The following is a 230,383-nucleotide window of genomic DNA, read 5'->3' as shown; positions in this document are numbered from 1 at the left end:
AAAATCAACAAGAATTTGCATATGCTATCTGTGCATTTGATACATCTCCCATTACCCCCGGTAAAAGAATGCTTGGGGGTTCATATGGGGCCAGAAAAATTGGTCCTTACTTTGGAAGCCCTTGAAAAGTTGCCTCTGTAGATATGTGTGCTTTCCCTGTGCTTTAGCTGGGCAAAAACTGTGTCCATTCCGAAAAAGTCTAGATCTGGCTACTGTCATCTACAGCTTAGCAACACTGACTTTGGTTTCTTGCAATGCACTCTACAGGGGGCTGCCTCTGAAGATGATCCAGAACCTGCTGGTGGGGCATAATGTAGCAGCCAAGATTCTCCCTTGAGATTCTCCATTGCTCTGGCTACATTGTGCTGATGTTTATTCACTTCTTTGGCTCCTACTGTCTTTCGAGATTCAATTTAGGTTTCCTGTCTTAGTAGTTAAAGTGGGGTCCTGAATATTGGATGGACTACCTTCTACCAAATGAACTTGCCCATGTACTGAAATTGGGAGCACGCTTGGCATGCTTTCATTGAAAGAGAGGTGTAGCTCGCAGGGACATGCCCAGAGCCTCTCAGTGGAGCACCATTGGCAGTGAAACTCACTCCCGAGGTTAGCCTGGTTGTCCAAGTCACTGCCTGTTCTTAGTTGGGTGAAGAAAATTCTGTTCTTTCATTGGGAATGCCTTTGATGCTCCACTGAATTTCCTGATTGTCCTCTAGTTTTAGGTTGTTGGTTCTTTTAATCTTTTTTAAACTCCTTGATATTGTATATTTATTCTGATTAAAATTTATAGTTTTTTTTAAAGATATGTTATTAGGCACCCTGGTGGATGGGAAGAATGTGATATAAATATTACAAATGCAAAAAATAATCATATTCAAGATCTATTGATTGAGATGCAGAAAGGTTTGAGCTTGGCCATTTCCACCATGTTCTGGCTGTCATTCATGCTCTTTCTTTCAAGGGAATGTGCACATGTGCCCCCTCTCGCCACTCATATGTGGTCATCAGAGGAGCAGACACCTTGAAGCACACCAGCTAATCATTTGAAACAAAAATGCAGACCTATGAAGCTGAAAATACATAGTACAAAAATCTTGATTACTCCCTGCAAAGGAAGTTTCCTGGTTCAATCAAGCAAAACACTATGCTCACTTAAATATATACCTATATATATATATATATATATACACACACACACACATACACATATATATATATATATATATATATATATATATATATATATATATATATATATATGTGTGTGTGTGTGTGTGTGTGAGTATGTATGTATGTATATGTGTGTGTGTGTGTATATATATATATATATATATATATATATATATATATATGTGTGTGTGTGTGTGTGTATGTATGTATGTATGTATGTATGTATGTATGTATATCCTGTTGGCATACATATATATAACATATATATATCCTGTATATATTCCGGAGTGACAATCCCTTCCACACCGGGAGCAAGTGCAGTCTGTCCCTGGTCTGTCTCTCTGGCTATGGGCCTTCCTTCTTTGCCTCTTTGCCTCAGGCTGTTGGCCAAGTGTCTCTTCAAACTGGGAAAGGCCATGCTGCACAGCCTGCCTCCAAGCGGGCAGCTCAGAGGCCAGGGTTTCCCACTTGTTGAGGTCCACTCCTAAGGCCTTCAGATCCCTCTTGCAGATGTCCTTGTATCGCAGCTGTGGTCTACCTGTAGGGCGCTTTCCTTGCACGAGTTCTCCATACAGGAGATCCTTTGGGATCCGGCCATCATCCATTCTCACAACATGACCGAGCCAACGCAGGCGTCTTTGTTTCAGCAGTGAATACATGCTAGGGATTCCAGCATGTTCCAGGACTGTGTTGTTTGGAACTTTGTCCTGCCAGGTGATGCCGAGAATGCATCGGAGGCAGCGCATGTGGAAAGCGCTCAGTTTCCTCTCCTGTTGTGAGCGAAGAGTCCATGACTCGTTGCAGTACAGAAGTGTACTCAGGACGCAAGCTCTGTAGACCTGGATCTTGGTATGTTCCGTCAGCTTCTTGTGGGACCAGACTCTCTTTGTGAGTCTGGAAAAGGTGGTAGCTGCTTTACCGATGCGCTTGTTTAGCTCAGTATCGAGAGAAAGAGTGTCGGAGATCCTTGAGCCAAGGTACACAAAGTCATGGACAACCTCCAGTTCATGCGCAGAGATTGTAATGCAGGGAGGTGAGTCCACATCCTGAACCATGACCTGTGTTTTCTTAAGGCTGATCGTCAGTCCAAAATCTTGGCAGGCCTTGCTAAAATGATCCATGAGCTGCTGGAGATCTTTGGCAGAGTGGGTAGTGACAGCTGCATCGTCGGCAAAGAGGAAGTCACGCAGACATTTCAGCTGGACTTTGGACTTTGCTCTCAGTCTGGAGAGGTTGAAGAGCTTTCCGTCTATATATATATATATATATATATATATATATATATATATATATATATATATATATATATATAAAGAGAGAGAGAGAGAGAGAGAGATATTTTTCTTTAAGATAGAGGTATATCCATGGTTTATTCACCTGTGGTTTTATCTCAACACAATGAGAAGGGCCCTTTAAATTAAAGAAAAAGAGTTGTTTAACAATAGCCTCATTAATGTGAGAGTGGGAAGTCACTTGACTATCCATCAATCAGTCTCTCTCCAGGCACTTAGAACAGCTTCACTTCAAGGCAATCGACCCCTCCCTTCCCCATGAACATGTGAAATAAAGATAATCACTTTGCTGTGGTTGAAGGGAGGGGTCTCTGGCTTAAAGTGAAGCCTTTCTAAGCACCGGGAGAGAGACTGATGGATGGATTCAACAATCCATCCATCAGTCTCTCTCCCGGTGCTTAGAAAGAGCCTAATGACTCTTACACCACAAAAGTCAGCAAGGCTGTTTTTAAATCGCCTAGCCAAGGAACGTTGTTTTTCAAATGGATTTGTTTCAACGCCATTTTTGCCATCCATGTGAGTTCTGAAGCCCTCACAAATAACAAGACTCAACCTGTAATTAAAATGCCATTCTCCTTACTTCATTTCACACTTTTTGCTCTTCCCTAAGGAGGTCAGCAGAAGATGTTTGAGAAGACGTGACCAGCGTGTTTTCTGATGCAATGTCCCAGAGAAATGTCAGCTCCAAGCATGTGATTGTCACCCCTTTCATTGTTAAATTACCCCTAACAACTTCTGCTTCTTCACATCCTTGGGGAATTTCAGCAGCCACTTGCAACACCACAAAACAACACTAAAGGATGTGATTAATATCCCCTGCATTATTCCGAAAAGGGGCTGGAGAGTCAGGGCTCTGTACACCAGACAGGTGATTCTTTAAAGGGTACAGTCTGGTACCTGAACCGGCAGAGAAGATTGTGATCGATATGAGCCTCGGGAGCACCAGAACGTCAGCATGGAGACGATGGAAGATTGTCTCAAAGACACATTTCCCTGTGAGATGCTTGTGTTTGTAGTCTTGGCACTTTTCATGCCTCATGTGAGGATCACCGTTCCTGTTGATAAATGTCCCATCAGTGACCCTCTTCCCATTTCTCACCAATATTATTGGGCAGGAGACCTCATCATCGCTGGTATTGTCTCTCAGATCTACAGATTTTCAGATACAATAACTTTTGAAGAAACCCCATCTCAGGAACTCTTTGATGAGCTCATGTAAGGAAGATTCTGTTTTTTATGCTAACCTTGTCCAATCCATTGAAATTTGTTGGGATTTCACATCTGTGGAATGTAGAATTCTTGAAACCATGTATTTACCCACTGATCAGGTTTAGTTTGTGTCGATTAGTGTTAACTATGTTTTGTGACCATAATGGATACCTTAAAAATGATGTGACATTTTCCCCATTGAATTCCATTGCAACAATAGGATGAAATCTCTCCACTTTGCTTCCGGACGTTTGGTAAAAGTGCTGGTGCTGACACTGTTGTGATTATCCAGATCCTTTTTTTTTTTTTTTTGCTTTAGTGCAAGAGTAGATATTGGGATCTGTTTTAAACTTTTTTCCCCGTATTATAAATTGTATCTCAGGTTATCATTCCATTCAGGGAAGGTGGCTTGCACAAGCAAAAGTAACAGTGGAAGATTCTTGCATAAATCAAATGAAATTCTGGTTTGCCTTCCTACTTGGGCAACATGATTGTCAACAAATTGTCACACCTCAAATTCATGTACACTATCTTCCACATGAAGAAGTGCACATGAAACCATTAAAAAATGCACCTTATTTTCTCCTGTGTTCCATAGGATTCAAGCCTCGATGTCCATGGTATAGCAGACCCTGGGAAACAGATTGTTTTGTATAATTCTGTTCCCCCCAATTGTGCCTGTAGCATAGCAATCTTTTGTTCTATCTAAAAACTTCCTCCCAGGTGAAAATGGAATTGTGACATTCAAGAATTCAATCAAAATTATATTTGTAGGTGCAGAATGATCTGAACATATTAATGAATAGCACATAGTCAATCGATTGTGAATTATTTGCTCTTTCAATATATTCTGCACCTGATAGGAAAGGTTAGGCAGAAATAATATTCCCTATCTTTAAAAAAAAAATGCTTACGAAGGATATCCTAGAGTAATGGAAACTGACCATTCTATCACATTAGATCTTCAAGCCCTGGAAGCAGGTCTTCTGTAAGGGGGCTGATTGTAATTCATCCAATGTCACATTTGGGAATCGGCACCACCAAGAACATCCTTCCTCTGACTGCTACAATCTTGCTGCAGTCCAAAGATTTGACAGTTACATAGTACAAACTATAGCCTGCATTGAGGTAGGAGGCAATAAAACCCCAAAACTCAAGGCCAAGATATAAAAATAATAAGATAAGATGTATATTGCAGTGACATGTATGTAAACACTTTGACTTGTAGTTTCCATAGGACAGCCAGGAGATGGGCTGGAGTACATGAAGGTGGAACGTCCAGGATGATGCGCTTATGTATTCTCTCTCTTCCCTGCTACACAGGCCATAGCAACACAATATCATATAGATTGCATTCCAATTTAGAAAAAGACATTAAAACTAGAATGCTGTTTATTACATTATTTGCAGGATGATGACTCAGATCTACCAGCACATCCCAGCTTTGGAATTTGCGGTAAAGGAGATCAATGCCAATCCCCACATCCTACCCAACCTCACCCTGGGCTTCCATATCTTTGATAGCCATTTCCGTCCAAAGTGGTTCTTTCGTGCCTCAATGGAACTTCTCTCCAGCAGAGACAGATTTACTCCTAACTACAGGTGTGATGCTGAGAACCTTCCAGCAGCTGTCATTGGAGGACCTAATTCTAACGTCTGTCTCCACATGGCAAACATCCTTTGTATCTACAAGATGCCACAAGTAAGATTTGTACAGGAAGCATTCATGGTTAGCAAACCAGTCACATGTGTTTTGACTTTTAGATGTAATTTGATGCACAAAGAGATGCATCCTGAAGGTGGAATGCAGACTGAATGCCAGTTAAAAAGTTAAAGTACAGAATATTTTGCATCTCGATACCATGCAAATGTATTTAGTAATGAATGTTTCTGTGTTCAACGGGGTTCACGCCCAGGAATGTCTGGATAGGATTGCTTTGTCCAGACCTCTGAAAGGAATTCCGTCCTGGGTATTTCCTGGTTTCTAGTCATAGTCGGCATGAGAACATTTCTGCCTTCTCCCAGTCCACTTCTGTGTTACACTGACTCCATTTTGAAAGACAGCATAGACCAGGGGTGTCCAATTTCTTTCATGCAGCAGGTCAAATAGCACTCATGGCACCTGCTGAGGGCCAGAAGTGATTTTGTTAAGCAGGAAATGATGACATGAAGCAGGTCGTGGTCAGAAATCAGCATATATTTCTCACTTAGGAACCCATTAGCCACAAATGACAGAAGAGAAAATACACGAATATTGATCTTTTCAAGATATGAGATAACCCAATTTCCATGCAGCCTGGCTTTTCAGAAGGAACACCTCAGCACAGCTCAGCTTCCAAGCGCCACAGCCGGTACGCAGGCCTTATTTTGACACCTCTGGCATAGACATTCAGTTTCCCTTTCCCACCTTTTAAAGGACAATACCGTTCAATTTAGCAGCTTCATGTTTGAATGTTTAAAATAGCACAGCCACCTCCATCACCCTCCCTGAAAGCAATAGGTAGTAATTATAGGTGAAGCACGAGGTGAACGCTCTGTGTGGGTGCCCGCATAGCTAACCAGCCAAGTTAGAGAGACTGTGAAGGGCAAGGAAGCTTCCTTCCGTAAATGGAAGTCTTGCCCTAATGAGGAGAATAAAAAGGAACATAAACTGTGGCAAAAGAAATGTAAGAAGGTGATATGGGAGGCCAAGAGAGGCTATGAGGAACGCATGGCCAGCAACATTAAGGGGAATAATAAAAGCTTCTTCAAATATGTTAGAAGCAGGAAACCCGCCAGAGAAGCGGTTGGCCCTCTGGATGGTGAGGGAGGGAAAGGGGAGATAAAAGGAGACTTAGAGATGGCAGAGAAATTAAATGAGTTCTTTGCATCTGTCTTCACGGCAGAAGACCTCGGGCAGATACCGCTGCCCGAACGGCCCCTCCTAACCGAGGAGTTAAGTCAGATAGAGGTTAAAAGAGAAGATATTTCAGACCTCATTGATAAATTAAAGATCAATAAGTCACCGGGCCCTGATGGCATCCACCCAAGGGTTATTAAGGAATTGAAGAATGGAGTTGCAGATCTCTTGACTAAGGTATGCAACTTGTCCCTCAAAACGGCCACGGTGCCAGAAGATTGGAGGATAGCAAATGTCACGCCTATTTTTAAAAAGGGAAAGAGGGGGGACCCGGGAAACTATAGGCCGGTCAGCCTAACATCCATACCGGGTAAGATGGTGGAATGCCTCACCAAAGATAGGATCTCAAAACACATAGACGAACAGGCCTTGCTGAGGGAGAGTCAGCATGGCTTCTGTAAGGGTAAGTCTTGCCTCACGAACCTTATAGAATTCTTTGAAAAAGTCAACAGGCGTGTGGATGCGGGAGAACCCATGGACATTATATATCTGGACTTTCAGAAGGCGTTTGACACGGTCCCTCACCAAAGGCTACTGAAAAAACTCCACAGTCAGGGAATTAGAGGACAGGTCCTCTCGTGGATTGAGAACTGGTTGGAGGCCAGGAAGCAGAGAGTGGGTGTCAATGGGCAATTTTCACAATGGAGAGAGGTGAAAAGCGGTGTGCCCCAAGGATCTGTCCTGGGACCGGTGCTTTTCAACCTCTTCATAAATGACCTGGAGACAGGGTTGAGCAGTGAAGTGGCTAAGTTTGCAGACGACACCAAACTTTTCCGAGTGGTAAAGACCAGAAGTGATTGTGAGGAGCTCCAGAAGGATCTCTCCAGACTGGCAGAATGGGCAGCAAAATGGCAGATGCGCTTCAATGTCAGTAAGTGTAAAGTCATGCACATTGGGGCAAAAAATCAAAACTTTAGATATAGGCTGATGGGTTCTGAGCTGTCTGTGACAGATCAGGAGAGAGATCTTGGGGTGGTGGTGGACAGGTCGATGAAAGTGTCGACCCAATGTGCGGCAGCAGTGAAGAAGGCCAATTCTATGCTTGGGATCATTAGGAAGGGTATTGAGAACAAAACGGCTAGTATTATAATGCCGTTGTACAAATCTATGGTAAGGCCACACCTGGAGTATTGTGTCCAGTTCTGGTCGCCGCATCTCAAAAAAGACATAGTGGAAATGGAAAAGGTGCAAAAGAGAGCGACTAAGATGATTACGGGGCTGGGGCACGTTCCTTATGAGGAAAGGCTACGGCGTTTGGGCCTCTTCAGCCTAGAAAAGAGACGCTTGAGGGGGGACATGATTGAGACATACAAAATTATGCAGGGGATGGACAGAGTGGATAGGGAGATGCTCTTTACACCCTCACATAATACCAGAACCAGGGGACATCCACTAAAATTGAGTGTTGGGCGGGTTAGGACAGACAAAAGAAAATATTTCTTTACTCAGCATGTGGTCGGTCTGTGGAACTCCTTGCCACAGGATGTGGTGCTGTCGTCTAGCCTAGACGCCTTTAAAAGGGGATTGGACGAGTTTCTGGAGGAAAAATCCATTATGGGGTACAAGCCATGATGTGTATGCGCAACCTCCTGATTTTAGAAATGGGTTAAGTCAGAATGCCAGATGTGGGGGAGGGCACCAGGATGAGGTCTCTTGTTATCTGGTGTGCTCCCTGGGGCATTTGGTGGGCCGCTGTGAAATACAGGAAGCTGGACTAGATGGGCCTATGGCCTGATCCAGTGCGGCTGTTCTTATGTTCTTATGTTCTTATGTTCTTATGTTCTTATGTGTGACATGCTGGGTTTCATTTTGCAGGGGATATTTTATTTACTGACTAAAAGTGCATTCTAATGTATAACACATGGCCCCTTGGTCAAGTGGTGCCATCTCAGAGAGTCTTAACTGCTGGATCCTTTGGAATGCAGAGTTTTCTGTTCTGTCCCATTGCGCTTGTGTTTGGCCCCAATCCTACTGAGGTCTTATGCTGATGGAACCAGCATTTCAAGGGTGCAGCTGAAGCCTCCTCCAGTGCTGGTCAGTTGGCAGCAGATGCATGACCTGAGCGGGGAGGGGGAGTTTGGGGGAGGATGGGGGAGGGCACCCCTTCTTTCTCACTCCACTCTGCCCCCTATCTCTCCTTGGACTGGTAGAGACCCATTGGTGATTTGGTAGCCCCAGTCCTGCTGGCTGCCATATACAGCTGCCTATCACTGGATACTGAACACACTCTGTTGGCACTGGAGCATTAGTGCCAATGGTGGGGGATAGGATTGGGCAGCAAGTTTCTTAGTTCCAGCACATTTCAAACTAAACAAAATTTGGAAGGAACAATCCAAATAGATTTTACTTCTGACAATTGTAATCATTGAATTTCATCTTCCTTTCATGTGACAGTTAAGAATTCACACATGTCAGATAAAAAAAAATATTTATATCTTATTACTTTCAAATTAACAGATGACATTGGGAAAAACGGATAGCTAACATCTTTCGATGGCATGAACGCTGAACAACTCCTGGGGCAAGCATGCCTTCAGTCAGATTCAGCAGATGAAAAGGTTTTATTTTAGTGTGAATTACAGTGCATTATGCAGATTTCCAAGCCTCCATGCCTTGGTATGGACTTGCCTGTTTCCAGATATATTCAGTCTCAACTTCAGGAGAAGCAGCCCCATTTCAGTAGATCATAAGAACAAAGACATTTTTAATTCATTTGTTAAATATGTTCTTATTGCAAATAATACATATTCTCATCTTTTGCTATAAAAGCAACCCAAGGCAGATGACGATAATCCTCAGGGCAAATCTCAGTTTGGTCAGAGAGAGAATACTTTTCCCTAAGAGAAAGCTGAGAGAGAGAGAGAGAGAGAGAGGGAGAGAGAGAGAGAGAGAGAGAGAGAGGACTCTCCATGAGACAGAAACATCATGTTGCTGGACAGACCCACAGGTGATAGAACGCTCTGCACAACATAATATCTATCGAGATATCTTCTTAATTCTTCTTTTCAATTGTTTTCAGCTCATATATGGCTCTGCTCCAGAGATGAGTAACAAAGCACAAATTCCGTTTCTTCATCAGATGTTTCCAAGTGGGGACCAGCAATACAGGGGGATTCTCCAGTTACTGCTTCATTTCAGCTGGACATGGATTGGGGTGGTTTATATTGATGATAATACAGAGAGATTCATTGGCGATGTGCTTCCCATATTTTCCCAGGCTGGCATTTGCTTTGATTTCGTAGAAAAATTCCCATTTTTGACCAGTATGAGTCGAGTCAGTGATATGGTGGAGGAAGGGTTTAAAACAGTACGAGTTGTTTGGAAGAGCAGTGCCAACGTTGTGCTTGTACATGGAGAAATTCACACCATGATGATACTCAGGATGGTGCCACAAGCATTTGAATTTGAGAATAGAAAAATGACGTCGAAAGTCTGTATTCTGACAGCTCTGATGGACTTCATCTCATTTCCCTTCCAAAACAGTTGGAGTATTGACTTCCTCCATGGCGCTCTGTCTTTTGCCATCCACTCAAAGCAGGTGTTTGGATTCCAGATGTCCCTTCAGGAGAGAAAGCCCACCTTGCACAAAGAAGATGGCTTCATCAGGGAATTCTGGGAAGAGGCTTTTGCCTGTGCATTCCCCAGCTCTGTAGCAGAAAAGTTCGACAGGGAGATCTGCACCGGAGAGGAGGATCTGGAGACTCTGCCTGGGTCTGTGTTTGAAACGAGCATGACCGGCCACAGCTACAGCGTCTACAATGCTGTCTGTGCTGTGGCACATGCTTTGCATTCCATGTACTCATCCCAATTCAAACACAGAACAATGATGAGTTATGCGAGAAGCCCATTTTCCAATCACCAGCCGTGGCAGGTAATATCTTGACCCGATAAGCGCCAAAGCAGTCATCGTATTTCTAGAAATGAGCCTCAGATCACATTTGGACTGTCCGTCACTGTGCAAAGAGCTGTCTATCCACATTCTCATCAGGTGCTATGATTTTCCTGTCTTCCAATTTACTGACAGTTGACCGACTTTGCACATGAAGAGCATAATAGGTATTATAAGCTCACACAGTACAGTCACTGATTCCTCTTCCACACCCCTCGAACACTCTGTGGACGCTCATCTTTGCCCATCCTAGGGTCACTTTTTAATTGCTCAGAGGATTTGGGATGGACGCTGTGAGAAACAGGATGCCAGACTAGCTGGACCGTTGTCCTTCTTCTAGGGGGGACTTCAAATGCTCTTGTGTTCCCTGCCTTGTATGTCACACATATATGCATTGCTGTTGGTGGAAGAGGGTTGTCGGGATGAGATCTGTGCTGTACTGAATCATAATCATTCAAGGTGTAGAAGGTGTTTCAAGTTGTCCCCAGACTGTTCCTCTGAGAGAGGAGATTTGCCTGTTCTTTACAGTTTAATTATGGTTTATTAATAATATTTATTATTAAGAATGTCTGTGATTTGCAAGAATTTATTCTCCCTTTCTCTCCTAAGCTCCATGATTTTCTGAGAAGCATATCCTTTAACAACAGTGTAGGGGGAAAAGTGTCCTTTGACAAACATGGAGAACTTGTTGTTGGCTTTGATATTCTCAACTGGGTGACCTTCCCAAACCAGTCCTTTCAGAGAGTCAACGTTGGATCCATGGAACCACAAGCAAACACAGAGAAAGTGCTCAAAATCCATGAGAATATCATTGTGTGGCCCAACTGGTTTAACCAGGTAGGCCCGATGGACTGTTGATGTTGTGACCATTTTGTTTTCCAGTGTGCGCTGTTACTCAGGTGCTGTCAAAACTCTGCCTGAAATAAATGTAATGGAGGACACCAGTTAGGTGGGTCAGGCTGCATTACAAAACTGTTCCATAAAGTAAAGTGCATGGGGTGTGTGTGTGTGTGTGTGTGTGTGTGTGAGAGAGAGAGAGAGAGAGAGAGAGAAAATATATACATACAATCTATTTGTAAGTATGTATATATGTATGTATAATGAACTTCTGAACTTTCTGAAAACACTTCTATTATTCAAGGTCAGCAGCAACCCAAGGTTTATTGTGAACCTACCAGATACTTACACATTTCCAAAAAAGCTTTTCAAAAATCAAACCACTCTTCTCTTTCCTTTATGAACAGGCCCGGCCCCTATCTCTTTGCAACGACCTCTGCCTTCCTGGCTATAGTAAGACCAAAATAGAAGGGAAGCAATTTTGCTGTTACAATTGTCTTCCGTGTCCAGAAGGAAAGATTTCAAACCAGCTGGGTAAGATATATGATGTCCAGTATGAACTATATGTACTGCAACCAAGCATGTGCTCACTGCTGCAGAAGTTGCACATTAAAGGGGGCCACCAGCATGAATGGGTGGCAACAACCCTGCATGCACACCCACATAGCACCCAGCCAGTACTGGTGCTGATAAGTTGTTGGGAGGCAAGGGCCATGGGCAGGAAGGGGGGTTATCAGGTAGGGATGAAGGCCAGCTGGAAATGTGTTGGGGAAGGGCAGGGGGCAGATATATGCGAGAGCAGCACCACTTATCTCCTCTGCTTCCTTTCTGGCCTTGACATGCCCCCTTTGGCCAACTGGACTAGTGAAAGTGCTGGCACAGACCTGAATAGACCCATTGGGGACAATGATGCAGTTGACTAGCCCAATCATATCCCCCACCAATGCAGCTGAACCAAGAAGGTTTGCATTGTATCCAGCATGGAGGAGGGAATAGAGAAGTTTGTTTATATTTTCCTTCTCCAAGTAAAACAAAAGGGAAAGGAAGCATGCCAGTAGATACTGGAGGGCATAGCATCTGGCTCATGTCACCCACATCAGTAGCCACCCTCTCCATCATGCCCTTTAACCTCCACCTCTTCCTTCCCGCACATATTGTATTTTATGTACAATTTTGTGTCCATAAAAAAGACACATTTTCCCTTTCAGATATGAATGACTGTGTTCAATGTCCAAAAGATCAGTATCCCAACAAAGACCAGGATTCCTGTCTTCCAAAAGATATCAGCTTCTTATCTTATGAAGAACCTTTGGGGATCTCTTTGTCTACTTGTGCTCTTTTCTTGTCCTTCATCACTGCTTTGGTGCTTGGGATCTTCATTAAGCACCAGGATACTCCCATCATCAAAGCCAACAACAGGAGCCTCACCAACGCTCTTCTCACCTCCCTCCTGCTCTGCTTCCTTTCCGTGTTTCTCTTCATTGGCCAGCCACAAAAGTTATCATGCCTTTTTCAACAAACGACTTTTGGTATCATCTTCTCGGTGGCTGTTTCTTGTGTGTTGGCCAAGACCATCACAGTTGTTTTGGCATTCGTGGCCACCAAGCCAGGATCCAGGATCAGGACATGGGTGGGGAAAGGACTGTCAACCTTCATCGTCCTTCCCTGCACCCTTCTTCAAGCCACTCTTTGTACTGTGTGGTTAGCAACCTCTCCCCCATTCCCAGATTTGGACATGCACTCATTTGTCAAAGAAATTGTACTGCAATGTAATGAAGGTTCACCTCCCATGTTTTACTCTGTGTTGGGCTACTTGGGTGTCCTCTCCCTTGTCAGCTTCTCTGTGGCCTTTCTAGCCAGGAAGTTGCCGGACAGTTTCAACGAAGCCAAGTTCATCACATTCAGCATGCTGGTCTTTTGCAGTGTGTGGTTGTCCTTTGTTCCCTCTTACCTGAGCACCAAGGGGAAGTACATGGTGGCTGTGGAGATCTTCTCGATTCTAGTATCCAGTTTTGGCCTACTAATTTGTATCTTTTTCCCCAAATGCTACATTATTATAGTGAGACCTGAATTAAACAGAAGGGAGCAGCTAATGAGAAGGAATATTAAATGTAACTCTAATATTCCACATTGAATGGTATATAGCATAGTGGTATTATTCAAATATACCAATCTTTTCTCAATTTTGGCCGCTAGCGTCAAGCTCAGGTTGTTGCTTCCTAAAGATTTTTGCCCAGAGCAATTGCCACCCTCAGCACCCCCTTAGCTACAGCACTGCTTTCTTCATTTATTATTATGAGCTACTTCAAATTATAAAGAGGAAACCAGGACATGCATCTGTTAAAATAAATAAAATACTATTTTATAGACTGCCTCAGTAGCATATTTAGAAAAATCTGCCAATGTTTACACCTTTCACAACTGTTTCACATCAGCCTTTCCTGCTCTACCTTCTCTGGAGTGACCAGGAAATGTATCTCCATCACTAGTGCTCATGGATGCCTATTGGCAGAATCATTTCTTCTTCCAAAAATTTGCAGTAGGACACTATATAATGACACAACAGGCCCAATCCTAACCCCTTATGTCAGGGCTTTCTAGGGATGTGTGCTGCATGCTGCAGTTGGGTGGCACTCATGGAGGCCTCCTCAAAGTAAGGGAATGTTTGTTCCCTTACCTCAGAGCTGCTTTGTCCTTATGTCAGTGCTGGAAAGCTGGAGTCCTGAATGCAAACTTCAGTCCTCTGTATGAAACGCCTTTGACACCCCTGATCTAGAACTTGTTGTAGGGACAGAATGTGGCAGACAAGGTTCTCCCTTAAGTTCATTGCTCTGACTGCAGACACCTTCGGCTAATCATTTGAAACAAAAAATGATTGCAGTCCTGTGACAAAAATAAATAGGAAAATCTTGATTACTCCCTGCGAATGAAACTTCCTGGTTTGATCTTCTGCAAAACACTATGATCTCTTCAAAAAATCTTTAAAAAAACATTTTTCTTTGAGGTATTTAAAAAAAACTATTCTGAATGCCATTCTCCTTACTCAGTTCATTTCACACTTTTTGCTCCCCCCCCCCCCCGGAGGTCAGCAGAAAACTTTTGTGAAGACCTGACCAGCATTTTTTCTGATGCAATATCCCAAAGAAACTTCAGCTCTGTGATTGTCACCCCTTTCATTATTAAATTAACGCTAACTACTTCTGCTTCTCCACATCCTCAGGGAAATTCACTCCCACAATTAAAGAACAACAGTGAAGGATGTTGTCAATATCCCCTGGATCATTCCAAGATGATGCTAGGGACAGGCAGAGTTCTATCCATCCAACAGATTACTCTTTAAAGTATCTGAAACCTCAATCAGCTGAATGAATGGTGATTCATAAGAGGCACTAGAGCTGAGGCACCTCTGCATGACAGTGTGGGATCTGAGGAAATAGTGTCTCAAAGCCACATTTTCCTGCGAGATGGTCATGTTTGCAGTCTTGGCATTTCTGCTGCCTCAGGTGGGGCTCAGTGTTCCTGCTGGTAAATGTACCATCAGTGACCCTCTTCCCATTCTCCACCAATATTATTGTTCCGAAGACCTTGTCATTGCTGCTGTTGTCTCTCAGATCTACAGATTTTCAAACACAATAATTTTTGAAAAACATCCGTCCCTGGAACTCTTCAATGAGCTCATGTAAGGGAGATTCTGTTTTTGATGATAACCTTGTCATGTCTCTGTGATGAATATATTCTTCTCCAGCCCAGTTCAATCAATTGAAATTAGTTGGAATTTCACATCTGGGGAATGTAGAATTCTTGAAACTATGTATTTCTCTAGTTTAGTTTGCTCTAGCTTAGTTTGTTTAGTGTAGTGTGTGTCAAATAGTGTTAACTACATTTTATGAACATACTGGACACATGCAGAAAGATGTGCCATTTTCCCCTTGAGTTCCATCAGAACAACAGGATGAAGTCTCTCCACTTTGCTTCCGGGCATTTGGAACAACCACTGATGCTGATCTCATTTTGAGCATCCAGACACAGTTATTTTCATTAGTGCAGAACTACGTCTTGGGATCTGTTTTCAGCTTCTTTTGTTTTCCGAACTATGGGTTGTATCTCTGGTTATTTTTCCACTCCGGGATGGTGTCTTGCACAGGCAGAAGTCATAGTAGAAGATTCTCAAATAGATAAATCCAAATTAAATTCTGGCTTTCTACTTGAGAAATTCTACTTGAGAAACATGTTTATCAATACAATGCACAAGTTGCCACACAACAAATTTGTGTGCACTCTCATCCTCATGTGCTTGCAGAAGTGCACAAAGGACAATCAAAAAATGTACCACATTTCCTCTTGTCATCCCTAATACTCAACCCTATATGTACACCGTACAGCACCGCTGGGAAAGAGATGATCTCACAGAATTCTGTTCCCCCAAATTGTGCCTGCAGTATAGCAATCTGTTTTCCTATCTAAAAGTTTCCACCCAGGAGAAAGTGGCATTGTGATGTTCAAGAATTCAAATAACATGAAATTTGTCAGCGCAGAACATTCTGAACATACTAATCAACAGGGGCTTGACTCAAGTTGAGTCGCCGAGTCGCTGTCCCCCCCCACTCTAAAAGGAGTACTAATGGGGGCACTTTCTGGGCCTCAGAGTCACCTTTTAGTGCCTCTAATAGACTTGAGTCAAATTGCCCCCTCTTCAAAAAGCCCCCCTTAAAAAAGTGGGAAAAATGGAGCTACATCAGGGAGTGTGTGCATGCATTGGAGCTCTCTGAACACTGCCCTGCTGTCCCTGCCCATTTGTAGAGAGGGTTGTAGGGGTGGAAGGGACTGAGTGAGAACTGGGACAGAAGCCACAGCAGCTGGGAGGCTTATCAGGACAACCTGATCCTTGGCAGCCCTACTCACAAGTAGTTCCATTTGCACCGGCCATTCCATGAGGTGCAAATGGAACTACTATTCCTCTGCTCCTAGACAGCAATAACAATCCCTACTATTTGAAAAAAAAATGCCCACAAAGGATATCCAGGAGCAATGGAAGCTGACCATTCTATCACATCTTCAGATGTTCAGTTCAAGCCCTGACAGCATGTGTTCAGAGAGGGGGCTGATTGTCATTGATCCAAGAGGGAATGCCACAACACCAAGAACACCCTTCCTGTGAATGCCACCCCCTTGCTTCAGTCCAAAGATTTGACAGTTAAACGTGACAAACTGTAAACTGTGTGGAGGTAGGAAGCACTACAACCCAGTGATGAGAGATATTTGAAAGAACCAGCTGAATTTCTTAAATATGAGATATAGCAAGAAGACAATATACATTGCAGTGACGTGTGTGCAAACACTCCAACTCGTAGTTTGCATAGGACAGCCAGGAGATGGGCTGGAGTTCATGGGGGTGCCCAGGATGATGTGCCTATTTTTCCTCTCTGTTCACTAGGACACAGACCATAGCAACACAGTAACATTGGGGCTCTTCAGTCTAGAAAAGAGCTGCCTGAGGGGGCACGTGATTAAGACATACAAAATTATACAGGGTATGGATAGAGTGGATAGAGAGAGACGCTCTTTTCTCTCTCACATAGCACCAGAACTAGGGGACATCTGCTAAAAATGAGTGTTGGGAGAGTTAGGAAAGAAAAAGAAAATATTTTTTTGCCCAGCGTGTAATTAGTTTGTGGAACTCCTTGCCACAGGAAGTAGTGATGACATCTTGCCTAGATGCCTTTAAAAGGGGATTGGAGAAATTTCTGGAGCAAATTGGATCTAGTGGGGCTCTTCTAATGTTCTTATGTTCTTACAGATTGCATTCAATTTCAAACTTAGAAAATGGCATTGAATCTATATGCTGTTTGTTTCATTAATGGCAGGATGATGACTCAAATGTACCAGCACATCCCAGCCTTGGAATTTGCAGTAAAGGAGATCAATGAAAATCCCTACATCCTACCCAACCTCACCCTGGGCTTCCACATCTATAATAGCCATTTCCGTCCAAGGTGGACCTTTCATGCCTCAATGGAACTTCTCTCCAGACGGGGCAGATTTACTCCTAACTACAAGTGTGATGCTGAGAACATTCCAGCAGCTGTCATTAGTGGTCCTAATTTTGATGTCGGTCTCCACATGGCAGCCATCCTGGGTATTTACAAGATGCCACAAGTAAGGTTTGCACATGAAGTGTTGCAGTTTAGCAAATTGTTCACATCTGTTTTGACTTTCAGGTGTGATTTTGCAGTTTGAAGTTCAGAAAGGGTGATTTTTTTTAAGGCAACAGGATGCATCCTGAGTGTCGGTTAAAGATCTGGTTGGTACTTGGGATAAAAGGAAAGAATACTTTGCAGCTTAATCCTGTGCAATGTACTCAGCTACACTGGCGTCCCTAGGGGTGTGCAGGGGCTGTGTGTGTGTGGGCTGCAGCAGGTGATGCGCCAGGTTATATTTTCTGAGGCAGTTTGGGAGGTTAAATTTGTCACAGCAGCTGCTTGTGTCTTACTATCGTTGCACCATTGAGAGTGTCCTAACCTATGATATTTGGTGTGGCACGGAAATTGCTCTGCAGGGGACAAAAAAGCTCTGCAGAGAATTATTAAGATTGCGCAGCACATCCTCAACCTTCATCTCAATCTTCTTGCTCCTGGGCATTATGGTCTGTTATACTGTTTTTATATTATGATGTATGTTGTATATTATGTACGGGTGAGTGTGTAGAGTGTGATTGTTGGAACTGTAGTATTTATTTATGCTTGTATCTCAGAGGTGCATAAATTTCGTTGTGCTGTAGCACAATGATAAAAAAGTTACTACTACTACTACTACTACTACTAGGATTGGGCTCACAGGATGCAATCTTACCACACGTTCATGAGAGTAAGCCCCATTGACCACTATAGGACTTACTTCAGAGTAGAGATCCATAGGATTGGGCTCACAGGCTGCAATCCCACCCACACTTTCCTGAGAGTAAGCCGCATTGACTACAATAGGACTTACTTCAGAGTAGATTCACTTGGTGGAACAGGACTGGCTCACAAATAATTAATTATTTCTTTTATTTTAAGTGAATTATTTATAATTATTTTAATTTGCTTGATGATGTCACTTCTGGCCATGATATCACTTCCAATGGGTCCTGGACAGATTGTCATTCTAAAAAGTGGGTCCCCGTGCTATAAGTTTGAGAACTGCTGCAGTAAGGTGTTAGTAAGTTGACACGGGATTTATGTGTGTGAGACTCTACAACAGGGGTGTCAAACATAAGGCCCGGGGGCCGGATGTGGCTCGCAGAAGCTTTTTTTGTGGCCCTCAGGCTCTCAGCTGTTGAGCACTGCTGAGGTTTTACTGCTGAAAGGGCAGCCCACTTGAAAATTGGGCTCTCCCATATCTTGAAATATGATCAAGATTCATATATTTTCTCTTCTGTCATTTGCAGCTAATGAGTACCTAAGTGAGAAAAAAGTGTTTCTTTTTGGTTATGACCTGTTTAATGACATCACTTCTTGCCTAATGACATCGCTTCTGGCCCTCAGCAGGCATCCTGAATGCTATGTGGCCCTCCGTATGAAATGAGTTTGACACCCCCTGCTCTACAAGTTTCAACATCACTAAAATCAGAATTTGGAGGAATAACATCCTCATGTTATCTATCAATCAATGTGTAATTTCATGCAGAATGCAATGAAGCAAACCACATTGAAATATTTGTGTCACCTACGCAGGGTGACACAAATCCTAGTGTCACCACTGCTCAGCAATAAATGTGACTTTGTTAAATGGGGTTCATGCTCAGCAATGTTTAGATTCAGACCTTTGAAAGGAAGTGTTTTTTATTATTATTGAAATGAAATTTCAATGTTTTCATTTTTGAAATGAGTTTCATTTCATTTTTGAATTCACAGCCATCGGCATGAGAATGGATAACATTTCTGCAATCCTGAGATTGACCTGAACTGCACCACAGAATCAGAGAATTAGAAGGGGACTAATAGGGCCATTTTACAGCTCAATTTTACATACCATTTTGCAGCTCAGTTGCTGGCGCAATCTGCATTGACACAGGCCCTGGAAGGGGGTCGGAATTTGGCAAGCACCACACTTACCAATGCGGTCCCGATCCCAGGCCTGATTGCCCTCCTCCCTGCCTCATCACCCTCACATTCTGCCCACCCTCTCTTCTGTTCCACCCATCCTGCCTTTCCCCTCCCTGTTCCAACCCTTTCCTGACATGTTTCTGACAGTAGGGCACTGACGATGGTGTGTGGATATGTCCACATCCTTAGCTGAAGGAACAGAAATGCTACTTAAAATAGTATATCTACAATAGATCTTCCTCTTTCTTCTTTTTTTATTGTCTGTAGCTCACATATGGAACTGCTCCAGTGATGAGTACCAAAGAACGACTTGCTTACTTCTATCGAGTGTTCCCAAGTTCGAACCAGCAATATATGGGGATTCTCAAGTTACTGCTTCATTTCAGCTGGACATGGATTGGGGTGATCTATGTAGATGATGACTGTGGAGAGAAGTTTATACAAGATTTGCTTCCCACATTTTCCAAGAAAGGGATTTGCTATGACTTCATAGAAACTTTCCCCAAAATAGCATCTGCAAGTCGAGTCACTGAAATGGTGGGAGAAGGATTTGAAACCATCAGAGTTGTTTGGGGGAGCAGTGCCAACACTGTGCTTGTACATGGGGAAATTCAAACCATTATGATACTAAGAATAATGCTTCATGTTCTTGAATTTGAGAATAGACAAATGATGTCTAAAGTCTGGCTTCTGACAGCCCAGATGGACTTCACTTCATTTCCCTTCCAAAGAAGTTGGGACATCCACTTCCTCCATGGCGCGCTGTCTTTTGCCATCCACTCAAAGCAGGTGCCTGGATTCCAGACGTCCCTTCAGAAGAGAAGCCCCGCCTTGTACAAAGAAGATGGCTTCATCAGGGAATTCTGGGAAGAGGCTTTTGCCTGTGCATTCCCCAGCTCTGTAAAAGAGAAGGAGGGCAGGGAGATCTGCACTGGAGAGGAGAAGCTGGAGACTCTGCCTGGGTTTGTCTTTGAAACAAGCATGACTGGCCACAGCTACAGTGTCTACAATGCTGTCTGTGCTGTGGCACATGCCTTGCATTCCATGTACTCATCCCAATTCAAACACAGTACCAGGATAAGTCTTTGGAGAAGAAGGCCTCTGGATCATCAGCCTTGGCAGGTAATATCTTGGCCAGATAAAGGTAGCAAAGTATAAATGTTTTAAAATAAGCACCTCAATCGATTGCTTACTTTCAACCCCACCGTGGCAAGTGATATTTTGACAAGATCCATGAGAAATGTGTAAGAACAGGCCCCTCAGTGTGCAAAAAGCTGTTTTGTATCCGCTGCTGTGATTTTCATATCTTTCATTTTACTGCCAGCTAGCTGAATCACATGAAGATCTTATTAATAGTTGGGGCAGATGGGAGGCGTTCCAGGGCAGGGAGGGTGGGGGAAGTTGGGGCAGGGGATGAGAGCAGGGCGGGAGGGAGGTGGGACTGGCACAGCTCTGTGCCACCAGATCCAGAACCCTGCGTTAAGCCTCCTGGCCCAAAACGGGGCCTCTCAACTCTGCCTCAGCTAAATAGCTGGCTCAGACCTGAGTAGCCCCTTGCGGGGCATGCTTGCTTACATGGGGGGAGGGGGACAAATGTCCCTTCGCCAGAGGAGTTGGTGATGGCTACCAGATGTGCATTGGATGCACTCGCAGCCATTTTGGTGCTGCTGTTCCTCTGGGCAGCTCAGGATTGGGCTACTAAGCTCCTTGTTCACCTTTTTCTAGTTCTGTTTCTGTTACGATCACCACAAGTACTTTGATCCAGTGAGCCATTACGAAGCAGTTAAATCATCAGTTCCCCTACGGTTTATTAGTAATATTTATGATGAAGAACATCTATGAGTGCAAACATTTATTGTCCCATTTTTCTCCTTAAACAAGCTCCATGGCTTTCTGAGAAGTGTATCCTTTAACAACAGTGCTGGGGAAAAAGTGTCCTTTGACCAAGATGGAGAACTTGTTGCTGGTTTTGATATTCTTAACTGGGTGGTATTCCCAAACCAGTCCTTTCAGAGAGTCAAACTTGGAACCATGGAAACACAAGCTCCCCCAGACAAAGTGCTCGAAATTCATGAGCATGTCATTGTGTGGCCTAGCCAGTTTAACCAGGTAGGTACTACAGACGATCCATGGGGTAATCAGGCAGTCTATACAGTTATTCTGGCACTGATATGACATTTGGAAGGTAGCAGGCTTCCTTGTGCCTCACAAAACCGCCTGGATGAGACCGGAAGTTGCTTCCAAGGACCATGTTCTGCAAGATCCAGCAACAGCTAGACCCACGTGTTCAGTTAAAAATGGTTTGGAGGTAGATATTTTCTTGAGTAAGTTCTGCTTCTGAATAAGATTTAGATAAGGATGTATGTACAAGTACTGCTCCAAAAGCTATCTCTTTACCATCATTGGTGCTCATTCAGCACAATTCTCTTTTAGGTATTTGGAAACACCTTGAAATTCTTTTCTGAAGGCATCTGCCTCCACTTGGAGGTCTTCTGAAATTGTGGCAAGAACACAGCTCTGGAAGTAGTGTGTAAACACACACTTGGTTGAATGTTAAACCACTGTCCTCTTTCATTTCTGAACAGACACGACCTCTTTCTCTTTGCAACAACAATTGCCCTCCTGGCTACAGTAAGACCAAAATAGAAGGGAAGCCATCTTGCTGTTACAATTGCCTTCCATGTCCAGAAGGAAAGATTTCAAACCAGGAGGGTAAGACCTACTGTGTTCACTATGAGCTAGATGAACTGTAATCCAGCACACGCACACCCAGGGACACCGTAGACCAGTGACTTTCAACCTTTTTCATGTCAAGGCACAGTGACAAGGTGCTAAACTTGTCAAGGCCCGCCACCGGGTTGTTGACCATTGACAAGACACACCAAGCTGCATCCTCTCAACAGTCCTGCACTGCGATTCAGGAGGCCAGTGCTGCATCCACCACATCCAATGTGGGACTAGAGGCTGCTAGAGGTCAACTTGGGGTAGGAACATTTGTCCCCTTCAGGCTTACTCTATGGGGCTACTCGGATCTGTGACAATGATATTCCTGCTGCAAAATCTGAGCAGCCCCGAGTGGAGCTTTCAGGCCCAAGGGGTTGGATGCTGTGGAAGCTGCAGCTGCTGTTCCCGCAACATCCCAAGCCATAACCATCTCCACAACTTTGCTTTCCATACTTTGTCTGTACAGGCATCAGAAAGGAATAATTTATTTTTATTTTCCAATCCAGAATGCAAGTCCCTAAGGGCAGAAACTGTTTTTCCAGTCTATGTACAGCACCATGCACACAGATGGAATAATAATAATAGTAATAATCAGGGCTTTTTTTGTAATAGAACGCACCGGAACGGCGTTCCAGCACCTTTTTTTCCCTTTCACTGAGGGAGGGATTTGAACCTCTGACCTCGTGCTCCCCCCTTTTTTTGGCACCCCGGGCTCTGACCTTGTGCTCCACCTTTTTTTTAAAACTGTGGATTAGGGAGGGATTTGAACCTCTGACATCACGCTCCACAGCCCAGCACTCTCTCCATTGGGCTATAGGAAAGCCTATGGTCAAAGTGCTCAGAACTAATATATAAGGTCTTGAGCTCAGCTGGTGGCCATCAGCGCCTCAAGTATTAGTTCCAAACACTTTGAATCTAAGAGTTTATATGGCTCAATTGTTAAAGTGCTGGTCTGTGGAGTCAGAAGCTAGGGGTTCAAATCCCTATGAGGAAGATTTTTTTTTTTTTTAAGGAGGGGATGTGCTCCATGGCTGCAAAATATAAAGGTTGGTTGCCAGTTGCCAAAAGGGGAGCCAGTTGAGGCTGCAAAACTCCTCGAAGTTCAGCTTAAAAATAAATAAATAAATGAATAAATAAATAAAAGATTAAGTGAGTGAGTGTTAGTATGAATGTGATTGCATGGCCTGAGTGAGAATCGGGCCAGGAGGGTTGAATGGCGTACCTGCCTCTGTGAGACGGGGCAGGGAGGGACGGGCTAGAGAGCACCTCTGCCTCGGTGAGAGAGAGGCAGAGGGGTGCAGCAGCCCAAGCCTCAGTGTGAGGGGGGTAAGGGTTGCTGCATTGGCTGGTTGTGGTGTGTGTGTGTGTAAGTGTGTGTGTTTCAGTTTTATATTTGTGTGGCTGTTGTTGGTGTGTAGGTCAGACCCGCCGGAACTATGTGTCTGACACCACGGGGGAGCTCAGGGGAGGGGAGGGAGGCCACCATCACTAGTTACGGGCCACGGAAGATATGGTGGGGGGGTTGGCCTGGACATTACAGGAGAAGGAGTGTCAGTCGTAGACAGACTGTCCCTCTTTCTGGCCCTCCTCTCATCCCTCTGACCCTTGGCATGCCTGGCAACAGTCCCCTGAGTTTGAAACTGCTGCTTCTGAATGCTAGGTTGGTGACTAATAAGATCTATTTAATCCAGGATTTAATTCTGGAGGAGAAGGCTGACCTGGTATGTATCATGGAGACCTGGTTGGGTGAGCTGGGGGGGGGGTTTAGCCTTTCCTAGATTTGTCCACCGGGTTTCTGGGTTCTGCAGCAGCCAAGGCTATAGGGGCGGGGAGTTGGGGTTGCAATGGTCTACCGGGATTCCATCCATCTTACCAGAAACCCTGTTCAGCAGTTCACCGAGTTTGAGTGTCTTTGTGTTGTGTTGGAGGGGCGAGACAGAACAGGGATTCTGTTGGTGTACCACCCACCTTGCTGCCCAACAGACTCCCTGCCTGAGCTGATGGAGTTGGTCTCGAGCATGGTGCTGGAGTCCCCCCGCCTATTGGTGTTGGGGGACTTTAATGTCCATGCCGAGGCCCCGGGAACAGCTGCGGCTCAGGATTTCATGGCTTCCATGGCAACCATGGGTCTATCTCAAAGAATATCTGCCCCAACACATGTTGCTGGACATACGCTGGACCTGGTGTTTACTGCTGGGCAGGCTGATGGTGATCTGGAGGTGGAGGATATTAAGATCACTCCTTTGTCATGGACAGATCACTTTCTGGTGGGATTTAGGCTTGTTGCGGCCTCTCACCTCCGCAATGGCGGGGGATCACATTCTATGATCCGCCCTTGGAGGCTGATGGATCCAAATGGATTCCTGAGGGCTCTGGGGGATTTTCCTGCTGCCAGAGCTGGAGACCCACCCGGCACTCTGGTCAATCTCTGGAATTTGGAGATGACCAGGGCCCTGGATGAGATCGCTCCCAAGCATCCTCTGCTCAGTCACAGAGTCAGAGCGGCTGCTTGGTTTTCTGAGGAGCTGCGGATGATGAAGCAGCAGGGCAGACGTCTAGAGCGTCTGTGGCAAAAGACCCGTACCGAATCTGACCGTACACGGGCTAGGGCCCAGTTGAGAGCATATTCTAAGGCGGTGGTGGCAGCTAAAAGGATGCACCTCTCTGCCACCATTGCATCTGCAGAGAACCATCCAGCTGAGCTCTTTCATGTGGTCCGTAGCCTTTTACATCTGGCCCCCCTACTGGTGGGGAGGAGCACACGGAGGCTCGCTGTGACGAGTTTGCAAAACATTTTGCAGAGAAGGTCGATCAGATTCTGCATGACTTGGATGCCGCTGTGGGCATGTCTAGTGATGTCCCCGGGGCACCTGTCTACCCTGCTATTTGGGACTCTTTTCAGCTTGTAGAGCCTGAGGATGTGGACAGGATTCTCTGGAGTGTGAGACCTGCTGCTTGCCCGCTCGACCCATTCCCAGCATGTCTAATTAGGGCTGCCCAGGAAGGGCTGGCCGAGTGGACGGGGAGGGTGGTGAACTAATCTCTGAGGGAGGGGGTGCTTCTTCCTGCCTTGAAGCAGGCGATGGTTTGCCCCCTCCTGAAGAAGCACTCCCTAGATCCCACTAATTTAAATAACTTTCGGCCGGTCTCGAATATCCCATTCCTGGTCAGGGTGATTGAGCAGGTGGTGGTGTCCCAGCTTCAGAGGGTACTGGAGGAAACGGATTATCTGGACCCATTCCAAGCTGGCTTCAGGCCAGGGTTCAGGACGGAGACTGCCTTGGTTGCCTTGGTGGATGACCTTCGCCGGGGGATGGACAGGGGGAGTGCAACCCTGTTAGTCCTGCTGGACCTCTTGGTGACTTTTGACACCATCAACCATGGTGTCCTTCTGGGTTGGCTGGCCGGGTTGGGGCTTGGAGGCACTGTTTTGAAGTGTTTCCGCTCCTTCCTGGCTGACAGATCCCAGAAGGTGGTGCTGGCGGACACCTCTTCAGCACCCCGACCTCTTATGTTTGGCAAGCCACAGGATTCCATCTTATCCCCCATGCTTTTTAACATCTACATGAAGCCACTGGAAGAGGTCATCCGGGGGTTTGGAGGGGGTTGCCATCAGTATGCTGATGACACCCAGCTTTATCTCTCCTTTCCCCCTGATTCTGAGGAGGCGGTTGGGGTCCTGGATCACTGTCTGGAGGCAGTTAGGGGCTGGATGTGGGCGAACAAGCTGAAATTAAATCCGGATAACCCTTTAAAATCTCCATCAATACAGAGGTGATCTTGGTTCAGAAATCCACAGCTCGGGTGCTGGACTATCATCCTGCTCTGAATGGGGTTGCACTCCCTCTGAAGGAGCAGGTCCGCAGCTTGGGGGTTCTCCTGGATCCACAGCTGCTCCTGGAGTCCCAGGTGGTGGCAGTGGCCAGAGGAGCCTTTGCTCAGCTTTGGCTGATTCGCCAGCTGCGACTGTACCTGAGCTGCACGGACCTGGCCACAGTAACCCATGCCCTAGTGACATCCAGATTAGATTATTGCAGTGCGCTCTATGTGGGGCTGCCTTTGAAGACAGACCAGAAATTACAACTAGTACTGAACGCAGCTGCTCGTGTGGTTGCTGGGGCACGTCGGCTTGACTCTGTCGAGCCGTTGCTCCGGCAGCTACACTGGCTGCCGGTTCTATTCCGGGCCCAATTCAAGGTGCTAGTTTTGACTTTTAAAGCCCTTTACGGCTTAGGTCCGGGGTATTTGAGGGACCGCCTCCTTCCCTACAATCCTGCCCAAGCTCTTAGATCATCTGGGGGGGCCCTTTGGACTGTGCCGCCACTAAGAGATGTGAGAGGGGCGGCGGCCAAGAAGAGGGCCTTCTTGGTGGTGGCCCCCGAACTGTGGAATACCCTCCCCTTAGAACTGAGAACTGCTCCCTCGTTGCTAACGTTTCGGCGTGGACTGAAGACCTTTTTCTTTCAAAAAGCTTTTAATTGTTGACAGGCTGGCTGGTGTTCTTGCTTTTTATATGAAAATCCATGGGGTTTGTTTGTTTTTAGATTTCTAATTATTCTAAGTTGTTTTAAGGATTGTTTTTAATGTTGTATTTTAAATTGTTTGTAAGCCGCCTTGTGTGCCCGTTGGGCAAAAAGGCGGGGTATAAATTAATAATAATAACAACAACAACAACAACAACAACAACAACAACAACCACAACAACAACAACAACAACAAAGTTGTGAGTTCCTGCACCTTTTTTAAAAATTATTTTTTTACAAATAAAGCACTGGTAATAATATATTTTTCCTGCAAGAAACTGTTCAGAAAAGTCATATTTCTCTTACAGACATGGATGATTGTGTTCAATGTCCAGAAGATCAGTATCCCAACAAGGACAAGGATTCCTGTCTTCCAAAAGATATCAGCTTCTTGTCCTATACAGAACCTCTGGTGATTTCTCTCTCCACTTGTGCTCTTTCCTTGTCCTTCATCACCACTTTGGTGCTTGGGATCTTCATGAAGCACCAGGACACTCCCATCGTCAAAGCCAACAACAGGAAACTCACCTACACTCTTCTCACCTCCCTCCTGCTCTGCTTCCTTTCCGTGTTTCTTTTCATAGGCCAGCCACAAAAGTTATCATGCCTTTTTCAACAAACTACTTTTGGTATCATCTTCTCAATGGCTGTTTCTTGTGTGTTGGCCAAGACCATCACGGTTGTTTTGGCATTCGTGGCCACCAAGCCAGGATCCAGGATCAGGACGTGGGTGGGGAAAGGACTGTCAACCTTCATCATCCTTCCCTGCACCCTTCTTCAAACCACTCTTTGTACTGTGTGGTTAGCAACCTCTCCCCCATTCCCAGATTTGGACATGCACTCATTTGTCAAAGAAATTGTACTGAAATGTAATGAAGGGTCACCTCTCATGTTTTACTCTGTGTTGGGCTACTTGGGTGTTCTCTCCCTTGTCAGCTTCTCTGTGGCCTTTCTAGCCAAGAAGTTGCCGGACAGTTTCAACGAAGCCAAGTTCATCACCTTCAGCATGCTGGTCTTTTGCAGTGTGTGGTTGTCCTTTGTTCCCTCCTACCTGAGCACCAAGGGAAATTATATGGTGGCTGTGGAGATCTTCTCTATCCTAGCATCCACTTCTGGGCTCCTGTTTTGTATCTTTTTCCCCAAATGCTACATTATTGTGGTGAGGCCTGAACTGAACAAAAGGGAGCAGCTAATGAGAAGGAAATATTAAAAACACTCTTATTATCATCTTCTCAATGGCTGGGCATGCATCTGTTAAAAGGAATAAAAAATGTATGTTTGCCCATACATAGAAAATTCTGCAAATGCTTCCACCTTTCAGAATTGTTCCACATCAGCCTTTCCAGCTCTACCTTCTCTGGAATGACCAGCAAATGTACCTCCATCACTAGCACTTGTAGATGCTGGTTGGTAGAGTCATCTCTTCTGCCAGAGTCTTGTAGTAGAACACTTTATGATGACACAACATTGTATTGAAGGTGCTTTTGACAAATAATATGGTGAAATTGCTTCCTTTCTTGCCTCTGTAAAGCTCAAACTTTCAGTCCTCAGTCTCTGTTCAAGGGGTGAGGTTCAGCTTATAAACCAGGCAGTTCCACATGCTCTCATTCATCTGGGTCATGCATCAAGGACTTGATAGAGCATGTTCTTTCCCAAGGTCAACAAGACTTTGCATGTGCTATATGTGCATTTGATATTTCTCCAAATGCTCCCGGTAACAGAATCGTTGGGGCTTCATGTGGGGCCAGCAAAATGGGCCCTTGCTTTGGAAGCCCTTGAAAAGTTGCCTCTGTAGATAGGTGTGCTTTCCCTGCATTTCAGCTGGGGCAAAAACTGTGTCCATTCGTAAAAAGTCCAGATCTGGCTACTGTCATCGACAGCTTAGCAACACTGAGTTTGGATTCTTGAAATGAATCTGCATGAGGCTGCCCCTGAAGATGATCCAGAACCTGCTGGTGGGGTATAATGTGGCAGCCAAGATTCTCCCTTGAGATTCTCCATTGCTCTGACTGAATTATGCTGATGTTTATTCACTTCTCTGACTCCCACTATCTCTCCAGATCCAATTTAAGTTTCTAGTCCTAATTGTTAATGTGGGGTCCTGAATATTTGAAGGACTACCTTCTACCATATGAACTTGCCCATGTACTGCATTTGGGAGTATATTTAGCACGCTTTCATTGAAAGAGGTGTAGCTCATAGTGACATGCCTAGAGCCCCTCTGTGGAGCACCGTTGGCAGTGAAACTCACTCCTGAGGTTAGCCTGGTTGTCCAGGTCACTGCCTGCTTTTAGTTGGGTGTAGAAAATTCCGTTCTTTCATTGGGCATTCCTTCGATGCTCCACTGGAATTCCTGATTGTCTTCTAGTTTTAGTTTGTTGGATCTTTTAATCTTTTTTAAACTCCTTGATTTTGTATTTTTATTCTGATTAAAATGTATATATATATTTAAGATATGTTTTTAGGCACCCTGGTGGATGGGAAGAATATACATATATAGAATAGATATAAATATTACAAATGCAAAAAATAATCATATTCAAGATCTATTGACTGAGATGCAGAAAGGTTTGTGCTTGGCCATTTCCATCATATCCTGGCTGTCATTCATGCTCTTTCTTTCAAGGGAATGTGCACATGTGCCCCTCCTCCCCACACACGTGTGGTCATCAGACGCCTTGAAGCACACCAGCTAATCATTTACAACAAAAATGCAGACCTATGAAGCTGAAATTACACAGTACAAACATCTTAATTAGAAAGGAAGTTTCCTGGTTCAATCTTGTGCAAAACACTATGCTCCTTTTAAAAAAAATTCTTTTCAGAGATTTTTCTTTAAGATATTGGTATAGCTTATATATGCATGGATTTTTCACATGTGTTTTTATCTCAACAGATGAGAAGTGCTCTTTAAATTAAAGGGGAAAGGTTGTTTAACAAAAGTCTCATTAATGTGAGAGAGTTCTGGAAACAGAACTCTTGCAAATAATAAGACTCAACCTGCACTGAAGGAAAAAAAGAACACTATTCTAAATGCCTTTCTCCTTACTTATTTTCACAAGTTTTTCTCTTCCCTAAGGTTGTCAGCAGAAGATGTTTGAGAAGACGTGACCAGCATGTTTTCTGATGCAATGTCCCAGAGAAACCTCAGCTCTGAGTATGCAATTGTCACCCCTGTCATGGTTAAATTAACCCTAACTACTTCTGCTTCTTCACATCCTTAGGGAGAATCACACCCACAATTAGAGAACAGCAGTGAAGGATGTTGTCAATATCCCCTGGATTATTCCAAGATGATGCTAGAGACAGGCAGAGTTCTATCCATCCAACAGATTACTCTTTAAAGTATCTGAAATCTCAATCAGCGGAATGAATGGTGATTCATAAGAGGCACTAGAGCTGAAGCACCTTTACATGACAGTGTGGGATCCGAGGAAATAGTGTCTCAAAGCCACATTTTCCTGTGAGATGTTCATGTTTGCAGTCTTGGCATTTCTGCTGCCTCAGGTGGGGCTCAGTGTTCCTGTTGGTAAATGCACCATCAGTGACCCTCTTCCCATTCTCCACCAATATTATTGTTCCGGAGACCTCGTCATTGCTGCTGTTGTCTCTCAGATCTACAGATTTTCAAACACAATAACTTTTGAAAAAACTCCATCTCAGGAACTCTTTGATGAGCTCATGTAAGGGAGATTCTGTTTTTTATGTTAACCTTGTCATGTTGCAGTAATGAAATTATTCTCCTGCAGTCCATTTCAATCAATTGAAATTGGGTGGGATTTCAGATATGTGGAATGTAGAATTCTTGAAACTATGTATTACTCCACTGATCGGGTTTAGTTTGTGTCAATTAGTGTTAACTATGTTTTGTGAACATACAGTATACATGCAAAACGATGTGACATTTTCCCCATTGAATTCCATTACAACAATTGGATGAAGTCTCTCTACTTGGTTTCCAGGCATTTGGTACAACTGCTGGTGCTGACATTGTTTTGACTATGCAGACACTATTTTTTTTTTCCTTTCAAGACTAGATATTTGGGATCTGATTTCAGTTTTGTTTTTCTTTTCTGTTTATAAAGGTTGTATCTCAGGTTATCACTCTGTTCAGGGAGGGTGGCTTGCACAAGCAGAAGTAATAGTGAAAGATTCTTGAATAAATAAATCCTAATGACATTAAATTCTGGCTTGGCATTTTACTTGGGCAACAAGTTTATCAACAAGTTGTCACACATCAAATTCGTGTACACTGTCTACCACACGCACTTGAAGAAGTGCACATGGAACAATGAAAAAAATGCACCTTATTTTCTCCTGTGTTCCATAGGATTCAAGCCTCTATGTGCATGGTGTAGCAGACCCTGGGAAACTGATTATTTTGTAGAATTCTGTGCCCCCAAACCGTCTGTAGTAAAGCAATCTTTCATCCTATCTAATAACATCCTCCCAGGCGAAAGTGGAATTGTTATAGTCAAGAATTCAATCAAAATGATATTTGTAGGTACAGAATGTTCTTCACATTCTAATCAATAGCACAATACATTGTGAACTATATTCTGCACCTGATATGAAAGGGTAGACAGAAATGATATTCTCTATAATTTTTTTTTAAAAATGCCTACAAAGGATATCCAAGAGTAATGGAAACTGACCATGCTATCACATCATTAGATCTTCAAGCCCTTCCAGCAGGTCTTCAGTGATGGGGCTGATTGTAATTCATCCTACAGGGAATGCTGCATTTGTGGGGGGCCACCACCAAGAACACCCTTCCTTGGACTGTTACTCCCTTGCTTCAGTCCAAAGATTTGACAGTTAGATACTACAAACTAGAGCCTGCATTGAGGTAGGAGGCCATATAACCACAAAAGTCAAAGCATTCTAAAGCATCACATGAATTTCTTAAAGTCAAGTTATAGCAATAATAAGATAATGCACATTGCAGTGATGTATATGTAAACACTTCAACTCGTAGTTTCCATAGAGCAGCCAGGAGATGGGCTGGAATTCATAGAGGTGGAGTGTCCAGGATGACGTGCCCATGTCTCTTCTCTCTTCCCTGGCAGACGGAGCATTAGCAACAGGATATCATTGTCCAGATTGCATTCCGTTTCAATTTAGAAATAGACATTAACACTATAATGCTGTTTGTTACATTAATGGCAGGATGATGACTCAGATCTACCAGCACATCCCAGCCTTGGAATTTGCAGTAAAGGAGATCAACGGAAATCCCCACATCCTACCCAACCTCACCCTGGGCTTCCACATCTATAACAGTCATTTCCGTCCAAGGTGGACCTTTCGTGCCTCAATGGAACTTCTCTCCAGGAGGGGCAGATTTACTCCTAACTACAAGTGTGATGCTGAGAATCTTCCGGCAGCTGTCATTGGCGGACCTAATTCTAATGTCTGTCTTCACATGGCAAACATCCTGTGTATTTACAAGATGCCACAAGTAAGATTTGTGCAGGAAGCGTCAAAGGTTAGCAAACCATTCACATGTGTTGGTCAGTTGGCAGCAGATGGGTGACCTAGGTGGGGAGGGGGAGTTTTGGGGATGATGGGAGGGGGTACCCCTTCTTTCTCATGCCCCCACTCTCCAAACACCCACTCTCCCCCTTTCTCTCCTTGGACTGGTAGAGACCCATAGGTGACTTGGTAGCCTTGGTCATGCTGGCTGTTAGATTGTACAGCCTGTCACTGGATGCAGCCTGCACTCCTTTGATGCCCGGGTATCTGTGCCAGTGGTGGGGGATAGGATTGGGCAGCAAGTTTCTTAGTTCCAGGACATTTTAAACTAAACAAAATGTGGAAGGAACAATCCAAAAAGATTTTTCTTCTCACACACATAGTAATGGGATTCATCTTCCTCTCATGTGACAGTTAAAGAATTTGCACGTCAGATATAAAAAAAATACATCAGTTTCGATATTTATATTACATTACTTTCAAATTAACAAATTACATTGGGAAAAATGGATAGCTAACATCTTTCTATGGCATGAACACTGAACAACTCTCGGGGCAAGTATCCCTTCAGTCAGATTCAGCAGATGAAAAGGTTTTATTTTAGTGTGGACTATAGTGCATTATGCGGATTTCCAAGCCTCCTTGCCTTGGTATGGACTTGCCTCTTTCCAGATGAATTCAGTCTCAACTTGAGGACCATTTCAGTACATCATAAGAACACACAAAGACATTTTTTATAATTAATTTGTAAACAAGTTCTTATTGCAAAAAATGTACATTCTCATCTTTTCCTATAAAAGCAGCCCAAGGCAGCTTAAAATAACCCTCAGGGCAAAAATCGGTTTGGCCAGAGAGAGAATACATTATCCTACAAAATATGGCCAATCTATTACACATCTTTAGCCATCAATTAAAGCTGAGAGAGAGAGAGAGAGAGAGAGAGAGAGAGAGAAGACTCTCCATGAGACAGAAACATCATGTTGGCTGGATAGACCCACAGGTGATGGAACTTGAATTCTATTCACAATATAATATATATCGAGAGATCTTCTTAATTCTTCTTTTCAATTGTTTTCAGCTCATATACGGCTCTGCTCCAGAGATGAGTAACGAAGCACAAATTCCTTTTTTCCATCGAATGTTTCCAAGTGGGCACCAGCAATATAGGGGGATTCTCCAGTTACTGCTTCATTTCAGCTGGACATGGATTGGGGTGCTTTATATTGAAGATAATACAGAGAGATTCATTGACGATGTGCTTCCCATGTTTTTGCAGAATGGCATTTGCTTTGACTTCATAGAATGATTCCCACCTTTGACAAGCCTGAGCCGAGTCACTGATATGGCGGGAGAAGGTTTTGAAACCGTCAAAGTTGTTTGGGGGAGCAGTGCCAACACTGTGCTTGTACATGGGGAGATTCAAACCATGATGACGCTGAGAATGGTGCCTCATATTCTTGAATTTGAGAATAGACAAATGATGTCTAAAGTCTGGCTTCTGACAGCCCAGATGGACTTCACTTCATTTCCCTTCCAAAGAAGTTGGGACATCCACTTCCTCCATGGCGCTCTGTCTTTTGCCATCCACTCAAAGCAGGTGTTTGGATTCCAGATGTCCCTTCAGGAGAGAAAGCCCACCTTGCACAAAGAAGATGGCTTCATCAGGGAATTCTGGGAAGAGGCTTTTGCCTGTGCATTCCCCAGCTCTGTAGCAGAGAAGGAGGGCAGGGAGATGTGCACTGGAGAGGAGAAGCTGGAGACTCTGCCTGGGTCTGTCTTTGAAACGAGCATTACTGGCCACAGCTACAGCGTCTACAATGCTGTCTATGCTGTGGCACATGCTTTGCATTCCATGTACTCATCCCAAGTCAAACACAGAAGAATGATGAGACATGGGAGAAGCACATTTTCCAATCACCAGCCGTGGCAGGTAATATCTTGACCTGATAAATGCCAAAGCAGTACAACATTTGTACAACATGCATGTACAACAACAAAGCAGTACAAATTTTTGTACAACTAAGCTTAAGTTCACATTTTGATTGCCCTTCCCTGAGCAAAGAGCTGTGTCTCCACATTGGCGTCACGTTCCATGATGTTTATATCTTCCAATTTGCTGCCAGTTGACGGACTTTGCACATGAAGAGCATAATAAGAGTCAAATAATTACTTCATTTCTGTTGAGCAGAAGTGAATGTTGTCTGCTTTGGCAACCTTGTATTAGTGGGGAAAAGGGCACAAATATTTCCCCTTTCCCCACTACTATAAGGTTCCCAAAGCAAACAACAGCAGACAACGTTCACTTCTACTCAACAGAAATGAAATAAATATTTGACTCTTATTATGCTCCTCATGTGCAAAGTCTGTCAACTGGCAGCAAACTGGAAGATATAAACATCATGGAACCTGACGTTCTATGAATCAATAAATCTGGAGTGGGTGTCTCTTGTTCTGCCCAAAATCTAAAAATTTAGGGCCCAGTCTTCTCCAGCACAGTGCGGCAGCTCCAAATGGCTACTGCTGGATCTAGCACTAGATCCAAATTGGCTGGAGGACTCCTTGGGGGAAGGACATTCGTCCCCTTCCCCTAAGTAAAGCTGCAGTCTGCACAATGGGTCTTCTTTGGTCTGCACCAGCTAAATCGTGAGCCCCAACACCACTGTTGGGATTTGGTAGAAAAGACCCAGTCTGGTTCCTCTTCCACCCTCTCCTCCCCTCCCCCACCAAGACAGGCTTCCTCCGTCCTCCCACAAGCCTCCACGTGCCTGTCATCTGCTCACCAGTAGTGGCTGTGGTCAATCTGCAGTGTTGATGGGACCATGCAGGACTCCACGCCAGTGCTGCTTCCTCTCTGGGAGGCACAAACCTGTCTTGCATGTTTTCAACACCCACCCACGGCACTGGGGCTGTGATACACTGCCTATGAAGGGCAGACTAGGTTTGAGCTGCCTGTCTCCAATCTTATTCACACACAGCTAGCTGTTGAATGCAGCATAACACTGAATGTAATGGGACCCACTTCTGGGCAGACGTGCATAGGCTTGTGGTGTTAGGTTGCAATCCTATGCATGCTTATGTAACAGTAACAGCCCAAGCCTATGGACCTACTGCACCCCTGGAACACATGTTCCAGAGGGAACACAATGCATGACACACCATAGAGCACAGCGGTTCCACCCCTGCGAAAGGTGAGTAGATGCCTGGTGCCACTGAAGTTCCAATGAGACATCATAGAGCACAGCCATTCTGCCCCAGTGAAAGGTGAGCGGATGCCCTGGTGCCACTAATGTGTGTAAGGAAACCTGTAAGTAAATGTATGATATGCTCATACAGCACAGTCACTGAGGCCTCTTCCACACCCCTCAAACACTCTGTCAACTCTCATCTTTGCCCATCCTAAGGTCACTTTTGAATTGCTCAGAGGATTTGGGCTGGACGCTGTGAGAAACAGGATGCCAGACTAGCTGGACCATTGACCTTCTCCTAGGGGGGACTTCTTGTGTTCCCTGCCTTGTATGTCACACGTATATGCATTGCTGTTGGTGGAAGAGGGTTGTTGAGTTGAGACCTGTGCAGTACTGAATCATACTCATTGAAGGTGTAGAAAGTGTTGCAAGTTGTCCCTAGACAGTTCCACTGAGAGAGGAGATTTGCCTGTTCCTCCATGTTCTGTCACTAGTCCTGTGTCATGCTTTGCTCTCAGTTTCTTCATTCATTTTCCTTCTAGGGTACAAAGTTCTTTGTCCTTTTTCTACTTTGATGCCTGTTACTTATAACTACACGTGTTTTGATCCAGTTAGCCACTAGGAAGCATTTAAAAGCAGCCATCACCCTACGGTTTATTAGTAATATTTATTTTTAAGAATGTCTGTGATTTGCAAGCATTTATTCTCCCTTTCTCTCCTAAGCTCCATGATTTTCTGAGAAGCATATCCTTTAACAACAGTGTTGGGGAAAAAATGTCCTTTGACCAACATGGAGAACTTGTTGTTGGCTTTGATATTCTCAACTGGGTGACCTTCCCAAACCAGTCCTTTCAGAGAGTCAACGTTGGATCCATGGAACCACAAGCAAACACAGAGAAAGTGCTCAAAATTCACGAGGATATCATTGTGTGGCCCAACTGGTTTAATCAGGTAGGCCCGATGGACTGTTGATGGTGTGACCATTTTGTTTTCCAGTGTGAGCTGTTACTCAGGTGCTGTCAAAACTCTGCCTGAAATAAATGTAATGGAGGACACCAGTTAGGTGGGTCAGATTGCACTACAAAACTGTTCTATAAAGTAAATTGCATGGTGTGTGTGTGTGTGTGTGAAGAGAGAGAGAGAGAGAGAGAGAGAGAGAGAGAGAAATATACATACAATCTATATGTATGTAAGTATATATGTATGTATACTGAACATCCAAAACTTTCTGAAATCACTTCTATTATTCAAGGTCAGCAGCAACCCAAGGTTTATTGTGAACCTACCAGATACTTACAAATTCCCAAAAAAGCTTTTCAAAAATCAAACCACTCTCCTCTTTCCTTTATGAACAGGCCCGGCCCCTATCTCTTTGCAACGATCTTTGCCTTCCTGGCTATAGTAAGACCAAGATAGAAGGGAAGCAATTTTGCTGTTACAATTGTCTTCCGTGTCCAGAAGGAAAGATTTCAAACCAGCTGGGTAAGATATATGATGTCCAGTATGAACTATATGTACTGCAACCCAGCATGTGCTCACTGCTGCAGAAGTTGCACATTAAAGGGGGCCACCAGCATGAATGGGTGGCAACAACCCTGCATGCACACCCACATAGCACCCAGCCAGTACTGGTGCTGATAAGTTGTTGGGAGGCATGGGCCATGGGTGGGAAGAGGGGTTATCAGGTGGGGATTGGGGCCAGCTGGAAATCTGTTGGGGAAGGGCAGGGGTCAAATATCTGTGAGAGCAGCACCACTTATCTCCTCTGCTTCCTTTCTGTCCTCGACATGCCCCCTTTGGCCAACTGGACTAGTGAAAGTGCTGGCACAGACCTGAATAGACCCATTGGGGCCAATAATGCAGTTGAGTAGCCCAATCATATCCCCCACCAATGCAGCTGAACCAAAAAGGTTTGGATTGTATCCAGCATGGAGGAGGGAATAGAGAGCTTTATTTATATTTTCCTTCTCCAAGTAAAACAAAAGGGAAAGGAAGCATGCCAGTAGATACTGGAGGGCATAGCATCTGGCTCATGTCACCCACATCAGTAGCCACCCTCTCCATCATGCCCTTTAACCTCCACCTCTTCCTTCCCGCACATATTGTATTTTATGTACAATTTTGTGTCCATAAAAAAGACACATTTTCTGTTACAGATATGAATGACTGTGTTCAATGTCCAAAAGATCAGTATCCCAACAAAGACCAGGATTCCTGTCTTCCAAAAGATATCAGCTTCTTGGCCTACACAGAACCTCTGGGGATTTCTCTGTCCACTTGTGCTCTTTCCTTGTCCTTCATCACCACTTTGGTGCTTGGGATCTTCCTGAAGCACCAGGACACTCCCATTGTCAAAGCCAACAACCGGAACCTCACCTACACTCTTCTCGCCTCCCTCCTGCTCTCCTTCCTTTCCGTGTTTCTCTTCATTGGCCAGCCGCAAAAGTTATCATGCCTTTGTCGACAAACTTCTTTTGGTATCATCTTCTCAGTGGCTGTTTCTTGTGTGTTGGCCAAGACCATCACAGTTGTTTTGGCATTCATGGCCACCAAGCCAGGATCCAGGATGAGGACGTGGGTGGGGAAAGGACTGTCAACCTTCATCGTCCTTCCCTGCACCCTTCTTCAAGCCACTCTTTGTACTGTGTGGTTAGCAACCTCTCCCCCATTCCCAGATTTGGACATGCACTCATTTGTCAAAGAAATTGTACCGAAATGTAACGAAGGGTCACCTCTCATGTTTTACTCTGTGTTGGGCTACTTGGGTGTCCTCTCCCTTGTCAGCTTCTCTGTGGCCTTTCTAGCCAGGAAGTTGCCGGACAGTTTCAACGAAGCCAAGTTCATCACATTCAGCATGCTGGTCTTTTGCAGTGTGTGGTTCTCCTTTATTCCCTCTTACCTGAGCACCAAGGGGAAGTACATGGTGGCTGTGGAGATCTTCTCGATTTTAGTATCCAGTTTTGGGTTACTATTTTGTATCTTTTTCCCCAAATGCTACATTATTAAAGTGAGACCTGAATTAAACAGAAGGGAGCAGCTAATGAGAAGGAATATTAAATGAAACTCTAATATTCCATATCAAATTGTATATAGCATAGTGGTATTATTCAAATATACCAATCTTTTCACAAGCGTCAATCTCAGGTTGTTGCTTCCTAAAGCTTTTTGCCCAGAGCAATTGCTACCCTCAGCACCCCCTTAGCTACAGCACTGCTTTCTTCATTTATTATTATGAGCTACTTCAAATTATAAAGAGGAAAGCAGGACATGCATCTATTAAAATAAATAAAATACTTTTTTATAGATTTCCTCAGTAGCATATTTAGAAAAAAACTGCCAATGCTTACAGCTTTCACAACTGTTTCACATCAGCCTTTCCTGCTCTGCCTTCACTGGAGTGACCAGGAAATGTATCTCCATCACTAGTGCTCGTGGATGCCTATTGGCAGAATCATTTCTTCTTCCAAAAACTTGCAGTAGGACACTATATAATGACACAACAGGCCCAATCCTAACCCCTTATGTCAGGGCTTTCTAGCACTGGCATAGCGGTGCCAATGGGATGTGTGCTGCATGCTGCAGTTGGGTGTCACCCATGGAGGCCTCCTCAAAGTAAGGGGATGTTTGTTCCCTTTCCTCAGAACTGCACTGCCCTTATGTCAGTGCTGGAAAGCACTGGCATAAGGGGTTAGGATTGGGCCCAACATTGTATTGAAGGTGCTTTGGACATATAAGGGCTTAGGATTGGGCCCAACATTGTATTGAAGGTGCTTTCGAAATATAAAATGGTGAAATTGCTTCCTTTCTTGCCTCTGCTAAGCTCAAACTTTCTGTCCTCAGTCACTGTTCAAGGGTTAGGTTTCAACACCATTCCTTTGGGTCATCTTAAGCAACATTGAGTTCAGATTTTTGTAATTCAGTCCTCATGGGGCTGCCCCTGAAGATGACCTAGAACAGCCCCCGGAAGCTTTTTATCCGGCCCTCAGGCTCTCAGCTGCAGAGGTGATCTAGCTGAAATGGCAGCCCACTTGAAAATTGGGCTTTCCCAAATCTTGAAAATATGATCAAGATTTCTGTTCTCTCATTTGCAGTTAATGAGTTTCTATATGAGGTCTGATTTCTGATAATTAGCTGCTTAATTATGTCACTTTCTGCTTAATGACATCACTTCTAGCCCTCAGCTGGAGTCCTGAATGCAAACTTCAGCCCTCTGTATGAAACGCGTTTGACACCCCTGATCTAGAACCTGCTGTTGGGACAGAATGTGGCTGACAAGGTTCTCCCTTAAGTTCATTGCTCTGGCTGCAGACACCTTCAAGGACATCAGCTAATCATTTGAAAAAAAAAAAAAAATGATTGCAGGCCTGTGAAAAAAAATAAATAGTAGGAAAACCTTGATTACTCCTTACGAATGAAACTTCCTAGTTTGAACTTCTGCAAAACACTATGATCTCTTCAAAAAATCTTTAAAAAAACGTTTTTCTTTGAGGTACTTAAAAAAAAAAACTATTCTGAATGCCATTCTCCTTACTCAGTTTATTTCACACTTTTTGCTCCCCCCCCCCTCAGAGGTCAGCAGAAAACTTTTGTGAAGACCTGACCAGCATGTTTTCTGATGCAATGTCCCAAATTAACTTCAGCTCTGAGAATGTAATTGTCACCCCTTTCATTATTAAATTAACGCTAACTACTTCTGCTTCTCCACATCCTCAGGGAAATTCACTCCCACAATTAGAGAACAACAGTGAAGGATGTTGTCAATATCCCCTGGATCATTCCAAGATGATGCTAGGGACAGGCAGAGTTCTATCAATCTATGACTCTTTAAAGTATCTGAAATCTCAATCAGCGGAATGAATGGTGATTCATAAGAGGCACTAGAGCTGAGGCACCTCTGCAAGACAGTGTGGGATCCGAGGAAATAGTGTCTCAAAGCCACATTTTCCTGCGAGATGTTCATGTTTGCAGTCTTGGCATTTCTGCTGCCTCAGGTGGGGCTCAGTGTTCCTGCTGGTAAATGCACCATCAGTGACCCTCTTCTCATTCTCCACCAATATTATCGGTCTGGAGACTTCGTCATTGCTGCTGTTGTCTCTCAGATCTACAGATTTTCCAACACAATAATTTATGAAAAACATCCATCCCAGGAACTCTTCAATGAGCTCATGTAAGGGAGATTCTGTTTTTGATGATAACCTTGTCATGTCTCTGTGATGAATTTATTCTTCTCCAGCCCAGTTCAATCAATTGAAATTAGTTGGAATTTCACATCTGGGGAATGTAGAATTCTTGAAACTATGTATTTCCCCACTTTAGTTTAGTGTGTTTAGTGTAGTGTGTGTCAAAGAGTGTTAACTACATCTTCTGAACATACTGGACACATGCAGAAAGATGTGCCATTTTCCCCTTGAGTTCCATCAGAACAACAGGATGAAGTCTCCCCACTTTGCTTCCGGGCATTTGGAACAACCACTGATGCTGATCTCATTTTGAGCACCCAGACACATTTATTTTCATTAGTGCACAACTACGTCTTGGGATCTGTTTTCAGCTTCTTTTCTTTTCTGAACTATAGATTGTATCTCTGGTTATTATTCCATTCCAGGATGGTGTCCTGCACAGGCAGAAGTAACAGTGGAAGATTCTCAAATAGATAAATCCAAATTAAATTCTGGCTTTGCTTTCTACTTGAGAAACATGTTTATCAACACAATGCACAAGTTGCCACACAACAAATTTGTGTGCACTCTCTTCCTCATGTGCTTGCAGAAGTGCAGATTGGACAATCAAAAAATGTACCTCATTTCCTCTTGTGATCCCTAATACTCAACCCTATATGTACATGGTACAGCACCGCTGGGAAAGAGATGATCTCACAGAATTCTGTTCCCCCAAATTGTGCCTGCAGTATAGCAATCTGTTTTCCTATCTCAGAGTTTCCACCCAGGAGAAAGTGGCATTGTGATGTTCAAGAATTCAAATAAAATGATATTTCTCGGTGCAGAACATTCTGAACATGCTAATCAACAGGGGCTTGACTCAAGTTGAGTCGCCGAGTCACTGCCCCCCTACTCTAAAAGCAGTCCTAATGGGGGCACTTTCTGGGCTTCTGAGTCACCTTTTAGTGACTCTAATAGACTTGAGTCAAATTGCCCCCTCTTCAAAAAGCCCCCCTTAAAAAAGTGGGAAAAATGGAGCTACGTCAGGTAGTGTGTGCATGTATTGGAGCTCTCTGAACACTGCCCTGATGTCCCTGCCCATCTGTAAAGAGGGCAGAAGGGGTGGAAGGGACTGGGTGAGTGTTGGGACAGAAGCGTCAGCAGCTGGGAGGCTTATCAGGACAACCTGATCCTTGGCAGCCCTACTCACAAGTAGTTCCATTTGCGCCAGCCATTCAATGAGGGTGCCCTCCTCTGCTCCTAGACAGCAATAACAATCCCTACTATTTGAAAAAAATGCCCACAAAGGATATCCAGGAGCAATGGAAACTGACCATTCTATCACATCTTCAGATGCTCAGTTGAAGCCCTGACAGCATGTGTTCAGAGAGGAGGCTGATTGTCATTGATCCAAGAGGGAATGCCACAACACCAAGAACACCCTTTCTGTGAATGCCACCCCCTTGCTTCAGTCCAAAGATTTGACAGCTAAACGTGACAAACTGTAAACTGTGTGGAGGTAGGAAGCAATACAACCCAGTGATGAGAGATATTTGAAAGAATCAGCTGAATTTCTTAAAGATAAGATATAGCAAGAAGGCAATATACATTGCGGTGACGTGTATGCAAACACTCCAACTCGTAGTTTCCATAGGACAGCCAGGAGATGGGCTGGAATTCATGGGGGTGCCCAGGTTGATGTGCCTATTTTTCCTCTCTCCTCACTAGGACACAGACCATAGCAACATTGGGGCTCTTCAGCCTAGAAAAGAGGTGCCTGAGGGGGCACATGATTAAGACATACAAAATTATGCAGGGGGTGGATAGAGAGAGACGCTCTTTTCTCTCTCACATAGCACCAGAAACAGGGGACATCTGCTAAAATTGAGTGTTGGGAGAGTTAGGAAAGAAAAAGAAAATATTTTTTTGCCCAGCATGTAATTAGTTTGTGGAACTCCTTGCCACAGGAAGTAGTGATGGCATCTTTCCTAGATGCCTTTAAAAGGGGATTGGAGAAATTTCTGGAGCAAATTGGATCCAGCGGGGCTCTTCTAATGTCCTTATGTTCTTACAGATTGCATTCAAGTTCAAATTTAGAAATTGGCATTGAATCTATATGCTGTTTGTTTCATTAATGGCAGGATGATGACTCAAATGTACCAGCACATCCCAGCCTTGGAATTTGCAGTAAAGGAGATCAATGAAAATCTGCACATCCTCCCCAACCTCACCCTGGGCTTCCACATCTATAATAGCCATTTCCGTCCAAGGTGGACCTTTCATGCCTCAATGGAACTTCTCTCCAGACGGGGCAGATTTACTCCTAACTACAAGTGTGATGCTGAGAACATTCCAGCAGCTGTCATTGGTGGTCCTAATTTTGACGTCGGTCTCCACATGGCAGCCATCCTGGGTATTTACAAGATGCCACAAGTAAAGTTTGCACATGAAGTGTTGCAGTTTAGCAAATTGTTCACATCTGTTTTGACTTTCAGGTGTGATTTTGCAGTTTGAAGTTCAGAAATGGTGATTTTTTTAAGGCAACAGGATGCATCCTGAGTGTCGGTTAAAGATCTGGTTGGTACTTGGGATAAAAGAAAAGAATACTTTGCAGCTTAATCCTGTGCAATGTGCTCAGCAACACTGGCGTCGCTAGGGGGTGCGGGGGGGCTGTGGGCCGCACCAGGTGATGTGCCTGGGGGGTGACCTGCCCTGTGGGAGGAGGAGGTGCCCTGTGGGAGGAGGAGGAGCTAGCCCATCATGCCATGCACCCTTGGATGCGAAATGTCCAACAGAGTGCAGTGCAAAAAACAGAATTGAAATTGCTCCTTTCATTCCAAAGTTATGGCCAAAAAACTGGAAGGAAAAAATGAATGGATCCCTAAGGAATGTGAAAGTGAGCCGTATTGCGCGTTTACTTGCAAATAGGCATATGTGCCATAGTCCAGCAGGAAGGGCAGGCAGAGAGGAATCCAGAATGATCCCGATCCAATGAATGCAACCCCTAAGAACACCCGAGGAATTCCCTGCCTCCTTCCCAGCTGCGTCTATAGTGCCAGAAACGAAACCACAAGGTCGTGTTTACTCGCGAGTAGGCTATGTGCCTTAGTTCATCGGAGATGGCAGGCAGAGAGGATCAAGGACTGCAGAATGCTCCTGATTCAATGAGTTCAGTCCCCCAAAACGCCTGAGAAGGATGTTCCTCCCTCCCAGCTGCAGTCTATGGAGCCCTATGAAAAGCAAAGCAGCCTCACAGTCATGTTTACTCATGAGTAGGCAGATGTGCCTTGGTTGGTGGTCAGGCCAGGCAAAGGGGAATGTGAGGACACCAGAAGGGTCCTGATCCGATGGAGCTGGAATGCAACAGAAGGCAGCCTCCCCACCAATAAAAAGGACAAAAACGAGGCTTCAGCTGGTAAGGGGAAGTTTTCTATTTTGTACTTGCAGCACCACACGATTCCTGAACAGTTTTTATCCCACAGAGAAAATTACGTTGAATAAGGCGATATAGTTGTTACCATGCTCCTGGGCATTATGGTCTGTTATACTGTTTTTATATTATGATGCAGGTCATATGTGTGGGTGAGTGTGCAGAGTGTGATTGTTGGAAATGTAGTATATATTTATGCTTGTATCTCAAAGGTGCATAAATTTCGTTCGGCTGTAGCACAATGATAAGAAAGTTACTACTACTACTACTAGGATTGGGCTCACAGGCTGCAATCCTACCAACACTTTCCTGAGAGTAAGCCCATTGACCACTATGGGACTTACTTCAGAGTAGACATGCATAGGATTGGGCTCACAGGCTGCAATCCTACCCACACTTTCCTGAGAGTAAGCCCCATTGACCACAACAGGACTTACTTCAGAGTAGATTCACTTGGTGGAACAGGACTGGCTCCCCCTTATTTAATTATTTCTTTTATTTTAAATGAATTATTTATAATTATTTCAATTTGCTTGATGATGTCACTTCTGGCCATGATATCACTTCCAATGGGTCCTGGACAGATTGTCATTCTAAAATGTGGGTCCCCGTGCTAAAAGTTTGAGAACTGCTGCAATAAGGTGTTAGTAAGTTGACACGGGGTTTGTGTGTGTGAGACTCTACAACAGGGGTGTCAAACATAAGGCCCGGGGGCTGGATGGGGCTCGCGGAAGCTTTTTATGCAGCCCTCAGGCTCTCAGCTGTTGAGCACTGCTGAGGTGTTACTGCTGAAAGGGCAGCCCACATGAAAATTGGGCTCTCCCATATCTTGAAATATGATCAAGATTCATATATTTTCTCTTCTGTCATTTGCAGCTAATGAGTTCCTAAGTGAGAAAAAAGTGTTTATTTTTGGTTATGACCTGTTTAATGACATCACTTCTTGCCTAATGACATCACTTCTGGCCCTCAGCAGGCATCCTGAATGCTATGTGGCCCTCCATATGAAATGAGTTTGACACCCCTGCTCTACAAGTTTTCAACATCACTAAAATCAGAATTTGGAGGAATAACACCATCATGTTATCTATCAATCAATGCGTAATTTCATGCAGAATGCAATGAAGCAAACCACATTGAAATATCTGTGTTCTAACAAAAGGTATAGCCACAAAACCAGTGGGGGCAGGGCTATGGCACATCACCACGCCCACCACCTGGGGCGTTGCCCCACCCACTGCATGGGGTGACGTGCAGGCCTCCCGCACCGGTTGACATGAATCCTAGTGACGCCACTGCTCAGCAATACACATGACTTTGTTAAATGGGGTTCATGCCCAGCAATGTTTAGATTCATACAGACCTTTGAAAGGAAGTTTTTTTTTTAATTATTATTTTTGAAATGAAATTTCAATGTTTTCATTTTTGAAATGAGTTTCATTTCATTTTTGAATTCACAGCCGTCGGCATGAGAATGGACAGCACTTCTGCAATCCTGAGATTGACCTGAACTATACCAAAGAATCATAGAATTAGAAGGGGCCTAATAGGGTCATATTGCAGCTCAATTGCTGGTGCAATCTGCATTGACACAGGCCCTGGAAGGGGGTCAGAATTTGGCAAGCGCCACACTTGCCAATCCTTTCCCAATCCCAGGCCTGATTGCCCTCCTCCCTGCCTCATCACCCCCACATTCTGCCCACCCTCTCTTCTGTTCCACCCATCCTGCCTTTCCCCTCCCTGTTCCAACCCTTTCCTGACATGTTTCGTACAGTAGGGCACTGACGATGGTGTGTGGATATGTCCACATCCTTAGCTGAAGGAACAGAAATGCTACTTAAAACAGTGTGATATCTAACAACAGATCTTCCTCTTTCTTCTTTTTTTATTGTCTGTAGCTCACATATGGAACTGCTCCAGTGATGAGTACCAAAGAACGACTTGCTTACTTCTATCGAGTGTTCCCAAGTTCGAACCAGCAATATATGGGGATTCTCAAGTTACTGCTTCATTTCAGCTGGACATGGATTGGGGTGATCTATGTAGATGATGACTGTGGAGAACAGTTTATACAAGATGTGCTTCCCACATTTTCCCAGAAAGGGATTTGCTTTGACTTCATAGCAAAGATCCCAAAAATAGCATCTGCGAGTCAAGTCACTGAAATGGTGGGAGAAGGGTTTGAAACCGTCAGAGTTGTTTGGGGGAGCAGTGCCAACACTGTGCTTGTACGTGGGGAAATTCAAACCATGATGATACTAAGAATAATGCCTCATATTCTTGAATTTGAGAATGGACAAATGATGTCTAAAGTCTGGCTTCTGACAGCCCAGATGGACTTCACTTCATTTCCCTTCCAAAGAAGTTGGGACATCCACTTCCTCCATGGCGCACTGTCTTTTGCCATCCACTCAAAGCAGGTGCCTGGATTCCAGACGTCCCTTCAGAAGAGAAGCCCCACCATGTACAAAGAAGATGGCTTCATCAGGGAATTCTGGGAAGAGGCTTTTGCCTGTGCATTCCCCAGCTCTGTAACAGAGAAGGAGGGCAGGGAGATGTGCACTGGAGAGGAGAAGCTGGAGACTCTGCCTGGGTCTGTGTTTGAAACGAGCATGACCGGCCACAGCTACAGTGTATACAATGCTGTCTGTGCTGTGGCACATGCCTTGCATTCCATGTACTCATCCCAATTCAAACACAGTACAAGGATAAGTCACTGGAGAAGAAGGCCTCTGGATCATCAGCGGTGGCAGGTAATATCTTGGCCAGTTAAAGGTAGCAAAGTATAAATGTTTTAAAATAAGCACATCAATCGATTGCTTACTTTCAACCCTGCCATGGCAGGAGATATTTTGACAAGATCCATGAGAAACATATAAGAACAGGCCCTTCAGTGTGCACAGAACTATTTTGTATCCGCTGCTGTGATGTTCATATCTTTCATTTTACTGCCAGTCAGCTGAATCACATGAAGATCTTATTAAGAGTTGGGGCAGGTGGGAGGCAGGGAGGGTGGGGGAAGTTGGGGCAGGGGATGGGAGCGGGGCAGGAAGGAGGTGGGGCTGGCACAGCTCTGTGCCGCCAGATCCAGAACCCTGCGTTAAACCTCCTGGTCCGAAACGGGGCCTCCCAACTTTGCCTCAGCTAAATAGCTGGCTCAGACCTGAGTAGCCCATTGCGAGGCATGCTTGCTTACCTGGGGGGTGGGGGACAAATGTCCCCTTCCCCCGAGGAGTTGGCAATGGCTGCCAGGTGTGCATTGGATGCACTCGCAGCCATTTTGGTGCTGCTGTTCCTCTGGGCAGCTCAGGATTGGGCTACTAAGCTCCTTGTTCACCTTTTTCTAGTTCTGTTTCTGTTACGATCACCACAAGTACTTTGATCCAGTGAGCCACTACGAAGCAGTTAAAAACACCAATTCCCCTTTATTTATTTATTAGTAATATTTATGATGAAGAACATCTATGAGTGCAAACATTTATTGTCCTGTTTTCCCTTTAAACAAGCTCCATGGCTTTCTGAGAAATGTATCCTTTAACAACAGTGCTGGAGAAAAAGTGTCCTTTGACCAAGATGGAGAACTTGTTGCTGGTTTTGATATTCTTAACTGGGTGGTATTCCCAAACCAGTCCTTTCAGAGAGTCAAACTTGGAACCATGGAACCACAAGCTCCCCCAGACAAAGTGCTCAAAATTCATGAGCATGTCATTGTGTGGCCCAGCCAGTTTAACCAGGTAGGTACTACAGACAATCCATGGGGTAATCACGCAGTCTATACAGTTATTCTGGCACTGATATGACATTTGGAAGGCAGCAGGCTTCCTTGTGCCTCACAAATCCGCCTGGATGAGACCGGAAGTTGCTTCCAAGGACCATGTTCTGCAAGATCCAGCAACAGCTAGACCCACGTGTTCAGTTAAAAAGGGTTTGGAGGTAGATATTTTCTTGAGTAAGTTCTGCTTCTGAGTAACATTTAGATAAGGATGTATGTACAAGTACTGCTCCAAAAGCTATCTCTTTACAGTCATTGGTGCTCATTCAGCACACTTCTCTTTTAGGTATTTGGAAACACCTTGAATTTCTTTTCTGAAGACATCTGCCTCCACTTGGAGGTCTTCTGAAAGTGGGACAAAAACACAGCTCTGGAAGTAGTGTGTAAACACACACTTGGTTGAATGTTAAACCACTGTCCTCTTTCATTTCTGAACAGACACGACCTCTTTCTCTTTGCAACAACAATTGCCCTCCTGGCTACAGTAAGACCAAAATAGAAGGGAAGCCATCTTGCTGTTACAATTGCCTTCCATGTCCAGAAGGAAAGATTTCAAACCAGGAGGGTAAGACCTACTGTGTTCACTATGAGCTAGATGAACTGTAATCCAGCACATGCACACCCAGGGACACCATAGACCAGTGACTTTCAACATTTTTCATGTCAAGGCACAGTGACAAGGTGCTAAACTTGTCAAGGCCCGCCACCGGGTTGTTGACCATTGACAAGACACACCAAGCTGCATCCTCTCAACAGTCCTGCGCTGCGATTCAGGAGGCCAATGTTGCATCCACCACATCCAATGTGGGACCAGAGGCTGCTGGAGGTCAACTTGGGGTAGGAACATTTGTCCCCTTCAGCTTTACTCTATGGGGCTACTCAGATCTGTGACAATGATATTCCTGCTGCAAAATCTGAGCAGCCCCGAGTGGAGCTTTCAGGCCCAAGGGGCTGAATGCTGTGGAAGCTGGAGCTGCCGTTCTCGCAATGTCCCAAGCCTGAACCATTTCAACAACTTTGCTTGTCATACTTTGTCTTTACAGGCATCAGAAAAGAATAATTTATTTTTATTTTCCAATTCAGATTGCAAGTCCCTAACAGCAGAATCTGTTTTTTCCAGTCTATGTACAGCACCATGCACACAGGTGGAATAATAATAATAGTAATAATATTTTTTTTTTCCTGCAAGAAACTGTACAGAAAAATCATATTTCTCTTACAGACATGGATGATTGTGTTCAATGTCCAGAGGATCAGTATCCCAACAAGGACAAGGATTCCTGTCTTCCAAAAGATATCAGCTTCTTGTCCCATACAGAACCTTTGGGGATTTCTCTATCCACTTGTGCTCTTTCCTTGTCCTTCATCACCTCTTTGGTGCTTGGGATCTACATGAAGCACCAGGACACTCCCATCGTCAAAGCCAACAACAGGAAACTCACCTACACTCTTCTCACCTCCCTCCTGCTCTGCTTCCTTTCCGTGTTTCTTTTCATAGGCCAGCCACAAAAGTTATCATGCTTTTTTCAACAAACTACTTTTGGTATCATCTTCTCAATGGCTGTTTCTTGTGTGTTGGCCAAGACCATCACTGTTGTTTTGGCATTCATGGCCACCAAGCCAGGATCCAGGATCAGGACGTGGGTGGGGAAAGGACTGTCAACCTTCATCGTCCTTCCCTGCACCCTTCTTCAAGCCACTCTTTGTACTGTGTGGTTAGCAACCTCTCCCCCATTCCCAGATTTGGACATGCACTCATTTGTCAAAGAAATTGTACTGAAATGTAATGAAGGGTCACCTCTCATGTTTTACTCTGTGTTGGGCTACTTGGGTGTCCTCTCCCTTGTCAGCTTCTCTGTGGCCTTTCTAGCCAGGAAGTTGCCGGACAGTTTCAATGAAGCCAAGTTCATCACCTTCAGCATGCTGGTCTTTTCAAGTGTGTGGTTGTCCTTTGTTCCCTCTTACCTGAGCACCAAGGGGAAGTACATGGTGGCTGTGGAGATCTTCTCCATCTTAGCCTCCAGTTCTGGGCTCCTGTTTTGTATCTTTTCCCCCAAGTGCTACATTATTCTAGTGAGACCTGAACTGAACAAAAAAGACCAGTTAATGAGAAGGAACCATTAAATAATGAATTAATATTAAGTAATGCCCTAATATTATGTTGATTTTGATTAAACTGCATTACATACAAGATTTCTGTTACTCAGAAGTGACAATTTCTTTCAGACAGCCTGAATGTTCAGGGAAGCGTCAGAAGACCTTCTCTGTGAGGGCCTCTCCTTACATAACCCCCTCAGATGGGGGATGATTTCTTGGATTATATTTCATTTTATGCTGCTGCTTTGCAGATATTTTTAATGCTTTTTCATATTATTATTGTCAGTAACTGTGAGGTAGTAGTTTATTGTTGCTGGCTCGACAACAGAAGAGGATCCTGGGCAAGTTAATCAGCTGCCTTGTCTTCTTTCCCTCAGTCTGCAGTTGGAAGCTCCCACCCATCCAAGTGGCCATCCAGGATTAGGTGGTCATCTGTAGGAGGGAGAGTAGGATATTTTGCTCTCCTACCACCGTGACTGCAGAACGGGAGATTTTTCACCTCAGCCGGACTGGCAAAAGTCCTAGGTGAAATTTCTTAGCTAAGTGCTCCTTGACACTCATGGTAGAGATTAGATTTAGGAATTGATGTGCATTCTGGAGACATCAAGAAGGGGGAGCAAATAGTCCCAACAGCCTTCTCATCTCAGGGATGCTGGTACCAGAATCCCTTGTCCATGAATTGTAAAGTGAACCTCAGAGCTACTTTAGCTTGGGGGGGGGTGCTAACTAGATATTCCCCAGTCTCCACAAGATGAAGATCTATTCTATATTGGTTTACACTGCAGTGCTGTTGGGCTGTATCTTTTCCTCTGTCACATCATTTTTCTGAGCCCCCAATTTGGAAATACTTCCAAACACTGAGAGTTAATAAAAAGGAAGAATTAAAGAATACAAGAAGTTTGTATGTATTTGTCCAGCTATACTACCTTCTATATTAAGTCCAGGCATGCGCCGCTTAACGACTGTTTGCTTAATGACGGACCACATATATGACGGTGGTCAAAGCACAACAAAGATGCTCTTAATGAGGCAATTGCATCTCCCATAGCTTGCAGCAGTGGGTCTGTTTACACAACAGAGAGACTCTTAATGCAAAGAAGAGGCAATCTATCTCCAGTAACCTGTGCAGTCAGCTAGTGTCTGGCAGGGAATGTCTGTTTATGCAACAAAGACAATGGATTGGACTGAATGCTCACTTAATGACCTAATCACATAACAATGGGGATTGCAGAACGTATCCCCGTCGTTAAGTGGCACACACCTGTAATTTGATTTTGTACACAAAATCTGTATATAACCTTCTTATAAATCAATGGGAATTATTTGGGATTACCCCACAGTCTGAATTGAAAGGTTCAGGAAATAAATGAGATATGAGTAGCCAGTGCAAGATAGTCCCATATCACACCACATTTGGGCTATTCTGCATAACCCGTCAACATTATGCTCTCACTCTGTTGTCTGTAGACAACACTGTCTGACAGCACTTTGATCTTTTCCCCAAACCCCTGCAGCAGCATGGACGTTTGATGGGAAGGATTTAGTGTGAAGGAACTTATGGTAGAATGAGTCTCACCATAAGTCTTGGTCACTGCTGGACTATTCTAAGCATGCTCAGAAAAGATCATTTTTTTCCAAGAAGCCTGGGGACTCAGGAGTGACCAGGAAATGCACTTGCAGTAGAGCACTACATGATGACACAACATTGTCTTTACGGGAAATAAAAGAGTGGAATGGATCACTTCCAATGTTGACTTTGAGGTCTGTATGGCTGAAGTTCTCAGTCCTCAGTCACTCTTCTAGGAGTGAGGTTCAAGACAGAGATCAGTCACACCTGCTCCCATTCCTCTTGTTCATCTCCCAAGGTCCTGAAAGAGCACACTCATTCCCAAGGTGAAAGAGTCTTTGGACAATCTGGTTGTGCATTTCCCTTTACTCCCAATCACTCCTGCTGCTCCTGTCAAAAAAATGCTGGGTGGTCCACATGGGCCAGCATAATTGTCTCTTGTTTTGAAAGCCCTTGAAATTCTTTTAGCTTCCAACTTGCTTCAGCTGGTGCCTCAGCTACACCCACTCATGGAAAAACAAAACAAACAAATAAAAAATAGAACTGACTGCTCTCATCTACATCTTAGCAACACTGAGTTTGGATGACCATGGGGCACCCTACATGGGGCTCCCCCTGAAGACGATCCAGAACCTGTGGTTGACAGAATGTGGAAGCCAAGCTTCTCTCTAGAGTCCATTGGTCTGATGCATTATGCCAAGGGATGGAGGGCTTTTCTTTTCCCCTACAGCAAACACTGGGGGGTCCTGGAAATCCTCCGCAGTGCTCCCCTTTCCTGTAAAAATGTAAAAAAGAAAAAAAGAGGGCACTTCCAATTTTTTGCCATGAAATTGGATGTGCCCTTTTTTTCCTGTTTTTTAGACTTTTGTCGGCAAGGGGGGCACTGCAGAGGGCTGGCTAGCTAGGACAGAAGCAGTTTACAGTTAGCCAAAGCCAACCTGGAGACAGACCCCTCTGTCCCCCAAGTCTCAGCATCACTGCTCTGTTACCAGACAACTTGGACAACGCTGGTCAACTGGGAGAAGGCTTCAAGGCTTGACTTCAAGGCTTCTAGGAGGACGAGGAGGAGGAAGAAGGCAACTGGGCACCATTGGTAGAAGCAGCAGGTTCCTCTTCCACTCTTTGCTTCTTCATGAAGAACCTCTCCATGGTCTGCTGCTTCAGCCGCCTTTTCAGCACCCCTCTGAAAGAGGACATGATCCTTGTATCAAACGTGTTCGCAAGGTCACATGCCAGAGCCTTGTCTGGGTGGTGCTGCTGTGCATAAGTCTGCACGTTTTTCCACTTTTGGCAGATGTCCTTCAGTTCCGTGGAGGACAGCTGTTCCTCACTTGTCGCTTCTTCCTCTTCCAAAGAGGGCTGCTCCTGCGTAGCCTCTGCCTGCAGTTTGACCAGCTCCTGGGTGAACAACTCCTGGTCGTCGTCCTCCACCAGCTCACAGACGTCCTCCTCTGTGACCTCGAGGCCCATGGTCCTCCCCAAGGAAACAATGTCCTCCAGCACTGTTGACTCTGGTGCAGGTGCAGAAGCATCAGAGTCACTTGTTGCCACACAGTCTGGCCACAGGTTGCGCCAAGCGAAATTCAGATTTCTCTGGCTGATCCCGTCCCAGGCCATGGTGATCATCTTTACGCAGCTGACGATGTCGAAGTGGTCTCTCCAGAATTCACGCAGGGTGAGGTTGGTGCAATCGGTCACCTCGAAGCAGCGCCTGAAAAGCTCCTTTTTGTAGAGTTTTTTGAAATTGGCGATGACCTGCTGATCCATTGGCTGGAGTAGTGGGGTGGTGTTAGGCGACAGGAACATGATGTTTATGAAGCGGAAGTCCTCTAACAAGTCTTCCTCAAGGCCTGGAGGATGAGCAGGAGCATTGTCCATCAGAAGCATGGCCTTCAGCGGCAGGTCATTGTCCAGCAGGTACTGCTTGACAGCAGGGCCAAAAGCCAGATTGACCCAGTCCACAAACAGGACGCGTGTGACCCAAGCCCTAGCGTTGGATCGCCAAAACACGCTCAGCCGGTCTTTGTTTACCTTGTGCTTCTTGAAGGCCCGTGGGTTGTCGGAGTGGTACACCAGCAGGGGCTTTATCTTCAGGTCCCCGCTGGCGATGGCACAGAAGAGGAGGTCCTTCATGGGCTTGTGGCCAGGCAGCTTGGTCTCCTCTTGAGTGAGGAAGGTCCTTTTGGGCATCCGCTTCCAAAACAGACTGGTCTCATCGCAGTTGAAGACCTGCTGTGGAAGGTAGCCCTGTGTAGTCACAACCTCCAGGAACTCCATGGCAAAGTCCTCAGCCGCAGGAACCTCGCAACTGGCAGCCTTTCCATGCCTGACCATGCTGTGGATTCCAGATCTGGTTTTGAATCTTTCAAACCAGCCTCTGCTTGCCTTGAAGACTTCTGGCTTGGCTGAGGTTCCTGGCTCTTGCTGTATGAGGTCTGCGTGCAAGGCCTTGGCCTTCTCACAAATGACAGCCTCAGTCACTGTGTCCCCTGCACGCTGCTTCTCTTCCATCCAGATGAGCAGCAACTTCTCCACCTCCTCCAGAACAGCTGGCCGGTTATTCACGATCCTGGTGACTCCCTTGGCTACATCTGTTGCAAGGATCTTCTCCCTCATCTTCAGGATGGTCCCGATGGTGGGTGGATTCCTCCCATACTCCCTGGCGAGGTCTGTCACTTGCATGCCTCCGTCGTGCTTCCAGATGATCTCCTTCTTCATTTCTAGCGTAATCTTCTTCTTTGTCCTCTTCCCGGCCTCTGCAGGAGCAGCCTTCTTGGGACCCATGTCAGCACAGTTGCTACGTTCGCAAAAACAAAAGGCAGTGCTTCACATCCGCTTCACACACACCTTACCACCCCTGGCCAAACCTGCCCGGCATAATACAAGTGGCATAATAGCCCCCCCAACACAAGAGAACAAATGCACATGGTGAAGCTAAGCTCCCTACCTTTCCACTGCTTGAGATGTCCCTGTGAAGAAGCTCCTTAAATCCTGGTCTGGAAAAACAGTTGCAAATGAGTTCCACAGATTCCCCAAACTGCTGGAAAAACTCCCCTAACCTCCCCAAAACAGCAGGCCAAAACTGGCCAACTGGCCAGCTGGCCCCCCAAAATGTACGTACCTCAAACGCTAGCCACCACTTCCCAAAAGTTATGAAAAGTTCAAAGAAACTTACCTTAACTGCTGGTAGTAGGTTCCCCAAACCTCTGCAACTTACCAAAAAAAGAAAAAAAAGAAAACTCAAACCCCCCCCCCAAAAAAAACACCCCAAACCCTCAAAAAAGTTTGGAAAATGTGGGGAAGATGTTTAGAACAGCTCACCAAATGGTGGCAAAAAAATTCTGAAAACCTTCCAAAAAGCTTCAAAGGCTTGCTAGGAGTAGGTGAACTGCTCAGAACAGTTGACCAAAGACAGAGTTCGCCCACAGCACAGGCCACAGTTGCTCCTCGAAGTCAACCCTGGAACTGCACTTGGAGAAGTGAGCCCAGGTTGCATTGGAGAGGCTTTTTAAACCTCCAGGCACAATGCATTCTGGGTATTAACGGTTGTGCGATTTAAAACAAACCAAAACAAACAAACAAAAACTTGTCTTGCGAAGCACGGTCATTAAAATTCGTCTTGCGAGTCACCAAAAAATCGCAAAACGCTTTCATCTTGCAAGTTTTTCGTTGTGCGAGGCATTCGTCTTGCGAGGCACCACTGTACATATTCAACGCATCCAAGCCCTGTTGATTGGGTTGCAGAAAGCTGGGTACTTTGTCATCCCCATCATGTCCTGGCTGTGACCAATGGCCCGCTCCTATCTCTCCCACTGATGCAGCCATGCCAAAATGACTACTGCCGTATTCTGTGATGGGGGAGTTGCAGAGGTCTTCTCCAAGAAAGGGAATAATGGCTCCCTTATCTAGAGATGAACCTTCACAACACTGGGGGAGGGGTGACTTGAACCTGCACTAGATAAATCACTACTGCAGGTTCATGTTTTCATACTGTGGGATCAGGTTCAGGAAGGGATTTAGGATTCGGTGTCCATCTCTACCATAGACCCCTCCCCTTTCTGGGAATCGATCTGCCCAATTAACGTCCCAGCTTGCCCCCCCTTCCTCCACCAGACCTTCAGTGGCAGGAGCCTGTGAATCTGCTAGTGCCATGAACCACACTCTCAGGGTGCCTTTTTTTGACTGCTTTACTACAGTCAGGACAAGCAGAAGATGCTGGACAATGTCACAAAGTAATTTTAGGATTGGGTTCTTATTCTCCTTTCAAGAGAATATGTGCCCATGTAACCCCCCCCCCCCACACACACACACACACATCGTCATCAGGGGAGCAGGAGGTCTGGTCTAGAGGGTAGAGCCTCTGTTTGCCTGAAGATAACATCCGCAGGTCGCCAGTTTGAGGCCACTGGCACCGTGAATGGTGAGACCTTGAAGCAGCTGGCAAGCCGAGCCGAGTTATTCCACCTGCTCTTTTCTGTGAGCGAAGAAGCATCTTGGCTGCCCTCCATGTGAGAGATGAAGGAGCTGCTTGTCAGCTTGTGTGGGAGGAAACTGGAGGCCAGAATGTGATACCAGATCAGAAAGATCCATCTGAAATGTTGTGGTTCTTGAAAGATAGAACCATGGTCTTCCAAGACTGAAGGATGAAAACATGACCAAGGACAGAACAGGGAACAAAAAGGAAATGGTAAAATATGCATTAAAGAACCGAATAACCAAACTGCCTGATTAGACTGATTCTGGAACAAAACTATTTTCAAGTAATAGATTGCAGCAAAAGTTAGAAAATTATAAAATTTTATTTTAAGATACTATATTGTAACCTTCCGACACTGGCCTAGTGTAATAGACTCTTTTTAGAAAGCAGCCAGTGGTGTCACTAGGGTTTGCCCCACCAGTGGGAGGCCAACCCCCATGATAAACCTCCTCCCATGCAGTGAGCAGGGCAACAACCCGGATGGTGGGCAAGATGACATACCAGCTCTACATCCCCACTGGTTTTTGCAATACCTTTCAAAAGAATAGTGCTATTTCAAAGTAGTTTGTTTCATTGCATTCTGCTGTAAATTACACATCAAAATGGTATATATCATGATGGTGTTATTTCTACATGATTTCTACATAAAACATGATTTTAGTGATTTTGGTCTTTAGTGGTGTCATCTCCCCAGTGCGCATCACCACCACCCCCAAGCACATCACCCGGTGTGGGCCGCATCCCCTAACAATGCCACTGAATGCAACCCCTCTATAAGAACACAAGAACAGCCCCACTGAATCAGGCCATAGGCCCATCTAGTCCAGCTTCCTGTATCTCACAGCGGCCCACCAAATGCCCCAGGGAGCACACCTGATAACAAGAGACCTCATCCTAGTGCCCTCCCTTGCATCTGGCATTCCTCCAGAAACTTGTCCAATCCCCTTTAAAGGCGTCCAGGCCAGATGCCATAATCACTATAATCACAAAACCTTTACAGTATGGCCATTGTCTGATCATAGCTTGAATATAAAGTGCTTTCTGAAAACAGTTCTATAATTTAAGGTCAGCAGCAACCCAAAGGTTAATATAAACCTACCAGTTAGTTACAACTTCCCAAAACATCTTTTCTGAAGTTAAACCTCTCCTCTTTCCTTTATGAACAGGCCCGGCCCCTATCTCTTTGCAACAACCTCTGCCTTCCTGGCTATAGTAAGACCAAAATAGAAGGGAAGCCATTTTGCTGTTACAGTTGTCTTCTGTGTCCAGAAGGGAAGATTTCAAACCAGCTGGGTAAGATATATGATGTCCAGTGGAAGCTATACGTACTGAAATTCAGCATGTGTTCACTGCTGCAGCAGTTGCACGTTAAAGGGGGCCACCGGCATGAATGGGTGGCAACAACCATGCATGCACACAAACACAGTACCCAGTCAATACTGTTGCTGATAGGTTTTTTGGCAGACATGGGCCATGGGCAGGGAGGCAGGTAATCAGGTAGGGATTGGGGCCAGCTGGAATTTGTTCGGGGAGGGCAGGGGACGGATTTCAGTGAACCTAGTACCACTTATTCCTCTACTTCCTTTCTGGCATCAACATGCCCCCTTTGCCTAATAGGACTTGTGACAGTCAAAGGGCTGGCCCAGATCTGGCTAGACCCAGTGAAGCAGCCCAAGCCTCAGTGGGGGTCCTGGGGGAGTTGGAGGGGCAAAAGTCCCAGGTGCCACATCATGGGCCCAGGGGTGGTGGCACCGCTGAGATAGCGCTGCTACCTCCGCCCACACTCTGTAGATGTTCTATGGGCAGGGGAAGCCCCGCACTGTGACCCCGGGTGCTCTAAAAGGCTTCTGCGGCCTCTGGAGTGCCCTTAAACAGTACTGCTGTTTTTCATTAGAAAAGAGAAAGTTTGGTTTAATGGCATCCTGGAGGCCTCTGAAGGTTTTTGGGGTGCTCGGAGACATTGCGCAAGGCTCCGCTGGGCTGCATAAGTATCCTTGGAGGGGCAGCAGGTTGCAGGGCAGTGGTATGTTGCGGTCCTGTGCCCTGGGGCGGAACAGAGGCCAGGTCTGCAACAGCCAATTCTATTCTTTCCCCCCTGCCAATGCTGCTGAAGCAATAAATTTTATGGTGCAACCTGCGTGGAGGGAGGGGGAATACAAAGGCCTGTTTATATTTTCCCCTACCTCTCTCAAGTAAAACAAAAGGAAAAGGGGTGATACAATCTAGGGCCATCACCCACCCCTTGCCCTCCACCCATTCCTGTTGCCTATTACCCCCCGGCAGTAGAATGTACATAAAAAGCACACTTTCTCTTACAGACATGGATGACTGTGTTCAATGTCCAGAAGATCAGTACCCCAACAAGAACCAGGATTCCTGTCTTCCAAAAGATATCAGCTTCTTGGCCTACACAGAACCTCTGGGGATTTCTCTGTCCACTTGTGCTCTTTCCTTGTCTTCCATCACTGCTTGGGTGCTTGGGGTCTTCATGAAGAACCGGGACACTCCCATCATCAAAGCCAACAACAGTAACCTCACCTACACTCTTCTCTTCTCCCTCCTGCTCTCCTTCCTTTCCGTGTTTCTTTTCATTGGCCAGCCACAAAAGTTATCATGTCTTTTTCAACAAACTGCTTTTGGCATCATTTTCTCAGTGGCTGTTTCTTGTGTGTTGGCCAAGACCATCACGGTTGTTTTGGCATTCATGGCCACCAAGCCAGGATCCAGGATGAGGACATGGGTGGGGAAAGGATTTTCAACCTTCATCGTCCTTCCCTGCACCCTTCTTCAAGTCACTCTTTGTACTGTGTGGTTAGCAACTTCTCCCCCATTCCCAGATTTGGACATGCACTCATTTGTCAAAGAAATTGTACTGAAATGTAACGAAGGGTCACCTCTCATGTTTTACTCTGTGTTGGGCTACTTGGGTGTCCTCTCCCTTGTCAGCTTCTCTGTGGCCTTTCTAGCCAGGATGTTGCCGGACAGTTTCAACGAAGCCAAGTTCATCACCTTTAGCATGCTGGTCTTTTCAAGTGTGTGGTTGTCCTTTGTTCCCTCTTACCTGAGCACCAAGGGGAAGTACATGGTGGCTGTGGAGATCTTCTCTATCCTAGCCTCCACAAATGGGCTCCTATTTTGTATCTTTTCCCCCAAATGCTACATTGTTTTGGCAAAGCCTGAACTGAACAAAAGGGAGCAGCTAATGAGAAGAAAGGGTTAAAAGAGTTTCTGATATTACATTGGCAGTTGTTAAACCCAATCATATTCACCATTTCTATGAACAGACAGAGCTCTTATATTCTATAAAAGAATATGAGTTAACAGATTAACCTGATCTTCTCAACATACCAGCATGGCCATAAATTCTATTACAGTACATGGGAGTTCTTTATCTTACTGTTACTGTTCTAGCTATACTGTTTGCCCTCAATGTGTTATCTAACTGACCATTTTCACCATATCAATCTACCCACATTCTGAGATCTTGTGGGGTGGCTGTCTTGCCCTTCTGAGATAACACTTGCAGGGATGTGTGAAAGGGTCTTCTCTGTGGTGCCCCCCTGTCACCTAGGCCCAGCCCAGGTGGCTTGGAATCAACCTGGAGCAGGGTCCTCCTCAGGGGTAAGGGCCTCCTCTGGAGTAAAACAGGACTACTATCAGGACTGGGACCCCAGCCAAGTCCCTTCCCAGGGAGCAGGCCCTGGTGCCTCCTGGGAGCAGTCAGCAGGCACGTGGGTGGAAGGGGCGGGGCTGGAGCAGAACAAGGGGAGCCTCATAAGGAGGCTGGGAGGCCAAGGGAGAGGTCGCTCCTCTCAAGTCGGGAGAGGGATCCCAGAGGAGGCGAAAGGGGGTAGCCACCCCGGCCTCATCCAGACAACTGAGGCTCCTCAGGGAACTCGGCAGACCTCAGCCCTGGAGAGAAGGGCCAGGGGCTGGGAGCCTCCAGACCCTAGTCATGCCTGGGGTCCTGGGGTAGAAATCAGAGAGGCGAGTCTACAACAGCCAGGACCCCCTCTCAACAAACCCCATTGGAGGCCAGGGATTCGAGGGGCAAGACCGGAGGTACAAGGGGCCCTCCTGAGGACAGCTGAGCAGACCCCCAGCCAAGGTACTGCAGTTCTCGGGAACCCCTACCCCTGGCCGACAGACAGCAGCGGGAGAGCCAGGCCTGAAGCCCCAAGGGGTCAGGCCGGTGTGGGGAACGGGCCGGGTATGCGCCAACGCCACCAGTCAATGTAAAACAAAGGGGCCTGTGACGTAACAGGCCCCATGAGTGTGAAGAACTTAACACGAGTAAACCGGCTGTATAAATCCACTATATCTGCCTCACGTTCTTCTTTTCGCCGACGACCGACACGCATCGTCCGGGTAAGCCCCCCGTGCTTGGGCACACCCAAAGGGGTGGGGTCTCCGCCAGCGATGGACGTCACATCCCCCTTTTCAAGAACTCCTTCTTGTGTTGAGTTCTGCTTGGCTCCGCATTTCAGAAGAGAAGTTTTTGCTCTTTTATTGCTTTTCATGATTATGAGCTGCCTTGTACTACAGAAGAAGAGGGATTGTTGCAGTACGCAGCCGACACCGCAGCTCCAGAGACTCAAGGTCAGGCAGATACTCCTGGTAAATAATGAGGCACACGGCAGTGCTCCACCACCAGATGCCCTTTACTTGAAGAATGCACAATATTTACAGAGCAAAGGCAGTTTAGCAAGCAATCAGCACAGATAGCACTACTTCTCAATTTTCCGATCACCAACACCACCGACGTAGTTTCCCGCAGACACTCCACCTAACATCTCCCACACAGCAGCTTGCATACGCTGCAATATATATTGGCACTGGCCAATGAGAGGCGGGCTATGATCTGGTGATCCTATGACTCATTGTCTGGTGGCAGCAGCCAATCCCATGATGCATCAGTGCTACACTGTATGTATGCAGGCCAAGACATCAGGGCCTAGCCTTGCCCTATCCAGCCTGTAAATTCACTATAGGCCTGGGGCATATATCATAACACCCCTCCTAATTTCAGGTTGGATAGAACTTACATTCTGGCATTCGCATCATTTCATAGTTACAAGTTCATACAGGTTCCATATTTATACAGTTACATTTTCATACATTTCATTTCCAGCTTGTTCACCATGTCATAGTGCTTTATAGGTCCCAATGGTTTAGTCATTACATCTGCCAGCATTACTTCTGAAGGACAATATTTTAATTCTATCAGTTCTCCCTTTACTGCATCCTTTACATTGGCATAACGTATGCCAACATGTTTTGTTCTGGCCTTAACTTTTTCTGATGTGGCCATGATGATGCATGTCTGGCTATCCTCATACACAGTGACTGGCTGTTCACTGTCCAGGCCTAGGTCTTTCATCAATTGTCTGTACCAGACTAGTGCATAAGTCTGATAGGGCACCATACTCAGCCTCTGAACTTGGGAGTGTGACATAGGTCTGTTTTGTGGACTTCCACCCTATTGGGACACCTGCAAATTCTATTACCATCCCTGATGTGGACTTTCTGGTCTGCACATCGGTACCCCAGTCTGCATCCACGTAGGCAGACAATACAGGTTCCCCTGTTGGCTGAATAGTCAAACAGTAGTCCTTAGTCTCCTTTAGGTAATGCATCTCCCTTTTTACTGCTGCCCAATGAGCTTGTTTGGGCTGTGAGACATACCTGCTCAATTCCTCATAGTCAGCCTTTTGGCATTCTGGGCAACATTGGTGTTTTGGCCCTCTTGCATGACTCCTCACATGAGCATGGCACAGTGACATTACATACTGTGACACTTATTGGCTCAAAGCCATACCTCTGAGGGGGGATTCCTTTGCTTACACGCTGTGAATGTCGGGGCTGTGTTTCAGCCTGAGCCTCTGGCTCAACTTTTGGCTGCAAAGGGGTTAAAATGACATCCTCCCCTCCTTGGCTCTCTGCCTGGCCTTCTCCTTGCTTATCAGCTAGTTGTGGCAACAAATCCTCAGCTGGAGAACTTGGCAGGAGCACAGAACTCTCCTCAATTCTATTTCAGCCCTCATTTTCATTAAATATAGCTGAATGGGAGAATGTGAGCCTTCGGATTCGGTCAGCAAAACGATAGGACTTTGTGCCAGGTTCATACCCCAAGAAAGTTAATATAGTAACAGGGATACTATATTTTAAAATAAATTAATAATTCCCCTCCTATTCTCCCTCAGCAGCATAGAAATGCACAACTGACTGAAACCGTCAAGAGATTGCCTTTTGAGCAACTCATACTCTTCCCATTGTTCCTTCCTGATTAACCTTCTCTGGCAAAGTAAATCTTGATGAAAGGGGAGTTAATGGTGAGGGCATTGAGGAAGGCCCCTTCAAACACCATAAATTTCTGAATTTCTTTAGTATTTCTGAGCTGTCTCACTCAGAAAGCAGTTCTATGAAACAGCACCGAGAAACCCCTGCTCTAGTACAGGCTACTTTGAGAAGCACTCACTGGGACCCTCATTTCGTCATCTCATTCCACAGGGCTCTGCAATCATATACCGACAGCTGTTTCTTCACTAACTGTGGACAAAGAATCTCTTCCACAGTTCCCAGATTTTGAAATGTGATTGACAACTAATGACACTGTCCTGGAATGCAATGAATGCTCAGCTATCGTAGTTTACTGAGTTTTGAGTTTGCTAGCCTTTGTCAGCCTCACTGTGCCTTTCCTAGCCAGGACATCCTAGTCTGACAGCTTTAATAAAGCCAGGTTCATGACCCTTACCATGTTGGTCTTTTGTAGGGCTATCTTTCTTTCCAACGTAACTGAGCTCATGGGGGAAAACTTGCATTGGCTCTCTGTTCAGTGATGCACTGTTGTTGCTTTTTTATATGTGTGCATGGTTTTGAATGTGTGCCAGGAAAATAGACCCCCTAGCCAGTCTTATGGCATTTCAAATTTGGGTGATGGCCAGGAAGCATCAGATCCCATATGGAAAGGGACAATCTGTCCTTTTCCAGAGCAAAACCTTCCCCATTTCTGTTTTTCCTTCTGGGACATTCAGTGACTGGCCAACTGTGGTTTGATCATCACACGTGAACCTGTACATAAGCCACATTCTCAAAGCATCATGATTTTTGAGTATACAAACTCATTAGTGACACAAAAGGGGTACATTCAACTTTAGCAATTTTGCCAATTTCATAAAAAATTCAATCAGGTTTGGACTGCCCATTGATAGAGGTGGGTTATTTTGGTGATAATGGAAAAACAAAACACATAACACCACTTTCAGTTCTTCTCATTTTTGTAAAAAAAAAAAAAAAAAAATTCACAAAAAACACAAATCTGTGAAATTGGTGAAAAAATGAAACCATTTTCTAAGACCTCTATATTCTCCAACAACTCTACATGGATGTGGCTGCATCTATTGACACTTTACCACCTATATCACCTATCTCATACACTTTTAAAGTTATTATAATTTATAATTAGAATTTATTAATATATACCCTTTGAATAAAAACACACAACTCTATTACCTGAATTTTTAACTTTCGATAACACCAAAATCTGCGAAAAATAAAAACCATTTTCACCCACTCCTACCCATCGAACAAAAAGGATTTCATACTGCTGAAGTTGACAATCCGTCACTGAAAAACCATGATTGTTCCAAATCAACAGAATTTTACATTTGAATTTTTGATATATTTCTATTTTACCAAACTGGCCATGCCACCCATGAAACTCCTTGCAGTGGTTCTCAAACTTTTTTGAGGCCCTAAAGGCTGCTATTTGATTCATAAATACCAAGGTATGTGGTTATAATGGTGATTGGGCATCAGTGTCCCCCCCCCCCAAGAAGCAGTATGTTTAACTCTTGATGCACACAAACTAATCTGTCCTGTCAGTTGTGTGGACCACCAAAAATTGGGTCAAAAACCCCTGTGAGTCCCAGATCCACAGTTTGAGAACCACTGCCTAATAGGATTTTCCTTATTTCTTAAGATCTCACAAATGTGTTTTCTTCTATGATGTCATGGAGAATCATCAGCCCTGAGGAGGTGATCATTTCCCCTGTAATTATCTTGTGAACCATGATTAGTTTTCATTTGCACCCAAGGGAAGTCTACTATCCACTTGCAACTTTGTGAGCCAAAAACAAGGATACTATTTGTATGGTTCTATTTGAAGTTTTTATGATAGACATGGTCTTTCTGTTTCATCACAAACCCTTTAAAATGAGGAGTCCGGGCAGGCTGGTTCGACCATTTAAATAATGCTGTCCTATTCACAAACGCACAAAAAACTGCACAAAGGTGCAATTGTTCCCTAAAATGAAGACTTCCCTGCAAATGATACTGTTTCTGGTGTTGGTGTCCCTACCTCTTGTTTTGTGCAAGCTCCCCATTGCTAAGTGCACACTTGGTGACCCTCTTCCTATTCTGCACCAGTTTCACCAAGCAGGAGAACTCACCATTGCCGGAATTCTCTCTCAGATCTACATCTTTTCAAACACAATAACCTTTGAAAAACGTCCATCTCAGGAACTGCTTCTCACGTGACCAAGATGAAATGAAAGGAGTACTACAGCATATACAGGCACACACACACACGCACACAGACACATCCTTTATCCTTCACTCTATATTCTCCAGCAAATCTGTCTTTTTAAATTGTTTTAGAAATTGCAGCTAATTCCTAAACTGTAAATTAGGTAGTGGTGTCTGTAGAATTGGTGTCATCTAGTTCAGGTTGGGGGAAGGGCAGTAATGGAACAGGTAAAATGGGGGTGGGGAGGGGCCAAAACTTGGCAGATGGAAGGCAGTGACAGACGGAAATGTCTTTGGAGCCCAGGTCTTCCAGGATTCCCAATGCATAGCCAAAGTCTACTTGCCTGGTAGACCGGGCCTCTCAGTCAGTTCAGCCAGGAAACTTCCAGCTCCTTTGATGTCACCATCTATGATGTCACAAGGTGTGGTCCACACACACCTCTGCTCCCCTCTAGCGATGCCACTGAATTAGGAGATAATTTGGAGTTTTGATTACTGGATGAACTAAATTGCAGATGCATTTCTTTGCAGACATGGATGACTGTTTTCAGTGCCCAGAGGACAAATACCCAAACAATGACAAGGACTTCTGTATTCCAAAATATATAAACTTTGGGTCCTATGAAGAACCATTGGGAATCGGCTTGACCACATCTGCTCTTTCCTTTTCTTTTATCACACTTCTAGTGCTTCACGTATTCATGAAGCACCAGAACACTCCCATAGTCAAAGCCAATAATCGAAACCTCACCTACACTCTTCTCATCTCCCTCCTGCTCTCCTTCTTGTGTGTTTTGCTGTTCATTGGAAAACCTGAGAGGTGGACTTGTCTCCTTCAACAAACTGCATTTGGCTTCATCTTCTCAGTAGCTGTTTCTTGTGTGTTGGCCAAAACCATCATTGTGGTTCTCGCTTTCATGGCCACCAGGCCATGAGGTCCAGCCTGGTCCACCCTGGTCCAGCATGAGGAAATGGCTGGGGAATAAATCAGCAGCCCTCATTGTCCTTTCCTGCTCACTTATTCAAGCCACTCTTTGTACAGTGTGGCTGGCAAACGCCCCTCCATTCCCAGATACCAACATGCACTCAGTTACTAAAGAAATTGTGCTGGAATGTAATGCAGGTTCAGCTCTCATGTTCTACTGTGTCCTGGGTTTTATGGGTTTCCTGGCCATTGTCAGCTTCACTGTGGCTTTCCTAGCCAGGAAATTACCTGATACCTTCAGTGAAGCCAAGTTCATCACCTTCAGCATGTTGGTCTCCTGCAGTGTTTGGTTGTCCTTTGTACCATCCTACCTGAGTACCAAAGGAAAATATATGGCGGCTGTGGAGATCTTCTCCATCTTTGCATCCAGTGCTGGGTTACTGGGCTGTATTTTTGCCCCCAAATTCTACATTATCCTAATGAGGCCTGAATTGAACACAAGAATGCAGTTTATTAAAAGAAAGATTTAAAGAATTCAAAATTCCATAATTCTAGCTACATTTAGCTGTCTTATTACTGTAGGGAGAGGGCATTCCTAGCACCTCTTAATCCTAACTTAAGGTTACTGTAACTAAACAGTTACAGTTTACTGTATGTAAACTGTATGCATGTGTACAGTTTACTGTATGTTACTGGATCACAGTAACTAAAGGTTACTGGATCACAATCTTTTCAGCTGATTAATTCATTTTTCTCCTCCTGGTATAAATATGTTAGGAAGAATAGTTATAATCAAGTTATCAAATTTTTGAAGTAATGACCTTTATTCAGTGTCTCATATTACAATTACATTCCCCTAAATCTCCAAATGACAAAAAAAAAATATGTATATATGTCACAAACCTAAGTGACAATATATTTTCATTGGCAAGTGGTTTGATTTTGTCACCTCTAGAAATTTTTTCATCTATCTATCTATCTATCTATCTATCTATCTATCTATCTATCTATCTATCTATCTATCTATCTATCTATCTATCTATCTATCTATCTATCTATCTATCTTTTTCCAATTAAGAAACACTCTTTTATAGATCTGATCGTAGGTGGAAAGGAATTACTAGACACTGCCAACAATTTGTAATTGTGTGGAACATAAAATTGTGGGCAGGAGGTCTGGACTAGAGGGTAGAGCTTCCATGCGACCTTGAAGCAGCTGACAAGCTGAGCCGAGTTATTCCATCTGCTCTGAGCGTGGGAGGATGGAGGCCAGAATGTGAAACCAGATCAGAAAGAAACATCTGAATGTTGTGGTTCTTGTAAGATAGAACCTTCTTTCAATTGTAAAAATCCCTACGGGGATTTAAATAGCCTGCCTATGTAAACTGTCTTGAATAAAGTCTTGAATAAAGACCAAGAAAGGCGGTATATAAATACCTGTATTATTATTATTATTATTATTATTATTATTATTATTATTATTATTATTATTATTATTATTATTATAATAACAGCCAAGTCCAGTCTGGACATATCTCATAATGACTACCTGATCTCATCATATTCCATAAACCACCATCTCTGTTCCTTGTGTCTGCCTGGGTGTGTAGCCTTATGTACTGCTTCCAAGAGAAATTTTATCTGGGTGTACAAAGTTTCTTTTGGGCCCCTTCCCAAAGGGGAAGGTGTGGGGCAAAACAGAGTGAAGGGAGGGTAATGACAGCCCAAAATGTCTTTGGAGTCCAGATCTTTCTGCCTGCGTGCTGACAATGGCTATTTACAGTAATATGAAAAACCAATACGCTCCTAGGTCTCTCGAAAATCTATTAAATATAGAAAATCATTGCAGAGAATAGAATGGGAAGTAGAATGGGAAGTGTCCTGCGTGTACCAAAAATACTTCTACAACAGCTGTAGTTCTGCAGCTGTACCCCTGACTTCCCATACGCTCGTTCATGGTAGGCAGATCCACAAGCCAAAGAGCTACTGTAGCAGGCCAGTTTCCTCCCAGGTTTGACACTGTGTTAAGGAGTGTCATGTTTGCATTCCTTAGCCTGGTGCATAAGGCTTGTGGCAGTAGCAGCTTCCAGGCACTTGTGGTAGTGGCCTCAGTATCCTGTACAGGCAGTGAGCCTGGGTGAGATCAGAAAACATTAAGATCCCAGGGAATTTTTGCCCCTCCTCCTTTGGCTCCCAGGCCCCCTTTATGACCTAGGGCCCAGGTACAAATTACCCCCTATCATGGGCCCTCGCCATATGGTATGAAATATGAACTCATACTTTGCATCCGTCTACTCTCAGAACACTCTTCAGGCTGATTGTCAGTCCAAAATCTTGGCAGGCCTTGCTAAAACGATCCATGAGCTGCTGGAGATCTTTGGCAGAGTGGGTAGTGACAGCTGCATCATCCTGAGAGCAAAGTCCAAAGCAAAGGTAGTGACAGCCTGCATCGTCCTGAGAGCAAAGTCCAAAGTCCAGCTGAAATGTCTGCGTGACTTCCTCTTTGCCGACGATACAGCTGTCACTACCCACTCTGCCAAAGATCTCCAGCAGCTCATGGATCGTTTTAGCAAGGCCTGCCAAGATTTTGGACTATCAGCCTGAAGAAAACACAGGTCATGGTTCAGGATGTGGACTCACCTCCCTGCATTACAATCTCTGAGCATGAACTGGAGGTTGTCCATGACTTTGTGTACCTTGGCTCAATGATCTCCGACAATCTTTCTCTCGATACCGAGCTAAACAAGCGCATCGGTAAAGCAGCTACCACCTTTTCCAGATTCACAAAGAGAGTCTGGTCCAACAAGAAGCTGACGGAACATACCAAGATCCAGGTCTACAGAGCTTGCGTCCTGAGTACACTTCATGGACTCTTTGCTCACAACAGGAGAGGAAACTGAACGCTTTCCATATGCGCTGCCTCCGATGCATCCTCAGCATCACCTGGCAGGACAAAGTTCCAAACAACACAGTCCTGGAATGAGCTGGAATCCCTAGCATGTATGCACTGCTGAAACAGAGACGCCTGCGTTGGCTCAGTCATGTTGTGAGAATGGATGATGGCTGGATCCCAAAGGATCTCCTCTATGGAGAACTCGTGCAAGGAAAGCGACCTACAGGTAGACCACAGCTGCGATGCAAGGGCATCTGCAAGAGGGATCTGAAGGCCTTAAGAGTGGGCCTCAACAAGTGGGAAACCCTGGCCTCTGAGCAGCCCACTTGGAGGCAGGCTGTGCAGCATGGCCTTTCCCAGTTTGAAGAGACACTTGGCCAACAGACTGAGGCTAAGAGGCAAAGAAGGAAGGCCCATAGCCAGGGAGACAGACCAGGGACAGACTGCACTTGCTCCCAATGTGGAAGGGATTGTCACTCCCAAATCGGCCTTTTTAGCCACACTAGACGCTGTTCCAGAACCACCTTTCAGAGTGCGATACCATAGTCTTTCAGACTGAAGGTTGCCAACAACAAGCTCTCAGAACAAGGATTGTGCAAATGTGGGTGCTGAATTCTTGGCTGATGGGGGATATACTTAAATCTTACTATATAAATCTTATACTATATAAGTATACTTATATACTTATGGCACATTTGTGATGCTGCGCGATGGCAGTAAACTGGTGCACCAACCTCAGGATTGGGCTCTTAGGTACTAGGCCAGCTTTCTCCAAATTGTGGGACTGCCACATTGGAAAAAAAAAGCCTTCCCCATCATGCATTGTCTTACCATTATGTGCTACTGCCTCTTATCATGCATGTCAGTCTTCTCAGAGGCAATCGCTTCCACCCAGAAATCAGAGCACAGAGCCTGCTAGGGCAACAGACAAAATCCACTTGCAAGATAAGAGGAAGCAACTCAGAACAGAAAGCACACAATGGGGAAGGCCTTTTCCAGGCATCAGCTCTAGACTATTGGATGGGATTTTGTGCCAGCTGTACTAGACCATTGACCTGTTCAGAATGAGGCAGTACTCCTGCTGAAGGAGCAGGTGCCCACTGCTGGGGTTTTATTTTGTTTTATTTTTTTTAATAGGATTGGACCAAAAGTTGTGGTTTTCTGATAAGATTACACCAGTGACATAGCTAGCACTAGGGTTGCAAAGCACTAGATTTTGCAGGTAACTTCACTGCAGTGTGCAAGGAGCCCCTTCCCTTCCCTTTGGAGCCATTCCCGGCAGAGAGAGCAAAATGGAGGTGTATGCCACCGTTTTGCCCCCCCCCCCGAATGGCTCTGAAGGGGAGGAGGAAGGATGGCTTGCACCCGTAGTGAGGCTCCCTGAAAAACATAGTGCTTTGCACCCCCTCTAGCTTTGCCGCTGGGTTACACTTCTGTCTTCAGACCTCATAAACATGTTTTCTTTACAATGTCTGGAAGATTCATCAGCCCTGAAGAGGTCATTTTGTCCCCTGTAATTATCTCGTGAACCATGATTAGTTTTCATTTGTTCCAAATGGAAGTCTAATATCCACTTGCAACTTTGTGAGCCAAAAACAAGGATACTGTTTGTATGGTCCCATTTGGAGCTTGCATGATAGACATGGTCTCTCCGTTTCATCACAAACCCTTTAAAATGAGGAGTCCGGGCAGGTTAGTTCAACCATTTAAACAAGGCACAAACGCCTTCACACTTTAAACTATTCACAAATGCACAAACAACTGGGCAATGGTGCAAATGTTGGTGAAAATGAAGACTTCCCTGCAAATAATACTGTTTCTGATAGTGGTGTTCCTGCCTCTTGTTTTGTGCAATGTCCCCATTGCTAAGTGCACGTTGGGTGACCCTCTTCCTATTCTTCACCAGTTTCACCAGGCAGGAGACCTCACCATTGCCGGGATTCTCTCTCAGATCTACATCTTTTCAAGCGCAATAACCTTTGAAAAACGTCCATCTCAGGAACTGTTTGATCTATTTCTGTAAGAAAAATTCTTCAACCGTTTTATAGAACTACAATGAGATCACCAGGCAAATTCCTCCAAAGAATTGGATTTAGCTTGAATGATGTGCAAGTTGTCGTTTTGTATGTGTACTGAGAAGGCAATACTGGGAAGCTCTCTGGGCAAGTCAGATGTGTAGATCTGTATATTAATATGTCTTCACTGTTGGAGTTTAGCTGGTATCTCTGTTATAAATATGTACATATTGTCACAAATGTCACAAATGTCTGTTATAAATACATATTGTCACAAATGTCACAAATGTCACATTCTGAAGCTAATGCACAGTGATATAGCATGTTACTTTTCTTTTAAACAGGATAGTGACTCAGAACTACCAGCATATACTGTCCTTGGCGTTTGCAATGAAAGAGATCAATGAAGACCCCCAGACGTTAGCCAACGTCACCCTGGGCTTCAGCATCTATAACAGCTACTTCAGTGCAAGTTGGATCTATCTTGCTTCCATGGAACTTCTCTACAGAGGAAGAAGGTTCCTCCCCAACTATACCTGTGACTCCCAGAACACTCCAGTAGCAGTCATTGGGGGTCCAAACTCAAATGTCTACTTCAACATGGCAAAGATCTTGGGTATCTACAAGATTCCACAAGTAAGATGTCCTCATGATGTAGGAAAATTTAGCAAGTCGTTTACATCCCTCTTGCTTTCTAGATGTGCTTTTGTAATTTGGAGATCAGAACTTTATTGATGGGAATTGCCAGGCACATGATATTTGCTGCTGAAATTTCAAATCCTGAGCCAGGAAAAGAGTCCCTGTGGCTCACTTGGCAAACTGAAGGAAAATCCTTCATGGATAATAGTTACATTATCTGCCAAGTCACAGTTATGAGAATGCAGAGCATCTCTACATTCTCTGAGAGAAGATTAGTCTCATAGTATGCTATTCATGTCCCCCCCCCCCCGAATGTAGCACTCCAACCTATAGATGGTTTCTTTTTAAATCATTAGCATGCAGAGGGGGAACAACTTTCATGAGTATAACATACTACATGCCACTAGCATGTAGGATATTGTGCTACTAGTATGTTAGAGGAAATACATTCAAATAAGCATTTGATTCGATATGCTAGTTTTCTCTGTGTAGGAAAGGGTGCTTTTTCCAGCAGAAAATTTTATAACATGCAATGTCGAAATGCAGGTTGACCACACCATTCCTGCAAAACATTTTATCACCTGAATTTGTTAAATGTATGAACTAGTCCTTATAAACCCACATTCATAGTGTAATCCTGGAAGAAAGAGATAAATCCTATGGATTGCAGTGGAACACAAATCAAGTTGTTATAGAATTGGTGACTATATATTTGCTCACATTTCATTTATTCCAATGTCTAATTCTTTTTGCTAATTTTAGTACAAATGCTGTCCTCATCAAGGGCTAAGTACTTACATTCCCCAAGAAAACTGATGACAAATATTTTAAGAGGTCAGCAGGTTTGCTGTCCTGGTTCCCTTCACCAAATCCACTGGCATGTATTACTCTTTTACAAGAGATCAAGTCCCAGATTAGAATAAGGAGATCAAGAAAGTAACATGCTGTAATAGCCAGTGCATCATGAAACACACACACATACACATCTGTTCATTCTTTTTTTGTAGCTCCTCTATGGCTCTGTTCCACTGATGAATAACCCCCAAGAAACTGTTTTATTCCACCACATGTTCCCAAAAGGAGAATATCAATATAGGGGGATTCTAGAGTTATTACTGCACTTCAGGTGGACGTGGATTGGGCTGATTTCTCAGGATGATGAAGCTTCAGTGATATTTGTAGAGAACGTCAGTCCCTTTTTCAATCAGAATGGCATCTGCTTTGATTTCATGGAAATGCCCATGAAACGAAGTTCTTCCAGTGACATCAGCGAAATGGTAGAGATGGCACTCAAATGCTACACTCTTGTTGGGAGAAGCACTGCTAGTGCTGTGATGGTGCATGGTGAAAGTGAGAACATGATGTTTTTGAGGAGTATGCTCCACTTTGGAAGATATGAGGGTATCCCTATGAAGGCAAAGGTCTGGATTATGGTGGCCCAGATGGATTTTGCATCACACACCATCCAAAGAGACTGGGACATCGATTTTCTACACGGTGCTCTGTCCATCGCAATGCACTCAAGGGAGATGTCTGATTTCCAGGCATTTCTTCAGATGAGAAGCCCTGCTGTGGAAAAAGAAGATGGCTTCATCAGAGATTTCTGGCAAGAGGCTTTTAACTGTTTGTTCCCCGAGGCCACGGCAGAAAGCATGGATGGGGAGATCTGCACTGGGAAAGAGAAGCTGGAGACACTTCCTGCCTCCATTTTGGAAAGGAGCATGACTGGCCACAGTTATAGCATCTACAATGCTGTCTATGCTGTGGCACATGCTTTGCACATCATGCACTCCTCCAAACTCAAGCATGGGGTTACAATAGGAGGGGGGAGCTGGAAGCAGTTGTGGAAGGTAATGTCCTCACCAGACTAAAGATGGAGAGCTCTTCATCTCTGTAGAAAGTTGCCTCTTTAACAAGGCTGGAGTTTTGAAACTGAAGTGCTATGTTCAGGGCTAAGGTTAAAGTATGGGGTGTCCTGGAGCATGTTTGTGACCATTGTACATGCTTGCGGAAAGCACATTTTCAAATATGCACCCCATTAGTGAATGCAACATGCCCATGGGCTAATCCCCCCCAACTTACCTTGTCCTAGTTGATTTTGCAACAGCATAGGTGGTACCTGTCTGGCTAAGATTGTTTATGACTTCATGAAGACAATGAATCACTCTGAATTGGTTCTGCGCTTGCCGAGTTATAGTGTCATGTAGCGCAAGTTATCATGAGGCATCTTATTAGTCTCATTATTTCCTGCCTGGTTGTTTGAAATTTCGCCAAGAGACTGAAAAAACCCTTAAAGGTCATGTTGAAAGAGTTGCAAGGAGGGAGAAGTGCTGCCCACTAGGTGACATGAGTGACAAAGAAGGTAGTTGTATTTAATGCCTTTGGCCCAAATCCTAACCAAATTTCCTGCACTGGCATAGCTGTGCCAATGGGACGTGTGCAGCATCTTGCAATTGGGTGTCACTCACGGAGGCCCCTCTCAAGGTAAGGGAATGTTTGTTCCCTTACCTCGGAGCTGCATTATGTCGGTGCTGGAAAGTGGATTATGATTGTGCCCTTTGGATCAAGACACCTGAAAGCATGCCATTCACATTTCATCCTAAACCCTCACATTTCCACTGTTCTTTGATATAAATTGGCACCCCTTTGTCCCACTCTAATTTCTTGCCCAGCAGAAATTGGAAACCATTTAACATGGCAGCAAAATCTGTTCTCCATAAATGATAGTTGTGGGATAGGCATAGAACATGACACCCCCTTGTGCCACCCTTCAGTTTTATTTTGATACATTTATTTATATTTATTACATCTTTTGCTTCTCACGTATCTCCATCCCACTGCCTCCTCTTTCCTTCCCTCCACACCTGACATCTCCACCCAGTTTCTTTGGGTAAAAGTCCAAAGGCAAAATGGGAAACAAGTAGAGTTCAACACATGGCACTGTTGTCACTTTAGCAGGGATGTTAAAGAAACAAGGAAGAATTTCAAGTGGTGACCTGGGAATTCTAGTGACCTACCCTGAAGCCAGTCAAAACCATGGGATATCTTGCCCCCTCTCATCTCCTAGGTCCACTTCTCCCAAACAGACCACCCTCCCCCAAAGTTTATGGGGATCCCATCCTGCTGAGGCTCCTCAAGAGCCCTTAGTTTTGTCCAATTTGTTAGTCCTTAAAGTACTGTGTGCCTTTAGAGTAGAACAATCTAGTGTAGGGGTGCCCAAACCCTGGCCTAGGGGCCACTTGTGGCCCTCGGGGGGCTCCCAATCAGGCCCGCAGGGAGTCCCCAGTCTCCAATGAGCTTCTGGCCCTCCAGAGCCTTGCTGGAGCCCGCACTGGCCTGACACAACTGCTCTTAGTGTGAGGACGAGTGTTCAACCTCTTACCTGAGCTGTGGAACGAGGGCTCCCTCCACTACTTGCTGTTTCATGTCTGTGATGCAGCAGTGGCAGCAAAGGACAGACTGACCTTGCTTTGTGCAAGGCCTTTTATAGGCCTTGAACTACTGCAAGACCTTCATTCATTCATAGAAGTTCCATCTCTAATAAATTCATTTATGTAAATTTATTCAAATTTTAATGTAAATTAATTCTTTTTTCCCCCTGGCCCCCGACACAGTGTCAGAGAGATGATGTGGCCCTGCTGCCAAAATGTTTGGACACCCCTGATCTAGTGTAATGATCATAAAACAGTATGCAACATTTGTAAAGTTTTATGGCTACTATTCTTCTACCACTGATATTGCTGCTAAAGGGACTGTTATCATTTTTGCATCTTTTTGAACATATGCATTCCAATGTTTGAATCCAATTTAGCTCCACCACTTTCTGAGAAGTGCCACATTTAACAACAATGCCGGAGAACAAATTTCCTTTGACCAAAATGGGGACTTAGTAGCTGGATTCGATATCATCAACTGGGTCACGTTCCCCAATCAGTCATTCCTTAGAGTTCAGGTTGGAAGGATAGACCCAAAGGCTCAGCCAAACAAAGTTTTCACCATTGATGAAGAAAGCATTGTGTGGGCCAGCTCGTTCAACCAGGTAGGGGCTACGCACATTAAAGAGCATCTCTCTCTCTCTCTCTCTCTCTCTCTCTCTCTCTCTCTCTCTCTCTCTCTCTCAGGGAATTCATGATCAGGACCTACTTATTGTTCCAGAAGAAACTTTCACAATATCCTGGCCTAAGGGCCAATCCTATACGACCCTCCAGTGCTGAGGCAGCTGTGTCAATAGGGCAAGCGCTGCATCCTGCAGTGGGGGAGTTAGTCACAGAGCCTTCCTCACGATAACGGAATGTGTGTTCCCTGATGCTGGACAGCTTTCTGATTGCATCAATACTGAAAAACTGGATAGGACTGGGCTCTAAATCTGTCTTCACAGGTGCACCTAGTTCACACAATACATTTGATCAACTGGCCAAACCAAAAGCCATACATTATTATTTATTTATTTATTTATTTATTTATTTATTTATTTATTTATTTTTAAATAGCCTTAATATAAATGCAGGAGGGTTCATACTTCTTGCATTCCACAAATGAATGCATTTGGATTTGAGATACCTTCCTATATCCTGCAGCACACGGGACACTCATAATTGTAGAGTTTTCAAGAGTTCACTCCCTCCCAAGGGCTCTATGTCAAAGATGCCATCATTTTTTTCTAGAATCACCCCCTTTCTGAACTGTAGACCATACAGTGAGAGAAAAACTTCCAGAACATTTTTGTTAAGAACAGTGTTTCTCAACCTCTTACTGGTTTCTGTCATGTCTCGTCTGGCCTCTCGATCCAGAAGTAACTGACAATGATGTCAGTTACGGCCAGTTACAGCTGGTGGTTTTCTAAAAGGTGGACCATGTGAAGTGGTACAGTGGAGGGTTAACGTCAAGAAACCCTGGTTTTAGAACATTCACACTGTCTTTCTCATTCACCAACAGTCACGTCCCCTTTCTGTGTGCAATGATTATTGCGACTCGGGTTACAGTAGAAGCAAGAAGGAAGGGAAGCCTTTTTGTTGCTATGACTGCCTTCCATGTCCAGAAGGGAAGATTTCCAACCAGAAAGGTGAGACATTCCATGTACGGTGTTGGTCAAACATATTGGCTGCTTTGGTCCATTATTTGCCCTTTGCACTGCGTCTTACAAAACTGGCAGTTGTGGTACTGACTAGGTTTGTGCTTCGTATTGTGGTTTGTGCTGGAGATTTGAGGGAAGGCACCAGGATGCAGGTCTCCTGTTGTCTTGGGTTCACCCTGACACATCTTGTGAACCACTGTGAGATCCAGGAGGCTGGACTAGGTGGGCTTTTGGCCTGATCCAGCAGGACTTTACTTATGTCCTTAAAAAGCAATCTCCTCCATTCCCTTTGCAAATGGGTTGCCTACATTTGAATTGGCAGCCACAATTCAGAGCTTTGAAATGTTTTAACTGATTTCTCATTGGACTGAACATTGATCAGGTTTTCTTTTTAGATATGGATGACTGCTTTCAATGCCCAGAAGACAAGTATCCAAGCAATGAAAAGGATCTCTGCATTCCAAAGTATATAAGCTTCCTCTCCTATCAAGAACCCCTGGGAATATTCCTGGCCTCATCTGCTCTTTCCTTTTCTTTTGTCACAGTTCTACTGCTTCACGTGTTCATAAAGCACCAGAACACTCCCATTGTCAAAGCCAATAATCGGAACCTCACCTATACTCTACTCATCTCCCTCCTGCTCTCCTTCTTGTGTGTTTTGCTGTTCATTGGAAAACCTGAGAGGTGGACTTGTCTCCTTCGACAAACTGCCTTCGGCCTCATCTTCTCAGTAGCTGTTTCTTGTGTGTTGGCCAAAACCATCATTGTGGTGCTGGCTTTTATGGCCACCAAGCCAGGCTCCAGAATGAGGAAATGGGTGGGGAATAAATTAGCAGCTCTCATTGTTCTTTCCTGCTCTCTTATACAACTCATTCTTTGTATGGTGTGGCTCTCAACCTCCCCTCCATTCCCAGATATGGACATGCACTCAATGACTAAAGAAATGGTACTGCAATGTAATGAAGGTTCAGTGACCATGTTCTACTGTGTCTTGGGTTTTATGGGCTTCCTGGCCATTGTCAGCTTCACTGTGGCTTTCTTAGCCAGGAAGTTACCTGATACCTTCAATGAAGCCAAGTTCATCACCTTCAGCATGCTGGTCTTTTGCAGTGTTTGGCTGTCCTTTGTCCCAACCTATCTGAGCACCAAGGGGAAGTACATGGTGGCTGTGGAGATCTTTTCCATCCTGGCTTCTAGTGTCGGGCTCCTGGGTTGCATTTTTGCCCCCAAGTGCTATATTATTCTAGCCAGGCCTGAGCTGAACACAAGGAAGCAGTTCCTTCAAATAAAGATGTGAAGAATTCAAATTCACGGGTGTTCATATGGGGGAGGAGGGAACACTAAGTTTCTTCGCCTGGACGCTGGTGTAATGCAACTCCTCCTCAAATTCAGAGACAGTTATGGCTGCAAAAGTTTTGTGGAGCCACAGCCGGCTCTGAAGGTGAGTAGGAAAGGTTGATTTACAGCAGGGGCCAGGCAGCGGAAGAGACTTCGTGTTTTGTTGCCCCCTCCAGGAACACCAGTGTTCAAGTTTCCATGAATCTGCTCCAATTACATTTAGCAGTGGAAGAATTGTATGCAATGGGCCTTTTTTTCACCATCTGATCCTCATTAGTCCTACTGGAGACTTGCGCTGCCAGAACTAGCATTCCAGCAGTGGGGACCTTCACAGCAATGCAAAATCTGGGCCACTGTCATGTGTGGAAGTGCAAATGCTGCTAACTTTGAGAGGACTGGCGTGCATGGCGGTGGACGAAAGAGGTTCCACATGTGCTGATAATGTGGTGGCATCAGTAGGGGGAGGAGGTTCACGGGGTTCTGAAGTGGGACATGGGAGGCCAAGGGATGGGAGCAGGCTGGATGGGTGAATCCTGACCGTGAATGAGCATGCTGGATTCTATCCCTCTTTTTTGCCTGTCCCCCCTTTCCTGCTCTACAGCTGCTACTGCTTCCAGCTATATAGCTGGTTTGGGTCTGAGCAGTTCCATAGCCCAACCAGGGCCTATGCAGAAGTCAGTACAACAAGTCTTGGCTTACCTCTGGCAGGCTTCCTGATTGCCACCTGCTGCCAAGGTACCAAAGGTGAGGGATAATACTGGGCAGTAAATGTTGCTGAATCAATGTCCTTTCCTTGCAGATTCTCTCATTCAAATGTAAAACTGGTATAAGCCTGGTGGTGCGCAGTTTGCGCCACCCAGTTTTGGTCCTGCCCTTGCATGATATACAGCCAGGGTGCTGCTCCCAGCTGATTTGCAGGGAGGGTGGAAGGGGTAGGCCATTGAGGCAGCTTTGCATTCGCCTGCTCCGCTAGGCTTCAATTGCGGTCCCCCACCCTCCACACCCTGATCTCAGTTTGAGACTAGCTAGCCACCTTTTCAGGGCAGACAACTAGCTAGCCACCTGGCTGATGGCCAGAGAGCCTCAGATTACATAGGCCTTAAGGAAAGGAGCAACCTGTCATTCTTCAGAGCAAACCCTGCCCCAGTTCTGTTTTTCTTTCTGGGGCAGTCCATGACTGGCCAAACGTGGCTTGATCGGCACATGTGAACCTGTAAACAAGCCACACTCTCAAAGCATCCTGACTTTTGAGTAAACAGTGTCATTCGTGGAACAAAAGGGGTGCCTTCAACTTTAGCTACCAGTTTCATAAAATCTTCAATCAGCTTTGGATTGTCCATTGATAGCGGTAGGATCTTTTGGTGACAATGAAATAAAAATACTTAACATCCCTTTCTGCACTTCTTGTTTTCATTTAAAACAATTATAAAATCCCCAAAACTGTGAAGAAATAAAACCATCATCTAGCACCTCTCTACATTCTTCAACACCTCTACATGCCTATGGCTGATCTGCGGACACTGTACCACCTACGTCACTTTTAAAGTGATAATAATTTACAGCAATAATTTATTAAAATGTGCCTTTTAAATAAAAACACATAGCACCTCTTCCGGCACTTCTAACTTTGGATAACACTGAAATCTGCAAAAATAAAATAAAAAATAAAACCATTTTCACCCACCCCTACCCACTGAACAAAACAGATTTTATACTCCTCAATTGGAAAATCCATCACTGAAAATTCATGATTCTTCTAGATCAACAAAATTTTACATCTGGATTTTTGATATATTTCTGTTTTACAAAACTCTCCATGCCACCCATGAAACTCCTTAAGGGATTTTCCTTCTTCCTGAAGAACTCATAAACATGTTTTTTTCTCTACAATGTCCTGGAAAATCATCATCCCTGAGGAGGTGATAATTTCCCCTGTAATTATCTCATGAACCATGATTAGTTCTCATTTGCTGCCAAGGGAAGTCTACTATCCACTTGCAACTTTGTGAGCCAAAAACACTGGATACTATTAGTATGGTTCCATTTGGAGCTTGCATGATAGATATGGTCTGTTTGTTTCCTGGCAAACCCTTTAAAAGGAGGAGTCCGGGCAGGTTGTTTCAACCAATAGCACTGTCCTATTCACAAATGCACAAACAAGTGGGCAATGGTGCAATTGTTGCCTAAAATGAAGACCCTCCTGCAAATGATACTGTTTCTGATGTTGATGTTCCTGCCTCTTGTTTTGTGTAAGCTCCCCATTGCTAAGTGCACGCTCGGTGAGCCACTTCCTATTCTTCACCAGTTTCACCATACAGGAGACCTCACCATTGCCGGGATTGTCTCTCAGGTCTACATCTTTTCATATGCAATGACCTTTGAGAAACGTCCATCTCAGGAACTGTTTGATCAGTTTGTGTAAGGAAGTTTGTGATCGGTTTCTGTAAGAAAAATTCTTCTTCAACCGTTTTATAGAGCTACAATAAGATCACCAGGAAAATGAGTCCAATGAATTGGATTTAGCTTGAATGGTGTGCATGTTGAGATTTTGTATGTGTACTAAGAAGGCAATACTGGGAAACATGTCAGATGTCCTGATCTGTAGACTAATATTTCTTCACTGTTGGAGTTTGGCTGGTATCTCTATGATAAATGCATATTGAACTAGAAGGTCACAAATGTCACATTCTGAAGCTAATGCACTGTGATATAACATGTCACTTTTTTTTTTTAAAGGATGGTAACTCAAAACTACCAGCACATACTGGCCTTGGTGTTTGCAGTGAAAGAGATCAACGAAGACCTCCAGATGTTAGCCAACATCACCCTGGGTTTCAGCATCTATAACAGCTACTTCAGAGCAAGTTGGATCTATCTTGCTTCCATGGAACTTCTCTACAGAGGAAGAAATCTCCTCCCAAACTATACCTGTGGCTCCCAGAACACTCCAGCTGCAGTCATTGGGGGTCCAAACTCGAATATATGCGTCAACATGGCAAAGATTTTGTGTGTCTACAAGATTCCACAAGTAAGATGGGCTCATGAACTAGGGAAATTTAACATGTCCTTTGCATCTCTCTTGCTTTTGAGTTGTACTTTTGTAATTTAGAGGTCAGGAGTTTTTTAACTGGAATTGACAAGTGTGTGATGTATGCTGCTGAAATTTCAAATCCTGGGCCAGGAAAAGAATCCTTGTGGCTCCATTGACACACTGAAGGTAAATCCTTCATGGATGATAGTTACATTACCTGCCAAGTCACAGTTATGAGAATGCGGAGCATCTCTGTACGATCTGAAGTGAATCCACAGCAGGTCCGCCCATTCAAATACTTGGGCATCACCTTTTCCTTGGGCTTTCCATCATACTTAACTTGACCAAGCCTTCATCACTGGCAATTGCAAGGTTTTGCTGTACGCAGGTCAACAGATAGGTACTAGCGGTTCTGGAGGTTTATACAGCTAAGGTTATAACACACCTTGGAACTCACCCCAAGGTGTTAAAGCATTGGTGTCTAAATGTTTGCTCATGTTTCTTTTACTCAACTATTTAATTCTGTTGGCTAATTTTAATGCAAATACTGTCCTTGTCATGGGCTAGGGATTACATGCCTCAAGGAAACTGATAACAAATATTTTTACAGCACAGCACTTTCACTTTCTTGGTTCCCTTCACCATCTCCACTGTTTTACAAGAGATCAAGTCCCTGATTCGAATAAGGAGATCAAGGAAGTAACATGCTGTAATAGCCAGGGTACCATGAAACTCACACACATCTGTTCATTCTTTCTTTGTAGTTCCTCTACGGCTCTGTTCCACTGATGAATAACCCCCAAGAAAGTGCTTTGTTCCACCACATGTTCCCAAAAGGAGAATATCAATATAGGGGGATTCTAGAGTTATTACTGCACTTCAGGTGGACGTGGATTGGGGTGATTGCTCAGGATGATGACCCTTCAGAGAAATTTATAGAGAAGGTCATTCCCTTTTTTAATCAGAATGGCATCTGCTTTGATTTCACAGAAATGCCTGCCAAAATAGGTTCTTCCGGAGACATCAGCGAATTGGTAGAGATGGGGCTGAAATGCTACACTCTTGTTGGGAGAAGCTCTGCCAGTGCTGTGATAGTGCATGGTGAAAATGATAACATGATGATTTTGAGGGCTATCCTCCACTTTGGAAGATATGAGGGTATCCCTATGAAGGCAAAGGTCTGGATTATGGTGGCCCAGATGGATTTTGCATCACACACCATCCAAAGAGACTGGGACATCGATTTTCTACACGGTGCTCTGTCCATCGCAATGCACTCAAGGGAGATGTCTGGTTTCCAGGCATTTCTTCAGATGAGAAGCCCTGCTGTGGAAAAAGAAGATGGCTTCATCAGAGATTTCTGGCAAGAGGCTTTTAACTGTTTGTTCCCCGAGGCCACGGCAGAAAGCATGGATGGGGAGATCTGCACTGGGAAAGAGAAGCTGGAGACACTTCCTGCCTCCGTTTTGGAAAGGAGCATGACTGGTCACAGTTATAGCATCTACAATGCTGTTTATGCTGTGGCACATGCTTTGCACATCATGCGCTCCTCCAAACTCAAGCGTGGAGTGACAATAGGAGGTGGGAGCTGGAAGCTTCTAAATCAACAGCTATGGCAGGTAATGTCCTCATCAGACTGAAGACAGAGAGCTGTTCATCTGTGTAGAAAGTTGCTTCTAACAAGCCTGGTGTTTTGACAGTGAAGGGCTATGTTCAGGGCTAAGGTCAGAGTACGGGATGTCCTGGAGCATGTTTGCGACCATTGTACATGGTTGAGGAAAGTACATTTTCAAATATGCACCCCTGAATGCAACATGCCCATGGGCTGTTCCCCCCCAACTTACCTTGTCCTAGTTGATTTTGCAACAGCATAGGTGGTACCTGTCTGGCTAAGATTGTTTATGACTTCATGAAGACAATGAATCACTCTGAATTGGTTCTGCGCTTGCTGAGTCGTAGTGTCATGCAGCCCAAGTTGTCATGAGGCATCTTATTAGTCTCATTATTTCCTGCCTGTTTGGTTGAAATTTCACCAAGAGACTGAAAAAACCCTTAAAGGTAATGTTGAAAGAGTTGCAAGGAGGGAGAAGTGCTGCCCACTAGGTGACATGAGTGACAAAGAAGGTAGTTATATATAATGCCTTTGGCCCAAATCCTAACCAAATTTCCTGCACTGGCATAGCTGTGCCAATGGGACGTGAGCAGCATCTTGCAATTGGTTGTCACTCACGGAGGCCTCCTCAAAGTAAGGGAATGTTTGTTCCTTTATCTTGGAGCTGCATTATGTCGGTGCTGGAAAGTGGATTATGATTGTGCCCTTTGAATCAAGACACCTGAAAGCATGCCATTCACATCTCATCCTAAATCCTGTTTCCACTGTTCTTCGATATAAATTGGCACCCCTTTGTCCCACTCTAACTTCTTGCCCAGCAGAAGTTTGAAACCATTTAACATGGCAGCAAAATCTGTTCTCCATTAATGATAATTGTGGGATAGGTATAGAACATGACACCCCCTTGTTGCCACCCTTCAGTGTTTTATTTTGATACATTTATTTATATTTATTACATCTTTTGCTTCTCACATATCTCCATCCCACTGCTCCACTTTCTTTCCCTCTGCACCTGATATCTCCACCCTGTTTCTCTGGGTAAAAATCCAAAGGCAAAATAGGAAACAGGTGCAGTTCAACACATGACAGTTTTGTTACTTTAGCACGGGTGTTAAGAAAAAAGGGAAGAATTTCAAATGGTTTCCTGGGAATTAGTGATGTATCTAGCGAGGGGTGGTAGGGCAGTCTGCCCCAGGTACCAGACTTGGAGGGGGTGACACCACAGAAGACGCAACATGCTAACATTGCGCAGGTTACGAAAAATCCCATCATTCAATATACCGTTGGATGTGGAATTTCCAGCAGAATGCAATGGAATAAACAGAGTGAAATATCTCCTTTCCATCAAAAGTTATGGCCAATATACCAGAAACCAAAAATGCATGGAGCCCTATGGAAAGTGAAACTGAGCCATATTGCACATTTTCTTGCAAGTAGGTGAACTTGCCTTGGTCCTTCAGAAAGGGCAGGCCAAGAGGAATCCAACAAAACCAGAATGGTTCCTATCCAATGAAAGCAGCCCCCCTAAAACACCCGAGAAGGAGGTCCCTCCCTCCAAGCAGATGAATGTATTGAGCCCTATGGAAAGCAAAAGCAAGCCACACAGTCATGTTTACTCGTGGGTAAGCAAACGTGCCTTGGCTGCTGGTCAAGTTAGGCAAAGGGAAATGTAAGGCTAGCAGCATGGTCCCAATCTGATGAAAGTGGAGCTAAACAAATGCTCCAGAAGGCAGCACCCCCCCCCAAAAAAAAAAAAAAAAAAAAGAATTAAACAGAGGCTTGAACTGATAAGGTCAATTGTTATTTGTTTTTAAACTTGCAAAGCCAGGTGAGTCCTGCTAGTGATATGTTTGAAATATAAGAACTTACACTGAACTGGGCACTAGGGAGGGCTGAAAATCTCACTGATATTTTTTTTGTTGTTGTTGGGTGGGGGATGTTATTGCAGGCAGGCTACTGAGAAAATTCACTTGGTGAAACCGAGCTGGCTTCCCCTTACTTAATTATTTGTTTTTCTTTAATTTAATTTAATTATTTATAAGTATTTATTTTATTTTGCTTGATGATGTCACTTCTGGTGGGTCCGAGACAGATTGTCATTCTAAAAAGTGGGTCCCAGAGTTAAAAGTTTGAGAACCACTGCCTTAACTCAAAACAGGTCAAGGAGACATCCTTTGGGGTGTGGATGACACCCTAGTAACCAAAGTTCTGGAAATCATGGCTTTTAGGAATAATGCCATCATGTTATATACCATTTGGTGCAGAATTTCTTCCATTGCTTGTGGGGAAATATTCACTGCATTTATTTTCTGGCCATTATTATTATTCATATCGTGTCTCTTACTATGTCTCAGTCTTACCTACCTAACAGGGTTGTGGAGAGGACAAAATAAGGGGAGGAACTAAGTACCTCACCCTGAGCTGCTTAGAGGAAGGGTGATATAAAAATGTTAATCAATCAATCAAGTCATATGGGGTGACAAAAATTTATGGGCTCCGAGTGTCAAATGACCTAGCTATGCCACTGCTGGGAATTCTAGTGACCTACTCTGAAGCCAGTCTAAACCATGATCTTGCCCCAAACATCTCCTAAGTCTGCCTCTCCTGCCCAGTCCCAGGTAGACCACCTTCTGCCTAGGTCTGTGGGGAGTCCATCCTGTTGAAGCTCCTCAGGAGCACTTAATTTTGTCCTGTTTGTTAGTCTTTAAAGTATCATGTGCGTTTAGAATAGAACAATCGGGTGCAGTGTTTCTCAGATAGTGGGTCGGGATCCACTAAGTGGGTTGCAGGCCAATTTCAGGTGGTTTCTCATTCATTTCAATATTTTATTTTTAATATAATAGATTTGATGCTACTATGATATGTGACTGCATTTGGGGAAAAGTTACAGACCTGTACTTGTATGAAGCTAGTCTGTATATGCTTTTAACAAAGAAAGTAAATGGGACTTACTCCTAGGTAAGTGTGGGTAGGATTGCAGCCTAGGATTGTGACAAATTTCCTTGCTTGATGATGTCACTTCCGGTCATGACATCATTTCCAGTGGCTCCTGACATAATCACATTCTAAAAACTGTGTCCCGGTGTTAAATGTGTGAGAACCACTGATCTAGTGTAACTATCATAAAGCAGTACACAGCTTTTGTAAGGGTTGATGGCTACTATTATTATTTCTACAAATGATTTTGCTGCTAAAGGGACTATTAGCATATTTTTGAAGATATGAATTCCATTGTTTCAATCCAATTTAGCTCCATCACTTCCTGAGAAGTGCCACATTTAACAACAATGCTGGGGAACAAATTTCCTTTGACCAAAATGGGGACTTGGTAGCTGGATTCGATATCATCAACTGGGTCACATTCCCCAATCAGTCCTTCCTTAGAGTTCAGGTTGGAAGGATAGACCCAAAGGCTCAGCCAGACAAAGTTTTCACTATTGATGAAGAAAGCATTGTGTGGGCCAGCTGGTTCAACCAGGTACTCTTTCTCTCTCTCTCTCTCTCTCTCTCTCTCTCAATCAATCAATCAATCAATCAATCAATCAATCAATCAAGTCATGATGCAGGAAATTCATGATCAGGACCTATTTATCCAGAAGAAACTTTCACACTATTTCTCTACAAAGTCCTTCCAGAACATTTTTTGTTTACAACATTGTTACTCAATGAGTGGTACGGGTACCACCAGTGGTGCTTCAGGTGGTGTCTGGTGGAACCCAAGTGTCCCCTGCATACTTGCCGCTCTGCACCAAGACAGAACATGACACAACCAACAGTGGTAGGAGGCTCGACGCAGCAGGCAGAGATCCAAAGCATGCTTTTCCATGCTCATAAAGCCCTCCTGTTCATCTTGAGCCTTCTACTGGTTTTTGGCATGTCCTGTAGCACTCAGGACTCCCATAATTGCAGAACCTTCAAGAGCTCATTCCATCAAAGGGTTCTATGTCAAAGATGCCATGGTTGTTTTTTTTTTTTTCCCTAGAATCACCCGCTTTCTGAACTGTAGACCATACAGTGAGAATGTATGGAGAAACTTCCAGAACATTTTTGTTCAGAACAGTGTTTCCCAACAAGTGATACAGGTATCCACAGTGGTACTTCAGGTGGTGTCTGGTGCAACTCAAGGGTCCCCTGGACACCTGCTGCCCGGCACCAAGAGGGAACATCACAACAAACAGCGGTAGGAGGCTCGACTCAGCAGGCAGAGATTCAAAGCATGCTTTTCTATGCTCAAAAAGCCCTCCTGCCCATCTTGAACCTCTGACTGGTTTCTGTCATGTCTCGTCTGGCCTCTCGATCCAGAAGTAACTGACAATGATGTTGTTGCCAGTTATGTCTGGTGGTTTTCTAATAGGTGGACCAAGTGAAGAGGTACAATGGAGGGCTAACATTGAGAAACCCTGGTTCAGAACGTTCACACTGTCTGTCTCATTCACCAACAGTCACGTCCCCTTTCTGTGTGCAATGATTATTGCCACTCGGGTTACAGCAGAAGCAAGAAGGAAGGGAAGCCTTTTTGTTGCTATGAATGCCTTCCATGTCCAGAAGGGAAGATTTCCAACCAGAAAGGTGAGACATTCCACGTACGGTGTTGGTCAAACATATTGGCTGCTTTGGTCCATTATTTGCCCTTTGGACTGTTTCTTATAAAACTGGCAGTTGTAGTACTGACTTGGTTTGTGCTTCGTATTGTGGTTTGTGCTGGAGATTTGAGGGAAGGCACCAGGATGCAGGTCTCCTGTTGTCTTGGGCACTCCCTGACACATCTGGTGGACCACTGTGAGATCCAGGAGGCTGGACTAGGTGGGCTTTTGGCCTGATCCAGCAGGACATTTCTTATGTCCTTAGAAAGCAATCTCCTCCATTCCCTTTGCAAGTGTGTTGCCTACATTTGAATTGGCAGCCACAATTCAGAGCTTTGAAATATTTTAACTGATTTCTCAATGGACTGAACATTGATCAGGTTTTCTTTTTAGATATGGATGACTGCTTTCAGTGCCCAGAAGACAAGTATCCAAGCAATGACAAGGACCTCTGTATTCCAAAGTATATAAGCTTCCTCTCCTATCAAGAACCTCTGGGAAGCATCCTGGCCTCATCTGTTCTTTCCTTTTCATTTGTCACCGTTCTAGTGCTTCACGTGTTCATGAAGCACCAGAACACTCCCATTGTCAAAGCCAATAATCGGAACCTCACCTACACTCTTCTCATCTCCCTCCTGCTCTCCTTCTTGTGTGCTTTGCTGTTCATTGGAAAACCTGAGAGGTGGACTTGTCTCCTGCGACAAACAGCCTTTGGCCTCATCTTCTCAGTAGCTGTTTCTTGTGTGTTGGCCAAAACCATCATTGTGGTGCTGGCTTTTATGGCCTCCAAGCCAGGCTCCAGCATGAGGAAATGGGTGGGGAATAAATTAGCAGCCCTCATTGTTCTTTCCTGCTCTCTTATACAACTCATTCTTTGTATGGTGTGGCTCACAACCTCCCCTCCATTCCCAGATATGGACATGCACTCAATGACTAAAGAAATGATACTGCAATGTAATGAAGGTTCAGTGACCATGTTCTACTGCGTCTTGGGTTTTATGGGCATCCTGGCCATTGTCAGCTTCACTGTGGCTTTCTTAGCCAGGAAGTTACCTGATACCTTCAATGAAGCCAAGTTCATCACCTTCAGCATGCTGGTCTTTTGCAGTGTTTGGCTGTCCTTTGTCCCAACCTATCTGAGCACCAAGGGGAAGTACATGGTTGCTGTGGAGATCTTCTCCATCCTGGCTTCTGGTGTCGGGCTCCTGGGCTGCATCTTTGCCCCCAAATGCTATATTATTCTAGTCAGGCCTGAGCTGAACACAAGGAAGCAGTTCATTAAAAGAAAGATGTGAAGAATTCTAATTCATTGGTGTTCCTATGAGAGGATGGGACACCTCCAGAAATTTCATTTATAATGATATCATTCATTCTGTTTTCTTTTCCTCAGTGTAGAAGCACTCCATTAAAGAACCTTATCAAAGGTGGAATGGAATGACTAGAAATGCATTGATTAAAAAAAAAATGTATGGCCTACTCTTCCTCTTAAGCACCTAGATGCCAAAGGCAGCTCATCACACAATAAAAATAAATAAATCTATAAATCACCATAAAAATTCCTTTCCTTTCAATATTAAAAAACACACTTTAAAAATTGAGCACATATAACAGAGAGGGACACCCAGATTGCATAATGTGGTTGAGGTCCAGTGGATGCACTGTCTGAGCTGCTGTGCCTCCAAGTGCCTCCCTTATCATGCCTACATTCAGGTTCAAAAGCTCATCAAGATGCACATGGAGATACCATCAATGAAGCCAAGTTCATCACCTTCAGCATGCTGATCTTTTGCAGTGTTTGGCTGTGCTTTGTGCCAACCTATCTGAGCACCAAAGGGAATCACATGGTAGCTGTGGAGATCTTCTGGCTTCTAGTGTCGGGCCCCTGGTCTGCCTTTTTGCCCCCTGCAGGGCCCACCACTGGAGGGACCTGGAGCAGGCTTGTTCCACCCCCAGGGAGGCCTCAGATTGGCTGGAGGGGAAGGGGTTCCAGTACCCTTGTCCTCCTCCTCTGCAGAGCTGCCACACCTGGCTTGGGAGCAGGAGCTGTTCACCTCACAGCTTCCTGCTTCACACTGCCCCCTCTCATCCCTGGCCTCCCTGTTTTATGGAGCAAGCCTGCCCCCTTTTGGCCCCTCCCCTTCCTCCAGGTGGGGCAGAAAGGCCTTTCCTGTTCCTGGCTTGTTTCCTTGTTTGCCCTGCCAGCCACCTCTGTCTGGTTGGGGTGAGCCAAACTTCTTTGCCCCCCTCAAAGCCTCCCCACCCTGGGCATGGGGTGCCAGCTCCAGGGTAAGTTGGGGGTCAAGACATCTGGGAGGGGGCCCGACACCCCCAAATGCTATATTATTCTAGCCAGGCCTGTATTTAATACAAGGAAGCAGTTCATTCAAAGAAAGATGTGAAGAATTCAAATTCACGGTGTTCCTATGGGGGTGGAGGGAACACTAAGTTTCTTCCCCTGGACGCCGGTGAAATGCGACTCCTCCTCCTTGACTTCAGAGACAGCTGCTACTTCTTCCAGCTATATAGCTGGTTTGGGTCTGAGGAGTTCCATAGCCCAACCAGGTCCTATGCAGAAGTTAGTACAACAGGTCTTGGCTTGCCTCTGGCAGGCTTCCTGATTGCCACCTGCTACTGAGGTACCAATGCTGGGGGATAATACTGGGCAGTAAATGTTGCTGAATCAATGTCCTTTTCATGCAAGTTCCCTCACTCATATGTAAAACCTATATAAGCCTGGTGGTGCACAGTTTGCGTCACCCAGTTTTGGTCCTGCCCTTGCATGATATACAGCCAGGGTGCTGCTCCCAGCTGATTTGCAGGGAGGGTGGAAGGGGTAGGCCATTGAGGCAGCATTGCATTTGCCCGCTCCGCTAGGCTTCAGCTGCGGTCCCCCACCCTCCACACCCTGATCTCAGTTTGAGACTAGCTAGCCACCTTTCCATGGCGGACAACTAGCTAGCCACCTGGCTGATGGCCAGAGAGCCTCAGATTACATAGGCCTTAAGGAAAGGAGCAACCTTTCGTTCTTCAGAGCAATCCCTTCCCCAGTTCTGTTTTTCTTGTTTTTTCTATGGTCTGTTTGTTTCCTGACAAATCCTTTAAAAGGAGGGCTCCAGGCAGGTTGGTTCGACCAATAGCACTTTCCTTTTCACAAACGCACAAACAAGTGGGCAATGGTGCAATTGTTGCCTAAAATGAAGACCCCCCTGCAAATGATACTGTTTCTGATGTTGGTGTTCCTGCCTCTTGTTTTGTGTAAGCTCCCCATTGCTAAGTGCATGCTCAGTGAACCACTTCCTATTCTTCACCAGTTTCACCAGGCAGGAGACCTCACCATTGCTGGGATTCTCTCTCAGGTCTACATCTTTTCAAATGCAATGACCTTTGAGAAACGTCCATCTCAGGAATTGTTTGATCAGTTTGTGTAAGGAAGTTTGTGATCAGTTTCTGTAAGAAAAATTCTTCTTCAACTGTTTTATAGAGCTACAATGACACTACCAGGAAAACGGCTCCAATGAATTGGATTTAGCTTGAATGGTGTGCATGTTGAGGTTTTGTATGTGTACTAAGAAGGCAATACTGGGAAACTCTGGGCAAGTCAGATATCCAGATTTGTAGATTATTATGTCTTCACTGTTCCTTGGATTTTGGCTGGTATCTTTGTTATAAATTGAACATATTGTGCATATTGAACAAGAAGGTCACAAATGTCACATTCTGAATCTAATGCACTGTGATGTAGCATGTAACTTTTTTTTAAAGGATAGTAACTCAAAACTACCAGCACATACTGGCCTTGGTGTTTGCCGTGAAAGAGATCAACGAAGACCTCCAGATGTTAGCCAACATCACCCTGGGCTTCAGCATCTATAACAGCTACTTCAGAGCAAGTTGGATCTATCTTGCTTCCATGGAACTTCTCTACAGAGGAAGAAGGTTCCTCCCAAACTATACCTGTGGCTTCCAGAACACTCCAGTAGCAGTCATTGGGGGTCCAAACTCGAATATATGCATCAACATGGCAAAGATTTTGTGTGTCTACAAGATTCCACAAGTAAGATGGCTCATGAACTAGGGAAATTTAACATGTCCTTTGCATCTTTTTAATTGGAATTGACAAGTGCATGATGTATGCTGCTGAAATTTCAAATCCTGGGCCAGGAGAAGAATCCTTGTGGCTCAGTTGACACACTGAAGGAAAATTCTTCATGGATGATAGTTACATTACCTGCCAAGTCACAGTTATGAGAATGCGGAGCATCTCTGTACGATCTGAAGTGAATTCACAGCAGGTCCACCAGTTCAAATACTTGGGCATCAGTTTTTTCTTAGCCCATTACTTAACTTGGCCAAGACTTCATCATTGGCAATTGCAAGGTTTTGCTATACTCAGGGCAACAGATAGGTACCAGCCGCTCTGGAGGTTTATAAAGCTAAAGTAATAACACACCTTGGAACTCACATCAAGATGTTAAAGCATTGGTGTATATGTTTGCTCATGTTTCTTTTACTCAAATGTTTATTTCTGTTGGCTAATTTTAATGCAAATACTGTCCTCATCATGGGCTAGGGATTACATTCCTCAAGGAAACCGATGACAAATATTTTTAGAGCACAGCACATTTCCTATCTTGGTTCCCTTCACCATCTCCACTGTTTTACAAGAGATCAAGTCGCTGATTAGAATAAGGAGATCAAGGAAGTAACATGCTGTAATAGCCAGTGTATCATGAAACACACAAATACACACCTGTTCTCTTCATTCTTTCTTTGTAGCTCCTGTACGGCTCTGTTCCACTGATGAATAACCTCCAAGAAACTGCTTTGTTCCACTGCATGATCCCAAATGAAGAATATCAATATAGGGGGATTCTAGAATTATTATTGCACTTCAGGTGGATGTGGATTGGGCTGATTTTTCAGGATGATGACCCTTCAGTGATATTTGTAGAGAAGGTCATTCCCTTTTTTAATCAGAATGTCATCTGCTTTGATTTCATGTGAAATGGTAGAGATGGCACTCAAATGCTACACTCTTGTTGGGAGAAGCTCTGCCAGTGCTGTGATAATGCATGGTGAAAATGATAACATGATGATTTTGAGGAGTATGCTCCACTTTGGAAGATATGAGGGTATCCCTACGAAGGCAAATGTCTGGATTATGTTGGCCCAGATGGATTTTGCATCACACACCATCCAAAGAGACTGGGACATCGATTTTCTACACAGTGCTCTATCCATCGCATTGCACTCAAGGGAGATGTCTGGATTCCAGACATTTCTTCAGATGAGAAGCCCTGCTGTGGAAAAAGAAGATGGCTTCATCAGAGATTTCTGGCAAGAGGCTTTTAACTGTTTGTTCCTGAGGCCACGGCAGAAAGGATGGACGGGGAGATCTGCACTGGGAAAGAGAAGCTGGAGACACTTCCTGCCTCCGTTTTGGAAAGGAGCATGACGGGTCACAGTTATAGCATCTACAATGCTGTCTATGCTGTGGCACATGCTTTGCACATCATGCGCTCCTCCAAACTCAAGCATGGGGTGACAATAGGAGGGGGGAGCTGGAAGCTTCTAAATCAGCAGTTGTGGCAGGTAATGTCCTCACCAGATTAATAATAATAATAATAAACTTTATTTATACCCCACCCTTCTCCCCAAAGGGACCCATTGCGGCTTACAACAGGTTAGAAACAGATTAAAACATAATATTAAAAACAGATAAAAACATTAACATATTAACAAATACCTTAAAAACAGTAATCAGATAAACAATCAGGTAAAAGGAGCATAAAGCAGCAGATCATAGGAATCAGGCCTGTAAAAAATACTAAGAGATGTAGAAAAGATGTTAAAAAAGATGTTAAAAAGGCCATGAACTCAGAAGTTTAAACAGAAGAGTCTTCAGGCCCCGCCGAAAAGTCTCAATAGAGGGAGCCATTCTTAAGTCAAGGGGAAGGGAGTTCCATAACGTTGGTGCCACTACTGAGAAGGCCCTATTTCTTGCTGCCGCCCCACGTACCTCCCTAGGCGGCGGCACTTGTAAAAAGACCTTTTCTGATGACCTAAGAGGATGAGCCGGATTGTATGGAAGTAGGCGGTCCCTAAGATACCCTGGCTCAGAGCAGTAAAGGGCTTTAAAGGTCAAAACCAGCACCTTGAATTGGGCCCGGAAACAAATGGGCAGCCAATGCAGCCCCTGGAGAAGCGGGCTGACAGAGTCGAACCTCCTACCTCCATTGACCACACGGGCCGCCACATTCTGCACTAATTGCAGTTTCCGAACCGTCTTCAGGGGCAGCCCCCACATAAAGCGCGTTACTATAATCTAACCTCGATGTCACCGTAGCATGGATCACCGTGGCCAGGTCTGCACGATCCAAGTACGGCCACAGCTGGCGCACCAGCTGAAGCTGAGCGAAGGCCCCCCTAGCCACAGCTGCCACCTGGGAATCCAGGAGCAGCTGCGAGTCCAGGTGGACCCCCAAGCTGTGGACCTGCTCCTTCAGGTAGAGTGCAACCCCATTCAGGGCAAGCTGATAGTCCAGCACCTGCATCGAGGATTCCCGAACCAGGAGAGCCTCTGTCTTATTCGGATTTAATTTCAGCTTGTTAGCCCCCATCCAGATCCTCACTGCTTCCCGGCAGTGCTCCAGGCCCTCAACCGCCACCCTGGAGTCTGGAGGAAAGGAGAGATAGGGCTGGGTGTCATCAGCATATTGATGACATCCCACTCCAAACCCCCGGATGACCTCTCCCAGTGGTTTCATGTAGATGTTAAATTAAAGGAGAGCTCTTCATCTTTGTAGAAAGTTGCCTCTAACAAGGTTGGAATTTGCACACTGAAGGGCTATGTTCAGGGCTAAGGTCAGAGTATGGGGTGTCCTGGAGCATGTTCATTTTCATTGTACATGCTTGCAGAAATCACATTTTCAAATATGCATGCCATTTGTGAATGCAACATGCCCACGGGCTCATCCCTGCAACTTACCTTGTAGTGGGTGATTTTGGAGCTACAGAAGTGGTACCTGGCTGGGTAATTGACAAATGGCAAAAGGGTTTATTGGTTATGACTTCATGCAGAGCAGTGAAGACAATGAATCACTCTGAACTGGTTTTGCGCATGCCGAGTCATAGTGTCACGTAGCCCAGTTTAACATGACTGTGAGACATCTTATGTCATTAGTCTCATTATGCCATGCCTGTTTGGTTGAAATTTCACCAGGGACTGAAAAAGCCCTTAAAGGTCATGTTGAAAGAGTTGCAAGGAGGGAGAAGTGCTGCCCACTAGGTGACATGAGTGACAAAGAAGGTAGTTGTATATAATACCTTTATTAAGGTTTGGATCACTACACCAGAAGCATACCATTCACATCTCATCCCAAACCCTTCTGTTTCCACTGTCCTTTGATATTAATTGGCACCCCTTTGTCCCACTCTAATTTCTTGCCTGGCATTATTTTGAAACAATTTAATATGGCTGCAAAATTTGTTCTCCTTAAATGATAATTGTGGGATAAGCATACAACACGACACCCCCTTGTGCCACCCTTCAGTGTTTTATTTTGATACATTTATTTGCATTTATTTTATCTTTTGCTTCTCACAGATCTCCATCCCAGTGCCTCCCCATTCCTCCCCTCCACACCTGCCATCTCCACCCAGTTTCTCTGGGTAAAAGTCCAAAAGGCAAAATGGGAAACAGGTGGAGTTCAACACATGGCACTGTTGTCACTTTAGCAGGGGTTTTAAAGAAACAGGGAAGAGTTTCAATTGGTGTCCTGGCAATTCTAGTGACCTACCCTGAAGCCAGACCATGGGGTATCCTGTCCCCACTCATCTCCTAGGTCTGCTTCTCCCAGGCAGACCCCACCCCTAATTTTATGGGGAGTCCATCCTGCTGAGGTTCCTCAAGAGCACTTAGTTTTGTCCAATTCGTTAGTCTTTAAAGTACTGTGTGCCTTTAGAGTAGAACAATCTAGTGTAATGATCATAATGCAGTACCCAGCATTTGTAAGGTTTGATGGCTGCTATTCTTACTTCTACAACTATTGCTAATAAAAGAACTATTATCATGTTTGCATGTTTTTGAAGATATGAATTCCATTGTTTCAATCCAATTTAGCTCCATCACTTCCTGAGAAGTGCCACATTTATGAACAGTGCTGGGGAACAAATTTCCTTTGGCCAAAATGGGGACTTGGTGGCTGGATTCGATATCATCAACTGGGTCACGTTCCCCAATCAGTCCTTCCTTAGAGTTCAGGTTGGAAAAATAGACCCAACGGCTTCCTCAGATAAAGTTTTCACTTTTGATGAAGAAAGCATCGTATGGCCCAGCAGGTTTAACCAGGTAGGGTCTGTTGCAAAGTATTATTCTCTCTCTCTCTCTCTCTCTCCCTGGACTAAACTAGTTGTGATGCAGGAGATTCATAGTTCCTGGCATAACCACCACACTACATTGGCAAAGTCAAAGGCTTTCCATTTTATAGTAAGGAGCATTATGAACAGGATGCAAAGAGTAAATGTTCAAGGTTTGTAACTTGCCTTAGAGCAGGGGTGTCCAAACATTCTAGCAGGAGGGCCACATCATCTCTCTGACACTGTGTTGGGGCCCGGGGGGAAATAATTTACATTTAAAATTTGAAGAAATTTACATAAATGAATTTATTAGAGATGGGCATAAGGGCAAAGGAGTCTCATAATTGTGAAGTTCTTAGCAGCTCATTCCATGCCAAGTGAAAATGATGCCACGGGATTCTTCCAGAACAGTGTTTCTCATCCGGTGGTATGGGTACCACCAGAGGTACTTGTCATGTCTGGTGGAATATCCCCGGACATCTGCTGCCCAACAGTAAGACCAGGAATGTGACACAGAAAACAGTAGTAGGAGGCTCCAACAATGATGTCACCACCAGTTACTTCCAGTGGTACTTCAAACAGGTGGACCATGTGAACTGGACAAATGTTGGGAAACACTGTTCTAGAATCCAGCTGTTTCTTAACCATAGACCTACCAGTGAGATACAAATTCCCAAATGTTTTCCCCCTCCCTAAATGTTCAAACAGTCTCATTTACCTGCAGGCACGTCCCCTTTCTGTGTGCAATGATTACTGTTGCTTGGGTTACAGTCAAAGCATGAAGGAAGGGAAGCCTTTTTGCTGCTATGATTGTCTTCCGTGTCCAGAAGGGAAGATTTCCAACCAAAAAGGTAAGAAATGTCATATATTCAACTTGTCATCTCTAGTGGATTTGATATTTATGTGCGGGGGAGGGTGGTGGTTTTGTGGTGGCACTACTGGAGGGACAGGCAGGGGCGTGTTGGAGGTGGTGTGGCCCTTTATGTTAAGGCCCTTTATGTTAAGGGACAGGCAGGGGCGTGTTGGAGGTGGTGTGGCCCTTTATGTTAAGGAAGGGATAGAATCCAGCAAAGTAGAGATTGAAGGTGGGTCCGACTCCATCGTAGAATCTCTGTGGGTTAAATTAACAGGCTTGTGCAGCGATGTAATACTGGGGGCGTGCTATCGTCCTCCAGACCAGAAATCTGATGGGGACCTTGAAATGAGGAAACAGATCAGGGAGGTGACAAGGAAGGACAGGGTTGTAATCATGGGGGACTTCAATTATCCTCATATTGACTGGGTCAAATTGTGTTCTGGTCACGATAAGGAAACCGGATTTCTTGACGTGCTAAATGACTGTGGCTTAGATCAGCTAGTCACGGAGCCCACTAGAGGACAGGTGACTCTGGATTTAATTTTGTGCGGTATGCAGGACCTGGTTAGAGATGTAAATGTTACTGAGCCATTGGGGAACAGTGATCATGCTGCGATCCGTTTTGATGTGCACGTTGGGGGAAGAATACCAGGCAAATCTCTAACAAAAACCCTTGACTTCCGACGGGCGGACTTCCCTCAAATGAGGAGGCTGGTTAGAAGGAGGTTGAAAGAGAGGGTAAAAAGAGTCCAGTCTCTCCAGAGTGCATGGAGGCTGCTTAAAACAACAGTAATAGAGGCCCAGCAGAGGTGTATACCGCAAAGAAAGAAGGGTTCCACTAAATCCAGGAGAGTGCCCGCATGGCTAACCAGCCAAGTTAGAGAGGCTGTGAAGGGCAAGGAAGCTTCCTTCCGTAAATGGAAGTCTTGCCCTAATGAAGAGAATAAAAAGGAACATAAACTGTGGCAAAAGAAATGTAAGAAGGTGATAGGGGAGGCCAAGCGAGACTATGAGGAACGCATGGCCAGCAACATTAAGGGGAATAATAAAAGCTTCTTCAAATATGTTAGAAGCAGGAAACCCGCCAGAGAAGCGGTTGGCCCTCTGGATGGTGAGGGAGGGAAAGGGGAGATAAAAGGAGACTTAGAGATGGCAGAGAAATTAAATGAGTTCTTTGCATCTGTCTTCACGGCAGAAGACCTCGGGCAGATACCGCTGCCCGAACGGCCCCACCTGACCGAGGAGTTAAGTCAGATAGAGGTTAAAAGAGAAGATGTTTCAGACCTCATTGATAAATTAAAGATCAATAAGTCACCGGGCCCTGATGGCATACACCCAAGGGTTATTAAGGAATTGAAGAATGAAGTTGCAGATCTCTTGACTAAGGTATGCAACTTGTCCCTCAAAACGGCCACGGTGCCAGAAGATTGGAGGATAGCAAATGTCACGCCTATTTTTAAAAAGGGAAAGAGGGGGGACCCGGGAAACTATAGGCCAGTCAGCCTAACATCTATACCGGGTAAGATGGTGGAATGCCTCATCAAAGATAGGATCTCAAAACACATAGGCGAACAGGCCTTGCTGAGGGAGAGTCAGCATGGCTTCTGTAAGGGTAAGTCTTGCCTCACGAACCTTATAGAATTCTTTAAAAAGGTCAACAGGCATGTGGATGCGGGAGAACCCGTGGACATTATATATCTGGACTTTCAGAAGGCGTTTGACACGGTCCCTCACCAAAGGCTACTGAAAAAACTCCACAGTCAGGGAATTAGAGGACAGGTCCTCTCCTGGATTGAGAACTGGTTGGAGGCCAGGAAGCAGAGAGTGGGTGTCAATGGGCAATTTTCACAATGGAGAGAGGTGAAAAGCGGTGTGCCCCAAGGATCTGTCCTGGGACCGGTGCTTTTCAACCTCTTCATAAATGACCTGGAGACAGGGTTGAGCAGTGAAGTGGCTAAGTTTGCAGACGACACCAAACTTTTCCGAGTGGTAAAGACCAGAAGTGATTGTGAGGAGCTCCAGAAGGATCTCTCCAGACTGGCAGAATGGGCAGCAAAATGGCAGATGCGCTTCAATGTCAGTAAGTGTAAAGTCATGCACATTGGGGCAAAAAATCAAAACTTTAGATATAGGCTGATGGGTTCTGAACTGTCTGTGACAGATCAGGAGAGAGATCTTGGGGTGGTGGTGGACAGGTCGATGAAAGTGTCGACCCAATGTGCGGTGGCAGTGAAGAAGGCCAATTCTATGCTTGGGATCATTAGGAAGGGTATTGAGAACAAAACGGTTAGTATTATAATGCCGTTGTACAAATCTATGGTAAGGCCACACCTGGAGTATTGTGTCCAGTTCTGGTCGCCGCATCTCAAAAAAGACATAGTGGAAATGGAAAAGGTGCAAAAGAGAGCGACTAAGATGATTACGGGGCTGGGGCACCTTCCTTATGAGGAAAGGCTACGGCGTTTGGGCCTCTTCAGCCTAGAAAAGAGACGCTTGAGGGGGGACATGATTGAGACATACAAAATTATGCAGGGGATGGACAGAGTGGATAGGGAGATGCTCTTTACACTCTCACATAATACCAGAACCAGGGGACATCCACTAAAATTGAGTGTTGGGCGGGTTAGGACAGACAAAAGAAAATATTTCTTTACTCAGCGCGTGGTCGGTCTGTGGAATTCCTTGCCACAGGATGTGGTGCTGGCGTCTAGCCTAGACGCCTTTAAAAGGGGATTGGATGAGTTTCTGGAGGAAAAATCCATTATGGGGTACAAGCCATGATGTGTATGCGCAACCTCCTGATTTTAGGAATGGGTTAAGTCAGAATGCCAGATGTAGGGGAGAGCACCAGGATGAGGTCTCTTGTTATCTGGTGTGCTCCCTGGGGCATTTGGTGGGCCGCTGTGAGATACAGGAAGCTGGACTAGATGGGCCTATGGCCTGATCCAGTGGGGCTGTTCTTATGTTCTTATGTTCTTATGTACTGCCATTTATATTTATATTGTGTAGCACAGTGGTTCTCAAACTGGTGGGTCACGACCCACCAGTTCATGTAAAGCTTCCACGTCTCTTTAAGGGGTGGGGGAAGAAGTGGTGGAGAAAGAAGAAGTTCAAGTCTGACATAAAACTATAGAGGCGTGTGTCCTCTTTATCATTTCTCACTTGACCAAGATGAAATGAAAGGAGTACTACAGCATATACAGGCGCACACACACAGAGAGACACATCCTTTCTCCTTTACTCTTCATCCTCCAGCAAATCTGTCTTTTTTAAATTGTTTTAGAAATTGCAGCTAACTCCTAAACTGTAAATTAGGTAGTGGTGTCTCTAGAATTGGTGTCATCTAGTTCAGGTTGGGGGAAGGGCAGTAATGGGGCAGGTGAAATGGAGATAGGGAGCAGCCAAAACTTGGCAGATGGAAGGCTGTGACAGACGGAAATGTCTTTGGAGCCCAGGTCTTCCAGGATTCCCAATGCATAGCAAAGTCTACTTGCCTGGTAGACCGGGCCTCTCAGTCAGTTCAGCCAGGAAACTTCCAGCTCCTTTGATGTCACCATCTATGATGTCACAAAGTGTGGTCCACACACACCTCTGCACCCCTCTAGCGATGCCACTGAATTAGGAGATAATTTGGAGTTTTGATAACTGGATGAACTAAATTGCAGATGCATTTCTTTGCAGACATGGATGACTGTTTTCAGTGCCCAAAGGACAAATACCCAAACAATGACAAGGACTTCTGTATTCCAAAATATATAAACTTTGTGTCCTATGAAGAACCATTGGGAATCGGCTTGACCACATCTGCTCTTTCCTTTTCTTTTATCACAGTTTTAGTGCTTCACGTATTCATGAAGCACCAGAACACTCCCATAGTCAAAGCCAATAATCGAAACCTCACCTACACTCTTCTCATCTCCCTCCTGCTCTCCTTCTTGTGTGTTTTGCTGTTCATTGGAAAACCTGAGAGGTGGACTTGTCTCCTTCGACAAACTGCCTTTGGCCTCATCTTCTCAGTAGCTGTTTCTTGTGTGTTGGCCAAAACCATCATTGTTGTTCTTGCTTTCATGGCCACCAGGCCAGGGTACAGCATGAGGAAATGGGTGGGGAATAAATTAGCAGCCCTCATTGTCCTTTCCTGCTCACTTATTCAAGCCACTCTTCGAACAGTGTGGCTGGCAAACGCCCCTCCATTCCCAGATACTGACATGCACTCAGTTACTAAAGAAATTGTGCTGGAATGTAATGCAGGTTCAGCTCACATGTTTTACTGTGTCTTGGGCTTTATGGGCTTCCTGGACATTGTCAGCTTCACTGTGGCTTTCCTAGCCAGGAAGTTACCTGATACCTTCAATGAAGCCAAGTTCATCACCTTCAGCATGTTGGTCTCCTGCAGTGTTTGGTTGTCCTTTGTACCATCCTACCTGAGTACCAAAGGAAAATATATGGCGGCTGCGGAGATCTTCTCCATCTTTGCATCCAGTGCTAGGTTACTGGGCTGTATTTTTGCCCCCAAATTCTACATTATCCTAATGAGGCCTGAATTGAACACAAGAATGCAGTTTATTAAAAGAAAGATTTAAAGAATTCAAAATTCCATAATTCTAGCTACATTTAGCTGTCTTATTACTGTAGGGAGAGGGCATTCCTAGCACCTCTTAATCCGAACTAAAGGTTACTGGATCACTGTAATCTTTTCAGCTGATTAATTCATTTTTCTCCTCCTGGTATAAATAGGTTAGGAAGAAGAGTTATAATCAAGTTATCAAATTTTTGAAGTAATGACCTTTATTCAGTGTCTCATATTACAGTTACATTCCCCTAAATCTCCAAATGACAAAAAAATAATATGTATATATGTCACAAACCTAAGTGACAATATATTTTCATTAGCAAGTGGTTTGATTTTGCCACCTCTAGAATTTTTTTCATCTATCTATCTATCTATCTATCTATCTATCTATCTATCTATCTATCTATCTATCTATCTATCTATCTATCTATCTATCTATCTATCTTTTTCCAATTAAGAAACATTCTTTTATAGATCTGATCATAGGTGGAAAGGAATTACTAGACACTGCCAACAATTTGCAATTGTGTCGAACATAAAATTATGGGCAGGAGGTCTGGTCTAGAGGGTAGAGCCTCCATTTGCCTGAAGATAACATCCACAAGGTCGCCAGTTCGAGGCCACCGGCATTGTGTGACCTTGAAGCAGCTGACAAGCTGAGCCGAGTTATTCCATCTGCTCTGAGCGTGGGAGGATGGAGGCCCGAATGTGAAACCAGATCAGAAAGAAACATCTGAATGTTGTGGTTCTTGAAAGATAGAACCTTCTTTCAATTGTAAAAATCCCTACGGGGATTTAAATAGTCTGCCTATGTAAATCACGTTGAATAAAGACCAAGAAAGGCGGTATATATATAAATACGTGTATTATTATTATTATTATTATTATTATTATTATTATTATTATTATTATTATTAAAACAGCCAAGTCCATGCTGAGTTCAAACCTTCTGGAGGGTCTGGACATATCTCATAATGACTACCTGATCTCATCATATTCCACAAACCACCATCTCTGTTCCTTTTGTCTGCCTGGGTGTATAACCTTACGTACTGCCTCCAAGAGAAATTTTATCTGGGTGTACAAAGTTTCTTTTGGGTCCCTTTGAAGGTGTGGGGCAAAACAGAGTGAAGGGAGGGTAATGACAACCCAAAAAGTCTTTGGAGTCCAGATCTTTCTGCCTGCGTGCTGACAATGGCTATTTACAGTAATATGAAAAACGAATATGCTCCTAGGTCTCTTGAAAATTATTAAATATAGAAAATCATTGCAGAGAGTGATCATCATTGTATTTAGCCCAACAGTAGAATGGGAAGTGTCCTGTGTGTACCAAAAATACTTCTGCAACAGCTGTAGTTCTGCAGCTGTACCCCTGACTTCCCATACACTCTTTCATGGTAGGCAGATCCAAAAGCCAAAATCCACTTGCAAGATAAGAGGAAGCAACTCAGAACAGAAAGCACACAATGGGGAAGGCCTTTTCCAGGCATCAGCTCCAGACTGTTGGATGGGATTTGGCGCCTGCTATACTATTGACCTGTTCAGAATGAGGCAGTACTCCTGCTGAAGGAGCAGGTGCCCACTGCTGGGGTTTTATTTTGTTTTATTTTTTTTAATAGGATTGGACCAAAAGTTGTGGTTTTCTGGTAAGATTACACCAGTGACATAGCTAGCACTAGGGTTGCAAAGCACTAGATTTTGCAGGTAACTTCACTGCAGTGTGCAAGGAGCCCCTTCCCTTCCCTTTGGAGCCATTCCCGGCAGAGAGAGCAAAATGGAGGTGTATGCCACCGTTTTGCCCCCCCCCCCCGAATGGCTCTGAAGGGGAGGAGGAAGGATGGCTTGCACCCGTAGTGAGGCTCCCTGAAAAACATAGTGCTTTGCACCCCCTCTAGCTTTGCCGCTGGATTACACTTCTGTCTTCAGACCTCATAAACATGTTTTCTTTACAATGTCTGGAAGATTCATCAGCCCTGAAGAGGTCATTTTGTCCCCTGTAATTATCTCGTGAACCATGATTAGTTTTCATTTGTTCCGAATGGAAGTCTAATATCCACTTGCAACTTTGTGAGCAAAAAACAAGGATACTGTTTGTATGGTCCCATTTGGAGCTTGCATGATAGACATGGTCTCTCCGTTTCATCACAAACCCTTTAAAATGAGGAGTCCGGGCAGGTTGGTTCAACCATTTAAACAAGGCACAAACGCCTTCACACTTTAAACTATTCACAAATGCACAAACAACTGGGCAATGGTGCAAATGTTGGCGAAAATGAAGACTTCCCTGCAAATAATACTGTTTCTGATAGTGGTGTTCCTGCCTCTTGTTTTGTGCAATGTCCCCATTGCTAAGTGCACGTTGGGTGACCCTCTTCCTATTCTTCACCAGTTTCACCAAGCAGGAGACCTCACCATTGCCGGGATTCTCTCTCAGATCTACATCTTTTCAAGCGCAATAACCTTTGAAAAACGTCCATCTCAGGAACTGTTTGATCAATTTCTGTAAGAAAAATTCTTCAACCGTTTTATAGAACTACAATGAGATCACCAGGCAAATTCCTCCAATGAATTGGATTTAGCTTGAATGATGTGCAAGTTGTCGTTTTGTATGTGTACTAAGAAGGCAATACTGGGAAGCTCTCTGGGCAAGTCAGATGTGTAGATCTGTATATTAATATGTCTTCACTGTTGGAGTTTGGCTGGTATCTCTGTTATAAATATGTACATATTGTCACAAATGTCACAGATGTCTGTTATAAATACATATTGTCACAAATGTCATATTCTGAAGCTAATGCACTGTGATATAGCATGTTACTTTTCTTTTAAACAGGATAGTGACTCAGAACTACCAGCACATACTGGCCTTGGTGTTTGGAGTGAAAGAGATCAATGAAGACCCCCAGATGTTAGCCAACGTCACCCTGGGCTTCAGCATCTATAACAGCTACTTCAGTGCAAGTTGGATCTATTTTGCTTCCATGGAACTTCTCTACAGAGGAAGAAGGCTCCTCCCAAACTATACCTGTGGCTCCCAGAACATTCCAGTAGCAGTCATTGGGGGTCCAAACTCAAATGTCTACTTCAACATGGCAAAGATCTTGGGTATCTACAAGATTCCACAAGTAAGATGTCCTCATGATGTAGGAAAATTTAGCAAGTCGTTTACATCCCTCTTGCTTTCTAGATGTGCTTTTGTAATTTGGAGATCAGAACTTTATTGATGGGAATAGCCCGGCGCATGATATATGCTGCTGAAATTTCAAATCCTGAGCCAGGAAAAGAATCCCTGTGGCTCACTTGGCAAACTGAAGGAAAATCCTTCATGGATAATAGTTACATTATCTGCCAAGTCACAGTTATGAGAATGCAGAGCATCTCTACATTCTCTGAGAGAAGATTAGTCTCATAGTATGCTTTTCATGTCCCCCCCCCCCCGAATGTAGCACTCCAACCTATAGATGGTTTCTTTTTAAATCATTAGCATGCAGAGGGGGAACAACTTTCATGAGTATAACATACTACATGCCACTAGCATGTAGGATATTGTGCTACTAGTATGTCAGAGGAAATACATTCAAATAAGCATTTGATTCGATATGCTAGTTTTTCTCTTTTTCCAGCAGAAAATTTTATAACATGCAATGTCGAAATGCAGGTTGACCACGCCATTCCTGCAAAACATTTTATCACCTGAATTTGTTAAATGTATGAACTAGTCCTTATAAACCCACATTCATAGTGTAATCCTGGAAGAAAGAGATAAATCCTATGGATTGCAGTGGAACACAAATCAAGTTGTTATAGAATTGGTGACTATATATTTGCTCACATTTCATTTATTCCAGTGTCTAATTCTTTTTGCTAATTTTAGTACAAATGCTGTCCTCATCAAGGGCTAAGTACTTACATTCCCCAAGAAAACTGATGACAAATATTTTAAGAGGTCAGCAAGTTTGCTGTCCTGGTTCCCTTCACCAAATCCACTGGCATGTATTACTCTTTTACAAGAGATCAAGTCCCAGATTAGAATAAGGAGATCAAGAAAGTAACATGCTGTAATAGCCAGTGCATCATGAAACACACACACATACACATCTGTTCATTCTTTTTTTGTAGCTCCTCTATGGCTCTGTTCCACTGATGAATAACCCCCAAGAAACTGTTTTATTCCACCACATGTTCCCAAAAGGAGAATATCAATATAGGGGGATTCTAGAGTTATTACTGCACTTCAGGTGGACGTGGATTGGGCTGATTTCTCAGGATGATGAAGCTTCAGTGATATTTGTAGAGCACGTCAGTCCCTTTTTCAATCAGAATGGCATCTGCTTTGATTTCATGGAAATGCCCATGAAACAAAGTTCTTCCAGTGACATCAGCGAAATGGTAGAGATGGCACTCAAATGCTACACTCTTGTTGGGAGAAGCACTGCTAGTGCTGTGATGGTGCATGGTGAAAGTGAGAACATGATGTTTTTGAGGAGTATGCTCCACTTTGGAAGATATGAGGGTATCCCTATGAAGGCAAAGGTCTGGATTATGGTGGCCCAGATGGATTTTGCATCACACACCATCCAAAGAGACTGGGACATCGATTTTCTACACGGTGCTCTGTCCATCGCAATGCACTCAAGGGAGATGTCTGATTTCCAGGCATTTCTTCAGATGAGAAGCCCTGCCGTGGAAAAAGAAGATGGCTTCATCAGAGATTTCTGGCAAGAGGCTTTTAACTGTTTGTTCCCTGAGGCCACGGCAGAAAGCATGGATGGGGAGATCTGCACTGGGAAAGAGAAGCTGGAGACACTTCCTGCCTCCATTTTGGAAAGGAGCATGACTGGCCACAGTTATAGCATCTACAATGCTGTCTATGCTGTGGCACATGCTTTGCACATCATGCACTCCTCCAAACTCAAGCATGGGGTTACAATAGGAGGGGGGAGCTGGAAGCAGTTGTGGAAGGTAATGTCCTCACCAGACTAAAGATGGAGAGCTCTTCATCTCTGTAGAAAGTTGCCTCTTTAACAAGGCTGGAGTTTTGAAACTGAAGTGCTATGTTCAGGGCTAAGGTTAAAGTATGGGGTGTCCTGGAGCATGTTTGTGACCATTGTACATGCTTGCGGAAAGCACATTTTCAAATATGCACCCCATTAGTGAATGCAACATGCCCATGGGCTAATCCCCCCCAACTTACCTTGTCCTAGTTGATTTTGCAACAGCATAGGTGGTACCTGTCTGGCTAAGATTGTTTATGACTTCATGAAGACAATGAATCACTCTGAATTGGTTCTGCGCTTGCCGAGTTATAGTGTCATGTAGCGCAAGTTATCATGAGGCATCTTATTAGTCTCATTATTTCCTGCCTGGTTGTTTGAAATTTCGCCAAGAGACTGAAAAAACCCTTAAAGGTCATGTTGAAAGAGTTGCAAGGAGGGAGAAGTGCTGCCCACTAGGTGACATGAGTGACAAAGAAGGTAGTTGTATTTAATGCCTTTGGCCCAAATCCTAACCAAATTTCCTGCACTGGCATAGCTGTGCCAATGGGACGTGTGCAGCATCTTGCAATTGGGTGTCACTCACGGAGGCCCCTCTCAAGGTAAGGGAATGTTTGTTCCCTTGCCTCGGAGCTGCATTATGTCGGTGCTGGAAAGTGGATTATGATTGTGCCCTTTGGATCAAGACACCTGAAAGCATGCCATTCACATTTCATCCTAAACCCTCACATTTCCACTGTTCTTTGATATAAATTGGCACCCCTTTGTCCCACTCTAATTTCTTGCCCAGCAGAAATTGGAAACCATTTAACATGGCAGCAAAATCTGTTCTCCATAAATGATAGTTGTGGGATAGGCATAGAACATGACACCCCCTTGTGCCACCCTTCAGTGTTTTATTTTGATACATTTATTTATATTTATTACATCTTTTGCTTCTCACGTATCTCCATCCCACTGCCTCCTCTTTCCTTCCCTCCACACCTGACATCTCCACCCAGTTTCTTTGGGTAAAAGTCCAAAGGCAAAATGGGAAACAAGTAGAGTTCAACACATGGCACTGTTGTCACTTTAGCAGGGATGTTAAAGAAACAAGGAAGAATTTCAAGTGGTGACCTGGGAATTCTAGCGACCTACCCTGAAGCCAGTTGAAACCATGGGATATCTTGCCCCCTCTCATCTCCTAGGTCCACTTCTCCCAAACAGACCACCCTCCCCCAAAGTTTATGGGGATCCCATCCTGCTGAGGCTCCTCAAGAGCCCTTAGTTTTGTCCAATTTGTTAGTCCTTAAAGTACTGTGTGCCTTTAGAGTAGAACAATCTAGTGTAGGGGTGCCCAAACCCTGGCCTAGGGGCCACTTGTGGCCCTCGGGGGGCTCCCAATCAGGCCCGCAGGGAGTCCCCAGTCTCCAATGAGCTTCTGGCCCTCCAGAGCCTTGCTGGAGCCCGCACTGGCCTGACACAACTGCTCTTAGTGTGAGGACGAGTGTTCAACCTCTTACCTGAGCTGTGGAACGAGGGCTCCCTCCACTACTTGCTGTTTCATGTCTGTGATGCAGCAGTGGCAGCAAAGGACAGGCTGACCTTGCTTTGTGCAAGGCCTTTTATAGGCCTTGAACTACTGCAAGACCTTCATTCATTCATAGAAGTTCCATCTCTAATAAATTCATTTATGTAAATTTATTCAAATTTTAATGTAAATTAATTCTTTTTTCCCCCTGGCCCCCGACACAGTGTCAGAGAGATGATATGGCCCTGCTGCCAAAATGTTTGGACACCCCTGATCTAGTGTAATGATCATAAAACAGTATGCAACATTTGTAAAGTTTTATGGCTACTATTCTTCTACCACTGATATTGCTGCTAAAGGGACTGTTATCATTTTTGCATCTTTTTGAACATATGCATTCCAATGTTTGAATCCAATTTAGCTCCACCACTTTCTGAGAAGTGCCACATTTAACAACAATGCCGGAGAACAAATTTCCTTTGACCAAAATGGGGACTTTGTAGCTGGATTTGATATCATCAACTGGGTTACGTTCCCCAATCAGTCGTTCCTTAGAGTTCAGGTTGGAAGGATAGACCCAAAGGCTCAGCCAGACAAAGTTTTCACTATTGATGAAGAACACATTGTGTGGGCCAGCTGGTTCAACCAGGTAGGGTCTATGCACATTAAAGAGCATCTCTCTCTCTCTCTCTCTCTCTCTCTCTCTCTCTCTCTCTCTCTCTCTCTGAGGGAATTCATGATCAGGACCTACTTATTGTTCCAGAAGAAACTTTCACAATACCCTGGCCTAGTGGGGGAGTTAGTCATGGAGGCTTCCTCGCGATAATGGAAAGTGTGTTCCCTTATGCTGGACAGCTTTCTGGTTGCATCAATACTGAAAAACTGGATAGGACTGGGCTCTAAATCTATCTTCACAGGTGCACCTAGTTCACACAATACATTTGAGCAACTGGCCAAACCAAAAGCCATACCTTATTATTATTATTATTTTTAATTAGCTTTAATATAAATGAACATGACAAGCAAGAAGCAAATAGAACAAATTCTACATTCATCGGTTGCAGGAGGGTTCATACTTCTTGCAATCCACAAATGAATGCATTTGGATTTGAGATACCTTCCTATATCCCGCAGCACACGGGACACTCATAATTGCAGAGCTTTCAAGAGTTCATTCCCTCCCAAGGGCTCTATGTCAAAGATGCCATCATTTTTTCTAGAATCACCCCCTTTCTGAACTGTAGACCATACAGTGAGAGAAAAACTTCCAGAACATTTTTGTTCAGAACAGTGTTTCCCAACGAGTGATACAGGTACTCACAGTGGTACTTCAGGTGGTGTCTAGTGCAACTCAAGGGTCCCCTGGACACCTGCTGCCCGGCACCAAGAGGGAACATGACACAACAAACTGCGGTAGGAGGCTTGACACAGCGGGCAGAGATCCAAAGCATGCTTTTCCATGCTCAAAAAGCCCTCCTGTCCATCTTGAACGTCTTACTGGTTTCTGTCATGTCTCGTCTGGCCTCTCCATCCAGAAGTAACTGACAATGATGTCAGTTACGGCCAGTTATGATGTCAGTTACGCCAGTTACAGCTGGTGGTTTTCTAAAAGGTGGACCATGTGAAGTGGTACAGTGGAGGGTTAACATTGAGAAACCCTGGTTTAGAACGTTCACACTGTCTGTCTCATTCACCAACAGTCACGTCCCCTTTCTGTGTGCAATGATTATTGCGACTCGGGTTACAGTAGAAGCAAGAAGGAAGGGAAGCCTTTTTGTTGCTATGACTGCCTTCCATGTCCAGAAGGGAAAATTTCCAACCAGAAAGGTGAGACATTCCACGTACGGTGTTGGTCAAACATATTGGCTGCTTTGGTCCATTATTTACCCTTTGCACTGCTTCTTACAACACTGGTGGTTGTGGTACTGACTTGGTTTGTGCTTCGGATTGTGGTTTGTGCTGGAGATTTGAGGGAAGGCACCAGGATGCAGGTCTCCTGTTGTCTTGGGTTCTCCCTGACACATCTTGTGAACCACTGTGAGATCCAGGAGGCTGGACTAGGTAGGTTTTTGGCCTGATCCAGCAGGACTTTACTTATGTCCTTAAAAAGCAATCTCCTCCATTCCCTTTGCAAATGGGTTGCCTAAATTTGAATTGGCAGCCACAATTCAGAGCTTTGAAATGTTTTAACTGATTTCTCATTGGACTGAACATTGATCGGGTTTTCTTTTTAGATATGGATGACTGCTTTCAATGCCCAGAAGACAAGTACCCAAGCAATGAAAAGGATCTCTGCATTCCAAAGTATATAAGCTTCCTCTCCTATCAAGAACCCCTGGGAATATTCCTGGCCTCATCTGCTCTTTCCTTTTCTTTTGTCACCGTTCTAGTGCTTCACATATTCATTAAGCACCGGAACACTCCCATTGTCAAAGCCAATAATCGGAACCTCACCTACACTCTTCTCATCTCCCTCCTGCTCTCCTTCTTGTGTGTTTTGCTGTTCATTGGAAAACCTGAGAGGTGGACTTGTCTCCTTCGACAAACTGCATTTGGTCTCATCTTCTCAGTAGCTGTTTCTTGTGTGTTGGCCAAAACCATCATTGTGGTGCTGGCTTTTATGGCCACCAAGCCTGGCTCCAGCATGAGGAAATGGGTGGGGAATAAATTAGCAGCCCTCATTGTTCTTTCCTGCTCTCTTACTCAACTCATTCTTTGTATGGTGTGGCTCACAACCTCCCCTCCATTCCCAGATATGGACATGCACTCAATGACTAAAGAAATGATACTGCAATGTAATGAAGGTTCAGTGACCATGTTCTACTGTGTCTTGGGTTTTATGGGCTTCCTGGCCATTGTCAGCTTCACTGTGGCTTTCTTAGCCAGGAAGTTACCTGATACCTTCAATGAAGCCAAGTTCATCACCTTCAGCATGCTGGTCTTTTGCAGTGTTTGGCTGTCCTTTGTGCCAACCTATCTGAGCACCAAGGGGAAGTACATGGTGGCTGTGGAGATCTTCTCCATCCTGGCTTCTAGTGTCGGGCTCCTGGGCTGCATTTTTGCCCCCAAGTGCTATATTATTCTAGCCAGGCCTGAGCTGAACACAAGGAAGCAGTTCATTCAAAGAAAGATGTGAAGAATTCAAATTCACGGGTGTTCATATGGGGGAGGAGGGAACACTAAGTTTCTTCGCCTGGACGCTGGTGTAATGCAACTCCTCCTCAAATTCAGAGAGAGTTATGGCTGCAAAAGTTTTGTGGAGCCACAGCCGGCTCTGAAGGTGAGTAGGAAAGGTTGATTTACAGCAGGGGCCAGGCAGCGGAAGAGACTTCGTGTTTTGTTGCCCCCTCCAGGAACACCAGTGTTCAAGTTTCCATGAATCTGCTCCAATTACATTTAGCAGTGGAAGAATTGTATGCAATGGGCCTTTTTTTCACCATCTGATCCTCATTAGTCCTACTGGAGACTTGCGCTGCCAGAACTAGCATTCCAGCAGTGTGGGGACCTTCACAGCAATGCAAAATCTGGGCCACTGTCATGTGTGGAAGTGCAAATGCTGCTAACTTTGAGAGGAGTGGCGTGCATGGCGGTGGACGAAAGAGGTTCCACATGTGCTGATAATGTGGTGGCATCAGTAGGGGGAGGAGGTTCACGGGGTTCTGAAGTGGGACATGGGAGGCCAAGGGATGGGAGCAGGCTGGATGGGTGAATCCTGACCGTGAATGAGCATGCCGGATTCTATCCCTCTTTTTTGCCTGTCCCCCCTTTCCTGCTCTACAGCTGCTACTGCTTCCAGCTATATAGCTGGTTTGGGTCTGAGGAGTTCCATAGCCCAAGCAGGGCCTATGCAGAAGTCAGTACAACAAGTCTTGGCTTACCTCTGGCAGGCTTCCTGATTGCCACCTGCTGCCAAGGTACCAAAGGTGAGGGATAATACTGGGCAGTAAATGTTGCTGAATCAATGTCCTTTCCTTGCAGATTCTCTCATTCAAATGTAAAACTGGTATAAGCCTGGTGGTGCACAGTTTGCGCCACCCAGTTTTGGTCCTGCTCTTGCATGATATACAGCCAGGGTGCTGCTCCCAGCTGATTTGCAGGGAGGGCGGAAGGGGTAGGCCATTGAGGCAGCATTGCATTCGCCCGCTCCGCTAGGCTTCAATTGCGGTCCCCCACCCTCCACACCCTGATCTCAGTTTGAGACTAGCTAGCCATCTTTTCAGGGCAGACAACTAGCTAGCCACCTGGCTGATGGCCAGAGAGCCTCAGATTACATAGGCCTTAAGGAAAGGAGCAACCTGTCGTTCTTCAGAGCAAACCCTGCCCCAGTTCTGTTTTTCTTTCTGGGACAGTCCATGACTGGCCAAACATGGCTTGATCGCCACATGTGAACCTGTAAACAAGCCACACTCTCAAAGCATCCTGACTTTTGAGTAAACAGTGTCATTCGTGGAACAAAAGGGGTGCCTTCAACTTTAGCTACCAGTTTCATAAAATCTTCAATCAGCTTTGGATTGTCCATTGATAGCGGTAGGATCTTTTGGTGACAATGAAATAAAAACATCCCTTTCTGCACTTCTTGTTTTTATTTAAAACAATTATAAAATCCCCAAAACTGTGAAGAAATAAAACCATCATCTAGCACCTCTCTACATTCTTCAACACCTCTACATGCCTATGGCTGATCTGCGGACACTGTACCACCTACGTCACTTTTAAAGTGATAATAATTTACAGCAATAATTTATTAAAATGTGCCTTTTAAATAAAAACACATAGCACCTCTTCCGGCACTTCTAACTTTGGATAACACTGAAATCTGCAAAAATAAAATAAAAAATAAAACCATTTTCACCCACCCCTACCCACTGAACAAAACAGATTTTATACTCCTCAATTGGAAAATCCATCACTGAAAATTCATGATTCTTCTAGATCAACAAAATTTTGCATCTGGATTTTTGATATATTTCTATTTTACAAAACTCTCCATGCCACCCATGAAACTCCTTAAGGGATTTTCCTTCTTCCTGAAGAACTCATAAACATGTTTTTTTCTCTACAATGTCCTGGAAAATCATCATCCCTGAGGAGGTGATCATTTCCCCTGTAATTATCTCATGAACCATGATTAGTTCTCATTTGCTGCCAAGGGAAGTCTACTATCCACTTGCAACTTTGTGAGCCAAAAACACTGGATACTATTTGTATGGTTCCATTTGGAGCTTGCATGATAGATATGGTCTGTTTGTTTCCTGACAAACCCTTTAAAAGGAGGAGTCCGGGCAGGTTGGTTCAACCAATAGCACTGTCCTATTCACAAATGCACAAACAAGCGGGCAATGGTGCAATTGTTGCCTAAAATGAAGACCCTCCTGCAAATGATACTGTTTCTGATGTTGATGTTCCTGCCTCTTGTTTTGTGTAAGCTCCCCATTGCTAAGTGCACGCTCGGTGAGCCACTTCCTATTCTTCACCAGTTTCACCATACAGGAGACCTCACCATTGCCGGGATTGTCTCTCAGGTCTACATCTTTTCATATGCAATGACCTTTGAGAAACGTCCATCTCAGGAACTGTTTGATCAGTTTGTGTAAGGAAGTTTGTGATCGGTTTCTGTAAGAAAAATTCTTCTTCAACCGTTTTATAGAGCTACAATAAGATCACCAGGAAAACGGCTCCAATGAATTGGATTTAGCTTGAATGGTGTGCATGTTGAGATTTTGTATGTGTACTAAGAAGGCAATACTGGGAAACATGTCAGATGTCCTGATCTGTAGACTAATATTTCTTCACTGTTGGAGTTTGGCTGGTATCTCTATGATAAATGCATATTGAACTAGAAGGTCACAAATGTCACATTCTGAAGCTAATGCACTGTGATATAACATGTCACTTTTTTTTTTAAAGGATGGTAACTCAAAACTACCAGCACATACTGGCCTTGGTGTTTGCAGTGAAAGAGATCAACGAAGACCTCCAGATGTTAGCCAACATCACCCTGGGTTTCAGCATCTATAACAGCTACTTCAGAGCAAGTTGGATCTATCTTGCTTCCATGGAACTTCTCTACAGAGGAAGAAGGTTCCTCCCAAACTATACCTGTGGCTCCCAGAACACTCCAGCTGCAGTCATTGGGGGTCCAAACTCGAATATATGCGTCAACATGGCAAAGATTTTGTGTGTCTACAAGATTCCACAAGTAAGATGGGCTCATGAACTAGGGAAATTTAACATGTCCTTTGCATCTCTCTTGCTTTTGAGTTGTACTTTTGTGATTTAGGGGTCAGGAGTTTTTTAACTGGAATTGACAAGTGTGTGATGTATGCTGCTGAAATTTCAAATCCTGGGCCAGGAAAAGAATCCTTGTGGCTCCATTGACACACTGAAGGTAAATCCTTCATGGATGATAGTTACATTACCTGCCAAGTCACAGTTATGAGAATGCGGAGCATCTCTGTACGATCTGAAGTGAATCCACAGCAGGTCCGCCCATTCAAATACTTGGGCATCACCTTTTCCTTGGGCTTTCCATCATACTTAACTTGACCAAGCCTTCATCACTGGCAATTGCAAGGTTTTGCTGTACGCAGGTCAACAGATAGGTACTAGCGGTTCTGGAGGTTTATACAGCTAAGGTTATAACACACCTTGGAACTCACCCCAAGGTGTTAAAGCATTGGTGTCTAAATGTTTGCTCATGTTTCTTTTACTCAACTATTTAATTCTGTTGGCTAATTTTAATGCAAATACTGTCCTTGTCATGGGCTAGGGATTACATGCCTCAAGGAAACTGATAACAAATATTTTTACAGCACAGCACTTTCACTTTCTTGGTTCCCTTCACCATCTCCACTGTTTTACAAGAGATCAAGTCCCTGATTTGAATAAGGAGATCAAGGAAGTAACATGCTGTAATAGCCAGGGTACCATGAAACTCACACACATCTGTTCATTCTTTCTTTGTAGTTCCTCTACGGCTCTGTTCCACTGATGAATAACCCCCAAGAAAGTGCTTTGTTCCACCACATGTTCCCAAAAGGAGAATATCAATATAGGGGGATTCTAGAGTTATTACTGCACTTCAGGTGGACGTGGATTGGGGTGATTGCTCAGGATGATGACCCTTCAGAGAAATTTATAGAGAAGGTCATTCCCTTTTTTAATCAGAATGGCATCTGCTTTGATTTCACAGAAATGCCTGCCAAAATAGGTTCTTCCGGAGACATCAGCGAATTGGTAGAGATGGGGCTGAAATGCTACACTCTTGTTGGGAGAAGCTCTGCCAGTGCTGTGATAGTGCATGGTGAAAATGATAACATGATGATTTTGAGGGCTATCCTCCACTTTGGAAGATATGAGGGTATCCCTATGAAGGCAAAGGTCTGGATTATGGTGGCCCAGATGGATTTTGCATCACACACCATCCAAAGAGACTGGGACATTGATTTTCTACACGGTGCTCTGTCCATCGCAATGCACTCAAGGGAGATGTCTGGTTTCCAGGCATTTCTTCAGATGAGAAGCCCTGCCATGGAAAAAGAAGATGGCTTCATCAGAGATTTCTGGCAAGAGGCTTTTAACTGTTTGTTCCCCGAGGCCACGGCAGAAAGCATGGATGGGGAGATCTGCACTGGGAAAGAGAAGCTGGAGACACTTCCTGCCTCCGTTTTGGAAAGGAGCATGACTGGTCACAGTTATAGCATCTACAATGCTGTTTATGCTGTGGCACATGCTTTGCACATCATGCGCTCCTCCAAACTCAAGCGTGGAGTGACAATAGGAGGTGGGAGCTGGAAGCTTCTAAATCAACAGCTATGGCAGGTAATGTCCTCATCAGACTGAAGACAGAGAGCTGTTCATCTGTGTAGAAAGTTGCTTCTAACAAGGCTGGTGTTTTGACAGTGAAGGGCTATGTTCAGGGCTAAGGTCAGAGTACGGGATGTCCTGGAGCATGTTTGCGACCATTGTACATGGTTGAGGAAAGTACATTTTCAAATATGCACCCCTGAATGCAACATGCCCATGGGCTGTTCCCCCCCAACTTACCTTGTCCTAGTTGATTTTGCAACAGCATAGGTGGTACCTGTCTGGCTAAGATTGTTTATGACTTCGTGAAGACAATGAATCACTCTGAATTGGTTCTGCGCTTGCTGAGTCGTAGTGTCATGCAGCCCAAGTTGTCATGAGGCATCTTATTAGTCTCATTATTTCCTGCCTGTTTGGTTGAAATTTCACCAAGAGACTGAAAAAACCCTTAAAGGTCATGTTGAAAGAGTTGCAAGGAGGGAGAAGTGCTGCCCACTAGGTGACATGAGTGACAAAGAAGGTAGTTATATATAATGCCTTTGGCCCAAATCCTAACCAAATTTCCTGCACTGGCATAGCTGTGCCAATGGGATGTGAGCAGCATCTTGCAATTGGTTGTCACTCACGGAGGCCTCCTCAAAGTAAGGGAATGTTTGTTCCTTTATCTTGGAGCTGCATTATGTCGGTGCTGGAAAGTGGATTATGATTGTGCCCTTTGAATCAAGACACCTGAAAGCATGCCATTCACATCTCATCCTAAATCCTGTTTCCACTGTTCTTCGATATAAATTGGCACCCCTTTGTCCCACTCTAACTTCTTGCCCAGCAGAAGTTTGAAACCATTTAACATGGCAGCAAAATCTGTTCTCCATAAATGATAATTGTGGGATAGGTATAGAACAGGGGTGTCCAAACCCCGGCCCGGGGGCCACTTGTGGCCCTCGAGGCCTCTCAATGCGGCCCTCAGGGAGCCCCCAGTCTCCAATGAGCCTCTGGCCCTCCAGAGATTTGTTGAAGTCCACACTGGCCCAACGCAGCTTCTCTCAGTGTGAGGGCGACTGTTTGACTTCTCTTGTGAGCTGTGGGATGAGAGCTCCCTCCACTGCTTGCTCTTTCACATCTGTGATGCAGCAGCGGCAGCAAAGGAAAGGCCAGCCTTACTTTGTGCAAGGCCTTTTATAGGCATTGAGCTATTGCAAGACCTTCATTCATTCATATAAGTTCATCTTTAATATATTCATTTATGTAAATTTATTTAAATTTTAAATGTAAATTAATTCTTCCCCCCCCGGCCCCCGACACAGTGTCAGAGAGATGATGTGGCCCTCCTGCCAAAAACTTTGGACACCTCTGGTATAGAACATGACACCCCCTTGTTGCCACCCTTCAGTGTTTTATTTTGATACATTTATTTATATTTATTACATCTTTTGCTTCTCACATATCTCCATCCCACTGCCTCCACTTTCTTTCCCTCTGCACCTGATATCTCCACCCAGTTTCTCTGGGTAAAAATCCAAAGGCAAAATAGGAAACAGGTGCAGTTCAACACATGACAGTTTTGTTACTTTAGCACGGGTGTTAAGAAAAAAGGGAAGAATTTCAAATGGTTTCCTGGGAATTAGTGATGTATCTAGCGAGGGGTGGTAGGGCAGTCTGCCCCAGGTACCAGACATGGAGGGGGTGACACCACAGAAGACGCAACATGCTAACATTGCGCAGGTTACGAAAAATCCCATCATTCAATATACCGTTGGATGTGGAATTTCCAGCAGAATGCAATGGAATAAACAGAGTGAAATATCTCCTTTCCATCAAAAGTTATGGCCAATATACCAGAAACCAAAAATGCATGGAGCCCTATGGAAAGTGAAACTGAGCCATATTGCACATTTTCTTGCAAGTAGGCGAACTTGCCTTGGTCCTTCAGAAAGGGCAGGCCAAGAGGAATCCAACAACACCAGAATGGTTCCTATCCAATGAAAGCAGCCCCCCTAAAACACCCGAGAAGGAGGTCCCTCCCTCCAAGCAGATGAATGTATTGAGCCCTATGGAAAGCAAAAGCAAGCCACACAGTCATGTTTACTCGTGGGTAAGCAAACGTACCTTGGCTGCTGGTCAAGTTAGGCAAAGGGAAATGTAAGGCTAGCAGCATGGTCCCAATCTGATGAAAGTGGAGCTAAACAAATGCTCCAGAAGGCAGCACCCCCCCCCCCCCCAAAAAAAAAGAATTAAACAGAGGCTTGAACTGATAAGGTCAATTGTTATTTGTTTTTAAACTTGCAAAGCCAGGTGAGTCCTGCTAGTGATATGTTTGAAATATAAGAACTTACACTGAACTGGGCACTAGGGAGGGCTGAAAATCTCACTGATATTTTTTTTGTTGTTGTTGGGTGGGGGATGTTATTGCAGGCAGGCTACTGAGAAAATTCACTTGGTGAAACCGAGCTGGCTTCCCCTTACTTAATTATTTGTTTTTCTTTAATTTAATTTAATTATTTATAAGTATTTATTTTATTTTGCTTGATGATGTCACTTCTGGTGGGTCCGAGACAGATTGTCATTCTAAAAAGTGGGTCCCAGAGTTAAAAGTTTGAGAACCACTGCCTTAACTCAAAACAGGTCAAGGAGACATCCTTTGGGGTGTGGATGACACCCTAGTGACCAAAGTTCTGGAAATCATGGCTTTTAGGAATAATGCCATCATGTTATATACCATTTGGTGCAGAATTTCTTCCATTGCTTGTGGGGAAATATTCACTGCATTTATTTTCTGGCCATTATTATTATTCATATCGTGTCTCTTACTATGTCTCAGTCTTACCTACCTAACAGGGTTGTGGAGAGGACAAAATAAGGGGAGGAACTAAGTACCTCACCCTGAGCTGCTTAGAGGAAGGGTGATATAAAAATGTTAATCAATCAATCAAGTCATATGGGGTGACAAAAATTTATGGGCTCCGAGTGTCAAATGACCTAGCTATGCCACTGCTGGGAATTCTAGTGACCTACTCTGAAGCCAGTCTAAACCATGATCTTGCCCCAAACATCTCCTAAGTCTGCCTCTCCTGCCCAGTCCCAGGTAGACCACCTTCTGCCTAGGTCTGTGGGGAGTCCATCCTGTTGAAGCTCCTCAGGAGCACTTAATTTTGTCCTGTTTGTTAGTCTTTAAAGTATCATGTGCGTTTAGAATAGAACAATCGGGTGCAGTGTTTCTCAGATAGTGGGTCGGGATCCACTAAGTGGGTTGCAGGCCAATTTCAGGTGGTTTCTCATTCATTTCAATATTTTATTTTTAATATAATAGATTTGATGCTACTATGATATGTGACTGCATTTGGGGAAAAGTTACAGACCTGTACTTGTATGAAGCTAGTCTGTATATGCTTTTAACAAAGAAAGTAAATGGGACTTACTCCTAGGTAAGTGTGGGTAGGATTGCAGCCTAGGATTGTGACAAATTTCCTTGCTTGATGATGTCACTTCCGGTCATGACATCACTTCCAGTGGCTCCTGACATAATCACATTCTAAAAACTGTGTCCCGGTGTTAAATGTGTGAGAACCACTGATCTAGTGTAACTATCATAAAGCAGTACACAGCTTTTGTAAGGGTTGATGGCTACTATTATTATTTCTACAAATGATTTTGCTGCTAAAGGGACTATTAGCATATTTTTGAAGATATGAATTCCATTGTTTCAATCCAATTTAGCTCCATCACTTCCTGAGAAGTGCCACATTTAACAACAATGCTGGGGAACAAATTTCCTTTGACCAAAATGGGGACTTGGTAGCTGGATTCGATATCATCAACTGGGTCACATTCCCCAATCAGTCCTTCCTTAGAGTTCAGGTTGGAAGGATAGACCCAAAGGCTCAGCCAGACAAAGTTTTCACTATTGATGAAGAAAGCATTGTGTGGGCCAGCTGGTTCAACCAGGTACTCTCTCTCTCTCTCTCTCTCAATCAATCAATCAATCAATCAATCAATCAATCAATCAATCAATCAATCAATCAATCAATCAAGTCATGATGCAGGAAATTCATGATCAGGACCTATTTATCCAGAAGAAACTTTCACACTATTTCTCTACAAAGTCCTTCCAGAACATTTTTTGTTTACAACATTGTTACTCAACGAGTGGTACGGGTACCACCAGTGGTGCTTCAGGTGGTGTCTGGTGGAACCCAAGTGTCCCCTGCATACTTGCCGCTCTGCACCAAGACAGAACATGACACAACCAACAGTGGTAGGAGGCTCGACGCAGCAGGCAGAGATCCAAAGCATGCTTTTCCATGCTCATAAAGCCCTCCTGTTCATCTTGAGCCTTCTACTGGTTTTTGGCATGTCCTGTAGCACTCAGGACTCCCATAATTGCAGAACCTTCAAGAGCTCATTCCATCAAAGGGTTCTATGTCAAAGATGCCATGGTTTTTTTTTTTTTTTCCCTAGAATCACCCGCTTTCTGAACTGTAGACCATACAGTGAGAATGTATGGAGAAACTTCCAGAACATTTTTGTTCAGAACAGTGTTTCCCAACAAGTGATACAGGTATCCACAGTGGTACTTCAGGTGGTGTCTGGTGCAACTCAAGGGTCCCCTGGACACCTGCTGCCCGGCACCAAGAGGGAACATCACAACAAACAGCGGTAGGAGGCTCGACTCAGCAGGCAGAGATTCAAAGCATGCTTTTCTATGCTCAAAAAGCCCTCCTGCCCATCTTGAACCTCTGACTGGTTTCTGTCATGTCTCGTCTGGCCTCTCGATCCAGAAGTAACTGACAATGATGTTGTTGCCAGTTATGTCTGGTGGTTTTCTAATAGGTGGACCAAGTGAAGAGGTACAATGGAGGGCTAACATTGAGAAACCCTGGTTCAGAATGTTCACACTGTCTGTCTCATTCACCAACAGTCACGTCCCCTTTCTGTGTGCAATGATTATTGCCACTCGGGTTACAGCAGAAGCAAGAAGGAAGGGAAGCCTTTTTGTTGCTATGAATGCCTTCCATGTCCAGAAGGGAAGATTTCCAACCAGAAAGGTGAGACATTCCACGTACGGTGTTGGTCAAACATATTGGCTGCTTTGGTCCATTATTTGCCCTTTGGACTGTTTCTTATAAAACTGGCAGTTGTAGTACTGACTTGGTTTGTGCTTCGTATTGTGGTTTGTGCTGGAGATTTGAGGGAAGGCACCAGGATGCAGGTCTCCTGTTGTCTTGGGCACTCCCTGACACATCTGGTGGACCACTGTGAGATCCAGGAGGCTGGACTAGGTGGGCTTTTGGCCTGATCCAGCAGGACATTTCTTATGTCCTTAGAAAGCAATCTCCTCCATTCCCTTTGCAAGTGTGTTGCCTACATTTGAATTGGCAGCCACAATTCAGAGCTTTGAAATATTTTAACTGATTTCTCAATGGACTGAACATTGATCAGGTTTTCTTTTTAGATATGGATGACTGCTTTCAGTGCCCAGAAGACAAGTATCCAAGCAATGACAAGGACCTCTGTATTCCAAAGTATATAAGCTTCCTCTCCTATCAAGAACCTCTGGGAAGCATCCTGGCCTCATCTGTTCTTTCCTTTTCATTTGTCACCGTTCTAGTGCTTCACGTGTTCATGAAGCACCAGAACACTCCCATTGTCAAAGCCAATAATCGGAACCTCACCTACACTCTTCTCATCTCCCTCCTGCTCTCCTTCTTGTGTGCTTTGCTGTTCATTGGAAAACCTGAGAGGTGGACTTGTCTCCTGCGACAAACAGCCTTTGGCCTCATCTTCTCAGTAGCTGTTTCTTGTGTGTTGGCCAAAACCATCATTGTGGTGCTGGCTTTTATGGCCTCCAAGCCAGGCTCCAGCATGAGGAAATGGGTGGGGAATAAATTAGCAGCCCTCATTGTTCTTTCCTGCTCTCTTATACAACTCATTCTTTGTATGGTGTGGCTCACAACCTCCCCTCCATTCCCAGATATGGACATGCACTCAATGACTAAAGAAATGATACTGCAATGTAATGAAGGTTCAGTGACCATGTTCTACTGCGTCTTGGGTTTTATGGGCTTCCTGGCCATTGTCAGCTTCACTGTGGCTTTCTTAGCCAGGAAGTTACCTGATACCTTCAATGAAGCCAAGTTCATCACCTTCAGCATGCTGGTCTTTTGCAGTGTTTGGCTGTCCTTTGTCCCAACCTATCTGAGCACCAAGGGGAAGTACATGGTTGCTGTGGAGATCTTCTCCATCCTGGCTTCTGGTGTCGGGCTCCTGGGCTGCATCTTTGCCCCCAAATGCTATATTATTCTAGTCAGGCCTGAGCTGAACACAAGGAAGCAGTTCATTAAAAGAAAGATGTGAAGAATTCTAATTCATTGGTGTTCCTATGAGAGGATGGGACACCTCCAGAAATTTCATTTATAATGATATCATTCATTCTGTTTTCTTTTCCTCAGTGTAGAAGCACTCCATTAAAGAACCTTATCAAAGGTGGAATGGAATGACTAGAAATGCATTGATTAAAAAAAAAATGTATGGCCTACTCTTCCTCTTAAGCACCTAGATGCCAAAGGCAGCTCATCACACAATAAAAATAAATAAATCTATAAATCACCATAAAAATTCCTTTCCTTTCAATATTAAAAAACACACTTTAAAAATTGAGCACATATAACAGAGAGGGACACCCAGATTGCATAATGTGGTTGAGGTCCAGTGGATGCACTGTCTGAGCTGCTGTGCCTCCAAGTGCCTCCCTTATCATGCCTACATTCAGGTTCAAAAGCTCATCAAGATGCACATGGAGATACCATCAATGAAGCCAAGTTCATCACCTTCAGCATGCTGATCTTTTGCAGTGTTTGGCTGTGCTTTGTGCCAACCTATCTGAGCACCAAAGGGAATCACATGGTAGCTGTGGAGATCTTCTGGCTTCTAGTGTCGGGCCCCTGGTCTGCCTTTTTGCCCCCTGCAGGGCCCACCACTGGAGGGACCTGGAGCAGGCTTGTTCCACCCCCAGGGAGGCCTCAGATTGGCTGGAGGGGAAGGGGTTCCAGTACCCTTGTCCTCCTCCTCTGCAGAGCTGCCACACCTGGCTTGGGAGCAGGAGCTGTTCACCTCACAGCTTCCTGCTTCACACTGCCCCCTCTCATCCCTGGCCTCCCTGTTTTATGGAGCAAGCCTGCCCCCTTTTGGCCCCTCCCCTTCCTCCAGGTGGGGCAGAAAGGCCTTTCCTGTTCCTGGCTTGTTTCCTTGTTTGCCCTGCCAGCCACCTCTGTCTGGTTGGGGTGAGCCAAACTTCTTTGCCCCCCTCAAAGCCTCCCCACCCTGGGCATGGGGTGCCAGCTCCAGGGTAAGTTGGGGGTCAAGACATCTGGGAGGGGGCCCGACACCCCCAAATGCTATATTATTCTAGCCAGGCCTGTATTTAATACAAGGAAGCAGTTCATTCAAAGAAAGATGTGAAGAATTCAAATTCACGGTGTTCCTATGGGGGTGGAGGGAACACTAAGTTTCTTCCCCTGGACGCCGGTGAAATGCGACTCCTCCTCCTTGACTTCAGAGACAGCTGCTACTTCTTCCAGCTATATAGCTGGTTTGGGTCTGAGGAGTTCCATAGCCCAACCAGGTCCTATGCAGAAGTTAGTACAACAGGTCTTGGCTTGCCTCTGGCAGGCTTCCTGATTGCCACCTGCTACTGAGGTACCAATGCTGGGGGATAATACTGGGCAGTAAATGTTGCTGAATCAATGTCCTTTTCATGCAAGTTCCCTCACTCATATGTAAAACCTATATAAGCCTGGTGGTGCACAGTTTGCGTCACCCAGTTTTGGTCCTGCCCTTGCATGATATACAGCCAGGGTGCTGCTCCCAGCTGATTTGCAGGGAGGGTGGAAGGGGTAGGCCATTGAGGCAGCATTGCATTTGCCCGCTCCGCTAGGCTTCAGCTGCGGTCCCCCACCCTCCACACCCTGATCTCAGTTTGAGACTAGCTAGCCACCTTTCCATGGCGGACAACTAGCTAGCCACCTGGCTGATGGCCAGAGAGCCTCAGATTACATAGGCCTTAAGGAAAGGAGCAACCTTTCGTTCTTCAGAGCAATCCCTTCCCCAGTTCTGTTTTTCTTGTTTTTTCTATGGTCTGTTTGTTTCCTGACAAATCCTTTAAAAGGAGGGCTCCAGGCAGGTTGGTTCGACCAATAGCACTTTCCTTTTCACAAACGCACAAACAAGTGGGCAATGGTGCAATTGTTGCCTAAAATGAAGAACCCCCTGCAAATGATACTGTTTGTGATGTTGGTGTTCCTGCCTCTTGTTTTGTGTAAGCTCCCCATTGCTAAGTGCATGCTCGGTGAGCCACTTCCTATTCTTCACCAGTTTCACCAGGCAGGAGACCTCACCATTGCTGGGATTCTCTCTCAGGTCTACATCTTTTCAAATGCAATGACCTTTGAGAAACGTCCATCTCAGGAACTATTTGATCAGTTTGTGTAAGGAAGTTTGTGATCAGTTTCTGTAAGAAAAATTCTTCTTCAACTGTTTTATAGAGCTACAATGACACTACCAGGAAAATGGCTCCAATGAATTGGATTTAGCTTGAATGGTGTGCATGCTGAGGTTTTGTATGTGTACTAAGAAGGCAATACTGGGAAACTCTGGGTAAGTCAGATATCCAGATTTGTAGATTATTATGTCTTCACTGTTCCTTGGAGTTTGGCTGGTATCTTTGTTATAAATGCATATTGAACAATAAGGTCACAAATGTCACATTCTGAAGCTAATGCACTGTGATGTAGCATGTAACTTTTTTTTAAAGGATAGTAACTCAAAACTACCAGCACATACTGGCCTTGGTGTTTGCAGTGAAAGAGATCAACGAAGACCTCCTGATGTTAGCCAACATCACCCTGGGCTTCAGCATCTATAACAGCTACTTCAGTGCAAGTTGGATCTATCTTGCTTCCATGGAACTTCTCTACAGAGGAAGAAGGTTCCTCCCAAACTATACCTGTGGCTTCCAGAACACTCCAGTAGCAGTCATTGGGGGTCCAAACTCAAATATATGCATCAACATGGCAAAGATTTTGTGTGTCTACAAGATTCCACAAGTAAGATGGCCTCATGAACTAGGGAAATTTAACATGTCCTTTGCATCTCTCTTGCTTTTGAGATGAACTTTTGTGATTTAGAGGTCAGGAGATTTTTAATTGGAATTGACAAGTGCATGATGGATGCTGCTGAAATTTCAAATCCTGGGCCAGGAAAAGAATCCTTGTGGCTCAGTTGACACACTGAAGGAAAATCCTTCATGGATGATAGTTACATTACCTGCCAAGTCACAGTTATGAGAATGCGGAGCATCTCTGTACGATCTGAAGCGAATTCACAGCAGGTCCACCAGTTCAAATACTTGGGCATCAGTTTTTTCTTAGCCCATTACTTAACTTGGCCAAGACTTCATCATTGGCAATTGCAAGGTTTTGCTATACTCAGGGCAACAGATAGGTACCAGCCGCTCTGGAGGTTTATAAAGCTAAAGTTATAACACACCTTGGAACTCACATCAAGATGTTAAAGCATTGGTGTATATGTTTGCTCATGTTTCTTTTACTCAAATGTTTATTTCTGTTGGCTAATTTTAATGCAAATACTGTCCTCATCATGGGCTAGGGATTACATTCCTCAAGGAAACCGATGACAAATATTTTTAGAGCACAGCACATTTCCTATCTTGGTTCCCTTCAACATCTCCACTGTTTTACAAGAGATCAAGTCGCTGATTAGAATAAGGAGATCAAGGAAGTAACATGCTGTAATAGCTAGTGTATCATGAAACACACAAATACACACCTTTTCTCTTCATTCTTTCTTTGTAGCTCCTGTACGGCTCTGTTCCACTGATGAATAACCTCCAAGAAACTGCTTTGTTCCACTGCATGATCCCAAATGGAGAACATCAATATAGGGGGATTCTAGAATTATTATTGCACTTCAGGTGGACGTGGATTGGGCTGATTTCTCAGGATGATGACCCTTCAGTGATATTTGTAGAGAAGGTCATTCCCTTTTTTAATCAGAATGGCATCTGCTTTGATTTCATGGCCAAATTCAGTTCCTCCAGTGACATCAGTGAAATGGTAGAGATGGCACTCAAATGCTACACTCTTGTTGGGAGAAGCTCTGCCAGTGCTGTGATAATGCATGGTGAAAATGATAACATGATGATTTTGAGGAGTATGCTCCACTTTGGAAGATATGAGGGTATCCCTACGAAGGCAAATGTCTGGATTATGTTGGCCCAGATGGATTTTGCATCACACACCATCCAAAGAGACTGGGACATCGATTTTCTACACAGTGCTCTATCCATCGCATTGCACTCAAGGGAGATGTCTGGATTCCAGACATTTCTTCAGATGAGAAGCCCTGCTGTGGAAAAAGAAGATGGCTTCATCAGAGATTTCTGGCAAGAGGCTTTTAACTGTTTGTTCCCCGAGGTCACAGCAGAAAGCAAGAATGGGGAGATCTGCACTGGGAAAGAGAAGCTGGAGACACTTCCTGCCTCCGTTTTGGAAAGGAGCATGACGGGTCACAGTTATAGCATCTACAATGTTGTCTATGCTGTGGCACATGCTTTGCACATCATGCGCTCCTCCAAACTCAAGCGTGGGGTGACAATAGGAGGGGGGAGCTGGAAGCTTCTAAATCAGCAGTTGTGGCAGGTAATGTCCTCACCAGATTAATAATAATAATAATAAACTTTATTTATACCCCACCCTTCTCCCCAAAGGGACCCAGGGCGGCTTACAACAGGTTAAAAACAGATTAAAACATAATATTAAAAACAGATAAAAACATTAACATATTAACAAATACCTTAAAAACAGTAATCAGATAAACAATCAGGTAAAAGGAGCATAAAGCAGCAGATCATAGGAATCAGGCCTGTAAAAAATACTAAGAGATGTAGAAAAGATGTTAAAAAAGATGTTAAAAAGGCCATGAACTCAGAAGTTTAAACAGAAGAGTCTTCAGGCCCCGCCGAAAAGTCTCAATAGAGGGAGCCATTCTTAAGTCAAGGGGAAGGGAGTTCCATAACGTTGGTGCCACTACTGAGAAGGCCCTATTTCTTGCTGCCGCCCCACGTACCTCCCTAGGCGGCGGCACTTGTAAAAAGACCTTTTCTGATGACCTAAGAGGATGAGCCGGATTGTATGGAAGTAGGCGGTCCCTAAGATACCCTGGCTCAGAGCAGTAAAGGGCTTTAAAGGTCAAAACCAGCACCTTGAATTGGGCCCGGAAACAAATGGGCAGCCAATGCAGCCCCTGGAGAAGCGGGCTGACAGAGTCGAACCTCCTACCTCCATTGACCACACGGGCCGCCACATTCTGCACTAATTGCAGTTTCCGAACCGTCTTCAGGGGCAGCCCCCACATAAAGCGCGTTACTATAATCTAACCTCGATGTCACCGTGGCATGGATCACCGTGGCCAGGTCTGCACGATCCAAGTACGGCCGCAGCTGGCACACCAGCTGAAGCTGAGCGAAGGCCCCCCTAGCCACAGCTGCCACCTGGGAATCCAGGAGCAGCTGCGAGTCCAGGTGGACCCCCAAGCTGTGGACCTGCTCCTTCAGGTGGAGTGCAACCCCATTCAGGGCAAGCCGATAGTCCAGCACCTGCATCGAGGATTCCCGAACCAGGAGAGCCTCTGTCTTATTCGGATTTAATTTCAGCTTGTTAGCCCCCATCCAGATCCTCACTGCTTCCCGGCAGTGCTCCAGGCCCTCAACCGCCACCCTGGAGTCTGGAGGAAAGGAGAGATAGGGCTGGGTGTCATCAGCATATTGATGACATCCCACTCCAAACCCCCGGATGACCTCTCCCATGTAGATGCTAAATTAAAGGAGAGCTCTTCATCTTTGTAGAAAGTTGCCTCTAACAAGGTTGGAATTTGCACACTGAAGGGCTATGTTCAGGGCTAAGGTCAGAGTACGTAATGTCCTGGAGCATGTTCATTTTCATTGTAGATGCTTGCGGAAATCACATTTTCAAATATGCATGCCATTTGTGAATGCAACATGCCCACGGGCTCATCCCTGCAACTTACCTTGTAGTGGGTGATTTTGGAGCTACACAAGTGGTACCTGGCTGGGTAATTGACAAGTGGCAAAAGGGTTTATTGGTTATGACTTCATGCAGAGCAGTGAAGACAATGAATCACTCTGAACTGGTTTTGCGCATGCCGAGTCATAGTGTCACGTAGCCCAGTTTAACATGACTGTGAGACATCTTATGTCATTAGTCTCATTATGCCATGCCTGTTTGGTTGAAATTTCACCAGGGACTGAAAAAGCCCTTAAAGGTCATGTTGAAAGAGTTGCAAGGAGGGAGAAGTGCTGCCCACTAGGTGACATGAGTGACAAAGAAGGCAGTTGTATATAATGCCTTAGTTAAGGTTTGGATCACTACACCAGAAGCATACCATTCACATCTCATCCCAAACCCTTCTGTTTCCACTGTCCTTTGATATTAATTGGCACCCCTTTGTCCCACTATAATTTCTTGCCTGGCACTATTTTGAAACAATTTAATATGGCTGCAAAATTTGTTCTCCTTAAATGATAATTGTGGGATAAGCATACAACACGACACCCCCTTGTGCCACCCTTCAGTGTTTTATTTTGATACATTTATTTGCATTTATTTTATCTTTTGCTTCTCACAGATCTCCATCCCAGTGCCTCCCCATTCCTCCCCTCCACACCTGCCATCTCCACCCAGTTTCTCTGGGTAAAAGTCCAAAAGGCAAAATGGGAAACAGGTGGAGTTCAACACATGGCCCTGTTGTCACTTTAGCAGGGGTTTTAAAGAAACAGGGAAGAGTTTCAAATGGTGTCCTGGCAATTCTAGTGACCTACCCTGAAGCCAGACCATGGGGTATCCTGTCCCCACTCATCTCCTAGGTCTGCTTCTCCCAGGCAGACCCCACCCCTAATTTTATGGGGAGTCCATCCTGCTGAGGTTCCTCAAGAGCACTTAGTTTTGTCCAATTTGTTAGTAAAGTACTGTGTGCCTTTAGAGTAGAACAATCTAGTGTAATGATCATAATGCAGTACCCAGCATTTGTAAGGTTTGATGGCTGCTATTCTTACTTCTACAACTATTGCTAATAAAAGAACTATTATCATGTTTGCATGTTTTTGAATATATGAATTCCATTGTTTCAATCCAATTTAGCTCCATCACTTCCTGAGAAGTGCCACATTTATGAACAGTGCTGGGGAGCAAATTTCCTTTGGCCAAAATGGGGACTTGGTGGCTGGATTCGATATCATCAACTGGGTCACGTTCCCCAATCAGTCCTTCCTTAGAGTTCAGGTTGGAAAAATAGACCCAACGGCTTCCTCAGATAAAGTTTTCACTTTTGATGAGGAAAGCATCGTATGGCCCAGCAGATTTAACCAGGTAGGGTCTGTTGCAAAGTATTATTCTCTCTCTCTCTCTCTCTCTCTCTCTCTCTCTCTCTCTCTCTCTCTCTCTCTCCCTGGACTAAACTAGTTGTGATGCAGGAGATTCATAGTTCCTGGCATAACCACCACACTACATTGGCAAAGTCAAAGGCTTTCCATTTTATAGTAAGGAGCATTATGAACAGGATGCAAAGAGTAAATGTTCAAGGTTTGTAACTTGCCTTAGAGCAGGGGTGTCCAAACATTCTAGCAGGAGGGCCACATCATCTCTCTGACACTGTGTTGGGGCCCGGGGGGAAATAATTTACATTTAAAATTTGAAGAAATTTACATAAATGAATTTATTAGAGATGGGCATAAGGGCAAAGGAGTCTCATAATTGTGAAGTTCTTAGCAGCTCATTCCATGCCAAGTGAAAATGATGCCACGGGATTCTTCCAGAACAGTGTTTCTCATCCGGTGGTATGGGTACCACCAGAGGTACTTGTCATGTCTGGTGGAATATCCCCGGACATCTGCTGCCCAACAGTAAGACCAGGAATGTGACACAGAAAACAGTAGTAGGAGGCTCCAACAATGATGTCACCACCAGTTACTTCCAGTGGTACTTCAAACAGGTGGACCATGTGAACTGGACAAATGTTGGGAAACACTGTTCTAGAATCCAGCTGTTTCTTAACCATAGACCTACCAGTGAGATACAAATTCCCAAATGTTTTCCCCCTCCCTAAATGTTCAAACAGTCTCATTTACCTGCAGGCACGTCCCCTTTCTGTGTGCAATGATTACTGTTGCTTGGGTTACAGTCAAAGCATGAAGGAAGGGAAGCCTTTTTGCTGCTATGATTGTCTTCCGTGTCCAGAAGGGAAGATTTCCAACCAAAAAGGTAAGAAATGTCATATATTCAACTTGTCATCTCTAGTGGATTTGATATTTATGTGCGGGGGAGGGTGGTGGTTTTGTGGTGGCACTACTGCCATTTATATTTATATTGTGTAGCACAGTGGTTCTCAAACTGGTGGGTCACGACCCACCAGTTCATGTAAAGCTTCCACGTCTCTTTAAGGGGTGGGGGAAGAAGTGGTGGAGAAAGAAGAAGTTCAAGTCTGACATAAAACTATAGAGGCGTGTGTCCTCTTTATCATTTCTCACTTGACCAAGATGAAATGAAAGGAGTACTACAGCATATACAGGCGCGCACACACAGAGAGACACATCCTTTCTCCTTTACTCTTCATCCTCCAGCAAATCTGTCTTTTTTAAATTGTTTTAGAAATTGCAGCTAACTCCTAAACTGTAAATTAGGTAGTGGTGTCTCTAGAATTGGTGTCATCTAGTTCAGGTTGGGGGAAGGGCAGTAATGGGGCAGGTGAAATGGAGATAGGGAGCAGCCAAAACTTGGCAGATGGAAGGCTGTGACAGACGGAAATGTCTTTGGAGCCCAGGTCTTCCAGGATTCCCAATGCATAGCAAAGTCTACTTGCCTGGTAGACCGGGCCTCTCAGTCAGTTCAGCCAGGAAACTTCCAGCTCCTTTGATGTCACCATCTATGATGTCACAAGGTGTGGTCCACACACACCTCTGCACCCCTCTAGCGATGCCACTGAATTAGGAGATAATTTGGAGTTTTGATAACTGGATGAACTAAATTGCAGATGCATTTCTTTGCAGACATGGATGACTGTTTTCAGTGCCCAGAGGACAAATACCCAAACAATGACAAGGACTTCTGTATTCCAAAATATATAAACTTTGTGTCCTATGAAGAACCATTGGGAATCGGCTTGACCACATCTGCTCTTTCCTTTTCTTTTATCACAGTTTTAGTGCTTCACGTATTCATGAAGCACCAGAACACTCCCATAGTCAAAGCCAATAATCGGAACCTCACCTACACTCTTCTCATCTCCCTCCTGCTCTCCTTCTTGTGTGTTTTGCTGTTCATTGGAAAACCTGAGAGGTGGACTTGTCTCCTTCGACAAACTGCCTTTGGCCTCATCTTCTCAGTAGCTGTTTCTTGTGTGTTGGCCAAAACCATCATTGTTGTTCTTGCTTTCATGGCCACCAGGCCAGGGTACAGCATGAGGAAATGGCTGGGGAATAAATCAGCAGCCCTCATTGTCCTTTCCTGCTCACTTATTCAAGCCACTCTTCGAACAGTGTGGCTGGCAAACGCCCCTCCATTCCCAGATACTGACATGCACTCAGTTACTAAAGAAATTGTGCTGGAATGTAATGCAGGTTCAGCTCACATGTTTTACTGTGTCTTGGGCTTTATGGGCTTCCTGGACATTGTCAGCTTCACTGTGGCTTTCCTAGCCAGGAAGTTACCTGATACCTTCAATGAAGCCAAGTTCATCACCTTCAGCATGTTGGTCTCCTGCAGTGTTTGGTTGTCCTTTGTACCATCCTACCTGAGTACCAAAGGAAAATATATGGCGGCTGCGGAGATCTTCTCCATCTTTGCATCCAGTGCTAGGTTACTGGGCTGTATTTTTGCCCCCAAATTCTACATTATCCTAATGAGGCCTGAATTGAACACAAGAATGCAGTTTATTAAAAGAAAGATTTAAAGAATTCAAAATTCCATAATTCTAGCTACATTTAGCTGTCTTATTACTGTAGGGAGAGGGCATTCCTAGCACCTCTTAATCCGAACTAAAGGTTACTGGATCACTGTAATCTTTTCAGCTGATTAATTCATTTTTCTCCTCCTGGTATAAATAGGTTAGGAAGAAGAGTTATAATCAAGTTATCAAATTTTTGAAGTAATGACCTTTATTCAGTGTCTCATATTACAGTTACATTCCCCTAAATCTCCAAATGACAAAAAAATAATATGTATATATGTCACAAACCTAAGTGACAATATATTTTCATTAGCAAGTGGTTTGATTTTGCCACCTCTAGAATTTTTTTCATCTATCTATCTATCTATCTATCTATCTATCTATCTATCTATCTATCTATCTATCTATCTATCTATCTATCTATCTATCTATCTTTTTCCAATTAAGAAACATTCTTTTATAGATCTGATCATAGGTGGAAAGGAATTACTAGACACTGCCAACAATTTGCAATTGTGTCGAACATAAAATTATGGGCAGGAGGTCTGGTCTAGAGGGTAGAGCCTCCATTTGCCTGAAGATAACATCCACAAGGTCGCCAGTTTGAGGCCACCGGCATTGTGTGACTTTGAAGCAGCTGACAAGCTGAGCCGAGTTATTCCATCTGCTCTGAGCGTGGGAGGATGGAGGCCCGAATGTGAAACCAGATCAGAAAGAAACATCTGAATATTGTGGTTCTTGAAAGATAGAACCTTCTTTCAATTGTAAAAATCCCTACGGGGATTTAAATAGTCTGCCTATGTAAATCACGTTGAATAAAGACCAAGAAAGGCGGTATATATATAAATACGTGTATTATTATTATTATTATTATTATTATTATTATTATTATTATTATTATTATTATTAAAACAGCCAAGTCCATGCTGAGTTCAAACCTTCTGGAGGGTCTGGACATATCTCATAATGACTACCTGATCTCATCATATTCCACAAACCACCATCTCTGTTCCTTGTGTCTGCCTGGGTGTGTAGCCTTATGTACTGCCTCCAAGAGAAATTTTATCTGGGTGTACAAAGTTTCTTTTGGGTCCCTTTGAAGGTGTGGGGCAAAACAGAGTGAAGGGAGGGTAATGACAACCCAAAAAGTCTTTGGAGTCCAGATCTTTCTGCCTGCGTGCTGACAATGGCTATTTACAGTAATATGAAAAACGAATATGCTCCTAGGTCTCTCGAAAATTATTAAATATAGAAAATCATTGCAGAGAGTGATCATCATTGTATTTAGCCCAACAGTAGAATGGGAAGTGTCCTGTGTGTACCAAAAATACTTCTGCAACAGCTGTAGTTCTGCAGCTGTACCCCTGACTTCCCATACGCTCTTTCATGGTAGGCAGATCCAAAAGCCAAAATCCACTTGCAAGAGAAGAGGAAGCAACCCAGAACAGAAAGCACACAATGGGGAAGGCCTTTTCCAGGCATCAGCTCCAGACTGTTGGATGGGATTTGGCACCTGCTATACTATTGACCTGTTCAGAATGAGGCAGTACTCCTGCTGAAGGAGCAGGTGCCCACTGCTGGGGTTTTATTTTGTTTTATTTTTTTTAATAGGATTGGACCAAAAGTTGTGGTTTTCTGGTAAGATTACACCAGTGACATAGCTAGCACTAGGGTTGCAAAGCCCTCGATTTTGCAGGTAACTTCACTGCAGTGTGCAAGGAGCCCCTCCCCTTCCCTTTGGAGCCATTCCGGGCAGAGAGAGCAAAATGGAGGTGTATGCCACTGTTTTGCCCCCCCCCCAGAATGTCTCTGAAGGGGAGGAGGAAGGATGGCTTGCACCCGTAGTGAGGCTCCCAGAAAAACATAGTGCTTTGCACCCCCTCTAGCTTTGCCACTGGATTACACTTCTGTCTTCAGACCTCATAAACATGTTTTCTTTACAATGTCTGGAAGATTCATCAGCCCTGAAGAGGTCATTTTGTCCCCTGTAATTATCTCGTGAACCATGATTAGTTTTCATTTGTTCCGAATGGAAGTCTAATACCCACTTGCAACTTTGTGAGCCAAAAACAAGGATACTGTTTGTATGGTCCCATTTGGAGCTTGCATGATAGACATGGTCTCTCCGTTCCATCACAAACCCTTTAAAATGAGAACATAAGAACAGCCCCACTGGATCAGGCCATAGACCCATCTAGTCCAGCTTCCTGTATTTCACAGCGGCCCCACCAAATACCCCAGGGAACACACCAGATAAAATGAGAAGTCTGGGCAGGTTGGTTCAACCATTTAAACAAGGCTGTCCTATTCACAAATGCACAAACAACTGGGCAATGGTGCAAATGTTGGCAAAAATGAAGACTTCCCTGCAAATAATACTGTTTCTGATAGTGGTGTTCCTGCCTCTTGTTTTGTGCAATGTCCCCCTTGCTAAGTGCACGTTCGGTGACCCTCTTCCTATTCTTCACCAGTTTCACCAGGCAGGAGACCTCACCATTGCCGGGATTCTCTCTCAGATCTACATCTTTTCAAGCGCAATAACCTTTGAAAAACGTCCGTCTCAGGAACTGTTTGATCAATTTCTGTAAGAAAAATTCTTCAACCGTTTTATAGAACTACAATGAGATCACCAGGCAAATTCCTCCAATGAATTGGATTTAGCTTGAATGATGTGCAAGTTGTCGTTTTGTATGTGTACTACAAAGGCAATACTGGGAAGCTCTCTGGGCAAGTCAGATGTGTAGATCTGTATATTAATATTTCTTCACTGTTGGAGTTTGGCTGGTATCTCTGTTATAAATGCATATTGAACAAGAAGGTCATGAATGTCACATTCTGAAGCTAATGCACAGTGATATAGCATGTTACTTTTTTTTTTTAAACAGGACAGTGACTCAGAACTACCAGCATATACTGTCCTTGGCGTTTGCAGTGAAAGAGATCAATGAAGACCCCCAGACGTTAGCCAACGTCACCCTGGGCTTCAGCATCTATAACAGCTACTTCCGAGCAAGTTGGATCTATCTTGCTTCCATGGAACTTCTCTACAGAGGAAGAAGGCTCCTCCCAAACTATACCTGTGGCTCCCAGAACACTCCAGTAGCAGTCATTGGGGGTCCAAACTCAAATGTCTACTTCAACATGGCAAAGATCTTGGGTATCTACAAGATTCCACAAGTAAGATGTCCTCATGATGTAGGAAAATTTAGCAAGTCGTTTACATCCCTCTTGCTTTCTAGATATGCTTTTGTAATTTGGAGATCAGAACTTTATTGATGGGAATTGCCCAGTGCATGATATATGCTGTGGAAATTTCGAATCCTGAGCCAGGAAAAGAGTCCCTGTGGCTCACTTGGCAAACTGAAGGAAAATCCTTCATGGATAATAGTTACATTATCTGCCAAGTCACAGTTATGAGAATGCAGAGCATCTCTACATTCTCTGAGAGAAGATTAGTCTCATAGTATGCTATTCATGTTTACCACCCACCCATCCACCTGGAATGTAGCACTCCAACCTATAGATGGTTTTTTAAAAAATCATTAGCATGCAGAGGGGGAACAACTTTCATGAGTATAACATACTAAATGCCACTAGCATGTAGGATATTGTGCTACTAGTATGTTAGAGGAAATACATTCAGATAAGCATTTGATTCAATATGCTAGTTTTCTCTGTGTAGAAAAGGGTGCTTTTTCCAGCAGAAAATTTTATAACATGCAATGTCGAAATGCAGGTTGACCACGCCATTCCTGCAAAACATTTTATCACCTGAATTTGTTGAATGTATAAACTAGTCCTTATAAACCCACATTCATAGTGCAATCCTGGAAAAAAGAGATAAATCCTATGGATTGCAGTGGAACACAAATCATGTTGTTATAGAATTGGTGACTATATATTCACTCACATTTCATTTATTCCAGTGTCTAATTCTTTTTGCTAATTTTAGTACAAATGCTGTCTTCATCAAGGGCTAAGTAATTACATTCCCCAAGGAAACTGATGACAAATATTTTAAGAGGTCAGCAGGTTTGCTGTCCTGGTTCCCTTCACCAAATCCACTAGCATGTATTATTCTTTTTCAAGAGATCAAGTCCCAGTTTAGAATAAGGAGATCAAGAAAGTAACATGCTGTAATAGCCAGTGTATCATGAAACACACACACATACACATCTGTTCATTCTTTCTTTGTAGTTCCTCTACGGCTCTATTTTACTGATGAATAACCCCCAAGAAACTGCTTTGTTCCACCACATGTTTCCAAAAGGAGAATATCAATATAGGGGGATTCTAGAGTTATTACTGCACTTCAAGTGGACGTGGATTGGGGTGATTGCTCAGGATGATGACCCATCAGAGAAATTTATAGAGAAGGTCATTCCCTTTTTTAATCAGAATGGCATCTGCTTTGATTTCACGGAAATGCCCATGAAAATAAGTTCCTCCAGTGACATCAGTGAAATGGTAGAGATGGCACTCAAATGCTACACTTTTGTTGGGAGAAGCAGTGCCAGTGCTGTGATTGTGCATGGTGAAAGTGAGAACATGATGTTTTTGAGGAGTATGCTCCACTTTGGAAGATATGAGGGTATCCCTATGAAGGCAAAAGTCTGGATTATGGTGGCCCAGATGGATTTTGCATCACACACCATCCAAAGAGACTGGGACATTGATTTTCTACACGGTGCTCTGTCCATCGCATTGCACTCAAGGGAGATGCCTGGATTCCAGACATTTCTTCAGGTGAGAAGCCCTGCTGTGGAAAAAGAAGATGGCTTCATCAGAGATTTCTGGCAAGAGGCTTTTAACTGTTTGTTCCCCGAGGTCACAGCAGAAAGCATGGATGGGGAGATCTGCACTGGGAAAGAGAAGCTGGAGACACTTCCTGCCTCCGTTTTGGAAAGGAGCATGACTGGTCACAGTTATAGCATCTACAATGCTGTCTATGCTGAGGCACATGCTTTGCACATCATGCGCTTCTCCAAACTCAAGCGTGGGATGACAATAGGAGGGGGGAGCTGGAAGCTTCTAAATCAGCAGTTGTGGCAGGTAATGTCCTCACCAGATAAAAGAAGGAGAGCTCTTCATCTTTGTAGAAAGTTGCCTCTAACAAGGTTGGAGTTTGCACACTGAAGGGCTATGTTCAGGGCTAAGGTCAGAGTACGTAATGTCCTGGAGCATGTTCATTTTCATTGTAGATGCTTGCGGAAATCACATTTTCAAATATGCATGCCATTTGTGAATGCAACATGCCCACGGGCTCATCCCTGCAACTTACCTTGTAGTGGGTGATTTTGGAGCTACACATGTGATACCTGGCTGGGTAATTGACAAGTGGCAAAAGTGTTCATTGGTTATGACTTCATGCAGAGCAGTGAAGACAATGAATCACTCTGAACTAGTTTTGTGCATTATGTCATGCCTGTTTGGTTGAAATTTCACCATGGATTGAAAAAGCCCTTAAAGGTCATGTTGAAAGAGTTGCAAGGAGGGAGAAGTGCTGCCCACTAGGTGACATGAGTGACAAAGAAGGTAGTTGTATATAATGCCTTAGTTAAGGTTTGGATCACTACACCAGAATTATACCATTCACATCTCATCCCAAACCCTCCTGTTTCCACTGTCCTTTGATATTAATTGGCACCCCTTTGTCCCACTCTAATTTCTTGCCTGGCACTATTTTGAAACAATTTAATATGGCTGCAAAATTTGTTCTCCTTACATGATAATTGTGGGATAAGCATACAACACGACACCCCCTTGTGCCACCCTTCAGTGTTTTATTTTGATACATTTATTTTATCTTTTGCTTCTCACAGATCTCCATCCCAGTGCCTCCCCATTCCTCCCCTCCACACCTGCCATCTCCACCCAGTTTCTCTGGGTAAAAGTCCAAAAGGCAAAATGGGAAACAGGTGGAGTTCAACACATGGCACTGTTGTCACTTCAGCAGGGGTTTTAAAGGAACAGGGAAGAGTTTCAAATGGTGTCCTGGCAATTCCAGTGACCTACCCTGAAGCCAAACCATGGGGTATCCTGTCCCCACTCATCTCCTAGGTCTGCTTCTCCCAGGCAGACCCCCCCTCTCCCTGTGTTTATGGGGAGTCTATCCTGCTGAGGTTCATGAAGAGCACTTAGTTTTGTCCAATTTTTTAGTCCTTAAAGTACTGTGCACATTTAGAGTAGAACAATCTAGTGTACTGATCATAATGCAATACCCAGCATTTGTAAGGTTTAATGGCTACTATTCTTACTTCTACAATTATTGCTAATAAAGAAACTATTATGATGTTTGCATGTTTTTGAAGATATGAATTTCATTGTTTCAATCCAATTTAGCTCCATCACTTCCTGAGAAGTGCCACATTTAACAACAGTGCTGGGGAACAAATTTCCTTTGACCAAAATGGGGACTTGGTGGCTGGATTCGATATCATCAACTGGGTCACGTTTCCCAATCAGTCCTTCCTTAGAGTTCAGGTTGGAAGGATAGACCCGAAGGCTCAGCCAGACAAAGTTTTCACTGTTGATGAAGAAAGCATTGTGTGGGCCAGCTGGTTCAACCAGGTAAGGTCTTTGCACATTGCAGCACCTCTCTCTCTCTCTCTCTCTCTCTCTCTCTCTCTCTCTCTCTCTCTGGGGCCTTCTCACAGGGGATTTGTCACAGGGGCCTTCTCAAGTTTGGGTTGCATCAACACTGGAGAATTGGATAGGATTGGGCCATAATCTATTTTCACACCAAGTACATGCAAATAAGCTTGAGCAACTGGCCAAACTAAAAGCCATACCTTATTATTATTTTTAATAGCTTTAATATAAATGAACATGACAAGCAAAAAGCAAATGGAACACATTCAACATTCATCGGTTACATGAGCGTTTACATTTACAGCAATCTACAAATGAATGCATTCTGAATTTCAAAATGGAAAAGACATAGGAGAGATTTGAGATACCTTCCTATGTCCTGTAGCACGCAGGACTCCCATAATTGCAGAACTTTCAAGAGCTCATTCCATCGAAGGGCTCTATTGCAGAGATGCCATGGGTGTTTTTTGTTTTTTTTCCCCCCTAGAATCACCCCCTTTCTGAACTGTAGACCATACAGTGAGAAATGGTTGGCAGCCTTCAGTCTCGAAAGACTATGGTATAAGCCTACAGCACCTGGTATTCCCAAGCGGTCTCCCATCCAAGTACTAACCAGGCCTGACCCTGCTTAGCTTCCGAAATCAGACAAGATCAGGCATGTGCAGGGTAACAGTTACAGTGAGAATGTATGGAGCAACTTCCAGAACACTTTTGTTCAGAACAGTGTTTCTTCTCAGCGAGTGATACAGGTACTCACAGTGGTACTTCAGGTGGTGTCTGGTGCAACTCAAGGGTCCCCTGGACACCTGCTGCCCGACACAAAGAAGGAACATCACAACAAACTGCGGTAAGAGGCTCAATACAGTGGGCAGAGATTCAAAGCATGTTTTTCCATGCTCAGAAAGCCCTCCGGTCCATCTTGAACCTCTGACTGGTTTCTGCCATGTCTTGTCTGGCCTCTCGATCCAGAAGTAACTGACAATGATGTTCTCGCCAGTTATGTCTGGTGGTTTTCTAATAGGTGGACCAAGTGAAGAGGTACAATGGAGGGCTAACATTGAGAAACCCTGGTTCAGAACGTTCACACTGTCTGTCTCATTCACCAACAGTCACGTCCCCTTTCTTTGTGCAATGATTATTGCCACTTGGGTTACAGTAGAAGCAAGAAGGAAGGGAAGCCTTTTTGTTGCTATGACTGCCTTCCATGTCCAGAAGGGAAGATTTCCAACCAGAAAGGTGAGACATTCCATGTACGGTGTTGGCTGCTTTGGTCCATTATCTGCCCTTTAGACTGTTTCTTACAAAACTGGCAGTTGTGGTACTGATTTGGTTTGTGCTTTGGATTTTGGTTTGTGCTGTAGATTTGAGGAGGACACCAGGATGCAGGTCTCCTGTTGTTTTGGGTTCTCCCTGACACATCTGGTGGACCACTGTGAGATCCAGGAGGCTGGTCTAGGTGTGCTCAATCAAATCAATCAATCAAACCTTTATTAGGCATAAAAATTAACAGATAATATCTCTAAACAATCCAATATATAAATATATGCTTAAAAAAGAGAAATAAAGATAAAGGTTAAATCACAACAATTTACTTGCGAGGTAACTCCAGGCTGCTTAGGACCAACAGATTAGCCCGCTTCAAGTTACTCAGGTACAAAAATTTCGCAACTGGAAGGGTCACGAGTTTAGAATCTCCCACCAACAAAAATTGTAGGTAAACATTCTCAGGAAGACCTTTTTTAGTTCTTAACAATGGGAGAAGGTACTGGTCTCTGGGCACTTGATTGCTAACCCAGTGCAAAACAATGTGTAAAAGAGAGTCTACCTCTCTAAGGCTGCAGTTACAGACTCATTCTTCCTTCGGGGCATTTCTAAACCTGTCAAGTAGGTCTTTAGAAGGTAACATGTTTCAGTGAGCTAATGTGAAGGCCTTCCTTTCAAAGGGGCACTCCAAGAAGGTCAGATGCTTTGGTTGTTGACCAAATGTATTATTAAGGGGGAAATTCAGGGGCAAACATTTTTTTTGTGCTGCACCCAAAATATCTTGCCTTTCTATATCAGCTAATCTTGTTATCAGGAGCCTAATAGAAACCTCAGGTGTAGCAGCTCCTTGTAGACCTGCCTTGAGGCCCATTTGTCTGATTTTCTTATAGAAAAGAGCTAAGCAGGGAGATAACAGTGGGTCAGTCAGTATCCCTTTTAACAATGGGTTTTGATCAGCCCTGAAGCACACTTTGGCCCAGTATTTAAGAAACTGGACCATGCTAGAAACTCCAGCCTATATTGGCCTGTCTCCAAGCAGAGTGCCGCATAGGGAACGCAATGCGGAACACCTAAGATTCTGTATAGAAAATTTGAAGGGATCTTTTCAATCAAATCATTTAATGCTGGCATCCATACAGGAATGCCATACAGAATTTGAGGTAACTTTAGCATTAAAAGCTTGGAAAGCAGCTGAAATAAATGAGTTACCCCAAGAGAAGAAAAGGCAGGTTATAGCTTGGACAACTAATTTGGATGAGTTAATTACTGTGAGACGATGGAAAGACCAGAAGTGCCAGTAGTGGAACCGGAGACCAAGATACTGGAATTCCTTGATTTGTTGTATTGATTTACCACTAAAAAACCAAGACTGCGGTTTCCAAGAGTGCCCAAACACCACAATCTTGGACTTATCATAGTTTAACTGCAGGGCGTTGTTGGTAAAATATTCTATGCAGGCATTAACCAGTCTCCGTAATCCTATTTTAGTACGGGATATCAAGGCCATATCATCCGCGTACAAAAGTAAAGGAATTTCCACTGAACGCATTGGGAGAATGCGTATTGAAGTTAGCTAAAAAGGGAGCCAAATTGTTAATAAAGAGATTGAACAAAGTGGGTGCAAGAACGCACCCCTGTTTGACCCCCTTGTTGCTTGGAATTGGGGCCAAGAGGCCACCCCTCGGAGATAGTTTCACTTGGCAAGAAGTGTTTGAATGAAGGGCACGAATTAATATTAATAGCCTTTTGTCCAGTCCCATCTTCCCAAGTTTATCCCAAATTCTATCTCTATCTATGGAGTCAAAGGCCGACTTTAAATCTAAAAAGGCCACGTAAAGTCGGGATTTATTTTGAATCCTTTGTTTAGAGATTAGATGGGATAATACCGCACGCTGATCAACTGCGGACTTATTTGGCCTAAAGCTCGCTTGCTTTGGGCCTACGATGTTATGATCAGAAATTCAGGCCGAGAGTTCCTTCAGTAGATGGGAGGCATACACTTTCCCTGCTAGGTCTAAAAGGCTGATTGGCCTGCAACTGGGGGGAAGTTTTTTAGCACCTTTTTTAAAGATGGGAACCAAGATGGATCTAGTCCAGGTGTCCAGAAATACCCCAAATTTATTAATTCTAGTGAATAGTTCTGCAATTAATGGGGCCCACCACTCTGGTGCTTCTATATAAATATCAGGGGGAATTGAATCTGGTCCCACTGCTTTAACCTGTTTTAACTGATTGATGAGTAAAAGAACTTCGTCCACTGAGATTGCAGGCCAATCTGGGATATCTGACGGGAGTGGCATGTTAACAATGGAAATAGGTTTAAATTCATCAAAAAAGATTGATTTGAAATGTGCCTCCCATGTTTTGGAAGGAATTGCTGTGAAGCCAGTTGAGTTTTTTATAGAAAAAGCCTGATATAATTTGGTGTTGGTCAAATGTATTGACTGCTTTGGTCCATTATTTGCCCTTTGGACTGTTTCTTACAAAACTGGCAGTTGTGGTACTGACTTGGTTTGTGCTTCGTATTGTGGTTTGTGCTGTAGCTTTGAGGGAGGACACCAGGATGCAGGTCTCCTGTTGTTTTGGGTTCTCCCTGACACATCAGGTGGACCAATGGGGGATCCAGGAGGCTGGACTAGGTGGGCTTTTGGCCTGCTCCAGCAGGACTTTTCTTTTGTTCTTACAAAGCAATCTCCTCCATTCCCTTTGTAAATGTGTTGCCTACATTTGAATTGGCAGCCACAATTCAGAGCTTTGAAATATTTTAACTGATTTCTCATTGGACTGAACATTGATTGGGTTTTCTTTTTAGATATGGATGACTGCTTTCAGTGCCCAGAAGACAAGTATCCAAGCAATGACAAGGATCTCTGTATTCCAAAGTATATAAGCTTCCTCTCCTATCAAGAACCCCTGGGAAGCATCCTGGCCTCATCTGCTCTTTCCTTCTCTTTTGTTACAGTTCTAGTGCTTTACATATTTATGAAGCACCAGAACACTCCCATTGTCAAAGCCAATAATCAGAACCTCACCTACACTCTTCTCATCTCCCTCCTGCTCTCCTTCTTGTGTGTTTTGCTGTTCATTGGAAAACCTGAGAGGTGGACTTGTCTCCTTCGACAAACAGCCTTTGGCGTCATCTTCTCAGTAGCTGTTTCTTGTGTGTTGGCCAAAACCATCATTGTGGTGCTGGCTTTTATGGCCACTAAGCCAGGCTCCAGCATGAGGAAATGGGTGGGGAATAAATTAGCAGCCCTCATTGTTCTTTCCTGCTCTCTTACTCAACTCATTCTTTGTATGGTGTGGCTCACAAAATCCCCTCCATTCCCAGATATGGACATGCACTCAATGACTAAAGAAATGGTACTGCAATGTAATGAAGGTTCAGTGACCATGTTCTACTGTGTCTTGGGTTTTATGGGCTTCCTGGCCATTGTCAGCTTCACTGTGGCTTTCTTAGCCAGGAAGTTACCTGATACCTTCAATGAAGCCAAGTTCATCACCTTCAGCATGTTGGTCTTTTGCAGTGTTTGGCTCTCCTTTGTGCCAACCTATCTGAGCACCAAGGGGAAGTACATGGTGGCTGTGGAGATCTTCTCCATCCTGGCTTCTGGTGTCGGGCTCCTGGGCTGCATTTTTGCCCCCAAATGCTATATTATTCTAGTCAGGCCTGAGCTGAACACAAGGAAGCAGTTCATTCAAAGAAAGATGTGAAGAATTCAAATTCATTGGTGTTCCTATGAGAGGATGGGACACCTCCAGAAATTTCATTGATAATGATATCATTCATGCTGTGTTTTTTTCCCTCAATGTAGAAGCACTCCATTAAAGAACCTTACCAAAGGTGGAAAGGAATGACTAGAAATGTGTTGATTTAAAAAATGTATGGCCTACTCTTCCTTTTAAGCACCTTGATGGCAAAGGCAGCTCATTACACAATAAAAATAAATAAATCCATAAAGCGCCATAAAAATTCCTTTAAATATTAAAAACACACTTTAAAAATGGAGCACATATAAAAGAGAGAGACACCCAGATTGCATAATGTGGTTGAGGTCCAGTGGATGCACTCTCTGAGCTGCTGTGCCTCCAAGTGCCTCCCTTATCATGCCTGCATTCAGGTTCAAATCTCACGGAGATGCACCTGAGTCAGCCAGCCTGTTCATGCGGTACAGGCCATGACAGTGGCTAGAGTCAAAAGAGCATGAGAAGCAGACTCTTGCCCTGGATATCTTTAGATTCCAACCCTAAAGTCAGGGTTCCTATGGTGGATTTGGCACCTTTGGAGTTTTTATTTGCAGCTATTAGGAATTTTCCTAGAGGGGAAGCAGGATTTTGCTGCTTGCAGTGGCTTTTCTGCTCTGCTGTTTTATTGGCTGTAGTGGTTTTTGTCACTTCAAAATTCTTTTTTTAAAAATTGAGTGCTTTATTGAACGCTTCTCAGTTGCATTGAGTCAATGTATGTTAGGAAGGCCTCTCTGAGGTTCCCCGATGCTATAAACTGTGCTTCTGGAAAACCGGAAGCACAGTTTCCGCCCCAGTTGGGAGGCTCAGAGAGGCTTCCACGGGTCCTAGAGGCTTGCACCTGGGGCTTTTGCCCCATCGGACCTTATGGCAGGTCCTCAACTGCCCTGTACTAGTTGTGGGCCCTCAGCCATTGCTTCACCTGGTTGACCTCTGATGCCGCCCACATTCTGAAGGATTCATTTGATCTACAAGTTCATGAGTTTCCTGCTTGCATCTCCTGGATCAGAAGAGACTGTTGCTGAAGGTTTGGGATCAAAACCTTGTTTTCTTCTGCAGTGTTACAGTGAATCTGCCAACTCTCAACAGGTGATTATTATCCAATTACTCATAATAATAATGTCAAAATATCCCTACACCTCTAGCGAGTTCTCATGCCCACTTGAAAAACTACAAACCAACGCTAAAGGGTAGTATTAATTTTGGCTGTGCCATTCAAAGCTGGCATTATAGACCCACCAAGCTCTGTCAGTTTGATCGCAAATTCTTTGTGCTGTGGGCTTTGAATCTGAGAAGTTAATGACATTCTGACTTGCTTGGGAAGCTCAGGGACACACAAATTACAAGGGGGAAATAGAGGAATTGGGGTGTAAAATGAAGAACTTTGTTCAAGAGGTTAAACTAGGGGTGTTGGTATTTGTGCTGCTACCTCCAATTGCGTGCCAGGTTCCTCTTGATAAATGCCGCCTTGGGGACCCACTTCCTATCCTCCACCAATATCATAAGGAAGGAGACTTCATGATTGCTGGCATTCTTTCCCAGATCTACATATTTTCGAATGAAATCACTTTCACGGAGCATCCATCTCAGGACCTCTTCGATGAGCGCATGTAAGGTGCTGGCTTCATCAATGCTGTTATGCGGTGGTGTAGCTGGAGGGGGTGCAAAACACTGTTTTGGAAGACACCCCACTGCGGCATGCAAGTGATCCCTCCTGCTTTCCTTCGGAGCCATTCCGGGCAGCTTGAGCATTTTGCTCTAGTGGTTGAGAATGACTCCGAAGGAGCGTGGGAGGGACCACTTGCATGCCACAGTGGGGTGCCTTCCAAAACATTGTGTTTTGCACCCCCTCAAACTATGCCACTGCTATAATGTGTATGCTTTATGTTCTTTTCTGGTCAGAAAGGGAACTTATCCATATTGCTGCTATTGTGAGAGTATTTATGGTGGCACCATATAGATCCACCATAAACCGCTGCCACTGCCTTTAAACTGCCCCCTCCCTGCACATGGGCCAGATGGGTAAATTTGGCAGCCTTTGGGATAGCTGCACAGCATGGCTGGAGCCTTACACATCTCGAAGTCAGCCGCCACCTGCCCACCTGCCCTTAATACAGTCTGAGATGAGCTGATTGCCCGTTGTCGGGGTCTGGGTAGGATTTTTTTTGCTGTCAGCTGGATTGGTCTGGAAGCGGACAGTTTTTTTCACCTTACCCCAGACTGGCTTGGAGAGGTTGGGTCTGTTTCAGTAGTTGGATTTTTCACTCTGTTCAGATTATTGGTCACTTTCAGCAGGTATCATGCAGGCTGGGTAGGTAGGAGTTAATTGTTTGACATCAAGGCTGAGGTTAGCAAGAACAGGGGGCAAGCCAGGACAGGTCATATACAATTCCTTCTGGATCAGTGAGGCTGGCCGGCCAATCCCCTGGCTGAACAAGCTAAGAGCTCTGCAGTGGTTTGCCTGGGGGATCTGCTGTGTCCTGCTGCCTTGATCCTTCAGGGTTGAAGGATCAAGTTGTGGCAAGCTTGCCTGTCTATTACCTGGGTGATGCATTGATTTAGCACTGTTTATCCCAACTAACAGCCCAATCCTGTCCACACTTTCTTGGGAGTAAGCCCCATTGACTCTAATGGGACTTACTTCTGAGTAGACATGCATAAGATTGGGCTGTCAGTGGCCTGCACTCCTGCTTTTGGGAAAGAGTTTAGATTCCTGCTGCAGTTGTTTTAATTAATAAAGTGGCCCAGTTACCCAAGCCTCTAGCTTGTGTGCTTATTGGAGGGGTGCATGGGTAGAATGTTTTGTGTTCTCTGTTTTGTTCCAGGCATTTTGGAACACCTCCTGTAACTAACTTACATGGTGCCGGTGGGAGAAGGCACACAGGACACTGAGGTGTCTTGATTTTAGTGGCACATGCCATATCCCAAACTAGACTTTTGTCTCTCACTCTCTAGATATTCCTACTAAGCGTTTTTAACATTTTATATAAGAGAGTTTTGGTTCACCAGAGTTATGTCTATAGTAATCTACTAGTGGAACATACAAGCTTGGTATGGCAGGGGAGAGAATTTTAATTTCATGAGTTTTGACACTGAAATATTTACCAGCATTTATCAATACTTGAATGGTGATATATTTTCTGTGTTCACTAACAAGTAACCTCCAGAGCAGCGCTGCAATTTTGGCTGGAATTTATCAAAGAAGTACCCAGTATTTGCCGGCAAGTACATCTTCCCACTTTCTTCAACTGTGGGGATACATTAGATGGTGGTACAATTGCAATCTCTTTTATATTGAATTGAAATGTGTCAAATGTCACTGTTTGGAGAAAAGAAAATGAAGATATACTCTGAGGTTCCCATAATGTGCCTTATTGCAGGGTAATGACTCAGCTATACCAGCACATCGTAGCCCTGGAATTTGCTGTAAAAGAGATCAATGGAAATCCCAAAGTCTTGCCCAATGTCACTCTGGGCTTCCACATCTATAACAGCCATTTCAGTGCAAGCTGGACTTACCTGACCTCAATGGAACTTCTCTCCAGAAGGAGCAAATTTGCCCCTAACTACAAGTGTGTCATTGAGAGCACTCCGATAACAGTCATTGTGGGACCTAACTCGAATGTCTGCCTCTACGTGGCAACCATGTTGAGTGTTTACAAAATACCACAAGTAAGATGTGTGAACCACTTATGGGCATTTTTGAAACTATTTATAGTTTTGTTTTTTTTTAATCTGCTTTTTTGATTGAGTAAAAAGCAATACAATAGTAGTTTATACCAAAAGCGGGAAGCATAATTATGTCGCTTTTCTTGGATCAGTTGTTTCAGCTGCTTCTTTAGAATAAAATATGTATCGGGAATTTGAATAGCCCCTGAATAGCGGTATTGCTGGTAAACGGATCCAATCTGATTTTTGAGATCCATACAATCCCTATCAAACCAAGGGGATATTGTTTGGGATCCCTCCCCTGTTCCACCTTTAGCAGAGGGTATACTAGTGTAGGAGACTAAAGTGGATGAAACCCTAGAGATTAATAACTCATATATCTTAATTCGTTCTATCGGATCTGACTCATTTAAAAGTTGGATTCTATAGCTCTTGTACGGCTCCATGTAGAGCGGTTCGCTCATTTTCTGATTAATTGTAGTATTCCACATGATTTTAGGCCTAATTTCATATTCATTTTCAAGCTCTACATCAGGGGCGGAGCACTGGAAAGAACCTAAATCAAGTAAAAATAAATACAAAAAGATGAAAAAAGGGAAAAAATAGAACCTAAATGAAATATGTAAACATTACAAGGATATTAGTTAGCATTCTATACATAGATATCAAAAGTAAGACTTCCATATAGCCATAAATGTATCAATATTTAGATGCCACACATAAGCCATATATTTAAATGTTTTTTAAGATTAAGTGGTCCTCAATTCATTGAGCAGCAGCGGCAGAGGCACATATCTAGATGGGTCTATGGCCTGATCAAGTTGGGCTGTTCTTATGTTCTACAGTACAGGCAGAAAGAGTTCATTTCCATTGTCTTGAGGTAAAGTTCCATGAAACAGGCAGGTAACACAGGCCTACAAATGAAGCAATGAGGACTCGGAGTCACATTTTCAGGGTTCATGAAGGGAGCAAGGCAGGCTGGCAAGCTTCAGGGAGAGAGCGCTCGCACCAGCCAACCTCCTCACCTTCTTTTATTAACCTCCCTTTCAGCCCAGTACAAAGGTCAGCAGGTAAACGCTGTAAGTTCCTTAGCTCCACTCTAGCCTAGTGCAAAGGTCAGTCGGGGAACAATGCAAGTTCCTCGAGGGATTTTTCCCTTTGTCGATTCAGCCTGTTTACCCAGTCTGTTTCCTGACTCAGACCTCACCCGGTCTGCTTCGTGACCCAGGCATCACCCTGGAGTGTGCTCCGAGAATGGGGATTGAATGTGCTCACTGGCCTTTGTCATGTAAGCAAAAGGGTAAGTTCCGGGTAAGGTCCGGGTAAGCAAAAGGGTAAGGTCCGGTATTCCCCTGATTATTTCCTTCATACAAAATTGAGGGTCAGAAAAGTTTTTCCCAAACTTTATGGTGGTTTGATATGAATTTGGGGTGCTGATTCCAAAAATGGCACCCGTTTTGCCCTATCACGTCTAGTTTTGGAGATATAGTATAGCCTAATTAGTGAATGGTTCAAGCAGCTTCCTCCTGAGGAAACAGCTTGAACCATTCACTAAAGAGGCATGACATGTCTCCAAAACTAGACGTGATAGGGCAAAACAGATGCCATTTTTTGAATCAGCACCCCAAATATACCCAGGAATTGGTGTAACGTTTAAGGAAGCAAAATGTGTGTTGGCCTGTGTAATTCTTGAGTAATGAATGCTTGGGGCAAATTGCAATGCCAACAATTATATTGGTTAGTCATTCTTTAATATAAAGTTGCTGCGGTGTTCCAAAAACTCTAAAATGTTTGTTGCTGCTGCCACATCCTGACGCCCAAGGTAGCCGCCAGCAGCACCTCAGAAGGGAACTTTAATGCCCTTTCCCCTGGGTAAGTTCAGTAGCCCTGCAATGGGGCAACCCCATTCACCGCCAGCCCAAAGGTGGGTGGTGAATCAAGAGCCTCCATGTAAGGCGGCAAGTCCTGCCTCCCTCCCTCCCCACTTCCCCCACTCGTATCGGAATAAATGGATTTACTTCTGGGTAAACCTGCTGAGGATTGGGCTGTTAGCCAATGATTTAGAACCTACATTGCTATTTAGAAAGAGTTTTTGATATAATTCTGTACAAAAGAAAATGTTTTAAGTGTGAATGAATGAAATGAAAGCAACATTCTTTCAGAATGCTCTGCCACAAACTCTTAAGCATTTTATCATGCACTTTCCCTGCCCCTCTTTTCAAACTCTCTGTAGTTCATATATGGCTCTGCTCCAGTGATGAATGACCCCACCGAAGCAGCTTTCTTCCACCGCATGTTTCCAAGTGGGGTCGGTCAATACAGGGGGATTCTCCTCCTGCTTCTGCATTTCAGCTGGACTTGGATGGGAGTGCTTTATCAGGACGAAGACAATACAGAAGGGTTCATAGAAAACGTGCTTCCAATGTTTTCCCAGAGGGGCATTTGCTTTGCCTTCATAGAAAGTTTCCCAAAGCAAATGTTTTCTAGTCGCGTCACTGAAATGGTGCAGGATGGGTCTGAAATGATCAACATGGTCATGGGGAGCACTGCTAATGTTGTGGTTGTACATGGAGAAATCGATACCATGATGATCTTGAGAATGCTGTCTCGTGGTGCAGAATTTGAGGAGTCTCTGACAATGAAGGAAAAGCATAAAGTCTGGGTTATGGCAGCCCAGCTGGATTTCACATCATTTCCCTTTCAAAACAGTTGGGACCTGGATTTCCTCCATGGTGCGCTATCCGTGGCAGTTCCCTCGAAGCCGGTGCTGAGGTTCCAGTCATTTCTTCAGGGCAGGAATCCTTCCTCAGTAAAAGGAGATGGCTTTCTCAGGGACTTCTGGGAGGAAGCATTCGACTGTTCCTTCCCCAGCCCTGTCGCAGAGGGCAGGAAACCCTGCACTGGAGGCGAGAAGCTGCAGGTGCTTCCTGAAGCCATTTTTGAAATGGGGATGACCAGCAACAGCTACAGTATCTACAATGCGGTTTATGCCATAGCACATTCTCTACATGCTGTGCATTCATCCCGGAGCAAATTCAGAACACTGGTGGCTGGTAGGAGACCACTTCAGATTCAGTAGCCATGGCAGGTAAGCCAACTCAATCAATTCTCAACAATAGACCTTACGGTGCAGAAATGTGTCTCTTTACTGCTACTAGAGCTTTATCATCTGAGTCCTGAACACATAGCTGAGCTTCCCTTGATAACCACTTAGGGCTCAATCCTATCCAATTTTCCAATGCCAGTGCAACTATGCCAGTGGGGCATGCACTGCATCTTGTGGTGGGGCAGCAGTCCCAGAGGCCTCCTACTATTTCTAAGAGTATAGCAGATATTCAGTTTGATCATTCCTGAGTAGTGTGATTCACGACCCAATCCTGCTGGAGCTCTGCACTGCTGGAATGCATGTCGTTTAATGTGACCTTTTGAATTCTTATTGTTGCTACCAGGGATGGGAAAACCCAGCAGGGCTTGACTTTAGTTGAGTCTAGAATCACTGCCCCCCATGAGACTCAACTTGAAAAAGAGTCATAATGGGGCACTTTCTGAGTTGCTGGGTCACCCTTTAGTGACTGTAAAAGACTCAAATCAAGCCCCCCCCCTTTAAAAAGCTAACCGCAGGAAAAACAGTGCTGCTGCCGGGCTGTGTGTGTGCAGGAGTTCTTTTTAACTACTCCCCTTCTGGCCCCCTCCATCTGTAAAGAGGGCAGGAGAGTGTGGGAGGGAATGTGAAAGAGCTGGGACAGAAGTGGGAAAAGGGAGGAGGGTCACGCGCAGCAGCTGCGAGTCTGACCCAATCCTTGGCAACCCTACTCAGAAGTAGTCCCGCTGCAGCCAGTTATTCAATGAGGCTTTCCCCTCCCCACCAGCCATGCAGTGCAAAACATAATCAGTACGTGCTGCCTCCCCCACTTCCCTGCCCCCTTCCCCTCCATGGGCTTCTCAAGGCAATTGAAAGGTAAGAAGCCCCTTTCCTCCTCCTGCTCTCTCAGCCAATGAAAATATCAGAATGTTCATCCTTTGTCCAATGATCATCCGTTCCTTCCTTCCAATCAGAGAGTAAAAGAGACCACAGATCTGCCTTCCCCCATTCATTGCAAGAGGAAAGCATTAACTCTTTCCTGCCTCCCAGCTGGCACTTTCCTGCTGTTCATCCAGTTGGATTGCTGGCCCCACAAGGTTTTTCAAGTCACAAAAACAGTAAGCAAGCACACCCAGACACAGGCAGACACCCAAAATCATGCATTTTCGTAACATGAGCCTGACTCAAGTTCCCAGCCCTGATCGTTACTATTTTCAGCTCCACCACTTTCTGAAAAATGTCTCATTTAACAACAGTGCTGGAGAAGAGGTTTCCTTTGATCAAAATGGGGAATTCATCGCCAGGTTTGACATTATCAACTGGGTGACTTTCCCAAACAAATCCTTTCTTCGAGTCAAAGTTGGAAGGATGGGACCACCTCTGGACCACAGTTTCACTATTTATGAAGAAGACATCATATGGCCTAGCAGGTTTAACCAGGTAGGCGCCATACACATGATGTGTGCAGTCACTTCCTGCTATTAAAATATTGCTTCATTGTTCAGACAGTAAAAGAGCTCCTTCTTGGGCCTGGACTAGTAGTCATCTGTGCAAGCCTTGATCAGGACCTCCAATTGTTCTAAATATGCAGAGGAGTATATCCCTGACTGATTAGAAGATCAGGTTAGTGGTTCTAAGAAACATATAATAACAGGGAAAATTACAGAAAAGTACTCCGTGGCCTCTGCCATTGGCAAGAAAGTTAAGTTTCAATGAGAGACTGCCCTGTCTCACATGACACACATTATTATTATTATTATTATTATTATTATTATTATTATTATTATTATTATTATTATTATTATTATTATTGGCAACCTTCAGTCTCGAAAGACTCTGGTATTGTGCTCTGAAAGGTGGTTCTGGCACAGCATCTAGTGTGGCTGAAAAGGCCAATTCGGGAGTGACAGTCCCTTCCACACTGGGAGCAAGTGCAGTCTGTCCCTGGTCTGTCTCCCTGGCTATGGGCCTTCCTTCTTTGCCTCTTTGCCTCAGTCTGTTGGCCAAGTGTCTATTCAAACTGGGAAAGGCCATGCTGCACAGCCTTATTATTATTATTATTATTATTATTATTATTATTATTATTATTATTAGTATTAGTATTAGTATTATTATTAGTATTAGTATTAGTATTATATTTTCACATTCAGGCTTTTTGGCTTTTTGGTTTGTTTATTCAGACATCGAGTCCTTCCCAAGGACCTAGGATGCCTGGTTTATATCCTATAAACACCGTCACACAATGTAAGCTGTTTCCAGTAATGCTGCTTTTTGCTGTTGATTGATGGATGTTTCTGCCACCCCAATGCTGTTCAGCTGCTCTTCAAGGTGTTTTGGAATAGCACCAATCACCACTGGGATCACTTTGGTCTTCTGCCACAGCCTCTCAATTTCTATTTGTAAATTTTTGTATTTTGTTATTTTTTTCCAGCTCTTTTTCTTCTGCTCTGCTATCCCCCAGTATTGCTATAATTATTAATAATTAGAATTAATAATTAATTGTGTTACTATAATTATTATAATTATGATGACGACAATGTAAATGTTTGTGATGTATGTAAAGAGTAATCAGTATAATTATTTACATACTGTGTTCCCACAAACAAATTCAGATTTCAGCCATGGCTGGAGCTAAACAGAATGACCTAACCCAGTGGTACTCAAACTTTTCCAGCCAGTGGTTCCCTTGACCCCCTGTGGCTGTTGGCCATGACACCCCATCATGTTCCTGAGCGTTGGAAGTGACATCATTAAACAGGAAGTGGCCAGAAATATTAACTATATTAATATTAATTATATTAATCATATCATTAATTAAATGCAGATCTTAAGATATATATTATTAATACACAGCAATGTACATGCTTTGTAAATGATCAACTGCTGATCACTGTTGGAGACAGGATGCTGGAGTAGGTAGATTTTGTCTGGTCCAGGAAGACTCTTTTATTTTTATTTTTTTACTTTGTAAGCATAGCAATAGAATTGTTTTATCAAATGAACTTTGTGAACAACCAGTCTGACCAACATTACACACACACACACCCCTGTGGACCCCAATCCAACTAGTCATTTCTCCCATTCTCCTTGGATAGGATTGAATCCTTTATTAATTTAATTTTTCCAGCAGTTGGTGGGGAAACAAAAATAGACCATGAAAATATATCAGAGCTGATAAGGGTTTGCTTAGGAAGCTGATTTGTCTCCTATACTAGGAGATGCACACCCCAATCCTACGCATGCCTACTCAGAAGTAAGTCCCATTCGAGTCATTGGGGCTTACTCCCAAGAAAGTGTGGATAGGATTGGGCTGGCAATCACTTCATCAATGGCTGATAAGTATTCCCTTCAAATAGCAAGATTCATCGCTTTAAAAATACAGCCTCTCCTCTTCAGTCAAACAACAAGATTAAGAAATCACTTTAAAAACAGTACCCTTTTTCTGCTCCTGGCCAAGTAAAGTGTGTGATTCTCTCTCTCTCTCTCTCTCTCTCTCTCTCTCTCTCTCTCTCTCTCTCTCTCTCTCCCCCCCCCTTTGCCAACTGCATGGAAACAACTTTAAGACCCTTGGGAAGTGTTTTATTTTGGGAGAGGGAGGAAAGCAGGAAGCTTTGGAGACTGAAAGGGGGGAGTGGAAGAGGACGGGGGGTTGAAAAGAGAGATTTCACTTTGATGAGAAGTGATCCCAGGCTGGGAACTAGGAACCAACCAGACAAGGATCAAGGAGGGTTTCTTTCTGATGGTCAGCAAGGGCAAGGACTGCAAAATGAGCATGCTCGGTACTTGCCAGCTGGGGGCTGGAGTCGAAGAGCTTTGGAAACAACATGCAGTGAACACAGAAGGTGGCAGGGAAATCAACAGAAAATTTTATGAAAAACTGGGAAGCAAGTATTGACTTTCTGAATGAAAGAGAGAGAGAATGAGGGGCAGCCCAGTCCTGAGCTGCCCAGCACGCAGGGCTTCAGTGGCGCAGGGCTTCAGTGGCCACCACTGCCTCCTTGGGAGAAGTGGGCTTTAATGCTAAAACAAATCTTCTTTTTCATTTACGGACAGGTACGTCCCCTTTCTCTGTGTAATGACAAATGCCGTTCTGGTTTTTGAATAATCAAGAAGGAAGAGAAGCCGTTTTGCTGCTATGATTGTTGTCCGTGTCCAGGAGGCAAAATTTCTGATCAGAAGGGTAAAGGATGCTGAGTATTGAATGTCCCCCCCCCCCCCAGAATAATCTCTGCATTTCAGCATTTGAACATCAGGGTGTATTATGTATTACATCAACAGGATTATCAACATTATGTATTACATCAATCAGCCAATGTAAATCCTTCAGTGAGTCCTTGCTATTAAACTCCCACTTTTCGTGGAGGCACCTACCCTGAAGGAAACAGGCACAGATCTTCATTTCTGCTTTGAGTGTTAGCACCCTTGCTTCAACCAGGTAGCTGCTCTCACCAAACCCTGCTTTTCCCAACCCACCATTGGAAAGGGGGTCACGCCAGTCATATACCGCTCAGCTCACCCCAAGCCAGGCAGCCTTTAAGATGGAGTATGCAATCCAGGCCCAAGGGATTGCCTGCAGGGTGACCAGAAGTCCTCTTTTTCCAGGACATGTCCACTTTTTTAGCCTTGTGTCCTGGAAAAGAACATAAATGCCCCCCCTTTTCCTATGAGCATTCTTGTAATAAATAGATTACATGTAAAAAATTATATGTAACATAGTTTTAAATTTAATGATAAGTAATATTATGTTTGCATTAACCCCATGAAATCAATATACAAGTGTTTTTAGCTTGTATTTTGTCACGCCCTACATCAGGGGTGTCAAACTCATTTCATACAGAGGAACGAATGGCATTCATGATGCCTGCTGAGGGCTGAAAGTGATGTCATTAGGCAGGAAGTGATGTCATTAAACCATTCTTGACCAAAAATAAGCACTTTTTCTCACTTAGGAACTCATTAGCTGCAAATGACAAGAGAAAACATGCAAATCTTGATCATATTCAAGATATGGGAGAGTTCAATTTTCAAGTGGGCTGCCCTTTCAGCAGTAACACCTCAGCACTGCTCAGCAGATGAGAGCCTGAGGGCCAAATATAAAGCCTCCGCGGGCCGCATCTGGCCCCCAGGCCTTATGTTTGGCACCCCTGCCCTACATTGATCTTGGATGTCCCACATTTTAGGGTGCCTTGTCCTCTTATGATATCTGATCACCCTGGTCACCCACAACATCTCAAAGCCAAACAGTTTCTTGAGATCAGTACTGGCTTCCCCTTTGACCCTTAGGATGCACACCACATTACTGCTCCTGTTTCCAGTCTACCACTATACCTGTCACTATACCTGCCAGCTACCTGCTTAGCTGGCTAAGTTAGCATTACACTTCAAGGAGCATTCTGGGGTAGGCCAAAAACAAAACAAAAATCACTAACAATCACATTTTATTTTACAGACATGGATGTCCATTCCTGCCTATCCCTGAAAGGCAATTAGCTAATCTCAGACTGACCCTGGGGGGGGGGGGGTCTGGACATAGCACCTCCAGAGCTCCAAATGGTGAGCTGGATAAGCAGAGCTTCCAGAATGCACCAATCAGATGCTCATTGGCCTCAGGCAGGGTGGGGCTGAGCAGAGAGCCCCAACATGATCTGTGGGGTGGCTGCATTAAGGGACTGGTTCACTATTAATTTACTTTGAATCTGGATGGTAAGTTTCTTGCAGTGGGACATCCCATTGATGGTGCTTCTATCTAATAAACCAAATAAGTAGTTTATTCCTGCAAGACAGCACAAATAGGATTTCCATCACTACTATTACTGTTTGCATACAGAAGCTCAACAAACGAAGTTCAACTAGTTTCCATAGTTTAAGAAATAAATCAAAATCACATTTTATTTTACAGACATGGATGACTGTTTTCAATGTCCAAAAGATCAGTACCCCAACAAGAACCAGGATTCCTGTCTTTTAAAGGTTATAAGCTTCTTATCTTATGGAGAACCTTTGGGGATCTCTTTGTCTACTTGTGTTCTTTTCTTGTCCTTTGTCACTGCTTTGGTCCTTGGGATCTTCATGAAGCACCAGAACACTCCCATCGTCAAAGCCAACAACAGGAACCTCACCTACACTCTCCTCACCACCCTTCTGCTCTCCTTCCTTTCTGTGTTTCTCTTCATTGGCCAGCCCCAAAAGTTATCATGCCATTGTCGACAAACTGCTTTTGGTATCATCTTCTCAGTGGCTATTTCTTGTGTGTTGGCCAAGACCATCATGGTTGTTTTGGCATTTGTGGCCACCAAGCCAGGCTCCAGGATGAGGACATGTGTGGGGAAAGGACTGTCAACCTTCATTGTCCTTCCCTGTGCCCTTGTCCAAGCCACTCTTTGTACTGTGTGGCTGGCCACCTCTCCCCCTTACCCAGTTTTGGACATGCACTCAGTGACTGCAGAAATGGTTCTGGAATGTAAGGAAGGTTCACCTCTCATGTTCTACACTGTCTTGGGATTCCTGGGTTTCCTCTCCATTGTCAGCTTCTTTGTGGCCTTTCTAGCCAGGAAGTTACCAGACTATTTCAATGAAGCCAAGTTCATCACCTTCAGCATGCTGGTCTTTTGCAGTGTGTGGTTGTCTTTTATTCCCTCTTACCTGAGCACCAAGGGGAAATATATGGTGGCTGTGGAGATCTTCTCTATCCTGGCCTCCAGTTCTGGGCTACTGTTCTGTATCTTTTCCCCCAAATGCTACATTATTTTGGCAAGGCCTGATCTGAACACAAGAGTGCAGCTAATAAGAAAAACAGAGTGACCATAAAACTATGGCTATATTCCAACTAGCAGCCCAATTCTATTCCCTGCCTGCCCAGAGTGTGCAGCACAGCTGATAGAGTTTGCATTGCTTGCTCTGGGCTGACTGGGAACCAGAACACCCGGGGGAAGTAAGTAAATACATTTTTACTTAATCCTCTGTAGCTCTTCTCGTCCCCAATGGCTCTCCCCAGACCTCAGACCATTCTTTTGCTGATGTAAATCTGGAGGTCACTCTGGGGACAGGTTCAACCAAGAAGAGGGATAGGATCCCATGTTTGCCACCAAGATCCACCTTCTCTCACCCCTGAACAGCCCCCTGTCAACCCCGCTCCCTATCTTGATTCATCCCTGATCCACTGATCCACTCTGCCTCCAACTTATTGGCGACAGCAGAGGTTCTGCTGGTGTGTTGCTCTTCCAGAATCCTGGGCATTGTGCTGGTGATAATGGCCCACAGAACAGCAGAATGGCTGCCCCACCAGCATTCTGAGCCTTACATTAACACAAGGCCCAGACAGGACTGGTCCATAGGGTTAGTGAGCCTCCTATTCCACTGTGAAAACCCTCAGAGGCATCATATGACTCAGAGGCCATAGGGCTATCCCATGATCTTCAGTCATCTAGTGGATGTAAATGTGTGTTTGGAACTTTGGAGTCGTGGTATATTTTGGAATTCTGTCCCTTGTGAGACCTGATTGGGCCCCCTTGCTGCCAAGCTTCAAGAGGATTATGAAGGACACCCCCTTTTTTTACCTGACAGACACTTCTATCTCACCGTTGTATTCAGATGGGTTCATCATGGTACTTAGGGTTCCGTGTAGATTTTTTTACTGGCATTTGCTCCTCTTGGGTTAATCTCCAGGACTATTTGTTACATTGCTTATATTTATTGTATTGTTATTGTATTATATTAATTGTAGATATTGTTGATAGTCACTTTGACCGACTCTTCCATGGATCATAAAGTTGAGATATGAATGAGATGTGAACATCTTGACCCAATCATGATGATATTAGCTCCATCCATACACCTGTTCTAGTTTTCTTACCCCACTTCTGTGGTGTTTATTTTCTTAGAAGAATGTGTATGTTCATTCTATAGGCTGCCATTATTTAATGTATCATAGTTCTATCTTATTATCTAACTACCCCCCCCCCCAAAATAAATTTTATGTGGTTATCATCATGGTAATTTTCACTATCACAACCAGGAGCCAGAGTGGGAGTGGGAGGAGATCCTATCCCCCCTTCCTGACCCAGATCCACTGCCATGAGTCTCCTCAGACTTTCACCAGCCAAAGGGCTGGTATGGAACTGAGGAGACCCAAGGGGTATTAATTAACCAATGGAGAGATAAGCAAAAAAGTCTTTTATTATTATTATTTTATAGCAGTCGGCTATATGCATTATGGGTTAAACAAGCTGCTACTTGGGGGGAGCATTACTGCCCAAACACCATTATAGCTACACCCCTTGTCAGCAGCCCCTAGGGTCTCTAAAAGGTTTGGGAACCACTGATTTTTTAACACAATGAACTGTGTTACCTTAGTACTTTTGAAGTGATTCCCTTAGAAGGGAGTTTAGCAAAAATGGAGCTACCACTATAAAATCTGCTACAAGGCCATCTGACTTCAGATGTTACATACACACACAATGCATATTTCCCTGACAAAACAAATTACAAGACATTGAGATACTCAATGAATATGTATGCTTTCCAATTCAATTTTGAAGGATCCCAGTTTTGAAAAGTGGGTCCAATTGGGACTTTATGCAAAATGTGATGCCACTCCGGTGCAGACTTTGCAACACGATTGTTGAACTGAAAGGCATACATGGACAAGTCTATTATTGTTGCCTTTGGGGCAATAGACTTTCTTACTAAAGGCTTCACTTTACTTGTGGCCTTTTCTTGCTGTGGATCATGACCACAAGCCTGTCTGTTTCTTACTGCCTCACTGAGGGCTGAAGCAGGCCTCTGTTAATCTCCTCAAAACATGTTGCTTTGCAAGGTTGCAGGCAGCCTGTAATTCCGAACGAGTGATCAGCTCCCCTATGACAATCAAATTAACCATGATTACATCTATTGCTTCTCCACTGAGCTCCCACCCCCATGGTGGCCTCCAGCAAAACTATGAACCAGGATTGAATGATATATCCTCTATGTAATGCAAAGGCAAGGTTAGAGTCAGAGAAGGCCTCCATCAATCTGATGTTAGATCCTGGCTATGAACCAGCAGAGTGGTCAACCTAAGAAAGACTGCCATACCAAGGAATCCCTATATGACAATGTGGGAGCAGGTGAACTCATGTCCAGAAGAATGAATTTTATGCAGGATGCTGCTATTTCTGACCTTGATTCTAGCCCTCCGGCCTCAGGTGGTGTGCAAATTTCTGATGGCTAAATGCCCTATTAGTGAACCTCTTCCTATTCTCCACAAGTACAATCAGGCAGGAGACCTCCTTATTGCTGGCATTTTGTCTCAGATCTACATGTTTTCCAGCCCAATCACCTTCGAAAGCTGTCCCTCTCCTGAACTCCTTGACAACAACCGTTTGTAAGGGATTTTGTTTACTTACTTGTTTTTAAAAACCCGTAACATACCTATCTCCAGATAGTAGTCAAGGCAGGATGGTCCTATAAATTAGATTTAGAGTGAGGAATGACAATGCAAAAATGTGATCTTCTTAAGAATGAGCTCTAGGATGCGTTTGTTGTAAGGTGTGTTTCTGAATTGATTGTGAAAGATTAGGTGGCACCACAGACTCATTTGGGTCAAAGATCTAAAATGTCTACTTGAATCCTACCATGATGACGTTGGACCAGTCTACATGTAGTCAGCCTAGTTGAGTTCACAAGGTTTTGTGACATTAAAATAGGCAAGAAAACCATTTCTGTTCCACTAATTTCATTTGAAGACACAACGGGTACAAATGTAACAAATAAAAATGACTTGATTGTATAATTGCATTGTGTTTCTTCTTCATTTTTAAGACTGTGAATTTCAGTGTGTGTTATACAAAGGTAGATTTATTTTCTAAGTGCTTGAATGGTGCTCTCTTTAATAATGATGCAAAACCTTCTCCTTATTTGAGTGTACGTAGCACTGTGTGTTACTGAATGTGGTTCAAATATTTGATGTTGATAAAGAGATAAGCTTGGCTTTTTAAGTGAGCAAAGGAACTGAAATTTTCCCTCAATTTCCATGATCTTCTATTCTTGCCACAGTATGTTATTGTTGTCATAACCCCCCCCCCCCAGCTTTCTTTTTCCTCCTATTCAGGAGCCCCTCCAACCTTCAGGAGTTTAAATCCCTCCCCCACCCCATGCTCCATGAGGATCATGGCATACCAGAAGTGGTTCCTTCTCGGCATGCCCATGCACATTTAACATGACATAGTATCTCCTAACTCTCATTACAGAATATTGACTCAGATCTACCAACACACTGTAGCCTTAGCATTTGCCACAAAGGAGATCAATGAAAATCCTCACATCTTACCTAACCTCACCCTGGGTTTCCACATGTATAATAGCTATTTCAGTGCAAAGTGGACCTATCAAGCCTCAATGGAACTTCTCTCTACCTGGGGCAAATTCATCCCTAACTTCAAATGTGATCTTCAGAACCATACAGTAGCCGTCATCGGGGGACCTATCTCTGACATTCGTCTCCACATGGCAACTCTCCTGTGTATCTATAAGATTCCACAGGTAAGACATGAGGAGGAAGCAGGCAAGTGTAACAGCCATTATGCACATCATTTGACTTCTCAATTTAACAAATGTCCCCTTACTCCAAGTAGACCTCCAGCCTGCTCCTAACTACCTCTGGCACACTGTGGGTCATGTTGCTCTGCTGTGCCAGTGCTGGATAGGATTGGGCTGCCCATTGGGTTAATTGGCTTGGAAAAGTCTTCACAATTAAAAAAAAATTTCTTTGTTTCTTAAACCAACAGTTTCCTTTAAGGCATCTGCATAGTGCTTTAGACCCCATTCCCTGCTGCAATTAAGCCTGCAGCCCAATCCTAACTAACACTCTGTGCAGTGGTGCTAATAAGGCACTGGCTATATTCCACGGGGGGCTGTCGGCCTCTGAATGCCTCCTTGTCAGTTGTGAACCCTATCCTATCCAATGTGGTTGGTCTGTGGAACTCCTTGCCACAGGATGTGGTGATGGCATCTGGCCTGGATGCCTTTAAAAGGGGATTGGACAAGTTTCTGGAGGAAAAATCCATTACGGGTTACAAGCCATGATGCGTATGTGCAACCTCCTAATTTTAGAAATGGGCTATGTCAGAATGCCAATGCAAAGGAGGGCACCAGGATGCAGGTCTCCTGTTATCTGGTGTGCTCCCTGGGGCATTTGGTGGGCCGCTGTGAGATACAGGAAGCTGAAGGACCTATTGCCTGATCGAGCCTATAGCCTGTTCCAGTGGGGCTGTTCTTATGTTCTTAATTTTCCAGGACTGGAGCAGCTATATCAATGGGGCATGCGCTCCATCCTGTGGTGGGGGAAACAGTCACATAGGCCTCCTCAATGCATGGGAGCATCTGTTCCCTTACCTCAGGGCTTCATTGCTACTGCACCAGAGCTGGAAAGCTGGATAGGATTGGGCCCTGTGTCACTAGGGTTTGCATCAGCCCATGCAGGACGCCAGGGTATGAACCTCATGATGGACCTCCTCCCATGCAGAGGGTGCGGCAATGTCCCAGGCTGTCAGTGTGTCAATGCACTGTCACCCTGCCCCTGTTGGTTTTTTGGCTATAACTTTTGATAGAATAAAGATATTTCAACATTGTTTGTTTCATTGCATTCTGCATGAAATTACGCATCAAATGATATATAACATGATGATATTATTCTAAAATATCAATATCTTAAAAATTTGGGTCTGTAGTGGTGTCACTTCCATGGTGCAACACCTAGTGCAGCCCACACCCTCCAGTGAAGCCACAGCTCCTTGTTACCTTCTAGAATGATATCTAAGATCACTTCAAATTGAAAGTAGGAAAGTGGAATGGAAGCAGAGGTAAATGGAAAGAACATGCCTTTTTTAGTTACATGTACTTAAGTATGCAATCCTATCTGGATCTAGTGCTGCCAGAATGTTTGGAGACAAGCATTACAGTTTGACAAGAGTCTCTCTCTCTCTCTCTCTCTCTCTCTCTCTCTCTCTCTCTCTCTCTCTCTCTCTCTCTCTCTCAATTTGGGGATCTCTACTTTCATCTCTCTTTTTTTTTCCTTAATTGCTTGTAGCTCATATATGGTTCTGCTCCAGTGGTGAATGACCAAACCCAAACAGTTTTCTTCCACCAGATGTTTCCAAATCAGGCCCATCAATATGGTGGGATTTTGCAGTTACTGCTTCATTTTAAATGGACGTGGATTGGAGTGGTATCTCAGGATGATGATGTTTCAAGGCATTTTGTACGCAATGTGCTTCCTGCCTTCTCCCAGAGAGGCATTTGCTTTGATTTCATAAAAAGATTCCCCAAAATAGTCTTTCTCAGCGAGTTCCCTGAAATGATTATGGATGGGCTGGAAACATCAATTGTTATCATGGGAAGTACTGCTAATGTTGTCCTTATACATGGTGAAATTCAGTCCATGGTTACTTTGAGACTGTTGCTTCATTTGTCAGTGTTTGAAGGTATACCGATGAAAACAAAAGGTAAACTGTGGATTGTGACAGCCCAGGTGGATTTCATGTCCATTGCAATTCAAAGAAGTTGGGACCTCAGTTTTATCCACGGTTCAATAGCATTTGCAGTTTCGTCAAAGAGGCTGCTTGGATTTGAGAAGTTTCTTCAGGTCAGAAACCCTTCCTCTGAACCGGAAGACGGCTTCATCAGGAACTTTTGGGAACAGGCATTTCTTTGTGTGTTTCCTGATTTCACAGAAGACAAGCCGGTTGGGAAGATCTGCAGTGGTGAAGAGAAACTGGAGACTCTTCCCGAGTCTGTTTTTGACATGCACATGACTGGCCACAGCTACAGCATCTACAATGCTGTCTATGCTGTAGCACATGCCTTGAATGCTAAGCATTCATCTAAATTCAAGGACAGAATAATGGCAGATAGAGAAAGATGGAATATTCTGAAGCAACAACTATGGCAGGTAATATTCTGAGAAGAGTCATATAAGACAGATCATGATATCTGTGGGTACAACAACATGCTCTAGACCAGTGTTTCTCAAACTTTTTAGGATTGGGACCCACTTTTTAAAATGACACGCTTATCGGGACCCACCTAGGTTTACAAGACTTTTAAAAAAGATCTAGAAAGAAAAATATTTTTATTTATTTAATTACAAGTAAAATTTTTGCTTATTTATTTACCAAAAAACCCCTCTATTTCTCATAATGAAGCAGTCCTAATGAACTTTAATGAATGTTCTCCTTCCTTTCCTACGTTCCTCCCCTGCACATGCACAATCTCGTCTGATGTCAGAAGCTAAGCAGGGTCAGGCCTGGTTAGTACTTGGATGGGAGACCGCCTGGGAATACCGGGTGCTGTAGGCTCATACCATAGTCTTTCGAGACTGAAGGTTGCCAACCAACCAACCCCAGAAAAATAATTTTTTATTAGGGGACATCAACTAAGGGCACAAGCCTAACCAGGTCTACTCAGAAGTAAGTCCTATTTTGTTCAATGGGGCTTACTCCCAGGAAAGTGTGGTTAGGATTGTAGCCTTAGACACATTTATCTTCCTATATCTACACATGCTTGCAAACTACAGGAGTTCAGCTCCTTGCAAACCCCAGGAGCTGAGCAACTTGCAGGGTAAGCAGCAGCTATTTGATTTTTGAATAACCTCAAGCCTTGAGACAATTAGTTATCTGATATTGTCAGTACCTATGTTTGCATTGGAGGCTGTGCCCAGTCCTTCACAACCCACCAAAAATCAGGCCATGACCCACCAGTGGGCCCTGACCCACAGTTTGAGAACAACTGCCCTAGACTGTCAGAAGTTGTCTCTTGGGCATTTTTTAGAAGCTGGGAAGAAAAGAAAGGAGAAAAAAAAACACTTACAGTGATCCTTAGCGATTATATCAGAACAGGACAAAGGTTTTAACAGGTACAGAGTAAGGACAATACTATTTAAGAATGGACATAGTTTGCCCTCTGTTTGCATCACTATCTCCAACATTTCTCAAACTGTGGGTTGGGGCCCACCAGGTGGGTCGTGAACCATGTAGTACCTAGCTCAGCAGCCATTGAAAATGCAGAGTTGAAAATACAGGGTAAAGAGCTGCTGGGCAGGGCAGGCCCCTGGTGGGAGAGAGGTCTGTTTCTTTGACTTGAATAGGTGGGAAGATGGGACCCTGGAAAGAAGGGGAGGGCTGTGTGGTTGGAAAAGGATCCAAGCCTGCAATCTGCATTGACTGATTCCAAGCTGCTATGTTTGAATTCCAAGCAATGCAAAATAACAGCCATGTAATGAAACCTTTGGCTGAGTTTGAAGCCTAAATCGATGATGTCACTTCTGGCCATGACATCTTTTCCAGTGGGTCTGGTCAGACTGCCATTCTTAAAAGTGGGCTGCAGTGCTAAAAAGTATGAGAACCACTGATCTAATCAAACCTGATTTGCTGTGTTGTATCACTATATGATTCGCCATTGACTGGGATCCCACCACGAAGGAGATAAAGGTCCAAAGCAGGTTCTATAGAACCACAGAGAACCCAAGCACATGATGTTATCGTAAGCATAAATTAAACAGATGCAACTATTATTTTGACCCCTCCTTCCCATGACACATTTTGAGCCAGGAACCAAAATGGGCTAATACTGATTGCAACTGTAAAACAAAATTTTCCAATAAGTAAAAATGCTACATCATCTTTTTCCTTCTCTTGGTAAATCACTTTTGTTAAGGAAAAAAATAATATGCAAAATTTGTTTATTGGACACAGCAGCTGGATGCAATTTCATATTGCAGGCTATCATACTGAAGTTTCTTGCTCACCAATTTGACCAGTTTTGCACACTGTAGGACTTCACACATAGTTGTAAGTAAGGAGAGGTTTCCATGTTGGATGACCTCCCTGTCTTATTTAGGCTGCGATCCTATGAACACTTTCCTGGGAGTAAGTTCCATTGAATTCAGTGGGATTTGCTTTTGAATGGACATACTTAGGATTGTGCTTTAAGATCTCTGCAGCCATAAATAAGCTTCAAACGTGCTGCCTTTGGCCCTATTGTGGCTTCTTATGCTTGAGTTACTCATTGGGTTAGCATTACTCGGTTAGTAATACTGATTCTACAAAGATCTGCATACATGAAGCTTTTCAAGTGTCATTTCCCATGACTCTCTACTATGAAATATCAGCAATGGATATTTGTGTATTTTCGTACATCGTTCTGAATTGCTTGCTTTCCTCCTGCAATTCAGCTCCACCACTTCCTGAGAAGCATCTCATTTAACAACAGTGTTGGGGAAATGGTGTCCTTCAACCAAGATGGGGAACTAGTTGCCGGATTTGACATTATCAATTTCATTGTGTTCCCAAATCAGTCCTATCGTCGAGTAAGCATTGGAAGAGTAAACCCACTGGCAGACCAAATATTCAGTATTCGTGAGGATGTCATTGTATGGCCAAGCGGGTTCAACCAGGTAGCATGGTTTTATCCAGTGTCTGTATGGGGGGGGGGTTAATTTACAGTCCTTTGGCCTCTACATCACAGTTTTCCAAACCCCAGCCCAGGGGGCAGATCAGTTTGGGGAAAGCCCTCTGCTTTGTGAGCAGAGCTTGACATTCTACCTCTGCACCGTGTGTTTTCCCAGTAGATCTGGGCATAGGGATGCTCTGGGCAGTCACATCCACCCTCATGTCCTGTTGCACAGCCTTTTGGGATGCCGGGCAACAGGTGTGACTGTCCAGAGCATCCCTGTGACCAGATCTACTGGGAATACGAATGGCGCAGAGGCGGAATGGTAAGCTCAGGTCCGAGTGGGGACTGGTTTTTTGATAGACAGCAGTTGCGAGTTTGGCAACCAGCGCTCTAAGTCGTCAAAAAGCAAGAGCAAAAAGTGAACTATCAGACAAAATGCAGGACAAACAAACAAACAATTCCAACCAATTGTAATAAAAAGCACTCACAATTATGAATCATGTGTTCCAAATCATACAACACAGAACTAAGGGCTGAGACAATGAATACGATACACCCCCCAGGTGTTTCTCATGTAGGCAAAAGCCTTTGATATGACTCCTCCAAGCACTCCATGAAGGCAGGTTTGTCCCACCCTTCAAAGAAAGCAATATGATAGCTTCAGGGTGGAGCTGGGTCACTAAACTATATAACACAAACAGCCTTCCCAGCTCCCACCTTCCAGGTTGGCACTCATTCTTTGAGAGGATGGAAGACAGCAAGTTATCCTACAGTGTAACTAACCCATTTCTACCCAGCCCACACGTGTACACATTTTATCCCTGTCGTGTATATGCAACGTTGGGCAGAAATGGCTTAAGCAAAATGTGGCCCTGATTTCAATCCATATGTGAAGAGGGGCCTCAGAGGGAAGTCTAGAGCCTATTGTCCTTGAAGGGTGAGCAGCCATCTATTGTATCCTTCCTCCTTATTGGCTGAAAAGCTACCATCACTCTAAGCTTCCTAGAGTCCCCGCTGTTTCCAAGCTGTGAATCTCCAGTCCGGCCACTGGAGGTCTGTCTCTACTTTAGCCTCAGCACTGGTTTTAATTATCATAGGGTGTGGAACCAAGACAAACTTAGAAGGAGCCACCTCCTTCTCCAAGGTAGTGGGGACACGCTGACTTGATTTGCTTTGCTTAGGAGTGCTTGATGCTATTCTGGAGAACCTCTGCAGGTCACTTCCCCCACCTTTCTCCAATGGCTCAGAAGCATGAAGTGACAACGCTTGCTCCAGAACTTCTCCCTTCTGCTGTTTTGTAGCCCTGCCCTGTTTAAGAGATCAAGATTGTAATTCTCTGTAGCTGCTACTTGCTGAAAAGCCACTCCACCTTCTCCTGCTCTAACGTTCAGCTGATTCAGGTGAGAGGAGAAGGCTGGGTCCCCTGTCTAGTTCCCCCATCCATGCTTATTATTTAAAATGTTCCTTTTGCTTCCATTCTGGATGTGGGTTCAACGGAAGAGATTCCTGCATCTTATTGTATTAACAAATCATGCTTCCCTTGTCCTCATTCGTTTACGGTCAGGCTTGGCCCCTATCTCGTTGTAATGACCATTGCCACCCTGGATATAGAAAGACCAAGATGGATGGGAAGCCTTTTTGTTGCTACGATTGTCTTCCATGTCCAGAAGGGAAGATTGCAAACCAGAAGGGTAAGCCTGTATCATTGTGTTTAGAGTTTGTTTTGAGTTTTGTTTGATTGTCAAATAAAATTGCTGTCTTCCAGCATGTGCGCAGCAGAGGGTACAAATGGTTTTCTTTTTTTTAAGTGTTTAGAAAGTGATGGACAGTTCAGCAATGGTTGTGGTCGATGGTGATGCAATCACTATCTTCTGCGCACTATTTTCTGCACATTTTATACAGTACCACAGCTACTGATCCAATGAAACAAAAATAATACACTCTACTTAGACAAGAGGGAATCAGTGATAACTCATTATCGCTCCTCTTCTTGCATGCTTGTTGTGGCTGTAGTTGGCCAGGTATCAGAAGCTTGGTTTAGAGCCCAAATAAAAATCCTCAAGGTCCTGGTCTAGTCAGAGTGGCAATCACCCATCCGCTTGATTGCCAGTGACTACTTTTTGGGGCAGAGCTGCAATTTTTTTGCTCCTTCCCTGGATTGGGAAATAGTTGGGGGATACTTTTTCTTTCCGCCTACCCTGCACAAGCCTGATCTCGTCTGATCTCGGAAGCTAAGCAGGGTCAGGCCTGGTTAGTACTTGGATGGGAGACCGCTTGGGAATACCGGGTGCTGTAGGCTTATACCATAGTCTTTCAAGACTGAAGGTTGCCAACCACCACTCTCCCCTGATGAGGGAATTACCTTCTAGTAGTTAGCTATGACTAGGCATTTCATAGTGCAATTGCAAACAGCTTGGAGGGGTTGCTAATGGACCATCACTTAATACAGCTTCTTGAAATATATGGGGGATGAAGGGGGTGGGATTGTATTTCAAACTTTCAGTTCAATTCTACCTAAATCCCCGTGCAGTGGCACCAGTGCATCCTCCGCTGCATCCCACAGTGGATTTTTGACTGCTGGAGATTTCCTCATGGTAAAGAGACATTTGTCCACTTGCCCCAAGGTAAGCCCCAAGCAGCTGCAATGGGTCAACTTAGACCTGCAATGGCAATATCCAGGAGCAGGTCTGGGAAGGAGGTTGGAATTTGGGGTGAGCTGCCACTGCCAAACCTGCTCAATCTCCTCATTGTTACGCCCTCCCTCCACCATGTTCCATCCCCTCCCTGCCCCTGCTTCTTGCCTTGTTCCACCACCAGCACTGGGCCTACCTGCTCTGGGGAGCTCTCTGTTGCTCTGCTGGTGCACATGGGAAAGCTCTAGCCTTCCTGCTAGTGCACCAGCTACCTGTGCTGCTGCAAAGTGCTTTAGGGTACTTTTGCAGCAGCCAGCACCAGTGGAAAACTCCCTTCTGCTGGTGCTTCCTTTCATTAGAATTGGGCCATTTTTGCATACAAGTTTGACTACATGCTATAAAGAACTACATTTTTCTTTTTCAGATATGGATGACTGTTTTCAGTGCTCAGAAGATCAATATCCAAACAATGACAAGGATTTCTGCATTCCCAAGCGTATAATTTACTTGTCTTATGGAGAGCCTTTGGGGATCAGTTTGGCCACTTGTGCTCTTTCCTTTTCTGCCATCACAATTTTGGTCCTTGGGATCTTCATTAAACACCAAGAGACTCCCCTTGTCAAAGCCAACAACCAGAATCTCACCTACACTCTTCTCATCTCCCTCCTGCTCTCCTTCCTTTGTGCTTTGTTATTCATCGGCCAGCCTGAGAAACTGACATGTCTCCTTCGACACACTGCTTTCGGCACCGTCTTCTCAGTGGCTATTTCTTGTGTGTTGGCCAAAACCATTACGGTGGTTCTAGCTTTTACGGCTGCCATGCCAGGCTCCAGCGTGAGGAAATGGGTGGGTAAAAGACTGAGCAACTCCATTGTTCTTTCTTGCTCCGTCTTACAAGCCATTCTTTATACCGTGTGGATGGCAACTTCTCCTCCATTTCCAACTTTTGACATGCATTCAAGGGCTTCAGAAATTATGCTGGAATGTAGTGAAGGTTCAAGTGTCATGTTTTACTGTGTCTTGGGATTTATGGGCTTCCTGGCCATTGTCAGCTTCACTGTGGCTTTCCTAGCTAGGAAGTTACCAGATACTTTCAATGAAGCCAAGTTCATCACCTTCAGCATGTTGATCTTCTTCGCTGTTTGGTTGTCCTTCATATCATCCTACCTAAGTACCAAAGGAAAATATCTGGCGGCTGTGGAGATCTTCTCCATCTTGGCTTCTGGTGCTGGGTTATTGGGCTGCATCTTTTTCCCCAAATGCTACATTATTGTGGTGAGGCCTGATCTGAACAAAAAAGAACAGCTAACGAGAAGAATTAAGTAACTAAAATCATATGGATTTGGTACAGCCATGAGGAAGTCTGATTGTATGCATTCAGATGCTGGTGTTGGTACCATATGATTGTAACTGTTCTTGTGTGCTATATACGTTTGCTCACTTTCTACCATGCTATTTATTTTTGAATTCATGTGACACAGCAGTAGAATTCAAGTGTGGCCTTGGGGGATGACACCCCCACATGTATTTAATGCATCATATTTTCATCATTTGCTAATAGCTATGAAAACAAATTTTATAGGGCCAAACTATTTTAGCTCAATGGGGTTTACTCCTTTACATGTCTGCTTGAGCGATTGGATTGAATACCTGCTAAGTGAGAGTGGACAACTGTGCTGTTTTCAGGAGAGAAGCAATGCAGGTTTTCTTTCAAACTGCTTCGCAACAACCAGACTGGAAGCCAACCACACATCTTCAAAGGTTAACTCTCCATGCAAAGAGTTTTTAATAGTCATAGTGAAAAGAACCTATGAATGACCGTGAAAGAGCAGTTGGCCGGGTTCATCTTCAGACCATCACCACTTCCGCTAAAGTGCTCAGAGCTGTAATATAAATCCAGTAATGAAACACCAAGCAGATAAGGTTGCCAACCCTCTAGGATTGGCTTGGAGTTTACAGAAATCAGCATTAATCTCCAGGTGACTGCTGAATGCAATCTGGGTAATTTTAGCAGGTTCTCCTTAGGGACTTAGGGCTTAGGGACTGTCAGCTCAATCCTAACTCAATCCTAACTAGCTTTCCAGTGTGGATCCAGTTGTGCGGGCTATATCCTGTAGTGGCTGGGTAGTAACGGAGGCCTTCTCAAGGTAAAGGAACATTTGTTCCCAGTTTGGGGCTGCAGTGTGGCTGCACTAATACTAGAAAGTTGGTTAGGATTGGGTTGTGTGTCATATGAGGGAGGGGGAGATAAACTCTAGGAATAGATTTAGGCTCCAGTCCTATTCACACTTTCCTGAGAATAAGCCTCAATGAAGAAAATAGGACTTCTGAGTAGACAAGCATAGGATTGTGTTCTTAGTGAGATCTGACAATCTGACATGCAGACTAATGTATAGAAGAGTACTTTATAAAGTCCAGAGTTTCTTTTTCCAAGTATAGGCACATCTGTGAGGAAGTTGGTAGAAAGAAAGAGAAAATTGCACCTCTGCAAATCCAAATATTTAGATATTTGGTAAGATAAGATTTTTTTAACAGGTAAGATTTATAATTTAACTAAAGGAGTTTCAGATCCTGTTCGAACAGTTCAGTCCTAGGCATGCCTACTTAAGAGGCTCATTATGTTCAGTTGGTTACTCCCAAGAAAGTGAGCATCACATTGTACCATTAATTAATCAAATTTATGGTCTTAATGTACTCCAGTAAAATGTCTTGCTTGTGGCCCTGGGCACTCTCTTTACATCCCTGCATAGACTTTCTAACAGAAAAGCAGCCCGTTCCTCCAAGGTCACACTTCATTCTGTTCTTTTGCATCATCTTTAACACACATAGGGCACGACCCTAACCCATTTCCGGCACTGACATAAGGGCAATGCAGCTCTGAGGTAAGGGAACAAACATTCCCTTACTCTGAGGAGGCCTCTGTGAGTGACACACAACCGCAGGATGCAGCACATTTTCCATTGGCACTGCTATGCCAGTGCTGGAAAGCACTGACATAAGGGGTTAGGATTGCGTCCATAGTGATTGAAGCTAAGCAGACCTAAAACAAAACCGGATGCTAATCAAGACAACACACAAAGAAAGTTTTAAATTCACTCATGTACAACTGTGTAGCTTCCACTGCCGAGGTGGGAGATGGACCGAGATTTGGAGAGATCCAAAACCCAGCAGGAAAGTCCTTCAATTTCAGTGTGATCCAGTTAGTAAATATATGTCATTGAAATGGTGTGATGATGATGTGATATAATCTGTGACCAAGCCTTGACTGGCCCTGTTGTAGATGCTCCACTTCAGCAATTTTCAACTCTTCTCATGACACACTGACCTCTCTGGTTTTCTTTCTTGTCTTGGGATGTCACTTCTGGTTTCTGAAAGACTCTCCCAGGTTCTAGGGCAACTGTCTGTAGCAACCAATTGTCTGTCCCTCCACCAGCTCCTTAGGGACAGACAATTGTTACAACAGAAAACGGCCTTAGGGCGCAATCCTATCTTGCGCTGTATTCAGCACAGGATAGGTGCCCAAAGTGGTTCAGCCAGAGGTAAGGGGATACTCTTCCTCTTACTTCTTGGTAAGCCACTGCAGCCCCGATGGGTCTCCTTGGACTAGCGCCACCTCCTGAGGTGGCACAAGGCCGAGAAGAGCAGAGCAGCTTGAAGCCGCTCCACGCTGCTCAGGAAAGGGGGTTGGGATCTGGCATAACAGCTGGATCCCAGCCCCGCCTCCCACTCCCCCTGCCTGCCCCCACAACTGCTCGCTGCCCACTCTCCCCCTGCACCGGAATGCCTCCCTCCCACCTCCTCCCTTCCTCCTCTCCGCCCACCGAGAATCTTGTGTCGGCCAAGCTCAGCTGACGCAAAGCTTGGTGCCTTCTTTGGCGCGGAGGTTTAAATCAGCCTCTGCAAGCCAGTGCGCCTCTGCGCGCTGGCCTAGCTGAGGACTTCCGCCAGCCCAAGAGCCCCTCAGGACTGCGTCCTTAGAAACAGAGCTGCAGAATGTAGAAGAGATTTTTTCAACTATTTTTCACTGTTGTGCTCCAAACATTAGTGGCACACCTGTGGAACTTTTGTGGCACACCAATGTGCCACAACACACTGGTTGATAATTGCTGCTCCCTAGCACTGTTCTGCTTGGTTCCATGACCTCCCTGTCATCACATGTTGCAGTAAGACTGTCACCTCAGGAAGGATGTGCGGGAGGCAGGCATCACTGCTCACATAGACACAATACAACCTGCCTAACCACCACTGCCTCCTTCTTTCCCGGCCCCTTTGAGGCTCACTCTGCATGGTTTCTGCCCCATTGTCAGAAACCAATTCTTCTCCAATTTTTCCTGAATGAGGAAGAGTAGCTATTAGGAGCAGCTGCAGTGGTGATAACCTCATGAATCAAGCAATGGAGGGGAGGAGGAAAAAGGAAGAAGCATGTCCTGGTGTAGAGAAGGAAAGGAGGAGACTGTTGGTATCAGTTCTCACTGACTATACAGTACATTGAATCCTACCACCATCGCTAGAACTGAGGGCTTACAGATTAGCTCCTAGCCAATGCCTAGTCTGATTGACCCGTGACACCACTTTGGACATCCAATGAGACTGGGAAGGGATAGAGCCAGCAATACTGTAGCAGGAGCCTCACTCACAACTAAACCCTTAAGGCATTTCTGTCCAGTGTTGCAAATACGCAACAAGAACCAAATGTGTACACCTGTGGTCTGGCCAGAAATGATTTAAAGTAAAAGACAGGTTGTCCTGGTCACAGGCTGAAACAGATACAAGATGGGAGAACATTTCACTTTCTCTGTGAGGTGCAGCCCAAACTTTCTTCCATAAGGCCTAATAAACTTGTTTTCTCCTACAAGAAACCTATAACATGGAAGCAGTGATTATCTACCCTACAGTTATCAAATTAACTCTGCTTGTTTTCCCTCCATCTCCAAGTCCCAAGGGAGATCCAGTGGCCAGAACCTAAGACTGCACAATGCTATGAATGCCATTCAGAGCCAGGGATACAGGCACGGAGATGTCTGCCGGTTTGATCACAACACAGAAGTCAGTACTTTGAATTAACCAAGTCAATGGCTGCTCAGATCAGGATAAGCTACTCAGGAACGATCAAACAGCCAAAAGGGACACAGGGCAATTGTTAACTAAAATGAAGATTTCTATGAATGGCGGTGGTATTTGTGATGCTGGCATTAGTGCCTAGGGTTGTGTGCACGAATCCTCTTGCTGAATGCGCCATCAATGACCCTCTTCCTGTTCTCCACCAGTACTATCACTCAGGAGACCTCATCATTGCTGGCATTCTGTCCCAGATTTTCATATTTTCAAATGCCATCACCTTTGAAAAATACCCATCTGAGGAACTAAATGATGAGCTCTTGTAAGGAACGTTTGTTTTGTGAACAAGTCGTTTCTGTAGTGCTAATAGTCTCATGTAAACTGACCCTGAGAACTTGGCTGAACTGCATATTGGAAGATGAATTGGAATGGCATCTTGCTAGGTCAGCTGGTTTTAGCTATGATGACATCACTTCTGAGGAGGAGAAACTGGCATTGGTGATCTGGCCTCACCCATTCCTTCAGTGGTGCCCCCTTCAAGTGTTGCCCAGGGCACATGTTCTACTTGTGTGTGCCTAGATACACCTCTGTCTGTCTGTCTCTCTGTCTGTCTGTCTGTTCTGTGTCCATGGTCTAGGGAAATATGATTGTTTGAGATCCTAAACACTTAGCTTCTCTAAATGCCTGTCCAAGTCCAAATCCAAGGTTTTAGAACATAAGAACAGCCCTGCTCGATCAGGCCATAGGTCCTTCTAGTCCAGCTTCCTGTATCTCACAGTGGCCCCCCAAATGCCCCAGGGAGCACCCCAGATAACAAGAGACCTGCATCCTGGTCCCCTCCCTTGCATCTGGCATTCTGACATAGCCTGTTTCTAAAATCAGGAGATTGCACATACACAGCATGGCTTGTAACCCGTAATGGATTTTTCCTCCAGAAACTTGTCCGATCCCCTTTTAAAGGCATCTAGGCCAGATGCCATCACCATATCCTGTGGCAAGGAGTTCTACAGACTGACCACACATATGTAGGCAATTTAACCGCACATCTTTCAAGCTTTTATTTGTGCTTGTGCGCAAGGGTGTATACAATGATAGTCTTTTATCTGTATCCGATTGATATGTGTTGAATAGCATAGTATGAAAAGGGTACATGTGTAATGTTCACTGCATTCCAGGTTCCTGGCTCACAACTATCAACACATCCTGGCCCTGGAATTTGCCGTAAAGGAGATCAATGAACACAGCCATCTCTTACCCAACCTCACCCTGGGCTTCCATGTTTATAATAGCCATTTCAGTGCAAGCTGGACCTACCTTTCATCCATGGAACTTCTCTCCACACATGGCAAGTTCATCCCTAATTACAAGTGTGACATTTGCAACAATCTGGTAGCAGTCATAGGAGGGCCAAACTCTTACACCTGTCTCCAAATGGCAACTGTACTGTGCATCTATAAGATTCCACAAGTAAGATGTTTGGGTGCAACATGAGAGTTTAATAAGCCATTTACATGTCTCTCATTTGGCTCTCATTTAATCATTTCATGATTAAAGAATTTGTGATTGAAATAAGAACATATACCCTGCTTAAATGTAAATTATTAACAAATATAAGAACTGTTGGATATGTTTTAAGGTAGATTTAATATGGCTGCAATCCTATGAATGCTTGCCCGCGAGTAAATTCCATTGACTCAAATAAGATTTACTTCTAAGTAGACTTGCACAGGGTTGCGCTGCTAGTCCTCAGTAGTGCATGTGACTTGTTAATAATTTCCATGCAGATATCAGAGAAGAAATGTCCTTTTACATACTATGCTGTGCAAACATGCAAAGTTATTTATTATTTTACTACTTCATCACAGCCTATGCTGGGCTGGTTATGCAACCCAATCCTATGCATGTCTACTCAGAAGTAAGTCTCTTTAGAGTCAATAGGGCTTACTCCCAGGAAAGTGTGGATAGGATTGGGCTGATAGTCTGCAATTCAGGATCTAGCTAAGATCCTGGGAATCACAAATATATCTTTGTAGGATTCTTACTATTACAAGCAAAATTGAAATTCTGGAGCTGAGTTGGTGTAATGTTCTTAAGGGCAAGGTAACCAGATCCAATGGAGGACAGAGTGCCTGTACTTTTAACCACTATATAGAACAGGGAATTTGGGCAGGTGCAGCTCAACATGGAAGGGTTTAAAATGCTGCACCTGCCCAAATTCCCCCTTCCATACTTCTGTTAAAGGTAGAGGCACTCTGCCCTCCATTGAATCTGGTCATGCTGCTTAAGGGCCAAGTCTTCAGACTTCTAGGCACTCCAAGAGCTCCAATGATAATCGGCACATTATTGACTTTCCTCTTCCAGAGATGCTCAAGTTATACTTGCCGGTCTTGGTATTATTTATTTTAGTTGTTGTTACTAGACAATAAAATTATTGTCCAATAATATAAGGACATTCTGCAAATAAACAAAGGCTGCCATCGTATGCATGCTAACCTGGGAGCAATCCCCATTGAACACGATGGAACTAACTTCTGAGTAGACACACGTAGGATTGGGCTGAAAACATACACAGCGTTTATCTTCGAACAATGTCTTCCCTACTCCCTGTTTCGTTGTCTTAAGCTCGCCTATGGCTCTGCTCCCACAACGAAGAACAAAAACAAAGCTGGTTTCATTCACCGGATGTTCCCCAGTGAGGACCATCAATATAGGGGGATTCTCCAGTTGCTGTTGCATTTTGCATGGACGTGGATTGGGGTGATTTATCAGAGTGAGGATAACACCGAGAACTTTATCGAAACGGTGCTTCCGGTGTTTTCCAAAAGTGGCATCTGTGTTCACTTTGTGGAACGCTTCCCCAAACAAACCTTGTCCAGTGACATCATTGAAATGGTCGGAGAGGCATACAAAACACTTGCTGTGGTTGTGGAGAGCACGGCAAACGTTGTGTTCTTATATGGAGAAATTCAGACTATGATGACATTAAGAATGATGAGTGAGTATGCTGAAAACGAGGGCATCCCATTGAAGAACAAAGCAAAAGTCTGGATCATGACGGCCCAGATGGATTTCACATCTTTTCCCTTGCAAAGAGAGATGGACATGGATTTCCTCCATGGTGCTATATCTTTTGCAGTGCACTCGGAGGAGCTCTGGGGATTCCAGACATTTCTCCAGAATAGAAACCCCATTGCAGAAAAAGAAGATGGCTTCATCAGGGAATTCTGGGAACAGGCATTCCAATGTTCCTTCCCTGACACTTCAGGAGAAAAGGCATTTGAGGACATCTGCACTGGGGGGGAGGAGCTGAGTACACTCCCCAGGTCTGTTTTTGAAACACAAATGACTGCACACAGTTATAGCGTCTACAATGTTGTCTATGCTGTGGCCCATGCGTTGAATGCCATGCATTCATCCCAGTTCAAACACAGAGCAATAGCAAATGGAGGGAGGCAGCAACTTCTGAACCAACAGCCTTGGCAGGTAATGTTATTAGAAGCACAGCCTCTAGAAGTGGTGTCACTAGGGCTTGCGTCACCTGTTGCAGGAGGCCAGTGAGTCACCCCCCATGATGGACCTCTTCCCATGCAGTGGGCATGGCCATTCCCCAGGTGGTGGGCGTGGTGATGCACCATTGCCCTGTTCCTGCTGGGTTGTGTTTTGTTTTTTTTTTTTGGCTATAACTTTCAATAGGATAGAGATATTTCAACATGGTTTGTTTCATTGCATTTTGTGGCTACTCATGAGCTGGCAGCACTAACCCAATGGCCTGTGCCAGCCTGCAGGCACTGCATTCAGGTGCAGCACTGTATGGGAAAGGTAAGGGTGCACCAGGAGGTGGAGGGGTGGTGAGAGGGAAGTGGGGAGGGGGTTTTCTGTATGGGGAAGGCAGGATGAGGGATCTGGCTCAAGAGGGGGTGGGGTTAGTGAAGGCCTGTCTACCATATCTTAATCCCTTTCCCAGACCAGGCAGCCCTATACAGCGCTTTCCGGATTTGCACCAGCAATACAGCTGGTGCGGATCTGAGAAACCTCATAGGGGTGGCTGAGGTTTTGCTTGGGGTAAGGGGAAATATATTCCCTTACCCCATGGAGACTTCCTCCTAACCTGCACTAGATACAGCACAGGCCCTGCAGCCTGGCTGTGCCAACACAGATTATGATTGGGCTTTAATTACTACTCCTGCCGCTGCTCCTAATAGTAAATGCCTAGCACTTTTAAATGGGCCATTAGCAGTAGACTTCAACTTGTAAGAACTGTTACTTTGTGGATATTTGCTCCTAATAGTAAATGCCTAGCACTTTTAAATGGGCCATTAGCAGTAGACTTCAACTTGTAAGAACTGTTACTTTGTGGATATTTGCACTCTTTTCTACATCCTGATTAATTCTTGTCTTCCCCTTTCAATTTAGCTCCACTCCTTCCTTAGAAGTGTCTCGTTTAACAACAGTGTTGGGGAAAAGGTTTCTTTCAACTCCAAAGGGGAACTCGTCACTGGGTATGACATTATCACCTGGGTTACATTTCCAAACAAGTCCTTTCTTCGAGTCAAAGTCGGGAAAGTAGAGCCTGTGGATCCTCCATACGATGGGTTCATTGTTGATGAAGATGCCTTTGTGTGGCCCAGCAGGTTTAACCAGGTAGGACCGACAATCTTTATGCTTAAATGTATAAGCTGCTTTGAGGGCATATAAGAAAAAAAAAATGCTTCCACCAATCAGATTTTTCCCCAGGGTCTTGGATAGCAGTGTGATTGGTTGGGGATGAAGGAAGGAGCAGGAACAGCGCAAGAATCCTGTTAGTCCTCCCACCTTCTCCTGTTCCCCCAGCCAGTACACAAACAAAGGAGAAGGCAGTAGCAGAGAGAGTGATGTGCTCATTTTGCAGCTTCCCATCATAAATGCTCAGAAGACCAATGAAGAAGTGACAGGGAATCAAACTCGTCTGATTCACCTGCCGTGCTAAAAACAGTTGATTCTGGCTGTTTCACCTTGCTGATCTTTTCAAAGCAAGCAAAAGCACCATCACCTCCAACCTTAATGACCACCTGGCAAACCTTACAAGCCATATCACTATACAGTATGTTTGGCTATTGAGAGCCCAACCCTGAGTTTGGCGTGCCAGCTCACCACCAGTGCACACTGTCGCAAATGCGCCATAAGGCACATTTGCAGGCCCTAATGCTGGTATTCCCCCAGTGCTAGCCCAGCACTAGCAAGCAGCAGAGAGGTAGGTGGGAGGAGGCAGGGAGGAGGCATTCTGGGGCAGGGTGAGGCAGAGGGAGGGCTAGAAGATGGCAGGGAGGAGGCATGCCAGGGGGAGGGAGTGGGGCAGGATGGAGGCGGGACTGGTGAAGCTTTGGTCCACCAGATCCAGAGCCTCTGTGTCAGGCTGGCAGCCTGACACGGAGGCTCTGAATTCTATGCTGACCTTCAGGTTGTCATAGAATCGAGTAGCCCCATTGCAGGGCTACTTGGTTTACAGAGGGGAAGGGGGCAAAAGTCCCCTTCTCCTGAGGAGGTGGCAGTGGCTGCCTAGAACACGTAGGATGCAGCAGCAGCCATTTTTGGTGCTGCTGCAGCCCCACACTCTGGACAGCTCAGAATTAGGCTGCCCATCATCCATCTTGTATCTCCACTGGATAACTTAAAATATAGCAAATGAAGAGTTTGAACAACTTCCAAAGAGAAGGTTGTAGTAGTAAAAGACAAACGTAAACTGTGAAACACGCAAACTTGATGAACGAGCAGCAGACTTGAGACCGAGTGACGCTGTTGGACTGCAGAGAGTGGAGATTTGCATCAAATACCATTTTAATATCTTCTAAATAGCTGCATAGCTATCTTCTAGCTATCTAAACATCTTCTAAATAGCTGTATATAGCTGCAACTCTTCCCAGTCCTATGTCAGAGAGTGTGACTGTATCCTCCCTTCCCCCCATTTTTCAGGAATACAAAAGTTTTCTAGTTAAAAATATTATCTTTGATTTATGAACAGGCACAACCCCTTTCGCTCTGTAATGACTATTGCCCAACTGGTTACAGTAGGAGCAAGAAGGAGGGGAAGCCCTTTTGCTGTTATGACTGCCTTCCATGTCCAGAAGGGAAGATTTCCAACCAGAAGGGTAAGAAATGTTAAGTACACAATTTGCAGCAGCAGAGCGTAGGGACTTTACCATCTGTCTCGCCACAGTAGCTCCAGGGCCTTGGGAGTTCTCAACCCCCTCTCTGCTGCAGTGCTGTATTATAAGGGTCAGAACCAGTATGGAAGAGTCCAGGTGACCTGAAGTGCCAATAAAGGCCTACCTGGGTCCATATAACAGTCACTCCAGCCATGGCTCCTCAGTTCTAGTGACATCATTGGACAGAGGAAGAGCATAGCCTTTCCTCACCCCTTGCCTGACGCTGGCTGCATCTTTGATGTACGGTTCTTTGGATCCTCCTCCACCTGACATTGCACTTTTCCTCACCCTACACTGACCACATGCACTACCTCTAGCCTCTGTGAGCCTCATCTGCCTACTCCAAAACTGGACTCTGCCCTTGCTGCAGCCTGTCTCAAAGCCAAGAACGGGCCTCACTACTGTTTATCCATAATATCAGCTGAAATCCATCAAAGCTGGACTGGGACCGCAAGTGTCAGAAGCCCCTATGAAGATATGATACTCTGTGTGTCATTCCCAGCAAGGGAACAAAGCCCAGAGTTGTTTACCTTGCCAGGAAAGGTGCAAAGAGCATCATTTCCCTGCATGGATTTCTATAAATTGTTGACTTTGTCCAGCAGGGAGAAGATACTTCACTGGGGCTCCTTGTATCACCACCACTAACATCAACATGGTTCCCTCATTGTTTCTTCAAAGTAAGCTGTGTAAGGGCCTTGGACAAGATAAAAGTGGTGGTAAGGGCCCTTGTTACATCAAGCTTGGTTTTTTTGGCTTGTTCTCATTTCCAAAGGCTTTTTACAGTCCCTATTGAGGATATGATTACATTAAGACCTAACTATTGGAATTAAGTCAGTAGTTCCCAAATGCTTGCCTGCCGCGACCTACCTCATCCCCTGCGGTGTGTTGCAACCCCATGTTCAATGCTTAGCTCAAAGCCTTTTTTGGAGCTCCCAGAGGCTGCTTCCTGGTTGCACTAGGCTTGCAACCCATTCCATTGGCCTCTGTGAACCCAAGAATATCTCCCGGAAGCAACCGGAAGTTAATTCTGTTTGCCTACACAACTTCTGATCACTTCTGGGATGCGTTCTAGGGGTCCACAGAGACTGATGAATTGGGTTGCAGGCCCAGTGCAACCCAGAAGCAGACTCCAGGGGGCTCCCAGAAAGGCTTTGCTGTTAAGCAGTGAGCATGGAGTTGCGACCCTTTCCACATCGGGTCATAACCATCAGTGGCTTGTAACCCATGGTTTGGGAAACAATGAATTAAGAATATAATGAGATGACATATCTAGAAGACTCAATGTTCTTTTTCAGACATGGATGACTGTGTTCAGTGCCCAGAAGATCAGTATCCAAACAATAAGCAGGATCTGTGTATTCCAAAAGTCTTGAGCTTCTTGTCTTATGAAGACCCTCTAGGAACCAGTTTGGCCATGTTTGCTCTTTTCTTTTCTTCCATCACCACGTGGGTGCTGGGGACCTTCATTAAGCACCAAGACACTCCCATTGTCAAAGCCAACAACCGGAACCTCACCTACACTCTCCTCTCCTCCCTCCTGCTCTCCTTCCTTTGCGTTTTTCTATTCATCCGCAGACCTGAGAAAGTGACATGTTCCCTTCGACAACCTGCTTTTGGCATCATCTTCTCTTTGGCCGTTTCCTGTGTGTTGGCCAAAACCATCATTGTGGTTCTGGCTTTCATGGCCACCAAACCAGGTTCCACGATGAGGAAATGGGTGGGGAATAAATTGGGAGCCCTCATTGTTCTTTCCTGCTCCCTTATTCAAGTCACTATTTGTACCCTGTGGCTGGCCACCACTCCTCCATTCCCAGATTTGGACATGCACTCTGTGAAGGCAGAAATTGTAGTAGAATGTAACAAAGGTTCCGTTCTCATGTATTACTGTGTCTTGGGCTTCATGGGCTTCCTAGCCGTTATCAGCTTCACGGTGGCTTTTCTAGCCCGGAAGTTGCCTGACAGTTTCAACGAAGCCAAATTTATTGCTTTCAGCATGTTAGTCTTCTGCAGTGTTTGGCTATCCTTCGTACCATCTTACTTGAGTACCAAAGGGAAATACATGGTGGCTGTGGAGATCTTCTCCATCTTGACTTCCGGTGTTGGTTTACTGAGCTGCATCTTTTTCCCCAAATGCTACATTATTGTGGTGAGGCCAGATTTGAACAAAAAAGAACACCTAATGAAAATAAATAAATAAATGAAGGCACCACTTGCCATTCCTCTGAACCATGAATTTTTGTTCAAGGTTATAATATTGAGATGCTTAACAGGAAGTGCTACCTGTTCCACGTGCAGGGCCAGCTAGGCAGGCGGAGATCAGGGGTCTCAATGCGTGGATGAGACGGTGGTGTAGGGAGGAGGGGTTTAGATTCATTAGGCACTGGGGAACGTTTTGGGACAAGCGGGGCCTGTACAAGAGGGACGGGCTCCACTTGAACCAGAATGGAACCAAACTGCTGGCGCATAACATTAAAAAGGTGGCAGAGCAGCTTTTAAACTGATCCCTGGGGGAAGGCCGACAGGAGCCGAGGGGCATCCGGTTCGGGACTCCTCATCCCTATGGGATGAGGATGGGAAGGTTAGAGAACAACAAGACAAAGGCAGAGCAGGAGAAGAAATTGGGAAAGGTAGTGTGATGGGATGTGATAGACAGTTTGGCACAATGAGAGGATGCGGGGACAAAGGAGCGAATAAGCAGCCCATCCTGGGGCATTCCATGTACAAATGCTTTTATGTGAATGCCCGAAGTCACCGAGCAAAGGTGGGAGAACTGGAATGTCTGGTGACAAGGGAAAACATTGACATAGTGGGCATAACGGAAACCTGGTGGAATGCGGAAAATCAGTGGGATACCGCAATCCCGGGCTATAAACTCTACAGGAGGGACAGCCAGGGGCGTGTTGGAGGTGGGGTGGCTGTTTATGTTAAGGAAGGGATAAAATCCAGCAAAGTAGAGATTGAAGGTGGGTTCGACTCCACCGTAGAATCTCTGTGGGTTAAATTACCAGGCTTGTGCAGCGATGTAATACTGGGGGCGTGCTATCGTCCTCCAGACCAGAAATCGGATGGGGACCTTGAAATGAGGAAACAGATCAGGGAGGTGACAAGGAGGGACAGGGTTGTAATCATGGGGGACTTCAACTATCCTCATATAGACTGGGTCAATTTCTGTTCTGGTCACGATAAGGAGACCTCAGCATCCCAAGTAAATCTCAATTTATAAAACAAACTCTTTTCTCTACACTGAGCACACAACTCTAGATGTGGCTAAGTGTGACACAGTAGGCCCACAGAGAAAAGGGGGTGCCTCCTTGACTTGTGAGGAACCTGTCAAAAATGAAAAAAATCCCATAAGGCATGTTTACATCGACTTAGGAGCTCCCCAAGCCAGATCCAGTTTACTTGTTTCACCAGTTGCTGAGAGGTTCCAATCAAAGTGAATTACAAACTCTAGCCCTTACCCTTCAAAATATGCTTAATAGTAAGTTCACCGGGGGATACACAAAAGGGTCAAAGTGGCAGAGGGTTAGAGACCCTAAAAAGGTCAAATTTGCATCCCTGATACTCAAAATAGGGATGCCCTAAAAATCTGGGAGGGGGTGGAAGCAGGGAACAATCACTTTAGTATCCACAGGAAAAAATTCAGATCCATACAATGATTCAAAGTTCCTTAAAAAAAAAAAAAAAAGATAAATGTTGCATTTGTGCAACATTGAAAAGAAAACATGTTCTGAATGGGGACTCTGTGATGGACAGGTCTGTGTCTCACCTGTCTGGGATATTTAATCCAATCACCTATTGCCCAGGAATGCAAGGCAGAGGGCTGGAGAGGGGCCACTCAGGTGTACTTGAAGCTCCAGAATGAGAGGGGGAAAGGAGCGGGAGGGGGATGGGATGGGACTTGTTAAGGGTTCATCCCTGGGACTGCTAGGTAATCTACTGGCTGAATAGTAGCAGGCCTGAAGCCTTGACCTGACTAAGCCAGCACAGCATCCTGGGAAAGAAGGATGATGAAATATCTGGTGATCCATACCAGGTGACATTCCCTGTGTGTGTGTGTGTGTGTGTGTGTGTGTGTGTGTGTGTGTGGCAGCACATGCCAAGTCAGAGTGACTCTGCAGATTTTACTGCTCTCTGATTGGCTGCCACTCATATATATTCCAGCAGGAGCAAGCTGGGTTGTGGGAAATGCAGAGTGGATTTTGTGCCGAAGGCTACGTCAGTGTGATCAGTGATTCGTGTACCATTTGTACAGTTTGGACTGTTGCTGTTGTAAATATTGTATATACGTAGTAAAGAGGCGTTTGGTGGAGGACTTCTGCCTTGTGTCGTCTTTGTCGCCGGGAGTGTGCGCTCCGACCTTGGGAGATAGGCAAGCCGAACAACCTGATAGCAGCTAGCTGCGTGAACGTCTTCTCCAGCTCGCAACAGGACTGGATCTGTGAGAGTTAATGTTTGGTGTTGAGAGGGTGGAACATTCGTATTAAATCACATTAGTATTTACTGAAGGGTAAAATATCACAATGTTCTTGTCACTGACTTTAGGGTCTATATAGTACTCAGCACAGCTGCAGCCACCCCTTTGGGAACATTCCGTTCTCCAGGAGGAGGAAAGGGGGCAGAGAGAATACATGTGAGGGGTGGGAGGGAAGAGATCCTTCCAAACCCAGCCAAGTTTGCAGGTTTGCCAGGCAAGATCTTGGAGTTCCCAGACCCACATCTTGTCCCCAGGATTTGAACTACTTGACTGCAGTGAAGGACAGTATATGCTGTTAACTCTGCAGACCAAGGACAACTGGTTGGAAAGAGGAGGAGATGGGCAGAATGCAGCAAAAAAGGGAAGGATGACGAGACAGGGCAGGGAGGAAGGCAGGATGGGTCTGGGGTGATATCATTGGCAGTGGCGTATGCCAATATCCTAACCCTCTTCCTGGCCTTGATCCCTGACCTGGGCCCACAAGGTCTTGTGTCAGCTATAGAGGTTGCACAGTCAGGTAGACCCAGCAGCCCAGGCAAGGGAACAAATATTTCCTTACCTGGAGGCATCCTCTGGAGGCTAAAACTCCCTTGCAGGATTCAGCGGACACCATATTGGTGCAACTGCATCAGCACTTGGGGAGTTAAGTAGGATTTTGTTGTTTGACAGGCAGGAACTGCTGTGTTGGTGGATAAGGTCTCTGCATGAAAATGTCCTTGGGAGCAAAATTTAAAACAAATACAAAAACACAAAAAACAGCCTGAAATCTCTTTCTGTCCACCTTAAACTCTATTTATTCCTTGCTGGAATCAGCATATGGCTGCAGAGATTATTCAGCAAACATTTCTAGCATTGATCTGTGCTTTCTATGGTCACTCAAGTCTTGTTTAAAAATTGTTTAAGGTTTAGAATTGAATTTGGCATTCTCATTGTTCATTTCATTTGGAAAAAAATTTCACTTTCAAAGACAATGTCATTTTGGTTATATTAGAGTTGTATAGTCCATCTTCACTACTGTGTTTCCCTGAAAATAAGACACTGTCTTATATAAGACACACTAGGTCTTATTTTCATGGTAGGTCTTATTTTTTTTTCAGAAGTCAGTCCCTTTATAGTTAATGGGACTAACACTCTGGAAGGTGTGGAGAGGGTGTCCCCTCAGCGCCCAGGAGGATGACTGCCTGCCTGTCTACTCAGAAGTCAGTCCCTTTATAGTTAATGGGACTTATTCCCTGGAAGGTGTGGAGAGGGTGTCCCCTCAGCACCCAGAAGGATGACTGCCTGCCTGTCTACTCAGAAGTCAGTTCCTTTATAGTTAATGGGATTTACTCCCTGGAAGGTGTGGAGAGCCTCAGAGCTGGGTAGGTAGGGTTGCCTCGCTTGCTGCTTCCCACCTCAGCTCCTCCTCAGCATCCTCTGCCCAAGGTAGCACAGTAGGTGCTTTCTAGGTGGCGCACACAGGAGTGCTGCATTCCTGGACATGTTGTCCACCCCCCCCACCTGAGGACCCCTTCCGGCCCCCCGTCCCATCCCGGCCCTGATCACAACTAGGTCTTATTTTCGGGGTAGGTCTTATTTTCAGGGAAACAGGGTAATGCTTGATTTGTTAGTTTCCTTTATCATTTTTAAAAAATGAAATTGGGGAAAAACTAAATCTTCACGTACCATGAAAAACCATTAGCGCGCCATCCACACTAACGGTTCATTGCCCAGCCTCACCTCATGTTTCAGGCTGGGGCTTGAAGGAGCCATGCTGGAGGGTGGGAGGGCCTCAACATCTTTATGTGTGTGTTTGCCCACTGGAACCCCGGTGACTTCACCTACCCTTCTGCCTCATATGCAGTCTGAGAGTAGCTGGTCACTCTTTTGAGGGCCAGATAGGCCAGATTGGCCAGATTTTTTGCTGTCATCCCGATTGGCCTTGGTTGGCAGTCATTTTTTTTTTTTTTTTTTTTTGCTTACCCCAGACTGGTTAGGATGAGTTCTGGGTATAAATGGCTAGGTATCCCCTAACTGGTTAGTTCATTTCCTGGTCCCTCGGCATGATGCATGTGGGGTAGGGTAGATGGTGTTTGACATCTGGTGCCCAATCTGAGGTAGCAAGGTGAACCGTGACTGCCTGACCAGCTCGAAAAGGATGGCTGGTAAGCCCTTGACTGAACTGGCAAAGCTCTGCAAGATTTGTCCTATGGGCTGAACAGCTACCTTGACCTTTCAGGGGCTACAAGGACAGGCCAACATTTTGGACTGAACATGGCCTCGAGTCGGGTGGTTCGACCTAAGATACTTGCGGGGGAAGGTACTGTAGACAACTGCAGTCATTTCCCCCTTATTTAGTGTCCTGCATGCTGGGGGGCTGGCCTTGATAGTTACACCATCCCTGCTGCATTTTGTCGTTAAACTTGTTAATAGAAGTGGCCCAGTTAAAACCTAAGCCTCTGCATGATGTTTTTACTGGTGGGTGCAGGATAATGCAACACAAGCAAGCAAAATATAAATAATTAAAGGCAAAAAGCCAGAGGAGGGGAGGCTGCTATCTGGTGTCTCAAATGGAGTATCCCATGTATTGGGCATCAGCTGTGGAGGTGTGCTTAGAACAATAAACTGCTTTCTCTCAGGGAAGAAGTTTATTCTTTTGAAGCCTGGTTAGGTAAACTCTTGAAGCCTGACCCCTCTTGAAGCCTGGTGAGCTGACCTGGAGATGCAGAGATAGCAGAGAGTTATGTGAAGGGGACCTCCAAGGGATGTGACAAAGGTGTCCCGCTCTCGGTTTGACAGCTTCCTGTCATGGAGAACGAGAGGGTAAGTGGGCATCATTCTTTGGAAGAGGCAAATGATCCTTTGGAAAGGATATTCTGTCAGTAGTCATGGGTGGCTCAATCACTGGAAACCAGGGATGGCACAGTCCAGTGTAGCTCGACGCAAGTCGTGTTATGAGTCTCTACCCCCTGCTACTTGATTTGAAAGCAAGTCCTAACAGGTGGTCTCCTAAGTCGCCCAGAGTAGTTTCGCGACTCAAAAAGAATGAAGTCACAAGTTTTTTTGATACACGTGTCAGGCATGAAAAAAAATGGAGCTGTTGCTGGGGGGGGGGGTTGTAGTTTTCTTTGCACACTTCCATGATGGCCCCACCCCATCTGTAGAGAAGGCAGGAGGGGATGGGACAGAGTGCGTGAGAGTGAAGAGGCAAGCAGGAGGGTCACACACAGCAGCTTGGAGACTTACCATTATGACCCAATCCTTTGCAGCTCTACTTAGAAGTAGTTCCACTGTGGCTGGTCATTCAATGAGCCTGCTGGAGCCATGCCATATGAGTTTCACTCCTCATCCTCCCCTAACCCTCCCCTCAACAGTCCACAAACCACCCCAGCCACAACATTGCCTGCTCCTGCATGACATGGGAGGACTATTGGCACAAGTCCTGCACCTCTGGCCATTTGTGCTGGGAGTCCACAGCACATGACAGTAGCAAGTCTTTTGCAATGCTGGATTGGGGCTTGTGGCAGTGGATTGTGAGATCCACTGCTGTGAGCCCCAGATTGGATTGGACTGCTTGTGCCCTTACTGTCACTAAAACTTATCTTAAAACATTGGAAAGTGCCCTTTTACTCAATGGACCGAGGTCCTTTTAATCATACAACACTTGAACAAATGGTTTGCACACAACTATGAATGGACATATTGTTTACTATGAATGGACATATTGTGGAAACCTTTTTTAGATATACATGCATAATCTGTGGTTCATAGATGAATCTGTGGTTCATCTGTGGTTCATAATACTAACTGTTTATTCATATTTTTGGATTTTGTATATTTATGTATGTTAATATGTATTTTTATTTTTTTTCCTAATTTATGTTTTTTGTTATTTTTTTTATTTGATTTATCTGGTCTAGAGGGGCAGGAGGTCTGGTCTAGAGAGTTGAGCCTCCATTTGCCTGAAGATAACATCCAAAGGTCGCCAATTCGAGGCCACCGGCACCGTGCAACCTTGAAGCAGCTGACAAGCTGAGCCGAGCTATTCCATCTGCTCTGAGCATGGGAGGATGGAGGCCAGAATGTGACCAGATCAAGAAAGAAACATCTGAATGTTGTGGTTTCTTGAAAGATAGAAACCTTCTTTCAAATTGTAAAAATCCCTACGGGGATTTAATTTGCCTGCCTATGTAAACCACCTTGAATAAAGTCTAAGGAGAAATCTGAGGACCAAGAAAGGCGGTATAGAAATACCTGTATTATTATTATTATTATCTTCTTTTCACTAATAAATGCTGTTAAGTGCACCTGATAGCATGCTAGCAGTGAATTGCTCCTTCCCCAGACACGACCTGGGGGCTGAGGCTGCAGCCTGTCTTACCTGGGGGAGGCAGGAATGGAGCTCTCCTTAGCGCGTGTGTGCCAAGGAGGGCTCAGTTCGTTCCCAGTTGGCAACCCTGCCTGCCCGGCCTCTATCTAGTCTGAGAGTAGCTGGCCACTCAGTGAGGTTCGCTTAGGAATTCTTTGCTACCATCCTCATTGGCCGTTGGAAGGTAGTTTTTTTTTTTTGCCTTCTCCAGACAGCAACTGTTACCCTGCACATGCCCGATCTTGTCTGATCTTGGAAGCTAAGCAGGGTCAGGCCTGGTTAGTACTTGGATGGGAGACCGCCTCAGAATACCAGGTGCTGTAGGCTTACACCATAGTCTTTCGAGACTGAAGGTTGCCAACCACTCCAGACTGGCATGGGGGATGGCATTGGGATTTCATTTAAGGTTCAGGTGGTGTATGTTTAGTTAATTGGTCACTTGACATCAGAAGTGTGGGGTCGGGTAGGCAGAGCTATATCTTAGTGTCCAATTTGAGGCAGCAAGATCAGAGGGGTAAGCCAGAAGCGCTCCAATGATGCCTGACCGACTTCAGGAGGCTGGCTGGCAAGCCCACTGATTGATCTGGCAACTTGGGAAGCCCTGGCAGGGTTCACCCCACAGGTCTAGCTGTTCTGCTGCCTTGACCCTTCAGGGGCAGTGAAGAAAGGTGGGCTCAGCAACTCGTTGAGTGATGACCTGGAGTTGGGCGGATGCCCTACAGGATTTTGGGACGTAGAAGGCCAGGACCATTTCCCCCACTTAGTACCCCCCCATGTGGGAGGGATTTTTAGGGTTGCCCTACTCAGCCCTGCTGCAGAGTTTTGGCTAAAAATCAATAAAAGTGGCCCATTTAATCCAATGCTCAATCTGATGTCATTTGGCGGGTGCTGAGGTAAGGGAAGCACCTAAAGCTAGACATCATCCCCACATCTTGTGGCAATGAGTTCCACTAACTAAGCATGCATGGGGTGGCTCATGCTTTCCTGCAATGCTGTGACACTCTGGTTGTACCACTGGAGTAACTTGCAACACATTCCTACACCATGGCTTCCTCATGAGAAAGCTGCTTGAACTATTCATTAATGAGGCTATACTATATCTCCAAAACTAGACATGATAGGGCAAAACGGATGCCATTTTTAGAATCTGCACCCCAAATTCATATCAAACCACCATAAAGTTTGGGAAAAACTTTTCTGACCCTCAATTCTGTAGTCCTGTGAAATTTGTGGGGGAGCGCTTGGGGGACAGACCAATAGAATGGGTGGAGACCAGACACCCCACAGCCACAAGTGATCCATGATGATTCCAGCTTTTGCCCCAGTGGTCTGTGGGTTTGTAAAGGTTGGGAACCTCTGCTCTAGGAGGAATTCCTGCTACAGGCCGGGGATGGACTATATGGCCTTGTAGGTACATTCCAACTCTAAGATTTTATGATTAATTTCAGAGACGCTCTCTGTCTCTCTCTCAATCTGGCCTTTCAAAACAGCTGTAAAGCACCTCGTGACTGAAAGGAATGACAGAAACATCACCTGTTCTTCACTGAGCCTCTCCCATCAACAATGGACAGGTTGATATGGGAATAATGACTAGCACAAACCAAAAGAACAAGAGGAGATGAGGAATATGGGGAAAAAAATTGGCTCTGACCCCTCTAAATTCCAGCATTTCAAAAACCCAACATTTTGTTCCACAGCTGTTTACTGGTTTCACTTGTTGCTGAGAGGTTCCAATCAAAGTAAATTACAAAGTCTAATTCCTGACCCTTCAAAACATACAAACAAGTTGGACTTCTAAGTTCAGTGGGGGACGCACTCAGAAAGGTCAAAGTGACACAGGGTCAGAGCAGCAGTGTCGCTAGTGGGTGCAAAGTTTTGTGATGTGCCTATGGGAGTGACACCACTACTCGCTACTCGATGGCAGGAAGACCATCATGGGGTTGGCCAATTAGCACCCCGCACCCCCAATATAACCTCCCTACTCTAACCCCGAACATTCGCTCGATCCTCGACCTTCTCCATACCCTTGCACCATTCCACAAAGTTTGTAAGATTTATTTTACTCTGTCTATTTGATTTTTGCACTTTATGCCTGTTTACTTTGCGCACTGCAAATAAAAAAAAAAATACCTGCACTTGACCTGAGCTTGGTGGACTCCTTTCCCCCAATCTTAAAAAGAAGCTCATGGGCTGTGGGCTGGCCCAAGGCAGTGCAGTATCTTTAAAAATAAATGATACATTAATGTTGCATTTGTGCATCGATTTGGGAAAAAAAAAAAAAGACATCCTGAATGGGGAATCTGTGATGGACAGGGTTGTGTCTCACCTCTCTGGAATATTTAATCCAATCACCTATTGCCCAGGAATGCAGGGCAGAGGGCTGGAGAGGGGCCACTCAGGTATACTTGAAGCTCCATGGTAGGCCGGGGGGGGGGCGAATCTGAGAGAGTTAATGTTTGGTGTTGAGAGGGTGGCTCATTAGCATTAAACCACATAAATACTTGCTGAAGGGCAAAATATCACAATGTTCCTGCCACTGACTTTAGGGGCTATATAGTACTCAGCACAGCTGCAGCCACCCCTTTGGGAACATTCCGTTCTCCAGGAGGAGGAAAGGGGGCAGAGAGAATACCTGTGAGGGGTGGGAGGGAAGAGATCCTTCCAAACTCAGCCAAGTTTGCAGGCTTGGCCTGGTAAGATCTTGGAGTTCCCAGACCCACATCTTGTCCCCAGCATATTAAAAGGATACGTTTTTAGCAGCATGCTAAAGATTCTTGGCTCTTTCTTTCTGGTATTAGGGAGGCATGAAATGTTGTGAACTGCTTGACTGCAGTGAAGGACAGTATGTGCCCTGAACTCTGCAGACTAAGGACAATGGGTTGGGATGAGGAGGGGATGGTCAGAATGCAGCAGAAAGAGGGGAGTGGGGAGGAGACGGCATGGGGGAAGGCAGATCAGGTCTGGGAAGTGGGTGGTATCATGGTGGTATCATGGTGCATGCCAATATCCTAATCCTCTTCCTGGCTTTGATTCCCGATGTTGGTCCACAAGGACTTGCGTCAGCTATAGAGGTTGCACAGTTCCAGGAAGACCCAGAAGGCCAGGCAAAGAAACAAATATTTCCTTACCTGGAGGAATCCTCAGGAGGCCAAAACTTCCTTGCAGGATTCAGCGGGCAGCTGCATCACCACTTGGGGAGTTAAGTTGGACTTCGCTGTTTGACAAGAAGGAACTGTTATGTTGGTGCATAAGGTCTCTGCATGAAAAAGTCCTTGGGAGCAAAATTTTAAAAAAAACAACGGAATCAGAAATCCCTTTCTGTCCATGTTGGTCTCTCTTTATTCCTTGTTGTTATTTCAGGTTTAGAATTGGATTTGGCATTCTCCTTTTTCGTTTCATTTGGAAAAGATTTCACTTTCAGTGACCATAAGAACATAAGAACAGCCCCACTGGATCAGGCCATAGGCCCATCTAGTCCAGCTTCCTGTATCTCACAGCGGCCCACCAAATGCCCCAGGGAGCACACCAGATAACAAGAGACCTCATCCTGGTGCCCTCCCTTGCACCTGGCATTCTGACATGACCCATTTCTAAAATCAGGAGGTTGCGCATACACATCATGGCTTGTACCCCATAATGGATTTTTCCTCCAGAAACTTGTCCAATCCCCTTTTAAAGGCGTCTAGGCTAGACACCATCACCACATCCTGTGGCAAGGAGTTCCACAGACCGACCAGACGCTGAGTAAAGAAATATTTTCTTTTGTCTGTCCTAACCCGCCCAACACTCAATTTTAGTGGATGTCCCCTGGATGTACCCTTTTGGATGTACTAGAATTGTATAGTCCATCTTCATTCATGTTTGTTTTGTTTTATTCCCTTTGTACATTTTTAAAGAATGAAAATTGGGGGGAAAAAAGCTTTCTTAAGTCTTAACTTACCATGAAAAACCATTAGCGCACCAACCATGCTAACAGTCCATTGCTCTGCCTCACCTTGTGTTCCAGGCTGGGGCTTCTCTCCAATTGGAGGAGTCATGCTGGAGGGCAGGACTGAGCTCCATTAGGTGCATGTTTGCCCACTGGAAATCAGTCCGATCCCAGCGGTTCACCTACCCTCCTGCTCATATGTAGTGTGAGAGTATATATGAGAGTAGCTGACTCTAGGATGAGGTCTGGGTATAAACGGCTAGGTATCCCCCTAACTGGTTAGTTCACTTCCTGGCCACTCGGCGCGATGCGTGAGGGGTTGGGTAGGCAGTTTTTGACATCTGGTGTCCAAACAGGCATCTGGGCCAAGGGTGGGCCATGACCACTCTTATGATGCCTGATCAGCTCAAGGAGGATGACTGGCAAGCCCTTGACTGAACTGCCAAAGCTTTGCAAGACTTGTCCTGTGGACTGAGCAGTTCAGCTGCCTTGACCCGTTGGGGGGGACGAGGACAGGCCAACGCTTTGGACTGGACCTGGCCTTGCGTCGAATTGCTCACCCTAAAATACTCACAGGAGAGGTAGGCGGCTACAGTCATTTCCCCCTTCCTTAGTGCCCCGCATGCTGGGGGCTGGCCTTGATAGTTAAACCATCCTTGCTGCATTTCGTTGTTAAACTTGTTAATGAAAGTGACCCAGTTAAAACCCAAGCAGCAATAGGGTGTTTTTATTGGTGGGTGCAGAATAATGCAAAAGATAAAATAATTTAAAAGGCAAAAAGTCAGAGGAGTGGAGGCTGCTATCTGGTGTATTGCATGGAGTGTCACGTGTACACCTATTGGGCATCAGCTGTGGGAGTGAGCTTGGAACAAAGAGCTGCTGCCTCTCAGGGAAGAAGTTTATTCTTTTGAAGCCTGGTTAGGTGAACACTTGAAGCCTGACCTCTCTTGAAGCCTGGTGAGCTGACCAGGAGAAGCAGAGACAGCAGACAGGTATGTGAAGGGGACCTTCCAGGGATGTGACAAAGGTGTCCTGCTCTCAATTTGACAGCTCCCTTGCTCTCATGGAGATTGAGAGCCCAAGTGGGCATCATTCTTTGGAAGAGGCAAATGATCCTTTAGAGAGAATATCCTGTCAGTGGTCATGGGTGGCTCAATCACTGGAAACCAGAGTTGCGGAAGTCCAACATGGCTTGATTAAAAAACAAGTCTTAACGATTGGACTTTCCAAGTTGCCCAGAGCAGTTTCAAAAAGATTTGAGTCATGAGTCTTTTTGATACACATGTTAGGTGCGGCTCCACAGAAAAAAACTGAGCTGCTGCTGGGGGGGGGGGTCACAGTTCCCTTTGAACACTCCCCTGATGTCTCCATCCCATCCCTAAACAAAGCAGGAAGGAATGGGACGGACTGCATGGGAGTGGGGACAGAAGAGGTGAGCAGGAGGGTCACATGCAGCATCTTGGAGACTTATCATTATGACCCAATCCTTTGCAGCTCTACTCAGAAATAGTCCCTGGTCTATTCAGTGAGTCTACGGCTGGTCATTCAGTGAGTCTGCCGGAGACATGCCATATGAGTTTCTCTCTTATTCCTCCCCAGTCCTCCCCTCAGCAGCCCACAAACTGCCCCAGTCACAACGTTACCAGCTCCTGCATGACCGGGGAGAACTATTGGCACAAGCATGGCAACTCTGGCCATTTGTGCTGGCAGGCCGCAGCACATGGCAGTAGCAAGTCTTTTGCAATGCTGGATAATTAGATTTCTCTTCTTTTCACTAATAACAAGGAAGAAGCACCCAGAGGTAGTATCTTGTGGCATCTTGTGGTAGTATCTTATACCACATCTTGTGGCAATGAGTTCCATTGACTAAGCATGCATGGGGTGGCGCATGCTTTCCTGCAATGCTGCGACACTCTGGTTGTACTGTTGGAGTAACTTGCAACGCATTCCTCGGTTAGCAAGTCAACAACCTTCTTTTCTTTCTCTTTTTCTCATTTAGGGTGTTTTCGTGTTGGACCAGACATGCACAAAGGGAGCCCCGTCCTGGCAGCCTGCGTGGTTCTCTTCTTCCTCCATTTCACTCCTGTGTCTCCACAATGCAGGGCAGGCACAGCTCTTGAGTGCCAGAAGGCTCATCAATTTGTACCCGGCCTTCTCCATGCAGAACATGGCATTGATATAACCACTTTGGATACATCCCATGGCAAGCTGATGGATCTGCGTGAATGGCAATCATCAGGTGGCACCTGTACCTTGTGTGACAATCCCTTACAGAAACACAACAAACTCCAGAAGATTCCTGTGGCCGTCACTAACTGGAAAGCCAACATTTCATGCCAAAAGAAAGTTCAACACTCTGTCCCCAAGTCAGTCATTTCAGTGGCTGAGGAGATAACAAAAATAACTATAAAAAATGATTGGAAGACAGAGCTGGACGTGGACGTGAAATCCAGTGCCAACTTCCAAAGGATTCTGGCAGGATCCCATTCTGATTTCACTTCATTCGCCAAAAGGAAGATTTCACACAACTACATTTTCCTTCTCCATCATGTCTCCTGCTCATACTACAAGTGAGGAAGGTGGTGAAATGCAGAGTGCTGGAGTGGGAGGAGGGCAGTGTGTGCAAACTGATTATCCCTGCAGAGTGGAGTTTGAAAAACCTGGGTGGGAAGAAGGAGTGATTTCCAAAAAACCAGCAGTAACTTCTAAGTGACTTGTGGCCAAGTGTGATGTCTCACATGACATAACATGTAAACTCATTTTAGCATCTGTGGATTGTTAGGGCACAATCCTAACCTGCGCTGGAACTGGCAGGCCAACTGACCTGCGCTGTATCCAGCGCAGGGTAGGAGCAGGCTGTGGCGCAACTTGATTTTCTACCCCTTACCCTGAGCAGTGCTCCAGGCCAGTGGTGTAGCTAGGTCATTTGATGCCCAGGGCCCATAAATTTTTGTCGTCCCTATAGAACATAATGAATTTTTATCACATTTTTATACCACCCTTTTTATATACACCCAGGGTGGTATGTATGGTTCCTCCACTTATTTTGTCCTCACAAAAACGCTGTGAGGTAGGTGGCACTGAGAAATACTAATAGCCGTGACATGAAATGAATAATAATAATGGCCAGAAAATAAATGCAGTGAGAAGGGCGGAGAGGCTTGAAGCCTCTATGATCTCCCCAGGAACGGGGTTGGGATGCGGCATAGCTGCCTGATCCCAGCCCCACCTCCCGGTCCCCGCCCACTCCTGGGGCCTCCCACCGCCCACCCAGGGACACCTCCCTCCCGCCTCCTCCCTGCCTACCTCAGAGCGTTGCGTTGGCTCAGCTTGGTGACTCCGTCAGTGTGGAGGCTTGTTCTAGCCGCTGTGCGCAGGCCTAGCCAACTCCTTGCGCCAGACCAAGTGAAGGGCAGGATTGTGCCCTAAGAAACTTAGATCATAAACAAAGCTGACCGTTGCTGTAGAAAAGATGACATGTACTTTCAATGTCAAAGTGGATCCTACAGCAGATGGAAGGAGAGAGCCTCCAACCTCAATTACAAACCCCCATTCTGACATCCAGCTCCCTCCTCCCAAACTGGCCAAGACGCCAATCTGCATTCATGCCTATCATCCCCTTCTGCACCCATGATGTGATTCAGGGTACAGTCACTTGAGAGAGAGGGGAATTCCAGGAAATGGGGCTGACTCTCAAGTTGGAACAGTCTGGCTGCTCTTTGCAATTCTTCTCTGATCAAGCCATACCCCTGTATATCATGGCCTTGTCTCGTCTTACTGCCTTTGCGTGCATGCTCTTTGTGGGTTGTCTAGTTTCTATATATCCCTCAGCCCTTATCTGGCTGCTTTAGCTAGCACACAAGGAACTCCTCAAATTGCAGAAATGATTCTTTAAAGTGGTTGGGCACTAGCTAAGCAAGACCTTGAGCTTGGCCCCGGCTGGGTTATGAATCAAGTTGTCGAGGAAAAAAAAAAGTGACAGGGTGTGTGGGTGTCAAGCATGACCTGTTGGAGACTTTCTCCATCTCAGATTAATCTGCTTGTCTGCCCTTGCACAAAAATTGCTGGGCTAGAGAGATAATTAGATGATCTGGTTTGGCAAAAACCATTCTTAAGCTCACCTCAAACCTGTTGTGCTTTGAAAACTGTAGTGATTTTACAGGATGGTAAAGAAAAGTTCATGATTGATGATGTAACTCCTCTACAGCTCTCTGCTTCTGTTTCTTGCAGGTTCAGTATCGACAAAGATAAATCAGTTAGTCAGAATTTTAAAGACCAAGTAAAGGTTCTCCCAGAAAAGTATGATCACAACTCAAAGCTGGACTATCACAGCCTGATTATCTTCTACGGGACGCACTTTATAAAAGAAGTTGACCTGGGGGCAGCTTTCAGGTTCTTGACGGCTCTTCCATTTTGCAAGATGCAACTGCAAGAATTCACTGACACTGAGATCAGTAAATGCCTGGAAATTCAGATGGGTCACCTTATCGGTTTTGATAAAGTGACCAAGGAGCCAGACTTCGAGAATTGCAAGGGGACTCTACAAGACTTCATTTACCCCTGGGGATTCCCGAATCAGGTGACGTCCATTTACGGTGGGTCCATGTACCTTCAGTTGAACTTTTACAATTATGCATTCTGGAATGACCCCGGAGACTGGTTGGAGAGTGTCAGATCTGAGCCTGGCCTGATTTCCTACTCCGTAGAGCCGCTCCATGCCTTGCTGGATAAAAACGACCCTCGGAGGGACAGCTTGCGGCAGGCAGTGAGCGCGTATGTGAGAGAAAGAGTTCTGTGGAGGAACTGCACCCCCTCCTGCCCACCAGGGGTTCAACAGAGCACATGGGACTCCTGCTCCTGTGAGTGCCCCACAAATGACTTCACCAACGCCATGTGTTGCCCACAACAGCCAGGCCTGGCCAAGCTGACGGTGACCATAAAAAGTGCCAAGGGTTTGTGGGGGGACTACTTCTCACGTTCTGACGCGTACGTCAAGGTGATCTTCAAAGAGAAGGTAATGTGCACGCCCACTATTTGGAACTTCAATAACCCAGAATGGAATGTCAACTTGGATTTTGGAATCATCCAACTCACAAAAGGGTACACCCACTTAGAAATACAAGTCTGGGATGAGGACGTTGTACGGGATGATCTTTTGGGGAAATGCTTTGTATTGTTGAAAGCTTGGGATTCAAATGTTTACAATTGTCATCTAGAGCAAGGGAGCCTACTTTTCAAGTATAACTTCATCTGTGGTCCGCACCTTGGAGGCCCTATCTGCTGGGATTATTTCCCTTTCCCTAGCTGGAAAGATAGAAAAAAATATTTTCACAAGACACCGTGAAGCAAAACGTTCCCTGACGGAAGAGCCACTGAAATGTTTCAAGTACTGTAGATACTTGCCTATAAGGCGAGAATGTTTTTTAACCAAAAAATCCAGCACAGATCATCTCCTTGGCTTATCTGCGGGTTGGTCAGGGGTCAGGGTAGTTCACACTTCAGCTGGCCATGCTTTACTTTTCCCAACAGCTTCCTGCTCCAGGGGGCACTTTGCAACTAGCCCTCACTTGACACAGCAGGCAGGCAGGCAGGTTTGCTGCCCCTGGGACTTAAAGCCTGTCATCCACAAGCTCAGTACAACTGCAGATAGGAAAAAACTTCCCCTCACTTCCTCTCTCTCTTCCTCTGAGTTGTTTCATTACACGTAAAGAGGGAATGGCAGACAGCACTGCATAAGCACCTTATGAATGTCTTCAAAAACAGTGGTGTGTCTCACTTTCCCCCCTTTCAATCAGGCTCCAGGGCAAGCTGCAGCTCATCTTCACAAGCCCCATTCCCTAAGTTGTGCCCCAGACTTATCCAAGGGTCGTGGAGCATTCCATGATCTTTGACTGATCATGGCTGCCCTCGCCTTTTCTGTGAGATTGCCTTATAGGCGGGTGTCTATGGTATGTTTGATCTTGGCTTTCTCTGTGGTTTCTGCTTCTCCCTAATGATCCAGTGTCCATCCTACCATTTGCCAATCAGTTTTTCCAACCCTGCAGCCAAAGCCAATCAGAGATGCATCTGGTAAAGCTGTGGCACACATTACATGTTCTTAATCTTAATCTCTCTCTGATTTTCCACCCATGAGTATATTCTATGCCTTTTAGGGTTCAAATCTGCACCAAGTCCAATGCACATTCTGAATAGCCTGTATCAGTTAGGCAAATAAAGGTGAACTGCAATCTGTTCAATGGTTTATGTTTTCACACAGGGCCCTGCATCCACACCTTCAGACTTGGATCACCCACCAGCCTCTACAGGCTTCTATATTTCACCTGGCCTGACCTTGTTTAAAAGCAAAAAAAAAATAAAAAAATAAAAAATCTACACTATCACCAGAGATAGAAAGTTAAAAACAAAAAATGAATTTATCGTAAGCAGTGTGCCCAAATTGGAAGTTACCCTTATTAAGTTCATACATTGTAATAGGGAATAATACGCTGCAATGTTTGTGCTTATCTACTTCTTCTCTAACATTGGTACCTACTTGTAGGTTTGGATAGGAGCACCAAATGAATTCCAGAAGAATTGCCATGAAAATTGAGGAACTCGCAGCCCAATTCTGAGCCTTCCGGATGGGGACACCACTGGAGGCAACATGACAGATGCCTACCTAGAGGAAAGGCAATTGCCCCATACATTAAGCTGTGAGGGGAGATCAGGTTCAAACAATAGCAAAGCTCCAGGAAGTGAATCAACCCCTACTGCCCCAGGAGGAGCAATCAGAGATTAGACACCTGCCAATGTTGTGGCTGAAGGAAGAAGGACCATGGGAAATCAGGCCAGAATGCTGGTAATACTAGGGTGGGGAGAAAAAGCTCCCTGCCCCACTGTATTTGCAGACTGTGAAAGACTAGGGTATTCCAAGGAATTAGCAGTTTGTGCAGATGGTAACTCTGGTCCTGACTGCATTTCTAAAATTGCCAAGTCCAATCATAGGCTCACACTACATTGAAAGTGTCCTGTGTGGACCAAAACCTACTTCTGCAGCAGCTGTAGTCCTGCAGCTATGTCCCTGAGCTCCTAGAGACTCCTTCATTCAAAGTGGATCCACAAGCCAAAGAGCTACTGTAGCAGGCCAGTTTCCTCCCAGATTTGACACTCTTAAGGAGTGTCAGGTATGCATTCCTTGGCCCAGTGCTTATGGTTTACAGCAGCCTCTAACATCCTATGTGGGAAGTGAGCCCAGGTGAGAGTGGAAATTGTAAGAAGCCAGGACATTTCTGGACCCCCTCCTGGGTTCCCATTTTGATACCTGACCCAGGTACAATTTACTCCCTCTCATGGGCCCTGGGGCTGGATTTTCCCTCACTAGAGGCCTTTGACAGGGGCTGTCTGGAGATTCTCTAGGACAGGAGTCTCCAAACCCCAGCCCGGGGCCAGATGTGGCCCACGGCGAGCCTCTATCCGGCCCACAGCCGGACTCTGAACCCCTGAGAGCTTCTGGTCCAGTTGACCAAACACAACCAGAGTTGTGCTTGTGGGGTGAGGGAATGGGGGTCCATTTAAGTGTGTGCTTTATTTCTTGGGCTGTGTTTGTGCTTGAAGAAGTCCTAGAAGACATTTGAGCCCATTCATTTATTAATTCATCTAAGTTCCATCTCTAATGTATTTAATTAAATTTTATACTTAATTTTTTTTCCCGACTCTCGACACTGTACCAGCTATTTGATGCGGTCTTTTAGCCGAAAAGTTTAGAGACCCCTGCTCTAGGACACTGGCTCCCATCCTGTGGTCCGTGCACCACAGGTGGGCCACAAGACCCTGAGAAGTGGTCTGCGAGATCTCAGGGGGAAAAAAATCTCTTCTGATCACTTCCAATGTCTCACCAAGCAAGAAATCTGCCATGGACCATCAATGAGGGCGGAGAATGGACTGCCCTCAGCCATAACTGCTGAAGTATCAGCTGGGTTTCTGGGTGGTCCTTTCTCTGTCCTCTCTGGGGGAGCGCTTAGGGGACAGGCCACCAGAATGGGTTGAGACCAGACCCCCTACAGCCACAAGTGGTCCAAGATGATTCCAATTTTTGCCCCAGTGGTCTGCAGGTTCATTACGGTTGGAAACCACTACTCTAGGTGGATTTCCTGCTACAGGCAGGGGATGGACTATATGGCCTTGTAAGACAATTCCAACTCTAAGATTCTATGACTAATTTCAGATGTCCTAGCTAAAGAATCAGCCTTAAGAGCTCAGAAGCTGAGCACTCTCTCTCTCTCTCTCTCTCTCTCTCAATCTGGCTTTTCAAAACAGCTGTAAAACACCTTGTGACTGAAAGGAATGACTGAAACATCACCTGTTCTTCACTGAGCCTCTCCCATGAACAACGGGGAGACTAATATGGGATTAATGTCCAGCACAAACCAAAAGAACAAGAGGAGATGAGGCACATGGGGGGGGGGGGAGTCTCTGACCCCTCTAAGCTGCATCATTTCAAAAACTCAACATCTTATTCCACAGCTGTTTACTGGTTTCACCTGTTGTTGAGAGGTTCCAATCAAAATGAATTACAAAGTCTAGTCCCTGACCCTTCAAAACATACAAACAAGTTGGATTTCTAAGTTCAGTGGGGGGGGGGGGCACTCAGAAAGGTCAAAGTGCTACAGGGTCAGAGTAGTGGTGTAGCTAGTAGGTTCAAGAGGCACGGGCCGAACTGTGTGATGTGCACATGGAAGTGACACCACTACTCGCAAAGATTTTTAAAATCTTGGTTTTTCTTAAATAAGTTCTAAGTTCAGTTGGGGACACACTCAGAAAGGTCAAAGTGACACAGGGTCAGAGCAGCGGTGCTGCTAGTGGGTGCAAAGCTGTGTGATGTGCACATGGGAGTGACACCACTTCTCAATGGCAGGAAGTCCATCATGGGGTTGACACACTGGCCTCCCACACAGGGTGGCACAAACCCTACTGACGCCACTGGGTCAGAGGCCTGAAAATGGCCACATTTGCAGCCCTGGTGCTCAAAATGGGAATCCCTCTGGGAAGGGGGAGAACCAGGGAACAAAAACTCATCCCTTTAGTAACCACAGTAAAAAATCAAATACAATGTTTCAAAGAACCTGTAACAGCCAAGGCCAGTACCAGCCCTCCATCGCGAGACCTTGGGCACGGCACAACCCAAGACACAAAGGCTAGGCCCATCTTCCGCCCTCCCTATTATACTCTCTCTGCAGTGAGAAGGTATCTCTCTCCCAGGCTGATTATCACCAACTGTGAACTTCGGCAACAGTGTGGGAGTGCCCCTCCATTGACAGATGATGGACACACCTGGGCCAATTAGCACCCCGCACCCCCAGTATAACCTCCCTACTCTAACCCCCAACATTCGCTCAACCCTTCGACCTTCTCCATACCCCTGCACCATTCCACAAAGTTTGTTTTATTTTACTCTGCCTATTTTATCTGTGCACTTTTTGCATGTTTACTTTGCGCACAGGGAATAAAAATAATGTCTGCACTTGACCTGCGCTTGGCAGACTCCTTTCCCCCAATCTTAAAAAGAAGCTCATGGGCTGTGGGCTGGCCCAAGGCAGTGCAGTATCTTTAAAAAAAATGATACATTAATGTTGCATTTGTGCATCGATTTGGAAAAAAAAGACATCCTGAATGGGGAATCTGTGATGGACAGGGTTGTGTCTCACCTCTCTGGAATATTTAATCCAATCACCTATTGCCCAGGAATGCAGGGCAGAGGGCTGGAGAGGGGCCAGTCAGGTATACTTGAAGCTCCAGTATTGGGGGGGGGGCTGAATCTGAGATAGTTAATGTTTGGTGTTGAGAGGGTGGCTCATTAGCATTAAACCACATAAATACTTGCTGAAGGGCAAAATATCACAATGTTCCTGTCACTGACTTTAGGGGCTATATAGTACTCAGCACAGCTGCAGCCACCCCTTTGGGAACATTCCATTCTCCAGGAGGAGGAAAGGGGGCAGAGAGAATACCTGTGAGGGGTGGGAGGGAAGAGATCCTTCCAAACTCAGCCAAGTTTGCAGGCTTGGCCTGGTAAGATCTTGGAGTTCCCAGACCCACATCTTGTCCCCAGGATATTAAAAGGATATGTTTCTTAGCAGCACAGTAGGTATCCCTCTGTAATGTCCATGGCGGGCAAAGTCCCCGCCCCCTGGTGTGCGACCAAACGTGGGGGGCTTACCCTGTTGATGACGGGCGGTCGTTGATGGAGAGAAGAACGGGAGACAGACACGGCTGTTTTGCACAGGCGGTTTACTTGAGTCAGACGTTTGACATTCATGGGCCCTGTTACGTCACAGGCCATAAGAACATAAGAACAGCCCTACTGGATCAGGCCATAGGCCCATCTAGTCCAGCTTCCCGTATCTCACAGCGGCCCACCAAATGCCCCAGGGAGCACACCAGATAACAAGAGACCTGCAAGGCTTCCTGGGAATTGTAGTTAAGAACATAAGAACAGCCCCCTGGATCAGGCCATAGACCCATCTAGTCCAGCTTCCTGTATCTCACAGTGGCCCATCAAATGCCCCAGGGAGCACACAAGACAGCAAGAGACTTGCATCCTGGTGCCCTCCCTTGCATCTGGCATTCTGACATAACCCATTTCTAAAATCAGGAGGTTGCGCATACACATCATGGCTTGTACCCCGTAATGGATTTTTCCTCCAGAAACTTGTCCAATCCCCCTTTAAAGGTGTCTAGGCTAGACGCCAGCACCAAATCCTGTGGCAAGGAGTTCCACAGACCGACCACACGCTGAGTAAAGAAATATTTTCTTTTGCCTATCCTAACCCGCCCAACACTCTTACCTTTTCGCTTTTCATAGCGCCCTTTTCGCTTACATAAACACGTGCCGTCAACACAGAATAGGATCGTTCCCTGACCCTTCCCGACCCCTTGAGGAGCCAGGCGGGGCTCTCCGGCTGGTGCCTGTCATCCAGGGATATGGGTTTCCGGGAGCTGCAGTACTGGTGTCCGGGGTCAGCCCAGATGTCCTCAGGAGAACCCCAGGTGCCTCAGCAGTTGCACCTCGATCTGCTGTCCACCGTTAGGGAGAGTTAGCTGTGAGTCTGTAGACTTGCCTCTCCTGAGGTCACCCCAGGAGCCCGGGCGGGTCCCAGTTCTGGGAGCTCTCAGTTCCAGCTCACTCTCTCAAGGGCCAAGGCAGTCAAATTCCCTTTTGGGTCCTGGACCACCCAAATAATGCCGGGGTTGCTACCCCCTCTGGCCTTCCCTCCGGCACTGCTGCTGCCTGGGGAGGAGCGCCCTCGCCCTAGGCTGCCCAGGCTGCTTATGAAGCCAGTCTCTGGCTTAGCCCTTTCTGGCCAGGTGGCTGTTTGATGCTCCCAGGAGGCCCCAGGCCCTACTCCCGGGGAGATGCCCTGCCTGGGGGGCCCAGTGCTGGCAGCACACGTGCCTTACCCATGAGGAGACCCCTGCTCCTGAGGAAACCCTGGCCACCAGGGCTGGGCCCAGGTGACACCCCTAATCGGTTAGTTCATTTCCTGGTCCCTTGGCGTGATTCTTGTGGGGCTGGTCAGGCAGTTTTTGACATCTGGTGTCCAAACTGAGGCAGCAAGGTCAGGGGTGGGCAGTGACCACTCTTCCGATGCCTGAGCACCTCGAGGAGGCTGACTGGCAAGCCCTTGACTGAATTGCCAAACCTTTGCAAGGTTTGTCCTATGGGCTGAGCAGTTCAGCTGCCTTGACCCTTTGGGGGGGACAAGGACAGGCCGACGTTTTGGACTGGTTCGAGTCGGGTGGTTCACCCTAAGATACTTGCAGGGGAGGTAGACAGCTACAGTCATCTCCCCCTTACTTAGTGCCCCACACACTAGGGGGCTGGCCTTGATAGTTAAACCATCCACGCTGCATTTCGTTGTTAAACTTGTTAATAAAAGTGGCCCAGTTAAAACCTAAGCCTCGGTATGGTGTTTTACTGGTGGGTGCAGATAATGCAACACATGCAAGCCAAATATAAATAATTAACAGAGGCAAAAAGGCAGAGGAGGGGAGGCTGCTATCTGGTGTATCAAACGGAGTGTGATGTGCACACCTAATGGGCATCAGCTGTGGGGGTGCGCTTGGACAATAAGCCACTGCCTCTCAAGGAGGAAGTTTATTCTTTAGAAACCTGGTTAGGTGAACACTTGAAGCCTGACCTCTCTTGAAGTCTGGTGAGCTGACCCAGAGAAGCAAAGACAGCAGTGAGGTAGGTGAAGGGGGCCTTCAAGGGATGGGACAATGGTAACCAGCTCTCTTGCTCTCATGGGGTAGAAGAGAGTAAGTGGGCATCGTTCTTTGGAAGAGGCAAATGATGCTTTGGAAAGGATATCCTGTCAGTGGTCATGGGTGGCTCAATCACTGGAAACCAGAGATGGCAAAGTCCAGCACGGCTTGATTCAAAGCAAGTCCTAACAGGTGGACTTTCTGAGTCATAGAAAGTCCCAGAGTCGCAGAGCAGTTTTGCAATGCAAAAAGACTTCCGTCTCAAGTCTTTTTGAATCATAAGTTAGTCTTTGCTCCATAGAGGAAAGCGGAGCTGCTCTGGGGGGGGGGGGGTTGTTCGAGTACTCTTTGAATACTCCCCTGATTTCCCCATCCCATTTGAAACAAAGCAGAGGGGAATGGGATGGACTGAGCTAGAGTGGGGTCAGAAGCTGCAAATAGAAGGAGGGTCACACACAGCAGCTTGGAGATTTACCAGTCCGACCCAATCCTTTGCAGCTCTACTCAGAATTAGTCCCATTATGGCTGGTCATTCCATGAACCTGCTGGGGCCATGCCATGAGTTTCTCTCCTCTTCTTCCCCTAACCCTCCCTTTAACAGCCCATTACCTTCCCCAGCCACAACATTGCCAGCTCCTGTGTGGCCTGGGAGAACGTTTGGCACAAGCCCTGCACCTCTGGCCATTTGTGCTGGGAGTCCATTTGTGCATTTTTCAACAACTCAAGTTCACAAAGTAAACTAATGAAAGGGAAGAAGCACCCAGAGGTAGTCATCATCCCCACATCTTGTGGCAATGAGTTCCACTGACTAAGCATGCATGGGATGGCGCATGCTTTCCTGCAATGCTGCGACACTCTGGTGGTACCGCTGGAGTAACTTGCAACGCATTCCTCGGTTAGCAAGTCAACAACCTTCTTTTCTTTCCCTTTTTCTCATTTAGGGTGATTTCGTGTTGGACCAGACATGCACAAAGGGAGCCCCGTCCTGGCAGCCTGCGTGGTTCTCTTCTTCCTCCATTTCACTCCTGTGTCTCCACAATGCAGGACAGGCACAGCTCTTGAGTGCCAGAAGGCTCATCAGTTTGTACCCGGCGTTCGCTATGCAGAACACGGCGTGGATATAACCAATTTGGATGATGCATCTGATCATCTGATGGATCTGCATGAATGGCAAACGTCAGGCGGTGCCTGCACCTTGTGTGACAATCCCTTACAGAAATGGAGCAGTGCACAGTGGCTTCCTGTGGCCGTCACTAACTGGAAAGCCAACATTTCATGCCAGCAGAAAGTGCAGCACTCTGTACTCAAGTCAGTCCTTTCTGTGGCTGAGGTGATAACAAACTTAACCGTAAAAAATGACTGGAAGGCAGACCTGGACGTGGACGTGAAATCCAGTGCCAACTTCCAAAGGATTCTGGCAGGATCCCATTCTGATTTCACTTCATTCATCGAAGAGAGGGTTTCACACGACAGCTACATTTTCCTTCTCCATCATGTCTCCTGCTCATACTACAAGTGAGGAAGGTGGTGAAATGCAGAGTGCTGGAGTGGGAGGAGGGCAGCGTGTGCAAACTGATTATCCCTGCAGGGTGGAGTTTGAAAAACCTGGGTGGGAAGAAGGAGTGATTTCCAAAAAACCAGCAGTAACTTCTAAGTGACTTGTGGCCAAGTGTGATGTCTCACATGACATAACATGTAAACTCATTTTAGCATCTGTGGCCTGTTAGGGCACAATCCTAACCTGCGCTGGAACTGGCAGGCCGAATGGCCTATGCTGAATCCAGTGCAGGGTAGGAGCAAGCTGGGGTGCAACTTGGAGGAATGGGATTTCCTACCCCTTACTGTAAGCAATGCCCCAGGCAGCCCTATGCGGCTACTAGTATCTGTGCCTTCGATTTCACAGGTGCAAATTCAAGCGGCCTGAGTAAAGCTGCTTGGGGTGGGACTGGGGGTTGGGATACGGCCTATACCACAGTGACCAGCCCCATCCTGGGCCGAATCCATCCCCAGGTCACCCTCTCCCCTTCCAGAAACAACCCCTCCTTGCCTTCATTCCCCTCTCCTGCTACCATCTCCCAACCCTAGTGCCGGTCAGGAAGCCAGTGCATGTCCTTTTGTCAGCCTGGCCTCTTCCTGAGTTGATGTGAAAGTGCTTTACAGCATGTTTGCAGCTATTGACTCAGTACTCAACTTAGACTTCGGTGGCCTTGCAGCACAATCCTATCTTGTGCTGGAACAGGCAGGCCAAGTGGCAAATGGACCCCAAGTGGCTCAGCCAGAGATTATGGGGAAACTCTACCCCTGGGTAAGCCACTGCAGCAATGATTCTTTTAAGTGGCTTTAAGGTGTCAAGGAAAATGTGGCAGGGTGTAGTTATCAGACATGACCTGTTGGAGACTTTCTCCATCTCAGAGGAATCTGCTTGCCTGCTCGTGCACATAAAATGCTTGACTAAAGAGATATTTGGATAGTCGGATTCGGCAAAAACCATTCTTATGATCACCTCAGAACTCTCGTGCTTTGAAAACTGTATAGATTTTACAGGATTGTAAAGCAAAGTCAATGATAGATGATGTAACTCCTCTACAGCTCTCTCCTTCTGTTTCTTGCAGGTTCAGTATCGACAAAGATAAATCAGTTCTTCGGAGTTTTAAATACAGTGTAAAACGTCTCCCAGAAAAGTATGATCGCGACTCAAAGGGGAGTTATCACGACCTGATTCGCAGCTACGGGACGCACTTTATCACAGAATGTGACTTGGGAGCAGCGGTCAGGATCTTGACGGCCCTTCCAATGTGCAGACTCCAAATGGAAAGATTCACTGTCTCTGAGATCAGTAAATGCCTGGAAATTGAGGTGCGTTACATTATCGGTTTTGATGAAGTGACCAAGGACCCACATTTCCAGAAGTGTAAGGAGACACTCCAAAAACTCGCTGGTCGCTGGCTACGAAGAGAACAGAGGAGGTACATTATTGGTGGGTCTTCAAACAGTCCTTATGTCTCATTCTGGAGTGATCCCAAAGTGTGGTTAAAAAGTGTCAGATCTGAACCTGGCCTGATTTCCTACTCCGTAGAGCCACTCCATGCTTTGCTGGATCAAAACGACCCTCGGAGGAACAGCTTGCGGCAGGCAGTAAGCAAGTATGTGAAAGGAAGAGTTCTGTGGAGGAACTGCACCCCTTCCTGCCCACCAGGGGTCCAACAGAGTACCTGGGACACCTGCTCTTGCAAGTGCCCCACAAATAACTTCACCAACTCCATGTGCTGCCCACAACAGCCAGGCCTGGCCAAGCTGATGGTGACCATAAAAAAGGCTGAGCATTTATGGGGGGACTACATCACAGCTTCTGACGGGTACGTCAAGGTGATCTTCAAAGATAAAATAATGTGCACGCCCACCATTTGGAACTTCAATAACCCAGAATGGAACACCAACTTGGATTTTGGAATCATCCACCTCCCAGAAGATTCCCCCCACTTCTGGATAGAGGTCTGGGATGAGGACTTAGGAAGGGATGATCGTTTGGGGGAATGCTTTGTGTCGATGACAGCTTGGGATTCATACGACCATGTTTGTCACCTAAAGCATGGGTTACTGTATTACAAGTACTACTTGATCTGTGGCCCCCACCTTGGAGGCCCTTCTTGCTGGGATTACTTCTATTTCCCTCCTTTGGAAGAAAGAAAAAGAATACTTTCACAGGACACTGTGAAGCTAAATGCTCCCTGACGGAACAGCCTCTGAAATGTTTCAAGTACCGTAGATACTTGCCTGTAAGGTGAGAAATTTTTACCAACAAATCCAGCACAGATCATCTCCTTGGTCTATATGTGGGTTGGTCAGGGTAGTTCAGGGGTGTTGTGGCAGCCAGGAGGAGCCCAGAGGATCAGCATGCAGGAGCTCACCTGGGACTTAAAGCCTGTCATCTCCAAGCTCAGTACAACTGTAGATTGGAAAAAATTCCTCTCATCTCCTTCCCTCACTTCCTCCCTTTGAGCTGCTCCATTATACGTACATAGAGGAGGAATGGCACACAGTACTGCCAAGTACCTTGTAAATGTCTTCAAAAACCGTGGCATGGTTCAGATTTGTTTTCCCTGTCTCCCCCCATCACTTCCTGCCTCAATGGCTTCTGCACTCTTGTGGGGCTGACTGCTCACGCTCAGCCTCAATAACCCACTGCCTAGTGCTTGCTCTTGAATAAACCAGGTTTAATATGCCAGGTTGCCCTCCGGAGCAACCTTTTACCAGATTGATGAGGCACGCACATGCATTCAAAGCAGAATGGTTTATACAGGAAAGTTAAGTTACATTTACTCAAATGCTCATCCTGCCTAGGGTAGATGGAAAATGGTTCCTGGGATCACTACACATTCAGCAAAGAAAACAACAAAACTAATTTAGACTACACTGACTAACTGCCAATTCAATTAGAACATAAGAACATAAGAACAGCCCCACTGGATCAGGCCATAGGCCCATCTAGTCCAGCTTCCTGTATCTCACAGCGGCCCACCAAATGCCCCAGGGAGCACACCAGATAACAAGAGACCTCATCCTGGTGCCCTCCCTTGCATCTGGCATTCTGTCATAACCCATTTCTAAAATCAGGAGGTTGCGCATACACATCATGGCTTGTACCCCAGAATGGATTTTTCCTCCAGAAACTTATCCAATCCCCTTTTAAAGGCATCTAGGCTAGAAGTCAGCACCACATCCTGTGGCAAGGAGTTCCACAGACCGACCACGCGCTGAGTAAAGAAATATTTTCTTTTGTCTGTCCTAACCTGCCCAACACTCAATTTTAGTGGATGTCCCCTGGTTCTGGTATTATGTGAGAGTGTAAAGAGCATCTTCCTATCCACTCTGTCCACCCCCTGCATAATTTTGTATGTCTCAATCATGTCCCGCCTCAGGCATCTCTTTTCTAGGCTGAAGAGGCCCAAACGCTGTAGCCTTTCCTCATAAGGAAGGTGCCCCAGCCCCGTAATCATCTTAGTCGCTCTCTTTTTTACCTTAGCACAGTGGTTCTCATACATTTAGCACCGGGACCCACTTTTTAGAATGAGAATCTGTCAGGACCCACCAGAAGTGTTATCATGATCAGAAGTGACATCATCGAGTGGGAAAATTTTTAACAATCCTGGGCTGCTATCTTACCCACACCTACCCAAGGGTAAGTCCCATTGACAATCATTATTAAAAGCATATGCATAGCAGCCTGGTAAAAGTACAGATCTGTCACGTTTCGCCAAACACAGTCACATCCCATGGTAGCATCACATCTAATATATTAAAAATAAAATATTGAAATGAATGGTGACACGCCGGAAATTGGCTCACGACCAACCTAGTGGGTCCCAACTCACAGTTTGAGAAACACTGCCTTAGCAGATGGAAATTCACTCCAGCAGCAATTCGTGCAGCAGATCCAGGCTCAACAGCAAAGACTAGACTTTCTTTGTGTGCAGTTATAGGAAATTTCCCAGTTTTTCAACATAAACTGTGGCAAAAGAAATGTAAGAAGGTGATATGGGAGGCCAAGTGAGACTATGAGGAACGCATGGCCAGCAACATTAAGGGGAATAATAAAAGCTTCTTCAAATATGTTAGAAGCAGGAAACCCGCCAGAGAAGCGGTTGGCCCTCTGGATGGTGAGGGAGGGAAAGGGGAGATAAAAGGAGACTTAGAGATGGCAGAAAAATTGAATGAGTTCTTTGCATCTGTCTTCACGGCAGAAGACCTCGGGCAGATACTGCTGCCCGAACAGCCCCTCCTGACCAAGGAATTAAGTCCGATAGAGGTTAAAAGAGAAGATGTTTCAGATCTCATTGATAAATTAAAGATCAATAAGTCACCGGGCCCTGATGGCATCCACCCAAGAGTTATTAAGGATCGAAGAATGAAGTTACTGCTCTCTTGACTAAAATATGCAACTTGTCCCTCAAAACGGCCATAGTGCCAGAAGATTGGAGGATAGCAAATGTCACGCCTATCTTTAAAAAGGGAAAGAGGGGGGACCTGGAAAACTCTAGGCCAGTCAGCCTAACATCTATACTGGGTAAGATGGTGGAATGCCTCATCAAAGATAGAATCTCAAAACACATAGACGAACAGGCCTTGCTGAGGGAGAATCAGCCTGGCTTCTGTAAAGGTAAGTCTTGCCTCATGAACCTTATAGAATTCTTTGAAATGGTCAACAGGCATGTGTTTGCAGGAGAACCCATAGACATTATATATCTGGACTTTCAGAACGCGTTCGACACGGTCCCACACCAAAGGCTACTGAAAAACTCCACAGTCAGGGAATTAGAGGACAGTTCCTCTCATGGATAGAGAACTGGTTGAAGACCAGGAAACAGAGAGTGGGTGTCAATGGGCAATTTTCACAATGGAGAGAGGTGAAAAGCGGTGTGCCCCAAGGATCTGTCCTGGGGCCGGTGCTCTTCAACCTCTTCATAAATGACCCGGAGACAGGGTTGAGCAGTGAGGTGGCAAAGTTTGTGGACGACAAACTTTTCCAAGTGGTGAAGACCAGAAGGGACTGTGAGGAGCTCCAGAAGGATCTCTCCAGACCGGCAGAATGGGTGGCAAAATGGCAGATGTGCTTCAATGTCATTAAGTGTAAGGTCATGCACATTGGGGCAAAAAATCAAACCTTCACATATAGGCTGATGGGTTCTGAGCTGTCTGTGAAAGATCAGGAGAGAGATCTTGGGGGGGGGGTGGACAGGTCGATGAAAGTGTCTACCCAATGTGCGGCGGCAGTGAAGAAGGCCAATTCTATGCTTGGGATCATTAGGAAGGGTATTGAGAACAAAACGGCTAATATTATAATGCCGTTGCACAAATCGATGGTAAGGCCACACCTGGAGTATTGTGTCCTGTTCTGGTCGCCGCATCTCAAAGAGGATACAGTGGAAATGGAAAAGGTGCAAAAGAGAGCAACTAAAATGATTACTGGCCTGGGGCACATTCCTTATGAGGAAAGGCTATGGCGTTTGGGCCTCTTCAGCCTAGAAAAGAGACGCCTGAGGGGGGACATGATTGAGACATACAAAATTATGCACAGGAAAGAAAAAGTGGATAGAGAGATGCTCTTTACACTCTCACATAACACCAGAACCAGGGGACATCCTCTGAAATTGAGTGCTGGGAGAGTTAAAACAGACAAAAGAAAATATTTCTTTACTCAGCATGAGGTTGCTCTGTGGAACTCCTTGCCACAGGATGTGTTGATGGCGTATGGCCTGGACACCTTTAAAGGGGGATTGGACAGGTTTCTGGAGGAAAAATCCATTACGGGTTACAAGCCATGATGTGTATGTACAACCTCCTGATTTTAGAAATGAGCTATGTCAGAATGCCAGATGCAAGGGAGGGCGCCAGAATGAGGTCTCTTGTTTTCTGGTGTGCTCCCTGGGGCATTTGGTGGGCTGCTGTGAGATACAGGAAGCTGGACTAGATGGGCCTATGGCCTGATCCAGTGGGGCTGTTCTTATGTTCCTATGACGCACAAGGTGTCCAGAACTAATCATTCAATCACAAATAGACTGAGTTATGCCACCCCAAGTTGTTATCTAATCAGAACTTATGTCAGGTCCACCTTGTCTCCTTCCCCTATAGCTGATTTCTCACACCTGTGATGCGTTCCTTCTCATCCACTATCTAATGTTCAAGGCGACTTTGCCTGCCAGGCTGTTCAGCATTTGAAAAGCAAGTGAACCTTCTGCTTACTCTTCTGCCTGCTTTGCCATCTAAAGCTTGTTCTCCATATTCCCTTGTACCTTGTTCTCGGTGGTGGCCCCCGAACTGTGGAATACCCTCCCCTTAGAACTGAGAACTGCTCCCTCGTTGCTAACTTTTCGGCGTGGACTGAAGACCTTTTTTATTTCAAAAAGCTTTTAATTGTTGACAGGCTGGCTGGCGTTCTTGCTTTTATATGAAAATTCACGGGGTTTGTTTGTTTTTAGATTTTTTAATTATTGTAAATTGTTGTTAATGATTGTTTTTAATGTTATATTTTTCAAAGTGTTGTAAGCTGCTTTGTGTGCCTGTTGGGCAAAAAGGCGGGGTATAAATTAATAAAATAAATAATAATAATATTTCTAAGAATATTGCCCCTTACCAGTTTTCCAGATGTCCTTGGTGTTTCTTGGATCCAGTTGAACTTTCCACTGTTGTAGGGTCAAACCACTGTTATTACCAAACACTCCTGCTCTAACATGCCACAGTGTAATCTCACTGCCAAACAATATCTAACAATATGAAATATGCCATAAACACCCTGACACCCCCCTTTCAATCAGGCTGCAGGGCAAGCTGCCACTTGTCCTCACAAACCCCTTCCCCAAGTTTTACCCCTGACGTACCCATGGAACATGCCATGATTTAAAAAAATTTTTTTGCTGAAAACCTGCCCTCGCCTTATGTGTGAGAGCACCTTACAGGTGAGTGTCTATGGTATGTTTGACCTTGGCTTTCTCTGTAGTGTCTGCTTGCCCCTAATGATCCAGTGTCCATCCCATCTTTTCCCATTTAATTTTTCCAACCCTGCAGCCAAAGCCAATCAGAGATGCATCTGATAAAGCTGTGGCACACATCACATTCTCTTAATCTCACTCTCTCACACTTTTCACCCATGAGTGTATTCTATGCCTTTTCGGGTTCAAATCTGCACCAAGACCAAGGCGCATTCTGAATAGCCTGCATGAGTTAGGCAAATAAAGGTGAACTGCAATCTGCTCAATGCTTTGGCATCTTTACGTTTTTACACAGGGCACTGCAGCCACCACACTTTGATCACCCACCAGCCTCCACCAGCCTCCACAGGCTTCCATATTTCACCTGGCTCGGCCTTGTTTATAAGCAAAACAACTTCACCATCACAAGAGCTAAAAACTTAAAAACAAAAATGAATTTATAGTAAGCAGTGTGCCCCAATTGGAAATTACCCTTATTAAGTTCCTAAATTGTAATAGGGAATAATATGCTGCAATGTTTGTGCTTATCCACTTCTCTACCAACATTGGTGCCCAGTTGTATTTTTGGGCAGGGGACCAAATCAATTGCAGAAGAATTATCATGAAAATTGAGGAAATAACAGTCCAGTCCTGAGCCTCCCAAATGGGGACACGGCTGCCTGGATTGCCTCAGGATGGGGACACCGCTGGAGGCAACATGACAGATGCCCACCTAGAGGAAAGGCAATTGTCCCATACGTTAAACTGTGAGGGGAGATCAGGTTCAAACAATCACAAAGCTCCAGGAAGTGAATCAACTCCTACTGCCTAAGGAGGAGCAATCAGAGATTAGACACCTGCCAATGTTGTGGCTGAAGGAAGAAGGACCATGGGAAATCAGGCCAGAACCCTGGTAATACTGGGGTGGGGAGAAAAAGCTCCCTGCCTCACTGAATTTGCAGACTGTGGAAGACTGGGGCATTTCAAGGAATTATCAGTCTGTGCAGTTCTTCCCGATGGTAACTCTGGTCCTGACCGGGTTTCTAAAATTGCAAAGTCCAATCCTATGGACAAGCTGCATCACCAGAACTCCCAATCCGGTGGCGCAGTGTGCTCAATAGCTGCTGTGAATGGCAACAGACCATTTTGTGCAGTTAGTTCACCACCACAAGTGGCTGAGCTGCCATTTGACCATCAGACTTCAAAGGAGCACTGGTACCACTGCAGTGCCACTGATACAATTGTCAGCATTCACAACTGTCCATAAAATGAGCTTGCCAAAACAATGCCTCTCTTGCTCTTTTCCTACTGTTAGATGATCTGGGCACCAGTCCGATGTCACAAGACTGGATGAAACAATTGTTCAGGGGAATTGCATCATACGCTTCCCCCCCCCTTGACACTGTAGAAAAGGATCTTGGAAATGCCCATCAGTTATGGATTTCTGCACTGCTGTGACATGCCACATATAACTGGCACATGACAGGAGGTGCCACTTCTATTTTGAGGGATGTAAGAGCACTGTATTTCTTTATGTTTGCCAGGGGAATTGTTGCTTCTGCACAGTTAATAAATCCCATTTCTCCCAAAGACTTTTCCTGATGCAGAGCCCAGGTCGACCCACCCGCGTGGCCTCAGCAGCTAGATACAGTACTACGGAAAGCTGAACACACTCTCAAGTCTCTCTATAATCCTTTAAATATAGAAAAACATTGCAGGAAGTTAGCATTATTGTACTTAGGGCACAATCCTATCCATGTCTACTCAGAAGTAAGTCCTTTAGTGTTCAGTGGGACTTTCTCTCAGGAAAGTGTGGATAAGTTTACAACCATAGGCTCACACTACCATTGAAAGTGTCCTGTGTGGACCAAAACCTACTTCTGCAGCAGCTGTACTCCTGCAACTGTGTCCCTGAGCTCCTAGAGACTCCTTCATTCAAAGTGGATCCACAAGCCAAAGAGCTACTGTAGCAGGCCAGTTTCCTCCCAGATTTGACACTCTTAAGGAGTGTCAGGTATGCATTCCTTGGCCCAGTGCTTATGGTTTACAGCAGCCTCTAACATCCTATGTGGGAAGTGAGCCCAGGTGAGAGTGGAAATTGTAAGAAGCCAGGACATTTCTGGACCCCCTCCTGGGTTCCCATTTTGATACCTGACACAGGTACAATTTACTCCCTCTCATGGGCCCTGGGGCTGGATTTTCCCTCACTAGAGGCCTTTGACAGGGGCTGTCTGGAGATTCTCTAGGACAGGAGTCTCCAAACCCCAGCCCGGGGCCAGATGTGGCCCACGGCGAGCCTCTATCCGGCCCACAGCCGGACTCTGAACCCCTGAGAGCTTCTGGTCCAGTTGACCAAACACAACCAGAGTTGTGCTTGTGGGGTGAGGGAATGGGGGTCCATTTAAGTGTGTGCTTTATTTCTTGGGCTGTGTTTGTGCTTGAAGAAGTCCTAGAAGACATTTGAGCCCATTCATTTATTAATTCATCTAAGTTCCATCTCTAATGTATTTAATTAAATTTTATACTTAATTTTTTTTCCCGACTCTCGACACTGTACCAGCTATTTGATGCGGTCTTTTAGCCAAAAAGTTTAGAGACCCCTGCTCTAGGACACTGGCTCCCATTCTGTGGTTCATGCACCACAGGTGGGCCACAAGAACCTGAGAAGTGGTCTGCGAGATCTCAGGGGGGAAAAAAAATCTCTTCTGATCACTTCCAATGTCTCACCAAGCAAGAAATCTGCCATGAACCATCAATGAGGGCAGAGAATGGACTGCCCTCAGCCATAACTGCTGAAGTATCAGCTGGGTTTGTGGGTGGTCCATTCTCTGTCCTCTCTGGGGGAGCGCTTGGGGGACAGACCACCAGAATGGGTTGAGACCAGACCCCCTACAGCCACAAGTGGTCCAAGATGATTCCAATTTATGCCCCAGTGGACCGCAGGTTCATTACGGTTGGAAACCACTACTCTAGGTGGATTTCCTGCTACAGGCAGGGGATGGACTATATGGCCTTGTAAGACAATTCCAACTCTAAGATTCTATGACTAATTTCAGATGTCCTAGCTAAAGAATCAGCCTTAAGAGCTCAGAAACCGAGCACTCTCTCTCTCTCTCTCTCTCTCTCTCTCTCTCTCTCTCTCTCTCTCTCAATCTGGCTTTTCAAAACAGCTGTAAAGCACCTTGTGACTGAAAGGAATGACTGAAACATCACCTGTTCTTCACTGAGCCTCTCCCATGAACAACGGGGAGACTAATATGGGATTAATGTCCAGCACAAACCAAAAGAACAAGAGGAGATGATGCGCATGGGGGGGGGGAAGGCTCTGACCCCTCTATGCTCCATCATTTCAAAAACTCAACATCTTATTCCACAGCTGTTTACTGGTTTCACCTGTTGCTGAGCGGTTCCAATCAAAGTGAATTACAAAGTCTAGTCCCTGACCCTTCAAAACATACAAACAAGTTGGATTTCTAAGTTCAGTGCGGGGGGGGGGGGCACTCAGAAAGGTCAAAGTGCTACAGGGTCAGAGTAGTGGTGTAGCTGGTGGGTTCAAGGGGCACGAGCCGAACTGTGTGATGTGCACATGGAAGTGACACTACTACTCACAAAGATTTTTAAATCTTGTTTGTTTTTTAAAATAAGTTCTAAGTTCCGTTGGGGAAACACTCAGAAAGGTCATAGTGACACAGGTTCAGAGCAGTGGTGCTGCTAGTGGGTGCAAAGCTGTGTGATGTGCACATGGGAGTGACACCACTACTCATAAGAACATAAGAACATAAGAACAGCCCCACTGGATCAGGCCATAGGCCCATCTAGTCCAGCTTCCTGTATCTCACAGCGGCCCACCAAATGCCCCAGGGAGCACACCAGATAACAAGAGACCTCATCCTGGTGCCCTCCCCTGCATCTGGCATTCTGACATAACCCATTTCTAAAATCAGGAGGTTGCGCATACACATCATGGCTTGTACCCCATAATGGATTTTTCCTCCAGAAACTTGTCCTACTCAATGGCAGGAAGTCCATCATGGGGTTGACACACTGGCCTCCCACACGGGGTGGCGCAAATCCTAGTGACACCACTGGGTCAGAGGCCCTAAAATGGCCACATTTGCAGCCCTGGTGCTCAAAATGGGAATCCCTCTGGGAAGAGGTCTCCTTCAATCTTCCATCTGGGAAGAGGTCTCCCTCAGTCGTGAGACATTGGGCACAGCACAACCCAAGACACAACCCAAGACACAAAGGCTAGGCCCATCTTCCACCCCACGATTATACTGTTTCTGCAGTGAGAAGGTGTCTCTCTCCCAGGCTGATTATCACCAACTGTGAACTTCAGCAACAGTGTGGGAGTGCCCCATTGACAGATGACGGACACATCTGGGCCAATTAGCATCCTGCACCCCCAGTATAACCTCCCTATTCTAACCCCCAACATTCACTTGACCCTCGACCTTCTCCGTACCCCCGCGCCATTCCACAAAGTTTGTTTTATTTTACTCTGCCTATTTTATTTGTGCACTTTTTGCATGTTTACTTTGCGCACAGGGAATAAAAATAATGCCTCCACTTGACCTGAGCTTGGCAGACTCCTTTCCCCCGCTTAATAACACGTTTAATAACCAATTACAAAGAACTAAAAGTCAAATGCATCACAAAACTTTAAAAGATTCTATTTCAATACTGGAAAAAGACATTACTGAATTACCAATACAATTGAATATAATTGCATATGGCATTGACAAACTGCTATAGGGCTATAGGGCCAATTTTCTAAGTGACTTTTTTATCCTTTAACTTTGGAAAATGGGCTCAATTAGAATTCGAAGATGTCAAAAGAACAGATGTTAAATTTTGGTTAATAGCATTCGCATCGGGTTGGAAGGGAAAACACTGGAGTAACAAGTGGTGGGAATCTGGTAGTTTATTTTATAATGTCACTCAGGCAATGAAACTTACTGGACCTGATTATTTATGTGAAATTTATGGAAGTGTAAAAAAGTGGAATATAAATTCTGACATGTTGAAAGAATTTGGAGCTTCTGTGAAAATAACAAAAAAGAAAACATATCAGTATATATTAGAAAAATGTTATTTTGAACCAGAATTAGAAAAAAAGAAAGTAAGAACTAATTTATGTAACTATTTAAGAGAACCAGATTATCCGATTGAATATTTTAAAGACAACAGAGTACCATTCTATCTGTGGGACTTGAGATGGCGGTTATACCACCAAGTTTATGGAGTTTTAGCAGCCAGACCATGGCTGGCAGCCAATGATCAAACTTGTACTCGGATAGCATGTCGAAGACAAACAGTTACAACAGGACAACCTCATACAGAAACAATAGAACATTTTGTTAGTAATTGTATTACAGCAAAAGAAACTTGGACAAAATTAGCAGAAAAAATGGACTGGCCAGATTTTTAACTGGGAAAATATTGGGAACTGGGAAAATATTGTTTCAGGACAAAACGAAACAGAATCTTTCAAAGGACCAAGAAAGAAGACTACAAAGAAAAGGAAAAGGAATGAAAGACAACCAACTGTGATAAACTATTGGAGTGTTCCCTGGTCAACAGTACGTCTAATAAATTTAATTGTACTATTAGCATTAACGTTTCAAAGAAACAGAGAAATTAAAATTGGAAAAGAAAGTAAAATAAGTAATTTGGTTGAATTTATATTGTTTAAAGTAAACGCATTAAGTAGATACGAAAAAGAAAGAATGTCAGAAACCAAGTGGAAAAAATTTTGACCTTGGGACCAGGGAACAACTGCTCCAATAACGTGACAGAAAACTGGAAATTGAAACATTTGTGCAACATTTTTCAATTAGTACTAGGTAACAATTGTATATTAGATGTAAGTTAGATAAGATAATACATTGTATTAATAAGAAACAAAGGTAAAATCGGTAATGTAACGGATTTTCGCGTACGGGAATGTAAATATAATGTAAATATAAGGTGTAGTAAGAAAATTTAAAATAAAAAATATATATTCCTAAAAATATATATTCCCTGCGCCATTCCACAAAGTTGGTTTTATTTTACTCTGCCTATTTTATTTGTGCACTTTTTGCATGTTTACTTTGTGCACAGGGAATAAAAATAATGCCTGCACTTGACTTGAGCTTGGTGGACTCCTTTCCCCCAATCTTAAAAAGAAGCTCATGGGCTGTGGGCTGGCCCAAGGCAGTACCTTTAAAAATAAATGATACATTAATGTTGCATTTGTGCATCGATTTGGAAAAAAAAAAAAAAAAAAAAAAAGACATCCTGAATGGGGAATCTGTGATGGACAGGGTTGTGTCTCACTTCTCTGGAATATTTAATCCAATCACCTATTGCCCAGGAATGCAGGGCAGAGGGCTGGAGAGGGGCCAGTCAGGTATACTTGAAGCTCCAGTATTGGGGGGGGGGCTGAATCTGAGATAGTTAATGTTTGGTGTTGAGAGGGTGGCTCATTAGCATTAAACCACATAAATACTTGCTGAAGGGCAAAATATCACAATGTTCCTGTCACTGACTTTAGGGTCTATATAGTACTCACCAAAGCTGCAGCCACCCCTTTGGGAACATTCTGTCCTCCAGGAGGAGGAAAGGGGGCAGAGAGAATACCTGTGAGGGGTGGGAGGGAAGAGATCCTTCCAAACTCAGCCAAGTTTGCAGGCTTGGCCTGGTAAGATCTTGGAGTTCCCAGACCCACATCTTGTCCCCAGGATATTAAAAGGATATGTTTCTTAGCAGCACATAGGCATCCCTCTGTAATGTCCATGGCGGGCGAAGGCCCCACCATCGTTTTTGACATCTGGTGTCCAAACTGAGGCAGCAAGGTCAGGGGTGGGCAGTGACCACTCTTCCGATGCCTGAGCACCTCGAGGAGGCTGACTGGCAAGCCCTTGACTGAACTGCCAAACCTTTGCAAGGTTTGTCCTATGGGCTGAGCAGTTCAGCTGCCTTGACCCTTTGGGGGGGACAAGGACAGGCCGACGTTTTGGACTGGTTCGAGTCGGGTGGTTCACCCTAAGATACTTGCAGGGGAGGTAGACAGCTACAGTCATTTCCCCCTTACTTAGTGCCCCACACACTAGGGGGCTGGCCTTGATAGCTAAACCATCCGCGCTGCATTTCGTTGTTAAACTTGTTAATAAAAGTGGCCCAGTTAAAACCTAAGCCTCGGTATGGTGTTTTACTGGTGGGTGCAGATAATGCAACACATGCAAGCCAAATATAAATAATTAACAGAGGCAAAAAGGCAGAGGAGGGGAGGCTGCTATCTGGTGTATCAAACGGAGTGTCATGTGTACACCTAATGGGCATCAGCTGTGGGGGTGCACTTGGACAATAAGCCACTGCCTCTCAAGGAGGAAGTTTATTCTTTAGAAACCTGGTTAGGTGAACACTTGAAGCCTGACCTCTCTTGAAGTCTGGTGAGCTGACCCAGAGAAGCAAAGACAGCAGTGAGGTAGGTGAAGGGGGCCTTCAAGGGATGGGACAATGGTAACCAGCTCTCTTGCTCTCATGGGGTTAAGTGGGCATCGTTCTTTGGAAGAGGCAAATGATGCTTTGGAAAGGATATCCTGTCAGTGGTCATGGGTGGCTCATTCACTGGAAACCAGAGATGGCAAAGTCCAGCATGGCTTGATTCAAAGCAAGTCCTAACAGGTGGACTTTCTGAGTCATAGAAAGTCCCAGAGTCACAGAGCAGTTTTGCAATGCAAAAAGACTTCCGTCTCAAGTCTTTTTGAGTCACAAGTTAGTCTTTGCTCCATAGAGAAAAACGGAGCTGCTCTTGGGGTTGGGGGGGGGTTGTTTTCGAGGACTCTTTGAACACTCCCCTGATTTCCCCATCCCATTTGAAAACAAAGCAGAGGGGAATGGGATGGACTGAGCTAGAGTGGGTCAGAAGCTGCAGATAGAAGGAGGGTCACACACAGCAGCTTGGAGATTTACCAGTACAACCCAATCCTTTGCAGCTCTACTCAGAAGTAGTCCCATTATGGCTGGTCATTCCATGAACCTGCTGGGGCCATGCCATGAGTTTCTCTCCTCTTCTTCCCCTAACCCTCCCTTTAACAGCCCATTACCTGCCCCAGCCACAACATTGCCAGCTCCTGTGTGGCCTGGGAGAACTATTGGTGCAAGCCCTGCACCTCTGGCCATTTGTGCTGGGTGTCCACAGTACATGACAGTAGCAAGTTTTTGCAATGCTGGATTGGGGCTTGTGGTGTGGGATTGCAAGATCCGCTACCATGAGCTCCAAGGCTCATAGGCGAGGGGCTACCTGGCATCTAATCCGCGAGAAGGAAGCACATGAAGAGGGGCAAGCATAAAAGCTCTAAGGACCTGGAAATCAGTTAACAGATGCAGGTAAATGGGGGGGGGGGAGCCAAGGACCAGTGGCAACTGCATCTGGACTTAGCAGCTGCACTGATTTCCTGGCTTTCAACATCCCACAATCTGCTCAAGATGCTCAAACAAGTCTTGGATGATGAGAATGAGGATGATGATGATGGCTTTCCCTCTGCAAGTCATCATCATACAAGCTTATAATGAGCTCTTTTTATTAAGAATATTTATATACTATTTTTCAACAACTGAAGTTCGCAAAGTAAACTAATGAAAGCGAAGAAGCACCCAGAGGTAGTCATCATCCCCACATCTTGTGGCAATGAGTTCCACTGACTAAGCATGCATGGGGTGGCGCATGCTTTCCTGCAATGCTGCGACACTCTGGTGGTACCGCTGGAGTAACTTGCAACGCATTCCTCGGTTAGCAAGTCAACAACCTTCTTTTCTTTCTCTTTTTCTCATTTAGGGTGATTTCGTGTTGGACCAGACATGCACAAAGGGAGCCCCGTCCTGGCAGCCTGCATGGTTCTCTTCTTCCTCCATTTCACTCCTGTGTCTCCACAATGCAGGGCAGGCACAGCTCTTGAGTGCCAGAAGGCTCATCAATTTGTACCCGGCCTTCGCTATGCAGAATACGGCGTGGATATAACCGATTTGGATGATGCATCTGATCATCTGATGGATCTGCGTGAATGGCAAACGTCAGGCGGTGCCTGCAACTTGTGTGACAATCCCTTACAGAAATGGAGCAGTGCACAGTGGCTTCCTGTGGCCGTCACTAACTGGAAAGCCAACATTTCATGCCAGCAGAAAGTGCAGCACTCTGTACTCAAGTCAGTCCTCTCAGTGGCTGAGGTGATAACAAACTTAACCGTAAAAAATGACTGGAAGGCAGACCTGGACGTGGACGTGAAATCCAGTGCCAACTTCCAAAGGATTCTGGCAGGATCCCGTTCTGATTTCACTTTGTTCACCGAAGATAGGGTTTCACACGACAGCTACATTTTCCTTCTCCATCATGTCTCCTGCTCATACTATAAGTGAGGAAGGTGGTGAAATGCAGATTGCTGGAGTGGGAGCAGGGCAGGGCTCGCAAGTTTTATCCCTGTGGGATGTAATTTGAAAGACATTGGTGGGAAAATTTCCATAAAACCAACAGTAACTTCTAAGTAACTTGTGGTCAAACATGATGTCTCACATGACATAACATAAACTGCTCATTTTAGCATCTGTGGACTGTTAGGGCACAATCCTAACCTGCGCTGGAACTGGCAGGCCGAATGGCCTATGCTGAATCCAGTGCAGGGTAGGAGCAGGCTGGGGTACAACTTGGAGGAATGGGATTTCCTACCCCTTACTGTAAGCAATGCCGCAGGCAGCTCTGTGGGGCTTCTAGGATCTGTTCCTTCGATTTCACAGGCGCAAATTCGAGCGGCCTGAGTAAAGTTGCTTGGGGTGGGACCGGGGGTTGAGATACAACCTGTACCACAATGACCAGCCCCATGCTGGGCCGAATCCATCCCCAGGTCACCCTCTCTCCTTTCAGAAACAACCCCTCCTTGCCTTCGTTCCCCTCTCCTGCTACCATCTCCCAACCCTAGTGCCGGTCAGGGAGCCAGTGCATGTCCTTTTGTCAGCCTGGCCTCTCCCTGAATCAATGTGAAAGTGCTTTACAGCATGTTTGCAGCTATTGACTCAGTACTCAACTTAGACTTGAGTGGCCGTGCAGCACAATCCTATCTTGTGCTGGAACAGGCAGGCCAAGAGGCAAACGGACCCTAAGTGGCTCAGCCAGAGATAAAGGGGAAACTCTACCCCTGGGTAAGCCACTGCAGCAATGATTCTTTTAAGTGGCTTTAAGGTGTCAAGAAAAAATGTGGCAGGGTGTAGTTATCAGACATGACCTGTTGGAGACTTTCTCCATCTCAGAGGAATCTGCTTGCCTGCTCGTGCACATAAAATGCTTGACTAAAGAGATATTTGGATAGTCAGATTCGGCAAAAACCTCACCTCACCTCAGGCAAAAGGCAAAAACCTCACCTCAGAACTCTCAGAACTCATCTCAGAACTCTCGTGCTTTGAAAACTGCATAGATTTTATAGGATTGTAAAGTAAAGCCAATGATAGATGATGTAACTCCTCTACAGCTCTCTCCTTCTGTTTCTTGCAGGTTCAGTATCGACAAAGATAAATCACATACTCAAAATTTAAAAGACAGTGTAAACAGTCTCCCAGAAAAGTATGATGACGACTCAAAGCTGGAATATCATGAGCTGATTAGCTCCTATGGGACACACTTTATCACAGAATATGACTTGGGGGCAGCGGTCAGGATCTTGACGGCTCTTCCAGTGTGCAGAATCCAACTAGAAGGATTCACTGTCTCTGAGATCAGTAAATGCCTGGAAATTGAGGTGCGTTACATTATTGGTTTTGATGAAGTGACCAAGGACCCACATTTCCAGAAGTGTAAGGAGACACTCCAAAAACTCGCTGTTCGCTGGCTACCAAAAGAACAGGTGAGGTACATTATTGGTGGGTCTTTGAACCATCGCTATGTCTCATTCTGGAGTGATCCCAAAGAGTGGTTAAAAAATGTCAGCTCTGAGCCTGGCCTGATTTCCTACTCTGTAGAGCCACTCCATGCTTTGCTGGATCAAAACGACCCTCGGAGGGACAGCTTGCGGCAGGCAGTGAGCACGTATGTGAGAGAAGGAGTTCTGTGGAGGAACTGCACCCCTTCCTGCCCACCAGGCGTCCAACAAAGCACATGGGACACCTGCTCCTGCGAGTGTCCCACAAATAACTTCACCAACTCCATGTGCTGCCCCCAACAGCGTGGCCTGGCCAAGCTGACGGTGGCCATAAAAAGTGCCAAGGGTTTGTGGGGGGACTACATCACAGCTTCTGACGCGTATGTCAAGGTGATCTTCAAAAAGAAGGTAATGTGCACACCCACTATTTGGAACTTCAATAACCCAGAATGGAACACCAACTTGGATTTTGGAATCATCCACCTTCCAGAAGATTCCCCCCACTTCTGGATAGAGGTCTGGGATGAGGATTTAGGAAGGGATGATCGTTTGGGGGAATGCTTTGTGTCGATGACAGCTTGGGATTCATACGATCATGTTTGTCACCTAAAGCATGGGTTACTGTTTTACAAGTACTACTTGATCTGTGGCCCCCACCTTGGAGGCCCTTCTTGCTGGGATTACTTCCATTTCCCTCCTTTGGAAGAAAGGAAAAGAATACTTTCACAAGACACTGTGAAGCTAAACGCTCCGTGACGGAACAGCCTCTGAAATGTTTCAAGTACTGTAGATACTTGCCTGTAAGGTGAGAAATTTTTACCAACAAATCCAGCACAGATCATCTCCTTGATTTATATGTGGGTTGGTCAGGGTAGTTCAGGGGTGTTGTGGCAGCCAGGAGGAGCCCAGAGGATCAGCATGCAGGAGCTCACCTGGGACTTAAAGCCTGTCATCTCCAAGCTCAGTACAACTGTAGAATGGAAAAAATTCCTCTCATCTCCTTCCCTCACTTCCTCCCTTTGAGCTGCTCCATTATACGTACATAGAGGAGGAATGGCACACAGTACTGCCAAGTACCTTGTAAATGTCTTCAAAAACCGTGGCATGGTTCAGATTTTTTTCCCCTGTCTCCCCCCATCACTTCCTGCCTCAATGGCTTCTGCACTCTTGTGGGGCTGACTGCTCACGCTCAGCCTCAATAACCCACTGCCTAGTGCTTGCTCTTGAATAAACCAGGTTTAATATGCCAGGTTGCCCTCCGGAGCAACCTTTTACCAGATTGATGAGGCACGCACATGCATTCAAAGCAGAATGGTTTATACAGGAAAGTTAAGTTACATTTACTCAAATGCTCATCCTGCCTAGGGTAGATGGAAAATGGTTCCTGGGATCACTACACATTCAGCAAAGAAAACAACAAAACTAATTTAGACTACACTGACTAACTGCCAATTTAATTTTACCTTAGCACAGTGGTTCTCATACATTTAGCACCGGGACCCACTTTTTAGAATGAGAATCTGTCAGGACCCACCAGAAGTGATATCATGATTAGAAGTGACATCATCGAGCGGGAAAATTTTTAACAATCCTGGGCTGCTATCTTACCCACACCTACCCAAGGGTAAGTTCCATTGACAATCATTATTAAAAGCATATGCATAGCAGCCTGGTAAAAGTACAGATCTGTCACATTTCGCCAAATGCAGTCACATCCCATTGTAGCATCAAGTCTAATATATTAAAAATAAAATATTGAAATGAATGGGGACATGCCGGAAATTGGCTCATGACCAACCTAGTGGGTCCCAACTCACAGTTTGAGAAACACTGCCTTAGTAGATGGATATTCACTCCAGGAGCAATTCGTGCAGCAGATCCAGGCTCAATAGCAAAGACTAGACTTGCTTTGTGTGTAGTTATAGGACATTTCCCAGGGACCCATGAGGTGTCCAGAACTAATCATTCAATCACAAATAGACTGAGTTATGCCACCCCAAGTTGTTATCCAATCAGAACTTATGTCAGGTACCCCCTTGTTTCCTTCCCCTATAGCTGATTTCTCACACCCGTAATGCATTCCTTCTCATCCACTATCTAATGTTCAAGGTCCCTGCTGGCGCCTTTGCCCGCCAGGCTGTTCAGCATTTGAAAAGCAAGTGAACCTTCCGCTTACTCTTCTGCCTGCTTTGCCATCTAAAGCTTGTTCTCCATATTCCCTTGTACTTATAAGAATATTGTCCCTTACCAGTTTTGCGAATGTCCTTGGTGTTTCTTGGATCCAGTTGAACTTTCCACTGTTGTAGGGTCAAACCACTGTTATTACCCAACACTCCTGCTCTAACATGCCACAGTGTAATCTCACTGCCAAACAATATCTAATAATATGAAATATCCCCAAAATATTATTATTATTATTATTATTATTATTATTATTATTATTATTATTATTATTATTATTATTATTATTATTATTAACAGTATTTATATACCGCTTTTCAACTAAAAGTTCACAAAGCGGTTTACAGAGAGAAATCAAATAACTAAATGGCTCCCTGTCACAAAAGGGCTCACAATCTAAAAAGATGCAAATGAATACCAGCAGACAGCCACTAGAATTGGCCTTTTCAGCCACACTAGACGCTGTGCCAGAACCACCTTTCAGAGCGCGATACCATAGTCTTTCGAGACTGAAGGTTGCCAATACTGTACTGTATACAATACTGGGGTGAGGTGGGCCAGTTACTCTCCACCTGCTAAAAAAAGGAGCACCCACTTGAAAAGTGCTTCTTACCCAATTAGAAGGGGTTAATTACAGTAAAATATACTATAAACACCCTGACACCCCCTGTTCAAACGGGCTGCAGGGCAAGCTGCCACTCGTCCTCACAAGCCCCTTCCCCAAGTTTTACCCCTGACGTACCCATGGAACTTTCCATGTTTTTTAAAAAATCATTTGCTGAAAACCTGCCCTCACCTTATGTGTGAGATCACCTTACAGGCGAGTGTCTATGGTATGTTTGACCTTGGCTTTCTCTGTAGTGTCTGCTTGTCCCTAATGATACAGTGTCCATCCCATCTTTTCCCATTTAATTTTTCCAACCCTGCAGCCAAAGTCAATCAGAGATGCATCTGGTAAAGCTGTGGCACACAACACATTCTCTTAATCTCATTCTCTCTCATTTTCCACCCATGAGTGTATTCTATGCCTTTTCAGGTTAAAATCTGCACCAAGACCAAGGCGCATTCTGAATAGCCCGTATCAGTTTGGCAAATAAAGGTGAACTGCAATCTGCTCATTGGTTTGGCATCTTTCTGTTTTCACACAGGGACCTGCATCCACACCTTCAGGCTTGGATCACCCACCAGCCTCCACAGGCTTCCATATTTCACCAGGCTCAGCCTTGTTTATAAGCAAAAAAAACTTACCATCACAAGAGCTAGAACGATTTAAAAAATGAATTTATAGTAAGCAGTGTGCCCCAAATTGGAAATTACCCTTATTAAATTCCTAAGTTGTAATAGGGAATAATATACTGCAATGTTTGTGCTTATCCATTTCTCTTCCAATATTGGTTCCTACTTCTGTGTTCCGGTAGGGGCACCAAATCAATTCCAGAAGAATTACCATGAAAATTGAGAGACTAACCCAGCATGCAATCCTTTTCACACTTACAGGGGAGTTAATTCAATTGAACTAAATGGGATTTAATTTTCAAAGGATTATGCTGTTGGTTCTGTTGCTAATATCTAGCCCTACCTCACTGGGAAGCAGGTAAGTGTCTGTCCTGGAGAGCAAGCCCGAGTCTTAAGAACATAAGAAAAACCCAGCCGGATCGGGTCAAAAGCCCATCTAGTCCAGCCTCCTGCATCTCTCAGTGGCTCACCAGATGCCTCCTGGAGCACACAAGACAATAAGAGAGCTGCATCCTGGTGCCCTCCCTTGCACCTGGCATTTTGAGGTTGCCTGCTTCCAAAATCAGGAGGTTGCACATACCCATCATGGCTTGTAACCTGTGATGCACTTTTCCTCTGGAAATTTGTCCAATCCTCTTTTAAAGGCATCCAACCCAGATGCTATTACCACATCATGTGGCAAGGAGTTCCACAAACTAATTACATGCTGGGTAAAGCAATATTTTCTTTTGACTGTCCTAATTCTCCCAACGCTCAATTTCAGTGGATGTCCCCAGTTCTGTGTGAGAGGGAAAAGAACATTGTGTTCTCCACTTTTATCCATCCCCTGCATTCAGTCACCTGATATCAAAATCTGCACGTATGTGCAACTTGGAACATGAAGAAATAACTGTGCTATTTTGGGCCAGGTTCCCTGGTTTTTGGTGTGTCTTCCACAGAGCTAGATGTGATCATGGTGAAATTGGGAGAAGTTCGTTTAAGAATCATGAGGAGCCATGAAGAACTAGGCCTAAGTAAAAGGGCGAGAGAGAGAGAGAATAGAAGGATAATCAAAGTGAAGACTCTGAATCCAGTATTAATAGGGTGCTAGCCACATCCCTGCCCATGCCAGAGGTGGGCAGGATGGCAATGTTCAGTGTTATGCTTACTTAAATGATCCTGGAAAGAACAGTGCATTAGCAATTATGCAAACATCAAAAGCTTTTTTGTGTCCGGGCCCCGCCCAGATGCCCTGACCCCCAACTTAGCCGGGAGCAGGCACCCCATGCCCAGGGTGGGGAGGCTTCACCGCCCTCGAAGGGGGCAAAGCCGGTTGGCTCACCTCAACCAGCCAGAGGGGGCTGGCAGGGCCAGCAAGGAACACTACAGGAAACAAGCCAGGAACAGGAAAGGCCTTTTCTGCCCCACCTGGAGGAAGGGGAGGGGCCAAAAGGGGGCAGGCTTGCTCCATAAAACAGGGAGGCCAGGGATGAGAGGCAGTCAGTGTGAAGCAGGGAGCTGGGCGGTCAACAGCTCCTGCTCCTAGGCCAGGTTTGGCAGCCCTGCTAGGGAGGAGGACAAGGGTGCTGGAACCCCCTCCCCCTCCAGCCAATCTGAGGCCTCCCTGGGGAGGAACAAGCCTGCTCCAGGCCCCTCCAGGGGAAGGCCCCTACATTCTGCTTTAAGATATTTCTGTTTTCAGATGACATTTAGCTATCCTTCATTTTCTATTTTTGTTTTGTTTTGCTTTCTTTTCTGGTCATCCCTACATGGTCCTTTAGAATTCACTTGCTAGAGTTGCACCCGATGATCGTCTGCTCCTGCAAGGTTCAGTGGAGTGTCCTACCCCATCCGTGCCTCCCAAAGTAAATGACTGGGCATTCTCAAATAACCCTAGCATATCTGAATGCACAAGTAGAACCCCTCAGAGTTAATCAGGCACATCCTGCACATAGTCTAGTCTGGTGGTTCTCAAACTTTTAGCATCAGGACCCACTTTTTAGAATAAGAATCTCTCAGGACCCACCAAAAGTGGTGTCATGACCAAAAGTGATGTCATCAAGCAGGAAATTGTTAACAATCCTAGGCTGCAATCCTACTCACACTAACCCAGGAGTTAGTCCCATTTACTATCTTTGTTAAAAGCATATACATGTACATAGTAGCATGTTAAAAGGACAAATCTGTAACATTTCCCCAAATGTAGTCACATACCAGGTAGTATCAAGCCTAATATATTAAAAAATAAAAGATTGAAATGAATGGGGTCCCACCAGAAATTGGTTCATGTCCCTCCTAGGGGGACCCAACCCACGGTTTGAGAAACACTGGACTAGTCCACTGAGAGGTCAGCCAATGCCTCTCACAACAACTCCTTTCTCAGGCCAGCTCCATCTTGCCCTGACCCCCCACTTCTAAAATAGAGCAAGCGGGCTCTATTTTGAACTGTGGAAACAAGATTGTCAGAGGGCCAGAGCTGGCACTTAACAGACTTCAGTCTCAGCAGGGCTGAGATTTTTGAGCCTCATGGGAATACCTTGTGCAGCTTGATGTTACTCAAGTATACAGGACCTATTCAAGTAAAAGTGCCTATACTGTCTGCCTATTGGGCATAAGAGTTGTGGGTGTGTGGTTGGAACAATGAGCTCCTGTCACTCAGGGAAGAAATTCATTCCCTTGATGTCTGCATAGCTGACCTGGAGAAGCTGAAACAGCAGAGAGGTATGTGAAGGACTCCTTTGGGGAACATGACACAGAGTCCTGCTCTGAAAGAGGACTCGTCTCTTGGAGGAAGAATCCAAATCTTCTTGAGCAGAGGAAACTCTGTGGGTGATGATGGGTGCTTTGATAATGAGAAACACAGAGCAGTGTTTCTCAAACTGTGGTACAGGTACTTGAGGTAGTGTCTAATGGTACTTGCGGGACCCCTGGACACTTGCCACCTGGCAGCAAGACCAGGATTGCGGCATAACAAACACCTGTAAGAGACTCCAAAACATTATTTTTCTGCACTTGAAAAAGCTCTCCGGTCCACCCTGAGCCTCTTGAGGTTGTTTGTCACATCGCATCTGGCCTCCCAACCCAGAAGTAACTGGCAATTGTCATTGTCATTGTCCAAATAGATGGACTGTGTGAAGCACTGACATAGTGGAATGGACCTATGACAGGTGAATAGACCACATGGTGACCTGTGTTTTTTTGCCAAGCTTGTGAACAAAAGGCGACATGATTGACAGACTGTCCAAGAGCCAAAGACCCCAGCACACACCCATGACATTTGGAAAAGGACACAGTATATAGATTTTTATATGCAGATGGCAGAGGCTATGAGCCAACATGGAGGAATTGGAATGCTTGTTCAAAAGAGAGATTTATACAGTGGGTATAATGGCAACCTGGTGGTACAGAGAGAATTGGAGAATAAGATGCAGATGGTTTAACTCTGTTTGTCAAACAGCCCAATACAGTTCAGGATTGGGCTGCTACGCGGAGCTTCTAATGACAGCAGAGGACACTTCTGTTGTCGTAAAATGGCTGTTGACAGAGTACACAGTGCTCCGGGTGCATGGGGTAATGCGCTGGCCTCCCTCGTCGGGTGAGGTGAACCCTAGTGACGCCACGGGCTACACCCACCACACCAAGAATGTAACAGTGGGGATAGGAGTGGGTGGGGAGGAGGCAAAACTGGATGGGGAGGGGGGAAGGTGGTGGGAGGGGTTGGGACTGCCAACAATGGCGCACACTGGATTCCATCCCCTCTGTTTGGAAACTTCCCTTTCTTCTCCTCGGACGTGCGACTGCTAAAGAGCTGGCAGAGGTACGAGTAGACCCATTGGCGAGTGGGAGGATAGGTGAGTAGCAATGGACATTACACAGGGAGAGCATAAGAAGAATGAGGTTCTTACTGATTTTGTTTCTCCAGGGAAGGAAGCTCACATGTTGTGGCTCTTGTTTAACAGTTTGGGTTGCTGATCAAACACAGTTCAGCAGGTGATGGAAGATACCGCAAAGGGAAGGGAAGGCTCCTCTTAAACTATTCAGCAACTGTTACCCTGCACATGCCCGATCTCGTCTGATCTCGGAAGCTAAGCAGGGTCAGGCCTGGTTAATAATTGGATGGGAGACCGCCTGGGAATACTGGGTGCTGTAGGCTTATACCATAAGTCTGTAGGCTTATACCATAGACTGAAGGTTGCCAACCATGTAAAGTGCATGTGGGTGGGTGGGGGGGCTGCTCTGCAAAAATAATGTTTGGCCTTAACCTGTGGAATCTGATGCTTCCTTGCCTCCATCTTATGCAAAGTGCCACAAGACTGGTCTGAACCGTGCTCTCCTAGCAGGTACCCACCAACACCTCTTCCATTTTGGGGGCATCTGGAGTAACTTGCCATGCCTCCCAAGGTTCAGAAGTCAACCACCTCTTCCTCTTTTT

General features: G+C 45.0%; 9 protein-coding genes and 3 pseudogenes across 9 annotated transcripts; all 12 read left to right on the top strand.

Annotated features, from left to right (window-relative positions):
* Positions 1–5,082: 5,082 nt before the first annotated feature.
* LOC136653758 (vomeronasal type-2 receptor 26-like) lies at positions 5,083–13,430 on the top strand. The gene is made up of 5 exons (XM_066630638.1): positions 5,083–5,373; positions 9,590–10,441; positions 11,069–11,296; positions 11,704–11,830; positions 12,505–13,430. The coding sequence occupies exons 1-5, from the start codon at positions 5,083–5,085 to the stop codon at positions 13,428–13,430; spliced, it is 2,424 nt and encodes an 807-aa protein (XP_066486735.1).
* Positions 13,431–17,161: 3,731 nt separating this feature from the next.
* LOC136653757 (vomeronasal type-2 receptor 26-like) lies at positions 17,162–27,837 on the top strand. The gene is made up of 5 exons (XM_066630637.1): positions 17,162–17,452; positions 19,648–20,502; positions 21,262–21,489; positions 21,966–22,092; positions 26,936–27,837. Exons 1-5 carry the CDS (start codon positions 17,162–17,164, stop codon positions 27,835–27,837), a joined length of 2,403 nt encoding a protein of 800 aa, XP_066486734.1.
* A 3,960-nt stretch (positions 27,838–31,797) lies between these two features.
* On the top strand, positions 31,798–38,348 carry LOC136653756 (vomeronasal type-2 receptor 26-like; annotated as a pseudogene).
* A 1,891-nt stretch (positions 38,349–40,239) lies between these two features.
* LOC136653755 (vomeronasal type-2 receptor 26-like) lies at positions 40,240–49,772 on the top strand. Its single transcript, XM_066630636.1, has 6 exons — positions 40,240–40,454; positions 42,702–42,879; positions 45,775–46,629; positions 47,383–47,610; positions 48,087–48,213; positions 48,871–49,772. Exons 1-6 carry the CDS (start codon positions 40,240–40,242, stop codon positions 49,770–49,772), a joined length of 2,505 nt encoding a protein of 834 aa, XP_066486733.1.
* Positions 49,773–58,109: 8,337 nt separating this feature from the next.
* Positions 58,110–77,158, top strand: LOC136653754 (vomeronasal type-2 receptor 26-like). Its single transcript, XM_066630635.1, has 8 exons — positions 58,110–58,317; positions 58,627–58,821; positions 65,388–65,572; positions 70,040–70,152; positions 70,493–70,784; positions 71,942–72,637; positions 75,723–75,849; positions 76,257–77,158. The coding sequence occupies exons 1-8, from the start codon at positions 58,110–58,112 to the stop codon at positions 77,156–77,158; spliced, it is 2,718 nt and encodes a 905-aa protein (XP_066486732.1).
* A 72-nt stretch (positions 77,159–77,230) lies between these two features.
* LOC136653753 (vomeronasal type-2 receptor 26-like) lies at positions 77,231–87,720 on the top strand. The gene is made up of 6 exons (XM_066630633.1): positions 77,231–77,302; positions 79,454–79,617; positions 79,936–80,059; positions 80,995–81,849; positions 86,285–86,411; positions 86,819–87,720. The coding sequence occupies exons 1-6, from the start codon at positions 77,231–77,233 to the stop codon at positions 87,718–87,720; spliced, it is 2,244 nt and encodes a 747-aa protein (XP_066486730.1).
* A 7,869-nt stretch (positions 87,721–95,589) lies between these two features.
* Positions 95,590–109,852, top strand: LOC136653752 (vomeronasal type-2 receptor 26-like). Its single transcript, XM_066630632.1, has 6 exons — positions 95,590–95,634; positions 102,602–102,714; positions 103,046–103,337; positions 104,479–105,174; positions 108,417–108,543; positions 108,951–109,852. Exons 1-6 carry the CDS (start codon positions 95,590–95,592, stop codon positions 109,850–109,852), a joined length of 2,175 nt encoding a protein of 724 aa, XP_066486729.1.
* Positions 109,853–109,924: 72 nt separating this feature from the next.
* On the top strand, positions 109,925–120,873 carry LOC136653751 (vomeronasal type-2 receptor 26-like). The gene is made up of 6 exons (XM_066630631.1): positions 109,925–109,996; positions 112,143–112,306; positions 112,624–112,747; positions 113,683–114,537; positions 119,438–119,564; positions 119,972–120,873. The coding sequence occupies exons 1-6, from the start codon at positions 109,925–109,927 to the stop codon at positions 120,871–120,873; spliced, it is 2,244 nt and encodes a 747-aa protein (XP_066486728.1).
* Positions 120,874–166,513: 45,640 nt separating this feature from the next.
* Positions 166,514–166,628, top strand: LOC136654832 (5S ribosomal RNA; annotated as a pseudogene).
* A 5,499-nt stretch (positions 166,629–172,127) lies between these two features.
* LOC136653750 (vomeronasal type-2 receptor 26-like) lies at positions 172,128–180,399 on the top strand. The gene is made up of 6 exons (XM_066630630.1): positions 172,128–172,342; positions 173,310–173,487; positions 174,643–175,503; positions 176,434–176,661; positions 178,019–178,145; positions 179,498–180,399. The coding sequence occupies exons 1-6, from the start codon at positions 172,128–172,130 to the stop codon at positions 180,397–180,399; spliced, it is 2,511 nt and encodes an 836-aa protein (XP_066486727.1).
* A 6,838-nt stretch (positions 180,400–187,237) lies between these two features.
* LOC136654568 (5S ribosomal RNA) lies at positions 187,238–187,354 on the top strand (annotated as a pseudogene).
* Positions 187,355–191,262: 3,908 nt separating this feature from the next.
* On the top strand, positions 191,263–196,299 carry LOC136653749 (perforin-1-like). Its single transcript, XM_066630629.1, has 3 exons — positions 191,263–191,278; positions 192,955–193,525; positions 195,186–196,299. The coding sequence occupies exons 1-3, from the start codon at positions 191,263–191,265 to the stop codon at positions 196,297–196,299; spliced, it is 1,701 nt and encodes a 566-aa protein (XP_066486726.1).
* The last annotated feature ends 34,084 nt before the right edge of the window (positions 196,300–230,383 follow it).

Source organism: Tiliqua scincoides, chromosome 5, assembly GCF_035046505.1.
Source record: "Tiliqua scincoides isolate rTilSci1 chromosome 5, rTilSci1.hap2, whole genome shotgun sequence".
Taxonomy (NCBI): Eukaryota; Metazoa; Chordata; class Lepidosauria; order Squamata; family Scincidae; genus Tiliqua; species Tiliqua scincoides.
The sequence above is the reverse complement of the archived record's forward strand: the minus strand, read 5'-3'. Positions and strand labels throughout refer to the sequence as shown.

Coding starts and splice junctions, on each gene's coding strand:
- LOC136653749 (XM_066630629.1), top strand. Junction 193,526..195,185: donor GTCTCCTGCTCATACTACAA/GTGAGGAAGGTG, acceptor TGTTTCTTGCAG/GTTCAGTATCGACAAAGATA.
- LOC136653755 (XM_066630636.1), top strand. CDS start 40,240: ATGTTCATGTTTGCAGTCTTGGCATTTCTGCTGCCTCAGGTGGGGCTC. Junction 40,455..42,701: donor GAACTCTTCAATGAGCTCAT/GTAAGGGAGATT, acceptor CATCTATAATAG/CCATTTCCGTCCAAGGTGGA. Junction 47,611..48,086: donor GGCCCAGCCAGTTTAACCAG/GTAGGTACTACA, acceptor ATTTCTGAACAG/ACACGACCTCTTTCTCTTTG.
- LOC136653758 (XM_066630638.1), top strand. CDS start 5,083: ATGATGACTCAGATCTACCAGCACATCCCAGCTTTGGAATTTGCGGTA. Junction 10,442..11,068: donor CCAATCACCAGCCGTGGCAG/GTAATATCTTGA, acceptor TTCTCTCCTAAG/CTCCATGATTTTCTGAGAAG. Junction 11,831..12,504: donor AAAGATTTCAAACCAGCTGG/GTAAGATATATG, acceptor TTTCCCTTTCAG/ATATGAATGACTGTGTTCAA.
- LOC136653757 (XM_066630637.1), top strand. CDS start 17,162: ATGATGACTCAAATGTACCAGCACATCCCAGCCTTGGAATTTGCAGTA. Junction 17,453..19,647: donor GTATTTACAAGATGCCACAA/GTAAGGTTTGCA, acceptor TATTGTCTGTAG/CTCACATATGGAACTGCTCC. Junction 21,490..21,965: donor GGCCTAGCCAGTTTAACCAG/GTAGGTACTACA, acceptor ATTTCTGAACAG/ACACGACCTCTTTCTCTTTG.
- LOC136653751 (XM_066630631.1), top strand. CDS start 109,925: ATGCAACTCCTCCTCAAATTCAGAGAGAGTTATGGCTGCAAAAGTTTT. Junction 112,307..112,623: donor GAACTGTTTGATCAGTTTGT/GTAAGGAAGTTT, acceptor TTTTTTTTAAAG/GATGGTAACTCAAAACTACC. Junction 114,538..119,437: donor TAAATCAACAGCTATGGCAG/GTAATGTCCTCA, acceptor ATTCACCAACAG/TCACGTCCCCTTTCTGTGTG.
- LOC136653752 (XM_066630632.1), top strand. CDS start 95,590: ATGATTGTCTTCCGTGTCCAGAAGGGAAGATTTCCAACCAAAAAG. Junction 95,635..102,601: donor GAAGATTTCCAACCAAAAAG/GTAAGAAATGTC, acceptor ATTCTTCACCAG/TTTCACCAAGCAGGAGACCT. Junction 102,715..103,045: donor GAACTGTTTGATCAATTTCT/GTAAGAAAAATT, acceptor TCTTTTAAACAG/GATAGTGACTCAGAACTACC.
- LOC136653754 (XM_066630635.1), top strand. CDS start 58,110: ATGGATGACTGTGTTCAATGTCCAGAAGATCAGTACCCCAACAAGAAC. Junction 70,153..70,492: donor GAACTGTTTGATCTATTTCT/GTAAGAAAAATT, acceptor TCTTTTAAACAG/GATAGTGACTCAGAACTACC. Junction 72,638..75,722: donor GCTGGAAGCAGTTGTGGAAG/GTAATGTCCTCA, acceptor ATTCACCAACAG/TCACGTCCCCTTTCTGTGTG.
- LOC136653753 (XM_066630633.1), top strand. CDS start 77,231: ATGCAACTCCTCCTCAAATTCAGAGACAGTTATGGCTGCAAAAGTTTT. Junction 77,303..79,453: donor AGCCACAGCCGGCTCTGAAG/GTGAGTAGGAAA, acceptor GTTTTGTGTAAG/CTCCCCATTGCTAAGTGCAC. Junction 79,618..79,935: donor GAACTGTTTGATCAGTTTGT/GTAAGGAAGTTT, acceptor TTTTTTTTAAAG/GATGGTAACTCAAAACTACC.
- LOC136653750 (XM_066630630.1), top strand. CDS start 172,128: ATGGCGGTGGTATTTGTGATGCTGGCATTAGTGCCTAGGGTTGTGTGC. Junction 172,343..173,309: donor GAACTAAATGATGAGCTCTT/GTAAGGAACGTT, acceptor TGTTTATAATAG/CCATTTCAGTGCAAGCTGGA. Junction 175,504..176,433: donor TGAACCAACAGCCTTGGCAG/GTAATGTTATTA, acceptor CTTTCAATTTAG/CTCCACTCCTTCCTTAGAAG.